The 248,528-nt window shown below is 40.6% G+C and overlaps 3 protein-coding genes, 1 long non-coding RNA gene and 1 pseudogene across 8 annotated transcripts; 1 reads left to right on the top strand and 4 right to left on the bottom strand.

Annotated features, from left to right (window-relative positions):
* Positions 1-10,326: 10,326 nt before the first annotated feature.
* SPCS2 (signal peptidase complex subunit 2) lies at positions 10,327-45,133 on the bottom strand. The gene is made up of 5 exons (XM_058305952.2): positions 44,986-45,133; positions 21,925-22,008; positions 21,177-21,336; positions 17,037-17,172; positions 10,327-11,104 (listed from the first exon to the last, which is right to left on the bottom strand). Exons 1-5 carry the CDS (start codon positions 45,097-45,099, stop codon positions 10,918-10,920), a joined length of 681 nt encoding a protein of 226 aa, XP_058161935.1. The 5' UTR covers positions 45,100-45,133; the 3' UTR covers positions 10,327-10,917.
* Positions 44,610-142,924, top strand: XRRA1 (X-ray radiation resistance associated 1). Of its 5 annotated transcripts, none has more exons than XM_058305949.2 (19): positions 44,611-44,856; positions 47,464-47,519; positions 51,728-51,825; positions 59,035-59,219; positions 80,620-80,691; positions 83,826-83,898; positions 86,551-86,648; positions 91,280-91,413; positions 108,133-108,261; positions 108,985-109,202; positions 114,910-114,950; positions 117,646-117,771; positions 133,771-133,864; positions 134,588-134,706; positions 137,725-138,060; positions 140,220-140,415; positions 141,135-141,250; positions 141,456-141,561; positions 141,913-142,924. In XM_058305949.2, exons 1-19 carry the CDS (start codon positions 44,779-44,781, stop codon positions 142,164-142,166), a joined length of 2,529 nt encoding a protein of 842 aa, XP_058161932.1. In that variant the 5' UTR covers positions 44,611-44,778; the 3' UTR covers positions 142,167-142,924. The 5 variants fall into 5 exon arrangements, with proteins under 5 accessions (XP_058161933.1, XP_058161932.1, XP_023441589.2 ...); XM_023585821.3 differs by having other exon boundaries at positions 59,032-59,219; XM_058305951.2 differs by lacking the exon at positions 44,611-44,856 and adding an exon at positions 45,198-45,457 and having other exon boundaries at positions 59,032-59,219.
* Positions 86,013-142,074, bottom strand: LOC139439885 (uncharacterized). The gene is made up of 3 exons (XR_011649969.1): positions 141,966-142,074; positions 86,757-86,843; positions 86,013-86,455 (listed from the first exon to the last, which is right to left on the bottom strand). It is a non-coding gene; the product is annotated as an uncharacterized lncRNA (long non-coding RNA).
* Positions 142,925-146,555: 3,631 nt separating the features above from the next.
* On the bottom strand, positions 146,556-243,590 carry RNF169 (ring finger protein 169). The gene is made up of 6 exons (XM_004482657.4): positions 243,101-243,590; positions 215,455-215,528; positions 180,915-181,061; positions 175,363-175,481; positions 153,972-154,071; positions 146,556-153,512 (listed from the first exon to the last, which is right to left on the bottom strand). Exons 1-6 carry the CDS (start codon positions 243,585-243,587, stop codon positions 152,328-152,330), a joined length of 2,112 nt encoding a protein of 703 aa, XP_004482714.2. The 5' UTR covers positions 243,588-243,590; the 3' UTR covers positions 146,556-152,327.
* Positions 154,097-161,364, bottom strand: LOC139439762 (progesterone receptor-like; annotated as a pseudogene).
* Positions 243,591-248,528: the final 4,938 nt, after the last annotated feature.

Here is a 248,528-nt window from a genome sequence, read left to right as displayed (position 1 = left end):
AGGGGGAAAAATAAATAAATCTTAAAAAAAAAAAATCATAGCTGAGTTTGAAGAAATGACGGAAAATTCCCAGGGTACCAGTAAGTTTAAAACAGGTAGGAGGGAAGCGGACTTGGCCCAGTGATTACGGCGTCCGTCTACCACATGGGAAGTCCGTGGTTCAAACCCCGGGCCTCCTTGACCTATGTGGAACTGGACCATGTGCAGTGCTGATGCACGCAAGGAGTGCTGTGCCACGCTGGGGTGTCCCCTGCATAGGGGAGCCCCACGCGCAAGGAGTGCACCCCATAAGGAGAGCCGCCCAGCGCGAAAGAAAGTGCAGCCTGCCCAAGAATGGCACCGCACACATGGAAAGCTGACACAAGATGACGCAACAACAACAAAAAAAGAAACACAGATTCCCATGTCGCTGACAACAGAAGCGGACAAAGAAGAACACGCAGCCAATAGACACAGAGAACAAACAACTGGGGCAGGGGAGAGGGGAGAGAAATACATAAATAAATAAATCTTAAAAAAAAAAAAAAAAAAAAAACAGGTAGGAAACCAGAGTGGTAAATAAAGGCCCAGACCACAGCTGCCTGAAGACATTTGCCAATACTAAATCAGTGGTTCCACCCTATCAGACCCAATGCCCCATTATTTCACTTTATTTCTCTATTTTATTTATATTTTTATATATATAAAACACTAATTTTACTATCCTGAAATGAAATTTATAAGATAGTCTATGTATACACATAAGTTTTAAATCAATGAAATAACTGTAATAAAATTAACCAAAAAAAACCCAGCATTTATAAAAGATTATATATTTTAAAATATAAATTCTCCACCATAATTACACTAGAAAACATAATGAACTAGTCAGATGCTTACCTTTAACACAGGATCACTATGAATTTGATTCTTAAGTGCACCCGGAAGTGCTGAGGAATTCACATCCACTAGCAGTCCTCAAAAGTGACTCTCAGGAGTTGGATGTACAATTTCCTCAGCTTCCCTGCCCCTCAAGCATAATTCTAAAGTCCATATTTTGCCCTGTTTCCCAACAGGATTTAAGCTTCAGTCACCCACAGTGCTAACTTGCTTGATAATGCACCCTTTATTCGCCACCTTCTCTTCCCTTTTTCACCTTCTCATTTCCTTATTGTGTTCCCTGCACCTCCCAAATAAACCATTTGCACTCAAATCCTGGTCTCTGAGAGAATCCAAACTAAGACTCATATTAGAAAAGAAGAGTAGACAATCAGCTCCTCTGTGGATCGCTAGATCAATTTTGAGAAATATCTAAAGCTAATGCCAAGTCTTCTTTCAATTTGGATCTCTGATATCGATTCAGACAAACTCTTATGCCTTACTCCTGAAGCAGTGAGATTTAGGAGAAATCTCTATATGGAGTTGGAGGGATCTTGACTCCAATCCTGACAAACCACGCGCTAGCTGGGTGACTTCTGTGCCTCAGGCTCCTCTTCTGTAAAATGGATACACTTGGCCAATGCCTACACCTCATTCATGGCTCAAAACAGGTTTCACTTCCTCTATGAGGATATCCCAGACCACCGTGCTAGAACACGTACTCCTCTAGTCTGCTTGGCACTTTGAACATCCTTGTATTGTGTTCAAATTGTCTGACTGTCTGACACTCAACTGTCTGCTCCGTCAACTTCAAAGTGGAGCTCAGGCTGCCTGGTGCAGGTATTAGCAGAGTATTAATAGAATTATATAAAAGTCTGATGAAGGTATGGGGGTACTGAGAGAAAGGAATGTGATCAAGTAGAGTGACATAAATATTGGGGGTGCTTTCTGTGACAGAAGTTAGGGAGTCCCCAAGATATGGGGTAGAGAGAAGTGAGTAGGTCTGTCAAGAACTTGAAGTCTTAGATTTTATCCTACTTCTAATCTAACAAATTAGTTTGTCACAGTTTGATGGAAGCTGGCAGAAGACTTGTGACTCCTGGTCAGAGACAAAAGGACAGTTTATTATTCACAGCAAAAGCAGTAGTCAGAGTACCCACATTTGTACCAGTTCCCTGAGTCCTGATCCCCACAGGTAACACAAAGAGAGCCAGGTGATATGTGCACATGCAGTGAGGTACATTATAGGAGAGGAACCCTGAGCTTGGGGAATCTGAGTATTTCATAATGGGCAGAAAGTACGACTGCCTTTTGTTCTGGAGTAAGATACTATTATCTATGTATTAGTCAGTCAAAGGGGTGCTGATGCAAAATACCAGAAATCTGCTGGCCTTTATAAAGGGTATTTATTTGGGGTAGGAGCTTACAGATACCAGGTCATAAAGCATAGGTTACTTCCCTCACCAAGGTCTATTCCCATGTGTTGGAGCAAGATGGCTGCCAATGTCTGCCAGGGTTCAGGCTTCCTGGGTTCCTCTCCTCCCAGGTCTTGTTTCTCTCCAGGGTTCAGTGTCTCGTTTTTTCTACAAGGTCAGCTGTAGACTATCAGGCAAACAGCTGTTACTGTCCCCAGGGTTTCTGCTGTGTCTAAGGAGCATCTCTATTCCTCTGTGTTCTTCTCCTGGCTCAGGTCCTCCCTTCCCAGGGCTTGCTTCTCTTTCCTCTGTGTGCTTACTTCCCAGGGCTCCACCTCAAGACTCCAGCATCAAACTCCAAATCAAAACTCCAACATCAAAACCCTCCAACTCTGTCCTTTCCCATGCCTTTAATCTGTGAGTCCCCATCCACCAAGGGGTAGGGACTCAACACCCTACTGATATGGCCCAATCAAAGCCCTAATCATAATTTAATCACACCCAGGTACAGGCCAGTTTACAAACATAATCCAGTATCTATTTTTGGAATTCATAACTATATCAAACTGCTACAATCTACCAAGGTTGTTCAATACACAAACATCTTTAAAGATGGTCTGGAACAAAGGCAGTGCCTTTTCTTGCAAGATATGCAGAAATACTAGAGACCATGGAGAACTGACTGCCAGCAACATGCACCCTTCATTTCTACACCATCTTGGCTTCTGATGAGTTTTCCCATGAGTATGCCACCCCATCAGTCACTGATTTGACAGAAAATGGGATCAAATCCATTCAAGTTTGTCTCATACAGTATTTAATTATTGTATTAAATACTATCAGGAAACTTTCAACAGAACTCCAGGCAACAGGACGTGATCAACCTGCAACACTGAACTCAAATCATGCCCAAGGTAGCAGACCCAACCAGCTGGAGAAAAACAAAAACAGAACTTCAGAGTCTAGCTTAGAAAAAACAGGTAGCATTCTCCCTAAATCCCTGTACACAACCTGAGGCATTAATCCAGGTACAGCAGAATGTCTTAGCAATTACAGACTCTACTTTGGACCTAGGGCAATTCAATCATCCATAACAACCCTGGCCAGCCAAGTTAAGCTTGACCTGAATGCCTTCCAGGGTTGAAGTGGTGTCACTGATGACTTCAGCTAGTCAGGAACAAATTTCGTGACAATGTTTCTTTTAGGAACTGTAGGTTCCTAAAGGACTGTAGGACCAATCACCTGCATAAACAAATTAGCCCTCCAGGTAGCTCCCCTGGGTTTACAATTATTGGGGCCTCCCAGGTGGGACTTACATCATTCATGTGACACCATTTGACTGTGTCCCAATTGTAGCCTTCCGGTAGGCCTCAAGAGTTCCCGGTTCACTGAGAATAATTGAGAGCAGCATACTTGTTTTTGGAAAGTCTCCTAAACAACCTGTCCTGTATGATACCACCACCAGTGAGGTAGTGCTTGCCCCCATGGAATGACTCAGCAATGGTCAGGACAGAATACTGACTTTCCAAAATAAATCTATAAAAGACTCACATCCCTCTCATTCTGATCATTACTCAGGCAGCCAAGAGGAAATGATCCCTTTTTGGGGACAGCCACATTTAGTGGCAAAACTACCTTCCTAAGGCGTTATGGTATGAAATAAGGAAAAGTAGTCAGAAATCTTTGAGTCCATTTTTGAGGAGGCTGTTCCCACACTCAATAATACAATTCTTGTTATTAGGAAGAGTGGAAGGTCCATCATATATCTCAGCCATCAGCCCATTTTTGAGAGACTATTGTAATAGGAAGTGTATCTCTGTCAGACTACAAATGGTCAAGGAAACCAAAACTATAACAGATTCGTTTCAAGACCAAAATGGGTGAGAGTTGGCAGATTGGACTGAAACAGCAAAACCGTAACCTGAAGAAGTGTCAACCACAGTGCGGCACTACTGACAGCTCTGAATGTCAGAGGCAGTCAACCTGCCAGTAGCAGCTGAGGGAAGATTGGACTGCTAGACAAATGGGGCAACTTTTGACGAAAGTCTTAAGTCTGGCAGAGAGTGGGTAGCCCCTGCTTCAGAAACATAGAGTTCAGGCAGTAATCTGAGCAGTGCAGGCTCGTTCAGCAACATGATTCCAGTCAGTCTCCTCAGAGAACGGGCCTTTACTGTGGACATCTACAGGAGTGACCCAGTTGGTTCAAACAACAGCTGTAATTCATTTCCACAGTCTGTGGTCCCAAAAAAGAATGCCTTTAATCTGACAAGTCTGTAGTCTTGCAAATGACAGACCAGAAGTTTAGGCCATTTGCAATAGCCAAGAGTCAATAAAAATGTAACATACTTTGGGAAGCAGGTTTAGCTCAATGGTTGAGCACCTGCTTCCCATGTATGAGGTCCTGGGTTCAATGTCTGATGTAAGTAAATTAATGAGTAAATAAATAAATAAATGTTACACATCTTATGTTGTCTACGGCAAGGGTGATAACTTCCAATTCGGCCTCTTCTGCCAATTTGCCTTCGCTGCAGTCTTCCACTGGATACCAATAGCTTTTAACTTAGCAGCACCATCAGCGAATCAGGCCCAGACATTTGGGCAACTCTCTGTGAATCAAGGGTCCCATTAAGCAATGGCTTTGCTTCAGGTGACAGAGGGAGGGATCAATTTCCCCCAAAGGGTACTACCCTCGTTAGTATAGTGGTGAGTATCCCCGTCTGTCACGCGGGAGACCGGGGTTTCCCCGACGGGGAGACAATAAAAAAAAAATTTCCCCCAAAGGGCTCAGAGATGTATTCACCAAATGCAATGTATGTCTCATGATGATGGAGGAGGTTGTTGTTATGGGGGGAGGAGTGGGGTGAGGAGGGTGGGAGGTATATGGGGACCTCATATTTTTTTAATGTAACATTAAAAAATAAAGACAAAAAAAAATTCCTTCAAAGGGGTACTATTGCATTTTCATGTAAAACCAAGTTGGCTAAGCCATCTGGACACACTCCTTTTCCTCAGAACACATCATTTTCATTTAATTAGGGGAAGTCTGCTGCATCTTTTTTTAAAAAAAGACTTCCATGGGTCAGATGTTTAATTTCAATAAGAGTTCAGGAGTGGACTATCAACTATCCATGTTTCTATGAGGCAGGGGTTCTTAACCTTTGTTCACAGACCCCTTTGCCAGTCAGGTGAAACCATGGACCCTTACTAAGTCCACACTACACTTTGTATTATTTAATAAACATATCACACCCACACCACACACCAACATGTCCCCACACGAACGTTTTTTTGAATTTCACTTCAAGCTCACTGACCCCTTAAGGATCCCTGCCTGTTTCCCTGTATAATTGGTGCCTGTTAGGCAAGTGGCCCTGCTATAGTGGGAAATAGCCTGAGTACTCCAGTAATCATCAAGCTTTCAACTACAGCTGTGATTTTTGTTTTCCTTCTCTCTTTGGGTTCTGTACTGTTTATGTTAAGAGTGCCTGGGGGTGGTCATGGATCACACCTCTCTACATGTACTGGTGCCTGAATGAGAGGCTTAGAAGACATAGAAGCACACATAGTTCAAGCATGCAACACACTGATATGTTATATACATTTAGATGTGAAAGCCATAAGTCAATGAATCGGCCCTCTAAAGCTCACTTTTTCATTTCCCTTGTAAATTTTGCCCAAATACTACCAGATAAATTCAGCCACCATCCCCCAAACCACAGGGGTCCAAACCACGAAATTTAAGATAGGTTTGTTGGGGGCCACAGCCACAGCTGCCAGATTAAACCAACCCCCAGTCAGGAGTTTGGGGACTTTGAAGGTGGGGTGGGAGGGGGGATTGGCTAGCATGCAGGAGATAGTTGGGTAGTCAGGCCTTTTTTCTCCTTTACTCCTTACTCCAGAAACAGGGTTACCTTTTTCCTCATGTACCTCTTGGCTCCAAGCATCCAAAGCTGGGGTGGAGGAGGGATGTCCTTTTTTGGTTTTGTTTTATTGCTCCTGGTATACCACCATGGCTCTGTCCTACGTCCTTGACTCTTTTGAACAACCCTGTGCCCAGTGTTCCCTGCCACCAGGATCCAAATAAGATGGTAGTTTGGGCCCCTGCAGTCAAGAGCTACAAAAGTTTGGGTCCCTTCCCTCTCTAAAGATTTCCAACGTGGCTTTTTCCCTTAAAGCAGGAGAGAGAGAGAGGCAGGAAGCAGGAATTTGAGAGGAAGAGGAACAGCTTTGTGCCAGTGAGCAAGGCTATGTATTTACTTTTGTGTCAAGGGACTACCTAATTGCACTCAACAATTTATGTTTTCAGTTCCCTCAAAGCTTTATATGCTTATGCTGACACAACTTATATCAGCATTGGAACCCCTTTTCACAGGGCTTGCTCCCCTATTGGAGTAACAGCCTTCCTTCCTCCTTCTCAGAAGAGAGTGAGAAAATAAAGTACCATTTAGTGGTTTGTTTCCACCCTACTTCTTGCCATTTAGTCTTGAAATATTCATTAGCAAATAAGAAAGGGGGACTTTCACTCCCATCTCACTTGGCAACATTCACTACCGGATCCATCTATGCCCTCCATCTATGGTTTTCCAGGAGTTTGCTTGTCACAGGGAAATCTCAAAGGTTGGCATGATAGATTGCAGGATAGGGGCTGAGCTGTAAGATAGCTCAACAGTTGTCATTCTTTCTTAAAAAGCATTGAGTCACCAGAAAATAAAATGAGGTTAGAGAATGGAAGCTTAGGGTTAACTTGTACAGAATTGGTAAAAAGCATGTGTACCAATCTTTGGAAATAAATAGAAAAGGTGAAAGTTCAACATAATGTTTGTAACTAGCAGGGCTACTATAAGGATATGACAGTGGTTGAAAGGGAAAGTCTAAGGTCATGTGTATTACTGAAAGGAAAGCTAAAAAAATGTAAAATGCGACTGCATTGCACTGTAAAACCTCATGAAACTGAACAAATGTATTTTAATGATGTTAATATCAGACCCCCAAAAAACCATATTATACTAAGTGAAAGAAACAAGACACAAAATACTACATGTTGTATAATTCCATTTATATAAATTGTAAATATAAATCAATTTATAAAGAAGAAATTAGATTAATTGGTTATGTAGGGCTGGGGAAGGACAGAGGAATTGAGAGGTGACACAAAGGGGTGTGGAGTTTTTCTTTGTGGAGTAATAAAATTGTTCTAAACCTTTTTATGGTGATGAATGTACAACATTGGGATTATACTAAAAGCCACTGATTATACACTTTGGATAGAATGTATGGTATGTGAATGTATCTTAATAAAACTTTTTAAAAATTATGTGCCCAAATCCATCATCTCCCAAGTAAACCAGCCAATGTTCTAACAATTCACCTGGTTTCTTCCCATAGCAGTAAGGAATTTCCTTTCTTTAATGCTTGTGTAGGTGCTTGTCTATTTAACTGTGGTCTTTGGAACCTTCTGCCTATATAAGATAAATATCAACACCACTCAATTAAGTACCAATTTAGTAAGGAAGTTGGCCTGCCCAGAGGTAAGTGAATAACAATCTGGGCACCTTTTGAGCAATCATCTTTGAGCCTTCTTCCCAATACTTGACCTGCAAACACCTCCCCAAATCTTCCTCATTATAGGCAACATAAAAATATACATATTTGTTAAAAACTCTTGAGAAGTGGGTAACAGGCAACACCAGACTGCCAAAAATATTCATGCCCCCAAAAATGGTTAAGAATCTTTGTCAATACTTAAGGTAGTTGTGGATATCAGAGAAATCATCTGAGCACATGTACTTTCAGGCTGAGTTGTTAAGAACTGTGATGGTTAAATTCACATGTCAGCTTTTAGTCAGGTTATGGTGTCCAGTTGTCTGGTCAAGCAAGCTCTGGCCTGAATGTTACTGTGAGGATATAATTAACACGTTGATTGCATTTATGGCTGACTACATCTATAATCAACTGAGGAGACTACCTTCAACAATGAGAAAAATCTCATCCAATCACCTGAAGGCCTTAAAAGAAGTGATTTTAACAGTCAGGAGAAATTGCCATCTCTATTTTAGCCAGCCAGCTTCTCCTGAGGAATTCATTGAAAACCTTTACTGGATGGGAAGAGGGACTTGGCGCAATGGATAGGGCGTCCGCCTACGACATGGGAGGTCCGTGGTTCAAACCCCGGGCCTCCTTGACCCGTGTGGAGCTGGCCTACATGCGGCGCTGATGCGCACAGGGAGTGCCCTGCCACACAGGGGTGTCTCCCGCATGGGGGAGCCCCATGCACAGGGAGTGCGCCCCATAAGGAAAGCCGCCCAGAGCAAAAGGAAGTGCAGGTTGCCCAGGAGTGGCGCCACACACACGGAGAGCTGACACAACAAGATGCTGCAACAACAACAAAAAATCCCGGTGTGTGGCTGATAAGGATAGCAACAGTCACAGAAGAGCACACAGCGAATGGACAGAGAGAGCATACAACAGGGGGGTGGGGGAGAATAGACAAATAAATCTTAAAAAAAAAAAAAACTTCACTGGAGTTCCCAGCACATGCAGCCTACCCTACAAAACTCAATTCTTAAAAAATCAGTAAATGCGTGTGGCTAAAGCATACCACAAGGGAGGTCTCGGGTTTGATTCCCAGTGCCTCCTATTAAAAAAAAAATAAAAGGGAGGGGGGGGCAAGCAGACACAGAAAGCACACAATGAAAAGACACAGAATAGAGAGCAAGCACAAACAGGAGAGGGGGTGATAAAATAAATCTTTAAAAAAAATTCTATCTAATCTATATCTCCTGCCAGTTCTATTTCCCTAGAGACAGGGAAAGAGCTCTAAGAAATATCATGTTAGAAAAACAAAATTTCAATAGTGGTAATGGCGGTACCACACACAATATTGTGAACGTAATTAATGCTACTGAATTATACATTTAAAAATGGTTAAGGAGCAGGTGAAGCTAAATGGTTGAGCACCTGCTTTGCATATGCAAGGTCCTGGGTTCAATTCCTGGTACCTTCTTTTAAAAAAGGGTTAAAATGGCATATTGTTATATATTTTTTACCATAAAAATTTAATTAAAAAAAAAACCACAATGAAAAATTACAGAACATGTTTCAACATAATTCAACTTTTACAAAATAAAAACACATGATTTACATAAAATGGTCAATGTGGGAAGGTTATTCACTATCTAGACCCATAAGCCTATGACCAACAGTAACTCCTTCATTGTAAAAATACTTCACAATGATCTAACTGCATGTTCTCAAACACTTCAAGTAGCTAAAAAAATGAGGATTCTCAGCATCTTGCACATTCTCCCCAAATGTGGAAACTAGAAGCTCAGAGAATTACAAGACTGATCCAAGGTTTATAGGAATGAACAGAATTCAAGGCTTCAACTTCCCATTCAGTGTTGCTCCACAACTCCCCACTGTGTGGTGCTATTTAGGGGAACATTCCCAAGTCAAACAGGAAAATGTAGTAAGGGTGATGGCTAATAAGCTGAATATAGATTTAGGTACTAGACTTAGCAGGAACTGTACTTTTGTAAGGCTGAATTTGGGCAAGTGTCCAGTTCTTATCTGACTGAAAAAGATGCAGCTCTTCTGTCTCCGCAGGTACACAAACTCTGGAACCAGATTACCCAGGTTTAAATGTCAGTTCTATCACTAGCTGTGTGACACATTTATCAACTTTTGTGCCTCAGTTTTCTCACCTGCAAAATAGGACTGTAAGAGTACCTTCTTGTTAGTACTATTGTGAGCATTAGTTAGCTAATGCATGTCAAGGACTTGGAACAATACCTGGCACAAGTACTGAGTATTGTTATAAGCTAGGAATTCCTCAGCTATAGGTTCTCAGGGGCCTATGACCAATAAAACAGCCTAGAAATACAAGAATCCTGTATTAGTAAGACTGTTATCACTTGTTGCTCTGTTCCTGCCATCAAGGCCATGATTCCATTTTTTCACATCTTCTTTCTTTTTATAGGAAAAAATTTTAGAAAATGACAGTTAATAAAGGGCATAGAGAAACACATACTTGTGGAAAACAGACAACAAAAACTAAAAATGCCACTGGCTTCTTTAATTGGTTAAAAGCATAAAATGTAACAGGCAGAAAGTCTGTTTTAAACAAATTAAAAAGCTGTGTTTTTTTCAAGTCTCCCCAAATCAAATATGTACACACCCACAAAAATGGTGTGTGAAAGAAAGCTCTCATATACAAGAAGTTGTATCCTGAACTCATAAGGGCAACAGTTGTTTAAACAGGAATTAACACAATAAAGCTAGCAACAGGTTTATAATTTTAAAAACTGATTATTTAAATGCTTCATGGCACAAAGCTATATTACATAAAGTACTGATATGCGGAAGGAAGAAGTCTGTACGGCTTTTAGCAAAAATTCTTTTCCAGGAAAGCAAATCAAAACAATGCAATAAACAGATCAAGGAGGCTACAGCTAAACATCAGAGCTACAACTTCTCCTATCTGTGCTAAAAAAGCCTATTTATCCAAAACAGACTAAAATTTCAGGACAAAACAGGGCCATTTTTAACAACTGTTACTTTACTTCACCCATTTTAAGTTTTTTGTTTTTACCCCACCTCATAATTCAGCATGATCCAGCAGAAAGACGGCTGCTTTTAGAATTGACTATTTCACTTTTCTTTCTGTGGCGAGACTGTCATGGAGCCTGGATATTTCAGGCTCATATGCATCCATGACCAGTGTCCCGCTGTGGTCAAAGAACTTAGCAATGGACTTGGTGAATTCCGCTTCCCGCTGCTGCTTTGTTCTTCCACTGATAAAGGTCAGCTTCAGGGTGTATTTGTCATCGAACCTAAGCATCAGGGTAAAGATAAATCAAAATCCAAACACAGTCAGAGATTCAATCAGGAACAGTACGGTGCCAAGTGTATCTGAAGAACAGGGCTGAGTTGGGCATTGGTGATAATAGGAAACACACAGATCTGATCTTTAAAAAACAACACCACCACCACCCAGGGTCTCCTCACTACCTTCAAGATACTAGTTTCAATTCCTGAATATTGCCAAATCCATGATTTATAATTACTATCCACCTCCTTTACTTTGTCATATAATACTGCTGAGTCATACAGACTATCCTCTCTACCACTGGACTTTACACTTGCCATATTAGAAGGGTTTTCCCTCAAGATTTTTCTGTCCTATCTTACCTCACTAGTGCCTATTTGTTAACAGTATACTTGGGCATAAATTTTTCTGGGAATGCCTCCCAAACCCTCCCAAACCAAGTGAGATGCCATTCTTTTGTCATTTACAGCATCATCAATCAATATTCAAACTCAAATATTGAGTGCCTATCTTACACCAGGTAGTATGACAGGCCCTCATACATCATTAATGGACCTTATCTTTACCATTGAAATTATCTACTGAAATGATGTTTGTATATCTTTGTTCCTCACTAGACTAGGGGATTCTGGAGGGCAAGGACTTTGTCTTACTTGTTTTTGATCTCTACTTTGACATATGGCAGGCAATCAAATTTTTACAGAATAAATGAGGGGCCCTTATGTTCAAGAATGCTCCCCCAATTCCAGGCTGCTCATTCCTTGCACTCTGTATTCAATCGGCTCTAGGGTCGACCCTGATTCCAGGCCAGGGAGGCCAACTGCTTTATGATATCAACTACACAGATTCCTTAAGCTACACCTTAAGGTGCTCCAAAGGACTTTATTATCTCCACCCATTCAAGAGGGTTTAATGATACCAACTTGTGACAGGATGACATTCCTCCTCCCTGTCTCTGCCGGTTTCTTTCTCTAAGATGAAAGCAATTTCCTAAGCATCCTGTTTCTGCAAGCGTAAAATGGGAAAACTATCAATTCTTTTCAAGACTACTGTCAGATTAAAACAGTGCCTCATATAACTGGTGCACAGAAAACCAGAGATCCTCAATAAATTGTTGGTCTAGCCAGTAATTCCTAACCCGGCTTACCAGGGCACCTAGGTAGGTAGGAGTGAAGGTTCTTGAACTATTTTCAATACCTCAAAAGATTTTCTCAAGCTCAGACCAACTGCTGCTAACTGACATCATGGGAATTTAAGGAATTCTAGGTCCAGTTTTAATGACAGGGCATAATCTGATGAGTTGTGATGAGGCAGTTTAGGAATAGATATTCATTAACTCAACAATATTTACTGAGCCCTACCTACATGTGTCAGGCAATTTTAGATGCTAAGGATATAAAGCAGTGAACACAAAAGACAAGTCTCTGCCTTTTGGAACCTTCATTTTAGTGTGTGTAAGGGAACAGATGATAAAAAAAAATTATTTTAAAGATGGTAGGTAGGAAAGACTTCACTAAGAATCAATTTTTAAGGAGAATCCTAAAGAAAGTAAGAGAACAAGCCATTTGGACGAAGAATATCTTAAGAGGAGGGAACAACAAAAGCAAAAGCCTTGAGGGAAGAATGTGCCAGGAATGTGTGAAGAACAGAAAGAAGGCTAAAGTGTATACCATGGAATGGGAAAGGATGAGCCCATAGGAGATAAGGGGTCTGTCTGCATATTTGTGGGCACAGTGCAGAAAACAGACATGTATGGGCTTCTAAGGCATCCTGTAGATACTGGCTTTTTCTCTGACAGAGTTTTGAGCAGAGAACTGAGTTGACCTGATTTATATTTTAAAAGGATCACTCCTCTGTACTAGGAATAGACTACTGGTTGGGGTGGGGGTGGGGGGTGAGGGGAAGCAGCTGCAGAGGTCCATTAGGACACTATTCAGTAATTCAAGTGAGAGATGATGGTAACAAGTGGAGATGGGAGTAGTCAGACAATATATTTAGATGGTAGGGCTTATAGGATTTGCTGCTAGATTAGAGGAAGGCTGGAAAAAGAGGAGTAAAAAATGACTTCAGAGTTTTTGGCCTGAGCAACTTCAAGGATAAAACTGTCATTTATTGAGATGGGGAAATCTGCAGGAGGAACAGGTTTAGAGGAGGGTAACAGTTAAGTTTCGGACATATTAACTTTGATATATCAAGTAGCATACAAGTGGGAATGTCAAATACAGAGCTAAAATATACATGGAGTTTAGAGCAGAGGTCTAGGATGAAAATATAAATTTAGAGATCGTTATCCTAAAAATGGCATTTAAAGTTTTGGAAGACTAGGTAAGATGCTACCTGGGGAGTGAACAGATTTTAAGGAATTGTCAAATTTAGAGAAAGAGAAGATGAATCACAAAGCAGACTGAAGAACATATTATGGTAAAGAGAAAATTAGAAGAATGTGGTATCCTAGAAGTCTAGTTTTTTTAAAAAAGTGTTAGAAGGAGGGTATAATCAACTGCTGAGAGGTTGAGGTCAAGTAAAATGAGGAGAGAGAAAAGAAGACAAGAGCAGAGCCCAAGAGACAAAGGGAAAGGGAAAGAGGAACAGGGAACTGGAAACATTAGGACAGGAGAATAATGGGAGAGGAAACAATTTTTTTTTAATTAGGAGAAATTACAGCATGTTTGTATGCCAGACAGAATGATCCAGCAGAGGGGGAAATGTTGATTAAGTGAGAAGGGAGAGAATATAGAGGAAAGAAGGCAGAGTATTATACAAGTAGGTGAGAAATGATGAGAGACTTCTGATTCCATCTACTCAACAACAAAAATAGCAAGGCCATGAGCTAAAAGTCAAGATGGGGAAGGAGGTGTAGGAGGCTTGAGGATAGATAAGAGGGTATGAAAGATTCTTTAGTACACTGAGAGAGTGACTGGACTACAGAAACGCCGTGGAGCAAGTGAAAGGAAAGAGGGACAGTGAAAAGGTGGTAAGCTCAATGAATTATAGATGCCATTAAGGCTAAAGAACTGAACAGGAAAACTACAGGAAGATACACTAAAAAAACATGAAACAATGCTCAGAGTAGAATACTTTAGACTGAAATTATTGAAGGGAATTAGTTACTAGTAATAGCAAAGTATAAGGAATGGTCATGGAAGTGAGTATGTAAGGCACGGTAGAAAACAAGATAATTAGAACAGAGGAAGTAAATGAAATGAGAGGGCAGGGTGCAGAGTACTGAAATAATAATCTTCTTGGATATAGAAATCACAAAGATTTTTAAAAGGAACCATGTTAAAGAGTGTCAAAAAGTTAGAATCTTCAATAAAGAGGGGGAGTGACCCACGGGTCTATATTTAACAGCATTTTATGCACAAAAAGTGATGACATGAGAGGAGGGATGAGGCTGGACTGGAAGCGGCAAAGTAGAGCAAAGGGCATACCTATCTCACTCTAGAACCAGTGGTATGAGGACTGTAAGGAAGTGTGTTTCACTTAGGGCAAGAAAGAGAAAGGATGTTCAGAGAGGTTAGGATATTAAGAATGCTATAATTGACTTGACCATGACTTGTTTGGACTGATTAGGAGGCCAACGCTGCAGACCAGCCCAGGTGAGTTTCACTCACTCGCCCAAGAAAACTTTCTGTACATCTAAGCTATGCCAAGCCCTGGGCTTTACCAGAAGTAAATGAGACAGTTCCTGCCTTTGGACTTGGGGAGTCTAGTGCATAACAAATGGTGAAGGAGCTCACACTGTTGGGGAGGGTGGAGAAGTACAGAAAGCAATTATAGTACTGTGTAACCAATACTAGTAGAGATAAGCATAAAATGATCCTGCAAATACCTAAGAGGACTAAAGTATGTCAGGGAAGGCTTCTTGGAAGAGGTGAAAAGTAGGAGTTAGCCAGGTGTTAGAAAGGCGTTCAAGACAAAGAGAAGAGTATGTGTAAAGGCACAGTCATTGGGAAATCTGGAGAATTTAAGAAATTTCAATTTTACAATATTGCTAGAGTGTGAAGCTGGAAATATCTCTGGGAAGAGATACTGAAGTACTTCATAAGCCAAAGGAGTTTGAATTGAAGACTTTTTGCAAAGCAGTCACATAGCTTGTAATAAATCAATTTGTGCCAGGCAACCAATAGTCTTTGAAAACTTTTATTGCCATTTCAGATCATGTGACCTGGCAGTTATAGAACAAGACATGTGAATAAGGTACTATTAAACCACTAAGTCATTCTTTGAGAGAGGAGTGGGGAGAAGAGAACAACTTCCTCTCAACAGGAACTGACAAATGCAGTATGTAAAAAAAGCTGCAGGGAAACCTACTTACAGAAAGGGGTCAAATTTACTCGACTCAAAATACCTAAGTGAGAATAAAAATAATGAAATGCTAGGGCTAGAATTCTGAAGCTCCTCTCCAGTGGCCTGATGGTCTTAGATTTATGATGGCTAACGCCAAAAGGAGTTGGAGAGTCCTTCTAGGAGAAGGCTGCAATATTAGAATGAATAACTGTCTGCTCCTCCTTCCCACAGGCATCTTTACAAGTTGGCAATGAGAGACATACTTTGATGTGTGTGAATTTTTGTACTTAAAATCTGAGGACCTACTATGGTCTAGGAACTATACCATGTGTTTTGAGGTAGTGACTAAGTGCATGAGTTTTAGACTCAGACTTGGGTTAGAATTCCTGCTCTACCACTTTTGTACTATATGACCCTGGACCAATTAATTAAATCCTTTCGATGTGCCTCCTTACCTATAAAATCGATTGTTTTAAAATTTCAATGAGGAAAGCGGACTTGGCCCAATGGATAGGGCATCCGGCTACCTCATGGGAGGTCCGTGGTTCAAACCCCAGGCCTCTTTGATCCGTGTGGAGCTGGCCCACGCGCAGTGCTGATGCACGCAAGGAGTGCCGTGCCACGCTGGGGTGTCCCCTGCGTAGGGGAGCCCCACACGCAAGGAGTGCGCCCCGTAAGGAGAGCCACCCAATGTGAAAGAAAGTGCAGCCTGCCCAAGAATGGCGCTGCACAGACGGAGAGCTGATACAACAAGATGACGCAACAAAAAAGAAACACAGATTCCTGGTGCTGCTGCTAAGGATAGAAGTGGTCACAGAAGAACACACAGTGAACGGACACAGAGAGCAGACAACCAGGGATGAGGGTTGGGGGGCGGGGAAGGGGAAGGGGAGAGAAAGAAATAAAAATAAATCTTTAAAAAATAATAAAATAAAATTTAAATGAGATAATGCACCTGGCACAATAACCAGTACATGGTAAAAGCTCAATAAATGTTTGCTATTATTATAACTGGTATCTCATCTTCCCAACAACTCTAGGAGTCATTTTTTATCCTACTAATGCTCAGATAGTTTACATGACTTACCTAAGGTCACATAGGAGACTGAGCTGGACTTTGAGCTCAGTTCTGGGTATCTACAAAGACCTTTTGTGAGAGCTACACAAAGTTATATCCACTGCTGCTCAGAAAAAAAGTCTGTAAACTGTACTTGTATGAGTTGCCCAGCCCATTGCTCCAGAGGTTCTTGATTGGGTTAAGAGTGCATGGGATCATAAAAGAAATAGAAGCTAAAGGGTTCTTCATGGATAACAGAACTTAACAACATTTGGCTATATGGTCCTATATTCTAATTGGGCTGAGATAACCACCCACATGGAAAAAACAATCATTCTTTATTCTTCCCCCAAAGTACTTTCTTCCACAGTTCATCCTCAAAGCTTCTGTGATAAAGCAATCTCACAATTACAGTGCTAGAAAAATCTTCTAGATCATTCACACACATTCATACTCCTTTCTTCATTTTACATAACTAGCACCATAATCTATACAGAGTAGGCATACAATAGTCGGTTGTTGACAATAACTCAACATCCCAGGAAAAAATCAAACACCAGGATTTAAGAATCAGTGAGGATGGTCATACCGTTTGAGACTGGAGGACAGCTGCCAAATATCATCAGGATCCATTCCTGTAGGATCTTTTCTATGGGCCACGAGAAAGATGCTCTTCTCCTTATATGAGGTATAAATGGTCAGGATCCCCATCATCACAAAATAGGTTCAAATTAAGTTAAGGGTGAAAATACACAAACATACAAAAGAGAAGTACCACAAACTGACAAACAAGGGCTATGAAAACTTTCATGACAGTTCTAAAGACATTCTTGTTCAAAAATGCTGTAAAAAAATTTAGTTTCATTTTCATCTTCATGTTTACAAACCACAGAAGCAAGGCCCTCTCTGTTTAATTCTCCAAAGCACATATCAAAAAGCAAGAAAGGAATAAAGCAAGGATAACACCAGCTCTCATCTTTATTCAAGGACAACATGTACAAGAAGATCCTGTTACCTAGTCTGTCAAGACTTTATTATAACTATTATAACTATACTTACCTTCTATTAAAAAAACAAACTGGGGGAAAAGGAGGTGGCTCAAGCAACTGAGATTCCCTCCTACCACACAGGAGGTCCCAGGTTTGGTTCCCTGTGCCTCCTAAAGAAGATATGCAAGACAGCAAGCTGACATCGTAGGCTGGTGTGGCAAGCGGACACAACAAGATGAGGCAACAAGAGACACATGGAGGAAAACATAATGAGATAAAACAAAGCAGGGGGTGGAGGTGGCTCAAGTGATTAGACACCTCCCTTCCACATGGGAGGTCCCAGGTTCAGTTCCCAACACACAACGAAGACCAGTACACAACAAACAGACACAGCAATTGCAAACAACACAGCAAATGCAAAACAATGAAGCGGTGGGGAGAAATAAATAAAAATTAAAAAATTAAAAAACTAAGGGAACAGCTATGACTAAAGTGGTTGAGCACCTGCTTCCCAGCTGGAAGGTCCCAGGTTAGGTCTCCGGTGCCTCTTAAAAAACAAGCAAGCAAGCAAACAAACAAAAAAACCAACCCAGGGGAGCTGATGTGGCTCAGTGGTTTAGCGCCAGCTTTCCACATATGAGGTCCGGGGTTTAATCCCCAGCCTCGGTACTTCAAAACAAAATAAAACAAAAACAAAGGACAAAGCAAAACTAATAATCATAGCAGACTTGACCAAGTTCAGCTGATTTCAAGGGTAAAGAATAGTGACTTGAAATAGTTTTACTATAAGAATGTTATTTACTATGCATATATATAGGCTTATTATCATATTCAGTTTTGACAATATTAATAGGTATTATAAATATTTACTTTGTGCCAAAAACTGGCATAATAGTTTTGTGTCTACTGTGTCATTTAAATTATATGAATGGGAGAGGAGGCAAGAAAAACAGTGTCAAGGGTATAGACTTGGGAATGAGGCAATCCTAGATTTGAACGGTGGCTTTTAACCAGTATAACCTTGGCAAATTACTTATCTTATCCAAGTTTTGGTATCCTTGCCCTAAAATGGGAATAATACTGACTCTTTAGAATTGTCATGAGGTTTAGAAGTGACATACACAGTACCTAGCAAACAGAAGACACTTATAATGGTAGTCACTACTATTATATATAAAACTGGTATTATAAAAACAAGATCTTCTCTTGTTTTGAACAAATATAACAAAACAAATATAAGTACCATAAAGGTAGTTTTCTTGCGAGGCCATAAATGTATAATAATGTTGCTGTTATTGTTCAAACCTCTTTAGACTCCTCTGGGAAACACCTCAAGAACCGATGGCATTTGTTTTGAACTGCCTTAATAGTGAAAAAAATTCATACTGGATGATTTATGTGATTACTTTCTGAACAGAGTCAAGGATCAGTTGGTGTCAACATTGGTGAATACAATTTGGGATCAATTTAGTTAATACATTTTTGATCAGGACCTACTTTATTAGATGGTTTGCTAATTGCCTCTGAAGGTAAACCCCAAAGTAGGGTATTTCGATTTATTTCAGGAAGTGGCAACATTCTTATGATAAGCCACCTCCCAAAATGATTCGCTGTAAAAAAAATTAGTATAGTACAGGTACATGGCAGACACTAAATAGCACTATCTGGCTATTAAGAATGAGGTAGACAAATATCTGATAAGGGTTTAATATTCAGAATATATATATTTTAAATCCTACAACTCAACAACAAAAAGACCGAAAAAAAAAAAAATTTAAAAATGGGCAAGACTTGAATAGACACTCTCCAAAGATGATACACAAATGGCCAAAACACACATGTAAAGATGCTCAACATCATTAGTCTTTAGGGAAATGCAAATCAAAGCCACAATAAAAAGACCATTTTACATCCACTAGAATGGCTACTATTTTTAAAAAAATATAAAATTACAAGTGTTGGAGAGAATGTGGAAAATAGTTACACTCACTCATTGTTGGTGAGAATATAAAATGATGTAGGCACTGTGGAAACCAGTTTGGCAGTTTCTCAGAAAGTTAAGTATAGAATTACATGTGATCCGTCACTCCCACTTCTAGGTATATACCCAAAGAACTGAAATCAGGGACTCAAATGGATATTTGCACACCAATTTTCATAGTAGCATTATTCACAATGGCCAAAGGATGAAAGCAACTCAAGTTCCATCAACTGATGAATGAATAAAATGTAATATATAAACACAATAGATTATTCAGCCGTAAAAAGATGGGGTTCTCATACATGAAACAACACAGATAAACTCTGAAGACATCATATTGTGTGAAATAAGTCAGAGACAAAAGGACAAATATTGTATGATCTCACATGAAATAATTACAGTAAGCAAACTGACAGAAATTAGAATAAAGGTTGCTAGGGGCCAAGGAGGGCTAGGGAATGGAAAGTTAATGCTTAAATTGTACAGAGCTTCTATTTGGGGTAATGAAAAAGTTCTGGTAATGGATGGTAGTAATGCCACATAGCACAACACTGTGAATATAATACCTCTGAATTATATATTTCAATGGGGTTAAAAGGAGTAATTTTAGGCCATGTATATGTTACTACAATTAAAAATACATATAGCGGACTATATAACACAGTGAATCACTCCTAACGTAAACCATGGACTATAGTTAATTGTACAATTCTTTCACCAACTATTAACAAATGTGCCACACTAATGGAAGCTGTTAAAGGTGGGGAGGGCAGTTATATGGGAACTGTATTCTACGTGATTTTTCTGTAAACCTACAACTTCTCTAATTAAAAAAAAAAGAATGAGGTAAAGCTAATATGGAAAGATGTTCAACATATTTTTAAGATTAAAAAAAAGTGCAGAAAGGTATGTACAGAATGACTCTGAATGGGTACTCAGAAGAAAATTTTGTTAATATGAACATGTAAAACTTTTGTAATATGATAAAAGTATAATAAAAAGTCCTTTGAATTCAACTTTTCAGAAATAATCAAGTTAGGTAGGTCACAAACATGAGTCTACATTTATCAAAAAAGGAGAGGGGAAGGAAACATTTGAGAGCCTATTACATACCATAGGTATTATAAAACCTCCATTTTAATCTGTATGGTGATTCTGAATATTATTATCTCCATTTATAAATAAACAAGATTCAAATAGTCTCAAAGAAGTTCTTATAAGCACAAGATTACAAACCACCTTAGTATCAGAGCAGGATTTCAAATCCAGTCCCAGAATAGGTTCTTAATTTCAATGTAACACAAATCACACCTATATATCATGCTCTACTAGTACCCCCCAGTCTGGCCTCTAAGCTTCAAGGGAACCTGATACAGATCTGAACCTCCAAAATCAGAACCTTCCCTAATGTCCTGGAATAGCTGGCTTGAGGCAGTTTGGTATATTGGGAAAAGTTCTGGGCCATAATGAGAACAGCTAGATCTCACTATTACTATGTTTTTGCTGTTCAGTGGTTATACTTGGATTATAATAACCTCTATGTTAACAACTAAACTGAATTAAAACAAAATAACCATAAACCATACTAAACTAAAATATCAATGATAGTTACTGTATAATTTATAGCTGTCCCTCGCTCATGTTGTTAAATTCTAACATTAGCAGGTCCTAAGATGAAAATTTGTTCAAAGAGGAGTATCAATAGATATTTTTAAAAGTAGCCACTAAAAAACAAATCTGAGTATAAACAAAGGATATGACACGACACACAAAGCCAGAACAGGCTTGGACTCTGGAAAGGGATGCATATAATCCCAAATCAAAGCCACTATGGCAAAAAAACAGGAGATCGTACAAATGGTGAGGCGACCGTCAATTAGACCAAAATTCTCCACATACTTGTACTTTTCCAGAAGAACCTAATGAGATGAACAAGGAAACAAGTTAACAGAAATGCTTCCTTCCTAATACCCTGTATTTTTAGTTTCCACAATACAAGTTAAGTTAAGAATCATGTGAATTACCAAATAGTTCTCGCCAATTTGGGATTTTACAACTCTAAGCAAACAAAATTCAAGCTGGTTATAAAGAATTCCAAAGGAAAAAGAGTTCATCAACCTCTCATGTAATAACTATTTTTTTAAATGCTCGACTTTTCCCTAGAATGCAGTTATAATTTTCTTTTCCCTTTTTAAGTGGAAAGATGACCAATCAGATGAATATCCTATCTTGCTTCAACCTTCTCTGCTCTAGGCTAATTAATCTCAAACAATAAATTGCTAGCTTTCTAGAATTCACAAATTAGACAATATGAGAAGCCTGAGAAAGTTAACATTTACATTTTCACATATTTTCCCTTATATATACTGTGAGAATTTCAGAAAATTTTTTGGGTTCAATTTCTAAAACTGAAAATTAAGGTCATTCCAAATTACAAAGAAAAAGATCCTATAGGAGATGGGTCATTAACTATATACAAACAAATGGATCCCTCCTCAGGAAAGTACCTTTTTGGCAGAATCATCCAAAGAATTTTTCACAGCTGATCCATCCCACTTGTCAATTTTTACAGGCTTATCATCAATCTTCCACTGTAAAACAAATAGAAAAGTTGTGCATCAAAAGACTGGCATCTTCTGAAAGTAAAATTAACTACTTCCTTAACAACATCCTCAAGTATATGTATCATCTGTTCTCATGCGTAGTGCTGATGCGCGCAAGGAGTGCCATGCCACGCAGGGGTGTCTCCTGTGTAGGGGAGCTACACGCACAAGGAGTGTGCCCCATAAGGAGAGCCACCCAGAGTGAAAGAAAGCAGCCTGCCCAAGAATGGCGCCGCACACACGGAGAGCTGACACAACAAGATGACGCAACAAAAAGAAACACAGATTCCCGGTGCCGCTGATAAGGACAGAAGTGGTCACAGAAGAACACACAGCAAATGGACACAGAAATAAATAAATAATCTTAAAAAAAAAAAAATCTACAGGCCCAGAACCCCAGAAAACTTATATGCTGCAAGTACTGAAATGTGAAGTCACATATTCCATCTCCATTTTACCTAAGTGGACATAGAACTCATTCTGAGACCCCAAAGCTCAGTAACTATAGATACGTGAACTTAGAAGACTAACAAAATGGGGAGGATGTCTTTAATACATCTCTGTCAGATGGCACCTTTTATATTTTACCAACATGCCTTAACTTTAGGAAGACAGAAAATTTAGTATGGTCTGCTGAACAGTAAATTTTAAATTACAAAGCAAGTCCTGGACCCAGTCCCATCATTAGTTAGTATGTGACTGGACAAACTCTGCTTTAATTTCCCTCATCTACAGATAGAGGTTTAAGTTTCCCAAAGAATGTATCATTCAGAGGCAAGTCATTTTCTCACACAACGATGTCGGAGCTAAAAATGATGTTAGATTGGTGCAAAAGGAATTGTGGTTTTAGATTGTGAATTTTAAATCATTATAACTAGGCTCAATCACACCTTTATTAATCAAAATAGGAACCATTACAATCAACACATTTTTGCCAATGAGAAATAAGTTTATTTCTGTAGCGTAAATATCTGTGCTTTGGGATTCAATGAACTCATGGAAAACATTTTCTGCATACTGCTGGTTATGGAACGATTTTCCCTGCAAAAAGTTGTTGAAGATGCTTGAAGAAGTGGTAGACAGTTGGCGAGAGGTCAGGTGAATACAGCAGATGAGGCAAAAATCAGTAGCACAATTCATTCAACTTTTGAAGCACTGGTTGTGCAACATGCCATCAGGCATTGTCATGGAAAAGAATTGGGCCCTTTCTGTTGACCAACACCAGATGCAGGCATTGCAGTTTTCAGTGCATCTCATCGATTTGTTGAGCATACTTCTCAAATATAATGGTTTTGCCAGGATTCAGAAAGCTGTAGTAGATCAGACTGACAGCAAACCACCAAACAAGTGACCATGACCCTTTTTTAGGTCCAACCACTGAGAATTGCTTTGGGAAACTGGGAAATGCTTTGGAGCTTCTTCTTGGTCCAACCACTGAGCGGGCTGTCGCCAGCTGTCATATAAAATCCACTTTTTACTGTATGTCACAATCCAATCAAGAAATGGTTCATTGTTGTTGCACAAAATAAGAGAAGATACTTCAAAATGATGATTTTTAAAATTTTCAGTTAACTCATGAGTAACCCACTTGTCAAGCTCTCTCGCCTTCCCAATTTGCTTCAAATAAGGAATGACTACAGAATGGTTGGTGTTGAGTTCCTTGTTAACGTCTCGTGTAGTTTTAAGAGGATGAGCTTCAATGATTGCTCCAATTAGTTGCTGCCAACTTCAATGGCCAGCCACCAAGCTCCTCATCGTCAAGGCTCTCATCTCCTTTGCAAAACTTCTTGAAACACCACTGCACTGTACATTTGTTAGCGGTTCCTGGTCAAATGCATTGTTGATGTTGCAAGTTGTCCCCACTGCTTTACAAACCATTTTTAACTCAAAATCACTTGAATTTGCTTTTTGTCTAACATTATTTCCATAGTCTAAAATAAATATAAACAGCAAGTAATAAGTCATTAGCAAAAAACCATAAAGTGAGAAATGCACATTAAAATGATGTATAATGATGTATAATCACATTTATTTAAGAATGTATTCCAACATCAAACGGCAAATTCCAAAAATGCAAAACTGCAATTACTTTTGCACCAACCTAATAACACTACTCATGGAAGTCAATGTAAATTCTACTTCCCACTTATAGGACTTTTTCTATATCTGCATGTATAAGAAATAATATAGATGTCAACACATTAAGATATGACACAGAATCTTTAACTAGCAAAAACTGGCAGACTTTCAGAACTTTTCTGGAACTTTCTCAGAGCTCTAGAAAACTGTTGAAGGGTTGCAGTAACTGGGTGAAAGGGCAACTTAAAAGACGTAGAAAAAGGGAAGCAGACATAGCTCAAATGATAGAGCATCCCATCTACCATATGGAGGGTCCAGGGTTCGATCTCCACGGCCTCCTGACCCGTGTGGTAAGCTGGCCCATGCGCGGTGCTGCCACGTTCAAGGCGTGCCATGCCACACAGGGGCACCCCTGCGTAGGGGTGCCCTACGCGCAAGGTGTGCACCCCAAAAGAAGAGCCGCCCTGCATGAAAAGAGCGCAGCCCACCCAGGAGTGGCACCACACACACACACAGAGCTGATGCAGGAAGATGACACAATAAAAAAGAGACACAGTTTTCCAGTGCCACCCGATAATGCAAGTGGACGTAGAAGAACACACAGTAAATAGATACAGAGAGCAGACGATGGGGGGCGGGGGAAGAAGGGGAGAGAAATAAATCTTAAAAAAAATGAAAGGTAGAAAAACCTAGTGGCACCACTGACTGCCCTTCCCCAACCTCCTCCCTGGATCATGGAACTGGCAGAAGAAGGAATCAGTGAATTTGAAGATAAAACTACTGAAATTTTTATTCAGTCTGAAGAAAAGAAAGAAAAGTGAACAAAGCCTAAGAGACCTATGGGACATCATCAAGCATACCACTGTACACATTATGGGACTCCCACAATGAGAAGAGAGGAAGAGGTAGAAAGAACATTAAAAGAAATAATGGCTGGAAACTTCCCAAACTTAATGAAAGACATGAATATACAAATCCAAGAAGCTCAATGAACACCAAAGTCAGAGATCCACACCCAGACACATTGTAATCAAACTGCTGAACTGCAAAAGACAAAGTGAAAATTCTGAAAGCTCTAAGACAGAAGCAATGCATCATGTACAAGGGAATGTCGTTAAGATTATGTGCTATTTTCTCAAAAAAAAACCAGGAGGCAAGAAGGTGGTGAGACAACATATTCAAAGTGCTGGAAAAAAATAGCTGTCAGCTAACAATTTTCTATCTGGCCAAAATAATCTTTCAAAAATGAGGGACAGATAAAGACACTTCCAGATTGATCACAAACAGACCCCACTAGCAATTCTTCAGGGAGCTCTTCAAATCAAAAAGGAAGGACTGAGGAGTGAGTGTAGCTCAGTGATCTGAGCACCAGCTTCCCATATTATGAGGTCCTGGGTTCAATCCCCAGTACCTCCTAAAAAAAGAAAGGACACAAGACAGAAGACCGAAGTGACATAAATAAAGATCTCTGGTAAAGGTAACCACATGGGTAATTACAAATCCCAGCAATTTTTGGTTTGTAACTTTACTTTTTACAGGATCTAAAATATACATTTATAGAAAATAAAGATGAATCTATGATTGTGGACACACAATGTATAAAAATGGAATTTATGACAGGAAAAAAAGGCTGGGTTTCAGAAAGGTATAGGAAGACAGTGCATAGGCTACTGAAGTTAAGCTGGTTATCAAATCAAGAAAGTTATAGATTTAGGATGTAAGTTTAAGCCTGATGGTAACCACAGAGAATATTTCTGAAAAAATATTAACAAAAGGAAATAAGGGATTCTAAATAGTTTCACTATAAAAGATCAACTAAATATACAAACAGGCAACAAAGAAAGAATTGAGGGAAAAAAGGTGTAAGACTTAAAAAAACCAAATAGCAAGATGGCAGAAGAATGCCTTGCATTATCAATAGTTACGTTAGATGTAAATGGACTAAATGCTCCAATTGAAAGTCAGATTGGCAGTATGGATTTTAAAAAAGCACGACCTATTTAATCTTTACTGTTTATAAGACTCATCTTAAATTTAAAGTCACAAGTAAGTTAAAAATGAAAGTTTGGGGGGGGGGAATTCCTTGGAAATAATAAATGAAAGAGAGTTAAAGTGGCTATGCTGATATGAAATTATACTTTAAGTCAAAAACTGTTACAAGCAACAAAGGATACTACACACTGATAAAAGCGTCAATTATTTAGGAGTATACAATAACTATAAATATATAAGGACCTAACAGCAGAGCCCCAAATACATGAAGCAAATTTTGACAGATTTGAAGGGAAAAATAAATGGTTCTACATTAATATTAGGAGACTTCAATACTGGGCAGAACATCTAAAGAGGTAATAAAGAAATGGAATACTTGAACAACATAAACCAACTAGACCTAAGGAATATATATAGAACACGTGATCACCCAACAACAGTGGAATACACATTCTTCTCAAGTGCTCATGGATCATGTTCTAGGAAAGACATATGTTAGGTCACAAAACAAGTCTCAACAAATTTTAAAAGACTGAATCATACGAAGTATCTTCTCCAACCACAGCAGAATGTACCTAGAAATAAATAACAAGGAGAACAGGAAAATTTAAAAATATATGGGAGTTAAACCCAGTGTTAAACAAATAATGAGTGAAAGAAGAAATCACAAGAGAAATTAGGAATTATCTTAAGACAAATGAAAATGAAAACACAACCTACCAAAACTAATGGGATGCAGGAAAGACTGCACAGAGGGAAATTTACAGCTGTAAATGCTTACATTAAAAAAGAAGATTTCACATCAGTAACCTAACCTCTAGCAAAAGAAGAGCAAATTAAAACTAAAGTGAGCAGAAGGAAGGAAAAAGCCAATATTGGAGCTGAGATAAATGAATAGAAGTTAAAAAATCCTCAACAAAAATCTAGCAAACGGAACTCAACAGCACATTAAAAGGATTATACACCATGACCAAGTATTTACAAGAACGGTTCAACATAAGAAAGTCAATTAATTTAAGACATCACATTAATTAAAGAAAAAATCCAAATGATCATCTCGATTGATGCAGAAAAGGCATTTGACAAAATTTAGCACCTCTTCATGATAAAAGCCCTCAGAAAACTAGGAAAAGAAACTTCCTCAACATGGTAAAAACGCATTTAAGAAAATCCCACAGCTAATAACATACTCACTGGTAAAAAATTGAAAGCTGTCCCCCTAAGATCAGGAACAAGACTGGGAAGCCCACTTTCACCACTGCTATTCAACATGAACACAAAGTTCCAGCCAGAGCAATCAGGCAGGAAAATGAATAAGGCATCCCAATTGGAAAGGAAGTAGTAGAGCTTTTTCTGTTCTTAGAAGACATGATCCTAAATACAGAAAATCCAGAATAATCCACAACAAAGCCACTGGAGCTAATAAATGAATTACAAAAAGTGGCAGGAGCAGAAAATCAACACAAAAATCAGTGGTGTTTCTATACAGTAATAATGAACATAGGAAAAGGAAATCAAGAAAAAATTCCATTAACAATAATTTCAACTAAAAGAATCATATATCTAGGAATAAATTTAACCAAGGATGTAAAGGACTTATACATAAGAACTATAAAATACTGCTGAAAGAAATGAAAGAAGATTTAAATAAATGGAAGGATATTTCATGTTCATGGATAGAAGACTAAATTTTGTTAAGATATCAGTATTACCTTAAGTGATTTACAGATTTAATATAATCCCGAACAAAATTCCAACAACCTTCCTCACAGAAATGGAAAAGCAAATTAACAAATTCATATGGAAGGGCAAGGGGCCATGAATAGCCAAAACCATCTTGAAAAAGAAGAGCAAAATTAGAGTCACAGTTCCAGATTTTAATACTTAATACCAAAAAAAAAAAAATATATATAAGAAAGCTAAAGTAATTAAAAGTGTTGTGCTGGCACAAGGATGGACATATAGACTAGACTTGAGTGTTCAGGAATAAACCCTCACATCCACAGCCAACTGCTTTTTGACCAGGGTGCCAAGATGACTCCTCAGGGAAATAAGTTTTTTTTAAAAATGGTGATGCGAAAACTGGATATCCACATGTAGGAGAATGAAAATGTATCCCTACCTCAAACAATATAAAAAATTAACTTAAAATGGATCAAAGACCTAACTACCTAAATATAAGAGCTAAATTGCAAAATTCCTAAAAGAAAAGATGGGGGAATAGCTTCAGGACCTCATCATACTAGGCTTTAAACCAAAATCATGAGGAACAAAAGAAAAATTCAATAAACTGGATCTCATCAAATTAAAACCTTTTTTTGTTCAAAAGACATTATCAAGAAAGTGAAGAGAGCCTACAGAACGGGAGAAAATAATTTAAGTTATATATCTGATATAGTTAAATATCCAGAATTCCTTATAATGTAGCAACAAAAAGACAAAATAAGTAAATAAATAAAAATTTAAAAAGGGTTAAGGATTTGAATACACACTTTTCTGAAGAAGATATACAAATGGCCAATAAGCACATGAAAAGATGCTCACCATCCCTGGCCCTTTAAGGAAATGTTAAGTCAAAACCACAATAAGGGAGAGGGAGAGGGAGAAGGAAAGAGGGAGAGGGAGAAGGAGAGAGGGAGGGGGAGAGGAAGGGGGGTAGAGGAAGGGAGGGGAGGGTTGGAAAGATGGGAAGCAGATGTGCCTCAAGTGACTGGGCTCCCATCTGCCTTATGGAGGTCCAGAGTTCAATTTCCAGGGTCTCCTGAGGAAGGTGAGTTGGCCCGCATGGCAAGGTGGCCCATGCAGAGTGCTGCCTGCATGGAGAGCTGGCCCATGAGGAGTGCTGGCCTACACAGGAGTGCTGGCCTGCGCAGACAGCTGGCAAAGCAAGATGACACAACAAATAAACACAGAGTAGAGACAAAAAGAGATGCAGGAAACCAGGGAGTTGAGGTGGAATAAGAGACTGAGCACCTCTCTCCCACTTCGGAAGGTCCCAGGATCGGTTCCCAGTGCCACATAAAGACGACAAGCAGACACAGAAAAACACACAGCAAACGGACACAGAGTACAGACAATGGGGGGAGGAGGGGAATAAATAAATCTTGAAAAAAATAATAGAGAGGGAGAGAGGGAGGAAGGGAGGGAGGGGTCAAGTATGCATAGAAATAAAAACATGTGCATTGTTGGTGGAGTCATAGCAGTTTCTATGCAGCTGCTATGGAAAACAATGGCAGTTCCTCAGAAAGTTAAGTATAGAATTATCGTATGACCTGGCAATCCCACTTTTACGTATATACCAAAAGCACTGAAAACACGGACTGGGACAGCTATCTATATACCAAAGGTCACAACAACATTATTCACAATAGACAAAAGGTGGAAACAAGCCATGTGTTTATCAGTAGATGAATCCATAAACAAAATAAGGTAATACATACAATGTATACATACAATGGATAAGTATTCACCCATAAAATGTATGAAGTTCTGATACACGCTACAACATGGGTGGACCCTGAAAATATCAGGTGAGTGAAATAAAAAACACAAAAGCACAAATACTGTATTTTCTCACCTATATGAAATAACTAGAATTAATACAAATTCACAGAAATAGAAAGTAGATTACAGGGTACAAGGGGTAGGGGTGATCGTGGAAGGGAAATTGGGAGTTAATGCTTAATGGATAGAGTTTCTGTTCGGGATAGAAAAATTTTGGTAATGGATGGTGATGGTAGCACAACATAATCAATGTAATTAATACCTCTGAACTATACACCTGATAGTGGTTAAAATGGGAAATTTTACATTGTATATGTGTTACCAAAACAAAAATTTTAAAAACACATACAGGGAAGTAGATGTGACTCAAGCAATTGGGTACCTGCCTACCACATGGGAGGTCTTGAGTTCGGTTCCCAGTGCCTCCTTAAAGGAAAGGAAGCAAGATAATAAGATGATGAAACAAGATGATGCAACGAGGAGACATAACAAGACACACAACTAGCAGGGAAGAGAGGTGGCTCAAGCAATTGGGCACCTCCCTCCCACATGGGAGGTCTGGGTTTTGGATCCTGGTGCCTCCTGAAAAGAAGATAAGCAGATACAAAGGACAGTGAGTGTAAACAACAAGGGGGGGGGGGGAGGAATAAAGTAATCTTAAAAAAATGTATATATACAAGGCTATTCACTGTAGCAGTGTAAAAACTGAAAGTAACTCATCATTTATGCAGGGGGAATACTAGTAAAACTATCATACATCCAGATATCCCATAAAGGGGCACAGGTGACTTTTTTTATTTTTAATTACCTAAGTTACAAATTTATTAAAAAATCATGCAGAAAATTGAGCTCCCATATACATTGTCCCTTTCCCCTTTTATCACTGTACACTAGTGTGGTACATTTTTTACAGTTGATGGAACAATATTATTATAATTATATTATTAATTATAGTCCATAGTTTACATTAGGGCTCACTGTGTTATACAGCCCTACGGTTTTTTAAAAAATTTTTGTTCAAGCAACATATATATACATAAGCTAAAACTTCACCTTTTAACTACATTCAAATATGTAACTCAGTGGTGTTAAATTCATAATGCTGTGCTACCATCACTACCATCCATTATCAAAATTTTTCCATCACCCTGAACAAAAACTCCGCACCAATTAAGCATTAACTCCCCATTCCCTACCCCCACCCAGGTGCCTAGTAACCTGTATTCTAGTTTCTGGCTCTATAAATTTGTTTATTCTAAGTATTTCATACCAGTGAAATCATACAATATTTGTCATTTTGTGTCTGGCTTCTTTTACTCATCACTGTATGCCTTCTTAATTTTTAACCATGTGAATGGAATACATAGTTAAAAGTTTTCTCAAAAGCAGGTGATTAAGTGAATATAACTTAAATGGAACAGGGTACTACAAAAAATTCAATAAACTTGTCTTTTACAGTTCACAATGGCCTATTCTTGATTTTTTTTTTAGACCAAGTGAACAAACACTATATTTCACAAAATTACAAACCAGCAGGTAATCCAAAATCATTTAACATTAGAACTGATTACTGAAAGCGAGAAAAGAGATCCTCATATTTATTTTTCTGATTGAGCACAAGTTCAGAGATACTGCTATCCAAAAAATAAAGAAACAAGATGAGCAAAAAATATTAATTCAGAAGATTTTAAAGGAATAGAGAAACTTAACCAAGTGATTCTTTTTTTTAAAAAGTGATTCTATACACTGTAACACAAAATACAAATAACTACTCTGTGAAGTTTGTTGGAAAAATACGTGAAATACAACAGTCATACTTCAAGGGAGTAGGTCAATCCAGTTTTCTCCTCCAGTACCTTATAAAAATATCTTTTTTTGAAAAAAATTAGGGAAGCGGATTTGGCCCAATGTATAGGGTGTCCGCCTACCACATGGGAGGTCCAGATGAGGTGGTCCACATGCAGTGCTAATGCACGCAAGGAGTGCCCTGCCATGCAGGGGTGTCCCCTGCGTAGGGGAGCCCCCCACACAAGGAGTGCACCCCATAGGGAGAGCTGCCCAGTGCAAAAAAAAAAGTGCAGTCTGCCCAGGAATGGTGCAGCACACGCAGAGAGCTGATGCAGCAAGAAGATGCAACAAAAAGAGACACAGATTCCGGGTGCCGCTGACAATACAGGTGGACACAGAAGAGCATGCAGTGAATGGACACAGAGAGCAGACAACTGGGGGAGGGGGAACAGGGAAGGGGAGAGAAATTAAATAAATCTGAAAAAAATCAATCATAATAATGATTCTCACAGCATGTCAGCCTACCAATCAAACATGACACCTAATTCTAAAAATACAAATTGAAGAAGAAATTAATAGGCTTTCTAACTAAACAGCTCACTTAGACTCAAATAATGCTATTTTGATAACAAGGAAAAGAAAAAACTTGTACAGCCAGAACACACAAGAGAATTTGAATTATTTGTGAAATAAAGTCAGAAGAAAAACATTTAAAATTTCAGGTCATTCCAAAAAGAAAAACCATATTCTCATAGAAACCCAGTCACATATCAATGCCTGCAGTGCATCACAGAAAAGAAACTTGCCTCTATAATTCACAGAGAATAATTTCTTGGCAATTGTCGTGGATAAAATGCAGAAACAGCCATTACAGCATGCGTTGAAACAGTCTCATCTCTAACTCCACAGGCTTGTACCTAAAAGCAACCTTCAGGAAGTGGAACAGGAACATTTCCATTAAATTATGTGAATCACAAGAAAGTTTATGATTTGATATCTGAAAAAATGGTAGCATCACACAATTTATGTGCATGAACAAACCTTAGCCCATTTCAAAACAAATAGTTATCGCTGCCTTAGTACAGAGAAATATTTGGGCACTGGTACTTATTTTCCTGATCAGTTCCTTTCATTCTCAAAAACTGCTCATCAACTAAAATGTATGCTACTCCTCATGTTCTCTCCTGCTGCTTTACAGAGTGTTTCAGAAGCTAGTTTTTGCCCCTCGTTCTTGTTTTCCTCAACCTTAAGTGCAAGCTGCTTTTGTAGCAATAAAAAAAGACAAGGCAAATGTTGATTTCTTTTATGTGGGACCTCACCTAGAAAACCCCAGGGTAAATTATAAATAAATAAATAAGCAGTATGCAAAGAATACATACAGAGGCCTGAGGACTGAGAATGCTATCCTTAGAAAAGCCTGCTTGCAAGGTTGGCCCTCAGCAGGAGCTGGAAAGTTGGCTGGTTAAGATTTCCCTCCACTGATATAAAACTTTTCCTAAGTGATGACAAGAATGGCTTGTTGCACCTAAACAGTGTATAAACAATGTTACTTATTCTGAACACCTATCTTCCTTCCAAGAGTCTGGATTTTGGCATGTGCCAGGCAGAGATGCCTACTTTGCCAGCCCCCAATAACAATCTTGGGATCTGAGTCTCTAAAGAGCTTCCCTGGTAGACAACACTTCACAGGCATTGCCACAACTAGTTGCTAGAGGAATTTAGCAGGTCCTGTGGGACTCCACTGGAGAGGACTTATGAAATCTTGTACTTGGTTTCCTCTGGACTTCACCCAATGTGCCTTTTCCCTTTGCTGATTTTGCTTTGTATCCTGAGCCGTAAGTCCTGTGAGTTCTTATAGCAAATCACCAAACCTGTGGTGGTCTTGGGGATCCCTGAAATTGGCAGTATTGCCAATTAAAACATATTAATACATCAGATGCTGTAACTGTAGACACAATTCCTCTTCCCTTCATTTCCTCCTGCATATTATAGATACATGCATATTGGACACAATCAACAGTCACATTATTTACTTATTTTTTGTACCAAAGTCATATGTGTACTTAATTTAGAGAGTAAAAGAGCTCCAAAAATTATTTTAAAAAACAACAATCCCTTGCTTCCCCTTAAGATCCTTGCCATGCTATTTCCCACTCCCCAAAGTTAACTACTTTCACCTCCTTTACCTCTGCATCTCTAAAAACTGCTTTAATTGCTACTTAGATGAAGGATTATGTTTTTCGGTTTCTGGCATTATAACTATTTACTTCTTACTATGAAAGATGGAATTTAGCTATTTCATCCCCTTCCTCATACACATTTATCCCCAACCCCATTTTTCTAATCCAATTATAGTATATCTATATTGGCTTGGTATTATACTATCTTATTTTCAATTAGATCATTATTTAGTGTTGACATAAGACTATAAGTGCTATTCACAGATGAATCATGTGGTATATTAGAATCATATTTCCCTTCCTGCATAATTTTTGTTTTCCTTGGAGTTACTTTTTTTCCCCTGGGGGGAGGGAGGGACAGGCTGCCACACAATATATTTATCCCAAATTTATCCTCAAATTCTCCCCCAATAGTTTAAATTTCCTCTCAATATGTTCAAACATATTCAGCATTCTGTGAATGTCATCTTTTTTAAGGGAGCTTGGAGTCTATTTCAATCTGGATGGGTTCAATCTTGGGAAGTGCAGTCACCTAATTTAGATCCTAAATTAGATATACCATGATATGTCAAAGAGAAATCACAGCGGAAAGCAGACTTGGCTTAATGGATAGAGCACCTACCTACCACATGGGAGGTCCAGAGTTCAAACCCAGGGCCTCCTGACCCGTGTGGTGAGCTGGCCCACGTGCAGAGCTGATGCGTGCAAGGAGTGCTGTGCCACACAGGGGTGCCCCCCGCATAGGGGAGTCCCACACGCAAGGAGTGCGCCCCGTAAGGAGAGCCACCCAGTGCAAAAAAAGTGCAACCTGCCCAAGAATGGGGCCGCACACACGGAGAGCTGATGCAGCAAGGTGACACAACAAAATGACACAGATTCTGGGTGCCACTGACACAAGTGGACACAGAAGAACACACAGCGAATGGACACAGAGAGCAGACAACTGGGGGGAGGGTGGGGAAGGGGAGAGAAATAAATAAAAAATATATCTTACAAAAAAAGAGAGATATTCCTGCTGCCGCTGACAAGAATACAAGCAGACACAGAAGAACATACAGTGAGTGGACACAGAGAGCAGAAAACTGGGGCGGGGGGCAGGGGAAGGGGAGAGAAATAAATAAAAAGGAAATCTTTAAAAAAAAAGAAATTATAGCTCCAAGCACCATGCATAATCTTCTATTTCAATCTATTTTTCATAAAAACGACCGAGAAATATTACAAAGGAAATTACTGGCTGCATTTATCAATAGAATTAGTTGGAGGTTAGAAATTACTATGTACTAATTAAATTATGAGCACGCACATTCATGGCAACACCAGAGAAACTGATTCTTAGGTTCTCCATTGCCTTCTCTGCTCTGCCATAAGCTAACCTATGTGTTAGCAGTGATCAGTTACTTCTACACGAGACTGGTCCCATGATCCCAGAAGGCTACCCAGCTGAGCTATTTGGGGCCAGATGGGGGTCACTGGATCCATAGTTTAAAAATCCCATCACTGATCCTAATATGTGTGAGCTCTAAGGCTGAAATGGCTCAAAGTGAAAACAACTTGAGTTACCTTATCAATTAGTAACGATCCATCACTCAAAGTCTGCTTTTCCCACCAGCACATCTCAGTATAAAGAAATCATCAATCCTACTAAATACCAGCAGTGAACATTTTCTAAAATATAACTGAACTGTTGACTCACAATCACCCAGGTTTCATCAAGAGTGAGTGGTCTGATTTATGTTTTTAAAAAGATCAGTATAGCTGCTATAGGGAGAACGGAATGTAAGAGGACCAAGCATGGAAGCTGGAAGAACAGATGGGAGGGCTACGGTGGTTGTCCAGGTAAGAGTGGTCAGATTCAGAGTGTACAGCTAAGAAGAAGGGCTAAATGTAGAATATGAGATAAAGAGAACCAAGGATAACTCTAGGTTTTTGGTCCAATAAATTGGATGAATGGAGATGTCATTTACTGAAATGAATAAGATAGGGAGAGAAGCATTTTGAGAGGAGGATAGAAATTAAAATATTGATTCTAGCTAAGTCTGACATACCTATTACACATATAAGTGTAAATGGCAAGTAGGCAGTTGGATATATAAGCCTGAAGCTCAGGGGAGAGATTCAAGGTAGAAACATAAATGTGGAAGTAATCATAGTATAGATGGTATTTAAGCCATGACACTGGATATCATCTTGGGATGAGTGTAGATAGAGGAAGGGCCAAGGATGAGTTCAGGGGTTTAGGGATTTGCCAATATTTACAGGTGAGGAACAAAACAATAAACAGCAACAACAAAAAAGACACACACAAAAAAACAGGAGACAGAGAAATCAGTGAAGGAGGAAAATTAGGGGAGAGTAATGTCCTAAAAGCCAAGTAAAGGATAAACTTCAAGAAGAAAGCAGTGAGCAATGAGTGAAATACTAATGAAAGCAGGCGGTGGACTTGGCCCAGTGGTTAGGGTGTCCGTCTACCACATGGGAAGTCCGCGGTTCAAACCCCGGGCCTCCTTGACCCATGTGGAGCTAGCTCATGCACAGCGCTGATGCGCGCAAGGAGTGCCCTGCCACGCAGGGGTGTCTCCCGCATAGGGGAGCCCCACGCGCAAGGAGTGCGCCCCGGGAGGAGAGCCGCCCACCGCAAAAAAAAGTGCAGCCTGCCTAAGAATGGTGCCGCACAGACGGAGAGCTGACGCAACAAGATGACACAACAAAAAGAAACACAGATTCCCGTGCTGCTGACAACAACAGAAACGGACAAAGAAGACGTGGCAAATAGACACAGAGAACAGACAACCAGGGTGGGGGTCGGATGGGGAGAGAAAGAAAGAAATAAAGAAATCTTAAAAAAGAAAAAAATACTAATGAAAGGTCACGTAATATGAAAAACTACTACTGAGATTTGACAAGATGAAAGTCAGAGCACAGAGCAGGCAATAACTAGAAGAGAGAACTGGATAGACGGAGGTTTTTTCAGTGAGTCTTTTAAAAGATATTTAGCATCTGTGATATCATTATGTTGAACAGTGAAATAATTTTTAAAAAATCAAATAATTTGAAGCTTTAAGGGCTACTTGATAAATGTAAAGACAAAAACAATGTTTCTCATTGAAATATAATTCATTCCATAAAATTAAGGGAAGCAGATTGGTTCAAGCAACTGGGCTCCTGCATACTACATGGGAGGCCCGTTTGGTTCCTGGTGTCTTCTGAAGAAGGTGAGCAAGACAGCAAGGTGGCGCAGTGCACCGACATTACAAGGAGACACAAAGAAGAAACACAATAAGAGAGGCAACAAAGCAGGGAGAAGAGGTGATTGAAGCGATTGGGACCGCTCCCAAACAGGAGGTCCCAGGTTCGGTTACCAGTGCCCCCTAAAGAGAAGGTGAGCAGACACAGAGAGCACAAGTGAATGGACACGGAGAGCAGACAGCGAGCACAAACAACAAAGGTGGGCAAGGGGAATAAATCAATCAATCTTTAGGAAAAAATTCACCTATTTAAAATGTATAATTCAGTGGTTTTTTACTATATTCACAAGGCTGTGCAACCATCACCGCTATCTAATTTGAGTACATTTTCATCATCCCAAAAAGAAACTCCATCCACACCCGTTAGCAGTCACTTCCCATGCCACCCCCGTCACCCCCCCTCCCGCCTTCCCACTGAGGCCCTGGTAAGCTCTGATAGCTCTGATCTACTTTTGGTCTCTATGGATTTGCCTATTCTGGACATTTCACATAAACAATCTGTGGTCTTTTATATCTGGTTTGTTTCATTTAGCATGTTTTTAAGTCATCCATGTTATAGCATGTGTCAGTACTTTGATCCTTGTGATGACATACCACATTTCATTTAAACATTCATCAGTTGATGATCACTCAAATTGTTTCCATTTTTTTGCTATTTATGAATAATGCTGCTGTGAACATTCCTATTAACATGTTTCAATTCTTTGGGGTATATATCCAGGAGTGGTATTACTGGGATAAACTGTCTTCCAAAGCACAAAGCAGCAGCACTGTTTTCATTCTCTCCAATAACATGGAGGGCTCCAATTTCTCTACAACCTTGCCAACCCCTGTTATTTTCATTAATTATTATTATTGGCATCCCAATGAGTATGAAGTGGTATCTCAATGTGGTTGTGATTTGCACTTCCCTGACAACTAATGATGTTGAGCATCCCTTCATGTACTTATTGGCTATTTGTATACCCTTCTATAGAGAAATGTCTATTCAAATCCTTTGTCCTTTTTAAAATTGATTTATATGGGTTTTTTAAATTATTGAGTTGTTATTCTAGATACTAGATCCTTACAAAATAATTTACAAATATATGCTCCCATTTTGTGGGCTGTCTTTTCACTTTTGATAGCATCCATTGACACACAAAAGTTTTCAGATTCAAAGTCAAAAGTAATGAGTTTTGAGACCCTATAAGAGTTCAGTTTGCAAAACAGTGTTAAAAAGCCAGGGTTCTTCAATGATTTCTTAGACTTTACACCCAAAGCACAAGCAACAAAAGAAAAAATAGATAAACAAGACCTCCTCAAAATTAAATCTTTTGTGCATCACAGCACTGTCACAAAAGTGAAAAGACAACCTACACAATAGGAGAAAATATCTGAAAATAACCCATTAAGGGTTTAATATTCAGAATATATAAAGAAATCCTACAATTCAACAATAAGAAGACAACCCAATTTTTTAAAATGGGCAAAATACTTGAATAGACATTTTTCCAAAGAGGATATACAAATGGCTAAAAAGCACATGAAAAGACACTCTAGCTACTAGGGAAATGGAAATCAAAACCTCAATGCAATATTATTTCACACCCATTGGCATGGATACTATTTAAAACAACAACAACAACAACAGAAAATAGAAGTGTTAGAGAAGATATAGAGAAAGAGAAACACTCATTCATTGCTGATGGCAATGTAAAATGGTGTAGCCGGTTGTTGAAGACAGTTTGGTAGTTCCTCAGGAAGCTAAGTAAAGAATTACCACAAGAACCAGCAATCCCGCTAGTAGGTATATGCCCAAAAGAATTGAAAGTAGGGACTCGAACAGATATTTGCACACCAATGTTACTGGGAATCATTATTTCACAACTGCCAAAATTTGGAAGCAACCCAAGTGTCCATTAACCAATGAATGGATAAACAAACTATGGTATATGCATGCAATGGGTTAGTCAGTTGTAAAAAGGAATGAAGTCCTGATGCATGTGACAATATGGATGAATCTTAACATTATGTTGCATGAAATAAGCCAGACACAAAGGGACAAACATTGTATGATTTTACTGATATGAACTAATTAAAATAAGCAAACTCACAGAGTTAGACTATAAGTTTCTAGAGGAGGGAGTGGGAGTAGAGAATAGGGAGTTGGGGAAGCAGACTTGGCCCAATGGTTAGGGTGTCCATCTACCACATGGGAGGTCTGCGGCTCTAACCCTGGGCCTCCTTGACCCATGTGGAGCTGGCCAACTCGTAGTACTGATGCGCGCAAGGAGTGCCATGCCACTCCACGCAGGGGTGTCCCCCACGTAGGGGAGCCCCATGTGCAAGGAGTGCGCCCCGTAAGGAGAGCTGCCCAGTGCGAAAGAAAGTTCAGCCTGCCCAGGAATGGCGCTGCACACACGAAGAGCTGACACAAGATGACGCAACAGAAAGAAACACAGATTCCCATGCTGCTGACAAAACAGAAGCAGACAAATAAGAACACACAGCAAATGGGACACAGAGAACAGACAACTTGGGGGCGGGGAGGAAGGGGAGAGAAATAAATAAAATAAATCTTTAAAAAAAGAGAGAGAGAATGGGGAATTAATGCTTAATTTGCACAGAATTTCTATTTAGGTTGATTGTAAAGTTTTGGAAAGGAAAGGTGGGGATGGTAGCACATTATTGTGAGTGTAATAACAGCACTAAATTATATATGTGAATATGGTTAAAAAGGGAAATTTTAGATCATATATGTTTTACTAGAATAAAAATTAAAAGATAAAGTATAGGACTGTATAACACTGTGAACCCTATTTTAGATGATGGATTATAGTTAATAGTACAAGTGTAAGAATGTTCCTTCATGAATCATAGCAAATGTATGACACTGATACAAGGTGTTAATAATAGGGTGGTATATGGGGAAAATATACCTAATGTAAATTATGAACTGTAGTTAATATAGTTTTAACAGTCTTTCAATTGTAACAAAGATCTCAAATTAATGCAAAGTGTCAACAACACAGGGGTATATGAGAACACTGCATTTTTTATGTGTTCTCATATACAACTTCTCTAATTAAAAAAAAAAAAAAAGGCAAGTCCTTGGTTCTTTAAACAAACATACACGCACACATACACAATTATGGTAATGACATAATTGTTCATCTTCTTTGCCAGAGCTTGGTAACAGGGTACAAACATGCCACCAAGAAGTGTGGCAAGTGAAGATACTATCAAGGAGAGAAAAAAAGGGATAAATGACCTAAGAACATATGGTTGGTGGGTGACAAAGTCAAAGCTTGAGCTTAGATCCTCAACATCAAACGAGAAGCTCTTCTCACTACTACATCAGTTAGCATAAGGCCCACTCTGATGTGGGAGGAAATGTCCTATGTAACGTTAAGTGCACTAGATTAAGTACTATGGAAGCCAAGTTTTAGAACTGTTACTAACACACTGTGTGGTCATGGGTAAGTTGCTTCATCATCCTCTCTTCGACTGTGTCCATGTCTTTAAAATGAGAAGGCTGGAACAGATGAGCTCTAGGGTCTCATCATTAAACATTTTAGATAAATGTTTTATCTAATTGATTAAGCAGAAAAGTTTAACAAAAGAAAAACAAACATAAAGTGTCAGAACTGGAAGGGACTTAAAAAGTCATCCAAAACAGTATTCTCAACGTGGAAGTTACTGTTAAAATGTAGAAGAAATGAATGAATGAATGCAAATCCATGTGTGTAAAAAGCAGATTTTCAAGTTCCACCTCCAGAAAATCTAATTCAGATCAGGGATGGGTCCAGATATCTGTACTTTTTAACTAATATCTCAATAGAGTCTGATGTACGAAAAAAATTTATCTGAGGAAGATGAAGTCAGGAATAACCAGCTAGTTAGCAGTAGCTAGTTATTTGTTTTATTGAGTGCTTACAACGCGCCAGACACCACCTTATAAGTAAATACTACTATTGTCCCCACTTTATACATGAGGAAATGGAAATACAAAGAGATTAATTAACTTGCCCAAGAATACACATTTGATAAGGGACAGGGAGAGCCAGGATTTATAGCTTTAAAGCCTGTATTCTCATTCCAGAGCCTGTATTCTCAACTATCGAGATGTGAAAGCTTTGTTTTAAGATTAGGCTAACAGCCCAGTCAGGAGACAGAAATCCAGGTATGAGGTTAGAAGGGTCTGGATACAGCTTCTGGAAAGCCTGGTTTAATACCATATATCAATTTTAATAGCTGAAACAATATAAGCAAGCAGCTTCTTTTTATACCCTGTCATGGAGAACAAAATGCTTTAATGTATTTTAGGTAAAATAACTAAATTAAGTTATTTTGAGATAAGAGGGTGGGAGACTTTTTGCATACGTATTTTTAAGATCAGGAAACAAGATTTGCTTTGTTCTAAAGAGTCAGTTTCACAAGAGCAGATGTTCACATCAGTTTAGGGAAAGCTAAACACACATTTGCATCTTTTTATTATATTTCTTTATAGCAAACTAAACTATAGCTGCAGGAAATTTTAAACCCTCCCCCCCAAGACAAGTCAAAATAAAGAGGCTATACTAAAGATAATAGTTTCTCAGTCCCACTGAGCAAAAGCCTCTCTCTTCACTCAGATCCTGCTCCACTGGGAGTTAACATTTTTCCCCATGTTCTCTCCTAAAGTACTCTGTTTTCAGGCAATGACAGGCACTAACCATTAAAGCTGTTTCTTAAGATGGACGTGGCAGATCTGAAGTTTTTTCTCTACTAAATTCAATTCTGCAAGTGTTTATTCTGTTTTGATCACTATGGAGAACTACAAGAACTCCTCACAAAAAACTGGACAAATTCAAACTGGTGGATCACTTATAAGACAGTATGTCTTATTAATAAACTGCTTAATTCCTATGTGGAATGAGTGTTAGAAGAATTCAGAGGGGGAAAGCTCAAAGTAAGGCTGAAATGAAGTTTTCAAAGAAAAAGTCCCTTAACAACTCTTGACTTTTTTCCTTCTCCTCAGTCCCTTACTTCTTGGGTTAATTCTGCCAAGTGTTTCTTTGTGAAGCCTCATAACCTATTCCTACTGTTTAAGTTGGGGTTCTTTTCACCTTGCCAATCTATTTATATAATCATTAACCAAGAACATTTATCAATATTATACAATATATCCTTACAACAAACCTATACGTTTGCGCATCCACATGGTTTATGTAAGGAAATTTAGGCCCAGTAATATTAAGAAACTTATCCATGCTTTTAACATGCTGCATTAGACCTCAAACTTGTCTTTCTTTTTACTAAATCCTATACACTAGTATGGATATGGCCTTACTAGAATTTCTAATTTCTACCTCTCCAAACCATGTGAATAATTTTCCAAAAACCACCTTACATAATCTCAAAAACCTTCAAGAGTTTCTTATTCCTTAATCTAGCAATCCATGCCCTCCAACCCCAATCTTATTTTATCTATCACTACAGTTTTCTCAGAGAATCTTCCAGTCAGCTCTACCTGAGAAACATCAGTATCATCACTACATGGATACCTTTGCTCAAGGAGACCTGACCTGGTATGTCTTCCCCCTCTCTCTGACAATGAAGTCCCAACTTTACTCTGACAGACATAAGGCCTTCCCCTGGAGCCCTCATCCTTATTAATTCTCAGAGATCATCATCTCTCTCATCTGGACTTTTGAAAAATGTACACATTTGACATATACCATATACTTCCTTAAATATATTTAGTATTTGTGTGCCCCATCTCTTCAGTTGAGTGTTGACAATAGGACTCTTGATTTATTCTTCACCATCCCACATTTGCATTGGATGTTACAGGTTACAGAGACTATTTACATATGCAATCTCATTTGATTCTCCCAACAACCCTGTGATGTAGATGCTAGCAACCCAAATATTACAGATGAAGAAAGGGAAGCTTAGTAAGGTTAGCTGCCTTGGCAGTCTTCATACAGTTTGAAATTAGCAGAGCTACTTCAAAGCCAATCTTATGACCCCCAAATTCAGGTCCTTTCAAAAACACAACATGCCACATACTTTTCAGTAATCACTGCCACAGAAGAATGGCCATGCATAATGCTTGCTGGTTATGATCCAAGGGAAGAGAACAGCAATAGCAGTTAGTGGGAGAGAACAAATACAGGACTATGAGGTGCTCACCCAGCAAGAAGGCAGGATTTATGTATGCACACGCCCTCAATGATTCCAAATACTCACTTGTTTTGGAGCAATTTTACTATCTGTGGTGGTGTGGAATTACCCAAAAAACAAAACAAAACAAAACAAAAACCCTGTGAATGTGAACCCTTGTATATAGGACCTTTTAATGAAGTTACTTCAGATAAGGTGTGGACTGGGATGGATCTTAATCCTATTACTGAAGGTCTTCTAGGGAAGGTCAGAGAGAGAGAAAAAAGCTACAGATGGAGCAGCCAAAAGCTGACAGTCAAGGGAACAGGAAGAGAATACAGAGGTCAGCAGAGGCCACCATGTGTACTAGCACATGACAGAGAAGCCCAGGACCAAGAATCACCAGCAGCCAGTCCCAGAATGCCAGTCTTTGGGAAAAAAGCATTACCATGATGATGCTCTGATTTGGAGTTCTCGGCGCCTCAAAACCATAAGGCAATAAATCTCCACTTGCAAGCCAAACCATTCATTTGATTTAACGAGGAAATGAAAACACCATCCCAACCACCAGAACATGTTTCTGTCTCTTAAGAAAGGTCAAGAATGAAGGGGATGTGGCTCGAGCAATTGGGCTACTGTCTACCATATGGGAGACCCAGGGTTCGATTTCCCGGGCCTCCTGATGAAGGCAAGCTGGCCCACACAGTGAGCTGGCCCAAGCAGAAAGCTGGCCCAAGTAGAAAGCTGGCCCATGTGCAGTGCAGGACCGCGCAGGAGTGCTGGCCCGTGCAGAGCTGGTGCACCAAGATGATGCAACAAAGACAGACACAGAGGAGAGACAAAAAGAGACACAGCAGACCATGATGCTGAGGTAGTGCAAGGGATTGAGTGCTCCTCTCCCACTCCGGAAGGTCTCAGGTTGGTTCCTGGTGCTGCCTAAAGAGAAAACAAGCAGACAAAGAACACACAGCAAATGGATACAGAGAGCACACAACGGGGGGACAGGAGTGGGGGATAAATTAATACATCTTTAAAACAAAAAAAAAGAAAGGTCAAGAGAGAGCCATATAATTCAAAACCAATGACTTCCAAAAGGGCAATAAAATCTGGATCTGAACATCTCCAGATCACGTATTCATTTCTTAAGCATTTACCATGTGTCAAGAACCTGGGAAGCCTGAGTGGTTTTCAATTCAAGTAAAAAAAATCCCAATGTCTATTCAAGACATTAGGCGTAACACTTTACAAATAAAATAAAACATAGGGAAGGCAAGTATATTTTACAGTCATACAGCTAATTAGAGGTAGAACCTGTACTAGGACCCAAACTTCAGTGCAATTCTGTTTCTCCCAAGAGGCTATGCAAAAGGCAGGAAGAGCCAACCCAGAAGCAGAGTTTTCCTTTTTCTCTCTTTTTAAAAGCTCTTGTATCTAGGACCGCAATAAAATTGGATGGGGGCTGGAAGGACGAGGCAAACTTGAGACGGGGGGGCACGGGAAGGTGAAGATAAAAGACAAATCTTAAAGGATACCTGACAGCCCAGTAGAGGAAGTCAATACTCGAATAATGTCAGTATTTGGGGTATCGCGATTAAACGCCTAGGAAGTTCAGTAAGCAAAAGTACAAGGGGCGGCTTTGGATCCGCAGCAACGCGCAAGGGCGGGGTGTGGGAGAGAGGGTAGTTTGGGGGGATATTGTCTTTGTGCAGCTGCTTTCAGGCTTTCCGGTCTCAGTTTTTCCTGTCGATGAAATGGGCACATTCAACAGTAACTCCCAGAACCACGGGGAAAAGCAATGGCCGCGTTGAAATGTGGGAATAATTAAATTATCCGAAGAAGCTATGGTGGCCGGAGAAAAGGGCCAGGAACGCTTTCCGGAAGGAGAGAAGCACCAGAAAAAGAGACGACCTGAGTTTGAGGTATGGAGAGAGCGGGTTACCAGGGTGCGTCGGGTTCCCACGGCGGGCCAATCAAGGGCTCCCTCACGGAGAGGCCACCGAAGAAAAGGGGGGCGGGGACGCGAGAGTGGGCTCCCCAAGCCTCCTCACCTTATCCAACAAGCCACTGCGGCTACTGCCTGTCCCGCTGCTGGGGCCACAACCAGCCCCACTACCGCCTCCGCCACCACCGCTTCTCCCGCCCTGTGCCGCCGCCGCCGCCATCTTGTCCGCCTCTGCCTCTCCCTCCCCTCCGACTTGTCTGAAGTCGATTGGCTGCAGCTGACGGCGTGACGCGTCGCGCGGAGTTCATCGGGACTCGTAGTTCCGAGCTTGCTGACACGCGGCTGCAAGCGGATGTGACCGCGGGGCGTGCTGGGACTTGTAGTTAGAAGCTCCGGCCGCCGGTTGCTGCCTGCACGCCAAGTTGCCGCGTCGCGGTAACTAAGGGGTAGGAAAAGTAGTGGCAGGCGCCACCGTGGAGCGGCTACGAGATCCTCGGGAGGCTCGCAGGCGCGCATCCTGCCTGACCGGGACGTCGTCCCCGCGGACGGCTCGGAGGCGGAAGCGACGCCGGAGGCAGGTGTGGCTGGAAGCTCAGTTTGCGTGAAGGATTAGATAGGGTCTCTCCCGCCGCACACGCAGTTTTCAGGGGAGGGAGCTCGTCCTTTTTTTCTCTAATCCTGTATTGCACTTAACGATTTTTCTGTCCAGTGATTGTTATCTTAGCTATTGGTAATGTTTTAATTATATTGAGAACTCACATTCGCTGAGTACGTACTATGTGCCAGAGCAAGTCCTACTTGCTTTTATATCCGTCGTCTCATTTAGTCTCGTCTCAGTCCTGCCAGATGAGAAAGCCAGGGCTGTTACGTGTCAGAGCCCGGTTTTGAAGCCAGGTTTTTCTAACATCAACACCTATTGTGTTTCCCCTCTGCACTGTGCTTTTACAGTTTTAGGATGTAATAGTAGGTCTTGTTTAATTTCATTTATTTTTTCCACAAATATATATTGAATACCAATATTGCCAGACACTGTGCTAAGAGATACAGTAGGGATCAAGACAGACCTGGTCCCTATTGTGGAACTCATACACTAGTGACTTAGAATTAATACATAATAGGATTGTAGTATACTATGCTCTATTACATTGCATCTCTTGTTTTGTATCCCCATGAGTGTCCAAATGATTGAAAAAAATACTTACTGAGTACTTACCATGTAGCCGGCACAGTTCTAGTCCCAGGGGCTATATCCTTGAATAAAGCCTAGACAAAATACCTGTCTTGCTGAGGCTAACATTTGTGTGATAATATTTACCACCAAATAATATTAAATAAGATTTCTTCACTTCTGGGAAGCTATCCCTGGCCACTCCAATTAGATGCTCCTGTAGCTTTTTGTTGTTGTTCATCTTTTATAACTTCTCATCTTTCAAGGCCCATTCTAATGTCATCTGCTCTTTGAGACCTTCCCTTATCCTTCCTTCTTTCTCCACAGACTGAAGTGCTCCCACGGTATTTTTTTTTTTTTTTTTAGGATTCTCTTTAATTCAGTAAATGCTCAGTGAGCCTATTCAGTGAACCTAGCCAAGGTTGGGGTGCTGGGGATAAAGAAATAAGGAAGACCTGGCCATGGAGGGGCTCACAGCCTGGGGTTGGGGGGGGCGCTGAGTATAGGGACCAGAGAAAGAAATAAGCTGTTATAATGCAGTGTGGCAAAGTGCCTCCTTTAAGAGGTGGACCTGAGATGGTAGCACAGAGAAGAGCTGATCAGAGGAAGGGAAGATACAGGAAAGCTATGTGTATGAGTCAAGTCAAGAAGAAGGGCAGAAGTGTCATAGGCCAAAGGAATGGAATGAGCAATTGTATGCAGATGAGAAGCACTACTCTGTGTGTGTGTGTGTTTTTGATGGAACTGGGAGGCACTACAATCAAATAGGCATTAGCTGAGGTTAATCTTGCAGGCAGCCTTCAAATCTGGCACTTGGACTTTTTTCCCCTACCACACAGATAAAGTTCACAAGTCTCTTAGGGTTACTTCCTGGATGATGTAACCTGGGGGTCGTATGCCCTTCCTAGCCCATACACTGTAAATCCACACCTTCTTGCCTATTATTTCTGATAGGGAACTGGAATTTCTATGATTACTTTGTATCCAGATCTGTATGCCCCCCATTAGCCTGTGTTTGATTCACCCTTTGTATTATATGCATAGCATAACTTTTCCCAGCCTTTACTTTTCAGCTTTATCTTTGCTATCTTTATCTTTCAGAAATTTATTTTTATATAAATGACCATGTAAGTGATCCTTTTCTTTCTGATTTGTGCTTTACACATCTTTCATAAGTACTCCAGTCCTACCCTATGGTCACAAAATTCTTCTTCTGTACCACATTCCCATCTATGTCACTGTCTATCTCTACTTCAACATCTATCTATGTATGGAATCTTTAGTCTGTGGTGTTTTTTTCTAGGCCCCACAGAAGAGAAATTTTGGAGCTGAAGTTTTGCAGTGGGATATAATTAATGACAAAGTTCAAAAACTCTGAATGGCAGACTAAGAAGGAGTATGATATCTATTTTACAGGTGAAGAAACAGAAAAAAAAAGAAGTCAAGGGGACTTTCCCGAAGTCAAAGATCAAGTAAGTACCATGCAGACCCGAAGCCAGATCCCCATCCTCTCTGAGTTACTGGGGCCTTCTCCAACAATCATCATCTCCAACATTTCCCAGCCAGCTTTAACTTATTCATTTATTCATTCACCTCTTGGTTGGTCCCAAGAGAGATTTCCTGAAGGACATATTGACTAAATGTAAATCTGTCCACATCCATTCATCTATATATTCATCTTCCCAAGAAATGTTTGAGTTCTAGGCTCTATGCTAGGTACTGGAGTTGCATAAGTGAATAAGGCAGTCATAGACTCGTGGCAGGTTGTAAGATGGTGAAGGAAGCAAACAATTGTAATCAAGTGATAGGGAAAGTACAGAGTGTCATGGGAATCCGTAGGAGACTCCTGCAACTTTTGTGGGGAAGGTCAGGGATCAGGAAATTCATACTTCCCCATGTTGGTCCAAGGGAGATATGAACATTTATTCATTCATTCCAAAGATATTTATAATTCCTTTATGTGCCATATGCTGTGTTAGGTGCTGGGAATAAAGTGATGAAAACCATTGAATTTCTCCTTCCCTTGGAGGAACTTACAGTCTAACCAGGGAGATCAGATATATGTTCTCATTTATTCTCATATTATATATGAAGAAATCTGAGGCACACAGAAGTAAAGAGGCTTCCCTAAGGTTCCTCAGCTTAGTGGTAGAAACTAGACTCAAACATAAGTCTCCTGTCCCAAAAGTATTGCCCTGCCTACTTTACCACTCTGCTTTTCATATTTGTCACCTCTATGATATGTTTTGTCAGGGTGCCTAGATCCCAGCTCTTCACACTGCTTATTCCTTTTACTCTCTTCCCACCCTTCCATGTCAGGGTCCCATGTGCAGGTTCCCAAACCTATGCTACCCCAAGTTGTGTGAAGCTGTCCTGAAGCAGATTTGGGAATGGCCTGGTTCCCTTTAAAGGGAAGTTTCAAGTTTCTAAGAGCTCAAAGTTTAAGAAACTTAGCTACTTGATTAAAGATTTATTCCTAAAGGAGGTGGCATTTGAGCTGAATCTTAAAGGATAAGATCAACCAGGTGAACAGGCAAGGAGAAAGGATGTTGTAGGCCAAAGCAGCACCAAAAACAGAGGCAGGGAGGGCTGAATGTGAGTGGTATATTTTGAACGTAGAAAATGATTCTGTGTACCTGAATGGGCAGGGCTGACTAGCTGAAAAGATTATAGGACATAGGCCTCTAAGGGCCTTCCAGTCCAGGTTCAGGCATTTGACCTTCATGCTTGGTGGGAACCCGATCAGAAGACTGTTGCAGGATTCTAGGTGGGAGAGGATGAAAGATTTAATGAAAGCAACAGAGATGGAGAAAAATAGAACATTGGAACAGTATTTTTGAGCTAGAATTATCATGACCCAGTGACCAATTAGATGTATGGGATAAAAGAGATCCATGTCTAATAAAGCCCAGTTTGCCTGGGGCAGTGCCAAACTGTGCATTTTCAAGACAATAGGGAACTTTTTGTTACTGAATTTGAAAAGCTCGGTAAAGGGAGTTTGTTGCAGTGAATGGAACTTACTGTTTAATTTCCACATAATGAAAATCAAACAATATCAATCAGAAAAACACACTGGTAGCCTATGAGTTGAGTTTGGTTACCAGATGTGTTTTCTTCAGCTGCATGTTGTTTTTGAAAGATAAATTAATTGCTGACACTAAAAAAAGAAATCAGAGTTCACATAACAAGTAGACTTGCCTTGGGAAAATGGGAAGATATGCCAATACTGACTTACATTTCTGCACATGCACACTCACAGACAGACACACCCATACACACTCCCATTCCCACCTTCCAGTTTCTGTCTCCAGCTTTCTTCTCTCATTGAGGTGACCCCTCTGATTCCTTTAACTATTGGAGTGTGCTACTACTTGCTAGTAGGTAGGGTTTGGGGAGGTTTGACATCAGCAATATGGCAAACAGGGTTTGTTTTGTTTTGTTTTGTTTTTAAAACAGCTAATTATTTAACTTTAGAATCCTTGGGTGACAAACGATGAGGGTAATTGTATCAGCTTTTGAGGAATTATTTTTGCATATCACTCTTTGAAGAGAAGAATAGTTTGATACAGAAAGCCTGAGTCAGATTCTAGAATCAGAACCATATTCTATGCCCAGCTTTTGCATACACAGAACACATAGGCACACCCACACCCTTAAAGAAACCTGTGATTCACTGTAAATTGGTACTGGTGAGTCTCTGGGGACTTCTTCAGAGCAGATAGGAAATGGAAAGTGTTAGGCGTTAGGGGAATGAGACACTCAGGATATCTGAAATCTCTTCCCTATCACAGCTGTCCCTGAAGGAGCCAGCCCTTCCTCCTCCTCCTCTTCACTGAGAGTGACCCTTCCCTGGGGACTGCCTCCTGCTTCCTCAGGGCTGGCTCTGTAGGTCCACCCATGTCTCTCCTGCATCCTCAGCCTTTCCTCCTCTACTGGCTCTTTCCTCTAAGTCTGTGGATGTAGTCAAGCCTCCTTCTAATCTGCTAGTAATCATAATAAAAAATGATCAACAGAGGTTAAGCATGTGTCAAATAGCATTCTAAGATTTTCACAAGCATTTTCCCATTTAACCATCAAAACAATCCTATGAAGCAGGTACAATTATTATCCACATTTCATAGAGTAAGAAGCAGAGGCATACAAAAGTCAAGTAAGTTGCCCAAGATCACACAGTTAATATTTGGTGTAGGTGGGATTTGAACCTATGCAGTGTGATTCCAAAGCCCGGGCTCTGTAGTGACTCTTTACCAAGGCTGGGACTAGGGTGGAGGTAAGTGCTGACGCTGTGTTAGCACAGCACACAGAGAGAAAGAGATTCCTTCAGTGTTCACTCCAAGATCTTTGCTCCTGTTATAGTCCCAGCAGGACTCCCTTGACTTTACCTTCCTCCTCTCTACTGCCTTGCTTTTCTCCTCCCCTTCATGGCCTAGATTCTTGAAAAACTTACATACATTTACTTTCTGCACTTTCTCACCTCCCATTCACTCTTCCATGTACAATGTCCGACTTTAACCCTACCCTTCCCCCTGAAACTGGCCTTTTCCTTCCTCACAGCTTACTTGCAGTCCTCACCTTACCTGATTTCTTTGCTGATCTCCCTTCTTTCCTACAGCTTTCTCTTCGCTGGGCTTATATGAGGGCTAACTGCTCACTCTCTACCCCCAAATTCTTCTGCTTCTCTAAAATACCTTTCTGAATCCTTCAGGAGCTTCTTATTTGTCCACACCTTCAATCTGTAAGCCTACAGTTGATCTTGTTCCTTTCTTTCCTTTTTTTTCTTTTAATTCTTAAGGTTCTTAACGTGGACGCTCATCAGCTCACCCCCCTGGGTTGCTACAGTAGTCGCTGACTGGAATCCCAGTTACCAGCCACTTTCATCTAGTATTACCTTTTGTCAGAAACAGTATTTCTAAAGCTCAGCTTGGATCGCCTCCCTCCCAGCTCAGAAACTACCCATGGCTCTCAGTCACCTACAGGGTGAATTCTGAGCTCCTAGCCTAGCACTGGGGGCCCTTGAGGTGCAGACGTCATCCTTCCTATCCAGCCTTATTGTCCAAGACTCCCAACATGCATCCTTCCCCTCCTTGGCTCAGATTTTCTCCTCACTACAGCAAGGACGTGCCCACCATCATCCCTGCAGTCCTGTGGCCCTTTTCGTTAAGAATGCTTATCCTTCTCTCAGCAGATTCAGTTCCTCCCTCATATCCTATTTATCCAGTTCAAATCTCATTACTTGCATATCATCTTCCCTAAAATTTGAGCCACTTCTCCTCTGACCTCTGTTAAAACAAGAAAACTTTTAGCAAGCACTGAGGTAGGATTATTACCCCCATTTCACAGGTGAGGAAAATGAGACTCGGGAGTAGAGTAGCTTGCCAAGGTATAGTGTGAGGAAGGACAGAGCCAGGATTCAAACCAGATCTGTCTGAGCCATCACGTGTTGCTCCTTCTGGGGTTCCACTGACTTGAGATTTATTTGAATGGAAAAACCCAGAGCCTTGTCTCCTCTCATTTAAATGGCCAGCCCATTTCTGAAGCAGGGCAGTGGGACTCAGGGGCCTCAAGTGTGCTCTTCCTGAGTATGGTGGAGAGCGCCCAGTGGGCTTACAAGCTGCGCTGCAAGAGAGAACTCCACCGCACCTTCTCACTGTTCCCCTTGCTTTTCTGGCCTGGCTTTCAGAGAGATGACTTCCTCGAGAATCTACAAGCTGGATGACGGGAAGCCTTACCTGAACAACTGCTTTCCAGCTAAAAGTCTGCTTCGGATGCCTGAGGAAGGTCAGGTGACTTCTTAAAGTGGAAATTTTCCCTCACACCCAGCTCATGCTTTAGAAAGTCTCTACATCCATTCCTTCTCCAGTTCCTTCACTGCTATTCCCTGCCCCACCCTGTGCTATCCCCTCCAGTCCATCTTCCCCAGCAACCTCAGCGAGCTTTCTAGAGGGCACATCTAACTATGAGGTTCACGCTGTTCAGTAACTCCTCATTATGGACCTCTTAACCTGGCATTTTCTCTCATTCAAAGTCCACCCTGCCCTTAGCCTCTGCTACACCTCCATTCATTGATTTATACCCTATTCTGTGATGCTTACTTACCCAGAATGTTCCTGCCCTCGTTTCAGTTAGCCAAACCTTTTCCATTCCACGAAGCCCACCTCTTCTCCTACTTCTTCCAGTAAACCACGTCTGACTACTCCAGCCCACAGTACCCATCCTCTCTTGTGAGGTGTCTTCCTCTCTGTGTCTCTTATTTGATGAATATTCATGTTCTGTCAAGTTCCTAAATAAAATGGCTTAACTTCCTACTTAAGGATTGCTTTGCAAAGTAGTTTTTAAAGTATTTTTTTAGTTAAAAGCTTCTTTGGGTAGTGACTCGGATAGGTGTTTGTATACCAATGTTCATAGCTGCACTATTCACAATAGCCAAAAAGTGTAGGCCACCCAAATGCCTGTCAGCAGGGGAATCGATAAAGAGAATGCAGTATAGCCTTGCGGCAGAATATCACTCAGTCTTAAAAATGTTGGAAGTTCTAAGACATATCACTACATGAATGAACCTTGAAGATAATCATGTTGAGTAAAGTAAGTCAGACACAAAGGGACAGATATTCTATGGTTTCCAATTATATGAAATAGCTAGAATATACAAACTCAGAGAGAGAAAGGAAAGTACAGGTTACCGGGGGAAGATGGCAGGGGTAATGGGGAATTATGCTTAATGGGTATGGGTTTCTGTCTGGGGTGATGGGAAAGTTCTGGTAATGGATGGTGGTGAGGGTAGTACAACATTGTGAATGTGATTAATTCCACTGAATGGTACACTTGGCAATGGTTGAAATGGGAAAGTTTATGTTAAATGTGTGTGTGTGGGGTATATATATACATATATTTCCACAATTTAAAAACAAGAGCAACTAAAGAGACAATGACAAATGCACTACGGGATTCTGAATGGTCTCTAATAATAGAGGAGAGGAGGCTCACAAGGACATTATTGGTACACATTAAAAAATTGGTATATAGAATGTAAGTTTTATATCAATATTAAATTTCTTGGGCATGATAACTTTACTTCAGGTGGTTACGTAAGTGAAATCCTTCTTATGAAATGTACATGGAAGTATATGTTCAAGGCATGATGCATACAACCTACTCTCAAGTATTCAGAAAATAGATAAAAAGATAGATGATAGGTATAGATAGATAGATAGACAGATAGACAGACAGATAGGTAGATGGATAGAATGATATGGCAAATGTGGCAAAATATTAAAATCGGTGGATCTGGGTATTTGGGAGGGGTTATGTTGAAGTTCTCTTAGGTTTTGTGTAATTTTTGCAACTATCCTGTAAGTTTGAAATTATTCAAAAAATGAAAAGTGTAAGGAAAAAAACTCCTTTGGGGCAATACTGTTCATAACTCTGAGCAGAGCCCTATAGATGGAGCACTCTCTAGAAGTATAGGTTCACTAGATTGGATTTGTTGCTTTGAAAGTAAAGGAGAATCACCTTATTTACTCCAGATGATGTGATTTGCTGGTCACTGCACATACATGGGCTTTTGGAAGATCCTCTGTCCTCCCCCCTTCTCTAGACAGATGTAATTTTTCAAGTACAGGCCTAACCTGACCACCTATCTGTTTAGAATCCTCCAATGCTTGTATTAGTATGAACTCATGTTTTTATGCACTCACACACAAACACACATACACACACACATACACAGAGAGAGACAGAGAAAGACAGAGAGACAGAGGGATATGGATAGGTACAGAAATAAATATAGATGTAGGCATCTGCATGTGTTACATACAAATGTATTTCCTAGTCAACTCAGGATCTAGAAGCAGTTGCACCTTGGTGGTGAAGAGTATACCTGTACCCAGATCTTGACTCCTAAATACCATCCTCCAGTAAAAGGAATCAGGGCTCTTTGGAGAAAGGGTTGTTTCCAGGGCTGGGATAGGAAAATACAAATTGAGCCTGGAACACCTTGGAGGTGGCAGAAAGTAAAGAAATGCTCAAAAAATGTCAGGGGCATGGTTAGTAGCAATGCTTCAGTATGTGTTCATCAAGTCTAACAAATGTACCACACTAATGAAGGATGTTGTTAAGGAGGGGAAGTGTGGGAGGGGGAGAAAGTGGGGGGTATATGGGAATCCCCTATATTTTTGATGTAACATTTATGTAATCTAAAGCTTCTTTAAAAATAAGAAAATTAGGGAATCAGATTTGGCCCAATGGATAGGGCTTCCGCCTACCACATGGGGACGTCCAAGGTTCAAACCCAGGGCCTGCTGACCCGTGTGATGAGCTGGGCCACGCACAGTGCTGATGCGTGCAAGGAGTGCCGTGCCACGCAGGGGTGTCCCCCGCGTAGGGGAGCCCCATGCACAAGAAGTGCACCCCTTAAGGAGAGCTGCCCGGTGCAAAATAAAGTGCAGCCTGCCCAGGAATGGCGCCACACACACGGAGAGCTGATGCAGCAAGATGACACAACAAAAAGAGATAGATTCCCTGTGCTGCTGATGAGAATACAGGCGGACACAGAAGAACACACAGTGAATGGACAAAGAGAGCAGACACCGGGGGCGGGGAAGAGGAGAGAAATAAATTTTTTAAAAAAAGAAAGAAAAATTTTTTTTAAAAAACCGAATATAAGAGCCAACTTGAAGGAGCTCTCCAGGGCCAAAGCTGAGACAGTCTGGACAACAAAATAAATGATAAAATTGGATTGTAAACCATAGAATAAATAAATATCCATGAGTTCATACTGATATAAATAAATATTTGACTACATAAGTAAGTAGGAGAGAAGGAACAGCTCTTTCTTACAGTAGCAGTCCAGTTAATATATGTAGAAGGAATGAGGGATATAGAAAATCACTATTAAGACATCACAGTAATAAATTTTGTAAGCAAGAACCATCTATGGATGCTGTATCCATCAGGGTTCTCCAGAGAAACAGAACCAGTCAGTGATATATATACATATATATGCATATATATGTATACATATGTAAATCTATCTTTTTATGTGTATGTATATATTTTAAAAGATTTATTTCAAGAAATTGGCTTACATGATTGTGGAGGCTGGCAAGTGTGAAATCTGTAGGGCAGGCCAGCAGACTGGAAACTCTCAGGGAGGGGCTGCAGTCTTGAGGCTGAAATTTCTTCCTGGAAATCTGTTTTGTTCTTTCAACTGATTGGGTGAGGCTCACCCATATTATAGAGATTAATCTCCTATACTTAAAGTCATCTGATGTTAGATGTTAATCACATCCATAAAATAACTTCACAGCCATACCTAGATTAATATTTTAGGAAATACCAGGGATTGAACCTGGGACTCTTATGTATGAAACAGGCACTCAACCACTGAGCTACACCTGCTCCCCTAGATTAGTATTTGATTAAATAACTAGGTACTATAGCTTAGCCAAGTTGATCACAGATACTATAATAAATGGATATAAGTATGATGAGAAACAGGATATCTGCATGGTTTCAAAGTATCTTTATTAATTACAAAGGGAAAAAGTAGTAACTTCCCAGTAGAGAAACCAGGCAGATACCACCTTAACTGATGATCAAAGTTAACAGCCCCAGTAATAAGACACACTGAAATCACGTCCTACCTGATATGATGCTCTGACAAGGGCAGAGTGTCACGTCCGGAATAGTCCTGCCAAAGCACAAAACCTCAATCTAATTGTGAGAAAGCATCAAATTCAAATTGAGGAGCATTTTACAAAATAATTGATCCATACTCTCAAAAGTGTCAAGGTCATACAAAACGGAAAAACTGAGGTACTGTCAGGTTGGAAGAGTCCAAGGAGACATGACAGCTAAATGTAATGTGAGATCCTGGGTTGGATCCTGTAATGGAAAGAGAACATTAATGAGAAAACTGGTAAAATTCAAAGAAGGTCTGTAGTTATTAATATTATACCAAAGTTAATTCTATTGTGTAAAACATTAACATTAGAGAAGATGGGTGAAGACTGTGTGGGAACTCTAATTTTTTGCACCTTTTCTATATGTTTAAAATTACCTCAAATTGAAAACACAAAAGGAAACCACAACCTCCCCACGAATCCCCTTTGTGCTAAAAATCCCCTCTTAAAGCCCGAGCTCCTTATTCTGGTTGTCAGGACCTCTTCAGCTGTGGTTGATGGAATTTTGTACCCCACAAAGACATGTTCTTAATCTTGATCCACATTCCTCTAAGAGCTTATTTAGGTGTCACCAAACTGAACCAGGGTGGACCTTAATCTGTATTACTGGAAGCCTTATAAAAAGTGAAGTCAGAGAAAGACACAGGAGGAGACCAAGAACCTTGCCATGTTCACTGCTATTGGCAGAAATGCCAACCAAAGAACCCCAAGGATTGCAGCCACCAGCACAGACTTCAGGGAGAAAGCATGATCTTACTTGATTTTAGACTTCTAGCCTTCAAAACTGTGAGACAATAAATGCTTTTTGTTTAAGTCAACCCATGTGTGGCATTTTTCATAGCAGCCCGGCAAACTAAGACACCAGCCTCATCTCTTTTCCCTCATGATTATTTCCTGACACACTCTGGGCCTTGCTTCTGGCCATGTTGGGGTTTTGGCGCCAGCTCAGACCTGGGATTTCCAGGATTCAGGGCTTTGGGGGTGGGTCAAAGAAGAACCAGAGCCCATGTCTCAGATGGGGACCACCATGAGAAATGGGTTGCCCAGAGTGGGAATGGGAAATGGCTTATGTAGGAAAGGAGTAACACCTAAGGGATGGGATTGCGGCCATGGCCAGATGAGCCAGAACAAGCCCCCATGGCAGGGGGAGTAAGGCTGCAAGGGCAAGGAGCAAGCTGTCAGAAGCACCATGCTGGTTCTCACAACAATGCTATTCTTCTCCATGGTCCTGACCTTTCATGCCTCTTGATGTTTCTTGTATTCTTCCCTTGCCAAGGCTTCCTTCTTATTTCCATCCCTACCTGGTGAACTCCTTTCAATTTATTTGAGCCAGCTCATGCCCTAGGCTGGTAATTCTTCCTCTGGGCTTCCACAGCACCCCTTATGGTATTGAGCTCCTTTGGGTCAGGGCTTCTGTCTTAATCATCCCCACAGCCCTTGTTGCTGGCACAATGTAGATGCTCAGAAAAGGTCCAGATGGACTGTGGGCAGGGGCTGTGGCTCAGAATTCATCCAGTCATTGATTCAGCAACACTTAAAATGTGACAAGCCTGAGAGGAAGGAATCAAATTCCCTGCTATCATGTAGCTTTCACCCTAGAGAGTGACAGACAATCAATAACTGAACAGTAAAATAATAACAGATTGCCAGGAATGCTATGCAGTAAACAAACTGCTGATGAGAAAGAGAACAAATTCCAGGATGTTGCCATGATTTTTTTTTTAATTTGGTGATTGGGTTTTGTATTTTTTTCTCCTTATTTCTTCCCCCTCCATCCCCCCTCCATTGTCTGCTCCCTGTGTCCATTCACTGTGTGTTCTTCTGTGCTTGTTGTAATCTCATTAGACGGCTCCAGGAACCCATCCTGGGACCTCCCGGAGTGGGAGAGAGGTGATCATTCTCTTGCTCCACCTCAGCTCCCTAGTTTGCTGCATCTCATAATTGTCTCTTCTCTGTGTCTCTTTTTTTTTGTTGTTGCGTCATCTTGCTGTATCAGCTCTCTGTGTGGGCGGCACGACTCCTGAGCAGACTGTACTCCTTGTGCAGGGGGCATCCCTGTGCAGGGCGACATTCCTTGTGCGCAGCAGCACTCCATGTGGGCCAGCTCACCACACAGGCCAGGAGGCCCTGGGTATTGAACCCTGGACTTCCTATATGGTAGGCAGAAGCTCTATCAGTTGAGCCACATCCACTTCCCTGCCATGATTTTTGTTAGGTGGGCTTATTAGTTAACCTCATAATCTTCTTTTTGTTTACATACATTTTCTAATTCTTTCTACAATGAACATATCCTATTTGGGTTTTGTTTTTTTTAAGTGCCAACTGTCCCATCATGTTCTTATCTGAGTTCCTAACATAACCTTTCCCTTATACTAGTGGAATCCGTGGTGAGGTTTGCAAAGATAGAGCCCATTGAGTTGAGGTCACACATTGGCTTTACCTGAAAGATGACAAGTGGGAAAATAACTGGCATGGGAAAGAATGATCAGATCTGCTGAGGGGCATTAGGTTCCCAGAACAGGAAATTCTTGATTGGAGTCTTTAAGGAACAAATAGAACTTAGGGAAAAATGGCTGGAAGGAGGAAATGGGCAAACCATTCCACCTCTTTGAGTTATAACCTTTTCATCTGTAGAATGGGGACAGTAACATGTCCTTAATTGAGTTTTTGCCCCCATTAAATGAGATAATGTATGTAGCAATCTCCCCACCTCCAACCCTTGCCAGTACAGTGTCTGGTAATATTTAGGTATTCAAGGAGCTATTATTGGTTTTAGTATTATATTAGTCAGGGTTCTCTAGGGAAACAGAATCAACAAGAGATACCTGTTGATAGTAAGAGATTTTATCAGAGTCTCTAATGCAACTGTGGGGATGCACAAGTCCAGGTTCCACAGCAGGCTGCAACCAGGGGCTCCAGTGAAAATCCAGTGAAGGTCCCTGATGAGTTTTGGGAGACGTTGGCTGTCCAAAGACGAGCTGGGAAATTCTCACTCAATGCTGGAATCACTTCCCTTTTAAGGCATTCAACTGACTGGGTAAAGCATCACTCATTGCTGATGGCAGTCTCCCTGATTGATATAATTGTAATCAGCTACCTATGATTTACCACTGCAGTAAAGTCAATGGTGACTCAAGTCCATAAATGCCCTTGTATTACAATTAGCCCAGTGCTTGCTTGATCAAACAACTGGGCACAATTACCTGGCTGAGTTGACACATTAGCCTAACCATTACAAGTATTATAGATAACTAGTGGTGGCTTAGGAGTAGTTTACCCCGTCTCATTGTTCTCATCTTTTCAGCAGGCCGAGGACACTGGTTAGTGGCTCGGAATTGTAACCTGAAGAAGAAGCCCAGGGGTGCAGTCGAGGCATCAGCTGCAGGTCAGGAAACCCAGAAGAAGCTTGCTTTGGACATCAGGAGGAAGAAAGGGTCTCAGCAGGAAAACCAAGTAGATATTCCTGGATTCATCCTAGACCGGGCTTTTCTGGTGAGAGCAAATGTATCTTGTAATGACTGGCTCCATCAATAGTGACTGTCCTGGCTCTGGCACAACTAGCCCCAACACACTCCGTCCTACTGTTAGGGTGACATTGGTCAAATGAGAACAACCAGAAAAATGCAGGGGCCCAAATCTTTCTTTACCCATGGAAGAATTGAAGGAACCGAGTGTGTTCTATCCTCTTTTCACAACACGTAGTGAGATATGGATTATCATCCCCCTTATATTGCCACCAATATGCAGATAAGACAACAGAAGCCCTGAGATTAAGTTTCTTTGGCCAAGGTTCCGTCACTAGTAAATGGCCGGGCCAGGACTAGAATCCTGGTTTACTGACTCCAAAGCCTGTGTCTATACATTATGTAAGGTAAAAACCTTTGTGTTAGGGGAGCAAAGGAGTAGGTCAGAGGGTTTAGTCTATTGTAAATACCATTCAAGCACCTAGGAGAGTGTTGAGATTCCTGCTCTGGGGAGGCTCCTCCAGGAACAGGAAGATTGGGGTGGTCAGATTTCTCACAGTCTTTGTCCTCTGGCTTTAGTGTCCGGTTGAAAGCCAGAGAAACTGACTAGACATTCATTACCCAGTGCCCAAAGCCTGGAGGAGGGTTGGGGTGCCTGTCTTGGAGACCAGCCAGGCAATTTCACATCTAATCCATGTAGTGTCTCAATGGCTTTGCAAAGACTCATTTTGTAAACCAATATTAATGTGCAGTCCAATTGTCAGAGCTCCCTAAGAAGTCTCCAGCAACCTATCTGCTTCCGGGACTCTGCTTATGGTTCCCAAGATGGGTTTCTGCACATGTCAAATGTTGAAAGAGAGCTTTGAGGAGGCAGTCGGTTTCACAGCATCTTAAGTGGATAGTATAAACTTTTTGTTGAGTACTGTAGAATTTGTTTCATTATTATATCTACTTCTCATTGAAGGTGAGGAGACCTATAACAATGCATCTGGTATTTCTACAGTATTGAGGAGGGGCAGAAGTACTTCCAATTTGATCTTTTGATTTCCTTCAATTGTTTCCAGTTGTACTATTGTACTATTGTGCTATTAACTATAGTTCATAGTTTACATAAGGGTGTATTTTTCCCCAATATACTACCCCTTATTGACACCTTGCATTAATGTGGTACATTTGTTATAATTCATGAAAGAACAGTTTTATAATTGTACTATTAACTATAGTCCATTGTTTACAATAGAATTCACTGTGTTGTATAGTTCTGTTTTCTCATTTAATTTTTGTTCTAGTGACATATATATGACCTAAAATTTCCCCTTTTAATCACATTAAGTACACAATGTTGTATTACTGTCACCACCATTCCTTTCTAAAACTTTACAATCAACCCAAACAGAAATTCTGTGCAAATTAAACATTTACTCCCCATTCCCTACCTCCCAACCCAGCCCCTGTTAACATATATTCTAGATGCTAATCCTATGAGTTTGCTTATTCTAATTATTTCTTATCAGTGAGATCATACAATATTTGTCCTTTTGTGTCTGGCTTATTTCATGCAACATAATGTCCTCAAGATTTATCCATGTTGCCACATGAACCAATACTTCATTCCTTTTTAATGTTGAACAATATACCATTGCATGTATATATCACATTTTGTTTATCCATTCATCTGTTGATGGGCTTTTGGTTTGCTTCTGTCTTCTGGCAGTTGTGAATAATGTCACTATGAATGTCCATGTGCAAATATCTGTTCAAGTTCCTACTTTGAATTCTTCTGGGTATGTATACCTAGTAGTGGGATTGCTGGGTCACATGGTAAATCTGTACTTAGCTTCCTGAGGAACTGCCAAACTGTCTTCTACAGTGGCTACACCCTTTTACATTCCCACCAGCAGTGAACAGGTGTTCCTATTTCTCCACAGCTTCTCCAACACTTGTACTTACCTGGTTTTGTTTTTGTTTTTAGTAGTGGCCATTCTAGTGGGTGTGAAATAGTATCTGTTATCTAGCTAATGATGTTAACTATCTTTTCATAGGCTTTTTAGCCATTTGTATATGATGTTTGGAGAAATAGCTATTCAAGTCTTTTCCCATTTTTAATTAGGTTGTTTGTATATTTATTGTTGAGTTGTAGGATTTCTTTATGTAATCTGGATATTAAACCCTTATTGGATATGTGGTTTCCAGATATTTTCTTCCTTTGAGTAGGTTGTCTTTTCACTTTCATGACAAAGTCCTTTGATGCACAAAAGCTTTTAATTTGGGTGAGGTCCCATTTATATGTTTTTTATTTAGTAGCTTGTGTTTTGGGTGTAAAATCTAAGAAACCATTGCCTAAGACCAGATCCTGAAGATGCTTTCTTAAATCTTCTTCACGGAGATTTATAGTCCTGATTCTTATATTTAGGTCTTTATTTTAGTCAATTTTTGCATATGGTGTGAACTAGGGGTCCTCCTTAATTCTTTTCCATAGGGATATCCAGTTCTTCCAGCACCATTTGTTGAAGAGACTGTTCTTTCCCAGTTGTGTGGACTTGGCAGCCTTGTCAAAAATCAGTTGGCCGTAGGGAAGCAGACTTGGCCCAATGGATAGGGCGTCCGCCTACCACATGGAAGGTCCGTGGTTCAAGCCCTGGGCCTCCTTGACCCATGTGGAGCTGGTCCATGCGCAGTGCTGATGTGCGCAGGGAGTGCCCTGCCATGCAGGGGTGTCCCCCGCATAGGGGAGTCCCACGCTCAAGGAGTGCACCCCGTAAGGAGAGCCGTCCAGCGCGAAAGAAAGTGCAGCCTACCCAGGAATGGCATCACACACACATGGAGAGCTGACACAACAAGATGACACAACAAAAAGAAACACAGATTCCCGGAAAGAAGCTCACAGAAGAACACACAGCAAAATGGACACAGAGAGAAGACAACTGGGGCAGGGGTGGGGATAAATAAATAAATAAATCTTAAAAAAAAAATAACCAATCAATTGGCCATAGATGTTAGGGTCTATTTCTGAACTCTCAATTTGATTCCATTGGTTTATACGTCTGTCCTTATGCCAGCACCATGCTGTTTTGACCACTGTCACTTTGTAATAAGCTTTAGTCAGAAAGTGTGAGTTCTCTAATTTTATTCTTCTTTTTCAAGATGGTTTTGACTATTCAGGGCCCCTTACCCTTCCAAGTAAATTTGATACTGGCTTTTCCATTTCTGCAAAGTATATTATTGGAGTTTTGATTGGGATTGTTTGATTCTGTAAATAATTTAGGATAGAGGTGAAATTTTAACAATATTTAGTCTTCCAATCCATGAGCATGGAATGTCTTTCCATTTATTTAGATCTAGTCTGATATCTTTTAGCAAAGTTTTGTAGTTTTCCATGTGTAACTTTTGTACAGTCCTGGTTAAATTTATTCCTAGATATTTTATTCTGTTAGTTGCTATTGTAAATGGAATTTTTCTTTTGATTTCATACTCATATTGATCATTACTGTGTAGAAACACTACTGGTTTTTGCATGTTGATCTTGTACCCCCACCACTTTGCTGAATTTGTTTTTGAGCTCTAGTAGCTTTGTTGTAGATTTTGGGGGGGAAATAGTAAAATAGTAAAAATAGTAAAAGTTTTATTCTTCCTTTCCAATTTGTATGCCTTTTATTTCTTTTTCTTGCCTAACTGCTCTGGTTAGAACTTCCAGTACAATGTTGAATAACAGTGATGACAGTGGGCATCCTTGTCTTGTTCCAGATTTTAGAGGGAAAGCTTTCAGTCTTTCACCATTGAGTATGATGTTAGCTGTGGGCTTTTCATGTATACCCTTCATCTTGATGAGGACATTTCCTTCTATTCCTATTTTTCTAAGTGTTTTTTCGTTTTTTATCAAGAAAGAATGCCGGATTTTGTCAGAAGTCTTTTCTGTGTTAACTGGGATGATCATGCATTTTTCTCCCTTTGTTGTTTTAATGTGGTGTATTACAGTAATTTATTTTCTTATGTTGAACCACCCTTGCATGCCTTGATCGTGGTGAAAAATTCTTTTAATGTGCTGTTGGACTCAATTTACATTTATTTTTTTGAGGATTATTACTTCTATATTCATGAGAGATAGTGGTCTATAATTTTCTTTCTTGTATCTTTATCAACAACCCTTCACCAGTGCACCACTCCATTGTGGAACATTTGTTACAGATGATGAGTTAATATCATTAGACTATTACCACTAACTATGGTCCATAGCATACATTTGGCATATTTTTTCCATATCTCCCTATAATTGACACAGTACATCATTGACATTGATGCAAAAATATTACAGTATTGCTGCTAACTATAGTCCATAGATTACATTAATTGTATTTTTCCCATGCTTCTCCACATTCCCACCACTCTGCAATAGTGATGTACATCCATTCTAGTTCACAGGACATTCTTACATTTTTACCATTAACCACAATTCTCATCTACCCCTGCATTCACTGTGTTATTCAGTTCCTAGTTTATCTCTAGCTTTCTTTCAATTGGCATTTATATCCCTAGACTACCCTTTTCAGCCACAAACCCATTTATAAATCTGTCGCTACTCACTCTAATGTGCTACCATCAACTCTACCCGTTTCCACACTTTTACAGTCAAGTTAATTACAATTTCTACATACATTAAGCATCAATACTCCTTCACAGCCCTCCTCTTATCTCCTAATAACCTTTACTCTAGGTTTTAACTCCATGAGTTTATTCTTCATATTTAGTTCATATTGAGACCATGTAATATTTGTCCTTTGTGTCTCACTTATTTCACTTAGCATAATATCTTCAAGATTCATCTATTTTACCATGTTTCCCAATTTCATTTCTTCTTACAGCAGCACAGTATCCCATTTTATGAATATGCCACATTTGTTTATTCATTTATTGGTTGATGGACCATTGGGTTGTTTCCATCTTTTGGCAATTGTGAATAATGCTGCTATGAACATTGGTGTGCAGATGTCTGTTCGTGTCATAGTTTTTAGTTCTTCTGGATATATTCCTAGTAGAAGAATTGCTGGATCATATGGCAGTTCTGTATTTAGCTTCCTGAGGAACCGCCAAACTGTCTTCCACAGAGCCTGTACCATTTTACAATCCCACCAACAGTGAAGGAGAGCTCCTATTTCTCCACCTCCTCTCCAGTACTTATTGCTTTCTGTTTTTTAATGACTGTTCTATGTACTGTGAAATGATATCTCGTTTTGATTTGCATTTCCCTAATAGCTAGTGATAGTGAACTTTTTTTCCTTTGCTTTTTGGCCATTTGTGTTTCCTCTTTGGAGAAATGTCCAAGTCTTTTGCCAGTTTTTAAATTGGATTGCTCACCCTTTTATTGTTGAGTTGTATGATTTCTGTATATAGAATGGAAAATCAAACCCTTATTGGATATGTGGTTTCCAAATATTTTCTCCCATTGAGTGAGCTGCCTTTTTACCTTCTTGACGAAGTCCTTTGAATCACAAAAATATTTAAGTTTGAGGAGGTCCCATTTATCCCTGTTTTCTTTCATTGCTCATGCTTTTGGTGTAAGATTTAAGAAACCACTACCTACCACCAGGTCTTTTTTTTTTTTTTTAATGATTTTTTAAAAAAATTTCTCTCCCCTCCCCCACCCCCTCAGTTGTCTGCTCTCTGTCCATTCGCTGTGTGTTCTTCTGTGACCACTTCTATCCTTATCAGTGGCACCAGGAATCTGTGTTTCTTTTTGTTGTGTCATCTTGTTATATCAGCTCTCTGTGTGGGCAGGCTGCACTTTTCTTTCCCGCTGGGTGGCTTTCCCTAAGGGGCGCACTCCTTGCGCATGGGGCTCCCCTACACAGGAGACACCCCAGTGTGGCAGGGCACTCCTTGCGCGCATCAGCACTGCACGTGGGCCGGCTCCACACGGGTCAAGGAGGCCCAGGGTTTGAACTGCAGACCTCCCATGTGGTAGGTGGACACCCTATCCATTGGGCCAAGTCTGCTTCCCTACCACCAGGTCTTGAAGATGTTTTCCTACAAACTTTATGATTCTAGCTTTTACATTTAGGTCGTTGATTCATTTTGCTTTAATTTTTATATAAGGTATGAGATAGGGGTCCTCTTTCTTTCTTTCTGATATGGATATCCAGTTTTCCCAGCACCATTTGTTGAATTGACTGTTCAGCCCCAGCTGGGTGGGTTTGACAGACTTGTCAAAAATCACTTGACTGTAGATGTGAGGCTCTGTTTCTGAACCATCAGTTTGCTTCAATTCTTCTATGTATCTATCTTCATGCTAGTACCATGCTGTTTTTACCACTGTAACTAGGTAATATGATTCAGAGTCCAGAAGTGAGAGTCCTCCAACTTCACTTTCCCTTGTTTATTTTTATTTTTTAAAGATTTATTTATTTTCTTTTTATTTATCTCCCCTTTCCCCTGCCCCCCAGTTGTTTGCTCTCTGTGTCCATTTTCTGTGTGTTCTTCTGTGTCTGCTTGTATTCTTGTCAGCAGCACTGGGAATCTGTGTCTCTTTTGGTTGCATCATCTTGCTGTGTTAACTCTCCGTGTGTGTGGCACCACTCCTGGGTAGGCTGTACGTTTTTCCTGTCGGACGACTCTCCTTATGGGGTGCACTCCTTGCGCATGGGGCTTCCCTGCACGGGGGACACCCCTGCGTGGCATGGCACTCCTTGCGTGCATCAGCACTGTGCGTGTGCCAGCTCACCACATGGGTCAGGAGACCCTGGGTTTGAACCCTGGACCTCCCATGTGGTAGGCAGATGCTCTATCCATTGAGCTAGATCCGCTTTCCCACTTTTCCTTTTTAAGATGTTTCTGGCTATTTGGGGGCCCCTTACCCTTCCAAATAAATTTGATAATTGTGTTTTCCATTTGTTTAAAAAATGCTGGTGGAATTTTTATCAGGATTGCATTGAATCTGTATATCAATTTGGATAGAATTGACATCTTAATGGTATTTAGTCTTCCAATCCATGAACATATAATGTTCTTCCAATTATTTAGATCTTTTTTTATATCTTTTAGCAATGTATTGTAGTTTTCTGAATACTAGTGCTTTACATCATTGGTTAAGTTTATTCCTAAATATTTGATTCTTTTAGTCACTATTGTAAATGAAACTTTTTTCCTGACTTCTTCCTCAGATTGCTCATTACTAGCATTGTAGAAACACCACTGATTTTTGCATACTGATCTTGTATCCTGACACTACTGAAATCATTTATTAGTTGTAATGGCTTTGTTGTAGATTTTTCAGTACTGCTTGGTTTAGGATCATATCTGTGAATAGTGAAAGTTTTATTTCTTCCTTTCTGATTTGGATACCTTGTATTTCTTTTCCTTGCCTGATTGCTCCAGCTAGAACCTCTAACACTATATTAAATAACAATAGTGACAGTGGGCATCCTTGTCTTGTTCATGATCTCAATGGGAAAGCTTTCAATCTTTCACCATTGAGAACAATGTTAGCTATGGGATTTTCATATATGGCCTTTATCAAGTTGAGAAAATTTCCTTCAATTCCTATCTTTTGTAGTATTTTTGTTAAGAAAGAATGCTGTATTTTGTCAAATGCCGTTTCTGCATCAGTCGATAGTATCATGTGATTTTTCTTCTTTGATTTATTAAGGTGGTGTATTCTGCTGATTGATTTTCTTGTGCTGAACCACCCTTGCATGCCTGGTATAAAACCCACTTGATCATGATGAATAATTCTTTTAATGTGTTGTATTCGATTAGCAAGTATTTTGTTGAGAATTTTTGCAACAATATTCATTAGTGAAATGGGTCTGTAATTTCCTTTTTTTGGTAATATCTTTATCTGACTTTGGTGTAAGGGTGATATTGGCTTCATAGAATGAGTTTTATAGAGTTCCTTCTTGTTCAATAACTTGAGTGATATTGGTATTAAATCTTCTTTGAATGCCTGGTAGATCTCACCTGCAAAACCATCTGTTCCTGGGCTTTTCATTTTGGGGAGTTGTTTGATGACTGTTTCAATCTGTTTACTTGTGATTGGTTTGTTGATGTCTTTTATTTCTTCTAGGGTCAATGTAGTTTGTTTGTACCTTCCTAGGAGTTTTTCCACTTCATCTAAATTGTCTAGTTGGTTTGCAGGTCAATAGTAATGTCCTCATTGTCATTTTTTATTTTATTTGCATCTTCTCTCATTTTTTCTTTGTCAGTCTAGCTAAGGGTTTGTTGATTTTGTTAATCTTGAAGAAGCAACTTATGTTTTTTTAATTTCTTTCTGTTTTGTTGTTATTGTTCTCAATTTCATTTATTTCTGCTCTGATTTTTATTTCATTCCTTCTATGTGCTTTGGTAGTAGTTTGTGTTTATTTTTCTAGTTCCTCCAACAGTGTAGTTAGATCATTGATTTTAGCCCTTTCTTCTTCTTCATTTTTTTATTTTTGATGTACCAGGGCCAGGGATTGAACCTAGGACCTAGTATGTGGGAAGCCATCACTCAACCACAGAGCCACATTGGTGCCCTTGAGTTGACCCCTTCACTTTTTTGCTTTTTGGGTTTTTGTTTGTTTGTTTTTTGCAAGGCACCAGGAACTGAACCTGGGACCTCCCATCTAGAAGTAGAAGCTCAACCACTTGAGCCACATCCTCTCCCTCTTTCTTCTTTTTTAATGTAAGCATTGAGCGCTATCAATTTCCATCTCAATACTGCCTTTGCTACATCCCATAGGTTCTGATATGTTGTATTCTGATTTTCATTCATCTCAAAATATTTACCAATTTCTCGCAATTTTTCATTCATCTCAAAATATTTACTGATTTCTCACAATTTCTTCTTTGACCCACTGATTATTTTAGAGAGTGTGTTGTTAAATCTCCATATATTTGTGAATTTTCTTCTGCCTTTTGTTTATTTCCAACTTTATTCCATTTTGATCAGAGAAAGTACTATGTATAATTTCAATCTTGTTGGATTTATTGAGATCTACTTTGTGACCCAACATATGGTCTTGGAGAAAGATCCATGAGCACTTGAGAAGAATATATATCCTTTTCTTTTGGGGTGCAATTCTATATATGTCTATTAGGTTTAATCCATTTATCATATAATTCAAACTCTGTTTCTTTATTGATCCTCTGCCTAGATGGTCTATGCTGAGAGTGGTATATTGAAGCCTCCACCTATTATTGTAGAAGTGTCTATTTCTCCCTTCATTTTTGCCATTGTTTGCTTCATGTACTTTGGGCATCATGGTTAGGTACATAAATATTTATGATTGTTGTTCTTCTAGGCGGATTGACCCTTTTATTAATATAGTTTTGTTCTTCGTCTCTTTTAACAGCTATTTGACTAAAGGTCTATTTTGTCCGATATTAGTATAGTTATCCCAGCTCTTTTTTGCTTTCTATTTGCATGGAATATCTTTTTCCATCCTTTCACTTTCAATCTATTTGTATCTTTGGGTCTAAGATGAATCTCTCGTAAATAATATATAGTTGGATCATGCTTTTTCTTATCCTGTCAATCTGTGTCTTTTGATTGGGGAGTTTAATCCATTAACTTTCATATAATTACTGTAAAGTTAGTATTTACTTCAGTTATTTTGTTAGTTGGTTTTTATGTGTGGTAGCTTTTTTAAAAGATCTCTTTTCCTTACTGCAACCTACTTTTCTGTATAATTGATCTTTTGTGATGTATCTGACTGATTCCTTTCTCATTTTTGTTTCTGTATATTTTTAAATACTATCTTTGTGATTATACTCAGGTTTGTATTACACAGCCTACATTTATAAGCTACTAATTTGAAAAGACACATCTTAGCTTCAGTAGCATACACTTTCTCTACTCTGAAATCCATCTGTTTCCCATCTTTATGTTGTTTTTTTCTCACATTGCCTTTTTATATTCTGCTTGTCCATTATCAGGAAATATACCTTTTTCTTGTTCAATTGTATTCTGACTCTAATAGGAATTAAAGAGTAGAGTTGTATATTGAGGATTCAGTACTTTTAGGTTTTGCATTAAGGGTTTTAGCTAGTTACCCTATCTAAATTTCTTCACACTACTCCAAACTACACTCTACTGTCTTTTGCTTTCATCTTGTAGAGCTCCCTTTATTAATAGTAATTTTTATTGGGAAGATCTCTTGCTAACAGACTCTCTTAATTTCTGTTTTCCTGTGACTATTTTAAACTCTTCCTCATTTTTGAAGGACAGTTTTGCTGGGTAAAGAATTTTTGGCTGGCAGTTTTTCTCTCAGTACCTTAGGGCTATCGTACCACTGCCTCCTTACTCTATGGTTTCAAATGAATATTACATTTTTAGTCTTATCGAGGATCCCTTGTATATGACAAATCACTTTTCTCTTGCTACTTTCAGAATTCTCTCTTTAACTTTGGCATTTGACTTTCTCAGAATGGGTCTATTAGGGTTTATTAGTATGTTTCTCAGAATGGGTCTATTAGGGTTTATTCAGTTTGGAGTGTGCTGCACTTCTTGGTCATGTATATTGACATCTTTCATAAGAGTTGAGAAATTTTCAGCCATTATCGCCTCAAATATTCTTTCTGCCCCCTTTCCCCTCTCTTTTCCTTCTGTGACACCCATATGTTTATACACTTCATGTTGTCACACAAATCTTTGCAACACTGCTCAATTTTTTCTATTCTTTTCACTGTTCTATGACTGTATAATAATATTGTCTTCTAGTTCGCTGAGTCTTTCTTATTCCTGTTCATATCTTCTATTATATGCCTCTAGTGTATTTTAATCTCTATTTTACATATATTTTAATACTTTTTAATTTATTTTTAAAAGATACTTAGATTACATAAAATGTTACATAAAAAAATATAGGGGATTTCCCTATGTCCCACTCCCCACACCTCCCACTTTTCCCACATTAACAACTTCTTTCATTAGTGTGGTACATTCATTGCAATTCATGAACACATTTTGGAGCATTGCCACACAGCATGGATTATAGTTTACATTGTAGTTTACACTGGTGTCTGGGCATCTGATTATTTTAAGTTTTTGTATTTCTTGTAGCATCAGTGCAGATTGTGCATTTCTAGGAATGCATCCATTTCATATAGGTTACCCAGTTTGTTGGCTTATAGTTTCTTATAATATCTTCTTTTTTTTTAAAGATTTATTTATTTATTTAATTCCCTCCCCTCCCCCGGTTGTCGTTCTCTGTGTCTATTTGCTGTGTCTTGTTTCTTTGTCTGCTTCTGTTGTCGTCAGCAGCACAGAAGTGTGGGTGGTGCCATTCCTGGGCAGGCTGCACTTTCTTTCGCGCTGGGAGGCTCTCCTTATGGGGCGCACTCCTTGTGCGTGGGGCTCCCCTACGCGGGGGACACCCCTGTGTGGCACGGCACTCCTAGCGCGCATCAGCACTGCGCATGGGCCAGCTGCACACGGGTCAAGCAGGCCCGGGGTTTGAACCGCGGACCTCCCATGTGGTAGACGGATGCCCTAATCACTGGGCCAAGTCCGTTTCCCTATAATGTCTTCTTGTGATCCTTTTTATTTCTGTCAGGTCCATCGTAACTTCCCCCCTTTCATTTCTGATTGTATTTACTTGCATCTTCTCTCCTTTTTTCTTTGTTAGTCTAGCTAGGGGTTTGTCAGTTTTATTGATCTTCTCAGAGAACCAGCTTTGGTTTTGTTGATTTTCTCTAATTTTTTTGGTTCTCAATTTCATTTATTTCTGCTCTAATCTTTATTATTTCTTACTTCTGCTTGCTTTGAGATTGGTTTGCTGTTCTTTTTCTAATTTCTTCACTTGTTCAGTTGTATCTTTGAGTTTAGCTCTTTCTTCTTTTTTAATATAGGCATTGACAGCTATAAATTTCTCTCTCACGGCTGCCTTTGCTGTACTCCATAAGGTTTTCGTTGTTTATGTTTTTTTGAGGTACCAAGGCTGGGGTTTGAACCTGGGACCTCATATGTGGGAAGCCAGCACTCAACCATTGAGCCACATTGGCTCCCCTTAGTTGGTTTTCTCATTTGTTTGCCATGGTGTTTTTTGTTTTGTTTTTAGAAGGCACTGGGAACCAAACCTGGGACCTTCCATATGGGAAGCAGGCACTCAGCAGCTTGAACCACATCCACTCTCCTCCCATAAGTTTTGATAAATTGTGTTCTCATTTTCATTTGTCTCAATATATTTACTGATTTTACTTACAATTTTTTATTTGACCCACTGATTATTTAGGAGTGTGTTGTTTAGCCTCCATATATTTGCAAATTTACCTCTTTTCTGTCTATTATTGATTTCCAGTTTCATTCGATTATGATCTGAGATGGTGCTTGGTATAATTTCAGTCTTTTTATACTTATTGAGAGGTGCATTGTGGCCTAACATGTAATCTATCCTGGAGAAAGATCCCATGGGCACTTAAGAAGAATGTATAACTGCTGAGTTTGGATGCAGCATTCTGTATATGTCTGCTAGGTCTAACTCGTTTGTCATATTGTTCAAGTTCTCTGTTTCTTTGTTGATCTTCTGCCTAGTTGTTCTATCTAATGATGTGAGTGGTATGTTGACATCTCCAACAATGATTGTAAAGATATCTGTTTCTTCCTTCAGTTTTGCCAGGGTTTATCTCAGGTATTTTGAGGCACCCTGGTTAACTGCATAGATATTTATGATTTTTATATCTTCCTGGTGAATTGTCCCTTTTATTAATATCTAATGGCCTTCTCTATCACTTATAACTTTTTTGCATTTAAAGTCTGTTTTGTCCAATATTAGTATAGCTACCCCTGTTCTTTTTTGGTTACTATTTGCATGGAATTTTCTTTTTCCAACCTTTTCCTTTCAGCCAGTTTGTATCCCTGGGTCTAAGGTAAGCAGCATATGGATGGCTCATGTTTTTTTTATCCATTCTGTCAGCCTATATCTTTTGATTAGGGAGTTTAATCCATTCACATTCTATGATATTCCTGTAAATGCATCATTTAGTTCTACCATTTTATTCTTTGGTTTTCATATGTCATGTCATATTTTTGTCTGTATTTTTACTCTTTTGGTTATCCTGTCTATTATTCTTTCTTCTATACTCTCTTCCAAGCCTCTCTCTCCTGTGTTTTTCTTTTAGGCTCTAAGACTTCCTTTATTTTTTTTTTATTTTTTTTTTATTTTTTAATATTTATTTATTATTATTATTTTTAATTACAATAAAAAAATATATATATGAGGTCCCATTCAACCCCACCGCCCCCGCCCCCCACTCCCCCCACAGCAACACTCTCTCCCATCATCGTGATACATCCATTGCACCTGGTAAGTTCATCTCTGAGCATCACTGCACCCCATAGTCAATGGTCCACATCATAGCCCAGACTCTCTCACGTTCCATCCAGTGGGCCCTGGGGGGATCTACAGTGTCCCGTAATTGTCCATGAAGCACTATCCAGGACAACTCCACGTCCCGAAAACGCCTCCACATCTCATCTCTTCCTCCCGTTCCCCACACCCAGCAGCCCCCATGGCTACCGTTCCCACACCCATTCCACATTTTCTCTGTGGACATTGGATTGGTTGTGACCATTGCACACCTATGTCAAGTGAGGGCTTAGATTGCACATGGGTACTGGATGCACTCTTCCTGCTTCTAGTTGTAGACACTCTAGGCTCCATGTTGTGGTGGTTGACCTTCTTCAACTCCATGTTAGCTGAGTGGAGTTAGTCCAATAAGTCAAAGTGTAGGAGCTGAAGTCTGTTGAGGCTGTGGGCCTGGGTGTCATATTATCAGTCCAGAGATTCAAATCCCCTACATATATCTTAAACCCAGCACCAACTACAATTCCAATAAAGTAGCATGCAAGTCTTGTGAAAAGAGATCCCCTCTGAGTCCATTTCCATCACGCAGAAACACCAGCTCCAAAGAAGGGCCATCTGTCATGGCAGTGAACCCCTTCTGCCATGACCATAGAACCCGTGGGTCTCTTTATCCCTCAAAAGAACCAATACCTGGGGTTGTATCTACCTTATCTGTCTCTTAGACTCTGTTCAGTTGTACATAGGGGTATTCCTTCTGACAACCTCCAGACTCTTTTTTAGAGACTCACAGCCTTATAATCTCATTTCTCCTTTCCATTTCCCCCTTACATTAGGTCAAACCGCTTCCCGAAGTCATGTTATTATATGTAGACAGGTATATTCTGCTGTTCCACATTGAATCTTTAATTCAAGGTCATTTTCTAGTTGCTTCTTCAGCTGGTATGTGGTAGTGATCCCTCGGTGCCAGGGAGGCTCATCCCCGGGTGTCGTGTCCCACGCTGGGGGGAGTGCATCACATCTACACGCTGATTTTGGCTGTGAGAGTGGCCACATTTGAGTAACATGAAGGCTGTCAGGAGGAAACCCCCAGGCACAATGCTACTCTAGGCCTTGTTCTTATTGCAGGTGCATAGGCTCAAAAGTGTAGCCATTAGTATCAAGAGCCCACTGTTGGGCCCTCCTTCCTTCCTGGTTCTTGCCGTTGCACCTGGAGGATTGCCGCTGCTCTCCCAGGGCCCACAACAGTGACCCCCCGGCCAGGAGCCCAGTACCCCCCTAGCTGTTGTTATTAATTGTTTCCACTATGAGTATATATAGACATTACCATATACCCTGGGCATATGCCCTGTATAACTCCCTGTCAACCATATATATCCTGTCAATAACATCCCATATCAGTATTCCTCCGCTGCCATTGTTGAACCACTCTGTGATCCAAAACTTCCCGTAAAGTGAATCCCAACATAATGTCAGCTTCAGAAGAGTCTTAGATCACCAAAATTCATATATACAATATACAGTATTTCCCCAGATCCACCATAAAACCTTTTCCCTTCCACAGCAATAATCTTTTAACTTATTCATATCATATTTCCTGAAACTGATGTACAGATTCCGAAACTATAGTTTTCAAACAAGGTAACATTTGTGCTTACTATGTGGTCCATACTTTAGGTTGTACAGTTTTCTAAATTTTTTAGTTATCCTATGTTTTGTCTTATGGTTTTCATTATTAGTCTGTCGTCCCCTATATGTTTTTGGTGTAATATTAGCTGTTTTATATTCATCCTCGTGTACTCTCACATAACTCCTCTTTTGCCCCCTTATTTACCTTTGTTCCATCCATTGCACGTCCATTTTCCCCTCCCCTTAGGGCCCACAACGCCTGCCAATCTAATGCCCTGGGAGCCGTCCTTTCTCACGAGAGATACAGTTCTCTCTATTCGACGGCATTAGTCTTCCCCAGGATATGGGTCCACCCCACCCAATGGTAGAACCCACCTTGGCAAAATGAGCCTTCAGCTATTCCCTCCGGAGTCCGTCCCGCATCAGACCATACCCCCTGAGCGTCCTAACCAGGTAACCCTCCTACTTATACTTTGATACGTTTTACTCAACATTTAGTTCTCAATGAACTTCTGGCACTCTCCCATGTTTGTATGTTGCCCCTCCCTCCCACCTCTAAGACTTCCTTTAATATTTCCTGCAAAGGTGGTCTTTTTTACGAACTCTCTAAATTTCTGTTTGTTTGTCAGTATTTTATACTCATCTTCTTATCTGAAGGACAATTTTGCTTAATAAAGAATTCTCAGCTGGCAGTTTTTCTCTTTCAGTATCCTAATTGTATCAGACATCTGTCTTCTTGTCTCCATGGTCTCTGATGAGAAATCTGCACGAAGTCTTACTTGGCATCCCTTGTATATGATGGTTTGATTCTCCCTTTCTGCCCTCAGAATCTTCTCTTTATCTTTGACATTTGACATTCTGAGTAGTATGTGTCCTGAAGTAGGTCTGTTTGTATTTGTTCTGGTTGGTGTATGGTGCACCTCTTAGACATGTAAGTTCATTTCTTTCATGAGAGTTGGGAAATTTTCAGCTATTATTTCCTCAAATACTCATTCTGCCTCTTTTCCCTTTTCTTCTCTTTCTGGAATTCCCATGACAAATAATGTTGTTGAATTTCATGTTGTCATTCAAGTCCCTGAGCCCCTGCTCAATTTTTTCCATTCTTTTCTTTCTCTGTTCTTTCCTCTCTTCAATTTCAACTGTTCTGTCTTTGGTATTGCTTATTCTTTCATCTGTAATTCAAGTGTGCTGTTGTATGCCTCTAATATGTTTTTGTTGTTCGTAATTTTTTTTAGGTACTGGGGGCCAGGGATTGAACCTGGGACCTCATATGTGGAAAGCCAGTCCTCAGCCACCGAGCCACATCAGCTTCTCTGATTTGGCTTTTTCTTTTCTTTTTTTTTTGCTTGTTGTTTGTTTTTGTTTTTTTCAGGAGGCACCAGGAACTGAACCTGGGACTCCCTTTGGAAAAGGGGGTTGTTCAACATCTTGAGCCACATCTGTTCCCTAATAGGTTTATTTTTTTGTGGCTTTTTTTTTTTTTTTTGAGGTACCAGGACTGGAGATTGAACTGAGTCTCAACCACTGAACCATGTTGGCTCCCCTGAGTTGATTTTTTCATTTGTTTAATTGTTGTTTTGCTTTTGTTTTTAGGAGGCACTGGGGCCAAACATGGGACCTCCAATATGGGAAATAGGCACTCAACTGTTTGAGCCACATCTGCTCCCTCTGATTTGTTTTGTTTTTTTGTAAAGATTTATTTTTTATTTCTCTCCCCTTCCCCTCCCCTCCCCCCCCCAGTTGTCTGCTCTCTGAGTCCATTTGCTGTGTGTTCTTCTGTGACTGCTTCTATCCTTGTCAACGGCACCGGGAATCTGTGTTTCTTTTTGTTGCGTCATCTTGCTGTGTCAGCTCTCCGTGTGTGCAGTGCCATTCCTGGGCAGGCTGCACTTTCGCACTGGGCGGCTCTCCTTACAGGGCGCACTCTTTGCTCATGGGGCTCCCCTACACGGGGGACACCCCTGCGTGGCACGGCACTCCTTGTGCACATCAGCAGTGCGCATGGACCAGCTCCACACGGGTCAGGGAGGCCCAGGGTTTGAACCGCGGACTTCCCATGTGGTAGGCGGATGCCCTATCCTTTGGGCCATGTCCGCTTCCCTCTGATTTGTTTTTGATCTCACCTATTGTGTCTTTCATTCCCATGAGCTCTGTGACTTTTCATTCAGGATTTAAAATTCTTTTTTTGTGCTCACTAAATGTCTTCTTAATGTTGTTTATCTCTTTCGCCATATTATCTTTCAACTCATTAATTTGATTTTGGAAATTCGTGTGCATCTCAGTAATTAGTTGTCTCAAATCCCATCTCTTTTCTAGGGCTTTGATATGTTCCTTTTCTTGGACCATGTCTGCATTTTCTTAGTATGGTTTGTAATGTTTTTGCTGGTGTCTAGGCATCTGATTAGGATGGTAGTTTACTCAGATCCTCAATTTCTCTCTCTTTCATAGGGATTTAATGGCAGGAAGCTGTGTGTTATGGCTGCTCTTTGATTTTTGGTTCAACCTGGTTCATTAAGATTGTCCCTGTTAGTTGCTCAAAACTGGGTTCTGGACCTGGTAATGGGTTGCAGATCCACTTCCTAGGGCCTTGGGGAGGGAGGTTGTAAAGGCTGGAATAAGTCTCATTTACTTTTCATTTCCTCACATGTACTTCCTTGGGTTGCCAGCAGATGGCACTCCTTGGCAGCCTTCTCAGTTCAATACCTGCTCAGAGTGTGTTTGCTGCAACACAGACTGAATCAATGTAATATAGGTTCCTGCTTGTAGGCTAAGAGCTTTGTAATTCAAACTTTCTCAGAGACAGTTCTCCAGCCTTCCCTGGCAGCCTCTTCCCTTTCCCAGGTAGGAAATAATTTCACTCCCCTGGGTGCCCTCAACAATCAGTCCCAGTTAGTAGAGAAGGAGATTGGGAAGGTCAGATCTCTTCAGTCCAGAATCTCTTTAGCCCTGAGCTGGCGCCCAAGGCAAACAATGGTGTGGCCTCACCTAGCCTGGAAGGGCTAGTGGGACACAGCAGACCCTGTTTGTGGGTGAAAAGCTGAGTCAGCCTTAGGCTGTGTCCTCCTCTCTCCCCTTTCCTAGAGCAGTGGGTCCCTGGGCCCCCTCTGTCTGTCGCCAGCCCAGAGGCCTGAGAGTTCAAAAATGTCTTGAGTGTGGGGGAGGGTGCTGGCAGTATTGGCCTTGGCCTTTAATTCACAGATTTGCTGTCATGACTCTTTTCCTTTGTCCTCTTTCTTCTGGGTGGTGTCCAGCCTTTGCCTGGTGTCCTAAACCCTAGAAGATTTTTTTTTCCAGGCCTTTTCAGCCTGCCCTCTAGCTATTTTTCTGGGAGAGAAAAGAGTCTTGTGTCTTTCTAGTCCTCCATCTTCCGAGAAGTGGCATCTGATTATTTTAATTTGTTAACTCTGAAGGTCAGTTTTCCCTCATCTAGGGTTTTATTATTGGTTGCCATTGTGTTACCACTCTTTTTCTTCTTTTTTTTTAACAGAGTTATTTTATTTCTCTCCCCTCACCTTGTTGTTTTGCACTGGCTGGCTGCTCTCTGTGTCTGTTCGCTGTGTGCTCTCTGTGTCTCCTTGTCTTGTTTTTAGGAGGCACCAGAAACCAACCCTGGGACTTCTTCCTATGTGGGAGGGAGGGACTCAATCGCTGGAGCCAGCTCCACGCCCTAAGGCTCTTCTTTGATGCTTGGTCTACCTTATTCTGGACCTTTAGAATAGCCCATGTTTAAGTGTTCAGATTTTCTTAGCTTTTTTTCTTCTGGATATACAGTACAGTTTTTATAATTGCAGTTTTGTGCAACTGTTTCACCTCCAGGAAAAAGCTTCCTTTCCTCTGTTCCTTTTCCAGAAATCTTGATCTGTTCTGTTTAGTTTTATGCAGACATATCTCCCCAGCTCCTGTGATTTGTTTAAATTCTCTCCCTCCCTCAGCGCCCCCTTTTCCTTACACTTTTTAGTTCTGGGGCCTGTCCTGTCTTACAGAAGCTCAGTCTCCACCCCCTTTAAATTTCTACGAGGCTTTTCTGTCTTTTTTCTTCCCCGTTAGGGTATCCCACCCCAGGGTCCCAGATGGGGTCAATCCAGAAAGGTGGGTTGATCCAGAAAGGTCCAATTTGCATTTCGGTGGTCCAGCGAACAGTGACTGGATTGAGTGAGTGCATCTCTTGCCATGTTCCCTCTCCTCACTTTTTTCCCCTGTGGTCCCTTTTGTATTGGCCCTCCTCCACAGCGTGTGCTCTGCCTAGGGCCTCTGCAGACTTGGGTGCCTGTGCCTAGACTTGTGTGGGGTTCTCACTCGCTGCTGTGAGTGGCTCTTGGGCTGCATCCCTTGTAGGAGGAAGCTGGGCCATGCTTCTCTGCACAGCTCCCAAACTGTGCAGGACAGAGGTACAGACTGGCTGCTCCTACCTCTTCTTGGAGATTATTCCTCTTTTTCTTGGATTCAGCGTTGTGGAGTCCTTTCCAATCTTTATCATCCTCCAGAGTTCTAAGCAAGTAGAATTTGCTCTTTAATTGGTGATTCTGAGGGAAGATATTTTTCAGAGGATGCCTTACATTGCCATGTTGATGACATCATCCTCCCTTTTGTCTAATTTTAAATGTTAGAAAAAACCTTCTGGAACCTACCAGCAGCCAGTGTCTGATAGGCCAGACCTGTATCACATGTTCACGTAGTCATTGGTAAGGGGAATGAGACATTCATGATTGGTTTAGACTGGTCAAGACTTATTTCTTGGAGCTGGATTCCAGAAGCACATATCCAATCAGAGAAATGGGAATAAAATTAGGGTTATCTAACAAGAAGAAATAGAGAATAGTCTATTGGGAAGATAATTAGTAATGTCTGGTACATTGGTCCCTCCTCCTCCTCTCCTGTCTTGTTATTCTTTCTATGTATACCAGACAGAGCAATTTTTGTAAGACACGAATCTGATCGTATCAGTCCTCTGTCTAACAACCTTTAGTGGATTTCCATAAGTTGTAGGATAAAGTCCACACTCCTTTATAGGCCAACATGGACCCACATAATCTAGGGACTGCCTCTCTAGCATTATTTTGTTGTTTTTCATTCTTTCAAAGGCACCTTGGTTTCTCCTGCCTCAGTAGGCTGAAACGCCTTCACAACCCTGCCACCCACTTTCCTGGAACCAACTCTTACTCAGCTTGTAGGTCTCAGTTGAAATATTACTTCCTCCATTAAATATTTCATCACTTCCAGATTGACATTAGGACCTCTTATTGTTTCCCATAGCATCTTGAATTTTTCTTTTAAAGTATTTATCACATTTACGTGCTTGATATTTGGCTTCCTGTGAGATTGTAAGCTCTGTGAAGGCATAGAATGTGTCTGTTTTATCTTTATTATCTTCCCAATGCCTAGTTCAAACAAAATATATATATGTGTATATATATATATACTGTGGGATATTATTCAGCTGTAAGAAGAAATGAACTCCTGATGCATCCAACAACACGGATGAACCTTGAGGACATTATTTTGAGTGAAATAAGCCAGGCACAAGGGGACAGATGCTGTGATCTCACTAATATGTGCTAGGTATAATGAGCAAACTCGTGGAGTTAATATCTTGAATGTAGGTCATGATGAGATCGAATGACAGTGGAGAGTAGGGAGCTGATTCTTAATTTGTGCAGACATTTTAAATTTTTGCATGTTTGGAAATGGATGGAGGTAATGGTGGCCCATTGTCATGGGTATGGTTGGCAGTGCTGAGTTGACTGTGATTATGGTTGAAGGGGAAGTTTGGCATTGTGAATGTCACTAGAAGGAAAGCTAGAGGATAAAATATGTGACTATAATATAGTGAACCCTGTTGTGGACTGTGAACGTGGTCAATGATACAAATATAAGAATGTTCTTACATGAACTAGAACAAATGTACATCATTATTACAACACGTTATTAATAGGGAGGTATGGGGGGAAATACACCTAATACAGACTATGGAATATAGTTAACAGTAATATTTTGATATTTTTTCCATCAGCTGTAGCAAAGGTGCCTCACTGGTACAAAGTGGCAGTAATAGGAGAGTGTAAAGTGTATGGGTTTTTCTTTTTGGAGCAATGAAAATGTTCTAAAATTGATCAGGGAGATGAATGCCCAACTCTGTGATTATACCGAGAACTACTGATTGTGCACTTTGGATGGATTCTATGGTGTGTTAATAAAAAAAAAAAAAAATAGAAGCAAATAGAAGATAAAGCCCAGAAACACAGAATTTATAAGAACCAGGTAGATAAAGTAGGGCCCAGAAAACACGGAGAAGAAGCAACGAGAGAGGAAGAACTCCTCCTAACAACGTCTTGAAGTCCTCCCATTTTGTAGCTGGGAAACTGAGAAGGGGAGGACCTGAGATTGCAACTCAGTCATGAGCAACCTCAAAGCCCTTGCTTGTTCCACTTCACCAGACTGCCTTCCTCAGCTGGGAGTCATTTGTTGCCTTGGCCAATTCCGTAAACTTTATTGGGGCTTTGAGAGCTGACCCTCTGCTCTGTGTTCCAGCTGAAGCACCACTGTGTGAGGAAGCCGTCGGAGCTGTGCAACATTAACGTGAGCGGCCTGAAGTTCTCCAAGGTAAGGCCAACCAGCAAGGATTGTTATGGTGGTGCTCCAGACGGACAGTGGTGCCTGACTGTTCTGGTTTGTCCTTTCTGCTTCCAGGAGTCCCTGACAACTAGAAATGTGGTCTCGTGGAAAGAGGGAGGGTCAGACAAGGATATGCTGAGTAGAAATAATACTCAGACACAGAATTTTTCTATAAATTTGGTATTGACATTGTCCCTTGGTGAGATGAACTAAAGGAAATATCCTCATGAAACTCGTTTTGAATTTGTGGTAGAATTTTGTTGGTGCACAAGTCACTTTATGACATTGAGTTCCCATCATGAGAGCCTATAGCAGAAAGTTCTCTCAGGTTTCAGTGGCAAGATTCTCCCAAGAAGCTGGTTTATTCTTAATTTGTAGATACATGACTCATGTAATGAATTGTGTTTTTTCCTTTGCATTAGTTGATAGGCAGCTTGGAGCCAAATTAGCCGCCCACTATTAGCCAGTGTATATCCAGGATACGATGGCATGATATTTTGTATAAAAAACTACTCTCCTGTTTTATTGATCTTCCATGGCATATCAAGAGAGATTGCTTGTATAAAAATCGGCCATGTGGAATCGAGGTTATGAGCCACAGGATGGCCAAATTAATGGGGGAGCAGACTTCTTCCTAAGCAGGTTCTGCATCCCTTCCTCCAGCAAGCCTGTACTCAGAATTGAGTTACTGAGAGATGGGACAGCCATAGAGATGCCTGGGGCCAAATGTCTTGGGACCCAGAATGAGCTGGCATACCTATCCCAGAGATGTTAATATGTACTTCACATGTAAGTATGATACGAAACAGGAGATAGCAGGGGCCTCTATCCGTGCAACTGTTGAAGGCTGCAGCATGGCTGGCCAAAGCTCAACACCCCCTCAGGCACTGTCGGTTCTTCCTTCACTCACTCACACATTCACTTCCTCACCCACCCATCCACCTACCCACCAGAATACTGAGGCCTAGTCTGGCTCTGTACTGTTTACTGGAGGGCACGGAGGCGGGTGGGCCACTGCCCTGCCCTCTGGGGCGCACAGTCCAGTGGGGAGGGAGGAGGACAGGCTTAGGTAGCTATGGAGATAGACACATAAACAAGCAATGACTAGTTTACACAGTGAATGAGGGAAACACTGAGAGCTGTCAGTCCACAGAGGACAGCCCCAACTCAGCCTTAGACTCAGGGAAGGTATCCTGGAGACCTACAGGGTGATTGGGAGCTTGCTAAACTCGAAGTATGTGGGCTGGGAGTAGCCATGCTCTTCCTTCCCCTCTGGGGAAGTGGTGAACACCTTCAGGTTACAAAGACACTTGTATGCAAAGAATGCAAAACAAAGTTAACTTTATTGTAGAAAAGTGGGCTCAGTTGTGAGAGGCAGCGCATTTGCCAAGTGGCACTCAGTTTGGGGCTGAGGGTGTACTAAGGCCCATGTGACCCATCCCAGACCCAGGACCCTGTGTCTTCTAACTGAAGAAGTCTCTGGGGAAAGGATGGATTCTTAAATAAGATACAAATAGCTTAAACCATAAAGGAAGGTGTTTATAAAACTTAATTAAGGTTTAAAATATCTTAACTAAAAGCCCCATAAACAAAGGCAAAAGATAAGCTGCAGACCGAAAGGCAATATTAGCAATACATATAACCAAAAAGGTTAGGAGCTAGAATGTTTAAAGAACTGCCACAAAGCAATAGGAAAAACAAACAAACAATAAACTACCCAGTAGAAGAATGGACAACAGATATGAATATGTTAGATCACAGAAGAGAAAACCTGAGAGGCTAATAAATATAGGAAAATATATGCAGCCTCACAAGTAATCAAGGAAATGGAAATGAGATGCCATTTCACAAGCATCCAGTTGGCAAAAATTCAAGTTTTATAAAGCTAACTGTTGGAAAGGTTTAAAGAAATAGGAATTCTTATTCACCATGAATGGGACCGTAAATTGGTTCAGCTACTTTGGAGAGAAATGTGGCACTAATAAAGTTGAAGATGGACATTCCTACAACCCACAATTCCCCTTGTAGAAATATCACCAGAAAAACTCTTATGATAAGAGTCTCAGGGGAAATATAACTGTACAAGAATATTCATTCATTGCAACATTTTTTCTGCCCTCCCCCCCCCCCCCGTGGCTTGCTTGCTATCTGTTCTCTGTGTCCATTTGCTGTGCATTCTTCTGTGTCTATATTTATTTTTATTTATACCCCCCCCCCTTGCAACTTGCTTGTTGTCTGCTCTTTGTGTCCATTCGCTGTACACTCTTCTGTGTTTTTACTTGTCTCCCTTTTTGTTGTGTCACCTTGCTGAGTTGACTGTCCGTGGTGCTTGCAAGCCAGGCACACTCCACGGCGCTTACGGGCTGGGCGGTTCTCCGCAGCGTGCAAGCAAGCCTGCCTTCACTAGGAGGCCCTGGGATGCAAACCCATATGGTCGATGGGAGCCCAACTGACTGAGCCACAGCCGCGTCCCTGCAACATTGTTTTTAATGAAAAATTGGAAGCAGACTAAATGTGCATCATCAGGGAATGGATAAATAACTTGTAGTATATCCAGACATTGGAATACATATAGCAATTAAAATGGATGAACTAGAGCTACATATAACAACACAAGTAAATCTCAAAAGCATAGTATTGGATGAAAAAAGTTGCAGAATGGTATTTTCAGTATGCTTGCAATATCAAGTTTTAAAGCATGCATATAACACTACATATGGTTGATGGATACATGTATTTGTAATAAAAGTACAAAACATGTATGGGAATGGTAATCACCAATTCAGGACAGTTGTTATCTGTGGGGAGAGAGGGAGAAGAATGGGACTTGGGAGGGTTACCTATGTGGGGATGGGAAAAACAACAAAATATTCAGATCTATTAGAGTTGTATAGTAGTTACATAGGTCTTCAGGTGTCATTCACTACACGTTTCTGTTCATTTGAAATACTTTATAATAGAAACATTAAAACCCTTACAGCTCTTGACAAGCGTCTGCTCTTGTGATAAGGAAGCGTCCTTTACTTTCGGTCTCTGTTTCTTCTCACAGCAGCTCTGGAGTTTCAGCAAGGCTTCTAGGCAGGGCACTAATTTTGTGTTTCTTCTGAAATGTCTTCCTACAGGCTAGGGAAAAGGACTTCAAGCATTTTCATTCTGTTATCTACATCAATGCCTCTGAAAACTTGCTGCCTCTAGGTAAGCTTCTCCTTCCTGGAAACTACCTTCCACCTCTTGGTTGTCACAAGCACTCATTTATGTTAGGATTTGTCTGCCTGGCCTTCCATGACTGGCCATGCATCTCTCTTTTGGAGCGCCATAGGCTGGAGAACACACAGCCCTGGATCCTAGGCCCGTTTGGGCACTACCTCCTAGAACATTTCTCTGTGAGCTGCTGCTCTTCTCTCTGTACATGGAGACAGTCCCCTTCATTTCTTCCTCCCCTTCAGGTGCCTGGCAGGCTCAGATGAAATAGGTATATAAAAGCGTTTATAAGAGCTTCTTTATGAGCTGAATGGTTTGTTTATTCAGCAAGTCCACAGCGACCCCTGCTGGGTGTCGGGACTGTGGCTTTTGGAAATGAGTTCATCCAGTTCCTGCCCTGGTGAGCTTGGTTTGGTAGGAGAGATGGACTCAGACACAGACAATTATAGCAGAATGCGGTAAGTGCAATGATCGAGGGAATCAGAAAATGCTATGCAAGCACATAGAGGGATTTCAACTTAGGTCAGACTGCCAGGAGAGACTTCTGAGGAGAAAAGCACCTAAACTGAGGCCTAAAAAATAAATAGGAGTGACTCAGAAGGTAAGAAGGCATTTCGGGCTGATGGAGCAGATGTGGAAAGGCAAGGCCGAAGAAGTCTTACATGTTTGTGAGGGATGCATGGGAGGGAGAATTGAGAGTAGAGAGATGGGAAGGAACTAGAACATAAAGAGCCCTGAGTGACTTGGACTTTATCCTGCAGGTGACAGAGCCAGGGAAGACTTTTAAATAGAGAAACTCAGTGGTACATTAGAGAAGGTTGGGCATAAAAGAAGGCGTTCAGGAAACCTGGGAGACTGTTTCATTTATCCAAGGGAGGGCAGATGAGGCCCAAACTTGGGTGGTGGCAAGAGGGGGGAGAAGGAGAGGGAGAGGGAAAGAATTTGATTCAGGTGGAGGTTGAAATAACAGGACTTGGTAACTGCTGGGGATGTGAGGAGTGGGGAGATGGACCGAGGAGATTTTCACTGAGGAGAAGCTGGGGGAAATAGGGTAAGTTCAGTTTTGAATGAGGGCTGTTTTTAAAGAAGCATGTGATAAGGTCCTGGTGCTTGAGGAGACAATGTGGTCTGTCAGATGCACAGGCTCAAAATATAAAAGCCAATAGGCACATGAAAAAACACTCAACCTCACTAATAATTAAAACATCAACGGTCTTCTATTTTATGCCTGTTGAGTAATGGCAAGAATGAAAGGGCCTGATGACACCCAGCATTGGTGGGGAGAATGATATTCTCCTAGTCAACTGGTGGAAGCAGAAATTGGTGCAACATCTTTGGAAGATAATTTCGCAGTGCCTCTTAAAATTTAAAATAGTCATTGTCTTTGATCTAGTAATCCCACTTCCAGGAATTTCTTCTTCAGAAACGCATTTGTACAGGGCTGTTCACTGGAAACATCCTGAAACACCCCCAAGCAGTCTTTTTATTAGGCCTTTCTGAACATTCTGACTCACAAGACTACCATGGACCATATTTAGCATCGGATTCACATAGGGGGCTCTAAGTAATTCCACACAGCACGCCAGCAGGACCGCATCAGTGGAATCCCCACAGCCGTCCATGAGCCATTCTTTATGTGCCTCTCCTGCCCCCAGGAGGCTGCTCAGATGCAGTACAATAGGACTCGCCACTCTGGTATAGAAACTGCAAGCTCCACAAGAGCCAGTATCCCTTGGAGCATTCCATAGACATAGTTCCTAGAGTTCTTGCAAGGGACCTGCCCAGTTACAGGAGTCACTGCATGCAGGGAAGCCTGAAGATATGGTGCGCCCCCTTCAGGTGTTTATAAGTCATTTATAGCTTCTTGAAGTCAAGATGCAACTTACCAATTTGAGGTCATTTTTATGACAAGCAATACTGCCTAGTAGCACAGTTAACAAACAATTTGTTTCATATTACCAGGGGAACAGGGTTAGTACATTGATCCAAAGTCCAATTTTCTTGCAGAAGAGGACGTTTTCTTACCTTTTAACCATAGCTTAATGGTCATCAAAAGGCAAATGGTTAAATAAACTAGGGTATGTCTATGTGACAGAATATGATTAAGACATTAAACAGATCTATATGTTTTGACTTGGAACAATCGGTAAGTCATATTGTTAAGGGATAAAAAGCAAGTCACAGTACAATGTGTATAGTATGATTCCATTTTTTTGAAAGAAGTATGTGCATTTCAGTATGTACATGAGAAAAAGTCTGGTGAATTATACGTGAACCTTTTAATAGTTATTGTTGGTTATTGAGATTAAAGGGAGCTTTTATTTTTCTGTGATATTTGACTTTTTGTAGTGAACATGTTTTGCTTTTGTAATCGGAAACCATAAAGACATTTTTTTTTTAATGGGCTTTGGAGCTGGGCTGGCTTACCTTCAATTCTTGGCTCTTCCACTTACCAGCAATGCCATCTAGCAGATCACTTAGCCTGACTTAGCCTTGGTTTCCTCAGAGAAGTAGAGTCCATGTATGTACAGCACCTTACATAGCGCCTGGCCTAAGGTGAGAACCCAGCAAATGGTCACTATTAATATTTTTCTGTTTTGAAGTCCTTTACAACCTGCAGATTGTCTTTTTCTTCTCCCCATGTAGAGACATTTCACACATTTCCAGCCTTAAAGGAACTGGAGCTCGCATTTAATGGCATCAAAACAGTCTATGTGAAATATGGAGACTTTAAATTCTTGGAAGTAAGTTGGAGGTAGGGAGTTTTTGGTGCCCACCTGTTTCCCTGTGAGGAATGGGTATAGAGTTTCTACTGATTATAACTGTTGGGAAGGGGTTCCCTTGGTCTTTACCTCAGAACTGGCCTCCAGGGAAGAGAGGGTCCTGGTAGTAGGGTAAGTAGAGGAGAACATTCATACTAATGGCTGTGAAGTGTGGTCCTGGAAGATAAATGCCAAAGGTCACACTCAAGGAAGTCCTTGTAGAAAACTTGAGTTTAAACAGAGTGTCATTGGAAAGAGAGTTTGAGGGGAAATTTGAGGAGCCATGGAGGTTAAGAGCTAGGTGCCCCAGATTAGACCTGCTGAACTAGAGGCACTACGGACTGATTCTAGAGACCTGCCCCAGCCTGAGAGGGCCAGTAGGCCCGAGTCACCAAGCCCAGAAATGAGTGTGAAGTAAAATAGGCCTTTTAGGAGCTCTGCAGGAGATTCTTGACATTTGTACATCCCCAGATGTTTCCCAAATATGGAAAAGTTTATTTGGATTTTTGGCTTTCTCTTAAATTAAATTTTCCATCAACAGTCATGTATTTTCCATGCATGTTCTCATACTTCAAGTTAATCACCACTTCAACTTTCATGAAAGTTTTCTCTCTCACTTGTGGGCCCCTTTTCACAAAGGAACAAAGCTTTTTCACTACCTGGGAGTCCCCTCACATGGAGAGTAAAGAACCACAGAGCTGGAGCAAGGTGTGAGGCTGGGCATCTGGCCTCTGCCTCACATGCTGGCCTTATAGTCAAAGTGTTTCAGATTCACACTTCAGCAAAATACCTGCATGTCCTGAACCTTTGGGGTTGATCCCTAAGAGCTGGTAACTTACATGATTTAATCTGAAAACATTGAGGATCAGCCATATTCTCTTGTCAGAGAGGGAGATCTTCCACAACAGTGAGTGTTTCAGAGTCAATGCCCTTTATATGCCAAAGTTTTAAAAAGTTTTAACTTCTTGGGATGGTAATCTTCCTAAAGTGGATTATGTGTTCTAGCATTCCTAAAACATATTATAGTGAATGTAATGGTATCTTCTCGCCGTGGTTGCAAGTTACATTGAGGATAAAAATGATTTAGGATAGAAGTGGGCCTCAGACTTGTCCAGGAAGCAAAGCTCTTGTAAGTCCATAAAATAGAAAGTGAACTTAAAACCACTGATATAATTTTGAACTATTCTTAAACAAACAAAAAAACATTTTGTACTAGATTTTAGTATAGACAGGTTCCAAATGTTCTAGAAATACAGGGAGCCATTTCCCTGATCTCTTGGCCTGGGAGCTTCTTGAAAACTTCCATTCATTCGTTTTTTTTTTTTACTTTTTCAGAAAATAGTTATTGAGCTGCTATTATGTGACATACACTGTGCCAGGCATCTTATCTCTCCCACCCCTGCCATTTCAAACTCCTACTTCAAGTGCCAATGGACCATGGAGAGTAGATATGGCTACAGGCTCTGACCCCACAAAATGACTAGCTCGGGTGTACTTATTGACCATGATTGACTTTTTGGAGACCCCTACTTTATAGTGTGATAGCATTTGAGAAAGATTGTTTATCAGAAGACCCAGCCATACCCAAAGGAATTTACTTAAACAACACAGTAGACCAAAGTCAAGATGCAGAATTTAATTGAGAAGAGGAAATCTCCTGACCAGTCAGTTTTCATCTCTCTATGATTTGCAAGCCTGCTCTAAAAAAAAAGATAAACCTGTCAAATGTCCTGAATTTGCAGCTCAAAATAATAAATACTTTGATGTGTAATAAAACTTGACATGACTCAGCAGATGAAGTAGCCAGGTTAGGAATCTTCTGTCCTTATTTGCCTGAAAGGCAGACATGGGGGGAAAATACAGAGTGGAATTCTTCAGGAGTCAATTTAGACAAATTTAACTTTGTATTAATTTGACTCTCTGGAAAAGATCTGGAAAAAGTTTACTTGGAGCCCTGCCCTGGGAGTCAGGAGGCCTTGTTTCTAGTTTTGGTCCTGCCTCTACTTTGCCATGCCTCCTTGGCCAAATAACTTACCCTCTCTGGGAATTAAGTTTCTCCATCTGCAAATTCTGGGCCAGCGCTGAAATTCTATGACCCATGATACTAAGACTATTCATTTCTTTGAGCTGCCCTTAATTTTATGGAAAACAAATTTAGATCCAACATTAAGTAGCCAAAGCAGCTAGAACAGGAGTTGGCAAACTTTTTCTGTAAAAGGCCAGGCAGTAAATATTTTAGGCTTTGCAGGCCATGTGGTCTCTCTCATAACTAGTCAACTCTGCTAGAAGGAAAGGAGCCATCACAGTACATAAACAAATGAGCATGGCTCTGTTCCAATAAAAGTTTATGACGCTGAAATTTGTATTTCTTGTAATTTTCACATGTCACTAAATATTATTCTTTTTTTGATTTGTTTCAACCCCATTTTAAAATGTAAAAACCATTCTTAGCTCACAGGCCATACAGCACAGGCAGTAGGCTTGATTTCGTTTGCCAACTTCTAAGCTAGTATTTGCCAACTCCTAAGCTAGAACACAGCTTAGTATGGTTGGAATGGAGAGTGACACATAGTAGAAGTTTAGTAGAAGATGAGCCTGGAGAGGTAGCAGAAGAGAGAATATGGAGAGCCTTGGAAGCCTTATTAAGGACTTATCCTAGAGATAATAGGGATTCATAGATGGGATTTAAGCTGGGGAGTGATAGTGTCACAATTGTATTTTAGAAGAATCATTCTGGCTGTTGCTGCATGAAGAATGCACTAAAGGGAACAAGTGTGAGAGCTATTAAGGAGATAGAACTCATAAGCTTGTTGACCATTGGTATATTGGTATGAAGGAGAGAATTTTTACCACCTTTACCTGTGATTATATGAACAAGCTTTCCATGCTTTCCTCCTTGAAGGCTTCTCTGACCCAGCCAAGTGGAATTGCCCCATTAGTGAACTCTCAAAACATGAACTTAGCACTCCTTTGGTTTTTTGGTGCTTTCCATGACCTGATCAGTCTCATCAAGCCCTCCCCTCTGCCGTGGGCTCCAGCCATACCCACACCATTTCAGTTCCCAGAACAAGCAAGGATGCCTCCTGCCTCCTGGCTGCTATGCATGCCACTTGCTGCTTCTGCCTGGCATGTCTTTTTACCCCTAATAATTCGAATACCTACTTGTCTCTGAGAACAGCTCTCTGTAAAGCCTGTCCTAACTCCATGGTAGACCTGACCACTCCTCCCTTGTGCCCCCATTGGTCTATTTTGAGACATCTGTCCCAGGAGCACTGCTACTTAATAGACACATATATGTATCTAGAGGGCAGGGATGAGTACAAAGTAAGCCTTTGGTGTAGGATCAGTGAAACAAGGCATATGGGTGATGATAATAGCCAATATTTATTAAGCATTTACTGTATATATAAATGCTAAAGGCTTTATCTACATAACTCCTCATAAGAACCCATTGTTATTTCCACTTTATAGCTAAAGAAGCTGAAGTTAAGTAATTTTCCCAAGTTCACACAGTTAGCCATGACTTAAACCCAGGTCTACAGAGCCCATCTTTAATTACCAAACCCTTTCCTTTTCTGGTAGTGGCCTGTAGCGTGGATATGCCCAACTGATGATATGACATTGATGCGGCTAACCAAAGATCTTGCTCTGGCGCCAGCTGGATAAGATGCTGAAACTCGCCCACTCACTATGTTTCAGTGTGGGGGTGGGGCACAAGGAGTGGGAGTGGAGGGAAGGGAGCGAACATAAGATCGAAAGTCAGTGTCTCCAAAGGTTCAGGAGACACAGAACAAAGACAGGGCTAATGTCACTTACCCTAATTGCTCTTGTCTTTGTAGAGAGTAACTTAGTTTCCTGGCTGGCCACCTGACCCCAAACAATTATGTCATAAACCATGAGTTTGGAGTTATTTTCCTCATAAGCCAGTCATTTCTGGTATTTTTAAATGTGTGCCTGCTCTGGTTTAGGTCTTATGCAAAGTTACAAAGATACAGTGATATAGTGGCATGGCCCTTATCCTCAAGAAGCTGCTGACCTAATTCCACCACTGCACCAGCACGATGCTAGGCACATCTTTTGCTGACTACAAAGGGGAAGTCAGACATGTCTCCAGCTATCTCAGCCATCTGGCCAACTGGGATAAGTACCCCAAGAGCAGTTCACATAAAGTGCTCAAGGCAAGGGGAGCAAGAGATTCCAACTGGTTACGGAATTCGGAAAAGGTTTTATAAGGAGGCAGCTTTTGATCTGGCCTTTTGGGTTGAATTTGGATTCATGGTAATGGAGGAAGGGCATTCCCGGTTGAGTGAAAAGCAGGAGCAAAGATCTGTGGGTGGGATGGGGCAAGGGATGGGGAGGAGTCAGTTTATCAGTTTGGCCAGCCCCACAGGATAACCACAGGCTTGCAGGGAGAGCTAAAGCTGGAAAATAGGTTGGAAACACTGAACTAGGACTTGAATGTTAATCCTGAGTCAGGAGGGTTTTATCCTGTGGGTAATGGGGAACCCCAGAAGGTAAAATAAATAAATAAAGTAGTTAGCTTCCACCTCATGTATGATTATTCTTGTCACATGTAGTGATGCTGTCCTCTGTCTCTTCTTTTTGCATGGTAGTTCCTGGACCTTTCCTTCAATAGCCTGACTGCAGAGGCCATCTATGATCTGGGGATTCTGCCTCACCTCCGGGTCCTGCTCCTCACAGGAAATGGGCTCACTTCCCTTCCTCCTAATTTGGCCGTCACAGAGCAGTAAGTTCTACATCCCTGAGTCTGTCCAGTGTGTTCCCTCGTGAGCCTTTGTCCGGAACAAGTACAAGTGGAAATAGTCCAGAGCAGCTTGGATGTGTGGCAAAGGCAGACTGTGAGTGCACAAACCAGGAGGATGCCCCTACTGAAGCTCACAGGAAAAGCAACTGTGGGAGCTGGGCCCTCGAGCATGGGGAAGCCTCAGTGGGATGTCCCACTTTCCTCGGCACTATTAGGAGAGACCCAGGTGTTGGCAAGTCACTTCCCCTCCTCTGGTTGGTCATTGGTAAATTGTGGCTATTGGTCTTGCCAGATGATTCCCCTTCACATCCTCTACTTCAGCTCAGGAAGTCGCTACTGATCTCTACGTTTTGCACATTCCCACTCCACATCTTTGTTGAGGTCCTTCATTCTGGCCAGAATATACTGATCCTTCCATAATAATAATAATAATAAGTAGCTTACAATGTGCCAGGACACTCTTCTAAGCACTTTACATAAATTAACTCATTTAATCTTCACAAAAATCCCATTCTATAGACAGGAAAATTGAGGCACATACAGAGAAAATATTTGTCCAAAAGTCATCATTAATAAGGGGGAGAGCTGGGATTTGAACCAAGTCAGTCTGACTCCAAAGACCATGTTCATAACCATTACATTCTCTTCTTATGTATATATTCAGGGCCCAGCTCAAGACCCTCCTCTTTTCCCTACAAAAAGCCTCCCTTGATTGCTTTAGCCCATGTCTGTTCCTCCTTTGTCTAAGCATCTGCTGAACTTAGTATTTCCTGGTGTTTAGTAGTTAGTGCATTGAATTGTGACTTAGTTCTCATATATAGAGAGATCACTATATAATAGATTATATAGTATATATGTATAATCCATCTATCATATATATATATGAATAAAATTTCCCTAAGTAAATTGTGAGCTCTTTGAGGACGGGGCTGTGTCTCACTCACCTCTGATCTGTAGCACCTAGGTGAGAACTGTGCTTTGCACGAGCAAGCAGTCAATGAATGTTCACCAACTTTGCTTTGGTGATGGCGAAAGTTATGATAAGAATGTTCACTGCAATGATGGCATTTCTCATAGAGAGGAAAGTGATGATGGTAGGTGGTAGCTGGTTAGTTACTCAAATATATCGTATATTAGGGATTTCATTAGGACTTTTTTTGGTTACAAGTGACAGAAGTCCAATTCAAAGTAGCTTAAACAAAAAGGGAATTTATTGGCTCATGTATCTAAAAGTCCTTAATTGAAACTGCTGGATTCATTTACAGCTGGGTGAAGGTGCAAAGGATATTGTGAGGACTCTGCGTGTACCTCTGTCTCTTTCTTGAACATGGGTGCAACCTCTGTTCTGTATCTTTGCTCCTCTCTCCCTCATGGACATTCACTTATCTCTCATTGTCAGCTTCATTCTTAGAAGGCTTTCTCCATGACAACACATATATATCAGTAGTGGTCTGGTCAGGACTACAAAAACCATTTGAAGAAAATAAAAGAGAAACAAACAAACAAAAAGAAATTTTAAAAAACATTTGAGGTATTGCAAATAGATGGGGGTTATTCATTTATTCTTAGTGAGGGAGATAATACTTGGTGTGTTATTATGGAAAACTTCAAACACACATAAAAATAAGGTCAGTAGTAAATAAACTCCCATGTACCCAAAACCCCATGATTATCACCTGACAAATACTAGGTCATAGCCAATTTTTTAATCATCTGTTCCTTCTACTACACCCCACCTTAGATTATTTTTAAGAAACATCTCAGACATCTTATTTCATCTGTAAATATTCCAAAATGTACCATTAAAAGACAAGGACTTGGGCAGCAAATGTGGCTCAAACAGTTGAGCACCCACTTCCCATATGGGAGGTCCTGGGTTCAGTTCCCAGTGCTTCCTAGAAAAAAGAAAAACAAAAAGTAAAACAGAAAAACTAACTCAGGGGAGCCAATGTGGCTCAGTGGTTAAGTGCTGGCTATCTACCTATAAGGTCCTGAGTTCAATTCCCAGCCCCTGGTACCTAAAAAAAAAAAAAAAAAAAAAAGACAGGGACTTAACATCATGGCCAGAGTACCTTTGTTCCACCTAAAATAATTTCCATAATAAATTGAAGGAAATGGTTGGAGAAGAGGGGTACAGAAGAGCAAAAAGGAAGAAAGACTGATAATATCCAGAGATCAGAATTTGCTAGCACTACTGGACTGGAGTCCACAAGTCTGCACCTGCTCCTGGGCTTTTAGCAAGGTAGTTGCTATAATTCTAGATCTGCAGAAGATGTGCTGCCTCAACCAGGGCTGGAAGCTCTGCCAACACAGCTGCCACTGCCAGTACTGCCTTGGCTGCTTTGTGGTCGCTGCCATTGCTGCTGCCCTGTCACTGTGGCTGTGGCTGCCAGAAATACTGTAGCAGTTTGATATGGTTATGAATTCCAGAAATAGATATTGGATTATGTTTGTAATCTGAGCTGTACCTGGGCATGACAGTTATGATTAGGGCATGGGAAAGAACAGAGTTAAAGATTTTTGATGTTAGAGTTTTGCTGATGGAGTTTGATGCTGAAACCTTAAGCTGGGAGGATAGGAATAGAGAGTTGTTGTAGCCCTGAGGGAAGACAATAAGGGTATACTATTGTCCCTGTCAGAAAAAAGCACATTGTTTCCGAGGATTCTTATTAATCAATATAGAGAAAGAAAATTCTTTAGGTCCTTAGCTGCTTCTCAAGTGCCAGAGGCAATGTTGATTTGCTGCAGTAAAAGATTCTGCATCTGCAACAACTGCTGAAATTGGTGTCAACATTTGATTAATCTTACAGTAATCTATAATCATTCATCAAGATTCACCCGCTTTCTGCATAAGCCAAGTAAACAGGTCAAATGATGATGCCATAGGACTCACTATCTTTCCATCTTTCTGGTCTTTGGTGATGGTAGTTGTTTTTGTTTCCTTGTTGCTAAAGCAAAAGAACACATAGTGGGTTGGCTTAAACAATGGGAATATATTGGCTCATGGTTTTGAGGCTCAAAGTCCAAAGTCAAGGTGTCATCAGGCTGGTGCTTTCTCCCAGAAGGCAGTGGAGTTCTGGGGCTGGTTGCCAGTGAACGTTGGTGTTGATTTTTCTGTTACATGGTAATAATGTACATGGAGGCTTCTCCTGGCGTCTCCCTTCTCTTCTGGGTTCCAATGATGTTCAGCTTCTGGCTGCTCTGTCTGTAGCTTTTTCTCTCTCTCTGTGACCTTTCCTATAAGGCCTTCAGTAAAAGGAATAAGACCTGGTCTGGGCTACACCATGTCTGAAGTAACCTCATCAAAAGGCCCTATTTATAAGTGTTCGCAGGAATGGATTAAGTTTAAGAACATGTTTTTGGGGGTTGCATAGCCACAAACCACCACAGTTGTAATTACCTCAAGGATGCAGTCTTACTTTCAGTTTATTCTTTTGGAAACAAAGCAGGAAGGCTTCAATTTGGTCCTTCCTACTCTACTAGCCCTCACTGTTTTGGTCAGTAAACCAGTGTGGGCATTTTTCCAGTTGCTTAGTATGTCTATTCCAATTATACATTCAGGAACTAGGTTGATAAACAACAGATGTGTTCATGACTTCACTGGCTCCACTGTGAAACAGATTCAGGCTAAACTGCCATTCTTCCATTTGACCTTCGAAATCCCCCCACTTTGAGTGTTAGACTATAGTGCTGAATTGCACTGTTACCAGAGAATATACTCTATTTTTTTTTTGTCTTTATTTTTTTAATGTTAAATTCAAAAAACACGAGTTCCCCATATACCCCCCACCCCCCTCACCCCACTCCTACCCCCCTAACAACAACCTCCTCAATCATCATGAGACATTCATTGCATTTGGTGAATACATCTCTGAGCACCACTGCACCTCATGGTCAGCGGTCCACACCATAGCCCACACTCTCCCACAGTCCACCCAGTGGGCCATGGGAGGACATACAATGTCCGGTAACTGTCCCTGCAGAACTACCCAGGACAACTCCAGGTCCAGAAAATGCCCCCCTGTCACATCTCTTCCTCGCACTCCCTACCCCCAGCAGCCACTATGGCCACCTTCTCCACACCAATGCCACATTTTCTTTGATTACTATTCACAGTAGTTCATGAATAGAATATCAGTAAGTCCACTCTAATCCATACTCTATTCCTCCATCCTGTGGACCTTAGAATGGTTGTGTCCACTCCACATCTATATCAAGAGGGGGCTTAGATTCCACATGGATACTGGATGCAATTCTGCTTTCAGTTGTAGGCACTCTTGGCTGCCTGGTGTGGTGGTTGACCTTCTTCACCTCCATGTTAGCTGAGTGGGGTAAGTCCAATAAACCAGAGTGTAGGAGTTGCAAGTCTTTTGAGGCTCAGGGCCTGGCTATCACATGGTCAGTCCAGAGATTCAGGTCCCCTGGGTATACATTAAACCCCAGCACCAACTACAGTTCCGGTAAAAGTAACAGGAGAGACTTGTGGACAAAGATCACATCTGAGTCCAGCTCCATCCCACAGAAACACAAACTCCAAAGTAGGGCCAACTGAGATTGCACTGAAATTTCAAAGGGCGAAACTACTCTAGATTAGTTTCGCCCTTTGAAATTTGTTGAGACTTGCTTTGTGGACCATCATATGGTCAATATTTTTGGAAAGTTCCAGGTGTTCAATGGTGGTTAGAGACAATGTTCTCTATATATCAATTACGTTGTTTTTTTAATTCCATGGTTCATTTCTTGTAATGTTTGCAGAATTTTTTGTCTTCATGTTCTGTCCATTACTGAGATATGTTAAAATATCCCACTATGATTATGGATTATTCTATTTTTCCTTATAATTCTGACAATTTCTATTTTACATAATTTGAGTCTACGTTAAATTAGGTACACTTCAGATTTAGAATTGTCATATTTTCCTGATGAATTAAACCTTTTATCATTTGGAAATGTACATATATGGCTCAAAACTTATTTATCTAATACCAATATAGTTATGTCACCTTTCATTTGGTTGGTGCCTACGGGGAATATCTTTTTTCATCTTTCTCTTTCAACTTTTCTCTCTACTTATGTTTTAGATGCTTCTCTTATAAAACATATACTTGGATTTTGTTTTTTTAATCTTGATAGTCTATTTAATTAAAGTAAACTATTTACATTCATTGTGATTATTATATTTGGGTTTAAATCTATCTTTTTTTAAACTCAGTGTTGTACATTTCTATGAAGTTTTTTATTTTTTATTTTTTATTTTTTATTCCAGTAACATATATACAACCTAACATTTCTCCTTGTAATACTTTCAATTTAGTGGTGTTGACTATATTCACAATGCTATCCTACCATCACCATCATCCATTATCAAAACATTTCCTTCATCCTATTGTAATATTCTTGTATCAATGTCAAAGAATAATAGGGCGGTATGGAAAAAATATTCCAAATGTACCATAGTTGTAATAGGGCGGTATGGAAAAAATATTCCAAATGTACCATAGTTGTAATAGTCTGATTATGTTCTCTCATCATCTCTAATAAATATTCCACAACAATGTAATGTGTTGGTGGAGGGGTGTTGTAAGGGAATCCTGTACATTGTATAGGATTGTTTTGTAAGTTCACATCTTCTCTAATAAATATATATCTATTTATTAAAGAAGATATATATTTTTTTTATTTAATTTTATTTTTTAAAACAAAACATTTCCATCATCCCCATCATCCCAAATAGAAACTCTGTACCAATGAAGGATTAACTCCTCATTCTCCATGTCAACCCTGGCCCCTGGTAATCTGTATTCTAGTTTGACTCTGAATTTGCATATTCCAAATATGTCATATAAGTGAGATCATACAATATTTGTCCTTTTTTGTTTGCTAATTTCATTCAACATGATGTTTTCAAGGTTCATCCATATTGTAGCTTGTATCAGACTTCATTCCTTTTTATGGCTGAGTAATATTCCATTGCATGTATATACCACATTTTGTTTATCCATTCATCTGTTGATGGACACTTGGGTTACTTCCACCTTATGGCTATTGTGAATAATCCCACTGTGAACATTGGTGTATAAACGTTTGTTCAAGTACCCACTTTCAATTCTTTTGGGTATATACTTAAAAGTAAGTTTGCCAGGTCATATGGTAATTCTACACTTAACTTTCTGGGGAACTGCCAAACTCTTTTCCACAGTGGCTACACCATTTTACATTCCTACCAACAATATATGAGTGTTCCTGTTTCTCCGTATCTTCTCCAGCACTTGTTATTTTCCATTTTTTAAATAGTTAGCCATTCTAGCAGGTTTGGAATGATATCTCATTGTGGTTTTAATATGTATTTCCCTAATGGCTAATGATGTTGAACATCTTTTCATGTGTTTATTGGCCATTTGTATTTCTTCTTTGGAGAAATTTTTTAATTGGATTGTTTTTCTTTTTGTTTTTGAGTTGTAGGAGTTATTGATGTATTCTGAAAAATTGAACTCTTATCAGATGTATGATTTCCAAATATTTTCTCCCATTTCGTGGTTTGCCTTTTTACTTTCTTGATAAAGTCCTTTGGTGCAAAAACGTTTCCAATTTTGATAAAATCCTGTTTATTTTTTCTTTAATTGCTCATGTTTTGGTGTAATGTCTAAGAAACCATTGCCTAACACCAGGACCTGAAAATGCTTCCCTATGTTTTCTTCTAGGAGTTTTATAGTTTTGGTTCTTATATTTAGATCTATGATCCATTTTGCCTTAATTTTGTATATGTATAACTTTCATTCTTTTGTGTATGACTATCCAGTTTTCCCAGCACCTTTTCTTTCCCCATTGCTTGGACTTGGCATCCTTGTCAAAAAATCAGTTGGCCATAGATGTCTAGGTTTATTTCTGAACTCTCAGTTTGATTCCATTTAGTCCCTGAGCTTTCTGTTCCTTAACTTTATATCTAGTTAGTGATATGACAGAGATTTCCTTGAGTGTCAGGAACTAACAGAAACAAACACACCAACACAAAAAAAACACCCTTCACAGTCTTTGCAAATTGACACTGTGTTGGCTGGTGCTCCCCTTCAGAGTTTAGCCTTCCTACCAAAAAGATCAGCCTTAGGTGAAAGTGCAGGGTCCTCAGTCTTTTCCAAGCATGCATCTTGTCCTGGGCATGCACTCATGGCCTTAGAATTCCCCCGTATACAGGAATCTGAATATCCTCTTTTTCCTATGAAATAGACCTCCCACTCCTCCTGGATGCTCCTGGATGTCATGAGGCTGGTAATCCTTTGTCCTAGGGACATACTATTTGATGGTTTTTTACACTGCTTTAGCTGTCCACATGCTACTATTTTTATATTAATATATGCAGGGCAAGTTCAGGGACAGTGATCCAGAGACATATCTTGGTTCAGTTCTTCAAGCAGCCACCAGCATACAGTCACCCCTGTATGTGCTCAGGAGTTACTCTGCTCCCTCCAGACCAGGGCCAGGGACTCACACTGCACCAGGGAGGGGTGGGTGAGGAGCCCACAAGTACACCACAAGCTTCTCCTACTGTTTTTAAGTTGTGTTTTCTTGATTCAGCATTTGCCTAGTTACAGCAACCCTTTAACTGATTCTGGAGCTCTCAGGAGGATGGCTCTATCCGTTTTTTTTAGTTCAGTGATTCTGTGGGAGAAGAGAATACTACAGTATCTTATGCCACCATGTTGGCCAACCAGAACTCGAAATCTACCATTTTTGTCATGTTCTGTTTATCTGCCTGTTCTACATTCCTTTTATTCTCTGTTTTTTCCTTCCTTTGGATTAACTGAATATTTTTAATGTTTTCATTTTGCTTACTTTTATTACCTTAAAGATGACAATATACTTCATTGACTTATCAAAGTCTAGTATAAATTGATGTGGTTACTTCTAACTAGAAGAATATTTGGATTCATTTACCTCCCTCCTTACTTAAAAGTTATTGTAAGGTATTTTCACTCAAAATCAATTTTAAACATCACAAGAAATTATTATTATTGTTCTAAACTGTCAGTATTCATATAGATCTATTCACATATTTACCTTTTCCAGGAAGATTGAAACCAAACTTCTGAGATCATTTTCCTTCCACATGAAGGTTGTCCTTAAGTATTTCCAGTAGTGCAAGTTTGAGGACAAATTCCCTCTTTTGGTTACTTGAAAATATTCATTCTTTTTTTTCTACCTGGTTACATCATTGTCTTTTTGGTGCATTGCTTCATGGCTCAGGGTCCTGTGCCTCTCTGCACCACACAGGTCTGGGATGCTGTTTTTCTTTCTTTCTTTCTTTTTTAACAGGAGGTTCAGGGAATCGAACCCAGGTCCTCCATATGGTAAATGGGAGCTCAATTGCTTGAGCCACAGCAGCTTCCAAAATTTATTCTTAAAAGAATATTTTTGCTTCCTATAGAGTTCTAGTTTGGAAGTTATTTTCTTTTAGCAGTTTGAAGATACCATTTTATTATCTTCTGGCTTCCTTTGGGCTTTTTTGTTGAAAAATCATCTGTCAATATAAGTAGTTCTTCTTTTTTTACCTTCTGATTTTCTTTTTATTTATCCAGGTTGGGGCAGCAGGGATACTTGAATTTGCGGCTTGCTATCTTTTTGCAGTTCTCAGTTATTATATTTTTAGATGTTTCTTCTGCCCCCATTGTCTTTTTTTTTTTTTCAGATTTTTTAATTTAATTTCTCTCCCCTTCCCCATCCTCCCTCCCCCCGTTGTCTGTTCTCTGTGTCCATTCGCTGCATGCTTTTCTGTGTCTGCCTGTATTCTTGTCAGTGGCACCCGGAATCTGTGTCTCTTTTTGTTGCGTCATATTGCAGCATCAGCTCTCCGTGTTTGCAGTGCATACTGCACTTTTTTCCCACTGGGCAGCTCTCCTTACGGGGCGCAGTCCTTGTGCGTGGGGCTCCCCTACGCAGGGGACACCCCTGCATGGCAGGGCACTCCTTGCACGCATCAGCACTGCATGTGGGCCAGCTCATTGCACGGGTCAGGAAGCCCTGGGTTTGAATCCTAGACCTCCCATGTAGTAGGTGGATGCTCTATCCATTGAGCCAAATCCACTTCCCTCCCAGTGTCTTATTTATCTCCTTTTGAGGCTCCAATTGTCATACATTACTACTTCTGTTTCATCTTATCTCTGAACCTGTTCTCTGTATTTTTACCCTTCTATCTCTCTGTGATTCATTCTGGGTACTTTCTTCTGAGCTACCTTCTAGTTAATAACTTTCTTCTTCTGGACCTATTCTATCAAATCCATTCATTATACTCTTAATGTCAGTTATTGTATTTTCCAGTTTTAGTTTTTCTGTTTTATTTCTAGTTCTCATCAAAATGTTCATTCTAATCTTTTCTCTCTTGAACATATTATGTGCAGTATTTAAAAGTCTGACTGATAATTCCATTATCTTTATTTCCCTATTTGTATTGTCCATTCTTTCTATTACATTATCCTGTATCCTTATATGCCTGTATATTTATACATATATATGCGTGTGCGTATATATATTTATATATTTTATTTATTTATTTATTTTTTTAATATACTTTTTTTTAAGGAGGTACTGGGAACTGAACCCAAGACCTTGTACATGGGAAGCCAGCACTTAGCCACTGAGCTACATCCACTCCCCAATGAGTATTTTTGTTTGTTTGTTTTAGGAGGTACTGGGGACTGAACCCAGGACTTTGTGCATGGGAAGCAGATGTTCAAGTACTTGAGCTACATGTGCTTCCCAATGGCTGTATGTTTTTGATTGAGTGCAGAATATTTTGTATGGAAAATTACAGACGTTTTTTAAAGCCTAGAATAATACTATCTTCCTCTAGGCTCTTTTATATTTGCTTTAGGCAGGCAGTTGCTGACCCAAATTATTCCAAATCATCTTAATTCAGTGATAGAAACTGAAGCTACTTGAAGCAGGTCTTCAGTCTCTGCAGGGTCTGGATTATGTCTAGTTCACTTTTTCTTCTAGGATTTAATTCTTCAGTGTTCTAGCTTAAAGCATGGGCATTTTATCAGGACTCCCCTTCTGGAATATCTGGACTCCAAATCTGCCCTCTACACTAGCAAGGCTGTCAGTCTCTTTGCCACTTCTAGAGTAAGCAGAAGCCGTAGGGGAACAGTGGCCCCAAATGCTGAATAGACCTCTTTGGTTTCTGTCCTAAAATCTTGAGCTCATTATTCTTTACAGCTTGTTAACTCCTAGTTGCCTTTAAGCAGATGGTTTTTAAAATATATATTCCGTCCACATGTTCTAGTTTAAAGTCATGGAAGAGTTGGTGCACATTATTTGGTCTGCAGTACCATAAAACTTTCCATTTATTTTGGTCAGGTGCTCAGGTATACTCAGTATAGAACACAGTTAAACTAAATCCATGAATTCATGACTAGATATTTTCTGGACTACTCTGATGATATATGTTTTGGCTATAATTTTGCAAGAAGATAGTCTGCCCTCTCATTCCCCTTCCTTACTTATTCCAAGGCAATTGTCCCCTGACTGTGGGATGAAGGGAATGAATTTAGTTCTGGTTCCCTCCAAGGGTACATCCCTTTAGGGTCCAGGATCAATGTAAAGGGTTTTCTATTAGCTCTCCCATATTTGTTGGACCCTGGGCCCTAGCCCCATGAGACTAACCCCATTAGACTGTCAAAATCATAATTCACCTTCAAAAGGATGAGCAAATGCCGTCAAGGCAAAAGTGGCTTCTTGCACTTAGTTTCTCTCTCTGGGTTCTCACTCAAGGACTTATCGTGGTGCTTTGATAGCTATGAAACTCCAGACAAGTATTAATGTCATTTTCTTCCCATCCGTCTGTCCATATTCAATATGCTTTGTGGGTTCCTCTTCTTCTGGTAATTTCTTTTTTTTTTAAAGGTTTATTTATTTATTTAATTCCCTCCCCTCCCCGCCCCCGCCCCCCCGCCGGTTGTCTGTTCTTTGTGTCTGTTTGCTGTGTCTTGTTTCTTTGTCCGCTTCTGTTGTCGTCAGCAGCACGGGAAGTGTGGGCGGCACCATTCCTAGGCAGGCTGCACTCTCTTTCGCGCTGGGCGGCTCTCCTCACGGGCGCACTGCGCGTGGGGCTCCCCTACACGGGGGACACCCCTGCGTGGCACGGCACTCCTTGCGCGCATCAGCACTGCGCATGGCCAGCTCCACACGGGTCAAGGAGGCCCGTGGTTTGAACCGCAGACCTCCCATGTGGTAGATGGTCGCCCTAACCACTGGGCCAAGTCCGTTTCCCTGGTAATTTCTTAAATATTGGTGGGCCCAAGCTGTGTACCCTCAGCCCACTGTTTTCCTTCACCTTTATACATTTCTTGGTGGTCTCATTTCTTCCCAAGTCTGAGTTATTTCTCTACCTCATGTCTGTCTTCTGAGCTATAAGCCCATATATCCTACTATGCCGAACCCATCACACACATCCCCATGCCAAAATCTCCTTCTCCTATGTCCCTGACTTTGGTGACTGGCACTGCTTTCCATCTACTATGCAGTTGTCTAGGCTAGAAGCCTGGGCATCAGCCTGAATTCTTCCTTTTTCATCCCCACACATCCATTCAATCATCAGATACTCTTTTTTGTGCTTCCTAATTTTTTCTCAAACCTGCCTACTTCTGAAACCCTCCTATTTGATCTCTCAACCTGCCCTCCTTACCAACAGCCAGAGGGATATTTCTAAAGTGCACATCTGATTATATCACTCTCTTGTTTAAAGTCCTTCAGCAGCTTTCCAGTGTCCTAAAGATAAAGTCCATTAACATGGATCACAAGGCTTTTCATGACCTAATTCTGCCTTCTTCTTCATCCTCCTTTCTTTTTTTTTTCCTTTCACTGTATACCTCATCTATCCTAAACTATTTGAGTCTATTGCTTCTGGGCTTTGAAATATACTATTACCTCTGGATGAGTTAGAGGACTCATATTTGACCCATGTCATCCTTATTCTGCTCTATTACTTATTTTGAGCTGAAATGTAAAACTTTGACTCTCCCATCAAGCTTATTCCCTTATCCTCTTGTGCCTTTACCTCTATACAAGTTGGCTCTCGGGCTTGGCTGGCACAGAGCGGAGGAGGATTGTTACCTCTTTTTTTCTAATCACTGTATTCCTAACAATGCCACTTAAAGAACATGGGCTTTTTAGAAGCCACATCCTGCTGCTTGTTTGCTAAGACCCCTAAGACCTCTTTTACTCAACAAGCTGCTACGCCATGTCTCCCTCATCCTGTGCGTGCACAGTGGGTTTTCTGTATCTTAACACATAAGCTGATCTGATATTCACATTGACATTAGAGCTTACTAAATTTCATCTTATTTGCTACAAGCCTTGGTTCATCTGTTGAGCAATATTTTTAGCCTAACCCAAAGTTCTACCATATAAAAACTAAAAAGAGATCCCCTTTTACCAGATAGAGAAATGGCCCAGAAATGCTCAACACCAGTCAGAAGTCACACAGCAAGCAAAGCACCTGGGCCAGAGCCCAGGCCTCCTGACCCCCATGCCCATGGCTTTTCTAATATGACACATGAATTCCCATCCCTGAATCCAACCACTGGGAGATACTCTTGGCTTCTAAAAAAGTTAAATCTGTCAGATTTTAGATAGCATTAATTCATTTTGGCAAGAGAAGGTGTAATAAAAATAGCACACTCTGAACAGCTGGAAACCTGGAACCTTTTCTCCCCCACTGCCAGACTCCTGCCACTTCAAAGAGCTCTTCCCCCCAAACCACAGTGGGAAGTGCTCAGTGGGAGAGCCTGATGCTTTCCTCTGAAGCCTTGACTCTCACCTATCTCCCATCTATTGACTGACCCCTACTTTGAGACATCTGTTTCAGAGACAAAAAGGAAACTTTACCATGTTATAATTAAGATCAAACTTTAAAAAGGCAAATCAGTGTAACTTGTCACATACATACACACACAGGACAGAGCCAGCTTCTCTGTTATGGGGCTCAAGAGGAATTTTCTGCAGGCTTATATCTTAGCTATTGCATATTTCACTGGAGTAAAATAAAGATTGGCCAATTAATTATAAATCAACATAGCTGCTGTGCATCCTCCTGTAATTGCTCTTGAATAGAGGTGAAAAATTCAGTGGATAAAAGTTGGTCCTTCCACGAAGAGGAAAAGAGTCATCTATGACCTTGAAATACTGTGTACTGAAGGCTTCCTTCCTTCTCTTTTGACTGTCTCTGATCTTTGAATTTGTCTCCCACATGGCTGCTAGGGCTTTTTCTGACACCATATCTGACCTGTCCCTTTTTCAGCCAGAACTATCATGGTTATATTCTTCAGAAGTCCACGAGTGAGCAGAAAGGGGGGATTTATTCTCAGGGTACTGGGGACTCTCACAGCTATGCCTTAGTAGATTCTGAGCACTCTGGGGCAGCCAGGAAGTCTGTCCCTTGTCTTTCACATCTGCTCCTCTATGTGACTCTCCCCATTTTTGCTTAAGGTGAGCTGCCTTTGTCTCTGTGGGCCACATGATGGGACACATGACTACCCAAAGCATTCTTAAGTATATAATAGATGCAGCCGAAAAAAGATACTTTTCCTTGTTCCTCTCCCTGCCTCACAGTGGTTAAAAGCAAGGCAAATTCTCTCTCCATTCTTCGTGGTTTAGTTTAAACATTGCCTTCCCTGAGTCCTTCCTTCCCCGCCCCAGAGTGGGTGACTCCCACCAAGCTTTGCACCTGCCTCTGTTCTTTGTCCCACCACATGAAGGGTCAGCGCGACCACCTCCTCTAGAAGACTGTAAGCACCTTGAGGGTAGCACTGTGTGCTTTTGCTCTTTGTATCCCTAGTGCCTGGCTCCACTAATGTAAATTAAAGAAATTCATGGGTCTCCAGATGAAGATGTCTAGGAGGCAGCTGGATCCAGAGGTACAGAACTCAGATGACAGGGATAGGCTGGAGCTTGAAACCACAGATCTCAGCAGCAGAGCCGTAGAAGAGGTTGGTGAGATTGCCCAGAGGTCATTCTTTGAACCAGAATTCAAAGACATCTAGGTCAGCAGTCTGGGGAACACTAACCTTTTAAGACCCAGGCCAAGGAAGAGGGACTGCAAGCAGACTGTAGGGTGTGAAGCCTGTGAAAGAGGCGCTCGGAGGGGGGAGTGGCTGCCACGTGCAGCCCGGCGGCCTGGGGAGAGCAGTTTCTCAAGAGTTGTGGGAGCAGAAGCCAAATCGTCATGGGCTCAGAGTTGGCTGTGTGTCAGAAGCCAGACCCAGCACTTTCCAGGCCCCTAGAGGATGCAGAAATAAAATTGAGTGGGAGTCTTTAAAAAAGACTACACATACGTACAACCCAGACATTCCTGGGCATTTGTCCCAGAGAAGTGAAACCTTTATGTTCACACAAAAACCTGTACAAGACTGTTCATAGGAGTTTTATTTGTAATAGCCCCAAATTGGAATCAGCACAGATGCCCTTCACCAGGTGAATAAACAAACTGTGGCACTTACGTACCAGGGAATACTACTGGCAATAAAAAGGAATGAGCTATTGAAATACACAACACCTTAGATGAATCTCCAGGAAATCGTGCTAAGTCAAAAAAACCAATCACAAAAGATTTTATACTATATGATTCCATTTATATAATACTTTTTTTGAAATGAGAGAATTTTAGAAATGGAGGATAAATGAGTGGTTGCCAGGGGTTGGGGCAGGGGGTGGGAGGGAGGTGGGAGTGGTTATTAAAGGGCAACACGAGGGGTACTGGTGGTATAGGATCCTTGTAGTGAACTGTTCACCGTTTTTACTGTGATGGTGGATATAGTTGATAAAATTGTATAGAATTTAATATTCACACACATGTACACACGCACAAATGTGCACAAGTGCAACAGGAAATCTGAATAAGGTAGGTGGGTTGTATCAATGTCAGTAACAGTTGTGATATTATACTGTGGTTTCACAAAATGTTACATCAGGCAAAACTGCATAAAATGTATAAGGAGCTCTCTCTGATTCTAACAACATGGAAATCTACAATAATCTTAAAATTTTCAGTTGAAAAAAAAAAAGGATGCAGGAGCAGGCCCCAGCCCCACAAGCCCCACTGCCAGTCCCACTTCCTGAGCTCCTACTGCTACTTTTATCAAAACTACTTCTTGGACCTTCTGTAGCTGTCTGGCTCCTGCTTCTGAATCCCCCCAGCCCTGAAGGGCCACACCACCCTCCCTGCCTGGATTGCTCCGGCTTCTCCAGCTTTTAAACTCCTGGCCTACCTTTGTGAGCTACCTCTCTCTGTCCTAAACAACCCCCACCCCTTCCATCTCTCTACCCTTTAGCCCACATGGGGCTTGGAGTTGCGAATGTGAGAGAGAGGTAGTGTGGGGCAGTGGAGAGGGCCTGGGTGTTAGCGTTGGGCAGACCCGGGTCCTAGTTTAACTCCACCGCTTTCTAGCTGTGAGACCTTAGCCACTGCACTCTGAGCTTGAGTTCCTCATCAGCTGAAAAGGAGCTCAGTTAAACCTATGCTCAGTGCTGTTCTGAGGGGACATACATAAAACCCCTAGCCCAGGGGCAGGAATGCTGCAGCTCTTAGTAACCTTAGTTTCCCTTCCTCTTGTATGTGTGCCTGTGATTTTTGTATGTGTGTTTATGTAATGTGCTGTGTGGGCGTGGGTGTGTTTATTTCGGTGTGCAGAGCGTACAGAGTGTGGATGGAGGAATGAAAGTGCGATGTGAGTCATTTGCCTGTGTGAGCTTACACAGTTACCTGGGCCTCATCCACCTGGCGACACAAATGAGGTCAAGTTAACGATAGTGGCTAAAATGCCACCACCTCCTGCCCCACCTGTATAATTCAGGTGCTCAGCCCCTTAAATCCCGCTCTCAGGTGTTTCTGGGAACCCTCAGAGAGTTTGAGCCTCAGAAGAGACTTCAAAACGCCTCACTGATGTGTGTATTTCATGAAATCACCTTAAAGAGAGCCTTGGGGCACCAGGGATGGTACCCGTGAGCCATCATGCCCTGCTCCACTCAGTGCTCTGTGCCGAGGGCGCTGTCCGCTGGTGCTCCCCTGGTTACTTGGGGTGGCACTGTATACCTGGAGGTCTGCCCCGAGCCCAAATCCTGCAGTGTTCTCCCTGCAGAACGCTCCCTCCTAACCCGGCCATGCCTCGGTCACACTAGTATTTGCCATGAGCCCCACCGGTGTCTCCCCACCCTGCTGTCCCAGCAGTCTCAGTGCGCCCGTCAGCTGACGTGTGCAGCCTGTCTCCACAGCAAAGGCCCAGCTTACGGGCCTAGAACTGGGCCTGGAGCCACTGTCCCGGATAGGCCTCTTCAGGCTCGTCTCGTCATCTGTCGCTCTCCCAGTTACAGCCATCAAAGCCTCCTCCTTGCTTCTCCCTCTCCCCACGCAGAGCTATCCATGCCAATAGAGCTCTGTGACCCAGCTCCACCTAAATTCTAGCGGCAGGTGCTATCCGGTTTCAACCTGAGACATTACCCCCCTCTATACACTACATGTGCAAGGAAGGATTTGGGTAAGAAGACTGTGTGTGTTAGTGTGGTCTGGGGAAGGGGCCAGTTGGAGGGAATTACACCTTCTGGTCCCTTTCCAAGCCAGTTAGGCCTCCGGATCCCCTATCCTGCGCTTCCTCCTGGGGAGAGGGGAGCTTGTCTCTCACCCTTGCTCATCACCCAAGATCTTCGCACTCACAGGGAGGCATCTCTGACGACGCTGACAAGCAAGAGGTACATCCTGAGGTTCCCGGCGCTGGAGACCCTGATGCTGGATGACAACAAACTCTCCAACCCCAGCTGCTTCGCCAGCCTGGCAGGGCTCAGGAGGTAAAGCCCCAGCGTCTCCTGCAGGGCCCTCCAGAGCCCCCAGCCTTGCTCACACCCAGAGTGCTGCCCAGAAAGCCAACAGGCCTGCGTTCACATCCCAGCTCCACCACTTACTTACCTCTGCAGTGACCATAAATAAGTTAGGTCTCCCCTCTGACCTTTAGCCCATCCATAAAAGTTGGACATCAGTAAGAACATTTCTGAGCATGTGCCTCGGTTGGAAGCAATAAAGAGAAAGGAGGGGGCAGGTAGTACTGGAGTCAAGATCCTGACTGAGAGAGGATGGGGGGGGGGACGAGCGGCAGTTGGGGAAGAATCAAAATCAGGAGGAGAAGTTTCCACGTGAGGAAGCATTTGAAATCTTCTAAGAACAGTTCTACCTATTTGGTTGAAATAAAGGAAATGCTGGCATTTAAATGGTTAAGCTTTAATCCCAAGAAAGTTGAATTTGGATTCAGCTACCATTTAGTGAATGCTACTTTGTGTCAGGCCTTTTACACATTGTCTCATTTAATCTCAGTAAGAACCTTGAGAGGTTAATAAATAGCACCCCCACATTAGAGACAGGCTTACTGAGGCCCAGCGAGGGTAAGTCACTGGTTCAGGGCCACACAGAAGTATGTGGCCAAACCTGATTCCGTCTTCTCTCCCCAAAGTTGCTGGGTATATGTCCCTGCAGTATGGTTATTTCTGTGATTCTGTGTTCACTTTCCTTAATCGAAGGCTGAAGAAGTTAAGCCTGGAGCAAAACAAGATTTCCCGGATCCCGTACCTACAGCAAGTTCATCTCGGAGACGGCTCAGGGGACTGGGTTGGAGGCAGGGGGAGTCCCCGAAAGGAGTCCCAGTCGACGCTGCAGCCCAAGTCGTGGGTGTTTGAGGCCTCAGACGGGCAACCGGATTACACTGTACTGCCCATGAAGAAGGATGTCGACCGGACAGGTGGGTGAAGCCCCCGGGCCAGCGCCTCTACTCCCTCGGCTGGAGTAAATGCCTCCGAGTTGATTCAAGCCTGTGGCTTCCTGGGGAGCTGCTGCCTCTGCACAGCTGGGCCTGGGGTGAAGGCCCCTCGCCTGCACTGATTCAATGCCTTCCTAACTGCTCCTGTCCGTTAAGATTCCTTTGAAATCTAATTAAGTGACCTGAAAAGTTTCTCTTCTGAAATAACAGGGAACTCCGACGTGAGACTCCGCCGGGATGGGAATTCAGGGAGCACTGAGGCCATCAGGGTGGCAGGGCTTTCAGTCCTCTTCTCTGCCATCCTGAGCCTGCTTGCTGGTCCTTTAGCCTGGTTCCTGGGGCGTCTCTACATGGTTATCACAGATCAAGAGTCCCATCCAGACAGCAACATTCAGAGGCGGGAAGGAAGGAAATGTCACCTTTATTAGAAACCCAAATCCCTTTAATCCCTGAGGGTATTTCCGGATTGTGTATTCCGTCCCACCAGTCTAGTTATCTATTGCTGTGCCCCTACCAGACTCTTGTGTTTGCATTTCTTTTAAATCGAGGGCTAACTTAACTGATGCACAGAAATCGTGTGGAGAGCTTGAATTTTTACATATGTACACCCTTTCAGCCATTACCCATCTTACAACATAGGGCATTTCCAGTGTCCAGTGTGGTATCCTCCCAGTCAGTGTCTCCTCCAAGAATAACCACTACCCTGACCTCCACCAGCATAGATTAGTTTTGCCTAACTGGAAATTCATGTATATGGAATCATTCAGCATATACACTTTTGTGTCTGATTTATTTCACTCAACATCGTGTCTGTGAGATTCGTTCATATCATAGTTCAGTCTTTTTTATTACTATTTATACCACAATTTATTTACCCTTTTTGCTACTTATAGATCTTTTGGTCATTTCCAGTTTGGGGCTTTTGGAGCTAAAGCTGCTCTGGATGTTCTTTTACATGTCTTTTGGTGGGTGTGTCCCTAGGTGTGGAGTTGCTGGGTCACAGAGCATAGCCGGTGTTTAGCATGAGTAGATACCGTCAAACACGTTCCAAAATGGGTGAACCAATTTACACACCCACATTAATGTGAGATGTCCAGCTACTTACTATCCTCACAAACACTTGGTGATGTCAGTCTTTTTAAATTTTAGCCATTTTATTAGGTATGCAGTGGTTTTTCAATGTGATTATAATTTGTATTTCTCAAATGGCTAATGATGTTGAGTACCTTTTCATATATTTTTTGGTCACTTTTACAACCTCTTTTGGAAATGCCTATATGTAAGTTGGATTATATATCTTTTACTTATTGGTTTGTTGGAGTTCTTCTTATATCCTGAATATAAACCCTTTGTCAGAAACATGTATTATAAAAATCTTCCCCCAGACCGTGGCTTACTTTTTCTTAATGGCAGGTTTTAATGAACAGAATTAATGAAGTTCATTTTATCAGTCTTTTGTCTTTATGCTTAGCGCTTTTTATTTCCTTTGGAGAATTTTTGCCTATCCCAAGGCCATGAAGATATTCTCCTATGTTTTTTTCCTAGAAGCTTGATTGTTTTAGTTTTCCCATTTTGGTTTATGACCCATCTAGAATTAATTTTTGTATGTGGTATGAGGTAGAATCAAAAGTTATTTTTTATTATGGATATCCAATTGACCCAGCACAGTTTATTGAAAGGACTATCTTCTTTCCCCCACTATGTTGCAGTGGAGGCATTATCTTAAGTTGGTGAGAGTATATGTGTCTGATTTACTGTAGCTGTATCGTAAGTTCTGATATCTGGTAATGAAGTTATCCAGCTATGTTGTTGTTCTTCCAAGTTGTCGTGGCTATTATAGGGCCTTTGCCTGTCCATATAAATATTAGTATCTGTTTATCAATTTCCACACAAAATCCTGCTGGGATTTTTATTGCAATTGCATTGAACCTATAGATCAGTTTGGAGAGAGTTGACATCTTTACAATATTGAGTTTTCTAATTCATGTTAAAAACATATCCCACCATTTTTTAGGTCTTTTAAAATTCTTCACAAGGCTTTATAGTTTTCAATGGTAAGATCATGAATGTTTTCCACTGGGTTCATTCCCAGCCATTTGATCTTTTTTTGCTGTTGTCAACTGGATTGTTTGTTGCTAGAAATAGATAAAATTGTATCCAACAACCTCCCTAAATTCATTATTTCTAATTATTTGCAGGTTCTTTCAGATTTTTGTGTTCACAGTCATGACCTCTGCAAAGTTTTTTGTATTCTTTTCCAATCTTAGTACCTTTTACATCTTTTTACTTCCTTATTTTGCTGGGTAGGACTTCCAGTACCATGATGAATAAACGTGGTGATAGTGGGTATCCCTATTTTTGCCCCAACCTTAGAGGGAAAGTGTTCAGTATTTTAAAATTAAGCAGAACTTAGCTGTAAACTTCTTTTTTGCAGATGCCTTTTATCAGATTAAATAAATTTCTCTGTACTCCTAATTTTCTGAAAGTTATTATGAATGGGTATTTAATTTTGTTAATGCTTTTTCTGTATCCATTGAGATGATCATGTGGTTTTTCCTTCTTGAATCTGTTAATATGGTAATTATATTGATTGTGAATTTTGGACCAGCCTCGCATTCCCAGGCTAAATCTCACTTGGTCATGATCCTCTTAATATGTTGCTGGATTTAATTTGCTGGTATTTTATTGAGGATTTTTGCATCCCTGTTCAGGAAATACGTTGATATATTATTTTCCTTTGTTAAAAATGTGCATGTTAGGATTATAATTAGTGTTATGCTTGCCTCGTAAAATCAGTTTGGAAATGTTCACTTCACTCTCAATCCCTATTCACACTTCCCATTTTCATATAAACATCTACTCTTATGCTTGATACATTTTCCTGGATATGTATCCTCTTGAAAAATATATATTTATTTTGCATGTAAATGTGTTTTAATTTACATGATGATAATGTGCTATTGAGCTCATTCTGTTACTTAAGATTTTTTTCCTCAATGATGTTTTTAAGACCTTTCCTTACTGTTGTATGTCCTTCTATTCTTTGCTTTTAACTAATGTATAGCATTCCACAGTACTCAGCAGCCCATTTTACTCATCTGATACCTCACCAGTGGACACCTAAATTGCCTACAACTCTAAGTTACCACAAATAATGCTGCAGTAAACAACCTTGTATGTATATCTCTTGCATATACTCTGTGCAAGAGTTTTCCTGGAATATTTACCCAAGAGTGGGACTGGTAGATAACAGAATATATACGTACATAGTTTAAATAAGTGCCACCTGATTTTCCCTCAAAATGGTCACTCTAGCTCTCACTCACACCAGGAGTACCTGATAACTGGCATTTCTTCATTTACTTAGGCATTTGGTTTTCACCTCTTATGAATTGCCATTTTATATCATTTGACAGTTTTAAATATCTTCTTTTATTCTGTCACCTGCGTATTAACCTCACCTATAATCATATAGGTGTCATAGTTGTCATTCCTGAAGAGAAGTTCTTAATTTTGATTTTAGCCAAATTTATCCAATTTTGCTTTTTGAGGTTTTGTTTTGTTTTTTTTTTTCAGTAGGTACCAGGGATTGAACCCTGGACCTTGCACATGGGAAGCTGGTGCTCAACCACTGAGCTCCATCCACTCCCCGTTTAGACTCTTTTTTTTTTTTTTAAGATTTTACTTTTATTTATTTCTCTCCCCTTCTCCCCCCCCACCCCAGTTGTCTGTTCTGTGTGTCCATTTGCTGCGTGTCCTTCTTCGTCCACTTCTGTTGTTGTCAGCGGCACGGGAATCTGTGCTTCTTTTTGTTGCATCATCTTGCTGCGTCAGCTCTCCCAGTGTGCTGCACCATTCCTGGGCAGGCTGCACTTTCTTTCACACTGGGCATCTCTCCTTATGGGGCGCAGTCCTTGCGTATGGGGCTCCCCTATGCAAGGGGCACCCCTGCATGGCAGGGCACTCCTTGTGCGCATCAGCACTGCGCATGGGCCAGCTCCACACGGGTCAGGCAGTTCCGGGGTTTGAACCTTGGACCTCCCATGTGGTAGGCGGACGCCCTAACCACTGGGCCAAGTCCACTTCCCAATTTTAGGTTCCTGTTTAAGAAGCTTTTTTCCCTTCTCACAAGCTTAAAGATTGTTTCCTATGTTGGGTAACTTTTCATTTTGCTCTTTGAATGATTCCTTCAGAGAGGGGTTTGTGGGTAGTATATTTTCTGATTCCCTAAATATCCAAACCTATCTTTACTGTATCACACTTGAATGCCGGTTTGGTTGAGTGGAGAATTCTAGCCTTGAATAATTTCCCCTTAAAAATAATTACCCCAGGGAAGTGGACTTGGCTCAATGGATAGAGCATCCGCCTACCACATGGGAGGTCCAGGGTTCAAACCCTGGGCCTCCTTGACCCGTGTGGTGAGCTGGCCCACGTGCAGTGCTGATGCGCGCAACATGCCACTCAGGTGTGTCCCCCGTGTAGGGGAGCCCCACATGCAAGAAGTGCACCCCATAAGGAGAGCTGCCCAGCGCGAAAAAAGTGCAGCCTGCCCAGGAGTGATGCCACGCACATACAGAGCTGACACAGCAAGATGATACAACAAAAAGAGACCCAGATTCCCAGTGCCGCTGACAAGAATACAAGCAGACACAGAAGAACACACAGAAAATGGACACAGAGCAGACAACTTGGGGCGGGAGGGGGGGAGTGGGGAAGGGGAGAGAAAGAAATAAATAATAAATCTTTTTTAAAAAATTGCCCCATTGCCTTGTCAGTGAGCAGTCTGAGCCAGTGTGACACCTGTGACTGTGGAGGGGCAGGACATGCGTCCAGGCAGTGCATGCTGTGGTTTGTCTTTCTACCTCTCCAGGGGATCACCGCATAGCACCCATACCTGCAACTCTCTCCCAACCCCCGGAAACTCCTACTTCTCCCCAACTCTCACTCAGACCTCATCACCGGGGTTGTTTATACCATGTGTTGTTCTACTCCCTATTAATGTTTCATTTTCATGTGACTTTCCTCTTTGTGATACCACTGACTTGTGGAAGGCAAGTGGTGTTCACGTGGATTCCAGGCTCAGCAGATGCTCTGCTTAAGCTGAACTCACCTGTTTTTTGGCTCAGCGCACCCCTACGGTTTCAAGAGTGTAATCGCTCCTCCTCCTTGCTGGTTGCGCTTGGTATCTCTTCTGAATTCACTGACTAAATACATTTGATTTCTACTAGTATAAAGGATAGTATTTTAAAATCTTCTCACAGAGTATCTTTATATTCTGTCTTCTAAGATAATTGGTTTCCATTCTGATCAATACTGACAACCCAGTAGTTCTGAGGCTGGAAAGAACTTGCTGTTACAAAAGCAGAAAGTAGGTCAGTGTGGCTGAAATATAGTAAGTGAGGGGGAGAGGGATATGCAGTGAGATTGGAGGAGGAGGCAGGGGCAGATCATGCTGGACCTCGTAGGTGTGGGTGCCAGGCTTGGATTTTATTCTAGAGCAGAGGGACTTATTACCTGATGGCCCTCACAGCCCACTCCTCTTTCTAGGCAGCCCTGGAGCTGGGAAGTCAGAATGAGGCCCCTGCAGGAAGCACCCAGCTGGACACAGTGGGTGGCAGGTCCACCTGGGCCTCTCCAGGGGTCAGTCAGCACTCCTAACAACCTTCATTCCATTTCTTTTTTATTTCAGAAGTTGTGTTCTCATCTTACCCTGGATTTTCAACCTCACAGGTAGGGAATGTTTACTTTAAAAGTGTATTTGAGGGAGCAGATGTGGCTCAAGAAGTTGAGCACCTGCCTCCCCCATGGGAGGTTTTGGGTTTGGTTTCCAGTGCCTCCTAAAAAAGACAAACAAATAATGAGCAGACAGCAGGCAAAAACAGTGAGCAGACAGCAGGCAAAAACAATGATCAGATGACAAGGGGGAAAAAACAGCAAGCAGAAAACAAACAAAAACAAACAAAAATGAGCACGGAACAGATGTGGCTCAAGCAGTTGAGTGCCCACCTCCCACATGGGAGGTCCTGGGTTCAGTTCCTGATGCCTCCTAAAGAACAAACAGAGCAGATAACAAGCACAAACAATGAGCAAAAAAAGGAGCAAACAGATGAGGGGACCATGGCGGGGGAGTGGGGGATTGTACTTGAGTTAGAGCAGTAATTTTAACAAATGAAAAGAAGTTAATGGAGTCCTGAGAGGCGTTTATACACGTTCACTAAACCAGTGTTTACTGAGCACCTGCCCGGTGCCAGGCCCCAGGCTGGCTACTGGCGATACAGTGGTCGACAGGGCAGCCTGGCTCTGTCCTCGCGCAGTCCACAGTCTAGCTTTCGGTGTGCTCAGACACGGCTCAAGTAACGAAGGATAAAGCAGGCAAGGAAGAGGGTTAGCCCCCCAGATGAATCAGCTCCCTGACAAGAGCCCTCAGAAGCTCTAGTCGTCCTTACCAGATGCTCCTCTGTCCAGGTCTAATACTTGGTGTTACAGGCTTAGACCCTTGATTTTTGTCAGCACAGAATGTGGATTTTTCTCACAGGAATAGATGTTCACTAATCAGTCTCACAGAGACCAACGCACATGAACTAAATATTGATTTATTCATTTACAGTAAGAAGTGTACAGCTATACATTGAGCCACCAGCATTCTTGAGAGGCTGCATAGTATATTCCCTCCCCAGAGATACAGCTGTGTGTGAAACTATCAGGTCACTATTGCTCTGTAACAAACCAACCCAGCCCAACCCTTACTGACTTTGAACTATATTAATTTATTATTTCTCACAATTATTTGGGTTGGCTAGGGTTCTTCTGCTGGTTTCACTGGGCTCCCACGTGCAGTTGCATTCAGCTGGCAGGCTGGCTGGTGGACAGCTGGCACGGCTTGGTATCTCTCTGTGTGATTGTTCCATCTTGGACTTCTTTACAGAATGGTGGCATCAAAGGCTCTAAAACTCGATCACTTCTGCTCCATTCTATCCATCAAAGGAAGTCATAAGACCAGTCTAGTTTCAAGAGGGTAGAGAAACAGACTCCATCTCCGATGGAAGGCGCAGCAAGGTCGTACTGTAAAAAGGCATGCATATTGGGATGGGACGAATTTGAGGCCATTAAATAACCTACCTCAGAAGTCAAAGATAATGGGTAGGTTGCTCAGTTCTCAGCTCCCACCTGCCTGCCGTTTGAAAACATGGGGCATTAGCTGAACAGTTGAGACTTTTCGTGGCCTCTCTCATTAAGGTCAGATGCATTCCCCTCTAAGATCAGGCCCTCTCTGCCACTGCAGGGCCACTTAGGCACTCAGGTCAGGGCACTCCTGCCCTTGGACATTGCTGGATACCCTGAAGCCTGACTCTCTGGCTTTCTCTTTTCTGTGCCACAGTCTGACTAACCCCCTTCGGCTCACACAGGCTTGCTCCAGGTAGGAAACTGCACTGTTGAGACTGCCTTACCAGACTGTCACCAGACTCCACTCTGGCCTCTTGCGGTTGCATTCCGATCGCCTAGGAGGGAGTCCTGTAAGTTCCCTAACATCATCACATGGAGTGAGAACCCGTGGCTGGCCTGTTTGGCTTTGCTAGTTGAAACTCCAAGAGGGTTCCACAGATGTTCACTGAATGAACAAACTAAATTTACGTGGCTTGCTTATGATCACACAGAGCTTAATGAGCTGGGAACGGAATCTAGTTCATCTGAACCCAAATCATCAGCCCAACATCTACTCAGCAACTTCCTTTGAACCCATCTAACTCAAGGAACCAGTGAGTGGATTGTCTTGTCCTGAGTTAATCCAGCAGTTTTCATTTTGTTTGATCACACGTTTGACCCTGAGGCAGACTGGGCTGTTTGGAAAGACCCTGACCCCACAAGTGACCAGATACACTGTGCCACATCCAGGCCCTGGGCCTGCCTGCAGTCGTTCAGGACTTAGTTGTCGTTTCATCCTGGAAGGAAGGGCCTTCGTGATAGGAGGTGGGCTAGCCCATCAGACCAGGTGTTCAAGGCTCAGGTCACTCCTGTCTCGCTCTCCCCACTGTGACTATTCCCCTTTCCCTCAACAACACAGGTTCTTGTGTTGCGCTTTTCTTGCGCTTTTCCCTTCTGAAGAAATGTTAGCCCAAGTGTGTAGGAGGGCCAATTCAGGATACACTGGTGCAGGATAGAGGGTAGAGGAAGGGATCAGAGAACCTCAGGGAGCTTGAAATGGGAACTTTGGGTGCTGGAGAGTTTGCTCATCTGTGACCTCAGAGAACTTGGAACCAGAACCCTGACATCTCTCCTTGTAACCCTAGATGTCTCTTTTGGCCAAGCCTCTCTAAAACTGTCATTCTTTCATCATACTCCACAGGATCTGTTGGCCTTTGGCAGCCTCAATGTCTTTATCATCAGGGCATTCTGACTTTCACTTTTTTTCCCTTTTCCTTTCAAGACAACCAAGGTATGTGCACTTCCTCCCATATTCGAGATTCTTCCTGTGAAGTCACTGAAGGCCAGGAACCAGACGCTGGCCCCGCCCTTCCCAGAGCTGCGGTACCTTAGCCTGGCGTACAACAAGGTGACTTGCTCCTTCTCCACCTGTTTCCTTGGGGGCACAGATGGGAGGGAGGGAAGGGGGCTGCTCTGGCCTGAAAGATAACCCTCCGGTTCCCAGCTCACAGGTGTGAGGGTGCAAGAATTCTCAGGGCGGGAAGGTGGAGTGAGTGCAGGTCAAGGCAGGCGCCCGTCCATTAGTCCCAGACATTTACTTAGCACTTCCTGTGTGCAGGCCCTGCACTAGGCATTGAATAGACAGCTCTGAAAAGAAAGATTCAGCCTCTGCCCTTTTATTTCAGAAGTTGCGTTCTCACTCTCGATTTTATAGCTATTAGAGAAGACTGTTATTCTATATGCAGAGTCAGTGCTGTGAGGAAATACACAGTGCCACAGAGGATATGACAGTGGGTCTCACCTAATACTGGGACCCAATATTGGGACCTGGGAGTGTTCTTGAGGCAGGATGTTTAAGCTGAGGTCTGGATCAGTGAGTTTAGCCAGGTAATGGATGAGGGGTGGGGTGACGTGGGAAATAATGTTCTAGCCCAAGAGATCAGTACTTGTGAAGTCCATGCGAGGGCAAAGTGTTTTCCTGATATTTTTCCAATATCCACATTCTGTTTGACTTTCTATAAACCCCACTAACTGAGCCCTACTTAAGTCTGAAGTGCAGGAAATTGCTTATATCCCTTCTAAGGCCAGTGTTGGTGCAGCTCCGTGTTGGTGCTCCGTGTGTGCAGTACCACTCCTGGGCAGGGTGCACTTTTTGCACGTGGGGTAGCTCTCCTTATGGGGTGCACTCCTTGCGTGTGAGGCTCCCCTACATAGGTCTAATCACGGGTGTTTGAGGTCCAGGAATCTATTTTTTTAAGAAAACACTCCAAATGATTCCTATTTTCAGGAAAGTTCTAGAGATACTAGCCAAATGGGTAGAGAAGAAGATATGGGTAGGAAGGCAGAAGCACTAGACTAGAGCAGGGAAAGACCGGGCTACCCCGCCTTTCCCACTGCAGGTTGCGAGCTTGAGGCAGACTCAAACAGTGAAGGGGAGACAACTTACTCTTTTTTTTTTTTTAAGATTTATTTAACTTATTTCTCTCCTCTCCCCACCCTCCATTGTCTGCTCTCTGTGTCCATTTGCTGTGTGTTCTTCTGTGTCCGCTTGCATTGTTGTCAAGCGGCACTGGGAAACTGCGTCTTTCTTTGTTGCATCATCTTGCTGCGTCACCTTTCTGTGTGTGCAGCGCCACTCCTGGACAGGCTGCGCTTTTGTCACGTGGGTCGGCTCTCCTTGCAGGGTGCACTCCTTGTGCATGGGGCTCCCTATGTGGGGGACACCCTGTGTGGCACGGCACTCCTTGTGTGTGGTAGCACTGTGCATGGGCCAGCTCCACACGGGTCAGGAGGCCCTGGGTATTGAGCCTTGGACCCTCTGTATGGTAGGCAGATGCTCTATCAGTTCAGCCACAACCACTTCCCAACAATTTACTCTTGAAGTTCACAGTTTTAACTAGTTCATGCATTTGGATATAAATAAAAGAAACTTTGTCAAAGCAAAATTTATATATAATAAACTCTATCCATTTAAAGTATACAATTCAGTGAGTTTTGATAAATGTAGATGCCCAGGTAACCATCACCCCAGAAAGTACCCTAATAATCCTTTGCAGTTTATCCCCCCTACACCCCAGGCAAACACTGACATGCTTTCTAGCACTATAGATTAGTTAACTGTTTTTTTTTTTCTTTTTAAGACTTTCATATGGCTTCATAAATGGAACCATAAGGTATATATACTCATTTGTGTCTGGCTTCTTTAATTCAGGATAATGTTATACATGTTGCTGCATGTATTGTTAATTTAATTTTTACTGCCAAATAGTATTCCACTATATGGGTAGACCACACTTTTTTATGCATTCACCTTTTGATGAACATTTAAGGGTCTCTATTTTCAGCTATTTGGAATAAGGTTGCTATGACCATTTGAGTATGTCTTTGGGTAGATGTGTTTTCATTTCTCTTGAGTAAATACTGGGAGTGGAATTGCTGATTGTTAGATAGGTGTATATTTAACTTTAAAAGAAATGGCCTGGGGGGACAGGCAAGATGGCGGGTGAGTAAGGAGCTCCAAGAGTCAGCTCCTACTACAGGGCAGTTAGTAAACACCCATAGCTATCTAAAGAACCTGTTTAAGGGGCTCAGGAGACCAGAAGAACATCCTGCAACATCCTTGAAAGACTGGAAGGAGACTGCCTATCTGCAGAGAAGATATGTAAGTAGAGCACTCCATGGAGGCCAGTGCCCATCCTCCACTGGAGGCACAAGCTGCCTCAAGACCTGTTCTGTGGCTCAAGTTGGAAGCTCCGTTTCCCAAAAATGGGGGAGGAAGAGATGGTTGGCTACCAATTTCAGCTGCTAATCAGTAAAATGAGCTAGCTAAAGTATAATCCTTAGAACTAATAAAGTTTGATCCAGTCCAAGTCAGAAAGAGACAGGTAGCTGCCATTTTAACTCTGCTCCCGGCATGAGGTGAAGCAGGGCTGACTGAAAATTACAGTGAAGTTAGGGACTGGCTTCCTTCCGCCCAGATCAGATTGCAGCCCTAACCTAGGCTCCAGGCCCAACTCCAGCAGGGAGGAAACTGGCAGGACCTGCACCAGCCTCCCCAGGTACCTGGAGGCATTTTTGGCCAGCACAGACTAAATAATCAGACACCAGGGGCTCCATCTCCACCCCCTACCCCCCACCCTTGTAGGAGATAGGAGAGGAGTTGTGTTTCCTCAGCCTCACTTTTGGACCACGTAAACTGGTTTGTTGAGCGCCTTCAATTCCATCTCCACCCTCGCCTCTCCCCCAAAGAATAGGAGGGGGCTGGTGTATCCTCAGCCTCTTCAGGCATTGGCAGGCACTTTCGGCCTACAGGGACTGAACTGTTGGGCACCTGTGAATCTGCCCCCATCCCCAGTAAGGTAGGAGGGGGCTGGTGTTTCCTTAGCCTCTCTGGGCAACAGCAGGCACTTTTGGCCTATACAGAATGAAATGTTGGGCACCTGTGGTTCCATCCCCACTCCATAAAGGGCATAAGGACCAGTACTCCTTTGGCCTCTCAGGGAAAATGCAGGCACATTCAGCCCAAATGAATTAGATTGTTGGGCATTCCACAGGGTCCATCCCCTCCCCTGGCAGTCTACTTGGGCATCGGCAGTCATGCTGTCGGCAGGACAGCTGCGGCTCTGTCCTGGCAGAGGAGAAAGGTGGGAGTAACGTCATTGGTTCCTGGGGCAGCAGAGGCAGCTTAAGCTTCCACACTTACAGTACCAACTATAATTTGGCTCCTATTACACAACCAGCAAGGGAGAAAGGGCAAGAAAGCCCTAAATAAAGAAACTGCGCCCAGAATACATATATCTAGTAAGCCAGATGCCAAGACACCAACAAGAAATTACAATCCATACTAAGAAACAGGAAGCTATGGTCCAGTCACAGGAACAAGAGAAGTCTCCAGATGACATAAAGGAGTTAAGACAACTAATCATAGATATTCAAACAAATCTCCTTAATAAATTCAATGAGATGGCTAAAGAGATTAAGGATAATGACTGAAGTGATAAATGCATAACTATGTGATTATACCAAATACCACTGATTTTACACTTTAGATGAACTGTATGCTTTATTAATGTGTATCAATAAAATTGATTTATTAAAAAATTGATTTGTTAAAAAGACAGTAGGTGAGCACAAAGAAGAATTTGAAAGCATACATAGAAAAATAGCAGATCTTATGGGAATGAAAGGTGCAATAAATGAAATTAAAAATACACTGGAGGCATTTAACGGCAGATTTGAGGAGTCAGAAGAAAGTATCAATGAGCTTGAAGTCATGGCCTCAAAGTGAACATACAAAAGAACAGATAAAGAAAAGAATGGGGAAAAATTGAACAGGGTCTCAGGGAGCTCCTTAATGGCAAGGGTTGTGCCAACATACATGTCATGGGTGTCCCAGAAGGAGAATAGAAGGGGGAAGGGGTAGAAGGAATATTTGAAGAAATAATGGTAGAAAATTCCCCAGCCCTATTGAATGACATAGATATCCATGTCCAAGAAGCACAACTTACTCTCATCTGAGTAAATCTGAATAGACCAACTCCAAGACACATACTAACCAGAATGTCAAATGCCAAAGACAAAAAGAGAATCCTGAGAGCAGCAAGAGAAAAGCAATGTATAACATACAAGGGACACCCAATAAGATTAAGTGCCAATTTTTCATTAGAAAACATGGAGGCAAGAAGGCAGTGGTATGAAATATTTAAGATACTGCAAAAGAAAAACTTCCAGCCAAGAATCATATATTCAGCAAGACTGTCTTTCAAAAATAAGGGTGAGTTTAGAATATTCACAGATAAAGAGACACTGAGAGTGTTTTTAACCAAGAGACAAGCTTTGCAGGAAATACTAAAGGGAGTGCCACAGCCTGAAAAGAAAAGACAGGAGAGAATGTCTTGGAAAAGAGTCCAGAAATGAAGATTAAACTGGTAAAAGTAAACTAAAAGTGTCAAAAGAGTGGTGAAAATAAAATGACTGATAAAGCCCAAAGGTCAAAATGGGTGAAATAAAAACTGCCTTTATAGTAATAACATTGAATGTTAACGGATTAAACTCCCCAATCAAGAGACACAGATTGGTGGAATGGATAAGAAAATATGAGCCATCTATATGCTATCTACAAGAGATTCATCTTATACCCAAGGACACCAACAGACTGAAGTGAAAGGCTGGAAGAAGAAATTCCATGCATGCAGTAGCCAAAAAGAAAGCTGGAGTAGCTATATTTACATCAACTGAAATAGCCTTTAAAAGCAAAACTGTTATTAGAGACAAGGAAGGACGTTATATACTAGTAAATGGGGCAATTCAACAGGAAGAAACAATAATCATAAATGTATATGCATTGAACTAGGATGCCCTAAGATACACAAGGGAAACACTGGCAAAACTGAAGGGAAAAATAGACATCTCTACAATAATAGTTGGAGACTTCAATACACCACTCTCAGCATTGGACAGAACATCTGGGCAAAGGATCAATAAAGAAACAGAGAACTTGTTTCTTCATATTCAGAATATTGCACCCCAAAACAGCAAGATATACTTTCTTATCAAGTCCTCAAGGATCTCTCTCCTGGATAGAACATGTGTTGCATCACAACGTAGATCTCAATAAATTCATCAAGATCAAAATTACACAAAGCACTTTCCCTGATCATAATGGAATAAAGTTAGAAATCAACAAGAGGTGGGAAAGGGAAAATTCACAAATATATGGAGATTAAATACCAACTCTTAAATAATCAGTGGGTCAAAAAGAAATTGTGAGAGAAATCAATATCTCAAAATGAATGAAAACGAGAACACAACATACCAGAACCTGTGCGATGCAGTGAAGGCAGTGCTGAGAGGGAAATTTATAGCCATCAATGCTTACACTTAAAAGAAGAAAGAGCTAAAATCAGTGACCTAATTACACCATAGGAGGAACTAGAATAAGAACAGCAAACTATTCCCAAAGCAAGTAGAAGGAATGAAATAAAGATCAGAGCAGAAATAAATGAGAACAAAAAAACAATAGAGGGAAGCAGACTTGGCCCAGTGGTTAGGGCATCTGCCTACCACATGAGAGGTCCGCGGTTCAAACCCCGGGCCTCCTTGACCTGTGTGGAGCTGGCCCATGCGCAGTGCTGATGCACGTAAGGAGTGCCCTGCCATGCAGGGGTGTCCCTGCGTAGGGTAGCCCCACGTGCAAGGAGTGCGCCCCGTAAGGAGAGCCGCCTAACATGAAAGAAAGTGCAGCCTGCCCAAGAGTAGCACTGTACACAAGGAGAGCTGACACAACAAGATGATGCAACAAAAAGAAACACAGATTTCCAGTGCCACTGATAAGGACAGAAGTGGTCACAGAAGAACACACAGCAAATGGACACAGAGAGCAGACAACTGGGGGGGGGGGGGGGGGAGGCAGGGAAGAAAAATAAATAAAAATAAATCTTTAAAAAAAAACAAACAATAGAATTAACAAAACCAAAAGTTGGTTCTTTGAGAAGATGAATAAAATTGACAAACCCTTAGCTAGACTAACAAAGAAAAAAAAAAGTGAAGATACTAATAAATACAAAATGAAAATGGGAACATTACTATGGGCTGCACAGAAATAAAAGAGATCATAAGAGGATACTATGAGCAACTATATGCCAATAAAGTAGACAATGTATTAATAAATGAAATGGAAAAATTCCTAGGAACCTACAAACAACCTACACTGATCCTAAAAAATAGAAGACCTCAACAAAAAAATCATAAGTAAACAGATACAGATTGAAGCAGTCATCAAACAACTCCCCAAAATGAAAAGCCCAGGTCCAGATTTTCACAGGTAAGTACTACCAAGCATTCAAAGATGTAATACCAATACTCCCAAACTCTTCCAAAATAATTGAATAAGAAGGAACGCTACCAAACTCATTCTATGAAGCCAATATTACCCTAATACCAAAGCCAGGTTAAAAAAATGAAAATTACAGACCCATTTCCCTAGTGAATATGGATGTAAAAATCCTCAACAAAATACTTGCTGATTGAATCCAACAATGCATTAAAAGAATTAATCATCATGATCAAGTGGGTTTTATACCAGGCACACAAGGGTGGTTCAACACAAGAAAATCCATCAGTATAATATATTACATTAATAAATCAAAGAAGAAAAATCACATGATCATCTCAATTGATGCAGAAAAGGCATTTGGTAAGACACAGCATCCTTTCTTGATGAAAATATTATAAAAGATAGAAATTGAAGGAAACTTTCTCAACGTGATAAAGGACACACATAAGAAAAACCCACAGCTAGCATTGTATTCAGTGGTAAAAGACTGAAAGCTTTGCTATTGAGATCAGGTGCCCAGTCTCACCACTGTTGTTCAATATAGTGCTAGAGGTTCTAGCTAGAGCAATCAGGCAAGAAAAAGAAATAAAAGGCATCCAAATTGGAAAGGAAGAAATAAAGCTTTTGCTATTTGCATATGATATGATCCTATATCTAGAAAGTCCTGAAAAATCTACAACAAAGCTGCTAGAGCTAATAAACTATTTCAGTAGAGTGTCAGGATAAAAGATCAATATGCAAAAATCAGTGGTGTTTCTATATGCAAGTAATGAGCATCTAAGGAAGAAGTCAAGGGAAAAATTTCATTTACATTAGTGACTGAAAGAATCAAATATTTAGGACTAACTTAGCCAAGGATGTAAAGCAATTATACTCAGAAAACTACAATGCATTGCCAGAAGAAATTTTGAAAAGACCTAAATAATTGGAAGACCATTCCATGCTCATGGATTGGAAGACTAAATACCATTACAATGTCAATTCTACCTAAATTGATATACAGATTCAATGCAATTCTGATAAAAATTCCATCAGCACTTTTTAAATGGACAACACAATTATCAAACTTATTTGGAAGGATAAGGGGGCCTCAAATAGCCAGAAACATATTAAAAAGGAAAAGTGAAGTTGGAGGACTCTCACTTCCAGTCTTTAAATCATATTATCTATCTACACTTGTAAAAACAGCATGGTACTGGCATAAAGATAGACACATAGACAAATGGAACTGAATTGATGGTTCAGAAACAGACCCTTGCATTTAGGGTCAAGTGATTTTTGATAAGCCTGTTAAATCCACCCCATTGGGTAAGAACAGTATATACAACAAATGGTGCTGCGAGAACTGGATATCCATAGCCAAAAGAAAAGAGGACCCCTATCTGACACCTTATATAAAAATTAACTCAAAAAGGATCAAAGACCTAAATATAAAGGCTAGAACCATAAAGTTCTTAGAAGAAAATGTAGGAAAACATCCTGAAGACCTGGTTGTAGGTGGTAGATTCTTAAACCTGGCACTGAAAACACAAGCAATGAAAGAAAATATGGATAAACTTAAACATATCTGTGATTCAAAGGACCGCATCAAGGTGAAAAGGTAGCCCACTCAATGGGAGAAAATATTTGGAAAATACATATCTGATAAGGGTTTGATTTCCATTCTATATAAAGATATCATATAATTGAACAATAAAAGAGCAAGCAGTCCAATTTAAAAATGGGCAAAAGACTTAAATAGACATTTCTCCAAAGAAGCAATACAAATGGCCAAAAAGCACATGAAAAATTGTTCAATATCACTAGCAATTAGGGAAATGCAAATCAAAACAATGAGATAACATCTCACACTGCATAGAGTGCCCATTATTTTTTAAAAAAACAACAGAAAACAATGAGTGCTGGAGAGATGTGGAGAAATAGGAACATCAACCAATGAATGCATAAGCAAAATGTGCTATATACATACGATGGGAAACTATGCTGAAGTAAAAAGAAGTGAAATTAGGACACATATGATAACATGGATGAATCCAGAAGACAGTATGCTAAGTGAAATAAGCCAGACGCAAAAGGACACATATTGCCTGGTCTCACTAACATGAACTAAATACGAAGTATAAACATATGGAGTTAAAACCTAGAGGATAGGCTATTAGGAGATAAGACAAAGGCTGTGAAGGAGTACTGATGCTTAATGTATGAACAAGTTTTATTTAACTTGACTGTAAATGTGTAGAAATGGATGGAGTTGATGGTAGCACATTATAGTGAGTAGCAGGTTTATAAATGGAATTGTGGCTGAAAAGGGTAGTCTAGGGATGTAAATGCCAACTGAAAGAAAGCTAGAGAATAATGTAGGGGCTGAATAACACAGTGAACCCAGGGTAAGAATTGTGGTTAATAGTACAAATGCAAGAATGTCCTTCTGTGAACTAGAACAGATGTACATCACTATTGCAGGGGGGATGGAAATGTGAAGAAGCATGGGAAAAATAAATTAATGTAACTTGTGTACTATAGTTAATAGCAATACTGTAATAGTCCTGCATAAGTGCCAAAGATGTACAGTGTTAATGATAGAGGGGGGGTAGCAGTTTGATATGGTCATGAATTCCAAAAATAGATATTGGATTATGTTTGTAATCTGGTCTGTACCTGGGCATGATTAAGTTATGATTAGGGCTTTGATTGGGCCACATCATTAGGGCATTGATTCCCCACCTCTTGGTGGGTGGGGACTCACAGATAAAAGGCATGGCCAAAGACAGAGTTGAGGGTGTTTGATGTTGGAGTTTTGATGCTGGAGTTTGATGCTGAAGCCTTAAGCTGGAGCCCTGGGAAATAAGCTCACAGAGGAAAAAGAAGCAAGCCCCAGAAGAGAGGAACCCTGAGCCCAGGAAGAAGCAAGACCCTGGAAGGGAGGAACCCAGGAAGCCTGAACCCTCACAGATGTTGGCAGCCATCTTGCTCCAACATGTGAAAATAGACTTTGGTGAGGGAAATAACTTATGCTTATGGCCTGGTATCTGTAAGCTCCTACCCTAAATAAATACCTTTTATAAAAACCAACCAATTTCTGGTATGTTGCATCAGCACCCCTTTGACTGACTAATACAGGAGGTATGGGAAAAAGTATGCCAAATGTATGCTATGGACCATAGTTAGTGATAATAGTCGATGATTTTATCTCATAATCTATAACAAATGTTCCACAACAGTGTAGTGTGTTGGTGAAGGGTTGTATGGGAATTCTACACATGTGCATGATTGTTTTGTTAAGTTCACAACTTCTGTAATAAAATACATATATTTTTTTTAAAGTAATTTTAAAAAAAGAAATGGTCTAAATGTTTTCCATTGTGGTTGTACCACTTTACATTTCTGTCAGCCATGCATGGCAGTTCTAGTTACTCAACATTCTCACTAACGCTTGGAATTATCAGTCTTCCATTTTAGCCAATCCAATGGGCATCTCATTGTGATTTATAATTTGATTTTTCCCTGATGACTGATGATGTTGAGTCTGATCTCTATGGATTTTCCTATTTTGCACATTTCAGATAGATATAATTATACAACATGTGGTCTTCTGTTGTGTGGCTTCTTTCACTTAGCATAGTGTTTTCAAGGTTCATTCATGTTGTACATGAATCAGTACCTCATTCTTTTTTGTTTTAATAGTTAAGCTTCTTTTTTTAACATGTTACAAAAGGTATTTATTCAGAACTATCAAAGCCCATGTCATCATCCAATTCATCAGATTCTTCTTTCTTTGCTCCTACTTTATTCTGGGGCAGCAGTAGTGGAGGAGGCAGGGCCTCCCTAGGTACAGCACCTGCTGCTGGGGCAGGTCCACCAGCGCCTACATTGCAGATGAGGCTGCCGATATTGATCTTGGCCAGGGCCTTTGCAAACAAACCTGCTGGGAAGGTTTAACATTTATACCAGGTGCTTTAATGAGGACATTCGTCTTATTTTCCATGATGGTGACCTCATCTTCATGAAGGATGAGCCCAAGTAGATGTAGATGAGCTTGGAGATGGGGCCTTGGTACAGGTCAGTGCTGGGTAGACATCTGCTGGGCATGGTGCTAGTCACAGGATAAAGTGAGACCCTCACCCCAATGCAAGTACCTTAGCAGCAGCTAAATGGATGAATAATATCCCATTGTATGGGTGCACCATATTTTGTTTATCCACTCATTCAGTTCATGGGTTATTTCCACCTTTTCGCTCTTATGAATAATGCTGCTGTGAGCATTCACTTACAAACTTTCATCAGAACACTTTTTTTCACTTCTCTTGGGTATGTACCTAGAAATGGAATTTCTGGGTCGTGTTGTAACTCTACTTTTTACTTTTTGAGGAATTTCCAAGCTGTCTTTCAAAGTAGTTGCTCCACTTTACATTCCCACCAGCAGCATACGAGGGTTCTGATTTCTCCATATCCTCACTAACACTTTTTATTGTCACATTATTTCTTCTTATTATTATTATTATTATAGCCATCCTAGTGGGTGTGAAATGCTATCTCATTGTGATTTTGATTCACATTTTCCTAATGGCTGAGCATCGCTTTATGTACCTATTGGCATTTGTATATCTTCTATGGAGAAATGGAGAAATGTCTATTCAAATCATTTGCCCATTTTTAAATTGGGTTATTGATCTTTTTATTGTTGGGTTGTAAGAGTTCTTTTTTGTATTCTGTATATTATACTCTTATCAGATATGATTTGCAAACATTTTCTCCAATTTTGTGGGTTGTCTTTTCACTTGATTGGTAGTGACCTTGGAAACACAAATATTTTCAGTTTTGAAGTTCAACTTATTTTTTCTTTATTTGCTTGTGGTTTTGATATCGTCCCTAAGAAACCATTGCCTAATCCAAGGTCACAAAGTTTTATACCCATGTTGTCTTTTAAGAGATTTATAGTTTTAGCTCTTTCATTTAGGTCTTTGATCCATTTATATATGATGAGAGGTAGGTGTTCAGTGTCATTCTTTTGCAGGTGGATATTCAGTTTTTCCAATACCATTTGTTAAGAAGACTAACCTTTTTCCCATCAAATGGTTTTGGTACCCTCATCAAGAATAATTTGAACATTTAGTATGGATTTCTTGAAATTGGTCATTTGTTTCCTTTTTTGATCCAAAATAGTTAGAAATTATCTACTTTGTTGACTTTTTATGAAACCGCTGTTGCTTGGATTGAATTTCTCTATTTTTGTCTGTTTTCAATTTCACTGATTTCTGCTTATGATTTTATTATTTCTTTCCCCCTACTAGTGATGAGTTTAATTTGCTCTTTCTCTCTCTTACTAAGGTATAAAGAAAGCTTAGGTCATTTATTTTAGATCTTTCTTCTTTCCTATTATAAGCACATAAAGCTATACATTTCCCTCTAAGCTTTTCTTTAAATGTATCCTACAAATTTTGATATATTGTGCTTTTATTTTCATTCAATTAAAAAGATTTTAAGTTTTTCTTGTGATTTCTTCTTTGACCAGTGTGTTATTTAGAAGCAAGTTGTTTAATTTCCGAAGTTTGGTTTTTCTACATATTTGCTGATTTCTAATTTAATTCTATTGTGGTTAAAGAACATAATCTATTAGATTTCATTCTTTTGAAATCTAAACTTTTCTGAGGTCCATCCTACAGTCTGTCTTTGTTAATATTCCATGTACACTTGAAAGAGATTTGTATTTTGCAGTTTTAGGTTATAGCATTCTATAAATATTAAGGTGGTTGATAATGTCAGTCAGATCTTCTGTCCTTTACTAATTTTATTATTTTATTAATTTCTTTTATTTCTATGGTTCTATCATTTATTGAGAAGCATTGTGTTAAAATCTCCAGCCATGACTGGAAATTAATAACCAGCTTATTAAAAAGTTCCAAATTTTAAAACCAATTCTGCCCTCAAACAGAACTTTTACATCTAGAAAATTCACTTGGAAATCTAGTGATTTTTGTGTTGAAATCAAAAGAATCACTTTTACTTAATCTTTAATATTTACTTAGTTCATAAATTTGACAAATTAAGTGATAACTCTCCTTAACACAGTTTGAGGTAAGGGCAAAGATTTAAAGTTTCATGGAACCTAATATCCTTTTAGGGGCATTCAACTCATCCTATAGTGAACAGGCTAGCCTGATGGCCAGATTCTCCTCTCTATATCAGCTGGAATCTTAAATCCTATCTTTCATCTAGGGCTTAATTTTATAGAAAATACAACACACATTTCCTGGGGTATCTTTCAACTTTCTATTGATTTTTTTTTTTTTTTTGGTGGGGGTCAGGTAATGTATTCGTTTCCTATGCTGCATAACAAGTTACCACAAATTTAGTGTTTTAAATTTAGTGGCTTACAACTCTCAGGGTTTCTGTGGGTCAAGAGCCCAAACATGACTTGACTGGCTTCTCTCGTTCATGTTCTCACAAAGCTGCAAAGTGTCATCCAGCCCTGAAGTCGCATCTGAGCCTTGGGGTCGTCTTCCAAGCTCACATGGTTGTCGGCAGAATCCAGTTCTTTGTGGTTGTAGGACTGAAACCCTTCGCTCCCACAGGCCACTCTCAGGCCTTTGCTATATGTGCCTTTATAACACAAGCAGCCCACACTATGTCAGCTTCCTTCTTCAAAGGCCTCTACTGATTTTAATGGCAAAATTCTTTGACTTTTTAATCACTTAATTTGAATGGATGGAATTTCACATCCTGAGCAAAATTAAATTCTCCCCCTCCCATTCTATCTCTTAACCACCTAATTTGCATTCAGAAGACTCTTTACACCTTTGACCACCATTATGTAGTCATTTATCAACATCTTAGCCTCCTCTGTAGAGGCATCCTCCTTCTATGGTGTCTAGATTAAATCTCGGCACACTTTTTCTGTAAAAGGCCCAATAGTAAATATTTTAGGCTTTGCAGGCCACATGGTCTTTGTCACAACTACTCATCTCTGCTGTTGTATTGTGAAGGCAGCCACAGACGATATGTAAATGAATGAGCGTGGTGGTGTTCTAATGAAACTTCATTAAACGGATGGTGGGCCAGATTTGACCCATGGGCTGTATTTGCCAACCCTCCTTTTTATACTGCCTGTGAGAAAAAAGTAATTTTTACATTTTCAAATGGTTGGAAAAAGTCAAAAGAAAAATAATATCTCATGGCATGTAAAATGATCTGAAATTCAAATTTTAAAGACCATATATAAAGTTGTATTGGAAAACAGCCACCCATGCTCATTTGTTGGTAAATTGTTCATGGCTGCTTTTGTGCTACAACCACAAAATTGAGCAGCTGGGGCAGAGATTGTATGGCCCGCAAAACCTAAAACATTTACCATCTCACTCTTGACAGGAAAAGTCTGCTCAGCCCTGGTTTAGACCATCAAGTGTTAGGGTCCCTGGAGGCCCACTCCTACTCCCTCTTCTCCTCTCACTCTGTCCTCTTTCCCTAGGCATGACTTCAGGTACCCACTGGCCCACCAACAGTGATTCACATATTTTTACCTGCAACGCAGACATGTCCTCCAGACCTGTGTATCCACTACCTACTTGACAACGTCTACTTGGAGGTCTCAAAGGTACCTCCCAAGGGCACATATCCGAAATGAGTTACTGCTCTTTCCCTTCAGATCTGATGCTCTTCCACTGTTCCCTGTCTTGGTGAATAGCTCCACATCCCTCCGGTTACTCAAGCCAAAATGAGTTGTCATCCTCGATTCTCTCCTCCCTTTACCCCTCCCTCCATATCTAATCCAGCGCCGAGTCTTGTCAAACGATGAGCTTAGATTTCCAAAATCCATCTAGTGAAGTCCCCAAGGACTGAAATCGTTAACTAGGTTTGACCTGGCCCTCAAGTCCAGCCTCATCTTGCACCATGCACCCTCTTTCTCTCTGCTTTTACTTACACTGGCCTCACTTTAATTTTTCAGACAGGCTTTTCTCCTCCTTGCTATGGGGCATTTCATACATGTTCTCTTTGTATGAACATGCTTCCTCTCTGCAGTATTTGGAACAAGTAATATTAGCTGCTGCAACAAACATGTCAATGATTTAACACAATAAAAGTTTATTTCTTGCTCTTACAAAGTCCAGTGTGGATATCCTGGTTGTCAGGTAGCCATCCACGCGATCATTCAGAGACCCAGGCCCCCTTTGGCTTGTGGCTCTGGCATCCACAGGATCTTTGAGTACCTTACTGAATCGGAAGCATCTGGTGGTTAGACGGCTGGGTGAGGGGAAGGTGGTGAAGAAGTGGAGGCTCACACAGGAGGTTTGGAATGGCCTATGCCTGGAAGTGGCAGTTATCACTTCCACCCGTGCTGCGTTGGCTGGAACTGAGTCATCTGACCATACCTAGCTGTTAGAGAATCGAGGAGCTATAGACTAGCTGTGTGCCTAGAAAGTAGAGGAAATGGTTTGGATGAACACATAGCTGTCTCTGCCACACACTCCATCCCCCACTGCCTTCTCTAATTCCTTCTACCCCTCGTGCAGACCTCAGGGACACATACCTCCCTTCCTCCCTCACTAGGTCTAATCACCCTCATACTTCAGGTACCTTTCTTTTGTGGCACCCAGCACTATTGTAAATCTCCTTTCCTTTGGGTTACTATTCCTTCAAGGCACATTTCTCACTCGGCAGTGCTCTTTGAGAGTAGGAATCTTGTCTGTTTTGCTCTTTCCCAACTCAGTGCTTGGCACATTGTAGGCATTTAGTAAATATCTGTTGATCAAATGAACAAAAATGAGAGAGTATGAATAATTGCCCAGTGGAAATCTAGTGCTACCCACAGGGCTCCAGGGGAAGCCAAACTAAAGTGCACAGCCTCTTCCAGCCACTGACCTGGGAGCCTTCCACGGGCCTGCGCCTGACCCAGCGCCTCCCAGCCTGTCCAGGGGTCTGCAGGACCTCTGCACCACTTCCGGTTCCTCAGAGGGCACTGGTACTGTTCCCTGCTAACACTCTCCCCGAGAGGCCCCAGGTGTCCCAGCTGCCCTGCTCAGTAAGGACCCTGTGGGGGTGCAGGCCGGCTCACTCCTGGCTCTGCCATATCCCCCTATTCCTCCCCAGATCGGGGTCCAGGACAAGCCTCAGGGAAGGGGACCATCAGGAGTGCTGTTGACAGACTGACAGGGTGTGTGGAGGTTTGAATTGAGGAAGGTGAAGCGTCAAACAAATTGTATCCTGAAGTCAAAGTCAGTGCCTCACCAGATGTCCAGACTCCTTGTGAGACAAGTGCTATACAAGTGTTTGTTCTTATTTTGTCACCAGCATCCCCAGTACTTGGTGGAGGCGCCATATCCAGTGTGGAGAAGGGAACAGAATTCTTAACTCTCAAACATGAAACAGTGATGCCAGAATTTCAGACAGGAAGGGCAGGGTTCTCCTGGGTGTGAGCGGCAGGGGCAGGGCACTGCGCAGCAGGGAGCCCCATCCACAGCTGCAGCTCTTCCCCACCCCCAGTCCTAGCAAGTATTAATATCATAGCCCTGCAGGGTGGGGCCGGAAGCTCCCGGCCAGGGGCAAGGTCTCTGACTGGTCTCCCCTGCATGGTTGCAGATCGCCAAGGAGGATGCTGTACTGCCGGTAGCTCTCTTCCCGTCGCTCTGTGAGCTCATCTTTCATAACAACCCTCTGGTGGCCCATACTCGAGGTATGGTGCCACGAACCTTGCCCCACCCACCCCAGTGCCCAAGGGGCATCGTGGGCACCCCTAGCCCCACCTCATGGATGCCAAGCCCTGGGATCTTTTCTGCCTTGGGGGTGGAGGAGGTGCACAGTGCATCAGGAGTGGAGAAAACAACAGACACGTCCTCGGCACCAGCTCATGCATTCAGCAACCCTGTCGGGCAGGCATTATTGTCCTCATTTTACAGCGGAGGAAACAGGGAGGTTCATGATCGGCCCAAGGTCACACACAACAAGAAAGAGGCAGAGCTGGGAATGAAAAACAGGCTTACCTAGATCCTGTACAAGCTCTTTAAGCTGGGCTCTGCCCTCTGGAGCTGATCTGTTAGGACCTCTTCCTCCGCTTCCCAGCTGGGGAGGAGCACGGGCCCAGCTGCAGGTCCTTCCCCTCCCAGAGCAGGGGAGCTTCCTAGCCCAGCTGTAGCAGCTGGAGGCAGCTGGGGGCCCTGGACTGCACAGGTGGAGTGGCAATCCCCGCTCCACAGCATCTTTGCTGCCTTGGGCAAATGCCTTACTTCTCTGTGCCTCAGTTTCCTCACCTGTCCAATGGAGATATTATAGGGTTGATGTGAGGATGAAATACCTTACACCGACGCATGTAAAGCAGGATGAACTGTGTGCAGCACGCGATAAGCCCCAGTAAATGGTGGCTAATATTAATCTTGCCATTTTCCCATCATGGCACCAGGTGTCCCTCCACTGCTAAAAAGCTTCCTCCAGGAGCGACTGGGGATCCACTTAATTCGAAAGAAAATAGTAAAGGCTAAGCATCCACATATTTTGATGCCTCGAAAGGACTCGCGGAAGGTAAGGCTTCCAAGCACAGGGCCCCCATCCCAGGGGAGCGGAGCCTCTAAATGGGAGCAGACTGCCCCGAAGGCAGGGCTCCTGATTCCACAGGGCCCGAACCTCCACGAGGCTCAGTCGTCGTCTCCTTTCCTTGCTCTGCTAAATCCAGATACACCAGGAGGGACAAGAGAGGCCCAAGGAGTCAGAGTAGGGAACAGCCTAGGGGGTCACTGAGTCTGACCCCCTATTTTTACAGAAAAACTGAGGCCCAGAGAAGGAGCTGTGGAGAACTGGGCGGAGCCCCAGCCTTGAAGTCAGAAGACCCAGGTATGAGCCTGGCTGCCTCACTTCCCACAGCTGCCTGACCTCGGGCAGGAGTCTCACCTCTCTGAGCTTCAGTTTTCTCACTCTAAAACCTCTCAGAGCTGCTGAGAGCACTGGATGAAACAACAGATATGAAAGTATGCTCTAAACTCCACAGCCCATACAGCGCAAGTTATAATCATCAGTGGTAATCACCGATGGCTGTGTTAGGACTCGAATACAGGTCTCCTGCCCGAGCCTTAAGGCAGTGTGTCCTTATGCTGAGAGCAAATCTGCTTCCTCTTTAACTTTTCCAGCCAGTGGTCTTAGACTGGCCTTTCGGGATGCCATAAAAGTAAATCAAATCATTTTACTGGAAAAATCAGATATTTCTATGAAATTCTCCTCCCTTCCTAACTGGGTGCTACTGACCCAGAAGTTAAACACTGTTCTTCCCTCGCCACTCCCTCTCAGCCTGCTTCCATTCAGCCAAGCTCTCCTCTTGAGCTCTCAGAGGACCAGAGCAAGCAATTTAAAGCAGAAATGGGCAGAAACTCAAAGGGTTTCCATCATCTCCCCCCTTCTCTGGCACCTCCTCAAAGGATCCCACTCCCTCCTTCCCATCAGCCAGGTGGGGAAGAGGCAGATTCGGAGTGAGCCGGATGCCGAGTCTGTCCTCCTCTCACCCCCTCTCTCAAGCCCCCTTCCTCGTATTCTGCTGAGCACTGGCAAATAGACCCTCTCCTAATCCTCCCAACACGGAGAGGTAGGTATCGTACAGATAGGGAAACAGGTTCGGAGAGGTGAACTGACTTGTCTGAAGTTAGTACTGATGGGGAGCAGATATGACTCAAGCAGTTGGGCTCCTACCTCCCACATGGGAAGTCCTGAATTCAGTTCCTGGTGCCTCCTGAAAAAATTAAAATGAGCAACAAGCAAAACAAATGAAAAAAACCAACTCAAGGAAGCTGATGTGGCTCAGTGACTGAGCACCAGCTTCCCACATATGAGGTCCCAGGTTCAATCCCTGACCCCTAGCACATTAAAAAAAAAAAAAAAAAAAAAAGCACTGAGGTCCAAGGTGCCCCTCTAGAGTTCTGACTAATGGAGGATAGGCACAAATGCCAGTAGCAAAATGAGAGAGAAAACAGTCCTTCGTTAATCTGTGCGGACATCCTCTAACCCCCGGTGCAGGGAAGACCAGAGACTGTGGCTCAGGCCCGAAGCCAGACTGGGGTGCCTCCCTACCACAAGCTAGCACTGGGGTGGTAGAGAAGAGGCTGGATGTGCAGACCCCTGGGCCTCCTCCTCAATCAGTTATCTGGATGAAGGGGCAGGCCCTCCCTTTATACCTAGGTGTGCGCAGATCAGGGAAATGCAGACCCTGCCCAAGCAGGCCCCGGCCCCACCTGGTGGGTAACCAGGAAGCTGGGCAAGCCCTTTGCTTCTGAGAATGCAAACGGAAGCTAGCACAGCCTGCTTTGGATTCCCAGCAGCCAGCCCTCCAGTGAAACAGGCCCAGTGCCCATCAACCTCTGACCAATTAGACTATCTACTCTTCCCTTGGTAAGGGGCTGGGAAAGTAGCAGTAGGACAGAGGAAGATCAGAGTTCCTCCATCACTCCTCCATCTCGGAAGGAGGCACCAACAGGCAGTCCCAGGACTGGGAGCGGGAGGGGTCCCTGTTGCCCTTCCCCACAGCTGGTAAGAGATGGCATCTGGTGTCTTGGACAGAAGCATGGTGCCACCTGTTGCCCTAGGCCTGAATTCTAAGACAGAGTCCCTCAGACTTCAAGTCTAAACACTGAGGCTTTACATATTTTCCAAAAGGAGATGTTTTCCTAAATAGAAACTGGCTTTATAAGACAGTCATCCTTCACACTCCTGCGTGTGTTGAGTACGTTTGCGGTCTAAGCAGGACAAGGACTATCCCCCTGTTAAATGCTGAGGAAATGGCAGCTCGGAGGGGTGGAACTCTATTCCAGCCCCTGTTTTTCTAACTACAGAACTTGGGGTCTTTCCACTGCACTACCCAGCCTGTAAAAGTAGACCAAACACCTTTGCTCAAGACTCGGAAACAATCCGCTGTGTAAACTGGTGGAGGGGGGCAGGAATAAGCCCAGCCGAGGGGAAGTGAGTACGTGGACGCCCGGCTCAGCAGCCACCCTCCCGGCAGCTGAGGCAAGGAAGGCTTTCGCTAATTACAGGAAGCCGAGCAGCTCAGCAGGAAAGAAGGGATTTCCTTGGCCCTGCACTCTGCTGCTCTCCAGAAGACGCAGGCATGTCCCCTACACCCCATGCCAGGTGTCCCCCAGGAAATTCAAGGGCCGTCTGTTAAACCATGGCTGGAGGAGGGAGGTGACCAAAGGCCAGAGCCATGTGGTCAGGGAGGCGGAATGAGACCTGGAGCCGAGGACTGGCATCGGATCGCCTGGGCTCTGCTGCTGAGTAACACTGTGACCTTGGACAAGTCATTCTGCCTCTTTGAGCCCCAGTTTCCTCATCTATAACATGAGGCTAATTATTCACTGGGTAGTTTTGAGGTGTGAATAAAACAACATACCTCATGGACAGGGCATGTCGTAGATGCTCCAGAGCGTGCTCCCCGTCCCAGCCCCCTGTGGATCCTCGGCCGTCCTCTGGCCCCTGTACCTTGTGGCCTTAGGGGGTGAGGTCCAGGGGGAGGGACTCTTGATTAGGGAGAAAATCCAGCCCAGCCTTCTCCCATGACAGGTGAAAACCCACATTCCAAAGGTGCCGAAGCAGCCCCTGACGCTCCGTTACCCATCCGGGAACACAGTCAAGTCTCCTTCAAAGAATGTGCTGGAGCCAGAAGCAGAGCCAGCTGTGAAGCTACCCACTGCCAAAAGCTCTTCCCTGGATATAGAGGGCATTGAGGGCCTCAGCCTGCCCCATCGTGCCTTCGTGCCCCTGCCTCCCATCTGCTCTGACTCCACCGTGCACAGTGAAGACACCATGTCCCGCCCGAGTGACACAGCTGGTCACCTTAGCCCGGAGCACCTGTCAGATGAGGACACCAAGAGCACAGAGTCCGTCTTCTTAACCCAGGTGCCTGGATCCACCCTCCCCTGCCCTTTTCTTTCCAGCTCCCACAGGTTCCTGGGCAACCTTTTGCTGGCTGAACTGCTATGGGTGGCTGGACGCAAGCACAGGGCAGGTCTAGAAACCAGACCTGCAGCCCTTTCTAGCAGATCCACTGATCCAAGGCTACTAGCGGGACACATGTGGGGACAAGTCCTGGTTCCATGACACAGACAACGTCTGGGGTCTGACTGAGGGCAGTTTGCCAGGAGGGCTTGCTGGTGCTTCTGCTCATTTGCTGGAGGTCACCTCACTTCTGGTGTCACCTCGGGATCTTGGTAACACAGTGGATCAGATGCAGGGCCTCCCCTCCAGGGGCCATTCTCACGGGGGAGATGGGCACGAACACCACACAGAATCAGTGCTGAGACCAAAGGAAACCCAGGGCCATGGAGCCAAGGGGAAAGAGGGATGCCCCTACCCAGACCAGGAGGGATTTCTGGCTCAATGAGCTCAGCTCAAATGAGCTGAACTTTGCAAGCTGAACAAGAGTTAACAAGGTGCAGATGTGGGCAACAAGGGCATTCGGGGCAGAGGGAACAGCATGAACATCGGGGACGCAGATGGGAAATTAAAATTGTCTGTGCAGGAACCACAAATGGGTCAGTGTCAGTGGAGCACAGAGAGCTGCATAGGGAAAGGGGGATATAAGGCCGGAAGACTTGACAGGGATACTCTGAAAGTTGTTATCATGCCATCTCCCTAACTGATCTCCCTGCCTCCAGTCTTGCCCATCTAGTCTGAACACTGCCAGATCTTTCCAAGATGTACATCTGCCCATACATTTGTGTCTAACTCTCTTTCTATCCACCCATCTCTTTATTTCACAAATGATTTATAGTGACATGTAAAATATAAATTCAGACAGTATAAAAATATCTGCATGAACTATTTTAGAATCTTTTTGGAACAAAACCATGTCTCTAGGGGAAAAAATCTTGCTTTATTTCTTTTACTTGCCTCGTTGCCAGGCTAGAACCCTACAGTACAGTGTTGACTAGAAATGGTAAGATGTTCGTTATGGGTTTTACATAGATACCCTTTATCAAGCTGAGGGAGTTTCCTTCTAGTTCTAGCTTTTCAAAAGTGTTTTATCATGAAATGGTGTTGGATTGTATCTATTGAGAAAATCATATGATTTTTCTCCTCTATTTTATTGCTATTAGTATATTAGATTAATTGATTTTCAGATGTTAAACCAACTTTGCATTCCTGCAATAAATGCCATTTGGTCATGATGTATAATCCTTTTTATATGTTGCTGCGTTCAGTTTGCTAGTATTTTGTTGAGGGTTTTTGCATCTGTAGTTTTCCTTTCTTGTGATGTCTTTCCCCGGTTTTGGTATCAGGGTAATACTAACCTCCTGGAATACTTTCCTCATAGAGAGGGAAGTGTTCCCTCTTCTTCTAAATTTTGGAAGTGATTGTGATGAATTGGTATTAATTCTTCTTTAAATGCTTTGTAGAATTAACCAGTGAAGCCCTCTGGCCCTGGGCTTTTCTTTGTGTGCAGTTTCAAAATTACTAATTCAATGTCTTTATGTGTTATAGTTCTGTTAAGATTTTCTATTCAACCAAAAGTTTTAATAAAAGATATAACTAAATGCCTACATAAAATAACAGGTTTCATAAGGATGTGTCTTATAAAACCTTTAGGATGGGCAAAAAAAAAGTGAACTTGAGCCAGTTTATTCATCTCAAAACTCCTCCATGGCTTGTCATCTCAGTGAGGGTAAAGAAAATACAAACAAGCAAACAAGAAAAAACCCTTCAGTTTGACATGTGAAGGTGCTTTACTAATCTGGGCCCTGCTTATCACTCCAGCTACACTGATTTTTAGTTCCCCCAAATGCACCTTGCTGCGCCTGAGGACAGCTCTCCTGGAAGTCTCCCCGTCCCCAGGCTGGGTTAAGGGCTTCCCCTGAGCTCACCAAGGCCCCTGCGTTCCTTGCTGTGGTGGCACTTATCGCGGTGTCTGGTCCTAGTCTTTTCCTTTCCGCCCCCTCCCAGCCCCACCTGAAGTCCCGAGAGGAGCGCCTCTCCTCAGCGCTCAGCACGGGGACAGGCATGGAGCTGCTGCTCGACAGTTACGGGAATGGATTCGTGTGTGTTTCCTCCCGTCACAGGTGAGTGGGCTGCCTTCCTCCGTTTTCCAGAGGAATGAATCCGAGGTGGAAAAAGACCAAAGGAAACCATCAGCAACGTTCAGAGAAGTGAAGAGGGCGCGGAGGAAGCTCCCATCTGCCTCCCTCCCTGACAAGTACCACGGCTATGAGGAGCTGCTCTCCGCTAAGCCTGATCCAGACTTCACCGAGCCCAAGGGTATGTGAGAAGGCTGGCTCCAGGCAAGGGTTCTTCACAGCCCGGAGCAAGCCAGGGCCAAGCCAAGGCTGCAGCCAGGCCAGCTCTTCCCAGGCAGGGTGCTGTCAAAGGGTGCCTCTTAGGGTATCCTGAAGCCCTTCCTACGGAGAGCCCCTCTCCTGGCCTGAGCCTTCACTGGCTTTTGGGGAGACACAGCTTATTCAGATTCCAGCAGGTCTGGGTCCAGCTGCTCTTGTTGAGAGGGTCTCTCCTTAGGAAGGGTTTGATGGACAAACATCCAGATGGACCAGATTCCCGAGCTCCTTCCCCGCCCAGTTAAGCCCCAGATTGAACACTAAAACCCTCCCTATGGGTTTTGAGGCGAGGGAGAGAGCGCCCTCCCTGAGCCCCTTATTTCAGAATGATGTGCTAGCGTCACTGTCCCCAGCAGGATCCAGCTGGGCTTCCTTTCCCTGTGGTGCAAAGCCCTGGAGGTTAACCTGGTCAGGGTCAGCCCCTCGCCTGGCTCCAGTGCTAATCTGCCTCTAGGATCTATGCTGAGAGGGGACAAGTAGTCACTGAATGCAGGATGGAACTCCAGGCACTGCTCCAGAGCAGGGAGAGCTCTGACAGCAGGTTTCCTTCTTGCGCCTCTACAATCCTTTTACCCACGGCGACTCTGAGATGGGGAATAAAGAAATCAGGGGGTGCTTTGACTCACCCTAGCCCGCCTGCCCTAGGAATCCAGAAGAACGCACAGGCCCTGCAGCACATGCTGAGGCACCCACTCCTGTACCGCTCCTCCAAGCCCAAGACGGACGCTTTTCAGAAACCCTACGCCCCCAAGGAGAAACGGGTAAACATCTACCTCACCGAGTGTGTAAATGGCCCCTTAGGGGCCCCACAGGTGCCAGCGTGGCCGTCATCTCGGGACCTTCTCAGGGCCGTGCTTGTCCACTGCCCTCAAGTGTGTCCCTTCCTGTTGCTGTGAGGAGGTGAGGAGGTGAGGCCAGGAGAGTCTGAGCCTCAACCTGGGCTAACACCCTCCCTCACCTTGTCAGACCCAGAGGATCCCTCTTCCACCCCCTCGGAAGACTCGAGCCCAGCTGCTGGATGACATCCTCATTCGCATGCGGGACCCCCGGAACATTACGGAGGCTCCTCTAGGTATGGCCTGGCCCCGGGCGGCCGCAGCTGCGGGGACCCGAGATCCAGCCGTTCACCCCTCTTTGCTGGTTTGAGGCAAAGTGCTTGCATCCCGAGCAGAAAGACCCTTAGAGAGCGCCTGCCCCCTCCTTTCCGTGTGCAGAGGGAGCAACTGGGGCCCACGGTGAGGCAGGGATTCGCCTTGAGTCCCGCAGCGTGGTAAGAACCATGGCTTGAGAGGATCAAGAGGGGCTGCCAATGCCTCCGCGCTGCCCCAAGCTGGAGACGCTGTTTCCAGGCCCCCTCCCACCCACTCCCCGCGACGCCCGGGCAGGGCGGGCCCGGGGCTGTAGCCGGCCTCTCTCGCTGCAGGCGCCGTGCTGCGCCGGCGGGCCGAGCGGCGGCTGGTGACCCAGAAGCAGTACCTGGAGGCCAAGCGGCTGCTGAAGGAGTTCCGGGCGCGCTACCGGCGGCTGGTGCGCGGCTCCATGCAGGCGGTGTTCGGGCCGCCCCCGCCGGCCCCGTCCCGCCCCGCGCTGAGCCAGGGCCCGCCGAGGTTCGGCCGCTTCCTGGAGTTCATGGACGAGTTCTGCCCAGAGCCCGCGACCAGCGACTCGAAAGGCTAGGGCTGCGCACGGATCGCGCGCGCGGCCCGACCTGGCCCCTCCCGCCCCGGGGGCCCCGTGCCCCGACTGCGCCTCGGGCCGGCGGAGACCCGTGCGGCCCCCGGGGATGGCCCGGGCTCTCCTGCTGGCGGCGGGGGAGCGAGGGGCTCGCCGGGGCCTCGCCTCTCAAGGCTGGGCAGGACCGGGAGCCTGGCCCAGCAGCAATAAAGAGTGGGTGCAGAGAGCAAGTAGCCGCTTGTTCTTTCTTTGGAACCCGGGCCGGGTAACACTATAACACTGGGGGGAAATCCCGGGCCCAGGTGAGCTTCCCAAGATGCTGTGGGAAACTTGCCTTAGTCACGGATGCATGCTAGGAAGAACACGGGGGGCTGGGCGAACTGAGGAGCAGCAGCAGTTCATTTGCCCACACCTAGTAAAGGAGGAAGGGGTTTAAGCCTAAGCCCCGGGACGGTGCTTTTCCTGCTGGGCAGTTTTCCACGGGGGGTGGAGGGGCGCAGGTTGGGAATTCCCGTCTTATCAGATGGCCAGGCTACAAAGTTAGGGCAAGCGGAGAGGAGGGCTTACATGGAGTTTCCCGAAAGCCTCTAATCCAGGACATAAGCTGAATGAAGTCCTGTATGCAGGTAAGTTGAGCCCTCACTCTAAAAAGGACCCGGCAAGCTCAACTTGGGCTCACAATAAGTAAACCAGTCCTGGCCCAGGTACCCATGGAGTCGTCCCATTCTTGGTGAGTACCTAGTAGAGGGTCTTCAAGGGGTCTGGAGGTAACTGGAGCTGGACGTGAGGGATGTGCATTTGGGGTTGGAGGCTGGATATGACCTAGTCACAACTACTGCCCCAGGGCCCACTTTCCTGGGGCCCAGAGTCTGGGAAGCAGTAGCAGAGGGATCAAGGATCCCTGTGTAGCACAGGCTCCTACAACCTACAATGCAATTAAGATAATTATAGAAATGTAGTGTTGTCAGGTCTGACAGGAGCCATCTATTGAACAGGCATGGTGGAATGCTGCATTGTGGGCTGAGACTCTGAGGACACAAATATGTGCATGCAACATACTCAGCTACACAGTCTCACAAATTTACCCCACCCGTGATGAGTCTCACACATATTTACCCCACCCGTGATGATACCCAGCCACACACAACATTCACCATCACTGTCACATATACATGTCGCACATATCAAGTTACAAAGTCAGTCACAAAGAACCTTACCTAATCACACAGGCTCTTGATGATACAGGCAATACACTGCTACACCCCATAGCGGTCCTGTGCAGGGCCCAGCAGGTTGCTGACTCACCAGCTTGAATCCCAAAACCACTCTTCCCCAAACGTTAGGAAGGAGAATGCACCCCAATATTCATACTGTAAACCTATCTGGGTTCCAGTTCTGGAAAACCATCTGGACTGCTGGGAACATCCCTATCCCAACTTCAAGGCAGGAAAGGAAGGCCTTGCAATCTCCCCAGTAGATCACTCAGCTCCTGCTTGCATATCTAGAGATAGGGGGCTCATTCCCTCCAATGGCTGACCCTTCATTTGTTGAAAGTGACTGGACAGTTCTGGCCATTGAGCTAAGCTGTCTGCCCAAGTCTCCCAGTGATCTTAGCTCTGCCTTTTGAGCCAAGAGTATATCTGCCCTCTCTGCCCAGCCAGACCAACCCTTCATCAATGTGAGAACATCCTGAAGAAGCTATACTTCTCCAGACCAAATATTCCTTTCTGTTATCCCACAGAGGACATCATCTGAACTGGTAGTCTTTCCTAGACTTGTTTTTTTCTCTACATATACCTAGACACAGTATTCCAGCTGTGTGCAATGCAGTGGGATTATACACTTCCTTCTCTGAATGCGTTTTTTTAATTCCACCTAACATTTTGCCCTTTGTTCATTCTTAAAACCCACGGCATTACCCCCTTTGGCTTTGAGCCCTTATCACACAGATGACTAATATGAGAGCGTGTTTTTTCCCTCTTTTATACTTAAAATTGGCCTTTGGTATGTAATACAGGATTTTTTTACATTCCATAATCATAGTCCCAACCCAGAGTTCTAGGCTGCCAGGATCATTCTGAATTTCTGATCTGATTAGCTTTCCCATCTTGGAGGCTCTTTGTAGAGAGTAAGTGTAAAGAGTACAGCTTCCTTTTCCCTCACATATCACCAAATACTGTCAATGTAGAATTCCTAGGGAGGAAGCGCTATGGGCTACCCAGTAACTCTGCTTCTGTTCTAGAAAGAGCTAGGTAAGACCACATGGGAGCTAATGTTTCTTACTCATCCTTTGAGCCTCAAAGTGTGTCCTTGAATTCTCCTCTCAAGCTGAATTGGGCTCTCCTTCTCTGACCCTAGATGACTTCTTTGAACTTATCACATTGCCTTGTATCAGGAATTGATTATACCACTGGTGCTCATCCCAGGGCCTGGGTCCAGAGATGTCTGTTAAGACCAAGGGAATGATTACTGAGGAATGGGAAATGGCTCATGCCAGCTGTCTTAACGGCATTATACGCATTGTACACAGCTATGGCTAGGGAAGCTAGAAGCCAGTGCTGTGCATGTTCCCACAAGCACTGCATGGGTGTTTAAAGGTAACTGCTCCAGGAGCAACAAATCCCGGAGGGCTCCTCATTCCTTTAAAACATCAAGAAAAAACCAGCACCCCAAGGTAACCAGCCTGCTTGCTATTAGTATGCTGAGGCAGGGTATCAACTGTCCATCCACCCTGCCATACAGGTGAATTACTGCATCTTTGGAGGCTGTTCCATCATTTACCAATTGTGTTTATTTTTTTTCTATCTCAAGAGCAATCTGGACTTAAGTCCATTACAAGGGTTTAATTTTTAACACTATCTCTAATTTGCTATATAATATCGGGACAGTCATTTAATCTTATCCATAGTTATCAATGGGGTTTTCCGTCTCTATGGGCCCGTCTGGTGTTAAAAATACACTACAGCATTCCAGAGTTAAGCAAGTTCCAATTTCTTGGTGTTCTGAGTTTTAAAGATACATGACCTAGTCTCAGTGAGAGAAGCCTCAGACTAGGTATGTCAAATGAATGAATGGGAACTCATAACTAATCAGGGAGGTCTTCTAGGTGGCAGATACTCTCCCTGTTGCCAGCATCATCACTTACTATCCCCAGCACATCTGATCTGCCACTAGATGCTTCATCCCCTCTGGGCTGGCTCTCACCCAGAGCCCTACTTTGTTCCCCATAGACAGGTGGGTGGGAAGCTAGCAGCCACCTTCTTTTCTCAGCCTTCTCAAATCTTCTAATAAGAGCAAACCAGAAGAAGCTTCCTCCCAACCTCTGATTCTCCAAGTTTAGATGAGCCCAAATTGTTTTTCTAGTCATTTATCCAAAATGCCAATTAATACTTTGGGACAGTCAGGTGTGGCCAAAGGAAAGATAAATGCTTTGGGTGCAGATTGTGTCCCCACATTTCATGCTGCCTCAGAATACCTCCCACCCCTATAGTAGGTAGGGGGGTAAGACAGATTCAGGTCTCTAGCCCTGCCAGATCTAGTCTGGAAGGAGGGAATCCGACCCAGAAAGCAACTGGAACCACACAATTAGCCAAGGTTGCCACCACACTGAGGTTGGTTTGAGCCAGTTTCAGAAAAAAAGCAATTAGTGGCTTTGGACACAGAGAACCCAGTTTCCAGACTATGAATAACTCTTGGGGCCAGAGAGCTCACTCACCATACCAGGCTATAAAGGAACTAATGAGTGTTAGTTCAATCAAGTTCAATCAGAACAATCAAGTTCTGTTCTCATATCTCCAACTAGCCCTACTGCTTACTGCAAATTATTTTAACCACCCTCCTTTTGAAGGGGTTGCACCTGATGATTTCAAAGATCCCTCAAGTGCTGGTTTACCATGTATGGCATGGACTCTTAAAACAGTTTTTCACATTGGTTTTCCAAGTTTAGATGGAACAGAGATATACTTGTTCTCTGCTGGATAAGAAAGTGACGCCAAGGGGATTTTGACAAATTCCTGAGCAATGGTTCCCTAAAAAGGGTATTGAAAATGAAAAATGTTCTGAGCACAGCCCCAGTGTGCAAGGGCAATGTCATCCTGTACACCCAAACGCTCTCTTGGTGTCTTCATTAGGAACAGGGAAGGTTGAATAGGAGAATGACAGTTGTAAACTGGGGATATCTTATAGTCTAAAGGAGGAACTGTTCACCATGGAAACCCCATTCCAGCTCCTAATCTCTCCCATCATTCTGAATGCCAAAGCAGAACATTCCAACATGGGGTATCTTCCAGAACAAAGACAGCACTAAAAAATCAAACACCACACAGTCTAAGCTCAGTCCAGGTCTGGCTGAGATTGCTCTTCAGAGACAAGACTTTAACGAGAAACAGAACATTCACTTCATGAGTTTGTTTTACTGTATTCTCAACGCGGGTCTCCCCTCAAGCAGGCAAACATACATTGAAGAATGCACTTTGGTATTGTTTCAATAAATAACACATCATCCCACTTGATTCCATGCCATTCCACTGTTGAAAGAAGCATCCCTGATGGGGCATGCCCTGTTCTGAATTCTCTGTGTCGTGAGATGAGTAGTAGAGGAGGCAACCTGCAGTGGCAGTCCGCAGGGACCCAAGCCCCTTCTCCGATTCTAAAACAGACAGCAGGTTGAATAAAACCTATACACAACCCATTTTCTATTTCTAGGCATGAAGGGAAAGGCCTTAGGGACAACAGTGTTTGTACAGAGTTGAGAGAACACAGCAAATCAGGCAAAAAAGCAAAAACAAAAAAACCCATTCATTGGAAATTGATTTTTCCCTTGCATAGTATCTGTTCTCTTATTAGGATTTTAAGTGCTCTGCTGGAGGTTAATGGTAATGTCATGCTTGCTGCAAACTTGAGCCCACTCTGGGAGAAGCCCTGCTTCCACTGGTGGCACAGTGTGTAACAAGGGGAGCATAGGACTGCTGCCAAAGCCAGGACCCAAGAGCTACATTTGACCTTCAACAACTTGATATTTGAGGAGTAAAACACCTGTTTTTACCCCTTTATCAAGTGAGAAGATGATGAACAAGCCTTACGTTGCCCAACTATTTCTTAATTTAGGACACCAGAAAAGGTGAGGGAGCCTGCCCAGAGTTTGGAGTTACCTGCCACACCAGGAAGTCTCTTAAAAGTTGCCCCCTTACTGATAAACATTTAAAGAAGCATTTACTCACGAAGCAGAGTGAGTAAGTCTTTCTTAGCAAGAAAAAAATACTGATAATATACGGGACAATGTGCACTTTCAGTCCTGGCACTTTTTCCTTCATCCAATTTGACCAGTCTCTAAATTGGTAACCTCTGTTTATCTTTCAATCTCTTTTCTACAGAAGAATCTTCTTCAGAAAGTTACAGTGGATAATGTGTAAAAATGTATTTCTAGATCATCTTTGGAGGAAATTCTATTCAGCTGCCCCACCCCCAGAAAGAGATGTTTTTTCATTGAGTTGCAAGAATTTATAACCAGATATGCTCGCCCCTAAAAACCAGGCCAAAAGACTACTCTCTGGGTTGAAGAGGAAAAAGCTGACTGAGAATGATTTACATCCCCTAAGGAGTTCCTGATTTTCAAAGAAAAATGAAGGGCTGGGTTTTAAGCCTTGGTAGTTTCATGACAATTATTCCAACCAAAGTATGTCACTTCCCAAGATTTCATATTCACATGACTCACACTATGGTGATTTTCCCCATCTGAGTGTGTATTTAGGGTGTATAAGTATACATTTTAAAACAAAAAGCCTCCCAAATCATTTGGGTATTTTATTAACAAATTGCGTGTGCATGTAACTTTAAGAAATATTTATTCAGATCCTAGAAAACTACAGTATAAAATAGGGCACAGGGCACTTGACTTCCAAGTTCTTTATCTATTTAGAATTAAAAGGAGGGGCTGGTTTAACCTAGATTATTTCCATGCCCTTTCCAACTATATTCTATGATTATGATCCAGCCTTTGATGCATCTTTCCCTCCTTTCCTGCTGGCCTTCTAGCTCAATGAAAAACTAGGCAGAAAAAAAGGAAGGAATTCCAAAGTTGCTGCCAGCCCTGGTGAGAGATCTGGTTGGAAGAGAGGTTCATGCAGTTGCTAAATTGAGGTGGGGTCCTCTTCTGACCACATCAGGTGTCCCCAACCTGCCTCACTTCCTGGGGCTTAAGCTAAAATGCAGATTCTGAAGACACACTGTCCTGTAATCACTGGAGGAGAAAATACTTTCTCTCCTGGTATAATAATCATTTAGGAAATGGAAAACAGTGTTGCAATCAAATTCACAAATACTGATGGGGTCTCTAAAATATGCATGACAGCATGCTGGATGCTGGGACACCATGCAGGATAATATCCTGAATGGAACCATCCAAGATCATTGCTATGAAAGAAATGATCTTTCACAAGACCATTAACAAACTCCAGCCATACATATATTCAAATGCATTCCACTGAACTCCAAGCTCCTTGACAGCAGGGACTGTCCTTCCCATCTTTGTACCTCTGTGACCCAGCACAGGGTTGGCGTAAGAGTTCAAAGCTCAGGAAATGTCTGTCAACTAAAACAGAAATGTTGAACAGCACAGCCTTCAGTCACCAACTTCATCAGTCAAGCATAGTGGACACTTTCCATTTTAGTCATCAGTTTATAATCAGACAATAATTAAACAGCTTTAATCTCTTACGGGCATTTTTCCTTTAGGAAAAGTAAACAAAAACATAGAAGGCTCCCTCAAGGCAAAAATAAAAAATTAAAGTTAAAATTTTAAGAAGTAAAAAATGAAGCCACTTATGAAAGGTTTTCCTGGAGAGCCTAAGCCAAGATTAACCTTAAAAAAAAAAAAAAAAAAAGATAGTGAGGGTTGCTGGGGGGGGGAGTGGTGGGGTGGGGGTGGTAGGGTTGAATGGGACCTCATATTTTTTTAATGTAATATTCTTACAAAATCAATTAAAAAATAAAAATAAAAAAAAAAGAGAGAGGCAATTATATGAAAGAGGCCAGGGCTGGATGTATAATCTGATTTGATGCCAACCCAAAAGGCCCAAATGACTTCTTACACCCAATACAATCAAGGGGTCGTGACCATGTGCCCAAAGTGTCTTTCCCACTCTACAGAAAAGGGCTGAGAGTCTCTTTCTCAGGGCAGCTCATTTTTTGGACTTCCCATCCGAATGACCTCCACCCTCCCAACTCTCATAATTTTCCCTTTAATAAGAAAAAACACAGAACACATATACACAAGGTTAATAGGACAAGGGAAATTGGTATGATGAACTGGACACTTCAATGATTTGTGAGAAACAGAATTGTTTTGTGAAATAGTATCTTTCTCATTCTAGTACACAAGTTCTCTCCGTTATTCTATTTTCCTTCCTTGTCTTCCTCTCTCTTTCCCCAGAGTCCATGCCAACAACTCCATTTGTGACCAACCTCACAATCAAGCAACAAGAGAGGGAAATTTTTCAGGAAGGAAAATTAAGTACGGGGAGCACTGTAAAATACAGGTAACACCTTAGTGGTTTTTTCCTCCTCCAAAGCCAAGCAGATTAAAGATTAAGCCTCTGCCCTCTCTATTAATAATTTAAACTGCTCTGTCTTTATTGGAGGGACTACTGCTCAGCACGAAGTTTGGAAAACGACTGTCAAAACTATCCTAGGCATCACAGTAGATACAAGGGGGAAAAGCAGCAAGCTGGACCTAGCATTTGGAATACTTACTTAAAAGAAGTAGCTTTTCACTCTGCATCTGAAGCTAAAACTTGTTACTACTGCTATGCAATTCCTTGAAATGAAAGTATTAATTTGGGAAAATATTTAAAATATATATCTTTATCTATTAAAAATATTTATCTTTTTTCCAAAAACAAAATTCAGTTGCAACTGAAAAGTGTTTTTCAAATTCTGGGAGATATAGAAAAAGGTGGCAAGTGGAAAAATAAGTGTCTTTGCTACTAACAGTAGGACTAGCTTTCCAATAATCTTTACGAAGATCAAAAAGGAAATACATTAAATGGCAGTAACACGTTTTCTCTAAGGGCATTTAGTAAGGTCACTCTCCCTGTCCTCTGCAAAGCAGTGCCAGCTCTTCTTTCTTGGGCATTGATACGCCCTCCAGCAGCCTTTGGAATGTTTATGTTGCTGGTAGAACCTAGAACCCAACTGGGGTGAATATAAACTAACGTGTGCACACATAGAGCACAGAATACATGCCTCCAGGGGAATGATGTTCCCCGCGAAAGCAGTCACCGAGGAGGTCCCGGAAGCTCAGCAATGACCGCAATGCCTTAGACATCTCTGGAACTTCTCTTTGGACATCATTTATGAACTGCCCAAGAAAAACGGCCCTGATTGCTTTACAGTTGCACCTCATCTGTGACTCCAAACCATCCCTACCCTCTTGACAACCCATCTCTTTTCCATGGGATTCAAGTGCCTTCAGGCTACTTTCAAACCTAAAATTCTCTCTGCTACAACCCCAAAATGTTGAAGATGTGCTCTGAGAAGGGCAAATCTCCTGAGAGGAATCAAAAGGTCCTATAGTAACTCCAAATAACCTTGACCGGTGAATCAGTGTTCTGAAGCTTAGGCCCTGCCTTAGAAAAAGGAGGCTGTAATAAATGATCGTTAAGGTCCCTCCCAATTCTAAGTGTTTAGGACTCTATATTTCTAAATATTTCTGGACTTTGAGCACTGGTCCAGAAATATTTTTGGCAATGGCAACATGTTGGACAAACGGTGCAGTATCCTGCTAGGCTTACTTAACAAGGACAACATACATGGGGGATATATAAGCTCTGGAAGGTTTGTTAGAATGCCAGTCATGTGACTTTATAGTAACAGTTCACACATGCACAGGGAATGCCAGCCCATCTGAGATTCCCTAAAATCATACCTTAATACCTATTCTCAACGAGCCCAGATGGGCAGAAGCACCAAGCACCACCAGGGATGCCAAAGACACATGGTGTCAGCTGCTAAGGAAAATAAACCCCAAAGGTCCATGGGACTGAATTTACCAGCTGCATCCAGCTAGATACCTTGTTTCCATAGTATGGAGTTTCAGCATTATTCTCTGCCTGAGGGTCAGGTGAATTTTTAGCTTAGATCAACATTGCAGATAACCCTTGGCCATGCGGAGAGTAATAATGAAGCCCAATAGTACTCTGTCTCACAGACTGGAACCCCAGGAAAACAGAAGGCCATAAACTGGATAAGGGGATAACTGTCCAGTATATGTGTATACTTCCTGTCAATATCAATTATTGGTATGTGGATTTTGCACTACTGGTGTTCAATGTCTAGCCAGCTTTCTCTCATTTCCCCTGCCATGTTTGTGGGTTGCGATCCACTAGGGCGATCTGTTAGTGCAGAAAATCCATGGGATTTGTTGTCGGGAGACCCAGCAGTCAGTCTGGGCTATGCCACTTGGTAGTTGAGAGAACATGAACATCTGCACTGCAGTCCCTGCATCTGAAAACGGGACTTACACCACTTCTGTGTTAGTAGGTCTCCTGTGAAGACCAAATTAAACAATGACTGTGAATGTGCTCTGTCAACTATACAGCATTAGTCAGATGTTAATTTTTTAAACACAAAATGCAAATTAAATTTTGTTAGAGCATAAGCTCACCTGATTTAGGTAGGTATATTTACTTGTGGCAAGAGAAGGGAACATATACTCAAGATCTGCCAAAGAACTATACTGTTTCACACCTTTGAAAAAGATGGAATTAATTTCTATCTGCAAGGCTGATTTAAAACAAGGACCCGCTGAAAGAAATCAGGAGGTCTATTAGTTTGAGAAAGTATCCCCTTTTTCCTCTACCACTTCTAAATCTGGCCACTGTGCTCCTGAACGAGGCCATCTCAGATCTCATTCCAAGTGGGTGCTGCCAGATTGGGCCCAGAAGCCCTGAGGGGTGGGTCCCTCTGGGGATGAGAAGTGCTTCTGGCCTGGGTCACAGAAAGGCAGTTCTCTTGGATATTGACTAAAAGGCCCAGGAACCTCTCAGAACCACATTTGACAGTGTTCTGCCATTAAAAGAAACCAAAAGTGAGAACACTCAGCTCTTCAGGATACATGATCTCAGGCTCAAAGACCTCTAGAAAATAGGTAACACTGTTCATTAAGTACTACTTGGCCCCAGCCATGTTGCTGGACCGTAAGAGATACTGATCCACGCTTCCTTTTCGCCGACTCACAGTCCGCCTCTCATTGTCAAACATGCGCTGCAACTGCAGAGCCAGCTGTCGGTCCTCTTCCTCTTGCTGCAATTTCTGCTCCATTTCTCGCAGTACTGGGTCTGCTGGAGCCAGACCCACCTCACCACTGGTTTGCCGCAGTTTCTTAAAGGAACCATTTTGTTCCAAGTGCTTGGTCTTACAGTGTCTTTTCCGGCCCCTTCGCAAGGAAGGAACTGGCTCCTCAACCAGGTTGTCTACAAGAACACCATTGGGCACATCAAAATGATTCAATGTCTTCAGCTGTTTCTTTGTTGTGAAGACTCCACCCAAAACACTGTTTTTGGGTAGCACTGAGTTAACTGCCGGGATTTTCATGGCTGTGCCTATACAGGGTTTGTCTAACTTGGCTTCTTGGGTTGATTCTGACCCCTCAAATTGCTCTCTCTCCAGAGAAATCCCACTGGATGCCCCTTTCAGTGCTGTGGAACAGCAAGTTTCCAAAGGGTTCTCAAGGCTCCTTTTATTATCACTTTCCTCTTTTGCTTTTGTTGGGCTAACAGAGGGGAAATAATCAAGGTCAGTGGGGGTGGGCCCAGTATACTCCGAGAGTACTTGCCCACTGGGCAGTCTTGTATTTAAAGCCAGAATCGGCTTCTCCTTGCTAGAATGAATAACTTCAGAGACTAGTAAGTCTTCCCCTGTTTCAGGAGCCAGGGAGGTGAGGGTGGCTTTCGAAAGGGTCTTTTTGATCTGCCGCTCCTGAAAGATCTGTTCCCACTTTTTGAGGATCCGTGGACTGGCCTCATAAGAAGTCTGCTTCTGCAGGCTTCTGTTTAGGTTGCGGGGTGTTGATTTGATGATGAGGGGACTTAGCACACGGCCATCAGGGAGTCTCTTGGGAGGAGTGCATGGTGAGCAGACAATGGGCTTGAAATGGTTTAGTTCTTCAGAGATACTGTCATTGCTCTCAGGGCTGATAGAGCGCTCAGGTTTATGCAGGGAAGCCAAGGATGAGAGGGAGCTGAAAGGTAGACGCTTTTCAATGGTCAAGTCAGGGGCTGACAGGCAGCGGTTGTTTTGAGTGGACAAGAGGACGCCAATGATGGGGTTGGCAGCTGGGGTTATAGTTGTGACCTGGAAGAGATTTGAAAGATGATATATACATACACACATAATACATACATACATACATACATGGTTATGATTCCTTTATGATGCTGGAGAGGCAGGGAAAAAGGAATAGAAGGGCAAGGAAAGGGATGAAGGATTATGTAAGTTTAAGAAATGGGGGAAATTCCTAACCTAAAAGGCAGCAGAAATTCCTGCATATTTGAAACAATAAAGTTGAAAATCAGGAGGGAAAAAAGTCTTATCTAAAGCTTTTTTAAAAGGGTCATTTAGTGGCCCTAATTCCACCCATCTCACTAATTCAAACCCTCTTCCTTCACATCTGTTTGTAGATTCTCCAACATCACTAGAATGCCCAGGACCATCCGCCTCTTTCTCATCTGGAACAGTTTTCCTCCATGGCCATGTGCAGAGGAGCTACAGGACAGGACCAGAGAGCCCCAGAAACCTGTGTCTGAGGTATACCTTGGCTCTGCTTGCTGGAACTGCTCTGAGTCGGTTCTTTGCTCTGTCCTGAGCAGTGTCATTGCAGCTCTGACTCCTCTCCACCTTGGAGTTTAAGTTCCTAAAAATGAATTAATAAAAAGAAAAAAAGTCAAAATCAGTCTATATGCTGGGCTGAGGAAAAAGGATGGCAATCCACTCTTTGCACTTTCTAAGTAACCCACCAAGAAAGACAATTCCCTTTGACAGCTGCAATAGAAAATGAGTTCATTTATTAACAAAATGCATTCTAAGCACAGACTCTGCCAAAAGAGATAGCGTTCTCCAGAGAAGGCACTTGGTTCAAGCCTTTGTTTCCAAACTAGACCTTGCCCAATGACGGTTTTGCCCATACTTAGAATGTGTTTTCCACAGCTGCTACACCATTTTACATTCCCAACATCAATGGATGGGGGAGGGGTGCCAATTTCTTTACACCCTAACACTTGTTATTTTCTTTCTTTCTTTTAAATTTTAGCCATTGTAGTAGTTGGGAATTTTGATTTGCATTTCCCCCCTATGTGATTAATGATATTGAGTGACTATGTGCTTACTATAAATGTTCTTTGGAGAAATGTCTATTCATGTCCTTTGACCATTTTTAAAAAACTATTTATTTTTATCCTCCTCCCCTCTCCCCATGATGGCTCCTTTATCTGTCTGTGTTCTTTTAGGAGCACCGGGAACCGAACCTGGGACCTCCCATGTGGAAGGCAAGTGCCCAACCGCTTCAGCCACTTCTGCTCCCTGCTGGTTGCATTGTCTGTTGGTTGTGGTGGTTGCAGCATCTGTTCATTGCAGCATATTTGCTGGTTGCGGTGTCTTTGCTGGCTGCGGCATCTTGCTGACTGCAACATCTGCTCATTCCAGCAGCTGCTCCTCTTCTTTAGGAGGCACCAGGAACCAAATCCATGGGGCTACCCATGTGGGATGCAGGTGCCCAATTACTTGAGCCACATCCACTCCCTCTTTGACCATTTTTAAATTGGGTTGTTTGTCTTTTTGTTGTTAAGGCGTAAGAGTTCTTTATGTATTATGATACTAGACTTTTATTAGATATTTGATTTGCAAATATTTTCTCCCATTCTATGAATTGTCTTTTCATTTTCTTGATAGTATCCTCTGATAAACAGTTTTTCATTTTGATGGAGTACAATTTATTTTTTCTTTTGTTGATCATGCTTTTGATGTCAGATCTAAGAATCCATTGTCAAGTACAAAGTCCTGAAGATGTTTCTCTATGTTACTAAGCATTTTATACTTTCAGCTCCAATATGTTTAGGTCTTTGATCCATCCATGTTTGATTAATTTTTGTATATGGTGTGAGGTAAGCGTCTGACTCCATTCTTTTAAATGTGGATATCCAGTTTTTCCAGCACCATTTGTTGAAGAAACTGTTCTTTCCCGATTGTATAGACTTGGCACCACTATAAAACTGATTGGCCACAGATGTGTGGGTTTATTTGTAGACTCTTAATTCTATTCCATTTGTCTACATGTCTATCCTTATGTCAATGCCACACTTTTTAACTACTGTAGTTTTGCAGTACATTTTGAAATCAAGAAGAGTGAGTCTTCTACCTTAGTTCTTTTTTTCAATACTGTTTTGGCTATTTGAAGATCCCAGGAATTCCACATGAATTTTAAGACCAGACAGTCCATTTCTAAAAAAAAATAAAAAGGGCATTGGAATTTCAATCAGGATTGCATTGAACCTGTAGTCCAAATTTGAGTTGTATTCCTATCTTTGTTTTGTTTTTATTTCTCTCCGCCCCCCCCCCACCCCAGTTGTCTGTTTTCTGTGTCTATTTGCTGCGTCTCCTTTGTCCGCTTCTGTTGTCAGCCGCACGAGAATTTGTTTTTCTTTTTGTTGTGTCAGCTCTGTGTGTGTGCGGCGCCATTCCTGGGCAGGCTGTACTTTCTTTCGCGCTGAGCAGATCTCCTTACAGGGCACACTCCTTGCACGTGGGGCTCCCCTACACGGGGGACACCCCTGCGTGGAAGGGCACTTCTTGCGTGCATCAGCACTGCGCGTGGGCCAGCTCCACATGGGTCGAGGCCCAGGGTTTAAACCGCAGACCTCCCATGTGGAAGACGGACGCCCTAACCACTGGGCCAAGTCTGCTGCCGGTATTCCTATCTTAACAAATATTAAGTCTTCCAATCCTTGTACATAAGATGTCTTTCCATTTATTTAGGCCTTTATTTCAGCAATGTTTTTCTATACTCCATTTATTTCTTCTTTAATCTTTTTTTTTTTAAGATTTATTTTTTATTTCTCTCCCCTTCTCCCCCTCCCCCCGCCCCGAGTTGTCTGCTCTCTGTGTCCATTCGCTGTGTGTTCTTCGGTGACCACTTCTATCCTTATCAGCAGCACAGGAATCTGTGTCTCCTTTTGTTGCATCATCTTGCTGCATCAGCTCTCCATCTTGCTGCATCAGCTCTCCGTGTGTGCGGCACCATTCCTGGGCAGGCTGCACTTTCTTTCACGCTGAGCGGCTCTCCTTATGGGGCGTACTCCTTGCATGTGGGGCTCCCCTATGCAGGGGACACCCCTGTGTGGCACGGCACTCCTTGTGCGCATCAGCACCATGCATGGGCCAGCTCCACACGAGTCAAAGAGGCCCGGGGTTTGAACTGCGGACCTCCCACGTGGAAGAGGGACGCCCTGTCCATTGGGTCAAGTCCACTTCCCTCTTTAATCCTTTATTAGCTCTTTTTCCTTCTGTTTTCTCTGAGTTTAGTTTGCTCTTCTTCTTCTTAGTTGGTTATTTTTAGTTGGTATTAATTCAAATTAGATTGGTTAGGTTACTTTTGAGATCTTTCTTTTTTCAATGTAAACATTTATAGCTATAAATTTCCCTCTGAACATTGCTTTCACTGCATCCCATAAGCTTTGGTATGTTGTGTTTTTATTTTTATCCACCTCAAAGTACTTTCTAATTTCTCTTGTGATTTCTTCTTTGACTCATTGGTTGCTTGAGAATGTGTTGTATAATGTCCATATCCTTGTGAATATTCCATATCCTTCTATTATTGATTTCTAGTTTTATTCCATTGTGGTCAGAAAAGATATTTTTTATTTCAATCTTTTTTAATTTATTGAGACTTGTTTTGGGTCTACCCTGGAGAATGTTCCATGTATACTTATTCTGCTGCTGCTGTGTGGAGCATTCTATATATTTGTTAGATATAGTTAGTTATAATACTATTCAATTCTTCTATACCCTTGCTTATCTTTTGTCTATTTGGTCTACCCATTATTGTAAGTGGGGTTGTGTAGTCTCCTATTATTGTTGAGCTAATTCTCTCATGAATTCTTTCAGTTTTTTCTTCATTTATTTTGGGGCTCTCTTGTAAGACGCATATGTTTATAACCATTTTATCTTCCTGATGGATTGAGCCCTTCATCATTCATTATATAATGTCCTTTCTGGTCTCTTGAAACAATTTTTGTCTTAAAGCCTATTTGGTCTGATATTAGTATAGCCATTCCAGCTCTATTTTGGTTACTGTTTACATGGCTTATCTTTTCCCATCCTTTCATTTTCAACCTATTTCTGTCTTTGATTCTAAAGTGAATCTTTCAAAGATAGCATATTGTTGGATCATGTTGTTATCCATCCTGCCAATCTCTTCTTTTAAACTGGAGAGTTTAATTCATATACATTTAATATAATTACTAGTAGGGAAGGGCTTCTGCAATTTTGCTATTTGTTTTTAATATATCTTATATCTTTATTCTTCCTCAATTCCTCCTACTGCCTTCTTCTGAGTTAGATGTTTTCTAGTGGATCATTTTGATTACCTTCTCATTTCTTTTACCGTTATGTTTCAGTTATTTTCTTAGTAGTTGTCCTGGGGATGACAATTAACATCTTACTTTATAACAATCTAATTTGAATTAATAACAACTTAATTACAATAGTATACAAAAACCTTGCTCCTATATAGCTCTGAGCCCCCTTGTTGCTACTGTCACAAATTACATCTTTATACATTGTGTGTCCCTCAGCAAAAATTTATAATTACTGTTTTATGTTATTGTTTTTTCTATCATAGAAAAAATAAAGAGGAGTTAGAAACTAAACATACATTAATACTGATTTTTATATTTACTTATATATATGCAAAAACCTATATGGGTAGTTACCTTGACCCATGTTCTTTATTTCTTCATGTGGATTTGAGTTACTGTCTAGTGTTCTTTCATTTCAAAGTCTGAAGAACTCCATTTAGCATTTCTTGTAAAATAGGTTTACTAGTGAAAACCTATTTTTATTTACCTGGGAAAGTCTTCGTTTCTACTTTATTCTGAAGGACAGTTTTGCTGGACATAGAACTCTTGGTTGACAGTTATTTTCTTTCATCACTTTGGATATGTCTTCCCATTGCCTACTAGTCTCCATTATTTGTAATAAAAAGTGAACTGTTAATTTTATGAAGAATCTCTGTACATGATGACATTTTTTTTTTCTTGCTGCTTTCAGGATTCTCTGTTCTCATTCAACAACTTGATTGTAGTATGTCTCAGTGTAAATCTCTTTTAGCTTAACCTACTTGGGGTTTGTTGAATCTCTTGGATTTGTAGATTCTTGTTTTGTCATCAAATTTGGGGAGTTTTCATTCAGTATTTCTTCAAATATTTCTTCTGCCTCTCTTTCCTCCTCTCCTTTTGGGGCTTCCATTACGTATATGTAGGTACACTTGGTGGTATCCCACACATCTCTTAAATTCTGTTCATTTTTCTTCATTCTTCTTTCTGTTCCTCAGATTGGGTCATCTCAATTGACCTGTCTTCAAGTCTGCTGATTCTTTCTTCTTCCTACTCAAATCTGCTCTTGAACTTTCTAATGAATTTTTCATTTCCATTATTTACTTTTCAATCCCTGAATTTCTATTTGGTTACTTTTTATAATTTCTACCTCTATATGGATATTCTCTATTTTTTGAGACAGTATTCTCTTGGTTTCCTTTAGTTCTTTGTCCATGGTTTCCTTTAGCTCTTTGAGCACATTTAAGGCAGTTGATTTAAAATAAGTTGTCTAGTAAGTCAATAGTTTTAAATCAACTGTCTTAAATATGCTCAACTGCTTCCTCAAGTTTCTATTCATTTCTTCTATCCTTTTGTGTGTGCCAAACCCTATAGCTTCTTTGCATTCTAAAAAAATTTTTGTTGAAAACTGGACATTTTGAATATTATCATGTAGCAACTCTGGAAATCAGATTCTCTCCCTTCCCCAGGCTTTCTTGTTACTGCTTGTAACAACTGTTGTTGTTTCTTTGTTTAATAACTTTTCTGAACTACTTTTGAAAAGTCTGAATTCTCTGTTGTGTACAGCCACTGAAGTTCCTATACTGTCACTGAGTGGTCAGCTAGAGATTTGACAGAGATTTCCTTAAAAGCTGAGATTCAGGTGCTTTTTCTTCTTTAAGCATGCACGTTTTCTGTAAACATTTTATTAATTTCCAGTTAATAAAGTCAATTCTGAGTTTTGTCAGCTTATTCACTATTTCTGAAGAGGAACAGGAGTTTAGTGTTCATTTTCTCTGACATCCCCAGGCAAGGTCTCTCTCTCTTTTTTTTTGAGGAGTCACTGGGGACTGAACCCAGGACCTTATATGTGGGAAGCTGGTGCTCAACCACTGAGCTACATTCACTCTCCCTCTCTCTTTTTTAAGGTTCAATTTTGGAAATATAATCAAGGAGATAAAGGGAGCTACCTAGAAGTAACATATATAAAATGTTTTTTATTACTACATTTAAGATTTTTTTGTCTAAGTTGTAGATTTGTTAGGTATAAAAGTTGAAAATCCTCACCAAATGGTATGAAATAAAATGGATAAGATTAACTTTAACAATTTTAGTACTTTTTTAATCTTGTCAACTCAAAGAAGTTGTGGGTACACAAAAACACTTGAGAAATCCTAATTATGCTTTATAAAGGAAAATATTTAGAACCTCACAAATATCACAGACTTACACAATATGATTTATTATAAATGTAAGGCTTTCAACAGAATATTATAAATACTCAAGACCACAAAATCTTGAGTAAAACAAAACATAAAGGCATTTCACAAATTTTAATTTTAAAAGAATGACATTTACTTTTCATGACAAAGAAGAGATTTCACCATCCCTGCCATAATCTTAAGAAATTGTGTTGCAATAACTATAGACATAAACTTTGGAAATTCAACACTTAGAGCTCAGGACTGGATAAATGTGTTCAAGCAGTAGAGATGAAACTGTACAATAAGATCATGCTAGTTATCAAGAAGTTTTTCCAAGTTGATATGAGCTTTGAGCTAGAGACAACTCTTTTTTTGCCTCAAATCAAGTGCCCTTATAAACTCCCTATTGTAGTTTGGTCTCTTCTCTTCAAATTGTTTTTGACTTCTTAGTCCTCCCAAAGAAACTGTATTAAGAAGTAGCAATATTTTCATACAGAGGAACTCTTCTTGGGTAATTTGAAGATTGACAAACTCCTGTGGAATCTGCCACATGGTAAAGCATAATGAACAGAATGATGACTCTTATATCCGCTAGTTTATTTAATATTAGGTCAGGAGCAAAATATAGCATTTGCTCACTGACAAGTTTATACAATCCCCATCCTAGGCCAAACACCACTAAGTTCACCTATAAATACTGGGTCAGAGTTATCTAGTCATCAATATGTAAGTCTTGAAAACCTGGTAATGATTTAGACCACTTGACTACCGAAAGAAGTTGCCTCTTGCCTATTTGATTAAGACTTTTCAGCAAAGAACTGGAAATATCAGGTTTTGTGTTGTCATGTTCCACATAAATTACACCTGGCTCAGTGCTCATTAATGTGATCAGTGGGGGGATCAACTTTCTTTCTTGCTGTAGCAAAAATGCTGGCTTATGGCTTGGCTTTCATCTGGAATGCTTACTGGCACAGGAGAGCAACAGCATTGCATGCTCTCATAACAGATTTTACTAAACTTTTTAAACATTTGACTTCCAACGACCATAACAGCCTTACAGCATTTTCTAAGACAACATACTGGGCAGTTTTTTTCTGCAGATTTTGTTGACAATGCAGTCATTTCTTCCAGCACACAAATAACACAAATGGTTATGCTGCCAATTATAGTTTTATTATACTAAAAAGAAGCAAAAAAAAAAAGACACATATGGCAAGGTCTGGCAGGGTTTGAAACACAAGGTTTCATGTTGTCTCTCTCCACATGGAGTCAGAATGCATCACCCTCCCAGCATAGCAATGTCATTATCAACCATGGAAGCTCTGGCAAGGTATCTCTTAAGATTCAGGTGATATATATTTGAATTACTGGGCAAGAAAAGGGTTTTAGTACCATGGCACTGCTGTGAAAACCCATACTGTACTTACTTCTAAGGATACAAAGTATGAATTCTAACAGTGAAAGACACTAAAATCAGGAAGGAGAAAATGCTGTATAAACCATAAATACATTATATAGATATTACTATCATTGTTACTGTAGCATTTGGTCAGACTAAGGGGCTTCCAAATGTTAGCCAAGGACCTTCCACAACAGCGAACTAGTGTTCTTAGAATTGAAATAGTTCAAACATTACCTTTTCTAAAAAAGGAAAGTGAATACTCCTCCCTACTTTCTGCACATCCACTTCTATATCCCAAACTCTAAAACACTTGCATATAGATACATTCAGTAAGTTTCTGATAAAGAAATTTTAAAATGAACAGAAATACTTTACTTTCCCTTAAGAAAAAGGAAAAAATTAACATTAGGAAATTATCATCAACCTTTGTGCTAGGTGCCTTAAAAATATTGTATTTTATATAATCCATGCAGAAACTCTGCAAAAACAGTTATCATCACCCCCACTTTACAGACAGAGAATTAAGATAAGAGATCTTTCCAAAGCCACACAGTTGAAGCCAGGATTTAAAAACCATATATCTATGATTCTATAAGGGCTGTGCTCTTTCTACCATAGCATATTGATCTAACATTCTACTGTACTCTGTCTCTGAGCAGACCCAAATACATCTAAGGAATCTCTCTCTATTCAAACACATAAGTAAGTCTTAATAAGGAAAAAAGCAACATTGTCTGAAATGCAACTGGCTTAAAATTTCCACTGCCCAGAGACCAGATGGTTTCTGGTATGTCTAGTTAGGCTAAAAATACCCACAACCACAATGAGTCTGACTTACAAACAAAGAAAAGCAGGGACAGCAAGTACAAACATGCAACTAGAGAGCTGGAAGAATTACTACTTATAGAACTCTGTTAACACATGTCGTAAAACATTGGACAACAATGTTCTCAAATGCTCTTGCTTTCTCATCAATTTCTCTGACTTGCATATACCATGTTATTTTTAAAATTGTGGTAACATATAAATACTACAAAATTTGCCATTTTAACCATTTTAATGGTTAATTCTAATTTTGTAATATTTACAATATTGTGCTACCCTCACTACCATCTATTACCAAAACTTTTATAGTTACTCAAAACAGAAACCATGTACCCAGTAAGCAGTTAGTTCCCATTTCCCACTTCTCCCAACCCTTAGTAACCTCTAATCTATTTTCTATGAATCTGCTTGTTCTAGATATTTCATATAAGTGCAATAACAATATTTTTCCTTTTGTGTCTGGTTTATTTCATTTAGTATAATGTTTCAAGGTTCATTCATGTAGTAGCATGTATAAGAACTTCATTCTTTTTTACGGCTGAGTAATATTCCAGTTAGAGGGAGATGCACACACACCGTGTGTCTGTGTTCATATGCAACTCATTTTGTTTATCCATTTATCTGTAGGGAGACACTTCGGTTGTTCCTACCTTTTGGCTGTTATGAATAATGTTACGAACAATGGCGTGCAAATATCTGTTTGAGTCCCTGCTTTCAACTCTTTGGTGTATATACCTAGGAATGGAATTGCCAGGTCATATGAATTCTATGTTTTAATTTTTTAAGGAACCATCAAACTGTATTCCACAGAGGCTGCATTATTTTACATTCCCACCAGCAATGTGCAAGGGTTGCAGTTTCTCTATATACTTGGCAAACTTATTTTTAAAAAGTAATAGTCATTTTAGTGGATATGAAGTGGTATCTCAATGTGCTTTTGATTTTCATATCCTTTCCCCCGCCATTCTTTTTTTTTTTTTAAAGATTTATTTATTTCTCTCCCCTCCCCCCTACCCCAGTTGTCTGTTCTCTGTGTCTATTTGCTGCATCTTCTTTGTCCGCTTCTGTTGTTGTCAGTGGCACGGGAATCTGTGTTTCTTTTTGTTGCGTTATCTTGTGTCAGTTCTCCGTGTGTGCAGCACCATTCCTAGGCAGGCTGCACTTTCTTTCGCACTGGGCGGCTCTCCTTATCGGGTGCACTCCTTGCGCGTGGGGCTCCCCTTCGTGGGGGACACCCTGCATGGCAGGGCACTCCTTGTGCGCATCAGCACTGCGCATGGGCCAGCTGCACACGGGTCAAGGAGGCCCAGGGTTTGAACCGTGGCCCTCCCATGTGGTAGATGGATGCCCTAACCACTGGGCCAAGTCCGCCGCCTCCCCCTCCGTTCTTAAAATTGTATCTCGGAATAATTTCAGGCTCGTATGAGTTAATACAAAACCCATACAGAGATCTCCAACATACCACGCCCCCCATATACCCAGATCCAGCAACTTGTTAATATTTTACCACATTTACCATATCTATCTATCCTTCCATCTATTCATCCATCCATCCCTCCATCCAGTCACTCATCCATTAATCTATTTACCTATTTTATGAACATTTGAGAGTAGGCTGTATAATCATGCTGCTTTGAACACTTAATACTTTTACGTACATATCCTGAGAAAAAGATGTTCACTTATGTAACTACCTTAAGTACATTATCAACTTCAAGAAATTTAACATTGGTGTAAAGCTTATAGTCTATATTCTAATTTTTTCATATGTCCCAATAATATCCATGTGAACTTTTTCTCCTCCATTACTGGTTCCCACCCAGGATCACATATTGCTCGTTTTAAAATTGTGGAAAATTATAGGCGGCAGACTTGGCCCAGTGGTTAGGGCGTCCGTCTACCACATGGGAGGTCCACGGTTCAAACCCTGGGCCTCCTTGACCCGTGTGCAGCTGGCCCATGCGCAGTGCTGATGCGTGCAAGGAGTTCCGTGCCACACAGGGATATCCCCTGCGTAAGGAAGCCCCACGCGCAAGGAATGCGCCCCATAAGGAGAGCTGCCCAGCGTGAAAGAAAGTGCAACCTGCCTAAGAATGGCACCGCCCACACGGAGAGCTGACACAGCAAGATGACACAGCAAAAAAGAGACACAGATTCCCATGCTGCTGAACAACAGAAGCAGACAAAAGAAGATGCAGCAAATAGACACAGAGAACAGACAATGGGGGGGGGGAGAGAAATGAATGAATGAATGAAAATTATGCACAACATAAACTTTCCCATCTCATCCACTGCCAAGCATATATTTCAATGTAATTAATCACACTCAGTTTTGCCCTACCCTTATCACCATCCATTACTAGAACTTTCCCATCATGCCACACAGAAACCCTATACCCATTATGCATTAATTCCTCATTCCCCCTCCCTCCAACTCCTGGTAACCTGAACTCTACCTTCTGTCCCAATCTATTTGCATATTCTTGCTATTTCGTATGAGTGCAACCACACATTATATGTCCCTCTGTGCCTGACTTATTTCACTCAACATGTTTCAAGGCTAATCCATGTAGTGACATATATCAGAACTTCATTCCTTTTAAGGCTAAATAACATCCCATTTATGTATATACCATATTTTGTTTATCTACTCATTTGCTAATGAATCAGAAGCATTTGGATTGCTTCAACATTTTGGCTATTGTGTAGAATGCTGCTGTAAACACTGGTGTACAAATATATGTCAGAGTCAGCTTTCAATTCTTTTGGGTATATACCTAGAAGTGGGACTGCTGGGTCATATGATGGTTCTATGTTTAACTGTTTCATGAACCACCAAGCTGTTTTCCACAGCAGCTGAACTATTTTACATTCCTAACAATATACACTAAGGTCCCTATTTTTCCTCATCCTCAGCAGCACTTGTTATTTTCCTTTTTTTTTTTTTTAAATGAAATAGCCATTTTAGTGGATATGAGGTAGGACCAACAGATTTGCATTTCCCTAAGAGCTAATGATGTTGAACATCTTTTCATGTACTTATTGGCCATTTGCATATCTTTGTCCATTTGTTATTGGGTTGTTTGGCTTTTTATTATTAAGTTGCAGGAGTTCTTTATACATACTAGATATTAAAGCCTTATCAGATACATGGTTTCCAAATATTTTCTCCCATTCTGTAGTTTGTCTTTTCACTTTCTGGAAAATGTCCTTTGATGCACTAAAGTTTCAAATTTTGATGAAGTCCAATTTATCTATTTTTTTCTTTTGGTCATACTTTTAGCATAATATCTAAGAATCCCTTAACAAATAGGACATCCTGAAGATTTACCTCTGTTTCCTTAAAAGAGTTTTATGTTTTTAACTCTTATATTTAAGTCATTTATCCATTTTGAGCTAATTTTTGTATATCGCGTGAGACAAGTATCCAATTTCATTCTTTCACATGTGGATTTTCATGCAAATCAATTGACCATAGATGTGTGGGCTTATTTCTGTACTCTCAATTCTGTTCCATTGGTCTACATATATGTCTAGATATGTCTATCCTTATTCCTAAGAACACTGTTTTAATTACTGTCGCTTTGTAGTAAGCTTTGAAACAGGAAATATGCATCCTCCAATTTTGTTTTGTTTTTTGTTTTTTTTAAATGGCTTTGGCTATTTGAGGTCCTTGCCATTTCATATGAATTTGATGACAGGCTTTTCCATTTCTGCAAGAAAGGCTCCTGGAATTTTTATTGCAACACTTTGACTCTGTAAATTGCTTTGGGTGGTACTGACATTTTAACAATAGTGAGTCCTCCATTTCATGAACACAGGATGTCTTCCCATTTATTTAGGTCTTCTTTAATTTCTTTCAGCAATGTTTTGTAGCTTTCAGTGTACAAGTCTTTTACATCTTTGGTTAAATGTATTCCTAGATATTTTTTTCTTGTGATACTATTATAAATAGAATTGCTTTCTTTTTATTTTATTTTTTTAATTTAGATCAAGGGAGCAAGGGAGTTTTACACTGCTCCCCTCCCCCATCTTTATTTATTTATTATTAAAAGTTTATTTCTCTCCCCTTCCCTGCCCCCCACCAGTTGTCTGCTCTCTGTGTCCATTCACTATGTGTTTTTCTGTGTCCGCTTGTATTCTTGTCAGCGGCACAGGGATATCTATGTCTCTTTTTGTTGTGTCATCTTGCTGCGTCAGTTGTGTGTGCGGCGCCCCCCTGGGCAGGCTGCACTTTTTTCACGCTCTCCTTACGGGGCACACTCCTTGTGCATGGGGCTCCCCTACGCAGGGGCACCCCTGCACGGCACGGCATTCCTTGCGCACATCAGCGCTGCATGTGGGCCAGCTCATCACATGGGTCAGGAGGCCCTGGGTTTGAACCCTGGACCTCCCACGCGGTAGGTGGATGCTCTATCTGTTGAGCCAAATCTGCTTCCCAGAATTGCTTTCTTGATTTTCTTTTCAGATTTTCCATTGTGGTGTATAGAATAGAACTGAGCTTTTACATGTTGATCTTATATGCTGCAACTTTGCTGAATTTGTTTATTAGCTATACTTGCTCTCTTTTGGATTCTTTGGGATTTCCTATATATAGGATCATGTGTTCTGCAAATAGAGATCATTTTATTTTGTCCTTTCCAATTTGGATCCTTTTATTTCTTTTTCTTTCCTAATTGCTCTAGCAAGAACTTTCAGTACAATGTTGAATAGCAGTGGTAGAAGTAGGCATTCTAGTCATGTTTCTGACCTTAGAGGGAAAGAAAGCTTTCAGGGTTTCACCACTGAGTACAGTTCTAGCTTTGCATTTTTCACATATGACCTTTATCATATTGAGTAAGTTACCTTCTATTACTAGTTTTCCGAGCGTTTTCATCAAGAATGGGTACTATATTTTATCATATGCCTCTTCTGCATCAACTGAGATGATCAAGGGATCCTTTTCTTTTGTTCTACTATACTGATTTTCTTATGTTGAACCATGAACCTCAATATGGTAGGGCTGAGTTCCACTAAGAAACTAAAGGCTGGAGAGGACCCCTTCCCCAATCCCTCCCTGTAAGACCACCCACCTCCCCGCACAAACATACCTGGATGAAACTAGCAGCTTTTGGGGCCTTGGAGTGGCTGCCATGCACCGAGAAGTGGCTGAGATTTTGTTAACAACTCTTTCCATGTATGTTTATGATCTGGGCTGTGTGCCTTGTCTGCACTAGTATTTTTTTAAGTGTGCAATCACTGGATTTAGAATATTTGCAGAGTTATGTAACTATCAGAAGTAATTTTAGAACATTTTCATCATATCAAAAAGAAACCCTGTGCCCTTTAGCTATCATCTCCAACACCCCACCCCAACCTTAATAAATCATTGATCTACTTTCTTTCTCTCTATATTTGCCTATTCTGAAAATATACCAGTAGTCTTCTGCTGATGGAAAAAATCAGTTTGTTTCCATAGCTCTATATTCCAATGACCCTAAGACAATGCAAAAGGATTTAGGTCTCCTCCAATAGCAGGGTAACTGAATAGCTTCTCACCTACCTATGTAGCAATCTCATACCTTTTAAAACAAGAAAAGATAAACATATTTTTAAATAAACAGAGGGATGACAGCCATCTGTTGCAAAGGCCAGTTATTTCAAGACAAAGATCCAGGTATAGAGCCTCTGTAACAATGCTCTGACAATGGTTTGATAGAAAGAGCACAGGCTTGGGGTCAGAGACCAGATTCTAACTCCATCACTGTCACTCTACTGAATTGAAGATTCTTGGGTAAATTACTTAATCTTTGAGCTGCAAATTTCTCAGCTGTAAAATGAGAGTAGTATTACAAATATTGCAGAATTAATATAAGGTTTAAACGAAATGTATGTAAAGCACCCATCATCGCAGTAAACACTAATAAGTACTGGAAAAAGGCCTTTCTGAAAACTACCATTTCTCAAATGCCAGAGATATTCTGACACCACTAAGACTTGTCACTCTCCTTAAGCAAGCTTGTGTACACACACACACATCACACAACACATGACCTGCTATCATCAAGTCTTGCAGTTTCTCTCAACTCATACTACCTCATCCTTCTCTCACAATCTTTCTTCTCTCTGGTCACTTGGTTACTTTAGATTTTTACAGAACTTTCTAACTGTTCCCACTCCTTTCTTTTCATGTTGTGGCCTCACTTCCTCAACCTTTCAAAACTCTAGATTTAAGCCACCTCTAGGCATTTTGATTTTAGAGCTGGAAAGGATCTTAAGAAATCATCCAGTAAAACTCCCTGCCTAGCAAATTGGTAGGGCATAACAACCTGCATTTTACACAGATGAAACATAAAGGAGGTCAACTGATTTCACTCAAGGTTACATTGCTACTTCTTCCCTAAAATCTCTAGTTTAGCCTCCCCACCTCCTATCTCTCTGGTTTTGGCTGCTTTAATCAACTGTATAGCCAATTCTGAAGTATCATATTACTTATGTGTCTGTTTGGTTTCTGTTACCTGAAAGTTTCTGTATTTTCATTTGTTCATTTTTAGGAAGAGGGAGGGAAGCGGACTTGGCTCAATGGATAGAGCATACGCCTACCACATGGGAGGTCCAGGGTTCAAACCCAGGGCCTCCTGACCCATGTGATGAACTGGCCCATATGCAGTGCTGATGCACGCAAGGAGTGCCGTGCCACGCAGGGATGTCCCCCGCGTAGAGGAGCCCCATGCGCAAGGAGTACACCCCATAAGGAAAGCCGCTCAGCATGCAAAAAGTGCAGCCTGCCCAGGAGTGGCACCGCACACACAGAGAGCTGATGTAGCAAGATGACACAACAAAAAGAGACACAGATTCCCGGTGCTGCTGACAAGAATACCAGTGGACACAGAACACACAGCATATGGACACAGAGAGCAGACAACTGGGGTGGGGGGAGGGGGAAAGGGGAGGGAAATAAGTAAAAAATAAATCTTTTAAAAAAAAAAAGGAAGAGGGATTGTGGCAGTTTGGCATTGTTTATGAATTCCAAAAATAGATATCGGGTTGTGTTTGCAAATGGTTTGTTTCTCTGGGCGTATTATATTGTATTAAATTCAGAGGTTTCACTTTTACTTGATTAAATTATGATTAAGGCTTTGATTGGGCCATGTCAGTAGGACATTGAGTCCCCACCCACAAAGGGGGGAGGGACTCAAAGAGAAAAGGACACAGCAGATGAGAGAGTTGGAGTTTTGGAGGCTTGAGTCCCAGGGAGATAGCCAGGCCATTCGCCTGAAGAGATGAGAACCCTGAACAGCTGAGAAAGCCCGGAAAAAAAGAAGACCCTGGGAGAGAGACAATCCTTACGCTAACCTACAGCTGAAAACAAAGGAGCTGGAACCATGGAGCCTTAGGAGGAAGAGGAAGGCTGAACCCTCGCAGAGACCAGCAGCCATCTTGCTCCAACACATGGTATAGACTTTGGTGAGGGAAGTAACTTATGCTATGGCCTGGTGACTGTAAGCTTCTACCTCAAATAAATACCAAATAAATAAAAGCCAACAGATTTCTTGTACTTTGCATCAGGACCCCTGTGGCTGACTAACACAGGAACCAACTTTGCACATTTTACTTCAATGCAACACTGGCATGCATTTTATATTGCTAAATCTTTCAGTCTCTGTCTACCCCTCTCCCACATAAACACACCTTATAGTAAGTGCAGGTCCTTCATGTGTCTTTTCATGTCGGGCATATCAAAAACCCAGGCTTAAAGTATTTGGACATAAGAAAACAGAATGATGTACCTTTAGTTTAAATTTCTAGTACCTTTTTTTCATCAAAAGCTGTTGCTAATGCATTATAAGGCTAAATGCAACTTCACAATTTAATCAATGTGACCACGAGGTTCCCTACATCCCTTATTAATCCCATGGAATCTAATCCTTAAAAAGCCAGCCACCAGCCAGTCTCTTCCTCTACAGTTCCAGAGCCCTTCTAGAAGCCCTCTACTGCACAGTCAACAATCAATTATGACAAAACCCCAGTTTAATCCACCCGCAGGCTTAACACTTATGCAAGGATTCTGCAAATGTGTACTGAGCCCCGACTGTGTGGCTGGCACTGTACTAAGTACTGTAAATATAATGGTGAACAAGATGTCTCCGCCTTCAAGGAGTTTACAGTCTGTTGGGGAAGACAGGCAGAAGCAGCATAGGTGGCTCTAAGGAGTTTATGGGGTATAGGTAGAAAGAGCAGTGAACTAAGAGCAAAGTGTAGTAGGTTGAATTTTGTACCCTGACAAACACATCTTCCTAATCCACATTCCTGTGGGTGTGAATTATAAATAGGATATTCGATGCTGTTGTTTTTAGTTAAGGCATGGCCTAACTGAATGAGGGTGGGTCTTAACCGAGACTACTATAAGACCTTACCAAAGAAATCTGGAAGTCACGGAAGTGAGAAAGACGAGGACAACCCCATGTAAGGGGAGGCAAAGAGGTGTAAGCCAAGGAACCCCAGGGATTTCCTGTAACCAGAAACACAATGCTATACACTTTGGGAAGAAAGCAAGCCTTGCCAATATCTTGATTTTGGACTTCTACCCTCAAAACTGCAAGTCAATAAATTGCTATTGTTTAAGCCAACCCATTGTGTGATTTTTGTGATAACAGCTCTGGCAAACTAAGACAGAGAAATCTCAGTTCTAACTCGGTTTCTGTGATAGTTTGAAATTTTCTGTGAATCACAGAAAAGATCATGTTCTTAAACTAATCCATTCCTGTGGGTGAATTAAGGGATCTCTTGATTAGATTGCCTTAGAGCCTTTGATCTCCACCCTCTTGCTGGGGTCTTATACACACTGAGAACTGAAAGCAGAAATACAGAGAGAAAGAGAGCCACCAATCTGACCCTGCCATGTGAAAGAGGATTCCAGGATCAGCTACAGCTATGAGAGGGGCCAGGCCAGAGGCTGGAATAAGCAGAGAAGCAAGGGAGACAAGACGAGAAGAGGCGAGCCATGTGCCTGATTATCCACAGCTGAGCTTGAGGAGAAAGCAGGGCAGCTAAAGGTGAAAGAGAGGAGCTGAGCTCAAGGAGAAGGTGAGCCTGAAGGGGAAAGCAGGGACCTCAGCAGAGATTATAAACCATTCTGACTTGCCAAGGGGAAGACCTCCAGGATCTGCCAGCAGTCAACTTTTGGTGAGAAAATCATCTCTCATGGTGCCTTGATTTGGACATTTCACAGCCTCAGAACTGTAAGCTTTTACCCCAAATAAATTCCCTTTATAAAAGCCAACCCATTCCTGGTATTTAGCATTGAGAGCCTTAGCAAACTGAAACAGTTTCTTATTATTCAAGCATTCTAAGATTTGGCAAGCCATGTTCCCTTGCTAGGCTTTAGTCTACACATCCATTAAACAAAAGGTTTGGCAAAGATAATAGGTAAGGTTCTTTTCAGGCTTTAAGAGTCCATGTTCTAAAAGATGACAATAAAATAGGAGCAGCAGCAGCAATATTCACTGACGGTTTATCATGTACCAGAAATCCTGTGAAGCACCATTTATTTAAGATACAATTTTTGTACTGAAAATGACAGTATTGGCATTACTCCAGTAATTATTTGTTTTTTTAACTGGAAAGAGAACAGCTGGTTTGATTGTCTTTCTATTATTGTTTTACCCTATTTCCCAGAAGAATTTGCAGTGACTTAGAGTAAAAAATACTTAGAGTAAAAAAATACATAAAAACTGAGCCTAAAAAGAGAATGAAGACTAAATTAAATAATAAATGTAGGTAGAGTATAGCAAAATATATATATATATATATTAATTATAGGCCAGGGTGATTGAATTGAGAATTTGTACTAAGCTTCCAGATAGCCAAAGCAAAGAGGAAAATGCAACTAGACATGTGGTGCTAAGAGAAAAGATATAACTCAACAAGAGAGAGTTTTTCCAGGCTGAGTTTTAAGAAGAATTTGTCACTAGGTTTTTGCTTCATTCTGGGTGACTTCCAGTGAGGTTAGGAAGAATGAGGAATGAGGGCAAATAAATAATAAATAGAATAAATAAATAAAACCAGTTTTTCAGATATTGAAAATAAAATTACATATCCATGTTATGTTTAAATTAAATTTTTAGTTAACATATATTTTGTGGTAAACGTAGAGATGACCTTAGGTGAACTATTACTCTATCTGCATATTTGGACAAAGTTTCATTTTCAAGGGACTGCAGAATTTCATTAACATCACTGCAAAGCCCTCTTTACTTTGAATCTACCAAATGAAGATAGGCTAAGCTGGTAAGACTCACAGCTAGAATTTATTGATGTGTTTCTTCCAAAACAGCCTATCAGTCATGCCTATGCATCCTTACCTCCAAGCTTTGGGGCTTGAGGTAGAAAAGCTTATAAAACAGATGAATTTAAAAAATGGCAGTTTCATTTGACTCAAACACAGTTATAAAAACTTAACCAGTTACATAGGAAGTCTCTTTAGGAAAAGAATTTGCAGAGAACCTATTCTTTTGTTGCTTCTTAGATAGAAAAAAACATACTTCTAATATACAAAAACTATGAACTATGCCAATTCTTTTTCTTAATATATCCATATGTTACATTTCATTATTGGCACTAACAATTCCATATTGTTTTCTTAAATTTAATTTGGATCTGAAATTTAATATTTTCTTATCCAAAGAAAAAAGCATACTGATTAAATAAGAGATGCAATTTAAATTATTACCATAATAGATTTTCCAATCTAAGGTTTCCATAACATCAGCAAACTATTTCACAAAAAGACAACACTACCAACTAAATCCAATTACTTGTTTTAACAACTGCACTAATAATTGAACTCAGTCCACACTTTGAATATCTGAAAAATAATGAAGCCCTAAGTCCAGAAATGTGTAATACTGATCACAAATATTTCTTAATGGTAAAATCTTAAGTGAACTATTTTCCTATAAATTAGTTCCACTGTGGCTCAATGAAATAGACTAAGGGCAAGGGCGGGCAAAGGAGCAGGAAAAGAAAATATATTACAGCTGTTACAGAGCCAACATAATCAAAAGCACACCCTTCTGTACAAGCTTTGCATTTTGCCCTTTAAAGAAGAATTTTCTAAGTTCCTTATTAGGCATTTCTAAGGAATAGCATATTAACCTGGAACCCTCCTTAAAAGAATGAATTGCAAGGATAGAGAGACTAGGATTGATGATAAGCAATTTACCTCTTCACAATTTCTATTCCAACTAACTGGGACGATTTTCCCTTGGTATCATTACGTGGATTTTAATATGTGTCATCTATGTATCTTTAAAAATAATAATTTTTTTAAAATGTCAAAAAAAATTTTTTCCAAGTCATTTCAAATGATGACACATTAATTAATCACAGATTGCCTAAAGGAACATTTATTGGTTTCAAGGAGTATGTACTGTGATTTGATTGGAATGAGTGACCTGATCTTTTCTTCTTTTCAGTATATCTCTCTTTGTACTTATAATCACTAAGCTATACCTTCTATAAATGGAAAAAACTCATATACATACAATCAGCAGCTGACAATTCTTTGTCAAGCAATCTTGAATTATTTTTAACTTTAGAAGGCATCTGTAGTTCAAGTTATACATCCAAAGAAAGAATCCCATCTTCATCATAAATGGAAATTATACTGGCTTACACCTTATTGGATCCTGATGACATCAGTCAAGCTTAAGTGGCTACAATACAGCACACATTCAACAAATGTCAAATGAGTGAATAAATATTCTGAGAAGAAGGTGCTGCCATTACCTGGAGAAGGGGAGCATTTAAAAGAAATAAGAGGTTTAGTGAATTTTACTCTCAGAAATAACAGAGGAAACCAGACTGCTCCAAAAGAACATACACAAAAGGGATTCAGAAAAGGAAGCTAACATTCGGGGTCACAAGAGTAAGCAAAGCACTTTATACAATTCTTAAATTTTTATAGCTTCTGTTTTGTCATATTTATTAGTGACCAGCAGAAACATTAAGATAAAAGGAGTCCAGGTATGTGTCCACAGGGGCAACAAGAAGAGAGGTCTACCATCTAGTGCTGGTGTGGGAAGGAGGAGAGGAGTCCTAAGGAGAAGAGTGGACAATGCCAGCTTTTAAATATAAAAATTCAGCAACTGGGGTAAAGAGTATGTCTTTTGATCTCTACATTAAAACAGAGCATAGTACATAGTAACTGTTCACAAATGTCTGCTGAATAAGTGAATGAGTCCTTCCTTCCTTCTTTCCCTTCACCCTTCCAGCTTTCCCCCCTTATCCCTCCATCAACTGACATTTATCCATTCCTCCCTCTCGTCCTCCCTGGAGCCTGCAAAGTCTAAAGGATGAGGAGATTCCCTATGACAGTCTTTAAAACTTTTCAGTTTGCCCTCTTGAAACCTACCAAGATACACTTTATGTCTAAACATTCAAAACAAAATAAACTCTGGCAGCACTTCATATTAAGAGAAAAAAGTCCAGAGGGAGAGTCCATGAATAGTGTCAGACTAAAGAAGACTTTGTTGTTTCCTCCCAGAATAGAAGGTTCACACTATGCAGCAGAGTAGTTAGTCCAACACTATCCTGAGGATGCCAGAAATGGGTACATTTGGGAAACGGACTTTGGCCCAGTGGTTAGGGCGTCCGTCTACCATATGGGAGGTCCGCGGTTCAAACCCCGGGCCTCCTTGACCCGTGTGGAGCTGGCCATGCGCAGTGCTGAAGCGCGCAAGGAGTGCCACGCCACGCAAGGGTGTCCCCCGCGTGGGGGAGCCCCACGCGCAAGGAGTGCGCCCGTGAGGAAAGCCGCCCAGCGTGAAAAGAAAGTGCAGCCTGCCCAGGAATGGCGCCGCCCACACTTCCCGTGCTGCTGACGACAACAACAGAAGCGGACAAAGAAACAAGACGCAGCAAATAGACACCAAGAACAGACAACCAGGGGAGGGGGGGAAATTAAATAAATAAATAAATCTTTAAAAAAAAAAAAAAAAAAAAGAAATGGGTACATTTTACTTTTCTTTACAATTTGACATTAGTGCTTTCTCCCCAATCCATATTTAAAAACCAGTTCCTACCTCTTTTTTACCCCTTCCACCCCCCTCCAAAGTAACTAAAAAAATACCTTGGCTCCTCCAGTCCCTATTGTCTCATGCCCCCAAATAAAAGAACACCAACTGAATTCAGTTTCAGTCTCTTACCCTGTCAGGAAAGCTAAGGAGTAGGAGTTGTTCTTGGAAACAAATGCTGAGCGATGTGTCTGTGTCATCTTGCCTCGGGAAGGTTCTTCATTCTCTGAATCTGAGAGACGTGCAGGACACTGGCAGGGAGACAAGGCAGACAACAATGTCCATTTGGAGTTCCCAAGGAAATCTCCCCTTGCCATAGTTTCCAAATCTCTATATATGTCACCACTCTCTGAGCTATGTTTCCAACTGCCTCCTAGAGATCCCAATTTGGATATTCCAAATATTGTTCAAACTCAATACACCCAAAATCAAACTCACTCTCTTCTCTAGCCTTACCATCAACTACTCACTCAACCAACACAACTAGAAACGTCAGTGGCATCTGTGACTTTCTTTTCCCTTTCTTCTAAGTCATAACAACATTTTTACAGAGCTTTTGCATATCCCAGCACTTCTAAACATTTCATTTACTCTTTATATCAGCCTAGTTAAACAGGGATTTTGTTATTACCCATCTTTTATAGATGGTAACTGAGGCTCAGAGTAATTTGCCTGGGATTACAGAGTTAATAAATGGCTAAAACTGCTACTTAAATCCAGACCTTCTATCTCCAAATTGCCTTATGTTCTATTATTTGATAATCAGTTTTACTCCTAAACTGTCCCTGAGATCTAACTCTTCCATCTATACTCACTATCATTGCCTTACCATAATCTTAGATTCTCATCTCCTGCCTGGACTATGGCAATATCTGTTTACTGGTCTTGCTCTCTCCAGGCTTTTTTCCATCCAAACCCCCTCCATTCTACCAAGAATTATCTCTCCAACTTCCCTTGCTTAATTGTTGATGACTTCAGGATGAAATCTAAACACCTCAGTGTGATACAATAATAACCCTGACAAACCAGGGCTAACCTTCTTTCATACATGAACTCCTTAAACTCTAGACACAGCCAAGCTACTTTCTACTCTCCACATGTACTACAGTCTCTCAAAACCTCTATGCTTTTGAACATGCTACTCCCTTTGCTAAAATTCCCCTGCCCCTCTCTGTCTATAAAATACCCTTAGGTCTTTCCAGGTCATCTTAAATGTCACTTTTTCTGCAAAGGTTTCCAAATACCTTTTCCCATTTTGCCTGTGTCCATTCACTTATTTTCATTTTATTTTGGAGTTTCTAGTTAGAGTCTTTTGTTTTACATGTGGAGTCTCTTTTAGATGTGCCCTTTGCATGCAAACATATTAGAAAGGTTTTGCCTCATGATTCAATATGAAAGTCTTTCTTTCCATAGGTAGCAACTAATCACACTGAACTGTAACTCTTAATTAGAAAGTCCATCTTCTGCTTTAGACAATAAACTCTGAGTGTCTAATAAACTCTTGTCTTCCTAAATAACTCCCAATAACATCATATAGCAGGTAAACAAAAAAATATAATCTAACAATTTACTGGTTAGCTAATGATAAAATGATATCAAAGTGAGTTGTAAACATAGGCATGCAAGGCACCACATAGCTCAGAGTACCCTGCATTCCTTAAAAGCCTTTTTATTCTCTCGGCTGATAAGCACATACAAACAATAGGCTATGTTTCCTAATGATTAGTCTTTGAAGGGCAATTTTCAGTATGAACTTTCAATTTTGTACGGTATCATTCCTTAGAGAACCCTGTTGCACCCAATTTTAACTGGAGAAACTTTACAGCATTAACCCATTAGTGAATTTTATAAGATATTCTCTTCATAATTTTTACAAAAAAGAAAAAATTTTGATACCAACAGACATGAAAATTGGCAATTTCTGTCTATTTAGGCCACTCTATATCTTCTTCATAATCAATTCAGTAGGAGGGTATTCAAATCCCATCTCTACTACTTTTATTTTTTCTGAGCCGCAGTTTTCCTCAAAACTTCCTATAAAATAAAGATTGCTTCATCCATCACATAGATTATGGCAAGCCATTAAAAGCACCTAGCATATTATTTAACAAAGAGTAGATGTTCAACAAAAGGTAGATTTTGTTTGTATTAATTTAAATACTATTAATCATTTAAGAAGAAACATCAGTATTATAATAGATGTATACCAAGTTCTTTTTAACTATTGCAAAATAGATTATATTACAAATAAAGAAATAATTGTTCAGACAGAAGATGCTCCACTCCTTTACACTTCTACCCCTATAAAATCTAGAACCATATGATAGGAAAATATTTACCTCACATCTTTCACCTTGGATAAAAGCAAGCCCATAGCATTATCGATTCCTAATATGATACAAATTACATACAAATAAAATCTCTGAAGTGAAATCTAGAAAAACGTTGTGCCTAAGAAAATTTAAAGAATGGTAATACCCAGAGTTGGCAAGGGTACAAGGAAATTAGTTTAGTATGCTTATGTACTGATGGTGGGAGCTTTCTGGAGGGCAATTCAGTAATAAAATATTAATGCCAAAAACCTTAAAAAGGACACTTCCTTTGACCTGGTCATATACTTATATAATTTATTCTAAGGAACTAATGAGAAGTGGATTTCATCACAGTGGTATTTAAAACTGCAAAACCTTGAGAGGAGATCAATTAAATAAAATTAGTTACATTCTATAGTCAAGAACACTAAGAGACCGTTAAGTATAATGATGTGGACTGACATGGAAAGACAGTCATGATTTATAGTTAACTAGAAAAAGGTTATAGAACCACATGTATACTGGGTTGCATTTTCTGAAAAGAAAAATTGCAATGTGTATGTGTGTATGTGTGTGCATAAAGAAGCCTGGAAGGCTATTTACCAAAATATTTATAAGGATCTCTAAGTTGTAGGCTTACAAGTAATTTTTACTTTCTGTTTTATAATTTTTGGTATGACTAGAATTGTTCTAACCATTCACATGATATTACTTGTATCATAACAAACACTGTGCCTATTTCATTCCATTCTTAGAAAATAAGAGATTATAATCTGTTTCTAGAATAAATCTTTTCCTCCCTACGGAAATTGAATTTGAAAAACATTTACCAAACACCTATAATGTTCAAGGCACTAGAGCAGATTTTAAAATGGGCAAGACACAGTTCCAACCCTCAACAAACTTACAATCTAATAGAGAAAAATATAAGCACATGAATAATTGTAACATTTGGGAGAATAAAATAAATTCTGTAAACATTAAGAACTCTATGGGCAGGGTGGAGGAGGGAATGACGGGAGTTGAGAAATCAGTGAGGAATTCCTAAATGTTTCATTAAGATGACACCTTTTTAACTGGACATGGAGAGATGAGTAGCCTTTCAACAGAAGGTAAACCGGGTGACATCTGAATGAGATGAAAGTGCAAAAGCAAAGACCCCGAGGAGGGAAAGCACAGAGTACATATCTGAGGGAAAGCAAACAGCTCTGTTCCCTAGAGTTTTGGGGTATAAAGCAAGGATGGAAAGATAAGCTAGAATCATACTAAGGAAGGCCTTGAATGTTAGGATGAAGAGTTTTCATTTAATTCTACAGGTAATGGGAAGTCACTGGGGATTTTTTGGGCAAGAGAGTGAAATGATCAATTAAGCTCTAATTCCCTGGATAAAATGATAATCCTTAAAGTGGATTTCCACTGAAACCTCTTGAACTTCTTCTGGGTCTCAATTTGAATGTAGCCTTGGTTAAACAAAATGAAATAATTTGCGCAATACCTAAAACTCAAAGACATATTTAATACAAAATCAAAACCATTTAAAAAGTCCTCAACAATATAAAAACAAAAAAAGGCAAAATCCCAACAATCTAAATCTTGAAATGCTCATAGATTTGATTTTATTCAATGTTGTTTTTTAAATTTTTTTAATTTTTATTTTTTAGTAGGTACTGGGGATTGAACCCAGGACTTTGTATGTAAGAGGCAGGTGCTCAACCACTGAGTTATACCCATTCCCTCAGTGTGTTTTTACATAGAAATGTTTACAAAACTGACTATTACAAATTTGAGAATGGGTATCTCTTGATTCTTTTTAAGATTAAAGTTAGCTTGATGCACCTGATTTCTATTTCAAATATGGTGGTGGCAAAAGAAAAAATAACTGGAATAATTTCTCTATCTTGACATGAATTAATAGTAGAGAGCTCATTTTCTACAGGAAACCTGTATCTGGCAAGGCCTGTATCTGGCAAGGCCAGGAGTGGCAACCTCTTTCTACAGGGGAACCAAGGTAGAGGCTGAGGAATCTCTGACTTGACTGGTTTGTTCAACAAAGAAGGTCCTTCCAGGTTGTTTTGCCTGCGAGACCACGACCATAGCTGGGGCTACTAGCCAAAGATGTATTACATGACTAAGACTATCATATACTTTATTCTTGCCTTTCTAGCTATATTTTTAGTATCCTCTTCAGTCAGTAGCAGTCTTTTACCTGGTCCAAAAATACAAAGCATTAATGAGTATACAAGCACTTCATGCTTATTAAACTGAATCTTTTAGAAAATTAAAACCCTGTAAAGTTCAAGGTGTTTTAATAATAAACAATAATTGTTATTATTAGAAATGAAATCTGAAAGCCCCACATGCATGTGGCAATCAGCAAATATTACTGATCCAAGAAAGCTCAAATAATTTCAGTTTGGGAAGTTCAGGAAAAAATATCTTTGCAAATAGTAAACCAGAAACAAAGAAGAATTAAGTAGCTTGTCCAAAGCCATTCAGTTTGTCAGAGTGCTGGGACCTGTCTAAAGAGGCAGACTTTTAGTCCAGTGATTTTTTTTGCTACACTGCTATGTTGCCTATCTTTATAAATAATAAAATTTATAAATAATGAAATAATAACTCTGGCTAATTAAAAAATATTAACAAACCTGAATCAACAAAATATTTAAAAGTATATGACTCTAAAGACACATTCAGTGCACACAAGTGTTACCAGATGTCCAGTATGGCAAACTAAAGAAATAAATCTCAATTGTAATAATTTGAGTGTAATCAGTGGATCTTCCAAGTGTTTTATTATGTTATATATATCTCTTACAACCTTGTATGGTGAGTTGCTTCATAAATAAATAATGAAAAAAAAAGCACTTCAGGCAAGATTTGGCCCAATTAAAAGTCAAATTAGATTAAGTTTAGACTAAGAATCTAATCTAATATTGAAGATCTACCTTATATCTAGCACTGTTTCTTAAGGCATTATAAAGAATAAGGAGAAGTAAAATACAAGCCTTAAGGAAAACTAGTTGAAGTTATACAACGTATGAAAATTAAAAGTCAAAAAACAGCACAAGAATCAAAATGACTATATATATATATATATATATATAAATTATCACTAGTAGTGTACTATACTAAGGTTTTTCCTCTCATTCACCTTTCTTCCCACTGTTCCCTTAATTTTTCCACACAGATTTCACTGTCCCATTCATAAATTATTTTTTCCAGCTCTCACCTAGACCCTAAACTTTTTACTACTCTTAAAATTGTGCTGTCAAGGAGTATTACTGGTCACCAACATAGGAGTTTTAGATCCATGTCACCTGGGCTACCTGCTGATTCTGAGGCAGATGTCCATCAAAATGGTGATCTACTTACACGTTCCAGATTTGTTTTCAGTGCTAATGGCTCATCTCTTTTTTTCTGTTCATCCATTTTCCTTTTCCCTATTTCTGTATCCTCTGGTAACAGCTTGTGGATCTGATCTTCTGAGGTTTTCTCCTCTTGTAACTTTTCTTCTCTCAACTAAAAATACAAATTACACCAATACAGAAGAGTTTTAGGCAACTCTAGACTTAGAAAAACATCATTTACCTAAGAGTCTATTAAAACAAAGAGATCACATGGCAGTTTGGAGACTATTTTTCTTATCAGATATAAAGTCCTCTTGACTTTTAAGTAAGTCTGCTTTTACTCAGCTCCTGCCAAACATACACTTCATAGCTTAAGATTTAACTGCTCTGCATTCTTGAGCAATATGAAACCATGAAAGCTAAGATAATACACATAATCAAAAAAATAAGCTTTATCACTTACCAAAAAAGGCTGAACCTAAAAGCTTTCCTTATTCCCATAAGCCAGACATAACTGCATTGGCCCAGGAGAAGCAGAGATGAAGTACACAGAGAGCACGAGAAACTGGGGTTAGGCAAGGCAGGTCTTTATGCCTTGTTGGCAACATAAAAAATGATTTATCATAGTCCCAATGCCCTACATGTTATACTATTATCCTGTGGTTCAGAGTAGCTCAATATGCATGGTCTATGAAGAAATTAAAGGCAGAGGCATATGTTCTTCATTTGGGGGAGGTGGCATGGTTTTACAAAAATAGCATGGACTTTGGAATAAAAACCCAGGTTCCAGTGGTTCTGTCACTCACCAGTTGTATAATCTTGGGCAAATGATTCACTTACCTACAAATTAGGGATAATGCTATTTACTTTGCAGATACATTGTAAGGAGAGAATGAGATAATATAAAGCACAGTGTCTTCCTGTGCACTTTCAGTTCACTATGTTTTCCCTTTCCTTATCTCTTTTTTTTTTAAAGATTTATTTATTTATTTATTTCTCTCCCCTTCCTCCCCACCTCGGTTGTCTGTTCTCTGTGTCTATTTGCTGCGTCGTCTTTGTCCACTTCTGTTGTTGTCAGCAGCACGGGAATCTGTGTTTCTTTTTGTTGCATCATCTTGTGTCAGCTCTCGTGTGTGCGGTGCCATTCCTGGGCAGACTGCACATTCTTTCGCGCTGGGCGGCTCTCCTTACGGGTGCACTCCTTGCACGTGGGGCTCCCGTACGCGGGGAACACCCCTGCGTGGCAGGGCACTCCTTGCGGGCATCAGCACTGTGCATGGGCCAGCTCCACACGGGTCAAGGAGGCCCAGGGTTTGAACCACAGACCTCCCATGACCACATGGGACGCCCTAACCACTGGGCCAAGTCCACCGCCTCCTTATCTCTTTTCTTCCCTTTTCACATCACAGAGTTTTAATAAAATGTAAATGAGTTAATGTATATCAAAGCCATTATAGACTATTAATATTTTAAATCAGTCTTGCTAAAAAAAAAAAAATAGGCTAAAGAGCAAGTAGTGTCTTTTTGATTGAATGGAGTCCCAAGGCCAAAGTCAACAATAATGCTAAACAACCATAAAGCCTTAGTTGTATCTTCCCAATTTCTACAAGTTTGATTCATGTAAGCCTGAACTAGACTTTAACACAATGAGTCTAATTCAAGAGATTATGAATATGCAAAGAACACCATATACAATGTGCTACGCCAGAAGATTTAAATGACATAATCTATTCCAAACTCTGCCCACCTCAAAGAAGAACACAAGAGGGAGAAAAGCAAAACCATAGCCAGGGAGAAAGCAAACCTGAGGTCTGCCCTAACTACCCACATAAAAGAATCAAGGCCTTTTGAATATCTTAGATGAGAAAGTCTTGTTCAACAACTTGGCTACAAGCTACCTAAAAGGGCATTTCATTTAGAGGGACACAGAAGCAGAGAGGCACAAAAGATATCAGGTTTCAGCATCACAATAACTGCTATCATTTACTGAAATCTATGTATCACGTGCTGAGTTAAGTACTGTACATACATTATCTCACTTAACAAGAAAACTACGGTTTAAGGGTTAAGTAGTAAATTAATTCACACAGCCATACAGTTACTGAAGCTGGAATTCAAATCTAGATCTCTCAGTGATTTGCAACCAAGGGTGATTTTGTCCCCAGGGGACAGCTGGCAATGTCTGGAGACATTTTTGGTTATCACAAATGGTAAGGGGGGGGGAGTTGCTACTGGCACCTAATGGGGTAGAGGCCAGAGATGCTGCTAAAGATTCTAAATACACAGGATAGCTGCACCCGTCTGACATACACAATCTATAAAAGGATGGTACTATTCTTTAAAAATTGAATATTAAATACCCCATTTTATATATTTTAGTGTTATTTTGTTTAGTGTTTACATATTATGTACTCTGACTTTTCTAAAGTTATAGAAAGTATCCTTCTGCCTCTTAATAATTTTTATTTCAGTTTTCACTCTGACAGTGGACTACTGTTGCTGGCAAAACAGCCTTTTCATTGCAATGGTTAGTCATTACTAACAGAACATCATCTTAACAAAGCCAAGCATGTATAAAGGCGAAAACCCATAGGCCCATTTGAATCCTCACATCAATCATGCTGATGTTTTCTATGTAATGGGTTCTGTGGAAGAACTATTTTTCTTGTCCCTCTTGGTGGTTATCTATAAGGATTTGAGAACTGGGTCTCTAGAAAAAAGAGTTTTAATACCAAAAAAAAGCCTCAGGGAATGTGAGAAAGCAGCATATAAACTTTAAAGAGAAATAACAATAATTGCTGTTTATTGTATCTTCTATGTTCCAGATTCCATGCATTAAATCCTTATACACCTTATCTCACTTAATCCTTAAAAGCTCTGTTTTAATCTATTTATCATTACAGTTTTGTAGACACAAAATTAAGACTCAGTGGTTACTTCCCAAAGTCACAGAGACTGAATATTAAAGACCTTCAATTTTAGAACATGCCTCTGGCATCGGACACCAGGGTTTCTCAACCTCGGTGCTACTGGCCTACGCATAAATACTTCACTAGGGAGCAGAGGCAAGAACAGGCGGCGTAACAGGGAAAGATGGAGCGCCTATACAAAGGGTGTAATGGTTGGCTCAAGCTACAGAATGAGAAACTATGGAATGCATCTCAAGGCTGTCAGTCTGAGGTGAGAAAAAGGAAGCATGTATCTATTGACACCACCTTCCATTTATCAAAGTTTTATCCTTGTACTTTGGCTTGTACAACTTGAGTAAGTTTCTACTGGGGACACTGCAGCAGCTACGGCAAAAAAGTCTCAGACCTAAAGGAGGGAGGCATGCACTACGAGCCTGAATAAGGAAATCTCAGGTGCAACAAAGCGAGATTACCCACTACGGTAATGGAATGGCTTTTTACTGTTTCCATTTCCAGACGCTAATTAGTAGAGAGAGAAAAACTATGGACTTTTATATATTAACCTCATACTCAGTTGCACTACCAAGAATATTGTGCAAATTTTTTTTAGGAACAAAACTTTATCTGCCCACTAATTTTTTAAAATTAAAGTTTAATATACACACAGAAAAGTATACAAATCATAATTGTTCTGTAGGATGAATTACACAAAAGAGCTCATCCCTGTAACCACCACCCAGATAAGAAACGGTATGCTACTCGTAAATAGCTCAGAGCCCCCTTCTGCCTACTCCTCAACCAAAGATAACCATGACATTGGCTTCTAAAACCACAAAACTTTTACCCGTTTCTGAACTTAGTATGTGGAATCATAAATATATATCTATGTCTTCACTCAACATTCTATTAGTGAGATTCATGTTCGGAATAATTGGTTTCTTCTCATTGTTCTCATAATATTCAATTGTCTGACTATAAAACAATTTAACACATTTTATTGTTGATGGATATCTCAATAGTTTCTCATGTTTGGCTATTTACAAATGAGCTGCTATGAACATTCTTGAATATGTATCCTGGTATACATACTGCTCTGTTTCTAGAAGAGAAACTGTTGAGTCCTAAGTTATGGGTATGTTCTACCTTAACTGATAATACCAAATTTAGTAGATGCTCCAAACTGGTTGTACAAATTACTCCCACAGTGGTGTAGAATGACAGTTGCTGCCAGCCTTGCAAGCACTTAATACTAGTTGTATATTTTAGCCATTCCAGTGAGGGCACATTGGTATCCGTGTCTCTGATAACTAAAGATGTTGAGCACCTTTTCATGTTTATTGACTATTCAAAAATCCTTTTATAAATTGACTGTTCACATCTTTGCCCTTTCTATCTTTTAGATATTTGATTTGTTTTCCCTAGTTAGACCATAAACCAGAGAAACCATAAATTCCTAGATAAGGCAATACCCCTCACCTCCATCCTGTAAGTGCATTTCAAAGCATATGTGCATATTCCTAAGCATGATAGTTATCTGTACTAGGACCACTCCTACTACATATCAGGGATTTCAAAAACACATATATATGATCTTGCACATCGGGACACAGCTCTATGCCTCCTTGGTCTTACCCTAGACGACCACCTGTAGCCTAGCACGCAGCACAGAGCGCTATGCTGAACATCCGGCAGCCACCCAGGCCAGCTTCCCAGCCTGTAAGTTCCTAATAAACTATTATTTTGTTAAATGCAGTGGCCTACTTTGTTTTTCAGTCTTAAGTGTCCGTCAGAATGTGGTGGAATGCATTCTGTAGGTTCATGGCCAGACACCAGTAATTTGTAGGAATTCTTTGTATTTTTTAGATATGAGGTAATTGTTAGGGAAAAAATATATAAACATATTGTATGCGTATGTGTGTATTTATATACTTTTTTTTCTCCCATATATTATCTTGCCTTTTTCATTCTATTAAAGATGTCTTTTGATGACAGAAAGTTCCAGTTTCTAATGCAATCTAATTTATCAATCTTTTACTTTAAGGTTAGTGCTTTTTATATCTCATTTAAGAAATTGTGCATGTCCCAAAGTCATGAAAATATTCTCTCATGTTATCTCAAAGGAGCTTTTTATTTGGCCTTTCTCATTTAGATCTTTAATCCCCTTAGAGTTGACTTTTAAAATCAACTGTTTTAGCGTATAATCTGCATATGATGAAATGTATATGGAATGAATAGTTTAATGAATGTTGACTCATACACACACACATTTCTATATGTCCATCCATGTAACCATCTCCCTAAGCAAGATATAGAACATTTTCACCACCCCAGAAAAGTCCTTTCATGCACATTTGCAATCTAACTTCTATCCCACTCAACCCCAGGCAACAACTAATCTGATTACTATGATTATAGATTAGTTCTGCCTGTTAAAATATCATGCAATATATATTCTATTGTGCTTGTCTCCATTCATTAACATGATATTTTTTATATTCACCTATGTTACTGAGTTTATTACTAGGACATTCCTTCTTAGGAATGAGTTATATTCTAGTGTATGAATATACCACAATTTATTTATCCATTCATTCTTAGACATTTGGGTTATATTAACTTTGAGCTATTTTGAGTAAAGTGGTTATAAACATTCATGCCTTTTGTAGACAGATGTTTTTGTTTCTCTTGGCTAAATATAATAACTATGAGTGGAATTACTCGGACACATAGCAAATGTGTGTTTAAATTTATAAAGTAATTGTCAAAATGTTTCCCATCATAACCATACCATCATACACTCCCACTAACAATGTATGAGAGTTCTAGCTGATTCACATTCTCACCAACACTTGGAACTGTCAGTCTATTAACTTTAGCCATTCTAATGAGTATGAGCTGATATCTCATTGTGGTTTTAATTAGTATTTCCCTGCTGACTAAATAAGTTGTGTAACTTTTCATGAGCTTTGCAGCCTAACTTCTTTTGTGCAGTGTCTGTTCAAACTTTTGGCCTCTTTTTTAACCTTATTATTAGATGCATGAGTTCTTTATATATTCTTAATACAAGTCCACTATTAGTTATATTTTTTAGAACATTTTTCCCAGTCTTTGCCTTGCCTTTTCTTTGTAGTTACTACAGGGCTTAAATTTAACATCCTAAATCTGTAACAATCTCATTCACTTTGATAACTTCAATAGTATATACAAACATGTTCCTATCTTCCCCTAGCTTTATGTACTTCCTGTCACAGGTTACATGTTTATACATTGAGTCCAAAACCAATGATTTCTCATTACATTTTATGCATTTGCCTTTTAGATCCTGTAGGAAGTAAAAAGTGCAATTATAAAACAAAATTACAATAGTATTGGTGTTTATATTTACCTATGTCATTACTCCTGCCAGAGATCTTTATTTTTTCACATGGTTTGGATCCATTTTCTCTTGTCCTTTCCTTTCAACTTGCAGAAATCCCTTTAGCATCTCATGTCATATAGGGCCACCACAGTGGTGATTAACTCCTTCAGCTTTGGTTTATCTGGGAAGGCTGCCATCTCTCCCTAATTTTTTTTGGTGGGGGAGCTTAAACAGTGGAAATATATTAGTTTACAATTGGAGGCCAGGACAATGTCCAAATCAAGGCATCATCTAAATGATGCTTTCTTCCCAAAGACTGGCTCCTGGAAATCTGTGGCTCCTTTGCCATATGGCAAGACCCATGGCAGCAACTGCTGATCTCTCCCTTCTATTCCAGATATTGTTGCTTTCAGCTTCTTGCTTCCATGGTTCTCCTCTGTCTGAATTTCATTCTCTTATAAAGTACTCCTGCAACAGATTAAGACCCATAATGAATGAGGTGGGTCATGTCTTAACTGAAGTAGCCTCATCAAAAGGAATGGATTAGACTTAAGAACATGTCTTTCTGGGGTATATACAACTTTCTCTCTCATTTTCGAAAAACAGTTTTGTCAGGTATAGAATCCTTGGTGGCAATTTTTTGCTTTCAGCACTTTAAATATGCCATCCTACTGCCTATTTGCCTCCATGGTTTCCAGCGAAAAATTAGCACTTAATCTTATTGAGACACACTTGCATAGAACACCTTGCTTCTCTCTTGAGGCTTTCAGAATTTACTTTATCTTTGGCACCTGACAGTTTGATTATAATATGTCACGGTGTCTGTCTATTTGGGTTTATCCTGTTTGGAGTTCATGGAGTGTCTTGGATATGTACATTCCTGTCTTTTGTTTAATTTGGGAAGTTTTCAGTCATTATTTCTTCAAATAGTCTTTTTGCCCCTTTCTCTCTTCTCCATCTGGGACTGCCACAACATGTGTACTGGTATGCTTGACTTGTATCCCACAGGTTCCTCAGGCTCTGTTTACTTCCCTTTTATCTTTCTTCTTTTACTTCTCACAGGATGATTCCAATTATCTTATCCTCAAGTTCACTGAGTCTTTCTTCTGCCAACTTCAATATGCTGTTGAATCAAGGTAAGTAATTTTTCTTTTTTGTTCCTTTTCATAATCTCTCAATTGATAATCTGTGTTCATCTATAAGTTTCCTGATTTCCTTTAGTTCTTTGTCCATGTTTTCCTTGAGTTCTTTGAGCATATTTAGGACAATTTTTTTTTTTAAGTCTGACTGGAATGTCACAGGTCTGATTCTTCTCATTATGATTTTTAATGCTTTAATCTTCTCCTTTGCTTAAGTCATCACTTCACGTTTCTTTATATGTTGTGTAACTTTTGTAGAAACCTGGACGTTTTGATATTTTAATATGTTAGGGCTGGAATTTAGACTCTGAATCATCTGTTCCTTAAGCTTGTAGCTATCTAGTATTATGACAAAGCTTTCCTTGACTACAAGGAGCTAGCAAAATAAAATTAAAAAACAAACCAAAAAAAAAACCATTCCCCAGTCTTTGGAGATTGGCCTGTGCAAGTGCTCTCCTTCAGAATTTATCCATAAAATGAGTTTAAGGAACAGCTCAAGGCAAAGGTTTAGGGGCCTCCCTGGCCCTTTCTGCACATGTATCTTGTCTCAGGCATATGCACAGTTCTAGGCATTCCCCCATTTACACAGATAAGAATGTCCCCTCTCCCTTAAAAAACCATTTCCTCATTGTCCTGGAACTATATGTCCCACAGTCAGCAATCCCTTGCCCCAGGCAGCCACAACTTCACTACTCTCCCATAGCATTCTATAAGAAAGCCCTGTGAGCTGTCTTCAAAGCAGGAAAAATTCTGGGACATCCACACTGCAATGAGTGTCCTAATTCAGTCCTGCAGGCCCCCACCAGGCATACATCTCCTAGTATATATATGAAGGCTACTCTGCTGCCTTTGGAATTGGACCAGGGACCTACACTGAGACCACAGGCCAGTTCCACACCAAGCCATTAAGTGGGTGGGGAGGGGTCAACAAGGGTACTGGGAGACATTACCATTTTTAAGTTGCCTTTTTTCTTGACTCAGTTTTCACTCTGTTACTATAATCCTTTAACAGTTTTCTTGAACTTGTGAGAAAGATGTTTCTGAGAATCCATGCTGGTTGTTTAAGGCTTCTCATTCTTCCATCTTCATTGGGATGGAGCCTTGGTTTTGTAACCAGTTTGTTATTAGACAGATGTTTTTGAGCTTCAGCCCTCTTATAAGGACGATCTGTCCAAGGAATATGCATTGTGCATGGTCCTCCTTGTCTTTTCAGGGCCTGTGTCTTGTCCTGGGCTTGTGCTTGTTCATTGTTTTGGAGTCCTCTTGTTTACAGTGGTTTGAATGCCCCCTCTATTTCCCAGGGGACAGACCTCCTTCTACCTGGTATTTAAAACAGGCAAGCCTTTGCCCTCTACTCTCCATCTCTATAGTTTTGTATACTCCTTGGTTGTCTCAAGCTGCTTTTGCTTGGAGGTGAAATTCTAGGAGGAGGGGCACGCTGGACAGGACTTTCCCAAGTCAGTTTTCCCAGATGAGACATGTTCAGGGATCCATGAAAAGGTCAGAGGCTGGCTCCAAAGTGCTCTGGGAGGGTATTAGGAAGGGTGCCAGGAGCTTCTTCCATGGCTCCCCCAAGCTGAGCTTTCTTTATCTTCCCAGCAATGCGGCCCTTGAACTTGTCCTCTGCAGTCCTGAGGAAGCATTGTCTTTAAGTGTCCCCTTCTGCTGCCTTTGTCTGGAGTGGGACAGAACAGTGGCTGCCCTTGGAGCCAGGTGCCCAGTGATTCAAAGTTGCTAATCAAAAGCCAAGACCAGTGATTGCCTGTGGACTACCCTCTTCTTGGGGAAGAGGATTTTTATGTCCCTTTCTGTCACAGTGAGCTAGTCAGGGGTTGGACTCCATGGTGGCAGCATGCCACAAGAGTAGGTGATGTGTGCCTATAACTGCCCTGTGCAGATGGAATGATTTACTGGTCCTTACAGTACTTTACCAGCGTCTTCCTCCTCTCTTCCCTGGATACTATACAGTGTTCTACTGACCTCTAACGTTTCAAAACACTTGTTTCACACAGTTCCTGCCATTTAAAGACTGAATGAAAGGACTGAATCCTGGAGCTTCCTACTCTGCCATCTTCTGACAATTTTCTTCCAAAAGCTTAAGTTGAATTTATCTGTTTTATCCTTTGTTGTTTGTGCTTGTTGTATAAAGTCTAAGAATCTACTGCCTAAAAAAAGGTCTTGGCAATATTTCCCTATGTTTTCTTCTTAGAGTTTTATAGTTTTAGATCGTATATTTAGGTCATTAAGCTTGTTTGAGTTAACTTCTGTATATGGTGTGAGGTAGGGGTTCACTCTCATTCTTTTGCATGTGGATATCTAGTTCCCCCAGAACCATTTGCTGAAAAGACTGTTTCCTCTCCATTGAGTTGACTTGGCACCTGTTTTAGTTTCCTAGCTGCTAAAACAAATAAGATACAATTGTTTCAGTTCAACCATGGGAACTTACTGACCTGCAGTTTTAAAGCTAGGAGCATCAGCAAAGCAATGCTTTCTCCCAGAAGACTGTGGCGTTTTGGGGCTGGATGCCAGCTATCCTTGGTACTTGCCTTATCACCAGCTGGTTACAAAACCAAGAAACAGACATCCCAGGAAATAAATCCCAGAGTTAATATTTTAAAATATTAAAATGTACAGTGAAAAAAAATGTACATTGTGCAATAAGAGTACAAGACAAAGAAATAGGAAATGATGGCCCATCCAAAGGAAGAGGATAAAAATACAGAAAACACCAATAAAGTGGGCATAGTGAACAAAGCCCTTAAAAATGATCTTAAAAATGCTAAAGAAGATGAAGGAAACTACAAAGAAAGAAATAATAGATAACAGGAAAACAATGAATGAACAATGAATGAATGAGAGTGTGATTAAGAGATACAAAATTTTAAAAGGAATGAAATAGAACTACTGGAGTCGAAGACCACAATAACTGAAATGAAAAATACCCCAAAAGATTTCAAAAGCAGAATGGGGCTTGCAGAAGAAAGAATCAGTGAACTTCAAGACATAAAGACAAGGCACTTGAAATGAGTCAGGCTGAGGAACAGAAAGAAAAAATAAATAATAAAAGCAATAATAGCCTAATACAGCTATGGGACATCATCAGATGGATCAATATATGTATTAAAAGAGTTTCAGAAGAAGAAGAGAGAAAGGGGCCAAAGGAATAGCCATAGAATAATGACAGAGAACTTCCCAAACTTAGCAAAAGACATGAATATGCACATCCAAGAAGCTCAACAACACCAAACAGGATAAATATGAAGGAAAATATACCCCATCATGTACTGATTACACCATCAAATGCAAAGGAGAAAAGAGAGTTCTGAAAGCTGCAAGAGGAAAACAAAGGTTTACGTACAAGGGAGTCCCAATTAGCTTGAGTGCCAATTTCTCATCAGAAACCATGGAAGCAAGAAGGCAGTGGGTTGGAATACTCAAAGAGCTGAAGGAAAACAGTAGCCAGTCAAAATTTTATATCCAGCCAACTTTCTTTTAAAAAGGAGGGAGAGATTAAGACATTCTCAGATAAACAAAAGCTGAGGGAGTTCATGACCACTAGACCTGCCCTACCAGCAATGCCAAAGGGAGTTCTTCAGACTGAAACAAAAGGACACTAAACAATGGTTCAAAGCAGTATAAAAAATAAACACATGTGGTAAAGGTAACCATTTGGGTAATTATAAATGCCACTATTATTGTACTGTATTGTATTGTTTGGTATATAACACCACTTCTTACCTCTTAAAGGTGCTAAAATACAAATGCATAAAAAGTAATGATAAACCTAGGTTTTTGGACACACAATGTGCAAAAATGTAAGTCGTAATAAGTATAAAAAATGGTGGGGGACAGATGGGTTTAGGTTGGTATCAAACCAAATATAATTGTTTTATATTTAGGATGTGAGAGTTTGAAGCTTTTTGTGAATCCCAGAAAAGATCATGTTCTTGGAGTTAATCCATTCCTGTGGCTGTGGGACTCTGATTGGAATTAATTCAGTTGGGGGCCTTTTATTTGAGTACTTCAGTGACCCAGGGTGGGTCTTGGCCCTTTTGCTTGAATCCTATATAAATGGGAGAAATATGCAGAGATAAACAGAGAAAGAGAGCCACCATTTTACCTTGCCATGTGAGAGAGGACTCCAGGATCACCTGCAAGCACAAAAAGACAGGGAAACTCAAAGAGGCTGAGAAAACAGCTGAGGCAATGAGGAGAGAGGAAAAACTGGCCATGGACTTAATTGCCCAAAGGTGAGTTCCAAGAGAATAAATCTTTAGATGATACCACCATGCGCCCACTGCTGCAATTTGGTGAGACAGCATCTTTTGATGATGCCTTAATTTGGACATATTCGCAGCCTTGGAACTGTAAGTGTCTACCCTAATAAATCCCTATTGTAAAAGCCAACCCACTTCTGATATTTTGCATTGGCAGCCTTTAGCAAATTAAAACAGAATGTTAAATTTTAACCCCATGGAAACCACAAGAAAATCATATGAAAGATATATCCAGAGAGAAATAAGAAGGCCCTCAGTATGTTAAAACACAAGAAAGCAAATAAATATAAAAGTAGGCTTTAACAGAACTGAGGGACAAAAAAAGGCATAAGACTTACTAATAGCAAGATGGCAGAATAAAGTCCTGTATTATCAGTAGTGACTTTAAATATAAATTGATTGGGAAGTGAATTTGGCTCAACTGATAGAGCATCTGCCTACCACATAGAGAGGTCCAGGGTTCAAACCCAGGGCCTCCTGACCCATTGTGGTGAGCTGGCCCACATGCAGTGCTGATGCGCACAAAGGAGTACTGTGCCATGCAGGGGTATCCCCTGTGTAGGGGAGCCCCACACACAAGGAGTGCGCCCCTCAAGGAGAGGTGTCCTGTGCAAAAAAAGTGCAGGAGTGACGCCATATACGTGGAGAGCTGATGCAGCAAGATGATGCAACAAAAAGAGACACAGATTCCCGGTGCTGCTGACAAGAATGCAAGTGGACAAAGAAGAACACACAGCAAATGGACACAGAGAGCAGGCAATTGGGGGGGGGGGGGCGGGAGGGGAAAAGGAGAGAAAAAAAAATACATATATATATAAATGGATTAAACTCTTCAATCAAAAGGCAGAGATTGGCAAAATGGGTAAAAAAGCATGACCCAACTAGAAACTATCTGCAAAGACTCATCTTAAAGTCAGATACAAGTAGGATACAAGTAGGTTGAGGGTGAAAGGATGAGAAAAAAGTTAGGTACAAGTAGGTTGAGGGTGAAAGGATGAGAAAAAAATATACCATGTAAGTAGTAACCAAAAGAGAGCTCAGGTGGCTAATGTATTAAATAGACTTCAAGTCAAAATAAGCTGCAGGAAACAAAGAGGTCATTATATACTGATAAGGGGGACAATTCAATAGGAACATGTAACAATCATAAATATATATGTATCTATCAGAAGAGGCCCAAAATATATGAAGCAAATACTGACAGATTTGTAAGTAGAAACTGACTGTTTTACATTAATTTTAGGAGACTTTAAACCACCACTTTTTTTTTTAAGGAGGCACCAGGGATTGAATCCAGTACCTCATACATGGGAAGCAGGTGCTCAGCCACCTAGCTACACCAGCTCCCAAACCCACCGCTCTTAGTAATGCATAGAACAGGGAAGTGGATGTGATTCAAGTGATAGAGCTTCCACCTACCATATGGGAGGACCTGGGTTCGATCCCTGGGGCCTCCTCATGAAAAAAAAAGAAGAGAAAGGGTGCCTGTGCGACAAGCCAGTGCCTGCATGAGAGCCCGTGTGGTGAACCAGTGCCCACACAAGTGAGTCATGCAGCAAGATGATAATGCACCAAAAAAAGAGAGACAAGGGGAGAGACAAGGTGAAAAGGAGCAGAGACCAGGAACTGAGGTGGTACAATGGACAGGGAACCTCTCTCCCCATCAGAGGTCTCCAGGATTGAATCCCAGTGAATCCTAGAGAGAAAATGAGAAGAGAAGACACAGAGAACAAAAACAGCAGGGCAGGAGGAGGGGAAGAGAGGAAAATAAATAAGTAAATCTTTAAAAAAATAAAAATAATGGATAGAACATTTAGTCACAAGATCAATAAGGATGTATAGAATTTGAATGAGGAGCAGTGTGAAGAAGAGGCGAGAACAACCCTCCGACCGACCAAAGCCCATGTGCAGCTGCATCCCCTCATCCAGCGCCCACATCCCACCGCCACCACCATGCCCAAGAGAAAGGCTGAAAGGGACGTTAAAGGAGATAAAGGATGAACCACAGAGAAGATCTGCAAGGTTATCTGCTAAACCTGCTCCTCCAAAGCCAGAACCCAAGCCTAAAAAGGCCCCTGCAAAGAAAGGAGAGAAGGTACCCAAAGGGAAAAAAGGGAAAGCTGATGCTGGCAAGGATGGGAATAACCCTGCAGAAAATGGAGATGCCAAAACAGTCCAGGCACAGAAAGCAGAAGGTGCTGGAAATGCCAAGTGAAGTGTGAGCATTTTTGATAAATGTGTACTTCTGGTGACTGGACAGTTTGAAATACTATTTTTTATCAAGTTTTATAAAAATGCAGAATTTTGATTTACTTTTTTTTTTTAAGCTATGTTGTTAGCACACAGAACACTTCATTGTTTTGGGGGGAAGGGGCAAATGTCACTAATAGACTATCTCTGAAGCTGGATTAATATGGGAGAAAACACCTTTCCCCTTAGTTTTTTGAGAGACTTCCTCTTTATTCCCAGAAGGAAATCCCTGACATTGATAAACATTATTCATCTTGGCACAGATGCCTTGCGGTGTGGAAAACTAAAATTTGTTTTTATGTCCTCATGACCTATTCTCTCTCTCTGCCTTCAGCATACACTTGACTCCCTTAACCCAGAGACCTGTTGGGGCCTGACCCAAAAAAAATTGGTTACCAGGATGTCAGGTAATCTGGACTTTCCACTGATGCCATGGATATAGCATCCCTCAAAAAAGTAGCAATTCCTTTTTTAGATTGTGGATAATTCTGCTGTTTTCATTTCATTTACTGAAAGTCAGGGTTGGCTTGTGAAAAGTTGTTAAACAACATGCTAAATGTGAAATGTCAACCCTCACTCTAAACTTCCCCTGTTCAGAGCATCAAATGAAGACTTTATTGGGTTTTATAGTGGCTTCCTGATTTTGGTAGTCCATTGAAGAAGGGAGTTTGAAAGTTGTTGTATACCATTAATGATTGTCTGCCCATGAAATGCCATGATTGTTTATGAAAAGTATCTTGAATAAAAGCTGGATACAGTTTGAAAAAAAAAGAACTTGAATGAGATATAAAACCAACTAGACTTAGAAATATATATAACACTGCACCCAACCAAAACAAACTATACGTTGTACTCAAGTGTATATGGATCATTCTCAAAGGTAGAACATATGCTGGGTCACAAAACAAGTCTCAGTAAATTCAAAATATTGAAATCATGCAATGTATACTCTCCAAACACAATGGAATGAAGCTAGAAATCAATTACAGAGGGAGAAAAGCAAAATTTGTAATATGTACAAATTAAACAATACACTCTTAAACAACCAATGGGTAGAGGAAAACAGAAATGAAATTATGAAATAAATTGAGGCAAATGAAAAAGAAAATATAATATACCCAAAATTATGGGATGCAGTGAAAGCAGTGCTGAGAGGGAAATTTATAGCTCTAAATGCTTCTATTAAAAAAAATAAAGACTTCAAATCAGAGACCTAACCTCAAAACTGGAAGAACTAGAAAAAGAAGAGCAAACTAAACCCAAAGTGAGCAGAAGAAAGGAAGTAACAAAGATTAGAGCAGAGATAAGTGAAATAGAAAAAAAAGAAAATTGAAAAAAACCAAGTTGGTTCTTTGAGAAAATCAACAAAATTGACAAACTTTTTTTCTAGACTGACCAAAAAAAAGGGCACACAAATAACAAAAATCAGAAATGAAAAGGGAGATATTACTACTAACCACACTGAAATAAAAACATATCTAATAAGGGTTTAACATACAGGATAATAAAGAGAGCCTACAAATCAATGATAAAAAAAGGCAATCCAATTTAAAAACAGGCAAAAGACATGAATAGACATTTCTCCAAAGAGGAAGTACAAATGGTTTAAAAGCACATGAAAAGATGATTGACATTACTAGCTATTAGAGAAATGCAAAGCAGAATTACAATGAGATATTTCACACCTACAAGAGTGGATGCAACTTAGAAAACAGAAAACTACAAGTGTTGGAGATGATGTAGAAAAATAGGAACACTCACTCACTGATGGTGGGGAATGTGGAATAGTACATTCCCATGTGGAAGACAGTTTGGCAGTTCCTCAGGAAGCTAAATATAGAACTGCCATATGATTCATCAATCCTGCTACTAGGTATATACTCAGAAGAACGGAAAGCAGAGACACAAAAAAACATTTGCACACTGATATTTACAGCAGCATTATTCACAACTGCCAAAAGATGGAAGCAGCCCAAATGTCCATCAACTGAAGAATGGATAAACAAAATGTGGTATATACCTAGATGGAACATTATTGAGCTATAAGAAGAAATGAAGTCTTGATGCACATGACAACATGGATGAAGCTATGTTGAGTGAAATAAGTGAGACATAAAAGGACAAATATTGTATGATCTAATATGAACTAAATATAACAAGCAAACTTAAAGAGTTAATGTATCTAGAATACAGGTCTCCAGAATATAGAATGGGGATCTGATGCTTAATTTGTGCAGAATTTGTATAAAGTTGAATGTAAATGTTTGGAAATTGAGAGAGGTGATGGTAGCACATTATAGTGAGTGTTACTGTGGTTGAAAAGGAAAGTTTAGACTCATGTATATCACTAGAAGGAAAGCTAAAAGGAAGAAACATGGGACTGTATAACATAATGAACACTGTTGTGGATGATAAGCACAGTCAATAATACAAATATAAGAATGCTCTTCCATGAATTAGAATAAATGCATACTACTACAAGGTTTTAATAATAGGGTGGTATAGGGGAAAAAATACACCTACAACAAACTATGAACTGTAACAAACAGTAATATATTCTCTCATCACAGCTGCAAAAATTAAACATTATGCTAAGTGAAAGAAACCAGACACAAAGTACTACTCACTGCTTACTCCACTTATATAAAATATAAGTGTAAATAAATTTATAAAGACGGAATTAGATTAGCATTATGTACAGCAGGGAAGGGTAGAGGAATTGAGAGGTTAACTGCTGAAAGGAAGGGGAGCTTTTATTTTCATAGTAAAGAAAATGCTCTAAAATTGATTGTGGTGATAATGTACATCTCTGTAATTTCTTTCCAAAACTAGTGAATGTACACTTTAGATGGACTGCATGTTATGTGAATATATTGCAATAAAATTTATTTAAAAAAAAAAAAAGAGAGAAACTAAACAGATAATGACAAATGCAATACATGATCCTGAATGGATCTGATCTCCATCAGATGATACTGATAGAGAAGAAAATGCCAAAAACGACATTATTGGTACATATGAAAAAATTTGAATATAGACTGTAAACTTTATATCAATGTTAAATTGCTTAAACTTGATAACTATTTAAAGGGATTAGTTAAGTGAATATCCTTGTTCTTAGGAAATGTACTTATAAGTATTAAGTGTTCAAGATATATTATTCAGTCTACTCCCAAATGTTTAGAAAATAGATTAAGAGGGAGAGAGACAGAGACAACGGATTAGATGAAAGAAAGAGAGAGAGAGGGAGAAACAGCAAATGTGGCAAAATGTTAAAAGTTAGTGGATATAGTTACCTGGGTGTGGAGTAAAGTTGGGGTTTGTATTTCTGCAATTGTCCTGCAAAACTGAAATTATTTCAAAATAAAAAGGTAAAAAAAGGTGTCAGTACCACCCAAAAAGCAATTTACAGATTCAGTGCAATCTCAATCAAAATTCCAACAACCATTTTTGCAGAAATGGAAAAACCAATCATCAAATTTATGTGGAAGGATGGGCCCCAAACAGGTAAAGCTATCTTCAAAAAGACTGAAGTTGGAGGACTCACATTTCCTGATTTTAACACATATTACAAAACCACAATAATCTAAACAGCATGTTACAGGCACAAGGACAGACATATAGGACAATGGAATAAAACTGAGAGCTTAGAAAACAACCCTCACACTTATGGCCAATCGCTTTTTGACAAGGCGGCAAAACTACTCAATTGGGAAAGAACAGTCACATTAAAAAATGGTGCTGGGATAAACTGGATCTCCATTTGCAAAACAAAAATGGGGCGGGAGGGAACTACTACCTTACACCATATATAAAAATCAACTCAAAATGGATCAAAGACCGAAATGTAACCACTAGAACTATCAAACTCTTAGAAAAAAACATAGAGAAGCATCTTCAGAACCTTGTGTTAGGCAATGTTTTCTTGGACTTTATACCCAAAGCACAAGCAACAAAAGAAAAAATAGATAAATATGGGCCCTCAACAAAATAAAAACTTTGTTCCTCAACATACTTTATTATGAAAGTAAAAAGACAACCCACACAATGAGAGAAAAGACTTGGAAACCACATATATGATAAAGGATTAATATTTAGAATATATAAAGAAACCTTTCAACTTAACAACAAAAAGACAAACAACCCAATCAAATTGGGCAAAAGACTTGAACAGACATCTCTCCAAGGAAGATATACAAATGGCCAGAAAGCACAAGAAAAGGTACTCAATATCATTAGACATTAGGGAACTACGAGTCAAAACCACAATGAGATACCATTTCACACCCTTTAAAATGGCTGTCATTAAAAATAAAAAAGGAAAATTACAAGTGTTGGAGAGGATGTGGAGAAACAGGAACACTCATTCATTGCTGGTGGCAATGTAAAATGGTGAAGCCACTGTGGAAGACAGTTTGGTGGTTCCTCAGAAAACTAAGTGTAGAATTACCATATGATTCAGCAATCCCACTACCAGGTATATACCCAAAAGAATTGAGAGCAGGAACTCAAACGGATATTTGCACACTGATGTTCATAGCAGCATTATTCACAACTGCCAAAAGATGGAAATAATCCAAGTGGCCATCAACCAATGAATGTACAAATAAAATGTGGTATATACATATAATGGAATATTATTCAGCTGTGAAAAGGAATGAAGTCCTTTTACATGTGACAACGTGGATGAATCTCGAAGACATCATGTTAAGTGAAATAAGCCAGACACAAAAGGACAAATATTGTATGAGTTCACTAATTTCAAACAATTAGAATAAGCAAACTCATAGAGTCAGAATCTGGAATAAAGGTTAAATTACCAGGGAATGGAACAGGGATAAGGAATGGGAAGTCAAAACTTAAAATGTACAGGGTTCCTATTTGGAATGATGGAAATGTTTTGGTACTCGAAGGTGGTAATGGTAGCATAACGTTATGAACACAACAGCACTGAAATATATATTAGAATATGATTAAAAGGGAAAACATTAAATTGTTATATGTTTATAAAATAAATTTTTATAAAAATCCATGGAGAGCAGATATGGCTCAAGCAATTGAGCTCCCACCTACCACATGGGAGGTTCTGGGTTTGGTTCCCAGTGCCTCCCAGAGAAGACAAGCAAGACAGCAAGCTGGTGCGATGGGCTGGTATGGTGACCTGATGCAACAAGATGACGCAACAAGGAGACACAAAGTAGAAACACAACAAAAAAGACAACAAAGCAGGGAATGGAGGTGGCTCAAACAATTGAGCACCTCTCTCCCACATGGGAAGTCCCAGGTTCAGATCCCAGTGCCTCCTAAAGAGAAGACAAGCAAGCAACAAGAGCACACAGCGAATGGACAGCAAGAACAGACAGAGAACACAAATAATGGGGGGTGGGGGGGACACATAAATCAAATAAAATCTTAAAAAAAAAAATCCGGGAAACGGACTTGGCCCAGTGGTTAGGGCGTCCGTCTACCACATGGGAGGTCCGCGGTTCAAACCCCGGGCCTCCTTGACCCGTGTGGAGCTAGCCCATGCACAGTGCTGATGCGCGCAAGGAGTGCCCCCCACACAGGGGTGTCCCCCGCATAGCTCCACGCGCAAGGAGTGCACCCATAAGGAGAGCCGCCCAGCGCGAAAGAAAGCGCAGCCTGCCCAGAAATGGCGCCGCCCACACTTCCCGTGCCTGCCGCTGCCGCTGACGACAACAGAAGCAGACAAAGAAACAAGATGGCAGCAAATAGACACAGAGAACAGACAACCAGGGGAGGGGGGGGGAAATTAAATAAATAAATCTTTAAAAAAAAAAAAAATCCATGGAACTATAGCACACAAACAGTGCACCCTAAGTACAACCATGGACTTTAAATTAATAGTACAATTATAAAAATGTGCTATGATCAATTGTATAAAAATGTTCCACACCAAGGTAAGATATTGGTGGTAGAGCAGTGTAGCAGTTTGATATAACTGATGAATTCCAAAAAGAAATATTGGAATGTGTTTGTAAATTGGTCTTTTCCTCTGGGTGTATGAGAGTGTACTGGATTCAGAGGTTTTCCTTTTACTTGATTAAACAATGATTAAGGCTTTGATTGGTTCACGTCACTAGGATGTTGAGTCCCCACCCACCAAGGGGTGGGGACTCATGGAGAAACTGCTCCACAGATAAAGGGAGGTGGGAGTCTTGAGCTGGAGCCCTGAGAAGTAAGCACGCAGAGGAGCTTGGTCATGAGGAAAGAGAGAAAGCCCTGGGAAGAGAAGCAAGCCATTAAATTAATAGTCTATAGGGGGCTTTGTGAAGATGACAGAGCAACTAAGCCCTGAGAGAGGCAACCCTGGGAAGAAAGGAATCCAGGAACCTTACAGATGTCAGCAGCCATATTGCTCCAACACATAACAATAGACTTTGGTGAGAGAATTAACTTGTGCCTTATGGCCTGGTAACTGTAAGCTTCTAGCCCAAAAAAATACGCTTTATAAAAGCCAACAGATTTCTGGTATTTTGCATCAGCACACCTTTGGCTGACTAATACAAGCGATATATAGGAATCCTGTATTTTATGCCTAATTGTTCCATAAACCCACAACTTATTTAATAAAGAAAAAAAATTAAAAGCTTTTGTACAACAAAAAACATCACTAAGAAAGTGAAAAGACAACATACAGAATGGAAGAAAACAGTTACACATCATTTATCTAATATGGTTTTAATATCCAGAATATATCAAGAACTCCTATAACTCAACAAGAAAACAACCCATTTTGAAATGGGCAAAGATCTAGAAAGGACGTGTATGAAAAGATATTCAACATATCCATTAAGGAAATGCAAATCAAGATCGCAAATGAGATACCACTTCACACACACAAGGATGATGGTATGATTAAAATAAGGAAAATAAGTGCTGGCAAGGATATGGAGGAATAAGAACATTATTGCTTTGAGGGCTAAAGAGACCCACGGGAGTTATGGTCATGGCCGATGGGGTTAACTACCAGGGCAGATGGCCCCTCTTTGGAAATGGTGTTTATGTGTGATGAATCTGGACACAGATGGGATCTCCCTTCATAAGACTTTCATGCCAATGTGCTGGAGGTGCAGTTAATGTTGGGGTTTAAGATATATTTAGGGGATTTGAATCTCTGGACTGACAATGTGATAGCCAGATCCTGAGCCTCAACAGACTCCAGCACCTACAATCTGATTTATTGGACTTACCACACTCAGCTAAGATGGAGTTGAAGAAGGACAACCACCACACCATGGAGCCTAGAGTGATTACAACTGAAAATGGGAGGATTGCATCCAGCATCCAGGTGGAATCTGACCCTCCTCTTGACATAGAGGTGCAATGGACACAACCAATCCAATGTCCACATAGAAGAGGTGGCATTGGAATGGGAAAAGTGGACATAGTGGACGAAGGGTATGGGGAAAGGCAGGAAGAGATGAGAGGTGGAGGCGTCTTTGGGACATGGAGCTGCCCTGGATGGTACTTCAGAGGCAATCACCGGACATTGTAAATCCTCACAGGGCCCACTGGATGGAATGGAGGAGAGTATGGGCTATGATGTGAACCAATGTATATGAGGTGCAGAGGGGCCCAAAGATGTACTTACAAAATCCAATGGATGTGTCATGATGATGGGAACGAGTGTTGTTGGGGGGGGGAGAGGGGGGGTGGGGGGATGGGGTTGAATGGGACCTCACATATATTTTTAATGTAATATTATTACAAAGTCAATAAAAAATAAAAAAATTAAAAAAAAAAAAACAACAAAAACAGAACATTATTGCATTGTTGGTGGGAAAGTAAAACGGTGCTGCTTCTGTGGAAAAGTTTGATGGTTCCTCATAAAGTTAAGTATCGAATTACCATAGGACCTGGCAATCCCACTTGTTGAAAAATACCCCCAAAGAATTGAAAGCAGGGACTTGAGCAAACATTTGCACATAGATGTTCACAGCAGCATTATTATTCACAAGAGCCAAAAGGTGAAAGCAATCCAATAATCCAAGTGCCCATCAGCAGAGGAATGGATAAAAAAATATATGGTATATACATATAACGGAATGAGTCATTTCTAGAACGGAATGAAGTTCTGATACATGCTATAACATGGCTGAATCTTGAAGATAAGATGTTGAGTGAAATAAGCCACACACAAATGGACAGATATTGTATGATTTTGTGTATATGAAATAACTAGAATATGTAATTTCATAGAGCCAGAAATCAGATTACAGGTTACTGAAAGGATAGCGGTGTCATTAATGTGGGTGGAAATGGGGAGTTAACGCTTAATGGATATGGAGTTTTCTGTCTGGGGTGATGAAAAAGTTTTGGTAATGGATGGTCGTGATAGTAGCAGAGCATTGCAAATTTAATTAATACCACTGAATTGGAGAGTTGAAAGTGGTTAAAATTGGAAATTTCATGCTGTATATTTAACATAATAAATTTTTAACAATAATGAGACTAAGTCTATATAACCAAAAGAAAAACTCTAGCTTTCTCCTTTCTGTGCTTCCCAGGCAAGAAAATGAAAGATTTCTTTCTGAGAATTCTGACCAGCCCAAAAGAAAATATCCACAGTTACTGACATTTGGAAGTCTGCCACTGAAAAGGGCAAGCCCTGACCAAGCACCAGCTTCCAATTAGTTTTTTAGAGCTTCATGAATATACACAGAGAGCCAAGAATCATGTGACATTTGAGAAAAGTCTCAAACATGAACAATATAACACGCACATGTGCATGAAAAAAACAAAAATGAGATATTTTAGGGAAGGAAAGAAAATCTAAAAGAAACTCAGAGAGATAGGATTCATGAAACAAGAACAGGATGCTATAATAGTAAAACTCAGAGAATAAGAATAACCCTTGAAAATTAAAAATATAGAGGCTGAAATAAAAAATTTTAATTCAGTAAAACTTGTTTCCTAGAGATGAAAAAGTTTGGAAATAGATAGTGGTGATGATTGTAAAACATCGTGAATGTAATTAATGTACATAAGTGTATGTTTTAAAATGGCAAATTTTATGTTAATATTTTACCACAATAAAATTAAAAATAAAAACAAAATTTAAAAACAAACAAAACAGATTGAGCATTTACTATGTGCCTGGTTATGGCTTAGCACTTTACATGGGGTATCTCACTTTAATCCTCACACCATTCCTATGAGCAAATTTATAGAAAAGAAAACTGAGGCTTAGCCACTTGCCTAAGGACCTACAGCTAGAGAGGGGGAGAAAAAATTTGTTCCTGGTCTATGGATCATTCTCCTGCACTTTGACCTAGTGTGGCATCAGCCTTTAGGAATCCCACTGTTTTCCAATTGTTGAGCATGTCATCCCTGTTAAGCTCTGGAGGATGTCCCTTCAGACCTGGTACCTTACAGTTTACCATAACAATCTTCTCTTGACTACATATTTTATTATACCCATTAGTTTGCAAACGAGACAGATTTCACCCACCCAGATATGAATGTGGTGGTAATTTAGGTTAAATCTCAAGAAAAAAATTTTGTAATCAAGGAACTTATTTAAAAAGAATTTTTTACTAATATTCATGTTGTATTGCTCATTTCACTAAATAAGGCAGGATTTTAGTAATCAAACATGTCTAGATTTATAGCCTTTTAAAACTGACTAAGTTGCCTATAGGTGGCCAAACTGGGCCCTAATTCCTCAGTGCTTCTCTGCAGATTTCAAGATATTAATCACTTTTGCCCTGCATGATACAGACCTGGATACCTTTAGAAAAATTCAGTTGCAGCCTGAGATCCCTGGAAGGTTCCTTGCAAAATTCCCCAGAGTAGGATTCCAGAGTGCTGGGGTTAGGTCATTCTTTTCTCACCTGCCTGATAAGGTATCCATCCTTTTTACTATGCTATATGTAGCATAGTATAGCTTTTATGGAATGTCTATTATATGCCAAACCAATAATACATGCTAAGTACTAATAACACAATGATAGACCCATCCCTGTCCTACTAGAGGGTACAGTCTAAGATAAACTAAAGAGATTAAAGGAGAGTGGATGTGGCTCAAGCAGTTGATCACCTACTTCCCACACGGGAGGTTCCGGCCTCCTGAAAACAAAAGCAAACAACAAGCAAACAAACGAAAAAATCAACTCAGGGAAGCCGATGTGACTCAATGGTAGAGCATCAGCTTCCCACATAAAAAGTCCAGGGTTGAATCCCCAGCACTGATACATCAAAATAAAATAAAAATTTTAACTTTAAAAAAATAAAAAAGAGATTTAAAACATACATATATTTTGACAGAAGTACAAGTATCTTACTGAAGGACAACCAACACAGACTAGGGCTGAGGAAAGGGAAATGAGGAGCAAGAAATCAACCAAACCAAATTATTTAGGACCATTTAGGTATTAGGTGTAAAACTTGGATTCTGATCTTAGGGCGAGGGGGAGCCATCGCAACGTGCTAAACCGAAGAGGAGACAAAGCAGACGTACATTTTAGAAACACCACCCTGGCTACTGTGGAGAAAAGATTAGAGCAGAGCCAGATCATAGGTAAAAATTAGCCAGGAAAACATTATAATAAACTAGAATCAATGGCTTCAAATTTCTTAAATGTTCTCCCCATTCAATACTTATAACACTCAAATATACTGCTAGTACTTTGTGCCAGAAACAAATGGACTTAAAAGTGCTTTACAAGTTCCATCTCATTAAATCCTTACCTAACTCTAAGAGCTAGGTATCATTATTATGCTGTTTTTACAGATGAGAAAAGTAAGGTACACAGAGATTGATTAATTTGGCCTAGGTCTCACAGCTGGTTACTAAAGAAGATGGAATTCAAACCCAGTAGTCTGGGCCAGCAGCCAAAGCCAGAAATTGGAGCAAATTCAGCTCAATGCCTTTGTACTGGGTTAAATAGTGTACTCCAGAAATTCATATCCACTGGTACCTGTGATTGTGATCTTATTTGGAAACAGAGCCTTTGTAGATTTAACTAGTTAAAATGAGATCATACTGGACTAGGGTGGTCCCTAAATGCAATATGACTGGTCTCTTAATAAGAAGGAAATCTGGATACAGATACACAGACATAGAAGAAATATGGCCATGTGAAGATGATGGCAGAGATATGACTAATGCAGCTATAAGCCAAGGAACGCCAAGGATTGCCAACAACCAACACCATAAATAAAACTGTTGGAACACAGCCATATGCATTCATTTACATATTGTTCATAGATGCTTTTATACCACAAAGCAGAACTGAGTCACTACAAAGGAGACTTTTTGACCCACCAAGTCAAAAATATTTATATTCTGGTCCTTTACAGAAAAAGTTTACCAACCCCTGTTCCAGGCCCACAGCTCCAAGTTCTCAGCCCCTATACTGCCTCTCCAAATAAAAAATGTTTCAGCATACATCCCCATATGTGTATGTTTATTTTAATTACATGCAAATACTACTGCACTAACATATTAAATGATGTATTTAGTTTTCAATATATTTTAATTTCACAAATTATATAGTCCATATATAATTTGTCCATAACTTATAGTCCATAACTTTGCACCTACTAAATAGCTCCATCTCAATAAATAGGTTGAAGATATTTTTGCTGCTGTTTAGAGCTTATTCTTTAATGGAAGAAATTTAAAATATTTCAAACTTTTATGGGGAGGAAAGGAGTATAACACAAGCTGTGAAACGAGTTGTAGACCACTGCTTCAGAACATGATGAACTTATACTCAAATTAGTGTTAGAGCATTTCAATTTACTTTAATATCTAGAAAAATCAGTGCTTTACATCTTCTATCTGTTTCCTAGACTCTCAGTTGACATTAACACTTATAGAAAGGTCTAATGGGTGACTATATCTCATGCTGCCACAGAAATAATGTATTTTGGAATGAACTAGAACTATTCTCAGCTTCCCATTCCACAGAATCCAGAAATCACAGTAAATGATCTTTTGCATACAAGGTCAAAGCCATGACTTATACTTGAGCAATCACATAATTAGTATCAAAGCAACTGATTTGCTCTTATAATTCTTACTTAAGTTTAAGGAAATCATATTGATGATACACACTCTCTTCACTTTAAATTCTAAAACAACTTTCAAATGTTTGATTTAGAATTAAGCTTATCTAAATATATTAAAATAACATTTTATAAATTTTCTCCTTTAAATAATATCAGATGTTTAAAATTACTTCAAATGGGTTTTAAATTATTATATGCATTACACAGAAATTAATATTAAATTAATTGCAGGCATTCAAATTTACACATAAATTGAATCAGCAGATACTGCATAAATTATATGTTTAGCTGCCAAGCTAAAAACCTGGGATGAAGGAGAAGGTACTCACCTATTTTTTTTTTTAAGATTTATTTATTTCTCTCCCCTTCCCCCCTGCCCCAGTTGTCTGTTCTCTGTGTCTATTTGCTGTGTGTTCTTCTTTGTCTGCTTCTGTTGTTGTCAGCGGCACAGGAATCTGTTTCTTTTTGTTGCGTCATCTTGTTGTGTCAGCTCTCCGTGTGTGTGGCGCCATTCCTGGGCAGGCTGAACTTTCCTTTGCGCTGGGCGGCTCTCCTTACAGGGCGCACTCCTTGCGCATGAGGCTCCCCTACACAGGGGACACCCCAGCATGGCACGGCACTCCTTGCGCGCCATCAGCACTGCGCATGGGCCAGCTCCACACGGGTCAAGGAGGCCTGGGGTTTGAACCTCGGACCTCCCATGTGGTAGACAGATGCCCTAACCACTGGGCCAAGTCCGCTTCCAAGTACTCACTTATGAAAAGTAGAAAGTAAGATCTTTAAGTAAGTTATTGTAAATAGGCCTCCACTGCCCAAAGTAAAAAAAATTGGGAATTCATTTCTGCTTTATATCACCAACTCTCCCTCCTCCAATGATAAGTTTTTTTTTTACTTTACTGAAGTATATCATTCATGCATGAACAAAAACAATAAGTGTATAGTAAAAGTTGTGAACTTACAAAACAAACATGCATAACATTATACAGGGTCCCATACATCACCCCACCACCAACACCTTGCATTGTTGTAAAACATTTGTTACAAATTATGGAAGAATATTGTCAAAATACTACAACTAACTATAGTCCATATCTTACATTTGGTGCATTTTTTTCCCTAACTCACACTATTATTTTTAAAATATATTATTATAGAAGTTGTGAGCTTAAAAAATTATCATACACATGTGTAGAACTCCCCAAAGATGACTTTTTGACTGTCTGCCATTTCTTACCCAAATAAATGGCAGCAATGAAGCAGGTTACTTTGTGTTAGATTTTTTCAAATTCCAAATTTTAAAGAATAATATTATTTAACACACGTCGATTATTATGTGCTATTTCACAATATTTCACTATTTCACAATAACTATATGGTGTTCATTTTACAGAGTAGAAAATTAATACATGGCGATGTTCACACAACACTAACTGGCAGAGTCAGGATGTGAACTTTGGCACTTAGCCACTGCACAGTACTGGCTCTCAACTTAAGGTAAAACATCTACATCATCTCTGTATTATGATGTGTTGACCACCTGTATTTTTCAAAAGTTTGGGATAAACAAAGAAAAGTTGGCTTTCAGATGCAAACAGAGAATAATACCTTCAATTCTTAATTTACTCCAGAAAAAGATAACCTATAACCAAGCTTGCAATTTCAAAGGAAGCAATCAATTATCATTAAAAGCAGATTATCTGTGTATTTTTACACAAATTTGGTAAGATATGGGAAATTTTAAAAATTAATTTATCTTGGAGAATCTTTTTTTATATACTATATTTTAAAATTTCTGATTTCAAATTGTTTTGGCTTTAGGGGAAAGAGCATACATGTGATACATTACAATTATATTTTCTGTCATTCTATTTAAGCCATTAAAAATGTTGACATGGGTCTATATTTATGGAACACTGACATGGATCTATATATACAGAAAGCTTCAAATATAGTGCTAAATTTTTAAAAGGCAGTAAAAAAGGTATCACGCTATATAGTGTGAGCCTACTTTTTTTTTCAAGCCTTTAGCCTAAATTTATAAAAACACTTAAATATGGTCACTAGGTATTGGGATTTTCTTTTTTTTTTTTTTTAAATCTCTATAATCTGAACTTTTTTTAAACAATGAACAAGCAGAAAAAATAAGTCTCACTAATCAGATATTTTAAGAAAATATTTTATTTGTACTATAGCTATAATAGTTGTAGGTGCTCCTGGAATATCCTCTAGTTTGACATTTGAGTAGCATTGAAATGATTTTAATTAAACTGTTCTCTAAACCATAAAATAAATCATACCAATATAGTAATCTTAAACTATTGATCCTCTCTTCTCATAAATAAGACAGGGAAAGATAGCAAATAGTAGAAAAAATCTGAATAATCTGATATTTTAATTAAATTTGATCAAGCTTTGAATTTCCCAAATGTATTATTTTCTGTGAAAAGTATGTTATTTGATAAAGCTGTTTCACCTAAACAGAAGGGAAAAACAACCATGTATAATATTTTTAGATTTTGCCCATCTTACAAGCTAATTGCTCTTTCCTCATGCAGTCAATATTAAGTCTATTTCCAGCGAAAAGTGGAAAACTTACTCGAGAGTTTTTCCTCCTCAGTATGATACAGTTTACTTGCTCTTAAAAGATATACTATGAAATTCTGTACCTATTTTCTGCATCTACAAAGAAGCAAAGCAGCATATTCCAAAAGTGGGCGTTTCCTTAAAGATTATATCATAATCTTTCAGAGGAAAGAAGAAAAAATAGCAAATGGTATATAGCAAAAAGAACCCTAGAAATCTTAAAATACATCTCACTCAATCATGAGACAGTTGCACAGCTTAGAAAATAAGTTTCTAAGTCCCTTAGAAATAAAGGGGAAAGAGGATGTGGCTCAAGTGATAGGGCCACTGCCTACCATATGGGAGGACCTGGGTTCAATCCCTGGGACCTCCTAGTAAAAAAGAGAAAGCCTGCCTGTATGGCAAGCCAGTGCTGTGTGGCGAGCCAAGTGCCTGCGGGGCAAGTGCCCTCATGAGTACCTGCGCGGCGAGCCGAGTGCCCATGTCTGCCTGCACAGCAAGCCAGTGCCCATGCAAGTGAGTCCTGCAGCAAGATGATGATGCAAAAAAAGATAGAAGAAGGGGAGAGTCAAGGTGAAGCAAGGGGGAAGGGGAGAGATGGGAAGAAAAACAGAGAAGACAAAAAGAGAAATAGATACAGAAAGTCATACAGCAAATGGACACAGACAGCAAAAACAGCAGGGCGGGGGCAGAGGAGGGGTGGCGGAGTGGGCGGGGAGGGAAAAAAGTATTAACTTAAAAAAAAAGAAAGAAGGGGCTTAGAAATTAATGACCAACAATACAATTCAATAAGCATTTGGTGAGTACCTATGTGAAAGATATGTTAAATATGGTAGAGAGTTAAAGAGACCAAACAAACAGATCCATTCTGAAAGATTTAATGAGGGGGGAGGAATTTAAACATGCAAACACCCTGCTTCTTCTGTAGTGTAACAGAACATATTTTAAACTTTCCAAGTAAATACAATGTTCTTTTAAGAATAAGTAAATATTATTGGAATTGTAGTTGGTGCTGAGTTTAAGATATATGTAGGGGATTTGAATCTCTGGACTGATAATATGACACCCAGGCCCAGAGCCTCAACTGACTTCAGCTCCTACACTTTGACTTATTGGACTTACTCCACTCAGCCAACATGGAGTTGAAGAAGGTCAACCACCACAACATGGAGCCTAGAGTGTCTACAACTAGAAGCGGGAAGAGTGCATCCAGTACCCATGTGCAATCTAAGCCCTCACTTGACATAGGTGTGCAATGGACACAACCAATCCAATGTCCACAGAGGAAATGTGAAATGGGTGTGGGAACGGTAGCCATGGGGGCTGCTGGGTGTGGGGAACGGGAGGAAGAGATGAGATGTGGAGGCGTTTTCGGGACGTGGAGTTGTCCTGGATAGTGCTTCACGGACAATTACGGGACACTGTAGAACCCCCCGGGGCCCGCTGGATGGAGCGTGGGGGAGTCTGGGCTGTGATGTGGACCGTTGACTATGGGGTGCGGTGATGCTCGGAGATGGACTTGCCAGGTGCAGTGGATGTGTCGCAATGGTGGGAGGGAGTGTTGCTGTGGGGGGGGGTGGGGGGGCGGGGGCGGTGGGGTTGAATGGGACCTCATATATTTTTTTTAATGTAATTAAAAAATAATAATAATAAATAAATATTTTAAAAAAAAAGAATAAGTAAATAAAAATAATAAGGGAAAATCCAGCTGAAGATTCTGCTCACAAGGCATTGCATAGCCAGTGAAATATTCAAGTTCTAATAAAGTAAATCAAATTTAACAGTCTAAGGCAGAAAAATAATAAAAGGAATAAAAATATCATTTCAAAGATAATTAGGTCCAAAAAGTTTAGTTACCTTTAAAAACTCCCTTCACAAAAGTAATGACTTTCACAGAGTTAAAATCTAGAATATAGGTTACCAGGGGATGGAGGGGGATAGGAAATGGTAAGTTAAGGTTTAAAATGTATAGGGTTCCTATTTGGAGAAATGGAAATGTTTTGGTACTGGATGGTGGTGGTGGTGGTGGCACAGCACTGTGAACATAATTAACAGCACTGATATATGTAGATAGATATATAGATAGATATATCACTGAATGTGATTAGATGGGGAAATGTTAGTATACATTGTAACAATAAAAATTTTTAAAAATCCATGGAACCACACTACGCAAACAGTGAATTCTAAATTAAACCATGGACTATATATAGTCAATAGTACAATTATAAAAATGTCCTATCATGAATTGTAACAAATGTTCCACACCAATGCAAGACGTTAATAACAGGGTGGTATATGGGAATCATTATGCATGATTGTTCTGTACACCCACAACTTCTCTAATAACATTTTCTTAAAAGTTAATGACTGCCTCATAGAGCCAATACTCACTTTAGTAATCCACTAACCACATCTGATTACTCTGTTCTCTGACTAAGGACTAAGAACTGCATGTTTACTACTTGAATAATTCAGCCAGCAATGGGGAGAAAATACTTTTCAAAAAACAAACCAATGGGGAGGGAGAAAAAAGAAAATGCTAGGTCAGCCAATCAATTCCAAGAAAACCTAAAGCATGCCTGTGATCTGTGGAATTATTAAAAGCAGTTGATCTTTCCCACTACAGAAACCAGGGAGATAAGTAAGTTGTGGCAGTTTGATATTATTTATAAATTCCAAAAAGAGATATAGATTACGTTTGTAACTGGTCTGTTCCTCCAGGCATAATAACCCTTCGATTTTATCAGCTGAGAGGTCTGATTAAATTAGGTTAAGAATAGGGCTTAGATTTAAACCATGTCATTAGAGTGCAACTCAGCAATGAGTCCCAGCCCCCTTGGTGGGCTGATAAAAACAGACTCTCACATGGAAGGAGACAAACAGAGAAGAAGAATACAGAGGAGAGAACTTGATCCTGGAGTCCCGGACAGCTGAGCAATTCATCTGACAGTTTACAGCTGACCTTGTGAAAAGACCAGAGCAATTGAGCCCAGAAAGAAATGAGCACCTGAGGAAGAGAGATGAGCCCTATACCAGCCTACAGCTGAGATAAGAAGAAGCTGGGACCACGGAGCCTTGAAAGGAAAGAGGAAGGCTGACCCCTTGCAGATATTGCCCGCCATCTTGCTTCAACAGATGGGAACAGACTTTTGGTGGCTTAAGTTGGCCTCATGACTGTAAGCTTCTATCCCAAATAAAGATTCTTTATAAAAGCCAACCAATTTCTGGTACTTTACATCAGCACCCCTTTGGCTGACTAATACAGTAGATGAGAAGCAAAGGTTGTATTTCCCCTTACCTTCAAACCTTTCAGAGTCCAATGAGTCAAAGATGACAAATTAAGGTCATGCTGGATTATGTGTTTCCCAACTCTACCATAAAGGAACTATTATCTATTACTTAATCCACATGGTCAAAGTTAAGGACATAACAAACTCTATGAGCAGAAGAAACAATGATGTAAATAAAAAGCTTAATCCAACTAATAAATAGAATTTACAGAGATGAATAAATCAATTTCAAAAAACAAAACTGTCAGTTTCATATAGAATGGAAACATATAACTAGATCAACATTGAAATACTTTGACCCCCCAAAATTTCTTTTTCATTTCAACATGCATTTACTGCAAACTTTTATGTAACAAGAATGAATAAAACAAAATTCTTGCCCTCATGCAGTATGTCAAGATGGAAGACTGAGTGCATGCTAATACTCCCCTTTCACTTAAAACCCCATAAAACATCAGAAAACTTGTATTTTAATAGCATAAATCTAGAACAGCACAGAAAAACAAAGCATGCCAGTAGCAGTCAAGATCAGAAGTACTCAAAAGATGGAAAGCAGACTCGTTTTCACATCTAAAGGTTTTACATAAGCAATTCATGGAAAGCATACAAATGGTCAATAAACATAAGATGCTCCTTCTCTCTTGTAATATAGGAAATTTCAATTAAAACAATGAACATATTAGAAAGTAGTGAGCAGATTTGAAAAATACGATATCATCCAACCTGTTTCAAGTATATAATTCAATAATTTTTAGTAAATTTACCAAGTTGTGGAATATTCTGTAAGTCAGTTTTAGAACACCCCCCTATAAGATCCCTCATGCCATTTACTATTAATTCCTGTTCCCACGCCCTGCTCCAGCAACCACCAATCTACTATTTGTCTCTATAGATTTGCCTATTCTGGACATTTTATAGAAATGGAATCACACAGTATGTGGTTTCTTATGTGTTGCTTCTTTCACTTAGCATATTTTTGAGGTCTGTCCATGTCGTAGCATATATCAGTCATTCATTCCATTTTATTGCTAAATAGTATTCTGTTGTGTGGATATACTAATTAATGTGGTTTTTGTTGTTATTGTTGTTTTAACATACTGGGGCCAGGATTGAACCTGGGACCTCTTATGTGGGAAGCTGGCACTCAACCACTGAGCCTATTGGTTCCCCTGAGTTGGTTTTTTTGTTTGTTTGTTTCTTGTCTTTTTGTTTTTAAGAGGCATTGAGAACCGAACCTGGGACCTCCCATGTGGGAAGCAGGTGCTCAACCGCTTAAGCCACATCTGTTCCCCTTAATGCCTTTGGATTTTATGACCTGGAGTTCCCATTTCCAGGTTATACAACAGATGCAGGATAACTTGGTGCTTGGGAGTAAGGAAGAAGCTAACTTTTATTTAACCCAATCGATACGAGTATTTCTCAAATCCAAACCAGTTTATAGATGAGACTGCCCTAGCTTCATTAGATGATAGCATTATGCCATCAAATCCTTTTCGAATCATTTTTTCATCCCTTCCCTCTTAACAGGAACAAGGTTTCATGCTCTCTCCTAAAGCTTATTAAAATCTCTACTCTTACTATGCCTTCTGCTTTATCCTTTTTCTACTCCAAAGTCCTTATTTTCTCTCTTTAAGATTACCTTCAAAATGATAGCTTTAAAATTTCCATATTCTAAAAGTTTTTGAAAAACTTATTAGAAGTAAATATCTGAATATTCTGGAATTTTATTTAAGAGGTATCTGTGGGTCCCTGAAAGTAATTTCTTCCTATGTAGAAAAAGCTTTGTAAGTGATTAAAAAAATAAACAAACCACAATACAAATACAAATGGAGCATGAGGATACAAATCAACATTTGACACACTTATTTAAAAGGGAAGGTCAGAGAATGTATAATAAGTATACGTTTCTACTACCTTTTCTCTTTAACATGACCTTATTAAATACCAATTTTTCATCTACAACATTATTTCCTTGTCTGTTTTATGATAATGCCTGATTCAGATTCAGTGGATTATTTATCTTTATAAAATATTAAATATCTACATACAGAATGATTACCTAATCAATTATATAGGTAAATGAGGGATGGTGGTACAGGGAGAGGACTGGGAAAGAATGATACAAATCCAGTCATCACCATCCTTTTTGAAATCTCAATTTTCTAGGTAATTCCCAGACAATTAGCTTGAAAATGTCAAAAATAAGATGATAAGGGCACAGCCAGAAGCTTTCCCATGGTGAACATTTTCTAATTAGGAAATTATTTCACTTCCCCCTTATTGGTCTAAGTCATAGTTCTGGAGTACTTAGAATGAAAGCAATAAAAGACAACACCAGCTACATGTATTTAGAGGAATCTTACAAGATAAGGAAAAATAATATAAGCTATTATTATTAAAGGCATGTGTTAAAGGTGCCAAGAATATCTTTCTTGGTGTCCAATTATCGGAGCAGGTATGTGATAGGAGGCCTTGTAAGCTACATTTGCATCTTTGAAAGGACAGCTGAAAAGGGTTTCTCAGTCTAGGTTTGCTCTACCTTCATTTAAGCCACCCAGTTCTAACTGGGTGGGTTTATAAGGTAATGTGAGAGAAAGACAGGCTCTGTATAGTAAATAAGAAAAAGATAAATCAAAACTCCCTCTAAGCATCCCTTAACACCATTATTTCCATTTACTTTTAAGAAAATAAATGCCATGATAATACGTATACTATACCTTTCTCAGGCTTTCATATTCCTCACGAAGTTCCCCAGGCTTGCTTAATTTGATTGGTGCTCTGAAAATAAACTCTAGAGGAAAGAAAAAAACAACAACAACACTTATTAATGGACATCCCCAGAAAGAAACGAAGAATGTGTCTACTGTGCCCCACACATTATACACCACATAAAAAGTTGCGGCCATCTTCCTTTGAATATTAATTCACTTAACAAATATTTTTTAAAGTTTAAGCTCTGGGAAGAAGCACTGAACAAATGAACTTACAATCTTGTGGAAACAAACAGACAATAAACAAGTATAAGCATATAATACAAATGGCGGTACCAAGTGCTATGGAGGAAAATAAATGCATGTGGGGGTGGAGGGGCCTCTCTGATACGTAACATGTCAAAAGACCTGAAGGAAAGTCAAACTAAAGCTATTTCATATTTTAAATGAGTTGAAGTTTGATTCATAATACTGCATTTTTCTATTTCTTTCTAAACACTGCCACCAGAGTATTTTCCTAAAATCAAGTATTACCTCATTTTTATCCTACTGGCCTATGGAATACAGTCAAAACCTTCACCATGCCATTCATAGTTCTCCAGAGATTGATCACAATGTTTCCTTTCTATAGCACTGCATCTCTCCTCCCCCTTCTGTCAAGCCACAATATTATTTACAGACAACACTAAATCGCACTCCATGAAGCCTTTATCAGTTTATAGTCCCAAAAGCCTCACACCTTTTCCAACACAGTGAGTGCTGAAAGTTTTTGAGCTTTGTCATTCTAATAAGTGAAGTTTTTTAAAGGAAATAATTTCACTTCCTTTATGAGTGAAATTGAGTATTTTCATATATCCAAGAGTAATTTTCATTTCCTTTGATGTGAAACACTTGTTTTCTTTATTCCTTCTTCCACTGAGTCAACTTTTTCTTCTTGATTTGTTAACTCTCTCTATATACAAGCAAAATTAGTCCTATGTCACATGAATAGCAACACTTTTTCTGGTTTATCATTTCTCTTGACTTTACTTCTGGTGGCTATTTCTCTGGTGGCTATTTCTATATAGTATAGTAATGAAACTTTTCTTTTATGGCTTCTGCCTTCTCTATATCTGCCTTCTCTATATGGAAAGACCTTCCTCAGGCAAAGATAAAATAACAAATTTTACCATAGTTTCTTTTGGTAGAAAAAAATTTTTCCTTATATTTACTTTTAAAAATTCCAAATCTTTATTTTTATTTTGGGACAGGCCTATAAACAATCTACTATAAAACACAAGAAACCCAAAATATTTTAGTGATAGCCTGGTAGAAAATGCTGTAATTTTTACTTACTGTTGGAGAATTTGCTTTCTCTAAGATGATTCTTGCTGACATTTAATTTAGTACAAAATGTCCCAAGGGCTTAACATCTTTATTATATGGTGTAAATAATATAAAAAATTAAAAGCCTGATCCCCCAACAAAGAAGCTTCAGAGCTTTGAATAAGTCAGTTTCAATTTCCTTTTCTGTAAAATCAGAATAATATCTATCATGACAAGTTATTAAGAGGCTCAAATGAAAGTAAAAACACCTGGTAAACTATTTCAGCCAGTAGTTTGGAATGCACAGTATTTATTAACTATAAAATTGTCTCTGGTGTTGGTGGTATATACTCTTAAAATTTTGGGTTAGTTTGATTTATTTGTAAGTATAATTTATTAAAAATGAAGATAATGATCCAACTGCTTTGATACATATATTATATGAAAAGTTAAATTCACTTTGGGATACTTACTAAGAAACCTCAAATTTCATGTATATGTGTGTGTGTGTGTGTGTGTGTATATATATATATAAAAGACCAAACAGGCACCCAGCATATTAAATGAAATCTGACTTACTTGAGAGTAAACAGTAACATTGGGGGAGAAGGGAGCACCAATTTACATTTACCAAAAGTAATACTGATATATAGCTTACACTCATGATGCACAGTGATGTTTAATGCTTTAAGAATACAAAATGCTAAATAGTCAAGGTCCTTTTTCCCCAACAGGACTGTGCTACATTAAATGGCATCATGCCCAAAAGCTCAACAATTACACAGATAGCTTTAAGTACTTTTTGAATACCAAAACATTTCAGCATTAAAGGCTGTGAAATGGTCCAATTTAACACTAACTTAAACATTTAATCCTATTTCCTATTTTAGGAGTATCCACCAAAAAGGCAAAAAATAAATAAAATGCCCATTTTTTTTTTCTTTTGAGTCTACAGGCTTGCAAAAAGCAAGTTCTGATACCTGCTCTGTCAATATAGAGTATTTAGAAATGTCAAAGTTTCTCTTTGCCTTGGTCTCCTCATCTATCAGATAAGTATCAAAATACTGACCAACCTACCTCATAAGAACGCAGAAGACTATAATTTGTAGTGCTACAGTGATCAATGCAGAATTCCTTTAGTAAATAATAACAGCTAACATTTAATGAGAGTACACTATATGCTAATGTTACACAGAGAAAGAGTTAACATTGCAGATCTAAGTGCCTGTCCTTCAAGAGGCACGTTTACAAGGTTGGCCCTTGTCTAGCATCTGGGAACTTGGATTTCTGGAGGGTTCCCACCGGGCTAACTGATATGAGTGGCTCTCTGTGCCTAAACTGTAAAAACAATACGGTTTTTGATGAACACCTCTTTCGTTCTGGGAGCCTGGAATATTGGGATGTTCTAGACAAAGGCTGCCTAAGGGATCAGCCCCCAATAAAAAACCCTGGGCATGAGTCTCTAATTTCCCTGGATGGCAACATTTCACATGTGTTTTCCCAACTAGTTGCTGGGGGGATTAAGCACTGTCCTGTAACTCCACTGGAAGACTCTAGAAGCTTGCACCTAGTTTCCACCAAACTTTGCCCCATAAGCCTTTTCCCATTGCTGATTTTGCTCTGTATCTGTTTACTGGAATAAATCATAGCCATCAGTAGAACTACATGCTGAGTCCTTTCTAATGAACCTAGGGGTGGAGATGGGGAACTCCTGACACACACATACTCTGAGAGACACACACACACACACGGTGGACTAAAATCTCTTTAGAGCTCAGTTTCTACCTCAAAAATGAAGGCAAAAGACTAGATAACTTTTGAAGTTAGTGATTCAGTAACAATACTTCTATTAATATTTCACTTTCATTTCCCACTCAATTTAGATTTCTCTAAATTCTGAAAAACATAGTTTAAAAAATTATTTGAAACCTTGTAAAATGTGGTATTTCAATCTACCCGAACTATATGAGAAAAAGACCAGAAACACAAAAATTTCCCCTTTTAAACTAAACCCTCTCAAGATGTCTCTTAGGGAAACGGACTTTGGCCCAGTGGTTAGGGCGTCCGTCTACCACATGGGAGGCCCGCGGTTCAAGCCCCGGGCCTCCTTGACCCGCGTGGAGCTGGCCCATGCGCAGTGCTGATGCGCACAAGGAGTGCCGTGCCACACAGGGGTGTCCCCCGCGTAGGGGAGCCCCACGCGCAAGGAGTGCACCCATAAGGAGAGCCGCCCAGCGCGAAGGAGGGAGCAGCCTGCCGAGGAATGGTGCCGCCCACACTTCCCGTGCCGCTGACGACAACAGAAGCGGACAAAGAAACAAGACGCAGCAAAAAGACACAGAAAACAGACAACCGGGGGAGGGGAGGGGAATTAAAATAAATAAAAATAAATCTTTAAAAAAAAAAAAAAAGATGTCTCTTACAACTGAATGGAGGAAAAAAAAAACAGTATAAAAAAATTAAAAGAAAACAAACCTGGGGAACAGATATACACTCAAAATTACTGATTATACTAAGATAGTTATTATCATTAACCTTTGGTTTCCCTAAATTTTTAATAAAGAATAATCATTAAAATAAAACATTTCTGTCTGCTGACATGGAATTTTAGTTTTTTCTTAATTGTCTTTTTACTTTACTTTCCTCTGCCTTCCTAGGCTCATGTTAGCTTCCACCATCCCAAAAGATGAAATGCTGGGTGAAATGCCTGAATACTACCTCAAAAGCAGAGCAAAAAGGGGTCAAATCAGAGCCAGGCTGTAACACCAAAGGCAACAGCATTAAAGGTTGTGAAACGGTCCAAGGTAACACCAGCTTAAATATTTAATCCAATTCCTATTTTAGAGTACCCACCAAAAAGGCAAAAAAAAAAATCAAATTTCCCTTTGTTTTCTTTTCGAGTCTATGGGCTTGCAAAAAGCAGGTTCTGATATACGTGTTCTGTCAATAAAGAGTATCTGTCAATAAAGAGTATTTAGAAATACTTCTTAGTCCAGATGAGTTAGGAGTTAGTCAGAGCCCGCTATTCTCTCCGCCAGCTTTTTTTTTTAGTGCATTTTTTATTGTCTTTTTTTTTCAAGATACATAGATCACAAAAAATGTTACATTAAAAAATGTAAGAGGTTCCAATACTACCCCACCCCGCACCCCATCCCCCACTCCTCCCACATCAACAACCTCTTTCATCATTGTGGCACATTCACTGAGTTTGGTGAATACTTTTTGGAGCACTGCTGTACTGCATGGATTATAGTTTACATTGTATTTTACACTCCCCAGTCCATTCAGTGGGTTATGGCAGGATCTATAATGTCCAGCATCTGTCCCTGCAATATCATTTAGGACAACTTCAAGTCCTGAAAATGTCCCCACATCACATCTCTTCTTCCCTCTCCCTGTCCTCAGCAACCATGGCTACCGTCTCCACATCAATGATAAAATTTCTTCCATTGCTAGAGTCACAATCGTTTTTTAGTAGAATACCAGAAAGCCCACTTTAATCCATATTTTATTCCTCTATCCCGTGGACCCTAGGATGGTGATGCCCACTGCACCTCTAAATCGAGAGGTGACTTAGATCGCACATGGCTGATGGATGGGATTCTCCTGCTTGCAGTTGTAGGCACCCTTGATTCCCTGGTGTGGTGGTTGACAATCCTCACTTCCCGTTTAGCTGACCTGGGTATCTGCCAGCTTTTAATAGGCACAGAAACAGCCACTCATCCTTCCTTCACCTCACAAAAAAGAAATGCTGGAGACGGCTTTAGATCAGGAGTTCTTAACCTTTTTTGTTCCACAGGCTCCTTTGCCGGTCAGGTTTTAAAACCACAAAGACCCCTTCCTAAGTCCACACTACACTGTATTATTTAATAAATATATCACACCTGCACCAACATGTCCTCCCAAGAATAAGGTTTTTTTGAATTTCAGTTCAAGTTCATGGCCCCCTTATTAAGAACCCCTGCTTTAGGTGGCACTGAAATGCGACTACCCTGGCATCTGTAAATGAATCCAACAGTTGAAGTACTTTCTTGATGACTACCTGCGGTCACCCCTCGGGCTGAAGAGTGGTTTGCTGGCCCGGCGGGCGAGCGGCCGCGGCAGGCCAAACCGCTGCCCCCATAATAGGGTGGCTGGTCGGACTCACCACCACCCCTGAAGGAAGCTCGGCATGGGCGCAGAGTGCCCTCGGGTCTCCCCTTCTCGGCAGCCATGCTTCCGCGGCCGCCCCTCCTCCCGGATGGCGCCACACGATGCCTGTGGGGCAGCACCCTTCCTCTTCTTTCTCCCTGCGCAGGCGCAGGGTGGAAAATTCCAGTCTGCCCTTTTCCCCTCCCCCGACAGCAGCAACAGCCAGGTGTGGGCGGAAAAATCCAGAGCGCCCTTTTCCCTTCCCCCGACAGCAGCAACAGCCAGGCGTGGGCGGGAAACTCAAGTCTGCCCTCCACCCCAGCAACAGCAGCCACCAATCCCTAAACCCTGCCCCTTCCCCCAGCAACAGCGCCAGCCAATCCCTAACCACCACCCCTCCCCCGTCCAGTACCGCCCACTGACCTTTCGCCGGCAACCAATCAGAACAGGGCGTGGCTTTGACCAATCAGCCTTCCCCAGCCCCTATAAAACTGTTGCCTCTCCCTCAATAAAGTGGACCTGCGTGTTTACCTCGTCTCCGCGGTAGTTTTTCTGCCGTGCGCCCTCCAGTCCTGAGAGCCCCTGACAAGGGCCTGGCCTCCCTTGTCCCCAGTTCGTCGCCTGCTTCGCCAGGCGACCCCTTCGTCGCCGGCTTCGCCGGGCAACCCCGTCAGCCGAACCGCGCAACCCCTGTGAGACCGATCCCTCGTCTGCTGCCGGACCGACCCCTCGTCCAGAGCTGGACCGACCCCTCGTCCGCAGCCAGACCCCACCTCTACCGACCGAGCAAACCGTCGCAACTACCTCTGACTATCCTCTGACTACTTACTTACCTTGTCTAACAGGAAGAGAAACTCTCTAAGAATAAGATGCCTTACAAATGACACACACTTGTGGCCAGTGACATACACTGAGTGTTGCATTCAGCATAATGTGAACAGATACTCCCCTGAAGGTCCTTCCTGAATAAGGATTTTCTGTGGGGCAGCATGACTGGTTAGTAATAAAAGCAAACAAACAAAACAATATACCAGATAGGCATTGTGTTATTTGCACAAAACCCCTCAGGAATGAAGTGTCATTGTCAAAGTATCCACACTCAATGTGAAATTAGACAAAGAGCCTCAATCAACTGCATTGGGAACATGCCACCCTAACAACTCTCAAAGCTAAAGGTAATCATCACCTGGTATCTGGTTGTGCTTGAGTTTTGACCCCTGTAGGTTCAATTTCTTTTCAATGCAGCAGAACAAAAGAAAAACACTTTGGACTTAAGAGTCCCAAGATATATCTTAATTGTATACTTCCACTTAATAGCTATTTGTCCTTGGGAAAATAAAAAATCTCTTTGACTTGACATTCCTCATCAATAACTTGGTAATATACCATACCTCAGAACTACAGGCTAGAAAAAATTAATAATGAATTTAAATGCTTATATACTGTTAAATGTTTAGCAAATTTTTATTTATCACTATACAAATATATGATTGTACTACTATCTGCTTTAAAATGGTTAATGGGAAAAATAAAAGAAATAAAATGGTTAACTGAGGACCAACATATTTTCTTTAAACTTAGATAATTTTCTGTAATCACCCAAAAATGTCCCCACATCACATCTCTTCTTCCCTCTCCCTGCCCTCAGCAACTACTGTGGCCACTGTCTTCACATTAATGATAAAATTTCTTCCACTGCTAGAGTCACAATAGTTAGTTCTGTACCATTTATGTTTCAATATGACACAAGAAGCCATCTACATGACCTGGCTGGCCTCTGCCTCCCTCTCTAGCTTCATCTCACTTAATTCCCCTCCTCATACTTTAGATTCCATCAACAGCTTATAGTTCCTAGGCTAACTCATGCTTCTTTTTTTTTGCCTCTATGCCTCTGCCTGAAATGCCCTCGCCTTCCATTCTTATTCGCCACAGCCCTCCTTGTACCAGAATAAAAAAAAAATTCATCCTTAAAACTCAGCCTATATTTCTGCAGAGCATAAAATAAAACAAAGACAAAAGATAAACTTGAAAAAAATATTTGCCACACCCATAATAGAAGGCTGATTTCCACCTTAATTACCGCCACCACCACCACTGATGGCTTGCAGTTACATAGCACCAACTATGTGCCAGGCCCGGTTCTAAGCACTTTATATGTAGTAACTCATCTGATCTTCTTAATGACCCTATGCTGTACATGCATTGTACAGATGAGGAAATTGAGGCACAGAGAGTTTAAGAAACTTGTACAATGCCATACCACTATTAGTGATTTAAACATAGGTAATTCTGACTCCAGGGTCTGTGCTTTACCTACTATGCCTTATTAATTCTTTAATATATAGAAAACAGGTTATTCAGTAAAAGTCCTAACAACCCCTCAGAAAAATGGGCAAAGGACATGAACAATTTATAGAAAAATTAATTCAGATGACATATACATACTAAGACATTTTCAATTTTACTCATATTTCAAGATATAAAAACTTGAAAAACAGAACATGTGTATCAGATTGGCAAAGTTCAAAATGTTTAAGAATTAGCAAAAGTATCCCTTATCTTAAAGATACATCACACATGTACAAAGATGTATATATGAGAATGCTCACTGCAGATCATTTATAATACTAAAGAGTGGAAACAACCTAAATGTTCTTCTATTAGGGACTGATTAAATAATTAGAAAACTATACAGTTTATAGTTGATATACAGAAAACCATTAAAATATATTTAAGTGGGAAGCAAAAAGGAAATGGCAAACAAGCCCAGTGTATAAGGTATGACCCCATTTGTGTGTGTATGTGTGTGTGTTTTAAAAGGCTACAGGCAAATATAACTCTACTTATAAGGAAAATTTATAGAAGGATATACAGGAATCCAACAACTAGAGTTAACTCTAGAAATAAAGACTAAAAACATGGGATGAATAGCACTTTTTACTTCATAATTGTTATATTAATCTATCACATTTTTTGCATTTTTATTACAAAATATTTTGAACAGAGAAAAAGATACCAAACACAGATATTACCACCTCCCAAATCAAGAAATAGAACATTTTTGATAAAAGTCACTATTCTGAGTTTGACATTAGTCATTCAGGCATATAAAACATACTTTTAAACAAATATTTATTTAGAAACAATCTATAGTATTTTTGCATATTTTTATACTTTTATAAATGGCATTTTTCCCCTTAACACTAAGCTTTGGAAAGTCAACCCTACTAATAAGGCAGATATAGCACAATCACTTTTACTACCGAATGCTACTGCATTGTATGAATATGCTACAATTTATCTATTCAACCTATAGGTTGTTTCCAATCTTTAACTAATAAACACAATGTTGCTGTAAACATTCTTGTACATTTCTCTTTGTGCCCACTTATGAGAGTTTCTAGGGTATAAACTAAGAGTGGAAGTGCTCAGCTAAAGGATATGTGCGTCTTCAATTTCAGTTAGTAGTGCCAAATTTCTCTCTAGAATAGCTGTACCAATTTAAATCACCATCAGTAGAGTGAGAGAGTTCACACCGCTGTACATCTTTGTCAAACTGCCTACTGTCAGACAAATTATTACATTTACTATATTCCCCCAAACAAAAATCTAATTTATTACAAAATACTCCATCCAGGTACCGTCAATAATTGCCTCACAACTATGCTTCTTAGGGGCCTCACATTAGCTTTCTTAACAATATTTAGTCCATATCTCTGTCACTTCACATCTACACTATAATCTAATTATCAATGTGTTGTCTGCCTTCCCTTCTAGCATGTTCCTTGAGGGCAAGGACATGCCTTTATTACAGTAAATATTTCAAAATGTAGTGTTCATATGTAATATCCAATCATTTATTCCACATGCTCACCTAGGAATCTACACACAAAGCCTGGTCAGAGATGCAGAAATAGGAAACTCTTCCATACACTTTATTAATTCCAATTGTCTAAAGAAATTCTCCACCCTGACACATATTTTCATCAACAAATCATTCATAGTTACTTTGAAGTCCATAATTAATAATTCTATTAACTGGGACAATGTGGATCCATTTCTATATTCTCTGTTTTTATTTCTGGTCTGGTTTCTTGGTGTACCTGGTAATTTTTGTTAGAATGCTATTCACTGTGTATGAAACTCTAGAGGCTCTAGATGATGTTATATTATAAGACAGGATTCACCATATTCTCTGACAGGCAGCTAGAATGAGGGCAGATAACCCCACAATTCAACCAAGACATGAGTTAATTCAAGGCTGGCTTGCAGTCTTTGTAAAGCTTGCTCTATAGTGGTTTGTTGTCTTCCAAAGTTTAACTAAGAGCCTAGGGAATCTACCAAGCCTATTTTCCTTGAAAGGCCCTTAACTTTTTTCTCCTCAACATGAAGAACTGCCAAAAATACTGCTTGAGCTTTCTGCCAGGCTTCTATAGCTTTTTACTCAGTACAGCCTAAAAATCAGCAAATGCTTCACGGGAAAAAAAAATACGCAGAGATTCGTTTCTCTGCACCTCCCTTCTCTGGGATCTTGGCCTCTCAAGTACTGGTTGCCGTGGCAGCCCAATACTCCAATGTTTGGATCCCTAGTCCCATGAAATTGATGAAAGGTCTGCTGACTTTCTGCCTCATAATAGCTGCCCTGTCCCTTTGCCAAGAATCCACAAATGTTTCAAGTCCTGGCTATCCTGGCAACTTACCAATGCCTTCATATAGATTTTTTTAAATCAGGCTTTTCTAGTTATTCTCAGCCAGTTTCAGTCTGCTACTCTGTCATAGCCAGAAGCAATGTCTACATACTTCATAAGCAGTGGAGAAGACAAGATTTCAATGATGAAACTATAAACCGAAAATCAGGCAAACACATTTTTTAAAGTATGAGATGAAACACATTATAATGCAAATGTACATGCTGAAGTAAATCTGAGGAGGGCTGAAGTATTAAGGGGAAGGCCTCTTGGAGGACATGAATTATATTAGGCATAAAGGAAAAGTACTAGCAAAGAAAAGAAAGTCATTCCTGATGGCAGAAACTATATGAGCAGAGGCAAAGTGTGTACGTTGTGTCTGATGGAGCCAGGGTAGGGTAGAGAGGAGTGGGAGATAATGATGGATAGATGAGAAGGGACCAGTTGACAAGAGGACCTAAATACTGGAGCCCAAAGCTAATTCTAGAGGCAAAAGAAGTACATATATATTTCTGGGCCTAAAAGGTATGGAAGAAGTGATATGAAACAGATCTTTTTCTAAGATTAATCTAAAAATTATAATTAATCTATATTTATAATAAAGATGGAATGGAGTCCAGGGGAGGGCCAGAATCAGTTAATTGGAATGAGTACTTTACCTATTTCATTCAGGTAATAAGAATGAAAGTATGAAGGAAGAAATAGGTCTAATAGATTTATGAAAAAACTGAGAGGATGAGGTAGTCTCTTTCTCTAAAGGGACTAAAATGGTTGTAGTTAGGACAGAAATGAAGAAGCTTACGAAGCTATCCTACTTGGGCCTCATCCATACTGAAGTACTGGTGAGAAAGGACATCAGAGCAGAGATGTCTTACGGGTAGTTAAATACAGCAATGGAACTAAGGGAAGAGGGACAGGACCACATATATTGACAGATTCACTTAGAAATGTTACCAAAAGCTAGTAAGAGTAGATAGATATGCTTAGATGAGGCCTCCAGTGAAATAATCAAAGAGACTAAAAAGAGGACTACGCACAGAACTTAAGGGACTTTGAAGTCAAGTAAGGAACCAGGAAAGAAGATAATGGAAAAGAAAGAGGCAACACAGTAAAAAGAGTTTAAAACACACACACAAAAGCAATACTGTTTATCAACTACAGCAGAGAAATCAAATTGATTTGGCTAAAAGTAAGTCCTTATTAATAGATCATTTGAATGATAGAAATGGTCACCAGAGATTAAAAGGTTAAAGAGGGAATGAGCAGTAACAAAGAAAACAAAAGTAGAAAACATTCCTTTGAGAGAGTAAAGCAAGGGATATAATTTTTAAAATGGGACATATGTAGTCCATATCCTCAAGAAATTTACAATCTAACAAGGGGAAAAAACAAAAAAACAAGAAAAAAATCATGAGTAAGCACATGACAGAGTTGTAAAACCACATACCTAAGTGTTATACAAAGCAGCAAAAGGTGGAGGTGCACACAAGCAAAGGAAGACAATGACTTAAAGTGTATCTTGTACAATATAAAGCACTTGCAGAGATATACAGGAAACAAGAGGCCATTAGTCACATTAATTCCAAGATTACCTGCTTACACTACCTACCAAACCCCTGAGCAACCCATGTCAAATGGAATATGCTAAAGGAGTAATTTTAATGTTAAATTAAGAAGACCTTTAGAAGTAGGGAGGTGGAAACATGGGGAGTGGACTGAAAATGTGTTCTAAAACAAAACTAAAGTGGTCTCTATCTCATCCAATATTTTTTGGTTTACTTCTTCTGACTCTCCAAGAGTGCAGATGAAAGCCAAGTACAAAGTGTTTTTAAACTCATGCACCTGCTTATTTATCCATTAGCTCAAGTAACAATTTAAATTAGGCAACATAAGGAGCATTTACCTGGGAAGAAGAGGAAGTAAGCAGAGAAAGAGTTAAAATCAACAAAGTACAATCAAAATGCTACAGCTCACTGGGAAGTGTATTTGGCTCAACTCATAGAGCATCCGCCTACCACATGGGAGGTCCAGAATTCAAACCCAGGGCCTCCTGATCCATGTAGTGAGCTGGTCCACGCACACTGCTGATGCGCTCAAGGAGTGCCCTGCCACGCAGAGGTGTCCCCTGCATAGGGGAGGCCCAGGCACAAGGAATGTGCCCCGTAAGGAAAGCCACCCCACACGAAAAAAATGCAGCCTGCCCAGGAGTGGCACCGCACACATGGAGAGCTGACGCAAGATGACACAACAAAAAGAGACACAGATTCCCGGTGCCGCTGACAAGAATACAAGCGGACACAGAAGAACACACAGTGAATGGACACAGAAAGCAGACAACGGGGGAAGGTAGAGAAATAAATAAAAATAATGAATCTTTTAAAAAAAGTTACAGTTCACATACAAAGAACTTTTGACATAATAATTAAATTTTCAGGGACTCTAAGAAAATCATCTGGAATATAGAAAATTTACATTTCAGTATTATCATTGCAAAACAAAACCCAAGAATAACCTAAATGTCCAATATTGAAGGAATGGTTAGGCTATCATGTATAGTCCATATAATATATTGTTTTCCATGTGCAGATAGTTCCCAACCTGTGTGCCCAGCCTGCATATCTCCATTGTGCTTTAGACGCTTAATTAACCACCTATTCAACATCTTCACTTGGATGTCTAAGTAAGTCCTTTAAATATAAGATGCATTAAATATAAGAATGATCCTGGATTCCTCCTTTTCCCTCACATCCCACAACCAAACCTCAGGAACTCCGCTTTACCTCCAAACTATATCCCAAATTTGATCATTCTCATCATCTCCAATACCAACTTCTTTAATCCAGGCCACCAACATCCTTTACCAGGACTATTCCACTAGCCCCTAACTGGTCTCCCCACTGTCCTTCATACTCCACTACTGTCCACTCACAACACCGAAGCTGGAAAAATCTAGTCCCTGACTATTCTGTCCTCATCTTCCACTCTCTTCCTCACAACACTGGCTTTCTTCCTTCCCTAGAAAACATCAAGCTCTGTCCCACCTTAGGGTTTTTAATTTGCTGTTCTTTCTTCCTATACCACTCTTCCCTCAGCTCTTCATCTGGCTCCCTCTCACTGTCATTCAGGTCCCAGTTCAAATGTCCCTTCCTGGAAGCCCTAGCTTAAGTCACCACCTCCCCCCAACACACACACTCTTCTCTGTTCATCTGTTTTATTTTTTTCATACCATTTATCTTATTTACTTATTTGTACATGTTATCTCCCTCTCACCACTAAAATGCAGGGTTCATGAAGGTAGCAATTATGTTTTGTTCTCTGCCATAGCTCCAGACCTGAGAACAATGGCATAAGAAGACAGGAATAAAAAAAATTTTAGTGAAAAAAACAAGTGAACAGAAAAAAAGTTCAAGTAGATACTAGACATTCACTCTCAAGGATGCTACAGAGGATTCCTGCCCTGGGTGGGAAGGCTGACTTCTCTAACTTCTAGGATTCTTTAAAATAAAAGTTTTAAAGAGTTTGGAAGTAGAACACCCTGGTGGTAAAAGTAAACTATTCCTATTTCCATTCCAACTAAACTGCATTGCCAGTGAGATCTTTTTTTCCTCTCTCTTTTTACGGCAAGAAAGGGAGGACCATCGATGGTTCTTATCCATTTTTTTTATAGCCTTCTAATGCTCAATATCTGATATATGTACATTGGTCATGTCTCCCCAACTGGTCTTCATTCTTTATAGACAGGGATCATTTCACATTCAAACTTGTGTGCCAACATTTTTGCCTACCCCAGGGTAGGCAGATAATATAGGCATAAAAAAGTTAAACAGATGGGTATCATTTGATAAACAAAGAGAATGTCTACTTAGCCTACTTAGCCTAGGATCCTTAATATCCTTAATATCAAAACAGCTAATACTAGCCTTACTGAAGATATCAATCTGTGATAAATCAGCTCAGCTTTAGCATGTAACTGTCTTTATAGTAATACTATCCATTTCCTCTGGAAAACAAAAAAGAAAAGTGAGATGTTACAGCCTTGGGTCTTTATCAGCAATAACCACTATTCTTTGCTTTCATATTTCCATCATGGTTATCTGATACTTGTTTTAATCTACTCTTCTAAAATAGACTGGTACACACCTACTACATATGAAAGGTAATTTTTCCTTCAATGTTTCTCTTTTAATACCTTCTTGTTCTCTTCAAGTCCATACTTTCTAAGCACCTAGTTCAAAGCCTTAAAATAGTAGGTGCTCTATAAATATCTATAAAACCTAACACATAGGACCTAGTACAGAGTGCTTGACACACAGTTTGTGATACATGCTCCATAAATATTTGCAAAATGAATGAATGCTTATAACAGCATTGCTCCAACCCCAAATAACCACCCACCCTCAAATCGGGAGAGGCCTGTGCTCTGGGTCCTGCGCTGCAGAGGCCCCCACTCTGGCCACACTCCTTTCCACAGGGTGAGGAGTCTGTGGAGCCAAGGAGAGACGAACACCTGGAGGATGAGCCCCCTCAGCCTGGAACCCTGGAATTCCCTGCCTTAATGGTCCCAAGCCTACTTCCTGCCCATGTGTGCATGGCTAGGCTCAAGTGGCAGCCAGAGAGGTTTTGAATAGTGCTTGGAAATATAAGCTGGAGTAGTGAGCCGAAGGGATCGCACATATGCACGTAAGTCCCTTCACAATATAGGGTGTCGGGGCTAAGGGTTTAAAGAGGAGCTGGCTCTCCTTGCATTGACTTTAAACTGGCACAGAACTCTAGGAGTCCAAGAATTCTAAACTCAAACCCATCCTTCCAGATGATTATGAAAATACATTTGTCAAGGTAAGAGAACAGAATACATTTAACAGTTTGTTGGCTTAATTTCTAATATTTAAATAATTAGGCCTATGGTATGTAGACCTCCGTTTTTCCTACTGCCCAGAGCCCCACAAATGTTAAGGGCAAATTTGGTTGGTATTTATCTTTCTTGCTATGCCTGGTTTTTGTTTTTCCCACTTTGCCAATGTTTACTTTATCAATAAGCTGTATCCTATTGTTCTCTCTGTTGTTTACATAAGTGGTATCAAGTGATATATACATTCTTCGACAACTTTTCCACTTAACATTTTTTGAGATTTATCCATGCTGACAAAAAATCATTCATTTTAACTGTTTAGAAACTGTAATTTATCCCTTTAGCCCTTCTCCTATCAGGAACAGCTGTTTTTACTTTCTCCAGTACTGTATCACTGCAATAGGCATCATTTTTTTATAACCCATTGTGTATACACAGATATATATACACATATATACAAACACACTAATAAGTTTTACTAGGGCAGACACCTATTAATAGAACAGCTGCATGAACAGGAAAGTACCACTTCAACTTTACTAGTTATGGCCAAACCGCTCCCCAAAGAAGCTGTACTAATATATACTACCCCATTATTAATTGCAATTAATTAACTATAAATTATGCACCTGAGAGTGTCTCATCATTGAATTAAATTACAGCATTTCCCTGATTACTAGTGAGGATGAGCATTGTTCCATATGTTTATTGCCCTTTCTGTTATCCTCTTTCTGTAAAACGCCTGTTCAAATCCACAGACCATTTTTCTACTGGGGTGTTTGTCATAGTGATTTGTAGTTCTTCATATATTTTGGGTCATTTCAAGATAAACCAGCCTGTGGTTTATCTTACTTTACCATATCTTTGATCATACAGAAGTTTTAAATTTTAATGTAATCAAATATCATTCTTTTCCTTTATGTCTCCTTTAAGTACGCTTAAAGAATCCTTTTCTACATTATGATAGAACATTCCTGGTATTTTCTAAGTTTTTTAGTTTGCCCTTTAATCCACTGAAATCAATTTTTGTGTATGGAATAAGATTAAGATCTATTTTCTAGTTTTCTACAAGGTTAGCTAACCATCCAAGACAACATCCTTGTTCCACTGATTTGTAATACCACCTATATCACCCACCAAATTTAAATACATATGAAGGCAGTCTCTGGGCTCTTGTTTAATACTATTCAACTACCTCATTGTTTTAATTATAATAGCTTTCTTTATAATAGCTTGATATTTGAATAAAGTCTAGCAATTATGTTCTTCAAAATGAACTTCTATTACTAGTATTCTAGTTTTTTAAATAAGTGGTACATTTTATCAATTGTTTTGAGCATCTACTGAGATGATCATATGATTTTACTATCCTTTAAACTGTTATAATATGGTGTATTACAATAGACTCTAAATATTAAAACCAACCTCCCATTCCCAGAATTAATGCTATTTGTAATTTTTTTTTCTATACATTTCTAGATTTAGAGTATATTTAATTTGGAATGTTTAAAATCTATGTTCATGAGGCCATCCTGCATTTTTCCTCTCTTGGACTGTCCTTGTATAATTTTCTTTTTTTAAGACTTATTTATCCCCCCTCACCTGCCGCTTACTCGCTGTCTGCTTAGTGTTCATTTGCTGTGCATTCTTCTGTGTCTGTTTGTCTCCCTTTATTGCGTTATCTTGCTGCGCCAGCTCTCTGCAGGCACAGGCCATCAGCTCCCCATGGGCAGAGGCCGTCAGCTCTCCGCAGGCACGGGCCAGCGTGCCCTCACAAGGAGGCCCTGGGAAGCAAACCCAAGGCCTCCCATATGGTAGATGGGAGCCCAACTGATTGAGACACAGCCACTTCCCTGTCCTTGTGTAATTTTGACATGAAGTTCTAAAAGACTCCCCAAATGAATGTGGAACATATTTTTATTCCCTGGAATAATCTGCATAAGGATTATCCATTCCCTCAGTATTTGGGTAATGTATAAAACCATCTGTGCCTGGTGCTTCTTTAGGAGATTTTTATTTTATTTTTTTGCTTATTAAGGAAAAGTTTCAAACATAGATTAGAGATACGAGCCCATTACCCAGCTTCAGGAATCAACTCTTGGCCAATCTTATTTTATCTATTCCCCTATCCATTATCTGCCCCCTCCTCCCTTGAATGAATTATTTTGAAGCAAATTCTAGATATCATATCACTTTACCTGTATTTTTGTATATATCTCTTAAAGAATTATTTTAAAATATGTAACCAAAATATTTTTGTCGTACTAAAAATTCAATATTTAATGTCAATAAATATCCAGCCAGTATTCAGATTTTCTCCACTGTCAAATGTTTTTATATAGATTTTTCAAATCGGGTCCAAATAATTCATTCACTTATATCGGTTGATATGTCTTTTAAGCCTCTTTTAATCTAAAAATTTTTCCCTCAATTGTTTTTTTATTTCTTCATGCAATTTATTCGTGGTAAAAAATGGGTCAATTGTCCTGTAGTTTCCACATTCTAGATTTTGCTCATTGCATCTACATGCTATTGCTTAAAGGGTACATTTTACTATTTGTTCAACTTTATTGGTTATATATCTATTCAGATTTTCTATTTATTCCTGAGTTAGCTATGGCAGGTTGTATTTTTCTAGGAAACTATTTTATCCAAATTTTCAAATTTATGGGCATAAAATTGCCTATATAATTATGATTTTTAAAAATCTTTATCATATCTGTAGTTAAATCCTCTTTTTCATCCTATCATTACTGCCTTCTTGCTTTTCTTTTACCTTGATCAATCTTGCCAGAGGTTTGTCTATAATACTGATTCTATATTAAGATTTTCAATGAATTAGCTTTTGGTTTTATTAACCCTCTTCACTCTTTGTTTTCTAGTCTATTAATTTCTGCATTCTTCTCTTTATTCTTTCCTATCTTCTATTTCCTTTATTTATTTCTCTCCCTTTCTCCACTCATACCCCCCCCCCCCCCCCCCGCCGTTGTCTGCTGTGTCCATTTGCTGTGTGTTCTTCAGTGTCCGTTTGTATTCTTGTCAGTGGCACCCGGAATCTGTGTCTCGTTTTGTTGCGTCAACTCACTGTACTAGCTCTCCGTGTGTGTGGCACCATTCCTAGGCAGGCTGCACTTTTTTTGCACTGGGCAGCTCTCCTTACGGGGCGCACTCCTTGTGTGTGGGGCTCCCCTACGCGGGGGACACCCCTATGTGGCATGGCACTCCTTGCACGCATCAGCACTGCACGTGGGCTGCTCATCACACGGGTCAGGAGGCCCTGGGTTTGAACCTTGGACCTCCTATGTGGTAGGCGGACGCCCTAACCACTGGGCCAAGTCCGTTTCCCTTTTTCCTTTATATTTAATCTGCTGTTATCTAACTTTTTCAGTTGGACACAACTTAATAATTTTCAGTCTTTTTTCTTTTCAAATGCCCTGTAGATTCTAAGACATATATTTTTCACATTAACGTCTCTGAAACTGGGACTCTTCTTACAACTGGAATCTTACATTCACTGCCAGCTAGATAGCAGTGATGATGCGGTTGTCATTGTTTGTGTATGTATGAATACAGACAACTGAAGAATAAGCTCTCCAAAAAAATGCAGCAGCTTAGTTATCCCTGGAAGCATTATTAGACAACCTGAGCATCTCAATGCCACCCACAAACAATTTATAGACCATCTGAGCAAGAAGTAGAAGTCTCATCTGGAAATCCTTTTTTTTTTTTTTTTTTTGATACCTTCTGGTAAGCTCAAGAAAGCACCAGCATCAAAACTTGATGAGTATCAGTGGTTTGAAAGAAAACCTCAGCGACAGCAGTGGAGCACTCTTTTAAGAAATGCTGTATCACCAATGCTCTTAGTGACAGTGACCAATACTATGTTGAAAAACACAAATATCTATGATTCAGCTGAAAAGTGATTTAGAAGAGTCAGACTCTGAATATGAAGAAGTTACAGGAATACCCTAATTTATTATCCTACTTCCTTTTTTAATATATACATGAGTGATATATTAAGTCAATATCTAAATAAATTTACAAGAGCTCTTCAGTAAGCATAAAGCAAACACTCTAAATGATAGGAAATAATAACAATTGGCAGCCTTTTTTCTTAATGATTTGAAAAATAATAGTGCATCTTACAACTGACTGCATCTTAAAATTCAATGACTAGGGAAGCAGCTGTGGCTCAATCAGCTGGGCTCCCATCTACCATATGGGAGGCCCTGGGTTCACGTCCCAGGGATTCCTTGTGAACGGAAAGCTGGCCCGCGTGCCACGGAGAGCTGGTACAGCAAGATGACGCGGCACAAAGGAGACAAGCAGATACAGAAAAAACGTGCAACTAATTGACACAGAGAAGAGACAGCAAAAGAAAAGGAACAAGGGGGGGAATCAATCAATCAATCAATCAATCTTAAAAAAAAATCAATGCCTAAAGGGTAATTTCTTTTCGAGGTAATGAAAATATTCTAAAATTGATTGTGGTGATGATTGCATCTATCTGTGAATATACTAAAAACCAATGGATTCTATACTTTAAATAGGTGAATTGTATGGTATGTGGATTACATCCCAATAATGCTACTTTAAGAAAAAAGATTCAGTGGTACAGGCAGTTAAATGTTCCTGTAGGTATTACTTTAGCCATTCTCCACAGATTTTGAGTGTTTGCATTATTATTCTATTCTAAATATTTTCCAATTTCCATGGTTTTGTTCTCAACCCACACATTATTTACACATTTGTGTTTGTTTTGTTTCTGGTTTTGTTTTTACTAAACCTGGACAGAAGGGGAGAGTTGGTCATATTTTAATTAATTTCTAATTTTACTGCATTTTGGTCAAATCACATGCTTTATATTATATCAATCTTTGATATCTGTTGATACTTTATTCATTCTTAATTATGTGGTCAACTTTTATAAATGTTCTATGTTCATTTGAAAAGAATTTGGGAGGTAAATGGGCCTATATATGTGCAGTAAATCAAGTTATACATTCTATTTCTTTTCGTTTAGAGGCTACCCTTAAATTTTTAATATGCATCTGACCAAAGCCTAAAGTAAATAAGTATCTCTACCCTCCTTCTGAATATGGATAGAACCTTAGAACTCTTTAACTCTGACAACTTTCCATCCCAGCTTACACATATACCTGTCTTGTAATAGCTTATCATTATCTCGTATTTCAGTTCCACCTTGTTTTTAGCACCCCACACACACAAAGAAATTTTAATTATTTTTGTTTTATACGATCATTGTTGGCTTAATTTATCTACCTATTTCTTAGTTTGGCATGACTTTTTATATCCTGCTCTCTCATCTAAATTACATTTCTTTCTTCCAGAAGCACATTTAGTATAATAGTTCTTTATGAAACAATGTGGTAAATTCTTTATATTTTTGTTTATCTGAAAATATTTTTATTTTTTCCTCACTCTTGAATGATAGCTGAGTATGAAATTTAAATCTCTCTCAACACTTCAAAGATATTCACTTTTCTTTGGGCCTCTGCTTTCATTATGAGAAGTCTGTTCCCAGTCTGATTACTGATTCTTTGTCTTTCTGGTCTTTGGTGTTTTGCAGTTTCATTTCAGTGTGTTTAGCTGTGAATTTTTAAATTCTTGCTAGGTCTCATGGTTCTTAAACCTAAGAATTCATGTCTTATTAATTCTGAAAATTTCTCAGGTTATCACCTCTTCAAAGTTTGTTTCCCTCACTCTATCTTTCTCTATTAGATGTTGGATCTTCTTGATCTGCCCTTCACGTTTGTCTTCTCTTCCATATTTTCCCTCATTTTAACTGTTTTGCATTCTCAGAAATTTTCTATCTCCAACCTTAGTAATTTTCTCTTCACCTGTGTATTGTTTAACTTATCCACTAAGCTTTTTTAACATAACTAAATATATTTTTCATTGTGTTTTATTGTTTTCCAAATGTGCCTGTTTCATAACATCTTGCTCTTTCCTTTGGATTTTAATTAATTACTTAATATCTTTACTCACTTAAAACATGCTAATTAAAATTACCTTTTAGACTGCCATTCTACTATTCCAGTTTGTAGAGCTTATAATCTTCCTGCTTATCAGTCTCATTTGTGGTAGGAAACTGTTTCCTCTTGTTTTGTCATTTTAAGTTATAAATTCATCCTAACTTGACCTTCTTTCTTTTTTAAGAATCCCTTGTGGCCCAAGGTATGGAAGGACCCCTCAGAGTCTGGTTTTTCCTTTCTGTAGGTGACCGAGGTATTACCTGGAGTCAGTTTTTATATTAATTTCTTAGCTTGGGGGACATCTGAACCATATAATAGAAACTCAGATCCCGAATAAGAGGAAGGCATAGTTTTGTTACTTCAGTTTCTCAGGGAAACTTTTTTCCTCCTTCTCCCCTTTGCACAGAGTCCAGGCAAAGCAAGACAAGATTTCCTGTCATCTCCTTGTGTCACTGAGAAGATCTTTAGCACACCCGTTCCCTGAGGATGTTGCAAATCAAACACCTCAGCTTTAGGCATAAGTTTTAATTCTGGTTCCTTTTCCCACATAGTTAAAACTCAATCCCCTAGGAATAGAAAATCAGAAATAAACCCTTGTTCCACCCTTAAACCCTGCTCCAGAACAATGCAGCATCATGCCAAGGGTTTACAGTTTGTGTTTTAAGTTCCACTTTTGTTTCTGAAACCTAGACACTTTCCTGTATTTCCTGAAAACTTAGGAATGTATATAAAAGAATTGTTTTCTGTATTATCCAACTTTTCTAGCATTTGTAGCAGAGGAGTTTTCAGCTTATCTTAGCCCTTGCTAAAAGGAATTAAGGCTCTCCAATTCATTTGTTAAACTGAATATAGGAGTGCTCTCTCTAAAATGCAAAAATGAACTTCTCTTTAAAACTCTGCAAAGACTCCTTATTCCTTAGCACCACATTCAAAGTCCCCTATTAGCCAGGAACTATTGTGTCTACAATTTCACGTCCTATCACTCTCACATGTGTGCCCTATGCTTTACCCACTCCTATTACAATCCCTAGAACTCTCCTTGTTGTTTCATGTCTCTGTGCCTTTAAATGTATTAACTTTACTCTCTCACCTTCATTCTGCCCACATCTATACTGAATACTCAAGATCAAATATCTTTCATTGAAGCCTTTCCTGACCCATCCTAACTGGATTCTCTTCTTTGTGAAAACAGCTAACATTTACTTAGTCCTTTATATGCAAAGCATTGTAATAACTCATTTAATCTGCACAATGATATTATGATTTTGGTATTCTTATATTCCCATTTTCCAGATAAGGAAATAAGGTAGAAAGAGGTTAAACAATGTGTCCAATGACACACAGCCATTAATGACTGAGCTGGAATTTGAATCCAAGTAGACATACACCAGATCCTGTGCCATACCAGACTGTCATCTACAATTATATTTTACATTACAATTATTCTTGCATATATATATATATTCATATTTCAATTATATATTTACATACCAATCTTCCCAATTACAATTTGACTTAAAGGACAGAATCGTGCTTTATTTATATTTGTATCTCCAGAGCCAAGCACCCAAAAGGCCCTCAAATGGTTACTAAATTAATGAATAACTAAAGGAAACATCCCCACAGCCACAACTTTAGTTTAGCCCCTCTTCATCCCTTGCCTGAACTACTAAAATAGACCCCTAACTGTACTCTCGGCCTCCAATTTCTCCTCACAGCTTTCCTTCAAACACCAGCAAATATTATCTTTCTAAAGCACAATATGACTACATCATTCCACTACTTAAAAATCTTTAAGGGCCCCATGCTGTCTACAGACCAAGTCTCAAGTGCCAAATTCTTTTCGCATGACACAGAATGCCCTTCATGATCTGACCTCTGCAGCTTCTCTTATTCCTTCCCCACTCAGTCCCACATTTCACCTATATTTAACTTTTTGCCGGACCCGGAATAAACCAATGCCTCCATGCCTTTGTACACGCAGGTCCTTCTGCCCAGAATGGCCATTCCCTCCTCTTTCACCTGGGAAACCCCTACTCATTCTTCAACATATAGTTCAAATGCTTTCCTCCAAATTCTTCAAGACTGTCAGTTATCCCATTCCTATACTTTGGTTGACATTATAAATTTACCTCCCTTAGAACTTCGTACTGTTATTGGATTAGGCATGTGTTCCCCCAATCAAACTGTGGAGTTTTAAATAAAAGGGACCATGCTTTACTCATCTTTTTTATTATATCATCTTGTACACTGTGTGCCCCCAAAATGCTCACTGAACTAGTGGAATGAAATTTGACAAGCCTGTCCTACATCCTACACTCAAGCAAGCTCAAATATAAATGATGGCAAGATAGGCAACTTTTCTAGATTAACTAGCTACACAGGGAATGGAAATATGAATGAGCAAAAATAAATAAGCTTACAAATGTGAATGAATCCTAAGTTACTGCTGTTCAACTTTGAATTCTTAGACTGGCACTACTGCTCCAATGGTAATGATTGTTTAGATGGTAGAATACATGATGAGGTAATCTCATCATGACCTTTACAAAATACATAAGCACTAATGTTTCCTGCATTAGTATTACAAAGAAGGACACTCTCAAATTCTGGAATATGTGTCATTAAGGATAAAGGGTTGAATAATTTTTTTTTAAACAAGCCAGGGAAATTCCTGTCTTTTTAAACTACAATCACATGATTTCATTATTCATTAGTCTTACATACAGTTTAGTCTGCACAGATAGTAAGCATTGCCAACTGAGTAATAAACCAGAAGTACTTTATTTTCACAGAAAGGGGAAGTTTGTTATATGTATAAATGTTTACGCAAAGTGAACAGGGAGGTTCACTTTTTTTTATCTGTTCAATTTTTGAAATACACTTCTAACACTACACAGAAAAAAATTAAATTGCCAATTTAAAAGATTCATCAGATTTTGTCTAGTTTCTCTCTTCAATCATTACCTATTGTAGAAGAAAAAGAGCTGTTGTAAAAAGGTCTTGTTTTCAAGCTCAAAAACACTATAATTTAGAATGATCAGCTCTAAATTCAACTCAAAAGACTAAACTATGAATTCTTAAAATTTATTAATCATTACCCATGATGCTTAAGGGTTATCGTTGTATATAGTTCTAAACCTACTTATGTATGCCTATGTTTTGTCTTTTGTTTTGAGGTACGAGAGCCAGGGATTGAACCCAGGGCCTCATATGTGAGAAGCTGATGCTCAACCACTGAGCCACATCAGCTCCCCTAAGTTGTGGAATTTTTTTTTCGTTTGCTTATTGTCCCAGTGGGAAGCAGACACTCAACCACTTGAGCCATATCCTCTGCCCTATTTTTGTTTTTAGATCAAAAGACCAGGACTCTCTCAATTTAGAATATAAGTTCCATGAGGCAGGGATCTTTGAATATTTTCTTTACAGATGTCTCCCAAGCACCTAGAACAGCACCTGACACAGAGTAGGCACTCATTACCTACTTGCTAAATATTGCTCAGGATGGTCCAAATCCTTAATACCTGAACATAAACAATGAGCTCTAGATTTTCAGAAAACGTGAAGTTGAAGCCTCTGGTCATCTTGATACAATCACTGACTAGGCCTTCACACGCAGGGTTTCACAAATCAACAAGAACTGATAATATATCCAAAAGCAGTAAGAAATTACACACAAAAGAAAATAAGCAAGGGTCACTTAGGTTCTGAACCCTAAAGACTGCGAAGAAGCTGGCAAGCGTGCGCGCACACACACGCAAATGTCTCCTGGACAAATATTTTTTCAACAAGGTCAAACTGTTGCATTTTATTTTACAAACAATCCAAATCCAAAAGACACGTGGGTGGTACTTCGACAAAATTTTAAATTGCAGAGTTTCACTTAAATACAGTGTATTTACTACAAAAATTTTCCAGTATTAAAAAGCAGGCCTGACCTCTTTTATCAATTGACTTAACTATGCCAAAAGAATATTGCTAAGTAATATACTTCTAAATATTCCTAAAATTGCTAATTCTGTTCTCTTTTCCCACTTATAAAAGCACAACATAAATATTTATTAAACCGGTATTTTTAGTTTTCCCTATAACAGAGCATTTCACTGTGATTGAGGCTATCTTTGTTTCACCCTTATTTATAGGTTACCTTTTCAACCCTTATGTCACTAACTCACTATGACCTTAAGCTGGTATCTTTCTTCTCTGTTTGGGGCTTCAGTTTTCTCTTCTGTAGAATGAGGGAACTGGATTCGAAAAATGGTCTTAACACCCCCCCTTTTTTTTTTTTTTTTTTTTTTTGCACTTTGAGAATCTGGTGAAAGCTACAAAGGACCTTCTCTCTGTAAAACTGCACATACACATTTATGTAACAAATTTACAATTATTTCTAAGAGCAAAAGAATAGAAACAACCCAAACGTCTACCAAAAGATGGTTGGGTAAATTATATTATATTCATTTAATGAAATTACATGCAACTGTTAAGAAGAATGAAGAAACTTTCTATGAACTGATACGGAAAGATTTCCATCATATCTTGTTTAATGAAAAAAGCTAGTTACAGATCAGTATGTATAATATGCAACCTTTTGGTTAAAAAAAGCGCAAAAAATAAAGTGCATTTGAATTTTCATGTATATGCATAAAGAAACTGGAAGAATAAACAAGAATCTCTGGTGGGAGGGGGAAATGGATAGAGTGTATACTTTTTTATATTTTAGTTTGAATCGTGTGAATTTGCCTACTAAAATTTGAATTTAAGAAATATTGTATATAACTTCAAGAGGTTTATGGAAGTTAGAGGGATCCAGAGACCCCCAGTTAAAAACAAAACTTTGACTAGAAGATAATTCCCAAGTTCAGCAATATTCCTCCATCATGTTTTTTTAAAATAAGTATGTAATTGTATATATACTCAGTGATCCAACAGGAAGAACAATTAAGGAAAAATATTTTTCATTATGATCCTCATATAAAGTAACTGGTGGATACTAAGTCTCCTAATTTAGAATCTCACTTCAGATAATTTTCCTTAATCACTGATATACTCCATCTATGACAAAAGTTTCCTTGAGGAAAAGTTTGCACAAATCAGAAAGTCATACTCCCTCTCACAGTTCAAATTTCAAACTATCTCATAAGAAATCCCAAGCTCAGGAAATAAAAATAAAAATTTCTATCCTATTTAACCACACAATCAATAGTACTATTAAGGAGACCAGAGAAACATTTGGTCCTAAACCTTCAGAATTTGAAGCAAATTAAATAGCATATGAGATCACCACACAGCATTCACAACGGAGACAAAGTTTGGGAAGGCCTTTTTCCCTGAAGTGAGCGGGTATCAGATGGAACTAGATTTAAGTCCTTAGGCAAGTTACTTAAACTTTCTGGACCTAAGGTTCATCTGTAAAATGGAAATAAAAGGACAAGTCTCACAAGGATGCTGTGAAGATTAAAAGGGATAAAAAGGCACACAGAAAGTAAGTTGCAGTCTCCCCCAACCCTAGAAATTTAAAAAAAAAAAAAAAAAAAAGTATCCTAGACAGAGTCTGCACTTGGATACATAAGCAATGTCTCCCTTTCCGAGATGAAAATAACAAATGGCAGACTTCGCAACATAAAAGGTGCAAATATCTGGCCTTTCCCGATTTGTTTCTGAACATCTCCTCCTGGGTAAGCACTTTTTATCAAACAGATCTGTAGATGCTGTGTTGAATGTGTGTATCCCAAAAGAGTTTATCAAACAGATCTGTAGATGCTGTGTTGAATGTGTGTATCCCAAAAGAGTCCTAAGTTAAGTTTTGCTTTTAAACAGGGTACTTTTTACCTCAAAGCTCAGCACTGACCTACGAGCCCCATAGTGGCAGGCTCCTGGCAGTAAGAAAGGGGAAAGATGAAGGCTCCTGCAACAAACTGCCATTACGATAGCAAGAAACTCACACTGCCAGTGGAGATATCAGCTGCCTCAGCCAACCAATCTTCGTTTCCAAAACTTTAAAACCCCATCCAGCTATATTGGTTTGGAGCTTTATTACTAGTCATTTTAATATATTTTTACATATACTGCTGTAATTCATTGCTTCCTTACGTGTGTCAGACTGTGCTAAGCATGCATTTTTCAAGATTTTCTGTAAACAACTGCACAAGTGAGCTCTTTCTTCCAACCCACTCTACTCTCAAGTCTGAAAAACTCCCTTCACATCCTCAAATTTAACCTATCCCCTATCTATATCAAGAACTCCTGATACTCCACACCTCTACTCACTGACCCATTTAGTCCCAGGAGCCACATCTCTCCGAACAATACGGACCCACGCTCTTCACGCGACACTAAACCAAGCACTTCTCAGATCCTCCAGGTTTCCCGCAAAGTTTAGTACTCTCCCTCTGCCCGCTCATTCCCAACTGCCCCTAACACATCCCAAGACTCTATGGCTCACTCCAAACTTCTGACTTACGTAAAGCGCGGAATCCCCAACCCTCTAAAGCCAACGTGCCCGTACTTCATTCTGAAATACAAAATTCAAAAGCAGACACTGCCCGGGCAGAGCCCGAGCTCCCAGCGCGCGAGAACTCTGCACGCCCGATCCAGCAGGGCCTGGGACGCTCCACCCCCTCAGCAGGCCGAGCCGGGGCGCGCTCGGCCTCGTTCGGATCCCGAGGGGAGAGGGGAGGCTCCACCTGGCTCGGCGGGCGCGGCGCGCGGCTCCGGCTCCGGCCCCGACCCGGCGGCAGCCGCGCCCCCGTCCCGGCGCGGGCGGCAGCGCTCCGGCTGGCCCCGGCGGACGCGCTCGCCCGGCACCTCCGCGTCGGCCTGGCCGTCGTCGCGGGCTCGACGGCGGGCCCACCCCGGGCCGCTCGCGCGGCAGCGCGCGCACCCCGGGCCCGCCGCGTCGGCGGCGCGTTGGGCGCAGCGTCGGCACAACGAGTGGCCGCACGGCAGGGCCGCCGCTTCCCCCGGGGTCTCCAGGCACCCGGCGCAGCCCGACTCCGCCGGCCGCGGTGCTGGCGGCGGCGGCAACACCAACAGCGCAGGGCCGGAGGCCGGGCCCGGGGCCCCAGTCTTTGCTGCCGCCATCTCGTCACAGCGGCCCCGACGGCCCCGCCGACTCAGAGCCGCCGCTGCCGCGGCGGAAGAGGCCCGAGTACTCGGACCTGCCGCCGCCATCTTGTTTCCCGTTTGAAGGGAGAGTCCGTTGCGAGGGAGAAGAGTAGAGGGCGGGGCAGTGCGCGGCTGGCAGCGCTCTCTACATATTCATGAGGGGGCGTGGCCCCAAAGAGCCCTAGGAATCTTTTTCTCCGACCTGGTTGGCGGGAGGTGAAGCCCGATTAATATATATTAGTTGTCCTTCCTTCCTCTCACCCTCCAGAGTTTTTGCAGTTTCTTCTTCTGGACCGTAAGGAGAAGATAAGAAGAACTGAGGAGATTTATTTGGAAATGCTGAGCGATATTAAACTAATAAAAAAGAATTGCATTTATTTAACCCTGCGGGACGCTGATCCTGAGACTAAAGTGAGAGGAGAATAGGCGAACTATCCCGAAACCAGTGTTAGTGCCTCATCCGATGTGAGGGCCTGTGCTCTGAGGTGAAGTGATCTAAGGATTGGGCGCTCTTGTAACTGAAACCCGGCTTGCTGGAACCAATTCAGTAACCGGCTGCCGAAAGTAACAGCCTCATCCTCCTTCTCCCCATTCCTTCGGGAAACTCCTCTCCCTTGGCTGGCAAATCCCTACTTTCCTGAGTTTTTCCCAACTCAGCTCTTTCTCCAGCTCCTTCCTTGAGTCTTCCTCCTGTTTTGCACTTAAGCGTGGTATTATTCCTTTAGGTTCAGGCCTTAATCGTCTTCTCACTCTATGGGCTCCCAGGTCCACCTCACACTTTCTTCCCTCTGAAACTCCCAAATCATTATCTGTAGCCCAGAGCTCCCGAGTCCAGCCCAGCATAGTCAACTGCCTGATAGAAATATCGTTTTGGAAGTCTGCATTCCTCGTGTAGAAAGCTAAAGTCACTGTCCTTTCAAAACAGTTCTTCCTGTTTCCCTTAATCTATTAATGGCATCATCTTCCCAGTCCCTCAAGCTCCAAACCTTGTTAGATCATCTTTAATTTCTCCTTCAATTCCCACATCCTGTCAGTTACTTAGTCCTGTCAATTCTCCAACCAAAATATCTTATTTTCCACCTGTCTTCTCCTCTGCATCCCATTCCCAAGGCCCAGTTCAGGTCCCATCATCTCTCATCTAGAATATTTCAGTAGCTTCTGTATACAGTCTCTCTGCCCACAACCTCTCTTCCTCCCATCCATCCTCCACAGCTCTTAAGAGTTGCTCTGTCATTCCTGCTTGGGTTAGAGTTAGCTGCTCAGATTTTGATGTCACTGCCCTTTCTGGAGGCAGAGGATATGGGAGAAAGACAGACCCCCCCCCCTTTGATGGGGAGAGAGATCTGCTATAGCAATTCTCCCACTTTTTGCTTTGCACTAAGGTAGATTTGGAGTGGGAAAGCCTTAAACAAATGGCATTTCCTGCTGGGATTCTTTATAAATAAGCACAAGTTCTGTTAGGAGAGCAAGATAAAAAAGAAACATAATGTAATAGAAGACATCAGAGGCCCTGGGGTTGGATTCAATTGCCCAGAAACAACACCTGAACTAGTGTTGAAACAATCCAATGCAGAGAGATTGGCCAGAGGCAGAGAGCAGAATGAAAAAAAAAAGGATTCCCGAGATGAGGAGCAGATGGCTAAAGGATGGCCAAGCACTAAAGAAGGGTCAGTGAGTAAGTGAAACACGGGCTTGTGTGCACAGAGGCCCACTCCAAATCCTGCCAGAACAGAAGTATGGCCCTCATCTGTCCTCTCCCCATGAGTCCATCTCACATTCCTCGCCTAGTTCATGATTCTGCCCAGATTCTGACAAGGGAGGCTTGTGGCTCAGAGATCAAGCTGACATCCCAAGAAATGTGGCCCCATGAGCATGCTGTTTACTCTGGACTGTTTGAGTCTTAATCTGAAAGGCCCATTAACTGTCAAAGGAGCTGAGCCACGGAAGAGTAGCATACTTCCTTGGATACGAGTACAACAGAAAATTTCCTTTTGCAGAGGGAAAAAAGCAACAGGTCTGAGTAGCACTGAACCAGAAGCCAGGAAACCTGGGATGAGTCTTGGTCCCATTCCTTAACTCACTGTGTGATTCCAGACAGGCAGCTTCTCTCTGGGCCTCAGACTCCTCATCTTTAAAACCAGGTCTTAGAATCCAGCAGTTCTCAACCTGGTGTGCACCTCAGAAGCACCCATTTATATATATAAATGCCCAGGGCCAATCTCAGACCTAATGAATCAAAAACCTGAGGGTGGGATGCCAGCATGTGTATATATTTTTTAATGCCACTGGAATTCTAATGAATACTGCTAGCTAAGATGAATACAGTAGGTAAGTTCAAAGGTCTCTTCTAGTTCTAACATTCTAGACATCTGACTCCCACTCTCCGTCTTTTCTCTCCTCTGTGCTTTTGCCAAAGTAGTAGTAGAGGTGACAGAAAGTAAGGCAAAAATCTAAGAAATTTGGAGATTTATCTAAGAAATGAGGGAGTTGAGGATGATTCTAAAGTTTCAAGCCCAGGAGCCTGGAATTATGACCTCAACTGACAACCTCCAAGAACAGAAAAACTGGAAAGAAAAAACCATTCTAGGGACTTGGCCCAGTGGTTAGGGCGTCCGCCTACCACGTGGGAGGTCCGTGGTTCAAACCCCGGGCCTCCTTGACCCGTGTGCAGCTGGCCCACGCGCAGTGCTGATGCGCGCAAGGAGTGCCCTGCCACGCAGGGGATGTCCCTGCATAGGGGAGCCCCACATGCAAGGATTGTGCCCCGTAAGGAGAGCCGCCCAGTGCAAAGGAAAGTGCAGCCTGCCCAGCAATGGCGCTGCCCACACAGAGAAATGACACAATAAGATGACGCAACAAAAAGAGACACAGGTTCCCATGCCACTGACAACAACAGAAGCGGACAAAGAAGAAGACGCAGAGAACAGACAACCGGGGCAGGAGGGAAAGGGAGAGAAATAAATAAAATAAATAAATCTTAAAAAAAAGAAAAAGAAAAAACCATTCTGGAAGGGGATGAGGAACTGGGCCTGGTGGATATTGTTTTGCTTCTTTTACCATCAGCATCCAAACCTCCTTCCTATGTGGGAGAATGGCCCATTCTATGTAGTATATTGCTGAGACTGGGGAAGCCAAAGCAGGGAGATATTCTTCTCCCTGCCCCCTAGCAGCTAGGCCACAGCATATGACCTAGGTTCGGCCACCTGGTCACTTCTCTCTGAACTTTGAATCTTCAGGGAGTGACACGGAAGCGTAGAGACAATTTTAGAAACTTTTCATTGTAGAGAGAGCGCAGGTGTCCAACAGCTTGAGTAACCTCTTGGGCTGGGGTGGGGCGGGGATGATGGGGATGGGGATGGTGGCCGAGCCAGCTTGTTTCTGGAGCATGACCTCAGTGGCGGTGCCTGCTGCCTGGCCTTCCTAGGTTACCAGCCCACTTTACAGACCTGAGCCTCCTGCCTTCCTGTCAGCTCTCTGTATTCTTTCAGTAAAGGCTTTTTTAACTTAAATTATTCACCATTTCTCTTGTTTGCATCAAAGTACTCTGATGGAGACATTGGTTTGTTGGTCCTGAAGTGCCACGTGTAAACGGTTGCCAAGGGTGCTTTGGAAATTATGAAAGTATACAAGAAGCCAACCGTCTAAAGTAGAACAAACCCAAGTTCATAAACTATACATAATGTAAAACCATTTTAACCACTTTTAAGTGTACAATTCAATGGCATTGAGTACATTGACAATGTTGTGTAACCTTTACCACTATTTCCAGAGCATTTACATCACCCCAAACAGAAACTCTGTACCCATTAAGCAATAATGCTCCATGCCCCTCCCCCACGCCGTCTGGAAACCTCTACTCAGCTTTCTGGCTCTGTGAATTTGCCCGTTCTAGATACCTCATATAAATGAAATCATACAATATTGGCCTGGCTCATTTCACTTAGTATAATGTCTTTAAGGTTCACCCATGCTATAGCAAGTACCAGAACTTCATTTATTTTTACAACTAAATAATATTCCATTGCATGTATATACCACATTTTGTTTATCCATTCATCTGTTGATGGACACTTAGGTTTTTTCCACCTTCTGGCTATTGTGAATAATGCTGCTATGAACACTGGCTTTCAAGTATTGGTTGGATTTCCTGCTTTCAGCTCTTTGAGGAATGTACTTAGTGGAACTGCTGGGTCATACAATAATTCTATGTTTAACTTCTTGAGAAATAGCGAAATGGTTTTCCACAGTGGCTGCTTCATTTTATAGTCCCATCAGCAATGCATAAGAATTCCAATTTCTCCACAACCGTGCCAACACTTGTATTTTCCCATTTTTGCTTTTGTTCTGGTTTTTTAAAATAATAGCTGTTCTAGTAAGTATGAAGTGTTATCTCATTGTGGTTTTAATTTGCATTTCTCTAATGGTAAATGCTGTTGAATGTCTTTTAATGTGCTCAATGGCTATTTGTATATCTTTGTATATCCTTTTTGGAGAAATATCTGTTCAAGTCCTTTGCCCATTTTTTATTGAGTTGTTTGTAATTTTATTGTTGGGTTGTAGGAGTTCTTGATATATTCAGAATATTATATAATTTGCAAACATATTCTCCCATTCTGTAGGTTGTCTTTTCACTTGCTTGGTAATTTTTTTTTTTTAGGATTTATTTATTTATCTGCCCCCACCCCTGCATTGTTTGCATTTGCTGTGTCTATTTGTCTTCTTTGTTTCTTTAGGAGGCACTGGGAACTGAACCCCGGACCTCCAATCTAGTAGGGAAGCACCTAATCGCTTAAGCCACATCCATTCCCTGTTTTGTTGTGTCTCCCGTTATGTTTTTCCTCTTGTGTCTCTTGTTGCATCATCTTGTACTGTCAGCTTGCTGCATCTGCCATTCATGCCAGCTCACCGTTCTGCTTATTCTCTTTAGGAGGCACTAGGAACCTCTGCTCCCTGCTTTGTTGTGTCTCATTATATTTTTCTTCTTGTATCTCTTGTTGTGTCATCTTG

This window comes from Dasypus novemcinctus, chromosome 10 (genome assembly GCF_030445035.2).
Source record: "Dasypus novemcinctus isolate mDasNov1 chromosome 10, mDasNov1.1.hap2, whole genome shotgun sequence".
NCBI classification, from domain to species: domain Eukaryota; kingdom Metazoa; phylum Chordata; class Mammalia; order Cingulata; family Dasypodidae; genus Dasypus; species Dasypus novemcinctus.
This window is presented reverse-complemented; position numbering and strand designations above follow the sequence as displayed.

Excerpts from the sequence above, each read along its gene's own strand:
- XRRA1 (XM_023585821.3), top strand. The coding sequence starts at position 44,779 with ATGGTGGCCGGAGAAAAGGGCCAGGAACGCTTTCCGGAAGGAGAGAAG. Across the intron at positions 44,857-47,463 it reads AGAGACGACCTGAGTTTGAG|GTGAAGAAACAGAAAAAAAA; the intron begins GTATGGAGAGAG and ends TCTATTTTACAG. Across the intron at positions 51,826-59,031 it reads GCTTCGGATGCCTGAGGAAG|CAGGCCGAGGACACTGGTTA; the intron begins GTCAGGTGACTT and ends TCATCTTTTCAG.
- SPCS2 (XM_058305952.2), bottom strand. The coding sequence starts at position 45,099 with ATGGCGGCGGCGGCGGCACAGGGCGGGAGAAGCGGTGGTGGCGGAGGC. Across the intron at positions 22,009-44,985 it reads GCAGTGGCTTGTTGGATAAG|TGGAAGATTGATGATAAGCC; the intron begins GTGAGGAGGCTT and ends TTTGTTTTACAG. Across the intron at positions 21,337-21,924 it reads TGGATGATTCTGCCAAAAAG|GTTCTTCTGGAAAAGTACAA; the intron begins GTACTTTCCTGA and ends TCATCTCATTAG.
- RNF169 (XM_004482657.4), bottom strand. The coding sequence starts at position 243,587 with ATGGCGGCGGCAGGTCCGAGTACTCGGGCCTCTTCCGCCGCGGCAGCG. Across the intron at positions 154,072-175,362 it reads TCCTTAGCTTTCCTGACAGG|GAACTTAAACTCCAAGGTGG; the intron begins GTAAGAGACTGA and ends ATTCATTTTTAG. Across the intron at positions 153,513-153,971 it reads TTCCAGCAAGCAGAGCCAAG|GTCACAACTATAACCCCAGC; the intron begins GTATACCTCAGA and ends AATCTCTTCCAG.